Below are 288,358 nucleotides of genomic sequence, written 5' to 3' on the forward strand. Positions count from 1 at the left end.
ATTACGCATTAATTTAGGCTCGTAGTTCAACACAACCAAATTACATTTGCAATTACATATTACACAAGTCAAAATAGCATTTACCAATCACAAAACAAAGAATCTCAAAATGAACAAAGTTGCTTTGTACATTGTGATGATCATGGCAATATTAAATCCTGTTCATGTACCCTTTTTAATATCTGGTTCCCCTCAGCCCTTTTCCAGTCCAGCCGGAATCAGGACTATCTACTTTACCTCCCACCTAGAATCCTTGCATTTGCTCTAGAAGGAGTTACAGATTGATTCTTCATTCAAAGTCATCATCATAATTCATGTTAAAATCTTCAAGAGGGAAGTACTTTAGCAACCCAAAGTTTTATTCAGCAGTACCTTTCCAGCCCCACTCCAACAAGATCTCTAGACCTGATGGACTGATTCTGCCCAGCTTCAAACAGGGACTTTCAAGACTGACACTAGTATCTCCTATCTGGCAAAGTCCAAATATTTAACATATCCTTACAGAAAAACAGGGTACCAAGACGTCTCATGTAATTAGAGACTTGCTCACAGATCTTCCCTTAGCATTGACACAGTCTTTAATTTTGTATATGGAAAAGATTTGTCAGAAATTTTCAGACCTTTAGAATAACTTACCTCATGCCGCAGGGAATCCTGGCTGGATCACTAATACTCAAAAGTGCAGCAACACTAACATTTTGAGTAAGCTACACCTGTAAATCCACCAGAAAGGTTTCAGAATGAACTGCTACCAGCTTACCAGTCACTCTGCTTTCCACAGAATTAAACCAAAGAACCTGGGCCTAGTTCACCACTGACAAACAAACCTTGAACAAGGTCTAAGTTTCTGCTTCCCATTAATATAATTTGTAAGTAATTTTTTTTCCTGCAGGAAACGTTACAAAGTTGGCTCCAATTTCAAATTAGGAACAACTCCTGCATTTAGTTGAAATATCTTCACAAGACTGTGGTGTAGTCATACGAGGTGTATCATGCTATCTACAGATACCTGAAGATGAGTGAACTTTTTCCCTCTCTGCTTGCTTTGCAAGGCAAAGGCATCTCCTTCCAGCTGTAATTCAGACTCACGTGATCCATTCCTTCCTTGCTCCTAGAACAGATTACAACAGGCTCCTCTTGTCCACTCAGAGCTTCAGCTTCTACAGTGCCTCTCCTCAGTACCTGTCATGTGAAACAAAAGGTACTTGTGCTCCTCACATCTGCTGTGGTCTTGTTTGTGGATTTGTTTGGATTAATAAAAAGTCTGATTCTATGGACAACAGCTAACTATATCACTGTGATTGGCTCAAGTAGCTGAGAAAAGAGGGAGTTCTCTGGCTTGCAACCCTCAGACTCAAATACTTGCAGATCGAGCACAAATGTGGCTCCAATCCTACACTTTTTGTTCCGGTTTTTGGAGAGGTAGAATAGAGTAGTTAACTCTAAACTGTAGAGTTTTGTATGTCTGCTTCTAGTACTGTTTTGGTCCTACCTCATTCCCCAAGTATTTTGGACCAATTCTAGTTCTTGTCATTTTTATAAATCATGTCCATCCAAACTACAATCAAGTACACTGAGAGAAATATGTGATTTAAAAAATAGAGAAGACTGAAATAAAAAGTATTATTAAACAACAAAGGTAGGTGACAAACTGAAATTAACACCCTTTTCAAAATAACACAGTATTTTTTATTAAACTATTGTTTTCTGTTCTATATGAATTTTTCAATTCCCCTTTCAAGTAAAAGTATGATGAATAAGGATTTGTTGCAGAGTAGTACACCTACAATAACCCTACATTTAATTTGATTCTGCTTGCTTTGCTAAAACTTTTTTGTATTCTTTAGTCTTTTCTTATTTTTGACAGCTGAGGGAAGGGGAGACACTGACAGTCACACACGAAATGGGAGTTCCTCCTTGTGCAATTTGTACACTGTGGAACATAAGTGCCTTCCAACACTGCAGCTGTGTGGCAGACAAGCAATATAATTGTTTAATGCAATTTAGTCAAGAACGACTAAAGAAGGAAAAACCTGACTTAGGAAAAATCAGAGACAGATTCCAACTTTGCTCATTAAGGTTTAAAGAAAAGTGCTTTATATGCCTCAATGACTGCCTTGGCACGGTATACTCCTTTCCAAGTCCTGAATTTCATGCCTTTTTTTCTTTCTAAAGCTGATTTCAGTTTTGGACAGCATCCATCTAGAATTACTTGTATGTTTTTAATTTCTTCTTTGACCACAGCACTTAAACAAACAGGTTTGGCTGGGTGGATTTAATCAGAAACAGATAAAAAGTTTTGAAAATGAAAAGTAAGTACGCTAAATATACCAAAGTCAACTTTCATTCATTTACTCTTCCTTTATTTCTGTTATTGGACAGCTTAGAACTCAGGTTTCTTTAAGACCTGAAGTAAAAAGAAATGAGCACCAAGGCTATTGAACTTACATGTCAATTTTTTTCCCAGAAATCTTATATTAAAAGAGAGTCAAAGGGAGTTTGTTGTCTGTTGCTAATGAATTAGATAAAGTTGAAAATGAGTCCAGGGTAAATTAGAGATAAATAAACTATCGAAGATTTCAGGAACAGGAGCTTGACTGCTCTGGTATTATCTAAGTGTCTTCTAACGCCCTAAATTATTCTTTACTACCACAAGACAAGACTGATTTATTACAACAGTGTTAACACCACTTTAGAATTTCAATTTATTGCAATAGAACAAGGTAAGTTGTTTGAAAAAACTTGAACTCTCTCTGCAGACAAAAACCTTGAGACCTTTGGATTTGATATTGGGGTCTCCTAGTTTCTGAATTCCTAGGTTCTTGGTCCTACCATTGAAACAAAATGAATTGACCAGACTCAACTGACATGAAAAGTAAGATTAGGTCTGCAATGAAAATGACTTATGAATTCAGTAAGTACATCTCAGTAAGAGTTACTTAGTCATGTAAAAATTAGAGACATGTTACACTTCTACTTAGATTCAACTCAGAATACATGCACTAAACAAGTATATTGTTTAGGGGGGGTCCCCATTTAAATACATCTGTGCCTAAAATCGGTTATTAAGTGTCTTAGAAATTGAAACCTCATTGAATTCCCAGCCTTGTCATTGTCAGTTGGCACTCTGCTGTTGACTTTTGTCAACTCAGGATTTCATCCAAGACACTCCAATCTAAAACAAGTTCTAAGAAGTTTCAGCTGCCATATTTATCACAAGAGGGATTCATCTTGAATGATAAAAGGTAAGATTATACAATTTACATTATTTTTCACTGCTAATAACTTTCATTTTTGTGTCTATCTATAACTGTTGAATCAAACAATTATAGAAGTAAAGACTCCAGGCTTGCAGACTGTCATATATTTGTATAAGACTCAGAGTTCACATTACATTCACTAGACAAATAGAGAGAAAGAAAACAAAAAGTAACAAAATCCTTCATTCCTTCCAGTGTGCTTAGAACAAGGGAAAAAAACCCACCCCATCATCCAAGTAGTAACCACCAAATAAGAATAAATAGCCTCCAACAATTTTCCAAGAGCCAAAAGCATCAATTATTCCACAACCAGATGTCTAATACTTCTTCTCAACTTGTAACAATTTCTACAATACAGTTATGTGTTACTCAGACAAAACAGACACAATACAAAACCTCAGGCATAGCATGGAGAAATGGAAAGGAGAATGTGGAATAAGTACTGAATCCAATATAGCAGAGCCTTAGCATCCAAAGACCTGCCTATATTTCACCCCATCCCTGCAGAGGTATCAGTATGTATAACAGAATGTATTATCTTCCCTTATAAACCTTTCCTCTGCTGTTTAGTATTGAACAGAAATTGTCTCTTTTTAAAATGTGATGGTAGAAGGACTACAGAAGAGCTACTAACTGAAATATCTGCATGCAACATGAACTGTTCCCTAAACCAGAGAGGAAGAAATCAAGGTACAGTTGGAGAGTCCAGTGTCAGTAAAGAAGTCATAGCTCAAATACTGAGTGTAACAGAAATTCTCAGGCATAATCACAAAAATATCAGCTGGTGTAACTATTAGAATATTTCAAATTGCTGTACTGTAATTTTCACATTTCCAAAAAAGTAGAGGCAAGGACAAGAGATGATCAGCAGGTAAGAGACTGTCCTCAGCTTCGCCTTTGTCTTAGCTTACATGAATATTACAGTAAAATGATTATAAAAGAAATCCTGTGATCCTGAACACATATGCCTATAGATTTTTGTGTAGTATGAAGCACAACACATCACTCATTATTGAGACTACAGAAATAGTCAGTGATTTCTTCTTTTTTTTGTCAGTTCTCAGGATGTTTCTACTGATTTATATGTTAAATCAAATTTTTTCCAATCTTCCCTCAGAAGTAATTTGTGGATAAGTATTGATGTCCATGTTCCCCTTTACACTGTTACACACTTACAAGTGAACACATAACAGTTCACATACAGATGTTTATTTTTCTCAGCCATCTGTTCCATGTGAAACAAAAGAGATCACACAAAATGAACTCCCACTGTAACTCTCTTTCTGAATACATAAAGAACTGGGTTCTCAACAAAAAGTCTGTTGGTTTTCACAGTGTGTTGGAAAAGATTGCACTTTATGGGTGACTCAGAAAGTCAGATCCCCAGTCTGAACAGTGCAGAATATTGGTAAGATAATAATAAGAAAATGAAAAGTGGTCATGCAATAAGGGATCCTACAGATCACTCTAAAATTTTTACTTGCAGGATGTTGTTCTGTGTATTTTTTTTTCTTTATAGTTATAGGTGTTTAGGTTTTTTCTTTTCAGACAAAACCACAGCTAAAAACTGGACATACACAGATGCAGTGAAGGGCAATAAACTGAAAGAAATTGATTTAATGAGAGACTTGAAGAGGGAGTGTGCTGGGCAGTGCCAATATATGTCTGTTTTCAACCTCAGGGATGAGTTGGCCCATTGAAGACTGAGCCACAAAGCAGTGGTCAGGTAAGAGGCACATGCAGAGGGAGCATGAAATCGGAAAAATGAAGTCTGCAAGAGGTATACACAACACTAAGCAAAACAATAACAAGAAAGAATTCTAATTTGGGAAAGCCATTAAGAAGTATTCGAATTTGAGTCAAGGATAGAAAAGAGAGAGAATCATAAGAAAGTGAAGTTTGTAGTGACATCTGTTAACTACAAATAAAGTTCAGTTACTTGGTGTGACCAGAATAGAGTAAAGAAAGGGGAAAAGGAGATACAGCTGCTATAGTATTGTCAGAGAAGTGGTTCTTATGAATATGAAGAGATTTTGTCCACCTGGAAATTGTTTCTATCTGTTGCAGCAGCCCTCTTGCTAGAGGGTAGAAATCAGCTGAGACACAGACTTCTTGTTTATCACAGCATGAAAAGGGCCCTGATTTATTCCTCTTTATACTGAGCCATCCTGACTCCAACCATTCCCTGACTCTGGCTGAAGGAATCTCCTGCTGTAGGTTTCCCTTGCAGCCTCTCACTGCTGGTTATTTCCTGCTAACCTCTCACTGCATGTATTGGTTTGCAGACTCTGAGTGCAGCTTTTACCCAGCTAGACTGTGACTGCAGGTTCCAACAACAAGCTCCAACTGCAGACCCAGACCGACCTCACAGCAGTGATTCTCTCTGTCCAGGATCCTTTTTCGTCACGGCCCTCCCGTTCATGATCCTCCATGATCTCCCTCAGCAGCTCACCCGCTCCCTTTTATCCCACTTACCTTCATTGGCTACAGCTGTGACTCATCAGGGTGAGGCTGCATTGGGTAATTAACACAGCTGTTACCTATCAGGGGCAAGGTCACCTGTATTCCCCTCTCCCACACTTACCCATTCCTGCCTCCTGATCATGTATCTGCATGGAAACTGTACCTTAATCTGTTTCCTAGCCACAGCTGTCCAAGGCTGTTCCAGACTTTGGTCCTGAAAGTTTTAGAATGCTCTCAACCTAAAAACTGAGCAGGTATAGTTTACGTAGGGTATGATCTGACCCCCAAACAAATGAACATAAGTAGACTCAAATCTCACTGAAGAAGGCAACAGTATCACCTTAATCCACACAGGTTCACTGTAACTACTGTCTCTGTTCACACTGATCTATATCAAGTCCAATTTCCTCACACACCAGCCCAGTTCTCTCTACAGGTTTCACTTGGCTCTTAACACATTAGCCCATGTACTCCTGCATTGGAATGGATATAGCTATACCATAAATCTGACTTCAGGATGAAAATTTTCCATCCTATACTCTGAAATGGAACAACCAAATGAAGCATGAAGTTTCACACGATTGAGCCAATCAAATTTATGTCCTGATACCTGCAGTCATGCTTTAAACCAGATTTGTACTTGGGGACTAAAATCCAGGCCTAGAAGAAATCAAGTAATGCAACCATGCCTCCTATTTAACAAGTTAAGAAAACTAAAGAAGCAAACAAAATCCCAGCAATGTCAACACTTAAACCTGGAGTTTCTGTGGAGGTATTCCTGCCTGAAGTTTCCAAATATGGGTATTTGCCCACCACAACAGCCTACCTAATCTCCCTGTGTATTAAGTGGCAAGTAGTCACTAAATGAGGTAATTTTATTGGTTCTTTTTTTGTTTGTCAAGAGACACTGTCTGGTATTACAGCAATAATTATTTTTAATGAAAAATTATGATTTTGAAAAATAAATCTATAAAATATTTGCACTATAAAACAAAGGCTAAAAACACTTTATCTGTAATACTACATTTGAAAAATATTTTGGGATATTTGATGCATACACAAGTTTGGAAAATAAAAGTTGACCCTAATAAGGTAATAATTTATAAATCTGCTAAAACCTCCCACATATATAGGCATCTAGAATTACATTCACAGATACCTAAAGAAGCACTAGCCAAACATGATCAGAGCCAGAAAGCAGTTCAGTGATGCTATTCGGGTATACATCTACAAAAGCTGACTCATCTTGTGTTGACACAGCAGCTGTACCACGGGAAGAAAGCTGAGCTAGCCCAAGAGGGTTAAGCTACACCAGACTGCAGTAAGAGTTACAGTACAGCAGCTCATTTATGTCTGGCTCATAGGCCCATGCACTGCACTGCCCTGCCCTGCCCAGCCCAACACAGAAAAACAGAATAAGCCAAGACAAAGAAGGAGTTTTTGAATACTTTAAGATTTATATTCAGGATTATTGCTTGTGTGTGAGTTTTCTGTCTGACCTCCTGCACTATAAAAAGTGTTCATCTTTAACATGTGAAGCTTTCAGGTTTTAGAATGGCTGTTTTACCACAGTGAACAAGGTTTTATGGAGCAACACCAGTGAAGTAGAACACCCAGGCCAAAGCAACTTAGATTCTTTCAAGTTCATGTTAAAGAGAAACTGCAACACCTCTACTCTAGTCCTTTTATTAGGTCACATTATTGATGATGTGTTTTTTCTACTGATGTCTTAGGCATGAAATAATAATGTTACACCACATATCCAAAGCAAAAAGCATAGACACTCTTTAAGAGGAGAAAAGATACATCCACAGCTGTTCTTACTGGGTGCTGGTCTTGATACAGTCTATAACAGTTGATCTTATGGCATAAAAAGACTCAAATACTCTTTAAACAGCTTTAAATCATCCTTGCTGATTCTCTTACTCATGTACTTCAACATATATATACACACTTTAGACATGAATCATTAGGAGTTTACATACAGACGAGTCAGAAATACCTTTATTTCAGAAGCACTGGTTCAATCACTGCCATCTTGCTTTCAGTTTGTCTCATTCAAAATAAAGCCACTCTCACTGCTAGCTTTGATTTGATATATAACCCTTTCAGACTCATTTCTGTTGCTCTTGATGCATTCTGTACTAGTCTCTACCTGGATATAACCACACAAATTAATGCTGATGCTGTACTCAGTACAGTGACAGTATTAATAGAGCACTATTTTGTTGTCCACAATAAGCTCCCTCTTGTGCCTCTGGAGTTCTGTAATTAGGCCCCTTCAGACATACAGTTTGGTTATTGTGGTTCATCAGCTTATAATGCATCATTCTAAATAGCTGTTTGCATTCTTTTTTTTCCCTTTTCTTTTTTTGCTGTTAAATTAAAAAAAAAAAAAAAAAAAGAAAGTAAAAATAATTACTCACCCTTCATCTCGATCTAACATAATGTTTATGGGCGGCAGGGAGAGCAGGAAGATGTTCCTGTGAAGAGAGGAACTTGAACAGCTTTATAGGACAACAACCTAGGAAGAAATGACAAGCCAATACCCACATTTACTGTTTGTAAATCTGAGCATTGATTCTGCTTTCACAAGTGGCTTTCATCAAATGCAAATCAGAAGCCTGGCATCTGCTTGAGTAACCAGGCAGCCCTGTCCCCCTTTCAAGGGAACAAAAGCCATACAATCAAAGGATTTTAAGAGGATGGAAAACTTATTGTAAGCTAGAAAAGGTTAAAAGTCTGCCAAGGCTTAAATATACCTCTCAGAACTCCCAAGTATGGAAGCACTTCTGACCTTTATGATTTTTTTTTCTGTAAAATGTTTCTGTATATTTCAAACATGATAAAAAGTGACCAAACAGAAGACAGACAAACTAGTTACATTTCTTACTTCCCAATTGATTTTGAAAGCTTCAGAAGCTTTTTTTTATTCTCAGATTCCAAAAATCCAGCTCTGACCAACAACATTCTGGCTGTCGTACCTGTGCTCGCCTGCATGAGTGACAGATCCTCTTCTCTAAAGATGGGTAACACCAGGAATTCACTCCAGACACGCTTACTGCTCTCTCAGAAATCTACACTAAGAGTGGCAAGCCCTGAAAAATGGCTGAATAACATCCGGGTAGAGAAAAACATATTTTGAATAATATTTTATTTGATATTAATATTTTAATAATATATAAGCCTTTCAGATACACTGCTGTTCTTCTTCTTTGAATCAACTGAAAATTCACTACTTCTACTTGCTTCAGTTAAAAGCACACTTTCCCAGCAACAAAGAAAACCAAATTACTATTTCTACTGAAAATCTTTGAAAAATGTCTAATACTAATTTCACATGTATATTTATGGTGAAAATAAAGCCTTTTCCTGTATGATAGCAGCACAAGACAGAATTTTTTAAAAAATGTATGAAGACAGTGAATTCATCAGAGTGTGTCTTTCTAATTGTCTTATTTCTCATTCATTTGGGAATAATCAGAAAGATATCCCAATGATTATGAGGTTAGAAACCAACATTCAAAGAGTTGTAATAAGCCCAAAGTGTCAGTTTGGTAAATTTGCAGCTTTTTTTTTTTAGTGATTAGTTCTAGATTCCAAAACAGAATACCATTCCACACACAAGTTTTATCTTAATAAGAACAGGATTAGTCAATGCTATTAATAACTACATGGATAATAATTCACTCTGAGTAATGTCTGAAGGACTCTGCGACTGTGAGGATTCTTTGTAATTATAAGCAGTTTAATTTAAAACAGGTCTTGGTTCTAATGTTATGAATGATCTAATAGAGCAACCTGTGCTTTCTTCTGAAGGAATCATAACTCTCTCAGGTGTTTGGAGACAACCATAAAGCAAAGACTGGCAACTCTCTAAGGCAAAACCAGAACAAAAGAACAGCAGTAGGAAGGAGGTTTAGGTTTTTAATATGTACTAGGAGCTAGATAAATCAGATTATCAACCTTCGTGTCACAAAATGTCATGGAGCCCAAAAATATAAATAGCACTGAAATTAAATGATGTGAGCTAAAGGAAAAATCTATTGATACCTATTGGTCTTGGTGGTACAAGTGAACAGCTGACCTTTGGGTCAGATGGACATACTAAAACACACCAGGCTTGCTCTATACTTCATCTCTTTTTAATTCTACGTTTTCAGCACCTCATGTTGGCAGACATTTTTGTTGCATTACCCAAGTAATAAGCTTGAAACAAACAGCCTTCTCTCTGAAGCACAAAATCTGGAGTTCAAGTAATGGGGATACAAGTGATAAAAATAAAAAATGACCAAAATAACCACCAAAACCAAACCAAAATGGGAATATTAAAGACTTAAGATGAGGATCCCAAGCAAGAAGAAGATTCTGTTATCATTGTAAATATACCAGATAAAAGACTGCTTTAAGAAGGAAATACAACATAGAAACAAAGCATGAATGATAATTCTGGACTAAGCATCCTGCATTCTGCCCATCACATCTCAAAGACTGTTTGCTGTCAATGAGGATTTCTCCCAAACTGAAACTCCTTACACAGAGTAAGACAGCTACAGAAAACAAAATGAAAAAAACAAATAAGCCCAGACTACAACAAATGAACTAAAGGAAGAGGTCAGAGCATCAAAAGTGCAATAACAAGGGAACTGGTGAGGGATGTAAAACAGAGTATTCCTGACAGCAGCCCAAGTAGCTGATGGATGCTGCCAAGTGATGATCTGCCCAGGAACAGAGACATCACTGTCAGAAGGAAAGAACTGAGCTGAACTCAACATCTGATATTGAGCTAACACTTCCATCCAACTCACTCAGAAAGTTCTTAAGGCAACACAATCAGGAAAAGAAAAACAGAAGTTACATTATGGTGTTTTTCAATACAGTGTCATGTGTTCAGAGATGGTCTGCACCCACAGCAAGGTTTTCCCCACAAGGACCTTTGTGTTGAGTAATATTGCAAGACCTTTCTCTTCCTAAAAGCAACATCTGGATTTAGAGCATCTATTCAAATTACACCCAGAAAACAAAGAAATTCTGTGCTGAGTCATGTTCAGTATAATTCTTACCTTCTCTGTGATTCATTTCAGCTGCAGATATTAGAAAATGTTTCCCAAGAAAGAATGCAAATAAAGTACTCCATTATAGTCCTGCAAATAAGTCGCTTCCACAATATCAGCATTGCATAACTTGTTTTCATCCAATACAGTCATCTGCACAATAATTGGTCTTCCCAGACCCTTTGACAGGATCACAAAATGTAAGAACAACTGTTGGGGTGGCCTGCTGTGTTTGCTTAAGACAACTGCTCTAGAATGTCTGCAGTAATGCACAATGCACAATAAAGGTGATCAGTTTTACCAGTGCTATCCAAAATGCTGATGGCCTAATGTTAAATACAGTATCCTTTTTTATTATGCTTACACAAGATAGACTGATGTAATACGAGCATGATACAGTGCTGAAAATTAAATAATATACACATTAGACTACTATATCTTTTTTTTCCATATAACCCTATGGTTTTAGCCAGATGCCACTGCATTATTATCAGATAATACACAGATTAGTTCTTGAAGTATGAGTCAGAATTTTTTGTATTGTTTCTACATCTCATTAAATCAACGGGACACTGGTGTCTAAACAGTGTTACCTCCCTCTCATAGGTCAGTACATAGGATAACACAGATTAAAGGTTAAAACCTTCCTAGTCTTTTTGATACTTTTGATGTTGTCTCTTGCTTTAAAATCAGAGCAGTGACAGTCTTAACTGTAAGATTTTCAAAGGCACTTCAAACAAAAACATCAAATATTGAAACCACTTTAACTTCTCACCTTCTCTTCCGTCACTGCGTTCACTTTTTTCTCCTCCCATACACACACATGCAAACACATTCTCACACACACCAAAAGAGCACTGAAAATTAGAGAGTCAACATTTTTAAACGTGAAAATATAGAAATACACTCTCAAAAATGTGAAGCTACCATGGCTTGAAGTCTAAACATTCAACACATAATTTGTAACTTTAATCAACACATCTCATTTTGCTAATGCGTACTGACTGGCTGCCTGAGTGCTAATGAGCGTCCCTGAATGCTAATGGCTCTGTGAAACTAGATGGCCTCTGAGCATCACATGGATTATCTGAAACTTATTTGCATCTCAGATTCCCAGCACCATTCAGCTTCACCTCTCTTTGACCTTGACATTTTATAAACTAGGGAGAACAGTTGTGTTATGAAAGCAAAGCCAAAACTGAACCAAAAAATGAAGGCAGGCATATATCCATCTAGAATACCTTAGAAACAATTTAATGAGTTGAATATTCTCACACTAGAATATGGTCACTATAAGTCATTATACATCTTATTTCCCTTTTCTTTGAACTCTAATGCTTATAAGATATGCCTAGGAATACAGTGTGTGTAACCAGGAAACAGTAAGAGAAGGATTGTGAGAAGAGTTTATGCCTTTTAGAAACAATAGATTTGCCAGCAATTAAACATGTTAAACATATTATACATTATTGCACTTATTACTATGAGGAAATAACATATCTCTATATATCATAAACTCAGCACAGCTGGAAAAAAAGACAAGGCTTCAAGTACACAAGACCTCCTTCAAATCCTATCCCATGTATTAAAACTGTATATTCCCTTTTGTCCCTCGTATAACATTTATTTGGTGATGGTCAGATATGTCCTGTAACTTCACAAAAGCCCCACGATCCTGTTCCAGTGACCTGCTTTAAAGGGAAACCTATACTCAAGGTATTATTTCACTGCTCTGCATATCGTGAATGCACTGTAGCACTATATAAAATTAATAAATATTTTCCCTGAAACCTTTTTAAATTGTGTGTCATGTTGTTTCTTTTTTTTTCTGTGAAGAAATCTATAGATACAAATATATACATGTGCACGCATGCAATTACATATTTTCAGGAAAAGAAACTTTCTTGTCTGTAAAGAGATATGAAAATTATAATTGAAGAATATGATACAAATATTATTTTAAAATAAACTGTCTTTTTACTTTTTACTACCTTCCGAGTAAACAGACACATAATATTCACATGATAATCAGATCTGTTTCCCAGCTTGAAATACAGCAAAAGCACTTGATATATTGTTAAAGTCAAAACCCAGGAGAGGCCATTAGATCATCTGGTTTGATCTCTGCAATGCTCACCCTATTTGACCACCACATTTAATATGGAATCCTTAAGATGTGGTTGACTCAAGCATACCTCCCAAAAAGGTGTATGACTTTGATCTGAGAACTTCAAATCATGGAATATCCACATGTTCTCTGTGTGTTAGGTTTGCAGTGGCTTAATCACTTCTCCTTTTAAATTTATTATGATAGAAGCTTTTGATATATGGAGACAAATAAAACTAAAGGCTTCTGTATCTGCTTTTGCATCCATCTGAACACACTAACATTGGTTACCCTATCCAATAAGTTCTTTTTCTTTTAATATTTACATTTTCTCCCATCCTCTCTTCTGAATTTTCAGAAGAAAGAATTTTTTTCATCTGCTCTCCTGTCTAGTATTTCAAGACTTATAAAAATTACATGCCAGATGTCTTTTTAGTTCTTTAAAGACTGTTTGGTACAAATTATCTGCAACTCTAAAAGTGTTTATCCTTTAATGTCTATCTGTGCCCTGAAAAGCACTTTCTTATCCTCATGGAATGCAAACACACAGCTTTCCAAGTAAAGAACAGAAAGTCTTACTGAATATTTCTACATCTTCTTTACAATTATTAATTTATCTCCAGTTGGTAATGGATCTATAGCACCTCTAGGATTTCTCTGACTCCTCATTATGATTAGCTTTTGGTTTCTCCCTTATTCTCCTTGGATTCCTTACAACTTTTCTGGATTTTTTTTTTAATATTCCAAATGATGCACACTGCCATTTATTTACCAAAAGCACTTTTCTTTAGCTATATAAAATGGCCTGTCCTACAAGAAGACAGCTGACATCATGAAACCATCTCCAGAGACAGCTATATAAAAACAGGTTTGTACAAGACTGAAGACAAGTTTTTAAATGACAAAGCTCAGGGCATCATGGATTCTTCAGGGAGAATGCAAATTAGTGTCTAAAATAAATTATGTCATTGCACAATCAGGAAGCCTAAGACCCCTGCATTAAAAAGGTTATGATTTGACCTTTATCAAACACAAGTCACTAATAGAAATTTGGTGAAACAAACAGATTTGACATAGTAAGAAATTTTAGCCCATCTCAACAAGGATGTGTGATGATTGTTACAGTGATACATGGTAGGTACCAGCATCTGCCACAATCATATCAAGAATACATCAGGAAAAAACTGTAACATAAGAAAAAAGCCAACATTTTAGCAGACTAAAGCCTATGTGAGTAACTTTAGTGGAGAAGTTAGTTGCTCTGGGTGCATGCCTAACACTTTGCATAACTAATTCTTAAATACAATCTAAAATACAAGTTGGACAAGCAATGAATAAAAATAAAAGCATCATAATTCATAAACACATTGTAGCACTAATAGTCAAACATTACAGCATCTTGAACTGATAAGATTTATTGAGGAGATTCCCATTAATACTACTGGGACTTTATTACAGTAAAGCTTCGAAACAGTAATGGTAGCATAATATTCCACAATAAACTATACCAGGTGATGTTAGTTAATTTGGGAATCTAAAATAATTGCATTTCTATTCTTTGCCTTCTTATGTTAACAAAAACAATATTAAGGATCTGAAAAAATTAACCTAAAAATGTAAACCTTGATTAATTTTATGACTTTCAAATAGTTTGTTACTAAGTTAATATGACATATACAAAAATAGTCCTATCAGATATTTAAAGAATTTAGTGAAGTTTTAATTAGCCTGACAATTTTCAGCAGCTTGTCATCTAATACCGTAGTGTAGTCCTCACTGTTTCCCACTCCCCTGTAAGTTGCCCGAGTTTCTCTCACATCAGACAAGAACCCTCACTGTAGGCTGGCTTTTGCAAGTTCTGGGCTGTTGTGGTGGGTTATGTAAGGTGAACAAACGACCTTGCCAGATACTTAATTCCCCTCTTTTTCTGACAACATTCTCAAGGCAGGCAAAAGTCAATTCTTCATGCTGTGTTACCTGTGCTGTGTTACTCCAGAACAGGGACACCTGGAAGAATCCCAGTAGGACAGAGAAGCTATTCCAGGCAGAGCCCACAGGGACATGGGGCAATTCATTCTTCTCAGGCCTATTATTCCAGGCATTTTTCAGACCTCTATTTAACTTCAGTCAATTCAGATTCAAGTTTGGAGTTTTTCCCTACATGGGTGCAGCAGCTAACAATTTTAAATGTTAAAAGAGGAAAAGAGTTAGGGAAGTCAGTGGTATATCATCAGATTATTCAGCCACTGTGGGAATGTGGGAGAAGAGAGGCAATGCCTGCTGGAGTTTTATCTGTGCCTTGATCAACTTTGGCATTTGCCACTGACATTTCTGCCACCTCCAGGCTCAAGCAGCCAATGTCAAACTCTACCTACTGGAGGTACTTGAAGCAATGTGAACAGGACTACTCTGAACCTGAACTGCAAAGAAATTCTCCATTTCAGTAAGAGACTCTGTATTGATTATCATGGAAAGCATTTATTGATAAAAATATTGTGTTATTCACAAAATAGAGCCGCAGCAATGACTTAAAATACTCTTGTCCTGCATTCTGGCATATGGACCATTTCACTCTGACCTGCACCACCTTCTGTGGGCCACATTTGGAGCTAGGTCAGGAAACTGATGCAGGCTGAATGAAACTGAAAAAATAAACAAATTCATTACTAAAGCTAGATCAGGCCAAAAAATTCTCCTTTTGCCATATTTATAGCAAGGGTACATGTTGCATTACAGCTAACTTTCAAAACTCCTCAAAAAAACACCCGTTGCCTCTGTGTTCCATTTTCTTTAACTAACTTTTATATTCTGTGTACTTTATATGTGAGAAAGGTATTTTGAAAGTTTTCTGTTCTTTAAATATCTTTTCCTTAATTTTCTAAGAACATTTCTTCCTGTATAGGCAACTCCTTGGGATGACTGCATTCAGACAGTTTCAGAGCTAACTTCTGCCCAGGTTAGATATCTCTGGAGCTTTGGGGCTGTGTTTGTACTGCCCATTAAATGCAGTAGCCATGTAAATGCTGGTTCATGGTCTCTTGAAACATTTGTCTAATTCTCATGAAAACACATGAAGACCAGCTATAGTTCGTGTCACTGACAAAATGAAGCTTATCCTTTTATGATTAATCTTATTATCTCTAATAATGGCTTTAAAAGCTGCTGCACAAATAAATAATATAGTAATAAAATAACTCCATACAGCACATCTTAATCCCAGTTTAACACACCCTTCTAATAGGAAAAGAAATCTCATTAGTTTGTGATAACTTGGTGATATACAGAAAAAAATGTTGTCTTCATTCAAATCCTTCTCTTAAGAATTTAAGAAATTCACTTAAGACCTAAAGAGGAATAGAGAACATGGGCAGATCTGCAATGCAGTAATCCACTGGCACACCAAGCACTTCTGTGAAATTTTACCCCAAAACAAAAACTTCACATTTGCTGTGTGAAGCTGTCACAGACTTTTTGAGCATTGATGCCATGACTGCACCCCTAGTGTCACTGTGTTACAGGTTTACCAGAGCTAAAACTATTTCTTTGGCTGTTTGGTTTGTGAAGCATGACAGTTTTATTGCTACCAACTGCATAATTTTGTGACATTTATTCTGCAGAATAGTAGCCTTATAGTTTAAATGAATCTTCAGGAGACTTTGATCTGATTTTGATTTTGACTTAACATTTTAATTTCAGGTCAGGTCTTATTAAAACAGCAGGAAAATTATTGGCAATTTTCTCTATTTTCCACTTGATTTAAGTTTTATCATTACTAGAAATAGAAATCATTAATTTCTAACAGAAATCATTATAATTTCCCAAAAATTCACAAAAATGAAAAATATTGAGATGTAATCTCTTTTTGAAAAAAATTTAAAAGTTTTAAGATCACTTTTCCATTTCTCAAAATCTTTTCATTGCATTCCTAATTTGTAATCTAAATGACAACAGAGTTACTTCTTAGCAGGAATGAAAGGGGATAAGTTAATCTCTTTTACATACAAACAAGTAAATTTCTTTTATATGCAAACAAACAAAAATCTAGAACCAAATAAAACTCTCTCAGCTGCAGTTCTTAGAAACAACAAGTAATTTTGTCGGTTTCCCCTGCCTCCCTCCAAGGAAACAGGGAGATCATTAATTCTACAGTCAGCAGCTGAAACCAGTTAGTCTGGCTTCAGACCCTACTGATCACATCCCTTGTGCTCAGTAAACCCCAGACTACAAAAGATATATCACTTTTCCTTTCTTACCAGGAATCAGCAGTCAGGCCAGAATGTTATTCCTAATACAAACATGCATTTTACTTTGACTATGCACCTCTGTGAGTATTTTATCCAAAATGCATGGCCTTATAAGGAAGGGAAGACAGAACATAGAGTCAGTAATGAAAGCTACATATTATTTTTACCAATATGACTTTCAAATTACAGTGCCATGGATTTAACCTCACAGCATCACAGAATTACAAAACAGGAACAATCCTCGCTGTAATTTAATTTAAAAGAAGCATGAAAAAAACCCCCCTTCAGAAAATAGTGGTTCTCCTGACCAAAACCAAGACTACAAGTTGGAAAAAGCAGTCTTGCTTCCCTGAAACAGTTAAACAGTAAACAACTGCTAATCTAGAGACTTTACAGCACACTAATTCACCAGCTCTCAGAGTCAGATTAAGGATGATTTTAAGGACAGCCACTCAAATTGTAGGATCTGTGATCATTCCGGGCTAACAGTGTAGAGAGGACAACAAGAAAGAGAGGGAGGAAAAGCAAGAACATCCCTAATAAATAATATTCAGAAGGGATTGACCATGCAGTGTGTTGTCATAATGAATCAAAGCTATCTATCATATGCTCACTCTACAGTTCTCTATGAAAATATTTATAAAGAATGCATCTTTTGATTTGCAGTTTATTTGAGATGGTGCATTTCTGTAGATCCAAACTTGACATTGATTTCTCAGCAACCTATGTGATATGGAAAGCCACTTCAGCTACAATGCTGTAAAATGGTATTTTGTCACATGGTATTACTAAATTCTCATAGAAGAATGTGTGAGAGCTCTTTAAAATGCAAGATTCACCACAGGGGAAACAGCGGTTAGCTCTGCAAAGGAAAGAATGTCACATGGCTGAACACATTCTCTCATTATTCCCAGAAGCTAAAAGAGCAGCTAGAGGCAGAAAACTGACAATAATTATATTGCCTAGAAACTGACAGCATACATAAATCTACTGTATTAAACCTTTACTCATTGATTTACTTTCCAAAGCTCATTTCAGCATTAGCCCAAAAGTAACACTGTGCAAGGCACTGCTCCTCAGTTTAAGGGAAATTTGGGTAAATTTTTCTTCCACATACTGTGATAATTAACGTTTTGTATGGTTGCTCTCTCTATCCTGTGGCAACCTGAATTGCCATGATTTTTGACTGCAATTTTCCTTCTTAGTAGATTGTCAGTAATACATGAAACAGAAAACAGACATGCTTAAAGGAAGAGTAATTCAGCCCTTGTTGAAATTGTTATATTTACAGCAAAAGCCTGAAGTGATGGCAAGACAGCTATTCAGTCCTGAATGTCTGTTTATGTCAAATCACAAGAGCACTGTGCAATCAATCCAGACCCAGGAGGACCTTTTACTGAACTAATTTTGACATAACACTGGAAAATCAAAAATCAAAGGTGTAACTACAAGGGAAAAATAAAGGTTGGTGATGCTACCTAAAAAGTGTTAACATGCTACTGTCAGAATGGCACATACATGGTCCTGAAATTACCTCAAAGGCCAGTAAATTTAAAGAAAATAACTTCCCTTTAGCACCCTGCACTCCTACTGTTCCTTCAGACACTTACTGTAGAACATCACTCACTGGTGTGTCCCCAGATAGAGCAGGAAAGCAGATAAGCCCAAGTGGCAGCCAAGGGAAAAAAAAAACAAAACCTGTTTTAAACTTCCCATGTTTATGAAATCAGCATTGCTGTTTTGCTGCCATTGCTTGAATAAACATCAGACCTCTGGTATAAACAGATGACAAATGCAAGTAGAAGTCTGGAAAGATGTTCTATCAAATCGACTTATTACTTATAATAATTCTATTATTCTCAGTTTTTTGTACATATTTTCATCCATTTACCTAATTTTGGATGTCTAATTGTTAATATGTTACCATACCATAATGATATTTCAAAGTCAGAGAGAATATTAAGAATATTGAGACTTATATAGCAACATCTACTGCATATAGTACATTACCAAGTAAAATGTGCAATTTTTGGACTGATGAGTGTTCTTTCTTCTGTAACTTTTGGGCAATACTGTCTCCTTAAAATTATGTTAAAAGGTTTGCATATTTTTTACTGCATAGGTATTTAGTGTTATTTGACATCATAATAAAGAGGAAGAAAAAAATTTGAAATCATTTCAGTATCAGATATTTTCACAGTTTTTCATGAACAGAAAGTGATAATAGCACTGTCTCTAATTAATCTAGCCCATTAAATGGTTAAAAAAAAACCCACCCTTGCTTTTGCACCAATTAAACTAACTTTTATAGGTCATTCATTGATAAACTCTACTGTTTCAAAGTTTTCTAATATACTGTCAATTAAATATTTGGTTGCGTATTACATGCATGTTGCCTACACGTTGTGAGAAATAAGAAAATCTCATAAATATTTTGGTTTACTTTTCTTAAAATAAGTTATTCTATTTAAGTATGTCAAGAAATTATTTTCTCCTTATACTATATGGAAAACCTTTTAAATTCATTGACTAGGGAACAAGATTATTTTGGGTTGTGCATGTACAGACTCCCAGCAAAGCCAGTCAAAGCTCCTTTCTAGCCCCATCAGATACAAGGTCCAAACATGATCCTTGGCTACATGCACATCTCTCTCTATAAATAAACAGAAGTACTGTTTATATTTAAATGAAGAGTAGTAGTGAAGAATTTAGGTGAAGAATCAGGATCCCTTTGTTCCCCTCACTTGTTCTATGACCACGTGCTAGACAGGCACAGCCTTGTTTAGGTTCTAAACAACTGTCTTCTCTTGTTGGCTGAATGGTGCCCATTAATTCTGGCTAAAACTCTCCCTTCCTATTCCAATGCTTCTTGAAAATTTGTATAAAGTAAATCTGTCTACCACAAGGAAAGAAAATAACCATTTCTTTTTTAAGAATATTGAAAGAAGGTTCACAAGTGCAGAGGCAGAGGGTGAGGAGAAATTCTTGTGTAATATGTTTGAATCCTTTTTGTCTAGGGAGATTCTACAGGTTTCACTCCATTGATCCCTTCTACTAGAAAAAGTCATCCCCTAATATCCACTCTTATCCATTCTTTACTCACTCATCCTTTAGTCAGGTTCCTTATCCTAACTCTGCATAGTCAAAAAGAAAACAAATCAGTGAGAAGACAAGTGGGTTTAGAATCAGTGAAATAAAGGCCTGATTTTATGAAAAGCCACAGCAACCATCTGCAGTCTTCTCTGGATTATGCTGACAGTGCTGAACAGCAAAGAAAATTATGTACATTCAGAGAAAATAGGGAATCCCCTACTACCCATACTGACCCTGCAGCCACTTGAACAATGTCAGTGGTGTTGGTGATAGAGGAAAAGGTTCACATCAACACTGGCAGGAGCACAAAGTATTAAAAAGGAATGAGGAGAGCTGGAACACAAGTTGATACATCCTCTAGACAGAGATTACACAGCATTTTGCCACTGGGTGAATGTAACAAAAATACATGTTTTATCTGCTGTGACTAAATTATATTCTTAAGTTGATTGTAATTTGGCACAATACAGCTATGTTATGTAAACAAAAAATGTTTATTCAGTGTTTCTGTTCTTCTGTTTTATACTTAGCAGATTGTAAATGCACATTATCCTAATATTTCATGCAATTCTTGGATTGCCAACGTTCAGATAAAAAGTTGTTTTCAAAGACACAGTGGACTGGAAGGGAATTTGTATCCTATATATTGACATTAATCAATGTTCCTCCTATTCCATGAAGGGGGAAGCCATGTCCTAAATAGGATTAATCTTTTGAAATGAAAATGAAAACTATCAGTAACTAACTCAAAAGACAAGTTTCAGCATTTCTTGGTAAAGAGATGGAATTTTTTTCATCTGTTTCTTATAGAAAACCAAATTTGGTTTAGTCACAATTAAATTTCCTATTAAGTATTTACAGTTTTTACTGCTTTTTCGCAATTCTCTTCTTCTTTAATGAGGAAGAAAAAGGTGTATCCAAAAATTTCCTCATGTGTACTTACTCACTGCTTTTTGCATTTTACATATGTTTACGCACCAAAAACATTATGTAGAAGTAAAGAAAGAGGACAAGTTTTTGCCCATCTGAAAAACAACTTTTGAAAGCTGTTGGATAGTTTAATGTAATATACATAAAAATAAAGTATCTTTTCTCCAATTTCACAAAATGCACTTATAATCTATTTACTACTTTCAGTCAGCTTGAATCTCCTCATTACAGACTTAGCTATAAAAAAATAGGAAAATTTCATTCCATTAGTGCTTAAATAATCTAAACTGGCTAGTAATTTTGCCTTAAATCAAGCCTTTCAGACATTACAAAGTATTAAATTACCTTTTCTTTTCCCTAAATGAGCTTTTAAAAAGCATCTGATCCTCCTCATGACTTTTCTTTCTCTCTTAAAATAGACTGCATTTTAATTCCTCTGAAAAGAGAACTTGCTTTGGTAGATTAAATTAACTGCTGAACATAATTGCAGAAAAGAGATGTCCAAACCAGAATACCCATTGTGCATTTGAGATAAACAATCAAATCTTCAAAATAAAACTTGAAACTTTTTGTGTCAATTTAGGTGCATGGATTCATCTCCCTTTTGAAATCTTTCAGTACACATAGGATTCTGCCATTATGTGTAAATTATTTAGAGAATATCTGCTAATATGAAAATTAGTGATTTTGTTTTTGCAATGATACCAGAACCACCACACTAAAGAATTTGATTAAATCCTTGTCAAATACTTCTTTCTTAGGCTGGACTTTTAAGAAACCTTTGCAGAAAGCTTGCTTTGACTTTTGTATAGAAAACCAGTGAACTTTCAGTCGTGAATTATTGCTTTGAAATACAGTATATTCATTGTAGTGCATGTAAATTCAGTCCCCACTTACCCCTGATGGTCCTTTGTTTGCCTCCCTACATACTTTTCTGCCACAATATATAAATTTGTGTCTTGGGTGGTTTTAATTGATAAATAAATGCCTATAGAACGACATCTGATAATTAGCAGATTAAATCCAGTTTCCTTGTGCTGTGTGGTAGTTTCTGGCCATGGCTGGGGGGTTGGAACTAGATAGTCTTTAAGGTTCCTTCCAGCCCAAACCATTGTACTGAAAGCTCATTTTAGTCACCAATAACTAAACAAGCAAGAAGCACCCCTAGAGAAATCCTGTGGGTCATGGCTCTAGAAGGTAAAGGGAGGCCAAGATAGCTGGTCAGTATTGAAGCATCATTTCCAGTGTATTCCAGCAAGCAAGAAATAAAGCAAAGTGAGCAGAAGATCTGCATGGATGAGTAGAGAGTTTCTAGCAAATCTCAAACAAAAGAAAGAAATTTATGGGATGTGGAAAAAGGGAGATGCCACTTGGGAGAATTATAGCAACCTTGTATGTTGTGTGTACGGATCCAATGATGAAGGCCAAGATCCACTTGAGGAATTCAGATTGGGAAGGGATATCAGGAAGGGCTTCTACCAGCACATCAGCAGCAAAAAGGAAGACTGGGGAAAATACAGGGCTGCTGCAGAATCAGATGGGTGTCCTGGTGATGGAAGACACAAAGAAGGTGGAATTACTGAATGCCTTCTTTGCCTCAGTCCTTACTGCTGAGGCTGGCCCTCAGAAGTTCCTGTCCTGGTAAGAGAGGAATGCTAGAGAAAGGAAGACTTCCCTTTAGTCATAGACAATTGGATTTGAGATCAGCTAGATAGATTTAACACCCATAAATACATGGGCTCTGATGGGATGCACCCAGGGGTGCTGATGGAACTGGCACATGTTGTTAAGACAGTCTCCATCATTTTTGAAAAATCATGGAGAATGGGAGAGGTGCCTGATAACTGGAGGAATGCCAGTGTTACTCCCATCTTCAAAAAGGAAAAGGAAGACCTGGAATACCACCATCCAGTAAGCCTCACCTCCATCCCAAAGGATACAGGCTTAGAGGGCATTATAAGGCTCACAGCATAGGCTGTAGTTTACATTTACCTTTGTCTGACAAGGCTGTCCATGGCAGGGGCAAGAAAACATTGCTGCTTTTCTCACAGGGTATTAATAATAGGATGAATTATTCAAAGAATTACCAACAAAGTAACAGAGCAGTGCCTGACTTTAAGGACTAGAGGCAGGGAACTTAGATATACTTCAGCTGTGATAGAAGTTTTCTTCAGGACTGTAAACCATCATTCAAAACATCAGCAAGAGCAGAAATATGTCACAGAGAAATGCAAGAACATTCGGTAAATAATGGATTTTTTTTCTAACTACTGGAGTTCTTATTTTTTTCTTTTTCTGAATCCTATCTCCTGACCTTAGAAAAACCAGTGTCCTTGTTGAGGACAAGACAGGCTACCCAAATACAGTACAGCTGCCAACTCTGGGGGCAGAGCAGACACACTGTTAGAAGCAGATACTGATTGACCAGCAACAATACACTGCAGCAACAGGAATAACACAGAAATTTCTTCAAGCAGTCTACAAGTCTCAGTGGTCTACGAGTTCTCCCATGGATATCTTCAACACACCAGTGGTCTGTGCTCCCAACTCTGAAGTGTCTACACCAATGGCTACTCCTCCCCATTCTTGGACCCAGATCAGGCTTCCTTTAAAAAGAAAAACGGTACTGATTGCACGTCAGACATGGTGCTTCATCACATCAGAATCTCTGTTTCCCTCTCCTCAGCAAAGAGAGCCAGAAACACATCTCCAAGCTGATGGTTCCCCCTCCCTGTGCAACTTTGCCCAGCACTCCCACAAGGGAAGAATGAAACCACAGACAGGAAGACACTACAGGGACAGAATTGGAGAGACACCTGAAAGACACTGATCATAGGGTTTATAGTGGCTGAGCAGAACCAGCAAGAAGAACATCAAGTAGTAGTTTTAAGACTGAAAAGACACTAATTACAAAATAATTCAGTTTCTCAGGGCCAGAACTGGTTCATAGCTGTGTCTCCTGCCTTGGCTCAGAGTTTCTGTCTGAGTTGACAGTCTAAAGGCAATGAAGATATTGTGCTCCCCATTATGTGGTACTTATTTTTAACCTGTGATTTTCATGTCTGCACTTATTTTTTTCCTTCAGAAGAAGTGAAAAAAAAAGTGAGCCCTTCCTATATAAACAGTTTGCAATGAGATTGGTAGTGTGAGTGGGAATTCCCCACTTTCAAGTTAAAATCTGAAAAAAACCTTCAGTGATGCCAATTTATTTTGCTTTTTTTCTTCCTCTGTAATGTGTGTCTAACACACTACATTTTTAGTCCTTGCTGCAGCCAGCTACAAATCATGTGGCTGACAGTTAAATGGCCACTCTGAAGATGTTGTCTGATGTTGCTGAGGCTTTGGTATGCCCCGGGATGTAGGTCACTGTTAGTGCACAGCCTTTCTCATATTCTTTGCTCCCATGATGCATTTATATGATGGTGCTTTAATGTGACACTCTTTCAAAATAGAAGTCGAGAGATGTAAAATCTGTTTCCTACATAAATTATTTTTAATCTGTAATTTCCATGACTTGACATCTGCCATCAAATGAATATATCTTGTTGTTTAATTCTCAAGAGAAAGGCAGATTGTTGCTATCTCTACTGCCAGCACTCATCTCATCATCTTTAAACAGCCTTATTCCTGGTTTCCAGAGGTGCAAAAGAGACTTGTAAGGAGCAGCATTGTGGGGGTTTTACATAAAAAAAAACATTGGAATGAAGAAAGCTCCTACGATTAGCAAGGCTTGCCCCTCAAGTCACATGTGTTCACATCACAAAATACTTATAAATTTAACAAGCTCCACCTAGTAGACAGGACAGTATTTTACCTCTCTCTAATCCCACTGAAAAAGCTGATCCAAAACCTCATAGATCTAATGACTGGAACCTTATTCTAATTTATAGGTTGACACTGTCTGTTTAGTAGTGAGATAAAAATGCAAAAAAAACCCCCAAAAAACTAGTGTATAACACCACAGCCAAAGTCCATCTGTCTTGGCATTTTGTTTCCAGCTGTGAGCAGTATAGGTCACTTCGGGAAAGAATTCTAGAATCAAGCTCTAGAAGAGCAAGGAAGAGATAAAGTTGTGTCAGAAACAAACATGCTAACTTAATACACTAATTTCCAACTGCAACCAAAATAAAAATTAACTGAACAAGCATATTTTCTTTGGTCCTGTTCCTTTCTGAACACTCTGAGCCTCTGAGAGGCATTTCAGATAAGATTACAGGTGCTTTGGTATCATTTTTTTTTTAACTGTTTTTAAGTAGGGTAAATATCTCAGGCTGAACCTTGACCTGTGATGCCTGCACTTTTGGTGTATCTGGGTTGATTTAAAACTAGTCTGTATTCCAGTTAGAAACATCAGGCTTGTTTGGGTGACAGTGGATGTCACTAAACCATATTCAGGGTCTATAGGGACTTCATGACTTTGTATAGGTGGAAGTATATGTTTTTGAAGATGTTTGACTTTGGAATGCGTAAAATTAGTGCCAGTGGCTGAAAAGAGTCACAGATGGGACTGTAACACTGCTAGAATCTGATTTGAAACTTGTAGGATCAACTTTTTCTATCTTAAACCGGTTCATTTGACAAAAAACATCTGATTAGCCAAAAGTTTACAAGTGAAATTTTTGATTTACCAACTCACATTTTTTAGTGAATGGAAGACAAGCTGGCTTTTGAATATTGGCTCCAAACAGCTCCAGAGACGGGGCTCTTGACAGGGTAAGATCGATTGTGAGCAACAACGAACTGGACATTTTGTAGTTTCATTTTCACTGCACTTGCCATGAAACATTTTATAACTTCAGGTTATTAAGTTAGAAGCAGTGGGGAACATTCAGCTCTCAGGGCAGTGAGAACTCTAAATGCCAGTTTCATGACCAATGCAAGCACTGAAGCATTGATAGCTACACTCTGTCTTACCCCATGTGGTATTTCATACTGGTTATGACAAGTTACCTGAATGTCTTCTGAAAAATGGAAAGTACTGAAAGAAGACTGAACTTAATCTCTTACACTCCTTAAAATAAAATGTCCCAAAATTGGGCATTATCTTCTCTGTAAATTATTGTAAGGGGGACTTCGTAATTAAAACTTCTTGGGAAAACAGAAGATGCTGACAGTGAAATGAACCACATTTTTAATTTCTGCAGTGGTGTTCCAAGTGTTCCATCCCCTGGTACAAGAAGGATTTAGAATGCAAACCTAGTTGTTTCCCTAGGTTCAGTGAAACCACACTCTATGTGTTAATCCAAATCACAACTTATGCCACCAATAAATACTTGATAGTCTTTTAATATTAATTTTGTATGGTTGGAGAAGGCTCCCATCAAAATGGCAGGCTGTTCTGAAAAACAGACAGTGTAATTCATGACTGTGGGAGGTCTGCATTGCCCCAAGGAAAATCATAGAATCACGGAATGGCCTGGATTAGAAGGGACTTTTAAGACCACAAAGTTCTGACCCCCCTGCCATGGGTGGGGACACCCTCCACTAAACCAAGTAGATCAGAGCTTCATCCAATCTGGCCTTGAACATTCCAAGGATGGGGCATCCACAGCTTCTCTGGATGACCTGTTCCAGACCTTCAGCACCCTCATCCTAAACAATTTCCTCTTAATATCAAAACCTACTCTTAAAGTTTGAAACCATTCCCCCTTGCCCTATACTTACATGCTCTTGTAAACAGTCTCTCTGCACCTTTCTTGCAGACTCCCTTTAGGTGCCAGAAGGGCACAATTAGGTAACTCTAAAGCCTTCCCTTTTCCCTCTGGATATGACCATACAACCCTCTCTTATTCACCTAAAAGTCTTGCAGAGGGTTTTTTCCCTGAGGTTTGCAATACAAGATAACTTTGTTCATTCAGGAAATACAAATCAGGAGTTAAAATTTCATCTTTTCTGGTGGAACAGGTGTATTTTTTCTATCACCTGGCTGATAATTTCAACTGTATTGGACATGGGCCAAGTTAGTTGACATTTTTAATGACTGCATAAAGAACACAGGGAGTCTTGGTTCCCTGAACACAGAAAGAATCAGGAAACAGAACAAAATACTTTGCTAAAATTCATGCTTGTTTTAGCTAATTCTTAATTCAAATTCATCTCTCTCAAGTGGTTTTTTTCCCTCTTGGACATATATCCATGATTTCCTTCTTTACCTAAAACATCAGTCCTTCAGTATGATATTGATATCTTCACACTAAACCCTGCAAACCTGTGCTAGTACAACCTTAGGTTTGCTTTGTTATTCAACATGAAAACGGGCATTGCACAGCTCCACTTCTTGTCATATACTGGTGCTCTGGGCCTGTATTCTTACCTTCAGTTTGAAGAGTAACCCTTTCTTTCTCATGTCCATGTTTGTTCTTATTTCACTCATCCATTTTATCCAAGTCTTCAGTATCACCATCATGCTCCAGTACTGTTCCCACTCGTTCTCCATCAGAACAGACTGCACTCTAAAGCTCTAGCATAACCTCATCCACATCAGAGACCCTCTCTTGTTAACACTTCCACTTTGCTCAGCAATCCAAAGAAACCTATAATCACAGTGGCTGGAGTCATGCCTCACATAGTGTTTTTGACTGAGATCTCAAAGAAACAAATAGAACAAAGAATAAATTTTAAAATGAGTAAGTGGAACAAAACTACTTAACATCAATCCTTCTTTTTTCCTGCTGAACTTCAAAATTACCCTGTAAATGCTACCCTCAGAGAAAAAGTATTATAGCAAAAAAACCCTAACATTAGGAATTTTCTTAATTATGACATGTTCAGTGGCAGTCAGTCTCTGCATGAAATCCACATAATGCAGCCATACACAAAGGAGTTGCTCTGTCTTCATCTGTTCCCTGTTGACTATAGTTAAGGTGAAATTAATGCATTAAATGATGGAATGTAACCCAAATTTGCTACAGCTTTTAATCTTACAGTCTTAATACAGTCTTAATACTGAAGACATTTACCCAAGTAATTTTGTTGTAGCAGATGTATGTAACAGCAGATGAACCTAATATCTTTTCCTGAATAGAAAGTATTGACTTTAACCATTTAACAATTATGAAATGGAAAGTTAGACAAATGGAAAGTGTATCCCCTTATTTGAAACCAAGTGGTTTTGGCAAGTTATTAAGTAAAAGCTCAGGAGTAAAAGTTAAGGAGAAAATGTTAAGTTGAAAATAGTCCCCACTGGAAATGACCAGTGAACAAAAGTGATAATTCCTGTTTTGTTCCAACTTTAAACAGTATTTCAAAAGATATCAGATCCTCATGAAAAAATTAACTATTACACTGTTTGAAAATCCAGCTCTTGCTCTCTACTGTTTTCCACCTCTGTTATTTTGAATCCACCTATTTGTTTAGCCCTGCTAAACCCATGGGGCTGCAGAAGCCCCATGCCTGGGCACGCTGCAGTGGTGCCCAGGTGCCTGCACTGGTACCCAGTGCCCAGCAAGCAGCCCACAGCTGGGAAATTGTCCTTGCCCCTTCAAAGAGTATTTCATATCATCTTCTGACTACATGGGCAAACACCACTTGGCCCTTCCCAACAACCACCAAGAAATAACGCTGAAGTGCATGCATGACTGCGTGCCAGCTAAACAGTTCCTACATCATTAATAACCTGTCCTCCCCACTCCATTTATCCTGCACATGATGTCCACGTCTTCATCTACAGCACTCTAAACATTTATATGCTAAGCATGACTTACAGCCTTCTTCTCTACCAGCAGAGTGAAGACAAACCCCTCTGCAGCAGGAACATGGTGAAGCCTTCAACCCAACCTCAGCAAGGTGGCAAGAGCAGGGGCACCAGGGGACAGAGCAGCAGGAAAACCAGCAGGAAAGTGGAGGAGAAAACCATTAGAAGCACAGCACCTCAACCTCCTACACTGCCTGACACCTCTCTGAGCAAACTTGGTCTGAGAGACTCTACGCCACAGGGGACAAACAGGGGAAGCCAGGACTGGGAAGGGGGAGGATACATGTTTTTACACATTTGTGTGGCCTCATATTGCTAATAGCCTGACTTCCCTGTATGCTAACTATACAGATGGTGTAAAGGCTTGCAGGGTAACACTTTGGTAGAAGAGAGGCCTGAATTTGCAAACAGGAAGTTTTTGGGGGGCTGTAAAGGATATGAAAATATGTTATTCACAAAATTTAGTCATGTTAAAGCTATTTATCAGGTAATGTGGATAAAGTAGGTAATTAACCCCTGCTGGATTATGGACTGATTTTTTTGATTAGTCCAAGCATGTATGCATGAGGCACTTATGGCATACATAGCTAGGCCCTGCCACCCAAGGTATGATTCACAGATTGTGAAAACTACAAGCTGGCAGTTTAGGAGTCTGGCCATTGTTCTCATGGAGGGTGGAAAAAAATCTGGGACATCTGAGCATATGAGAAGGATCTCAACAACTGGAAAAATAACCTTCCTGGGGCCCTAAGAGACCCTTTTCTTTCAGGTGATATTTGTGTACAGTCTTAAATAAAAAAGCCAACCATCACACTAACTCATATTGATCCAGAATTTACTATGAGGCCCATTTCTTTTATTACCTCAGCCCTGTCTCACTGAGCTGTAAGGACACCTTGATAGAAAGAGTAATTGGTTTGTTCAAAGTTAAAATCAACAAGGCATTTTTAAACTCCAGCTGTGATAGTCATGAAAAATTACTGCTGTACTAGAAAGAAAACATCACCACATACTACCAAATACACAGGTAAGTGATGTCCAAACTACCAGGCTGAGGCAGTCTTTGACACAGCAATTCTTTTGCAAATCAGCAAATATGACTGGTGGTTACAAAGTGATACGACTGTTGCTTGAGGTCGCAATTTTACTTTAAGTTCAATGAACAAAAGAGGTATTTTGAGCTTCTATGATTGCACCCATTGAGATAATTGTTTTATTCATATATTCTGATGCATCAATAGATCTCAACCCACTATAAAATCAGTCTCAATATATATTTGGGATATGAGGCACAGGTGCAGAGATATATTCAAAGTCTTGCACCAGACCAGCTGCCAAAGCAGGAGCAGAAACCAGTGGCTTCTATCTTAAGGTTTTACTATGCTTTCCATTTGTAAGAACATCCTAATATGACTTAGAAAGTACTAAAGAGGAAGTTCATACAAGGAAAATACAAAGATTAGTGGTGTAGTTCATATCTATAGAAGGCACTGAATAATGAATATTAAACTATAGAAATCCCGATTGTGTGGCTTGCTACTTTTTGTTCCCTCCTAAATAGCTCTAAAACAATAATTATCCATTCCTTCATTTCACAGGCAAAGGAGTTAAAACTTTAATATTTAAAACCCCACAGCAATTAGTTTAATGTCTTCAAATTCCATCTCGTTGTTAATACCAGTCCAGTCTGAACAGTTACTGGTTTTTTTTCTTGGGTTAGGAAATTCTTATACCCTTATGTGCATAAATAACCTGTTTCTATTCATACTGTGTCCAAGCCCTTAAAGCTGTGTTGCAGAATATTGATTGTCATTCCACTTGCTGGTACATCTCTGAAGTATCAGCACATCAACAGCAATGGTACACCCTGCTGTGGGACTCCCTTCACAGCCTTGGTTTCTCTTTTGGTGGTTGTTGGGTTTTTTGGGCATGTGTGTGTGTCTGTGTATTGGTGGTGGTGTTGTTTGTTGGGTTTTGTTGTGTTTGTTTTTTGGTTTGTTCTGCCGGAGGCTGATGGAATGGTTTCTGGAACTGGTACAGGGAGTAGGCTGCATGTGCATGGCACGGGGAAGGCCAGAAAGGGTGGGGCTGTGAGCACTAAAGCAAGAAACGGGGATGGACCTCTCAGCAGAGGCTGTGGCATGGCTAAAATCCTTGCTGATAAGATATTCCTCAGCAGCAGAGAAATCTCCCCAATGCAGTGGAAGTCTGTGCCCTCTAGTGGCACTGCTGAAGATCAGCCTTGCTCAGCAGTGGGAGTCTGTGATCGTTCCCCCAGAGCCCTCACAGACCGTGTTGAGACCAGCCATATTTATAGAGCAAATCCCTCAGAACATGGTGTTTCAGGAACTGCGAGAGTAACAGAGAACTAAATCTTAAGTGACATTTGCTACTGACTTCTGCAATGCCTTTCAGAAGTCTGCCTACTTCTCACCTTGTGCAACACTGCAAGGGTTAGTCTGAAGCATCTCCACATGCTATTACAGTCCCCATCTGTTTTCTTCCAGTGAGCCAATACAAGGAAGAAGAAAGATAATAAATGTTACTTCTTGTTGTGGTAGTAATTTTCATTCCACTATTTAAAAAAAAAAAATCCACACTTGTTTAGCATATTTCAACAAAAGATTTCAAAGTGCAATTTTGTGTTACTGTAGAACTGGACATGCTGAATGACTCAGCTATTATTGTATTTGAAAACTTTTCTGTTTTCCTTGGAAGCAGGGCTTCTAAATAGTTATGAAATATATGATTCTAAATATTTTGTGGTAAATTTTATTAGAAAATTGGTAGGAAACTAATTTTCTCATGAAAATATAACTTTTTTTGTGACTCTTTTAGTGTGACAGCATTTGTACAGTCCCAAGTAAAAAATATGCCAAGTAAATTCAGCTGCCTAATATATACAAGAAATTAATAAATATTGCATTCCTTAAATTAAAGGAGGATAAACTTCTAACTTCTGCAGTATTACAGTGTTGGTAATCATGCCATATAAACGCAAAATATGAGCAATACAGAAGTTCTCATCAACACTAGAGTGGAAATTCACCACGTACTTATTTCTGTAAGAAGCAGAAAGACATGCCTGCCTGATGGGAGGGGTTGGACTAGATCACCTTCAGAGGTCCCTTCCAGCCCAAACCATGCTGTAATTCTGTGAAAATCTTCACAACAAGACTAGTTTCCACTAGTGGGCACTGCAGGGAGTTCATCCACATGGAACATACCCACACAGACACATCTCTGCTCCTCATTGCAGCACCACCACATGTCTGGACCAGCTGAAGGAACCAGGCTACCCAGATGTTTGCAGTGACAGGGTGGCTTTTTCTCCTGGCCAATTAACTGAAATAAATTTTGGAGAGATACAGGATGAAACTGGCCAAAATAAGCCTCTGTAAAATCAAACTCCTCAGGTTCAATCTCTCACCTTTAGCAGCAAGCTTGACAGACACTTGGCTCATTGTCATACACTCACCTCTATTCTCACTCTCCAGCTTCAATAATGTCATTTTTGTATCTTCCTGCTCAAACCTGCAAACTGATGAAAGTTAATCCAGAACTCTTGTGTTCACCATTATGCTTTCACACCATTCACTGTTTTAGCTAGCTTGGCAAAGGGAAGCCTTCAAATCATGTTAATTTGTAGTATGATAGCCACCCCCTTTTCCAGAATAACTGAGTAGCATCCTAGGGTTTCATTCCCTACCAGTCCCTTGCAGTTTTTGTCCATAGTCTGAGCCTGTAGAAACTGCTGGTGCAGCAGTGCCATTGCAAGCTTTTCACTTAAAATCAAAATCAGATTTACAAACTGACAGTCCTGGACTGGTTTGACAGGACAGAAAAATTCCTGTCTACCTTTGCATCCAGCAAAACAAAACAAGTAAAGAGACAGTCATACCAAAATAGGCAATTATTCTATTTTAAAATTAACATGGGCACATGGTAAGTTTTTCCAGTAGGAAGAAGGGAAAAGTTTCCTGACTCATGGCAGTAAATCCTTCCCCAACACAACCCTGAAGTAATAAAAAAAACCAAAAAATGTGCAGAGGGACAACATATACACAACTTTGCATATTCAATCGCTTTCAACATGTTCCCAAAAATCCAACGGTGCAGATTCCCTGTAGGTCCATGCTCAGAACAGGTAATGCCTGCACTCTTTCTCTGAACTGTATTTCCATGTAATATGGCTGGATTTAAGAAAACATTTGCCTCAGCTGAAGGCCTGCCTCTATGCATGGCTAGTAGATTTTCAGCAGACCCAAAAATGTATTTTATGCACCATGATCAAAATTAAATAAGTAAAAAATTTAAGTCCTTTACCCCAACTGAACTACATGTTCAATTAAACCAATTAAAATGTTATCAAAATATTGGGATTACAGTAATGGAGACAGCCCAGTACATAAAACAATATGTATTTTATTTAGCACAAAAAGTTCCATTTTCAAGTGCATGTATGCTTTTTTCTACTACTTTATGGCACTTTGCTTCATGAACAGTCAAGAATTCATGACTAAGAGAAAGACACACTATTCATTTAACAGAATGACTATTTATCCCACAACTGTAGGCCTGAGAGCAGCTTATGAACTATAAGGCAAATCAGGAATTCCTTCTCAAGTGAGTAATCTCTGCTCAGATTCATTAACTCAAGTGGAACTTTCATAAGAAACGTGTTACACAACTAGGACATATATGTGACTGCAGTGCTCCCTATGGCTACAGCCAACATAATATGCAGGGGTAGGGTTATATTCTCAGACAGAAAAAGACAGAATATTGAAAGGTTCACAGTAAGTTGCCAGAAACACTTACTGACAGAGAAAAAAAATCCAACCATTATGCATACAATCACATGAAATAGTTAAGCACAGTTCCCATTTCAGAGAACACAGGTGAGTTGCCATATAATGCTCAGAATTAGGACATCTACAGGCTTTAAAGCCTGCAACTTTCATTTAGAGACAAGTTGGTATTATTTGGTGAACAAACGCTGATAGCTCACAACCGACAGCACGGAAATATTACTTGAAATCTGGTTCCATTAATGGAATAACTACAAACATTGGATACAGAAGACCATTCAAATCATACTGGTGGACAGATTTTCCACAGCTTCTCCTTTGCTGAAGTTTCATCACTTTAAGTGACTGACATCAAAGATGTGCTGCTGAAACTAGTTCAGTCTTCCCACCTGTAGTTACCACCTGGATTAGACTGCCAGAGCTTGGTCGATTCTTTCCTGTTATCCAGTCATAAAAGGTTCTGTTTTAAAATAAATGAATAAAACAGGGTGAGGGAAAACAAAAAAATTACAACTACTTTCAGGTATTTTGACTGGAAGAATAAAATACAAGCCTATTACTTTTCCTTCTTTTCCTACTGCTCTCTCTAGTGATTTGTACGGTGTGACGTGATTACTGGATTCAGACCCTCAGAACTGCATAGAGGGTCCGGAGAAATCCAGAGGGCTTTAGAGGACACAGCATTGCCAAAATATCTCAAAGGAAAAGGCCAGGAGCTTAAAATGTCAGAGTAGCTAGGTTTTTTTGCCAGTTAAAAAAAATATAGAAATGGGGAAGGAGGAGCTACTTTAGTTGCTTTTATAGCATATATATATATAAGAAATACAGTTTTATGGCTAGGATAGAGTTGCTAAACCCATTACTCTGACAACTGGCCAATATTTTGATATTTAACTGTGAAAGTGGTCTCAGTGGGAGAAAAAAAGCCTAAAGACAACTAAAATAGTGCTAGGATGGACACATTCTAGGTAGCAGATCAGGAGACTCCTTATCAAAATGCAACAATCTTTTTCCTCAAAACAGACTACAAAAAGTGAAGCATATTTTACAGGTCCTTCAGCCCTTGCAATAGTGCAGACATAGCAACTGCCACGTTGGAACATCCCACTATCCAACAAGAGCTTCCAGGGGACAAAATTCAACTGCCATATAGGAAAGGATTTCCTGCATCCTTCCCAAGCTGCAGATGTTGCCAATGAATGCTGATGTTGCACAGTGAGATTTTCAGTTTTCAAAGCACTGGGGTTAAACTTTAGGGAATTAGAAACAAAACAAACCAATAAACTGAATTTTCCTATAAGGATAAATTACTTAAAAGTTAAACTTAATAAAAGAATTTGCAACACTGCAACATCTCCCTAAGCTGTCCCAGGAGCACAATAAATTAAGCATCTCCTGAACATTTTCAGGCCAGCTAAATTCAGTTGATGGGGCTGTTGTAAAGAGCCTCATCAGACAACTGCAGAGGCCTAAACAAAACAGATGCAACTAAAATCATTTCCATCTCTAGAATTCACCTTAAAAAATTTACAAAAAGGAAATCTGATGTCAGAACTAAACTACTCTCTGAACAATTAGCAACAGATAAATCCAATTCCACTGTCAGTTCTAAAAGACTTAAAATGTGAGTTCACCCTCAACAGAAACTCTGCTACTTGCCATCACATGGTAGAAGGCAAGATTGACACTGCACCTTCTCTAACCCTGAGGAATGAGAACAGTGAGGCAGATAATCTCAGCCTACTACTGTATAAGCTACACTTGAAGTTTCAGCAATTTGCAGTATCATTCAGGACAAGTTTTTGTGGCTAGTAAAAAGAAAAAATCTTTCCTAATTTTTTCTGAACAAGAGCAGAAATGTTCCCAGTTGAAAGAACTGAACTAAAGTGCCATAAACTGGACAGTACAATGTGCTTAGAAGAAAAAGAATCCCACCCAAGGTGATATGCTTATTTGCAGTTTATCTTTAAGCCAGGTGTCTCCTGCACCTGCTGTCTGCAATTTAATTTGTCTACAGGCTTTAGGAAATTCTCCAGCTTCCAGCTGCTTAAGGCTATCTTCCTTGCTGGAACAACTCATGCAGAGAAGCTGAAGTTGATGGAGTTAGGCTAATTTTCTCCAGTTAGGAAGCCTGTGTAATTAAATCCAATGTGATTTACAAAGATACACAATAAATGATGGAGGAAAAAAAATCCATGCAAATCCAAGACAGCTATTTAAAAAGAACAGGCACTGAGAAGCAGCAGCAAGAGAGACAGTGAGGAACTGTTTAGTTATCCCACAGATACTCACTCTGCAATGAATTCTAAGGGTGTCCAGGAGCTGAAATCTGCATCAGGCATTGATTTCCTGTTTGCTGGTGTATCTAAGGTAACCCTGTGATTAAAAAAGATAAGCAAGCCTTTTATTTATATATCATGTTTCTGACGAGCACCACCTGCTTCCATTCACTGCTGTAATATGTGCTTGACTTTTACTCCATGTGGTATGGATTTCCCTTGCACCCCCCTGTGTGTTAACAGAATACAGTCATTATTTTCAATGTATATCCAAGGCTCCAACTAAGAACCCCCCAGGTTTCTGGCTAGCTGAGGAACTGCCCATTGGAGCCATTACTCAGCTTGCAGCTCCCTTCCCACCTCTCTCCTGCAGATGGGGAATGGCAGCAAAAAGCCTGTTCACATGCACTGCACAGCACACATGCACTACATCCACACGTTCGAGAGACTAAGTGCATCAATATAGGAAGTCCTGACTTTGACACTACATATTTACACTACATGCAATGACATGAAAGGGTTAACTTCCCAGGACTCCCTCACTGAAATGCTGTTAACAATCCAAGGTACATTTACCCTCTCAAAAATTCACCTAAGAGAGTTTTGCATGAGAACTACACAAGAGCAGCATGCACAAGAATCCCCTGATCTTGGCGTGTGCCTGCCTATAAAGCTCTCTAGAAGGTGGTGTCCATTATCCAAACACATTTAATGCCATTCCTGTCTGCCTTGAAGAAGTGTGTTAACAGTGTGTGTGAGGAAATCGAAAGTAGAGAATTCAGGTGGTGTACCACATCTCTGTACAGAACTCTTTAGTCTCACATTTTGGGTCCTGAACTAGATATGGACCTGGCAAGAAAAATACTTCTAACTTTTACAACAGGATGGATTAAAAAAAAAAAAATTAAACATAGTGAAGATCTACTAGGCCATTCACTTTTTACTAGCTTTCCTGACAAAAATGAAAGCAAGCTAAACTTCTTTGGTGTACAGGTCCTCAAAGTAACCTGATTTTACCAATCAAGCATAAGTATGCAGCACCTTACGAAGAAGCATCTTTGATCAAGTGAAACCTGTCAAGCAACCCTTTGCCTTACTATTATCACAGAGCTAAGCCTAAAATTTTGCTGAACAGTTCATCTCATTTTTACAGTTCTGTCTACACTGAAATAGAGCAATTATACATTAACGCATGGCTACAGTTAAACTGATTAAAAGTAAATCAAATTTTAATCCTAACATCCACTACTGTTTTGCAAAGGCAAAGAAAAGAACATAATCATTTTTAGGGTGACTTGCATAACCCTTTGTTCATGCAGATGCAGATGCATCCTTTGCAGTTCATGCAGATGCATCCTTTCTCTGTGAGGAGGTCTGAGAGGCTGTTTGTGTGCTGTGAATAGGACACTACAAACACATCTGAGTGGCTCCAGGTTACAGCAGTAATTAAATAAAACAACACAGGCAGAGAAACTAGGCAACCACTTACGGTAAAATGGCAACTGCAGCAGAACCAGATGGCAGCCCACTGCTGGCACCAGCCAAACTCTGACACAGCTGATGCACTGCTCCTTTGGCCATGCCATAGGCAATCATCCCTAAAAATTAAAACCAGGCAAATCAGAGCACAATCAGAACAGCCCTCAACATCAGCAGTAACATGACAGAAACTACAGAGTGTTTGGTGAATATTAAGACCACTTACCTCAGCCAGAAAAGAATCAGACTTTTAAAGCATACATAGTGAAAGTATTGTAAAGCATACACATTAAAAGAAAAAATGGTAATATTAATACAAAGGCTTTAAACTATCACAGAACTCAGTTAACTTAGCACTACAGAAATCAGCAGCTTACCAAGTCAAGCGTGTTTAGTCAATGTATCCAAATGCACCCTGAAGGATGTGACCTACAGGGCTAAGTTTATAAATTTAACAGAGTAACATACACATAGGCCCTTCTAATCATTTTCATCATATAACTAAGGTATTTGTGAGTTTGGACCCAAACAGATACAGTTCACTTCCCTCTCAAATCTGGAATTCACTTGGTCAGCATCCCAGGTGTGACAGGCCCTGTGGAGAAAGCTACAAAAAAACCCCCAACCCTCATGGTAGAAAATTAATAATTAACATGCAGGGAAAGCAAGCTTCTTCCTAAAAACTGTTGCTTTCTAGGCAGCCAGCATTTAGCAGTGTAACAGCAGCAGGAACCAGAGCATAAAACACCCTGCTCAGGAACAAGATCTGGACAATCAGGGTGCTAGAGGTCTCAGATGTCTCAAGGCATGTATCTGTCAAGAAGTCCAGACACAAAGTACCTAAGGAAACATGAATATATTTTGTCTACTACAACTGCATGTCTTTCTTCCTACCCATTTATACAGCTATTCAGCCCCTTTCCAATGTTCTTAAAGAAGTATTTTGAATATAATAGAAATACTTCTACAATGTAATTAGACATATTATATAACATCCATTTTTATTAGGAGGAATCATGGACAGCACTAGCTAATTTACTTGTTATGATAAAAATATTCACATACATATCATATTCATATCATATCCCTCTCTCATCTTCCCTACACCAAACATTCTAAAACTTCTTAGAAACCTTTTCACGCTTGATACATTTATCAGACATCCCACTTGCACTGCTTCTGTCACTGTTCATGTAATTTTCAGTGTTCTTCAGTTTGCATTATGTGAGGCAAGATTTTCTCACAGGAAAAGAAAAATCTGATAAACAGCAAACAAGAAAAAGATTATTTCTTCCAGAACAACTGGTCATAGCAAGGCTAATAAGACTTATTTACAAAAGTTGAGTAACAACTCTTTCCCAATTCTCCCTGATGTTAATAAGTTGCATGTGTTTGCCCAAAGCACTGCTGTGACTTTCAAAAAAATCCAGACTAGCTGAAACCAGCTAGTTCAAAACTAAAGTGATGGAAGGCTCATCACTTTGATTCCTGTGTTGTGGTCCCTACCTCCCAAGACCACCCAAACAAAAACCATGAGAGTTTGCCAGAATTCATATTTTTTTCATTTGTGTATAGTCAGTCAGCAGTTCACTGTAAATTATTCGTCTGCTTATTCTCAAAAATAAATCTTTTATCTTTGACTATAACAGAGGCTGCTATAAACACAAAAGATTAATCATTAACTAGAAAATATATAGAATATTTTTGCCAGAACAGTTTTAGGCAAAGCTTTTGAGAACATTCATAAATTGTCTATGTTTTAAAATCTTAGTATCTGTGTCTTAAAAACATTGTTGAAATGACACTAATAAAAACTTGGGAAATAGGAGTATTTGTCTCACTTTCCTCTTGCTGCCTGTGGGCTTGTGTGTCAGGCCTTTTTTTTTTTTTTTAATTGCTCCCAGATTTCTTCGTCCATGCAAACCAACATGGTTGAGGAGCAAGATTAAAAATCCAATAAAGTTCCCATTAAATAGCTAGCTGGGGACAAAGCCAACAGTCAACAAGCTTATCTGTGTCTGAAGCAAAGACTGGAATCACAACAGGAACAGGACAAGCACAGTTATCAGAATCAGCTGAATCATCACCACCAGAAAGATTGGTCAATTAAGGACTCTGTCTTTCAGAACACAAATAGGAAATTTAACTTTGCCTAAGCATTGTACTTACGTTGCTGTGTGCTTCCAGTCTTCATTATCTTCCAAATTTTTTCTGTATCATATACTATCCAAGTACATTTCACCAATGTGTGTTAAATACTGTTTAAATACTGATTCTATGTGCTTGCACTACAGCTTTGAGATTCAATACTGGTACCAGTAAAACCACACTTTTCCTTACACGTTTGAGCAGCAGGGTCCCATTTGGGCTAGATGTCAAGAACCCAGGGTGTGAAGTTATTGCTTCACAAACAAGAATGCTCAGATAAACAACCTTCTCTAACTGCTGGTGTCCCTGCAGCTGTCAAGTGTGGCATTTTACCTGGGGTTCCAGATAAAGCAGCTTGAGCTCCTGTCAGAGTCAAGAGGCCACCTTCTTTCAGGTGTTTTGTGGCAAGATGGCTGGAAATAGTCGATGTCCAAACACTCTGCTTCCACATCAGATCACAGTTTTTGTATAAAGCTGGTTAGGGAGAGAATTAGTGAAATTAGCCAAAGGAAGACTTTTAACCCTGATTTCCCCACTGTTACACACAGTGCAACAGCACTATGAAAACATGCTTTCTACCATTTTCTACCTCCCCACTGTAAAATATTCATTTATGTCTTTTGTATCTCCCTTCTCTTTGAGCCTGTAACATCCAAACCAAAAGGGGGAAGAAAGGAAATACATTTTACCAAATTTACTCCAGACAGAAAACAAGGTAATTTTTCTTGTTGTATCTCTACAGAAGTGGAAAAAGTATAAATTTCATTATGAATACCACATGTTTAAAAGCCTTTTTTAATCTGAAGGGTTTTTTTCTGTAGCATGATTAGGCAGGGCCTTCCAATATCGTATTGCACAGTAACAGCTCTGAGAACTGCAGGAAGCAACTGAGGTTTTACACATAAAGCAATGACCTAGGAAACAACATCCATGTGTCTTGGATAACTTGCCTGACTCAGGTAATCTCAGCAAAAGTCAGTTCATAGATAACAATGCTGAGCTCCTTCAGAAAGCACATCAGAACTTTTTGATAAAAATTAGTACATCAACAAACATTACTGAAGAAACTAAGCGCAGTGCAAATTTAACAGAAAGCAAAACTTCAGAGAAGCACTAAGAAGCACTGTGACTAGGCTATTTTGTACTTCTATGCTTTTGTTCTCTCCTGGACTCAGGAAGGAAGGTTTTTAAGGACTTCTCTCAGGTATCATTCACGTTTTCACCAGCATGTCTGTACCAAGGGCTTACACTTGGCTTTGGCACTGCCTCCAGCCCATCCTCCTGCTACACACAAGATCGCATCCACTTTTTCTTCACCAAGAAGTTTTCCAACTTCTGCTGTCACCTTCAACACACAGAACAAGAACACACTGAAAACACTGCACTGATAAGGTAAAGAGGTAAACAGAGGTAAACATGACAAATGCCTTAAACATTTGAACTCAAATACCCATGAACTCAAAACAACTGTGTTAAAACATAACTCTAGATGAAAGTCAGACGAATGAAAGCCATAGAGTGTGTGCTGTCACTGGAAATAAAGGATCATCAGGGCTGAAACACCTAACCCTTACCTCTATTGTTAGCAAAAAGTATTATTGACAGGTTCTCTTCCAAGTATGGTGTTGTTTAAGATGGGAAATGAAACTCCACATCTGACCAGGACTGCTGGTGTCACTCTTGATGACAGTGCAAGAAAAACAACTAAAGATTAGCCTCGTTATTGCTACTGTCTAGACCACAGCCATCAGTTTGAGCCTGGCAACTAAATTTGAGCTTGTATACTTTCAGGTATCTCTGATTTGCCCTCTTTCTAATATAAGACCTTGAAGCCAGTCATGAATTTATTGGCTATTAATTTTCTTTGTCAAAGTAAACAGCAAATAATCCATCTCTCATCAAGTGAAGAAGAACCAACAGCTTTTGCAAAACCATATTGAAAATTGTATTGTACATATTCTATGTTACTCTTCCAAAGCTTCAGGAGTTGTGCAGATGCTAGATATTCAGTATATCAGTAATGGAAATTGGTTTGGAATTAAAAATGCAAAAAATTAATCCTAACTGTCGAGAATAAAGCAAACTATTTGTTTAGGTTGGCTTAGATACTTCTCACATTCACCTTTGTGGAAACCAGTGCATTCCCCTAGGGATCCCTTGGGGCTTATTTTCATATGCTTTGAGCGCCCCATCTACTTACCCACAACACATTTATAGCTTTGGGTATTTGAAAGAAGGGCTGCATTTTAAGATGTCCTTACCCATCCTCATTGTAACTCACCTGGGTCAGTCTTTTCAGTGACTTTTAAAAGCCAAGAAAAAAAACAAAGCAAAACTGCCTTATGTGCTGAGCCTCCAATATGCGAGATCAAGCTCTTTGTGCGTATTCATTTAAAAGGAATTACAACAAATTAAAAAGAAGCGATGAGCAGAAGCTGAAGGATCTTGAGTTTCGCGGTATGGCCGCAAGACCGCCACCGACCGCGCTCCTGCTTCCTGCATGGAGCCCGACCCACCCCTGCAGCCGCCTCGTAACCGCGGGCAGCGAAAGAGATGCACAAGCCCGCGGGGAAGCTCCGTGCACCGCTGGGCCGAAGGGATGCGCACTCCCGGGGAGGCTCCCTGCCTGCCTCGGCCGAAGGGATGCGCACTCCCGGGGAGGCTCCCTGCCTGCCTCGGCCGAAGGGATGCGCACTCCCGGGGAGGCTCCCTGCCTGCCTCGGCCGAAGGGATGCGCACTCCCGGGGGAGGCTGGCTGCTGCACCGCCGCACCGCCTCACCGGCCGCCGACCCACCTGCTCGGCCTGCTCGGGGAAGGAGTCGGTCGCCGTCACCACCACGTTGGCGCTGGCGTCCGCGTTCTCCGCCAGGTCGATGCTGGCCACCCACTGCCGCGGCGAGAGGAACGGCGCGTTAGCGGCCCGCGCCCCGGAGCGCCCGGCCCGGCGGGGCACGGCTGCTCCCCCCCGGGTTCCCCGCCTCGCAAGCTCCCGGCCCGCCGCTTACCCAGTTCTTGGACTTGAAGTAGCGCACGCACTGGGAGCCCAGCGCGCCCCTGCCCCCGTACACCAGCACCCTGCCCGCCGCCATGCCCGCTGCTCCGGCGCTGCTCTCCCGGCGCGGCTGGGCCGCCCCACGGGGCGGGTGAGGGCGGCACCGCCCGGCCGTGGGAGGTGCGAGGGGCTGGGCCGGGCTGCACCGCCCGCCCGGGCCGTGTGGAGTGGGGGGAGGCGAGGGACAAGTCCCAAAGCTTCGGCCGAGCCACGGCAAGGGACCGTGTTATTAGTCCCCAGGACTCCTGCTGCTGCTAGTTAATTAATTAATTAGTGGCTCTGAAGGTCCCCCCAGGGCTCAGGTAGCAGTAATCGTAGAAGTGCAGACAATTACGGCCGGTTTTCTTCAGCGCTCATGGACCGCACCTGTCGCTTGAGTTACACCTCATGAGAGCCCCGGGCTGTGGCAGGGCCGGCCAGGCCACCCCGGCTGCGAGGGGCTTCGTGCGCCCGCTGTGATCCGGAAGATTCCAGAGCCGTCGTTTCTGTCCCTCAGATAACTCTGCCTGCAGTGACATTTAGAGGCTGGGTGGGAGCAAGCGCCGGGGAGCTCAGCACGGCCGAGACGACAGCAGAAGCCTTCGGCCAAATTGTGCTGTTATAATGCTGTCCCTTGCACACAGATATTCACCCACCTTTTAAAATAATCCAAGAAACTGAATTTTTCTCCAAATTTTCTTCACATGAGGTTGCAGTAAAATTCGATGTCATTCGAGCAGGACAATTAAACCCCTGAGGAAACATTAGACGGGCCACAGAGATAGGATTACTTGCTGCAGAAAGAAGTATCACTGCACTACAAATTAATGAAGCCGTTACTTGCAACAATTTCAGGATGTTGTTGCAGAAAAATGCATTTTTGCCTTGATTTTTAACCGTACAGATTAATTGCTGAACCTTCAAAATACAAAGAGAAGTATTTTGAGATGCCTGGTATTCAGCTGTGGATTTTGGAGCATGATGAGAAATGGGAAATATGTTTGACTACTGCAGAGAGGGCTTGGAGATGATCCCTTGAAAGCACTAGGATGCCTGGCTGCTTTAAAAAGACATTATTTGCCTTGGCTTCTCTAATAAGTTTTGTGTCTTTTATCTTGATTGTTGTTGCAATGGGAACCCCAAAGTGGATGACTGGAAAGATCCTTTGCAAAACAGGGGCTGATTTGGTCAATGCCACAGATCCAGAGCTGGTCAAGTTCATTGGAGAAATTTACTACGGACTCTTTCGGGGTGGCAAAATACGCCAATGTGGCTTGGGCGGGCGGCGTTCCAAATTCACAAGTAAGTACAATTTTGGTTGAATATTTAGTCTAATATCTAGTTCAAGTTTAGCACTTTATTATTTCTGTTTACAGAACTTTAGAATGCATATTATTATTAAATAAATCTGCAGTCTTTATGGTTTGACATCTTGAGTGTGAATATCAAATTTCTATCATTGCAGGAATGCTTTTTCCTACAGTTATATTCTGTAGTCCTGGAATCAAGTTAGGGAAAAAAAATCCCTAGGGCTAGATGCAGACTTTCCTTTCAGCCTTGTGGAGGGGGTGAAAGTCATTTGGAGATGACCCTGTAAGTCATACTTTACCCTTGACTGACTTTTTCCTATGCCAGGTTTTGCTCTGCTATCTCTCTACCTCTGTCCTTGCCTTCTCTGGTGAACTCTTCTGAGGTTTTTTCGCTTTAAGAAGCAGAGATTTATTTAGCTGGACACATTTCTGTATTTCTCTGGCTGTCTTAATGCAAATGTCTACCATAGCACATATCACTAACTTTATTAACATGGTGAAGAAATTTTTACCTTCTTTTCTATTTAGCTGGGACACAAAAAATTGCTGAACTCTTAACAAGTGTAGAAACTCTTCTAAATGTATTCTTTTTAACATACAGGATTTTCTTGAGGTCTTGAAAGCATTGAGCTGTACGCTAGATGATTTCCAAATTTCACTCATGCTGTTCTGTAGTGAAAATGGTAATTTGCATTGAAGATTTTTAGTTCAGTGTACTGATCTACTGAAATTTAAACCAATGCGAGTTGAAGCTGTTGCAGTCTCACTCTCCCCCTGGCCCACAGCAATGCTGTCCTGTCCCATCCTTTGCAATGGCTCTGGTAGTAGAGGTGAGGTAGCTCAGAAGTTAAACTGGCCAAAAATTTAACCTACAAAAATAAATACTTGTTTTCCCATACAATTGTGTCTGACTACACAACTGCACAAGCCCTTCTATAAAAACCTGAAGGCAGATGTGAGTGTAGGACTTCAGAGGGAATGGAGAAAAGAACCAGAGCAACCTCAACTTAGATCAGCAAGGCCAGTAGTTAAAGTGGATTAATATTTTCTGGTCACTTTTACAGTAACTAAATTATTGCATATGCTCTGATTGAAACTGCAACTTCATGACATGGACATAGCAGTCATGCTCATCTAGTCCCAGTTCTTTCACTCCATCCTGGCAGAGAGAGTGAGGAAAAATTAGCCAATCTCCTTTAAAACTCTGTACAACTTTCTGGACTATTTAATGAACTTTCTGATTTTTTACTGTGCAACCTGAGAGGAGGGCATTTTGTTCCAAAGTCACTCTGAAATACATCAATATGCAATTGGAGGACGTGAGCTGGCACTCCTTAGACAAACAGAGCTCTCACTGAAAATAGTAATAATTCTCTGTTAGAACTGAAAAACATAAAGTGCAGTAAGCACAAATACACATTTTGGTCAACAACTGTTTCAGAGGTTTTTCGTTTTAAGTATTTTAATAACTATTGAGTTTGATATTTTCACAGTACTGGTTTCAAACAACAATACACGAAGCTGTTACTTTGGCACAGTGGTGAGCAGGTCTAGGGGTTCTGGGTTTGACTTTGTTGTTGTTGTTGTTTGAATGTGTCCCTTAATCTCCAAGCATTCTGCACTTAGGAAGAACTGTGAGACTTTTCATGGGGAATGTGATAATCTAAATGGACTTCACTGGCACCATAGATCAAGACAAAGCTAAGACATCATATGACACAGTATTGCAGTACCTCTGACACTTCAGAATTCCAAACTGCAATAATTTACTGCTATTGGTACATCTCCTTTCACTCTGTTAACATTCACTGGAGTATGGGATTTTTACAGTATGATTTTTTCCTACAGAATCTACTATAATTCTGTCATGTCATGATCAAATTACATGCCTGAAGTTCATGGTGACATCTACCAACTATTGCTGCCTACTTTTCAGGTGGCTTGTTTAGACTTTGGGGGTTTTTTGTCAGTTATGCAGCACATGTAGGAATTTATTTATTTGTTTATAACATAGTACACCTTCTTTGTAGTAACTTTTTAGAAATTAGGAAGTGAATTCTTCAAAACATGTATGAGTGAGCTATGCTAGCTGAAGGTCTCCTCTTGATCACCTTGTGTTTTAGGGTTCCTCTCAATCGGCCTCTCTCTTTCCTGTCAGTCACCTACAACTCCCTACTCACATTTCTCCTGATTCTGTTACTAGAGGGCTGCAGGATAAACTAAACACTCGGGTGTACATTTCCTGCTGCTGGCCAGTCTGGCCCTCCAACAAAGGAATTGTGTCTGTGAAGAGAGAACCAGGAAAATAACTGTTCTCTAGAGACAGGTGAGTGACAGGCTGCTGAGGAGAGCTTGTGCCCATAGCAAAACATGGCCTCACCTAAAGCCCACCTGACTGCTTTACAGGCTTCCTACAGCTGTAGCTAAAACACTGCCAGATGCCCAGAAAGGCACAAAGGGGCCATAAACACTAGATTAGAAACCAGGAAGGGAATCTCAAAGGGCAAACCTGGGGGATTAGGATATATTAAATCAGGGCAGATCTCACCGGAGCTAGCAGTAAAGAGAGGATTAAGAAAAAAAAGAACATGAGAAAATAAACACAAAAAAGTGGTATTATTTTAGGCAGCAAAGGGCTGAACAAGAAAATGGAGACTATCAGACTTCAAATGGATGAGATTAGAAGCATGAGACAGGGATGAGAAGCTCAAACCAGGAGTTTGGAACAGAGAACAGTGGTGAAAAAGAGACAAGAAAGTACATAGCAGACAATACAGTAGCAGAGATAAAAACATTAACACCGCTAGATAAACAGGACTTAAGCCTGAATCCTTATTCACAGATCCTGTGTAGAGGATTATTCCTGTAGCAGAATAGCCCTGGTTTGTCTGAGGCACAGAAAAATAAAGCATCAGGAACTGAGATGCGTGCAACTAGCTAAATTCCACATCTCCATAAAAAATAGTCTTCCTTAAATATAATTAGAATTTGAAGCACCAGCACAGTATGATGTTTACCATTATCAAGAAAACCTATACACTGAACAGACAATTTATTTTTTCTTGACAGTTTTTCCACACATGGTGAAAAAGTTGAATACAGGTCTGCATGTGATGATCATAATATTCCTCTGTGTGGCCATTTTCTTTTCTCTGGTCAGTTTTGGATTCTGCATTCTTAACGCAATAAAGGTTCCTTATCGGGCTATTAACGGTCCAGCAGGAGCATGCCTTTGGAACTTCCTTGCAGGTAAAGTAATTTTCCACTGTTTTTCTGTAGCCACATTCATAGAAAATGATACAAGTTCCTTATTCTGCCTTACTAAATACCTCTTTGACTTAAATACTTGTGAACACAATGAAGTTGGTGGTGAATTCACGCCTTTTAAAACAGAACTTCCAGGTGGCTTATTGTGTCTAGTCAACACTTAACAGGAGCTATGAACGCCAGCCTTTAGGCTTTATGTCACACATAAAAGTATGTTTGCCCATACAACAAAGCCTAAGCATTTTGAAAGTGTTTAAGCCATGCCTTTGTCTATCTCTACTCTGTAAAGTGCTCACTGATTATTCAATAAGTCTTTTGAAGCAGGATCAAAATATCTGTCTTGTTTTGATTTGATAACGGTGAATACTTATTTCATTTTTGTTGCAGGTGGATTTGTAGTACTTGCAGTCACCAGCTTCATGGCTGCTGTGAAACTTCATCACCTCACAGAAAGAATTGCCAATTTTCGGGAACACGTCTTTCGGTTTGTCATTTTAGAAGAACGCTTTGAAGACTGTTTTTGGATTTGTGTGGCAAGTGCCACAGCACATGCAGTGAATTTGCTGCTTATAGCCGTTAGTGAGATTCATTTCCCTAAAATTAAGACTAAAACAGAAGAAGTGAATGTTACAGCAGAAGATATCATGTACTAACAAATCTACACAAAACTATTTTGGTCAAGTGGACTGTTGTGACAGGAACAGCTTCTTGGCTCTTCAGCCTTTGTTTTGGATAGATGATTTACATATAAACCTGAGTAAAGATGTCATCCTACAATACAAGCAACTAAGATGTCTGTGAAAAAATAAAAAAGAAAATGCTACAAATATCATTATTCTCAAAACAGACTGGTACCTGCAGTGAATATGTACTGTTTCTCAGTTTTTAGAAAATTTGTACTTTGGAGTATTTTAGAAAACTAAGGTAAAATATTTAATCAAACCAAATGTCTTTATTTAGAAAGACAGTATGTTTATCACAAATCTTTCAAATTATAACTTTATTTCAAAACAGAAAAAAGTGTATATTTGGCATTTACTTTCACAGAATTATCTAGAGCATATTTAGAGGGACTTATACGTCTGATGATGTTATACGGCATTGAAAAAGAAAACATCTGTGAGGCTAAAGTTAAGGGGCAGCAGAGGCTAAGTATGTGAGTATGTGTGTGTGTGAAATGTTTTTAAAAGAGAAATTATCCAATACCACAAGACAAAGAAGTGAGAAATGTAAAGTATATGGGATGCTATTAGTCTATGAAAAAAAGGATTATTAGCTGCTAGGTGAATGTTTCAATGCAGCTTCTGGAAGTAAACACATTAAGGGTAATAGTGCTTCTAGATAACCTGGAAAATATTAATCTGACAGATTAATTTTCTTCATAACTGTGTTAATTGTTAACTCTATCTGAAATCAAGTAAAAGTGATGCATGATGAAACAGTACTGAAATTAATAGAACTGGCTAAATGTATGGAAAAGTTACTTTCTTAGGAAGTACCATAATTTTGACATGGATTTGACCAGTTCATAGGTCACAAGGAGTGAATATTTTTGAGAAAAGAATATGGAATATACCATTAATAGTGGATACAGTGGCCTCTACCATCTCTGGGTTTGGTTATACAAGGTTAGCAGGATTATGAGTGAAGCAGAAATTTGTGAGGGTGCCCCTGCAATAGGCCCTACTAACCTGTCTTCTTCAAGACACCATGAGCCACTTTTGTTTTCAGGAGCACTAAGATTATTTTTAAAAATTTAAGACATAGATGGAAAATTATGATGAGTATTGAGACCTGTTAGAATTTTAGCATAAAGGAGACTCAATAAAGCAGAAAAAAGTTCCTATTTTATACCACCCTCTTACTTCACTGTTCTTCTAAATTTACTGGTGCTTTCACTCAGACTGTACCCTGGGCCACAATTCCAGAAAGATGGTGCAATAGCCAGAACATGGATAGGCCGCAAACAGACCCCATCTACACTGGTGTCTTAGATGGTAACAACACAGTATTGCCCTGAAAATTGTCCACAGAGCCCTCTGTGGTACCACCACCTTACCCTCCCAGAAAATTCTGAGTGGCTTTGAGATTAAAAAAAAACTTGAAGTGCAGCATAATTACACAAGTAAAAAATGTAATACTTGTCCTTTGTAATTGTTCTATGAACATGTATAATTTATATGTAGTTACTGTACAGAAAGAATTAGATCATGGCATGTAGCTTAGCTTTTACTAAATATAATTCACTTCAGGAGGTGTAAAGGAATCAGGTTCTTACATCCTTGATACTGAGTGATTGCTTTGAAAATGCTTTTCAGTAGTATTACTATGCATGTATTACAACACATTTTTATACTGATCATGAACTGCTTGATTTCCACCCCTCAAATTTCCACCCCTTCCAAAAATATTATTGAATAAGAATCATGGGACTGTTTAGGTATGACAAGATTACAGATTTGTTGGAGTGGATTCCTAGGTAGGTCACAGTATCTCTGAAAGAACCTGCAGAATGCACTGTATATACGAAGCTAAAAGGGGGTAACTGGGCTGATGAGCATTGTAGGTTTTTGGTTTGAATCAATTCAACAGTGGAGCATACTCTGTGGTAAAAGTCCAAGAGATTGCTCTTACAGCACACCTACGAAACATCACAGTGGGATACTGTAGCTGCACAAGTTGGATGGCCAAATAACATTATCACCCAATGATTGTATTGTGACCTGTGAGAAAATGGAATTTTCAGTTCACAGTGAACAGAAGTATTGCTGTGCATGAACTAAACTTAATGAAACAGATGTAAGGCTAAATTAAACTTTCAGCTGCAAAGGTTATCTAACCCTGTGATGTCCCTGGGAGCAAAAGGGGCAGCAGCCGACGTATTCCTGCCAAGAGGCTTCAATTCCAGAGAAATCCTGAGAACCCTTCTGGCACTGGAAATGAACCCACCAGGCCTCAGCCTGTCCTTCCAAAGTTTCCATCCAAGCACAGCCCAGACAGAGCATGTTCCCCCTCATCAACCCCTACCTGCAGCTCCAGAGGAGCTCTTGGAAAACACTTCCCTGTCCAAATTCCTCATTTTGGAGATGTGATACGAGCAAACCTGGGGAGTTCTAGGGACTGGAGCAAGTCTTCTGCAGGCAGAGCTTGTTATCAACACAAGGCCAGCCTCATTTAATGCTCATTAACTTCCAGGGAGGCATGAAAGGAGCAGCAATTCCTTGCCACAACCAGGGATAATGGCACAGAACTTGGATACCACAGCATGGCATCTGCAGAGCCTTGGTGGCCCCAGGGTCCCGTCAGTGGCCACATGCAAGGACCGTGGTCATTGAGGAGACATTCCAGCAGCTGGCAAAACTCAGCCTCATTTATTCCTGGATTTATTCTTCCCTTTTTCCTCCACAAATCTTTTTTCAGAACTCTCTACAAGGGCAGAGCTTTCAGAGAGATATTCACGTAGCAGTTCTACAGACTGTCATGGTCTCCAAACTGTTCATTAACTGTACAACTTACAAGCATTCAAAATCCCTTATTTCTCCCTCATAGCTGGTAACTTTCTCAAATACATTCTGTTTAACACTAGATACTGCATTATTCAGCTGAATAATCTTTTCTTCTCCTAATACTTGAGTCCCCATCACTATGTTCCCAGTGTATTCCAGGTGTCAAAATCAAGTCTGGACTGGCAGCTTCACCTGCTGCTGTGAGCTTTGCTGGGCTCCGTCTCTGCTGCAGCTCGCCCTGCAGCCCAGTTGTGAATCACCTTCAGCATCACCATTTGTCATTGCAGAGACAGCCACAACACCCAGAGCACTGCGGTAAAACTTCAGAAGGCTTCAAGCATCAGCTCCTTGTTAGTGAAAACTCATTCATGTCTTTTCTATGTAGCCTCCCATGGGCAGCTCCACACAGCTCTGGCTCTTTCTCTCCTTCTTCTCTCTTTCTTCTGCAGTTCCAGCTCACTTTTTCCTGTCCTTTGCATAGCCACTAACCCTGTCTGTCCCTTGTACAATGTCTTACCCTTTCTGTCCCTTCCTCCTCACAGCACGGCCAACAGATCCAGCTGACTCCCTACCCCTAATTCACTCTTTGATCACACCCAGAGCTGTGAGGGCTGTTCCCACTCATTGGTAATTAACACAGCTGCAATACATGGGAGGCAAGATTGCCTTTAGCATTGTCTTCCCACAATTCCCCTTTTCTTTTTTAATTATAAATTTGAGCATTTCTAGAAAAACATGGTTAGGTAAATTGACATTATTACATATTTTCATATTTCTCTTAGGACTAAGAGTTCTATAAATGTTTAAATACAACACATGTTTTACTAGACTAGCAAATAAACACATTGTACTGAGTAATAGAATTGCTGTGTCTCCAGTTTCTTCTGTATCTGCTGCTTTGATTATTTTTCTTGTTCCTTCTTCAGCTTTGTTGCTTTGCATGATGTTCTCTATCTTCCAAAAACGGTCTCATTTCCCTGTTGCAATGGTTCTCAGTTTTGTTGTTGCAATGGTTTTCCTGCAGACCCCCCACAATTTGGGATCTCTCCTGCAGACCTCACACCTCAGGCTCTAGATGGGTTTTAGGGTCCCTTCCAAACATTTTCAGATTCCCTAATCCATTCCCAGCAGGAAACATCCCAGTATCCCCCAGCAGCAGGCCCCACAGCAGACCCCAAACTGGGAGCAGTGGAGTTGGGTGGGGCTTGGAACAACCTCCCAACCCACAGCATCCTGGGATTCTGTGACAGCAGCAGGGATTGCAGGAAAGAACTGGGAGAAGGGGACGAAAAAGCAAATAATGATCCCGAACTGGAGCAGCTTCCCAGGGATGGCATTTCCTGAGATGTCCCTGTTTAAGCACTGCTGAGATACACTGATAGGTCAATGCGTGGAGTATTTGCCCTTGAAAATTTGAACTGGAGAAAAAAAGGTTAAATGCAGTTGTACATATTTGAAATGTACAATTACAAAGGTCACCCCGGAGTTAACAATAGTTAAGTTTATCACTTGGACCTTTTCAGCTTTCCCTTGTACCTCATAAACTAATTTCAAAAAAGTGCAACCTGATATGTGTTCTACTTTCTTTACAGATTTTTATTATGTTTCACATTGTGTATCTGATCATATGCATGCTCAACATGTGGAAATGAATACTTCTCTGGGGGCATTTCTTACTTTGGAAGATCAGAAATCCCAGATGAGAACATTTATGAGTAAGATCTGCCCGAACTTTGAAGACATTATGGGTCCAATCCTATCTTTCCATAAAGTTAAAGACAACTTCATGTATCCTAAAAATACCCACTTAATTTATATATACAGAATAATATATAGAAGCAACATGAATGTAGAGAAGCTATGGAGCTATAGAGTGCAAAGAACTAAGAAACTGTTCATAGTGTCCAAGAGCCTTGCCAAAATAAATGAAGCTAAAAATTCATTACCACTGTGAGTCTTTAAATAATACTATGGTTTAATGTTTAAAAATGTATTTTTACAAGATAAATTGGATGCAATTTCCCTCAGTCATTGTTTCTGAGTGCTGCTGTGCTTAATAAAACATGTTATTTGTCTCAGTACCACTTCATGGAAAAAGTCATGAGGTGGGAAGCGCAATGGACTCCTAGAGAACAGGCCCAACTCCTTCTTCTCTGTCATGTTCTGCTGGCCTGACAGTGTAACTCCACTTAAAGGTGTATGGAAAAGCAAACATCGTTATTCCTATTGTCATAAGATGTGTTATTCTCACGTATTAAAATGAATTACTTAAAATCTTTGCCACCTGAAATTAAAGTCCAGTGTATGTTCAGTGCTCTTCAGACTGACAATACAGTAACAGCCAGCAAATTCCAACCAGTTCTTTTCCATGCCGTACTTTTGCTGAGGGTAAATCTACTTCTGATATTACAGCGATGACCCCATATTCTGTTGTGAAATTTCCTATATAATACTACCACAGTCATTCTCATTGGGTTGGTCTTTTTTATTTACCACATTTTGATTTCTTTTTGTAATTTCAGCCTGAAATTGTTACTGCTTTCTCGCAGAAAATAACGTGCCTTTACAATAAAGTTTTATTTTTCCTAAATAATTTACTTTTTTGTCGGAGTCCAGGATCTTCAGTATGCAAATTAAGTGTGCAGTATGCAGATTAGGGCTGCCTAAATCTGTGACAAACCCCGAGAGAAGTGCGACCACCTATATGGAGCATGCCACGAGATAGCCAAAATCCCCTGAATGCTGCTCCACCACCAGGAGCTCGCAGCCGCCGCCCCCGGGATCCCCGCTCGGGGAGCGCCCGGGCCGCGCCCCCGTCCCTCCCTCCCCGCCCGGCCGCGGGTGCCGCCCCTCGGGCGCGGGCTGATGAGGCGCCGTGCGCGCCGGGCCCGCTGTTCCCTCCCTCTCTGCTCCTTTCCCTGCTCGTCCCCCCGCCTGCCGTGCTCGCTGCCATGCTGCTGCCCTGCGTGCGGAGCGTGGCTGCGCGCCGCCTCGCCCGGGACGTGCCCCGAGCCTGCAGCTGCTGGGCGCAGGGCCCCTCGCCGCGGGGCTACAGCCGCGGCGCGGCCGGCAAGGTGAGCGGGGCCGGGGGCACCGGGCGGGGCTGCCTTGTCCCTTCCTCCGCTCGGCCCGCGGCTCTCGGCTGAGCCCCCCGTGTGCCCTCCGCAGCTGAGTCTCTGCTCCTCTTGGGTGTACAGGACTGGAGAGCTGCACTGGAGGGGAGGAGCTCTTTTGTACTTAAAATTACTGATTGAAAGTGGTTTGTCTTTATGTAATCGGTGCAATTGTTGTAAGTTCAGTGATGTTGTATCTGATTTCTTCGTCACTCTTTAAAGTAGTTGAAGTGTTGATCCTGGTTTACTGAAGCGTTACTCTGTGCATCACAGTAGATAAATTCAAAAAATGAGATAAATACATGCAGATGTAGCAACAGTCTGAACAGTGTGCTCGCTGCCTCTTTTATTGGTGTCTAAATTCTGTGTTGTTTACCTTAACGCGTGTCCTTTTCTAGGGTCTTGTTCTGGGAGTCTACTCCAGTGAAAAGGAGGATGGTGCTGCCCAGTTCACTAGTGCAGGAGATGCTTTTGATAGGCTGGTGTCTGGAAAGCTGAGAGCGCTTCTGTCCCTGTAAGTGTGTGATAAGCTTCTGAAATGGACTAAAGCACCTACAAATACCAGTAGGAATGGGTGTTGTTTTTTTTTTTTTTCATGATTACTGTCTGTGTCCATATCACTGTCAGGCTGGTACTTGCTTCGACAGTTTGGAGGGGAACTCCCATGATAAAACCAGTCGCTGAGCAAACATGCAAAAGTTTCATGGGACCCGTCCTGTGCTCTGTATCAGCACAAGCATCCCAGTGCATGTGTGGCTCACTGTAACTACATGTATCTCAAGTAAGGCTGTACAGTTCACTGTATTGAAAGAATCTTTTTGTGTGCTAGGTGCGGGCCACCTTTGAAGAAAGGCAAAACACGTATATTTCATGGTTTGCATCAGGTATGAACCTTGTGTTTTTGTATGCTAGCTGGTTGATGTGTGAAATTTGTCCTTACATCTAATTTTATGCTGTGTCCACTGCTGCGCTTGTATGAATAGCCTACTCTTCTTCCCTCTTCTTGACCATTTCAACTCCTGTTCTGCACGGCCCATATGTGCACAGACTTTTGCACAGTCCTGTACTCCCTCCACTGTGCTGCAGATGGAGAGGATGTGAACAAGCCTGCTCCAAAAGTGCTGTACTCTGAATAGCTGCTTCCTGAATGAGCTAAAGCATGGTGGTTTTGGATCTGACTTCCATGCCTCCTGTGTCCAGGAGGGGTGAGTGTGTGAGGAGTTACTGATAGGTGCAAAGACCTTCCAGACCTGACTCTTCTAACACAACATAGTCCCTTCATAGGCTTCAGGTGCTTGAAACTCCTGAAAACAAGATATAGGACTGTTTTTCAAGCAGAACTTCTGTCTGCCCAGACATGATAGATCACAAGGGTATGAGATGAGGATTCATCTGCTCAAAATCAGGCTTTTGGTGTCATTTGAGAAGCCAGGATAGACCTAATGCACATGTGAGGCTGACCGATATGCAATGATTTGTGCATTTTTGGAGTCCTAGCTAAGGCCTCACAGGCATGTGATGTGACACTAGGGGTTCTTGTCTAAGTAACTGAATCTTACAGTGAGGCTATTTAAATAATCTGAAATAAAACCATTTGTAGTGAGAATTGCCTACCATGTATAAATTCCTGTGCAGACACCCCATGCAGGTGACACCGGACTTGGTATAAAGGCTCTCAGAAATTTCATGGAAGTTGAGTGCACTGAAGGTCCAATTATCCCAGTTCTGCATACAGGATGGGCTCTGAAGTGAGTAGCAAATCTCTGCAAAAGAAGACAGGAGAATGTTAACGGGTATCACTGATTTTCTGGAAAGCTAACACAAGTTTCAGCATTTTGTAGACTAAAAGACTTTACTACAGTGTAGCAGTTTGAAAGCTGATTGTTAGAGGCTGGCAAAGATGGAAGGGAATGCTTAAGACTAACTTAATTTTGTCTTAAGAGCTATAGGAACATTACATATGTTCACATACATAGTTTTCAGTTTTATACAAATTTGACTTTACTCTTTAATCCTCATTGCTTCTTTTTTCCTTCCACTTGCAGGCAGCTTGTAAGGCAAGCATGTAGTGTGCTGTGCTACATTGTTTTCCTGAGTTCTGGAGAGGTGTTCCTCTGTGCAGCTTTGGTTTGCTACCTGGCAAATCCTGCCAGCAGAGCTCCTGAGATGAGCTAACACATTGAGCTTTTGAAGTGGTTTTATTTTCTTGAACGTAGTACTGTGCCAAAAAAGGTTACAGTTCTCCAGAAAAGTTCGGACTTTTCTTACACCTTGAAAGCTGGATCTGCTTTCCAAGGACTCAGGCTTGCCCTTGGGATTATCAGATTTTTCATGTTGAGCATAAAGCCCTGTCTGCTATGTGCAATGCACACAATTATTAACGACAACAGAATAACTGCATGCCTATGGTGAATGATTGGAGTGCAGGACAGCAGCACCAGGCAGGCACTCTAAATGAAAAGTGCCTGATACAGAAAAAGTACTGCATGTATTTTAATGCTATGCTTTAACTTGTTAAAGTTGTTAAAGTCTTTTTAACAACTCTGCTGTGGCTGTAACAATGAGGAAGGTGAATCCATTTATGTGTTTGCTTCATCTAGGACTTTCCAAGTGTGGTGGTAGTTGGCTTGGGTAAGAAGAATGCTGGAATAAATGAACAAGAAAACTGGAATGAAGGCAAAGAAAATATTCGTACAGCTGTTGCAGGTTAACTGTTTTTTAATTTTTTTAAGCATTTTGTCTATAAAGCAATTGTAGTTCTACAGCATGTTCCATTTTTGAAGACCAAGTCTAGGTATGCTGTCATTTTGAAATGTGCAACTGACTGCCTGGTTTGGTAAATGCATTTACTTGTCACTGATACTCATGTAAATTTCTCCTTAGTGAGCAAGGAGTTATCCAGAATGTAAATCAAACCTGAAGACAGGTAACTGCAGTTATTTATACCAAATAACTTTCCTAGAAAGTGTGATATTGAAAAGGCTCTTGTCTAATTAGTATTTTGGAGCCGGGTAGCATCACCAATTCACTTTATGGTCACTCTTTACTTAAGTGTGCACGTATATTTACTTCTGCCACTTACTTCATAACTAAGATATTTGTGTTGTAAACTAATGTCTTTCACATCACCAGTACTATGATTCAGTATGTTAACTGTTGAAGAAAGAAGAAGTCTTATCTTAATCAAGGATGCCTGCTGCATCTAAATGTGTAAATAAGAATTAAGAGTTCTCACTGAAGACTTTATAGTCTATGATTGGATGACAGCTGTATGTCCAAAGTGCTAGTCTGTAGTTGCCATTAACATTGTTAATTAACGTTCACTTTGTAGCTGACTTAAAACATTGTTAAATTACTTGGGAACAAAATAGGATTTATGGAACACATTGTTTATAATCTGGAAGAATAGAACAGTCATATTCTTGGCAAAAAGCTAAATTGTGACAAATTTCTGATACCTATAGATAGTCATAATTCATAGCACTCTAGAATAATACAGCCTTGCTTTGCTATAGAATGAGCTTTAAGGAGTCAGAACAACTGTGATCTTTCCTTTTTTTATTCTTGCAAACCATTTTAATAATTATAATTCATCAACTGATATTTTTAGTAAAAAATTTACCAGTATATGGTCATTAGCATTTTTAATTCTTCTACTCCATGATCTCTTCGACTGACTTATTTATAAACTCAGATATCTTGAGTTAAAATTATTTTTTCCTTGCAGTGTCCCATTGATCACCTCAGACACCTGTTTGGCTGTTCTGGGTGTTAGTTTGTCTTCGGTTCTGTGCTGTATTTTTCAGTTGGCTGCAGGCAGATCCAGGACCTGGAGATCCCTTGTGTGGAGATAGACCCCTGTGGAGATGCACAAGCAGCTGCAGAAGGTGCTGTCCTTGGATTGCATGAATATAATGAGCTGAAGCAAAAAAAGAAGCCTGTAGTTACTCCTCAGCTTCACGGAAGGTGATGGCGAAGGAAAGCTTGCCTATTTATTCGTCTGCTTGTTTGTTTTTTTATAAAACTGTGTGCCTGGCATGCTTGTGCATGAGAAAAACAGAATTGAAAGAATAGGGCTAGCAATAGTACTCTTCTTAACTCCTACTCATTTGAATTTCCTGAAGTATTTCACATCTCAAGTATATTTGTAGTGTTTGTTCCATGTGTTTTGATGCCATAGTCAGGGGTTAGGGGTAAATAAATGCTACTTCATAGAAAAGAATGACCAGGATGAAAATAAAAGTAAAAGCTACTTGAAGAGTAGTTGTGATATACTAGGACTTCTGTTGGTATTGTATGCCAGAATTGTGGAGAAGAGATATTTCAAACTCCATAAATGGATAAATCCTTTGGAGTTCCAAATAATATAATAAGGAATATTAATTGGATAATATAATAAGGAGCAATACTCCTTATTGCCAAGGAATATTGCTTATTCCTTAGCAATAAGGAATTGCAAACTGACACCAGACCAATGCACTATGGATATATTTTACATAGTTCATTTGTTGTATTTTCATTCACAGAATATAATGCAAGAAGAGAAGCCTGGGTTCTTCTGGTCTCTAAATAGACATCACTTACTGAGAGCAGAAAGTAGAACCAAACCTTTTGGTTTCAGAGCAATTATCAGAGGGGACTTTGGATGTTTTGTATAGGGTATTTTGTCATGCAGGAGAGAGGTGTTTCCTGTATGTACTTTAAACATCCACTGTGGTCCTCTGTGACAGACCTTCTCATCACAGAATTCAGTTAAGTTGGTCAGGAATCTGCCCCAAATCTAAAATGATGGTTCCCGGTGACCATCTTGTGTTTCATATGAAGCCATAGAAATGGCTTTCAAAATTACTTTCTCTGCAAGCTTCTAAGGAGTTAGTCTAGGATAACTGCCTTGTAGTTCCCTATATCTCCTTGGCATTTTTAAAGATGTCTGTTTGTCCTTTTCAGTCATCAGGGATCACATTCAGTTACACCTTTCAAACTGAAAGAGCCTAGGCTTGCAGTAATGCCAGCCAGTTCCCTCAAAATCCTCAGATATGTGCTGCTTGCTACCAAGGACTTGTGTATGTCCATCATCCTTAAGCTACATCCTAATTATCACTTCTGTCATGAAGAGTGCCCTTCTTCCTCAAACTCTGTTGCTGAGGACAAATAACTGGGGAATCTGGAAGCAGATCTTTGTAATAACTAAGGTTGATGCAAAGCCAGCATTGAGAACTTCAGTCTTCTCAGTGTTGAGTAGGTTGCCTGCACCATTTAGCAAGTGAACAGTGTCATTCCTGCCCTGCCTTCTGCTGTTGGTGTATCTGTCGAAGTCCTCTAGGTTCCTTTCCCACTTCTTGCCAGTTTCAGTGAGAGCTGAGATTTGTCTTCTTAATTACATCCTTCCATATCCAGGCAATATTTCCATATTCTTCCTGCATTCCTCTGTCGTTGTCCTGCTCTTTTTAGAGGCAAAATCCAGCTCAATGCCTTGCTTTGTGATAACTTATAAAGGCAAGTAAGTTGTCTCAGTAAAATGGAAGGTTTTGTACTGGTTGTCTGGCAAAGTAACCAGAGAGACTTCCCCATTTCCTGCACAGGCAGCTCTGTGAATGTTTGCTCTGGCATTTCTTAGTGAAGTGCCTTGAGTGCACTGGGAAATGAGATCCAAATTCCACTTTCACCACATAATCATATTTCAGTAAAGGGAAAAACAGAATTGGAGACTTTATATGATAAATGAAAACTTTCAAGGCTGTTGATTACAAACTTTGAAAGGGGTATTAAACCTTGTGCTTAAGAATTTAAGCCAATCTTTGATTAGTAAGGATTAGGATAAGATCTAATGACTTGGATAGATAATTTTACATCTGTCTACTCCTGGATTCTCCTAGCTTTCTCTGAAGTATTTGGCACTGAGTAGAACCAGAGATGAGTTACTAGACTAGAGTCCTTGTAGTAAGATAACTGTGATATTCTTAAGTGCTCCAAATTCATGATACTGCATTTTAAGAAAGAGAATATGTGAATGCTGACAACATCTTACTTTTGGAAATGTCTGTGATCCTGATCATTGTGTGTTGTTGTTAGTGCTGAAAGTGAGGCCTGGCAAAAAGGTGTTACCTACGCTGAGGGGCAGAACCTTGCCCGGTACCTTATGGAGGCTCCAGCTAATTATATAACTCCAATCAAATTCGCTGAACATATTGAACAGAAGCTCAGAAGTTTCAGCAATGTAAAGGTCCACATCAGGTAAATTCCATGGAAATGATTCCTCTCTAGGGTAGAGGACTATAACAGAAAGATAAAATACCTTCCAGGTTATTCAAATCTCATTTTCCCTTTGCTCCTTCAAATGACAGAAGCAGGGGAAGTGTTTGGGGAGAAGGTATGAGGGGTGCCCAGCCTGCAGGCTGTTGTCAAGGATTAAGTGAGCTGCTAGTCTGCAGAGGAAACAAGTTACTGTGACGCAGTAAAATCATTAACTGTCAATTAGTCATGCAGTCTATTACTGTTTAATTAACACGTGTGCTGTGAGAAGAAGCCTCAGTGAACAGAGGGCTAGTATTAAGTACCTTTTGTTTTCTTCCCAAGTGGGTTTTTTACATGCCTTTGATTTTTTTTTTTGTGTGTGTGGTTGTGGTAATAAAACATCTTCTATTTATTGCTGTTACTGTTGGGATTTTTTTAAATAGTTTTTAAAAATGTGAGATGGAGCCATAAAAGCCCTTGCAAGTGTATTTGCTGGTGCTTCTTGCCCCTGAATTTCTACTTTCTGCTGTATTATGGAAACAGGCTTATTGATTGTGCAAGTGTTGAAGGCTGTTTTGTTTTAAAGCAAAGGACTGGGGGGAATCTTGCTAGCAGAAAACTAAATGTAACCTGCTGCAATATTATTTCACACACCTTTAGCATCTACAGCCTCACAGGCAAGTGTAAGATCAATGTTTCTGTTTCAGAAACTGTAGACAAGCTGTTGTTTTAAACAAAACAAATATCAAAGAGGAACTTTGACAAAGTAATTTTCTTCTTCACCAAAAAAGGTAATAGTGGTTGGATTTAAACTACAGTTTCCAAAATAACATAAAATGAAATGGTTTGTGTACAAACCTTCAAGAATCATGATGTCTTGAAAAAATCACCTTGGTCAAAGTGTCCAGTTGAAAAAATAAAAACCAAAATTAATATATGTTTCTATTCCAGACCGGAGTCTTGGATAACAACACAAGAGATGGGAGCATTCCTGAGTGTAGCTAAGGGTTCAGCTGAACCTCCCATCTTTCTGGAGATTCACTATTCAGGGAGTGCCAATACAGATGACTCCCCGTTGGTATTTGTAGGAAAAGGAGTTACTTTTGACAGGTATGTACGCTTGTATGCAAATATTTTAATTACTAGAGGGAGAAAATGCTTTTCTACTGCTTGTGTTCAACAGGGAGACGTTTTTTCTTTGCTCAGCACATCTTCCAATGCCATTCCACTGAACTTGCATTTATAGTAGCTTGTGCTGCCTTTTCTGCCAATGAGACATCAGTTGTCCAAAGTAGAAATTAATATGCCATCATCTTGTAGGGGAACAAGGAAATTCAGAGGGAAAGAAAATAAAGCAGGTGCTCTTTTTTTGTTTTTGTTTTTTTTTTTGTCCTGAACAAGCCTGTGGACGAAGAATTTGCATGTTTAGAATTGCAGTATGTCACTGGACATCTAGATGATGCTTAAGGAAACAGAAAATAGTTCATTCTTTACAGTAGTTCCTTATAACTAATTTCCATGTCACATACTACCGAAGAATTTATCAGTCAGTTCCCTATCCATATCTTGATTTTTACCAAGTGTACTATTTTGTTTGTTTTGTACACTGCTATTATGAAGACAAATTAGTTACTCCAGTTTACGTGGATTTTTATGGTCTCCTAATTACGAGGAAGCAATATTTTATCTGAAATGAAAACCCAGATACCTTGCTTTCAGCACAGTAACTAGGATTGCAGAAGTCTTTGGAGCACGAGGTCTAGCATTTACTGATATTTGGTGTTAACACACACTGATGGGCAGAACATCAGCAGTGTATGTGACCTCGAACTTGAGCTGTTTGTTCCAGCGGTGGCATTTCACTGAAGCCGTCATCGGGCATGGATGCGATGAGAGCAGACATGGGAGGGGCAGCGACTGTCTGTTCAGCCATTGTGACAGCAGCAGCTCTACATCTGCCTTTGAACATAATTGGTAAGTGATCTTGTGTGGAGAATGAAAAAAGTTCTACAAGGCTGTGAGAGAGTATTTCTCTAGTGTTAGCAATGGTAAAAGCATGTACAAACATCATGGACTCTTGTACACCTATTTCTCTCATTCCCTTGCTCAACCACCCTTCTTCATTTTTACTTGCATATCAAAAAATTACTATTCTTTACTTGAATAAAATATTGGAACGCCAAATCAAGACTTCTAAGGTATGATTTTTGCATCTGAAGTGGGAAGTGTTTGTCAGTAAAGATACTTTCCATGAGTCTTTGAAAAGTCCCGATCCTTCATTAAGAGAAGGAATGTGCATTTCTGTATAAAGTTATTAGAACGAAAAGGAGTCTGGAGTGCCGAGCTACCTCCATGAGTGCCTGCCACAACTAAACAGGAAGAGGGATCAGCTCCAGTTCCCTTAGGTGACTATCTCAGCAGAAAACCAAACCAAACCAGTCTGCTGATACTGTTATGTATGTGCAGTGATTTTTTTTTCCTCTGAAAAAAACTTACTTTTTCTGCAGAGGTAAAATTAAATGAGCTGATTCAGACACTGTGGCAAGACCAGTTGGCAATGACATGGACCGTGGTCTAGGATAAGTTTTAGTTTGAGGAGCTCGACTTTGAGTTAACGGGTGCTTTAGTCACTTCTGTGCTCTAACCAGGAGAGGGCAGCGATGTCCACACACATCCTGCAGGCGCTCCTCACGAAGTGTGCAGTGGGGAAGGGCTGGCAGTCTGTCCACACGCCACTGAAAAGTGGTGCTCCACTTGTGGACCTTGTGCCAGGTGCAGGTTTTCCCTAGGAGTGGTGAAGTGCCTTTCATTCAATGATCACAGTCATAGCTGCAGTTTTGATGCTGAGCCTGGTTTTTGCACATTTCTAGTTGTTTTTGGTGTGGCTGGAGTTATGTGATGTGTCTTTGAACCGCTCTAGACATTATAGGATGAGCAGAGCTTGAATGGCTCACAGTGTTTATTTGAAAAATTTTTAATTTCAGAAAGAAAGAAGTTCCTTTACATGTGAATAACTATATATGGGAGACATAAAATAATATTTATTGCTCCTCTGATATCACTTGTCTGGGAAAAACCTAGAAGAAAACCCTAGTGGTAGTGTAGGTGAGAGAGCCTGGTGGTGCATCATGCAGAGGGAGTTTCCCTGATTGAAAACTGGACCATGTGTCTTTCATTAACTAGGAAAATTTGGATTTTGAGCTTAATTTCAAAATTACACTTGTAGTGTTTCCTTAAGGAGGTGTTTGGAGTTTATCTAAGTGGGTTTTTTCTACAGTTTTTCTGAGAAGAAAACTAACAATTCACTTTTCATTTTGTCTCTGAGGTTTGGCACCCCTCTGTGAAAATATGCCCAGTGGTAAGGCAAACAAGCCTGGGGATGTAGTTAGAGCCAAGAATGGAAAAACAATACAGGTATGCATGTGAAACTTGGATTTTGAGTACTTTTAGTGAACTGGTTTAATCAACCAATTTGACTGCAGTCAGAGTACATTTGAAAAAAGCTCGTAAAGATAAGCAGTGCAAATGTACTGTTTTTAAAATTGTAAGAAGCATGTTACTAACTAGAAATTGCTATCATAGGAGTTTTTCAAATATAGATTGAAGAGATGGGACATGTTTTATAAATTGCTAGGCAAAGCTGCAAAGCAAGGTCGTTTATTGAGCATGCTAGAAAAGCTTGTTTGGCACAAGAGGTTGTTACAATGCTCATAAATACAGGCTCTAAGTCTAAACAAATAACGTTAATTGCTTCTAGCAGACCCTTCAGGACAATTCCTTGCTCTCTGGAATAAGACATCAGTTTCATGCTGATGTAACCAAGGTCTTTGCACTGCCAAAAAGCTCAGTGCAATCAGAACTCTGAGTCATAGAGGCTGTTAGTTCAAAGGAGCTTGCCAAATCAGTACCCAAGATACATTTCATATTTATTACAAATGGTTCCATACTCATCTAATAGATTAAATTGTACTGGAAGTCATTGTGCTGTAGATCACTCATTTAATGCAGAAGTAGATGGCTTTCTTTTAGTCTGAATTTCTGTGATTCTGCCACTTTTGACTTGCTGAACCTTCCATTTCTTTGACATTCATCTCTGAAAACTGACTTCGGTCACCCTCTGCTTTGAGGGAAAAAGACTGGGCATGTATTCCCCCACCAAGAAAAGATCTGCAAGAAGGTGCTGGTAGCTCCAAGCACATGGTGCAGCCTGTGTGCTCCCCTTGAACACCTCTCCAGGCTCTTCTGAGGAGCCAGCATTCAGAGGAGGTTGTAGTGCTGAAGGATGACATACCTCAGCTACAGATACAGTTTTAATTTATAACTGTGTATCAATACTATATTTTTTCTTTCCTTTTTTCAGAGTAGTTTGAGAAAATTTTCATTACTGGAAGTTTCTAGGGCCTCTATCCAACAGCTATTTAAGATAATATATGAGAAATACATCAGTGAAAGAGATGTTTACAGTAATTTATCTGGTTTTTTACTGATTTTGCCTTTGAAGGTAGATAACACAGATGCAGAAGGAAGACTGCTGTTAGCTGATGCCCTCTGTTATGCCCACAATTTTAATGCAAGGGCTATTGTGAATGCTGCAACATTAACAGGTAAGCAGTGTCCCTTCCCTGCTCATTTTGAAGTCAGTTTTGTGTTACTCATTAGTTGGGCTGTGGTTTAGTCATGCTGTGAATGTAAACCCAACCTTCATTCAAAGGCAACTGAGATGATTTTACAGGTTTCAGGACAACAGTCTGTGTGTCTCTGGAGTGGGAAGGGTTCATGCAGGGTACGTGCTCAGCAGTGGAGATGAAGTTGGGTTGGCTCAGCCCAGCTGGAACCAAGAGCAGGAAAACTCAGCAGGCTTCAGTTTCTGCGCAGTGTTTCCTTGTGCTTCTTCCATCTCTGAGCTGAAAGCTCTCAGCTCGCAGGCCTGTGTAACGCAGAGGCAGTGACAGGTTCATGGAACAGTCCTGCCCTGTCCCCCTGGCACGGCCCACGCTGCAGCCCAGACAGGTTCCTGAGCTCTGCTGAGTGCTGAGCTCTGACCCAGGCACTGTCACTTCCCCCACTCGGAGCTAGCTCAGGCCTCCATGGGACAGCAGAGTCGTCGTCATTCCCCAAGAATTCGTTTGACTGAAGTACCTCCTATTTTGTGTCGTTTGCATACTTGTAGGCATTATGAAACGTGTTTTAAATGTTTCATTTCTACAGTTGTATAATAATGAAGTTGTAAATTTAAATTTAAAACCAGCAGTTGTGTGTGCAGCTCCTGAACTCACTAACAAGCTGTCATGGGTGAGGTGACTGTAGCTGAAATAAAAGCAAACACAGAAGAGTAATTCAGACAGGACTCCTCTGTGTTGCTTAATGAATATGCTAAGCAAAATAATTATGCTCGTATGGATTCCTGCTAATGCTTTAAATTATGTTCCATCAGTTTTACCAGTTCAAATGCTGTAGAAAATTTCAACAGACAGAAGGGAAACTGATTTTAAGATTGTTGGCTTGTATAAAAGAATTCCAGTCTGGGGTCCTTGGAAGCAGGAAGAAGGAGGGCTCCCATAGTAATTTCTTTGACATGTTTTGCTAAACTACTTTGTTTTTTCATCTCACTAAGAATTGAGTGTTGGTATGAGGGGCAATTCTGGGGTATCAAATGGGTAAATATCTAAATTCCATGGTTTAATATTTTGATAAGGATTATTTTAATAGATATTTAATGAAGTAAATTCTGTGCAGAAGTCTGTGTGAGTGAAATTCACAAAAGAGAAAATATCAGCTCAAAAATTATAGAGGTCTATAAACAGGAAAAAGCCCATTCACTTGTATTTTCTACATGAAAATAATAATAATTACTAGGGTTCTTTAGAGGATACTATTATTGTTTAATACATTATCTTAGAACTATTTCTAAGAAACATCAACCTGAAATCAGAAACTTTAGTTTCCTGGGAAACAAAATATAATTTTTATTATTTCTTGTGTTTATTAGAATATATAAATGTTTTTAAAATGTTCAGACTTTCTAAAACGTCAGTGTACTAAAGTGTTCAGGTTTTGCAGTCTGATAAATTCCTGTTACTGATAATGGGATTGAAAATGGAAAGTTCTGTGAGGAGTCAGGATGCAGGGAATAGCTCAGGTCCACCTTTGTCATATAAACTTGAAGGTGTGTTTCTTTAGGTGCCATGGATGTTGCATTGGGATCTGCTGCGACTGGAGTGTTCACAAATTCATCTTGGCTTTGGACTCACCTCTATGAAGTAGGCCTCATATTTTTGTTAAATTGTAATAGTAATAATTCAGTGATATATGTTATTGAAAAGTTAGTACATTACCAAAAGTCTTTATGCAAATCTGAAAGATATTACTACATTTTAAAATTTTAGAGGAATGATGTCGGTACTATATTGACTGGAAAAATAATGTTGACTGTTAATTATTTGCTCTTTGGTGAGATGTAAAATATCATACACCAAACATCTCAAGGATCTGCATGTTCTGATAACTCACTGCATATGCATAAACTCTGGACTACTGGCAGTAATTAGTTCATGTTAAAAAGATAATTGATCTTGCTTAACAACTTGGAGACAGAAATTCAGAGAGACCTTGTGAGTGGCTGAATTGCGATGGATCAAGGAAGTCTCTGAGGGGAAGGATTTCTGTTGTCAGGGAAAAAGAAAAACAGATTAAAACTGTGGTTTTTTGGCTAACACTAAAGTACCTAAAAAGCAGGATTGCCTGTTTTGTTTTGCAAACAGTGTATTTCCAAAAACCAAATAGCTTGGGCTGAAGATTTACAGACTGATAAAACCTAAACAAAAAGAAGCAGGCATGAAAACAGGGCTTACAAGTGCTGTTAAAAACAAAATTGCTCAAAATATCATGGTTTCTTTTTCAGGCCAGCATTTTGACAGGGGACAGAGTTTGGAGGATGCCTCTTTTTGAGCATTACACAAAACAAGTCACAGACTGTCCTCTTGCAGATGTGAGTAACATTGGAAAGTACAGCAGGTAAGTTGAACCAATACCTTCCACGTGCCCTTTTCTTTCAACCTGTTTGTTTAATCTGTGTGCTGTTGGGATTGCTTTGGAAACAAAATGTCTTTCTGTTTCCCACAGAGCTGGAGGAGCATGCACAGCTGCTGCATTCCTGAAGGAGTTTGTGACTGCCTCTCACTGGGCTCATTTGGACATAGCTGGGGTGATGTCAAATAAAGATGAGGTGCCGTACCTGAGGAAGGGCATGGCAGGGCGGCCCACGAGAACGCTCGTAGAGTTTGCGGCTCGATTAAGCAAAGACAGTCACAATGCCAAATAAAAATACTTCCTTCTACAATCATCCACTCTGCCTTAAGAAAAAAAAATCTCTAAAAGTATCATTCATAAATGAATGCTCCAAGCATATTTTCACTATGGCAATTAACTGAAAATGCATTTTATAAATTTTTACTTGGGTAAGAATATCTCAACTTTGAGATTGGCCATGCTGTACCATATTATGCAGCTTAAAATAAAAATTCCTGGTTTAACTGTTGAAATATTTAATACCGAAACATGATAATGGAAATACTGAGATGCCTATTTTATATGTAAAGTAGGCATAAATATTGTAAACAATAAATACATTATTTGGATGTGAGTTTTGATTGAGAGAGAGTGAACAGCCTGATAGATGTACCTCAGGTTTGGGTGAACTGTAGGTGGTGTCAAAGTTTTGCAGAGTTACAAAAATGCATTCTAGCATTTTTTTCTTAGAAAAACTAAACTGGTTTTGGTATATACTGAGGCAGAAATTATGCTGTGTGATTAGCATTAGCATGGCTTCAGCACAGAATTATGTAGTGTTATAAACATGTCAAGAAGAGTGTATATTGTAGCTTTTTTTATAGAAAGCTAAGAGTGCAAGTTAGTGTTTGTGTGGTTTTTAGGGGGACCTACCCTCATCTCACATGGTTTTTGTCATCCTTATAGTTCCCCTCTTTCCTGATGAGTGAGGTGGCCACACTCCAAGCAGGGACATTATTCCCAGAATCAGTTCAAGCATCCTGAGACTTAAAACGTGGGGTGATGTTTTCTTGACAACTGGGGCGTTGTCAACAAGCCCATAAGGGTGGGGATTTGGTTTAAGGTGAGTTTTGGGGTTTTTTTGGTAAATGCTGTTGTCGGAAGAAGTGATGCAGAAACAGTGCTTACCCAGGCTCGCTCCTGTGAGACACAGGCAGGGCAAAGGCTGCAGGAGGAGGGTCCCTCTGGGAGGGATGGCTTTGCTGTCTGTGCTTGCCTTCTTCCAGCAGGGCCAGTGCTGTCCTGGGGTGGAATGGGAAGAGTGTGGCCAGCAGCTGGAGGGAGGTGAGCCTCGCCACCTCCTGTGCCTCGTGAGGCACTTCTGGAGTGCCCTGCCCAGTCCTGGGCTCCTCAGGGCAAGAAAGACACGGAGCTACTGGAGAGGGTCCGGCAGAGGGCTGTGAGGACGGAGGGTCTGGAACACCCCTTATGAGGAGAGACTGCATGAGCTGGGTCTGTTTAGCCTGGAGAAGTCTAAGACGGGATCTCATCAGTACTTTAAGATATCTCTTAGACAGGAGCCAGGAGAAAGGTGCCAGACTCTTTCCAGCGGTGCCCGTGCACTCACCCGCACGGAGCGGCTGCCGCGGCCCTCAGCGCCGGGCCCGCCCCGCTCCCGCCCCGCTCCCGGCGCATGCGCGGCCGCCGCTGCCGCCATGGCGGGCTCCCTGGGCGGCATGTTCGGCTCCCAGGCGCCGGGGCCGCCGCCGCCGGGGCCGCCCGGCCCGCCCGGCCTCATCCCGCCGCCCGCGGGGCCGCGCAATCCCAACAACACGCTGGTGGACGAGCTGGAAGCGTCCTTCGAGGTGAGGCGGGGCAGCCGCGGGCGGGCGCTGCCCTGCCCTGCCGGCCCCGCAGGCGCTCAGCGCGGTGCTTCCCTCTCCGCAGGCCTGCTTCGCCTCGCTGGTGAGCCAGGACTACGTGAACGGCACGGACCAGGAGGAGATCCGCACCGGTGAGCCCGGGGCGGGAGCGGGGCATCCCCCCTTCCCGGTGGAACTGCTGGGAGCAGTGGCAGGAGAGAAACCCGCCCGGGCTCTGGTGGGAAGGTGGGAGCGAGCCAGCTCCTGGGGGCGGGTGGGGTTATACTGGCGGGCAGGGAAACGCGGTTCCAGCACCAGGGAGGGGATGTGGTGCATTCGGAAGCTGCATGGAGCAGAACAGGCAATGGGAAAGGCCAGGCAGCTCCGCAGCGGTGCTTTGGGGCCTGAGTGACCCACCTCGGTGGAGGTGGAATGAATATTGATATGAAAAGGAGCTTAAAAAGTGGCCCTTGACTAATCCTTAGAAGTGCAGTTGTTCCTGAAAGTTTTCTGTAACTTCACTCAAATAGCGTTTCTAATTTGGCATAAATGCTTTTCAAAACTCCTTTCTGGCTATTTGATCGTGTTCATGTGCTGGCATGGAACAGCTTTTATTACCAAAACAGTAGTGTGTAGTATATGAGGGCAGAATATTCTCCTCAATAAATACATATTTTAAAACCCTACACTGAGCTTGTTGCTTAGGCATGCAACCAAGTTCCATAAATTATTTTATTACGCCTTGTCAGAAATAAAGTAAAACCTGGGAGGAAGTGTTGTCCTTCACTTCTGAAATAACTTGAAAGTTTGCAAAGCAGTGTCTTATACAGGGACTTACTGGTTTATGAATACATTGTTTTAGTTATTCTGAAGATTTTCATTCTAGAAAGTCCTGGGAAAAGTGTTTTAAATACACCACTAGCATTACCAGCTTGAAATCTTGTATTTTTGGAAGCTGTTCTTTCAATCTTGTTATTATATGTTTAGGTGTTGATCAGTGCATCCAAAAGTTTCTGGATGTTGCGAGACAAACTGAATGCTTTTTCCTGCAAAAAAGACTGCAGCTGTCAGTCCAGAAACCAGAACAAGTAATTAAAGAGGTATGTTAATTGACTTGTCCTGTGCTAGATCAGATAAGGTATGTACCTTAATCACCGTGTTCATAATTTTGGGTTTCTCAATGTGATGCTTTACCTTAACGTGGTAGAACTTGACTGTTATAATTCACAAAACATGAACTTGGAGAAGCTGGATACCTGTTGCTGTGTGGAGTATTGGAACACAACTGATAATTCATTGGAAGAGTCAAACTAGTTAGTCAGATTGTGCTGGGAGTGGTGATCTCTGAAATCTGTGGCATAGGTGAGCAGCAGTAGTGCATTCACAATGCTTTCCCTCTGTATCATTAGATACTTTTCCATTATTCCATTTTTCTACTGTGAGATCTGCTTGAAAACTCAAGGTCTAAAAAAGTTACATGCTCTTCATGTGAGCTGGTTATCCTTCTGAATACTCTCTATTTACTAATACACAATTTTTTTCATCCATAGGATGTGTCAGAATTAAGAAATGAATTGCAGAGAAAAGAGGCATTAATCCAGAAGCATTTGAGCAAACTGCGACACTGGCAGCAGGTCCTGGAAGACATCAGTGTACAGCACAAAAAGCCTGCAGAAATGCCTCAAGGTCCATTAGCTTACCTAGAACAAGCATCTGCAAATATTCCTGCTCCAATGAAGCAAACATAATCTTCGCTTTTACACAGCTGAATATTTTAAAAGCAATGGTGTTCTTTGTATGCTTTTTGTATAATGTGATTTGTACTACAACTATAGTTCAAACAGTTAAGCCAAATAAATTATCTTTTTTTCTTTCCTTTTATTACAGAAACATGGATTGGTTTTATGTTTCAATGGAAACTATTCGGAGTTGCTGTTCAGGGTGTTTTCTGGTAGAAGTGTGTCTCCCAGAATGTATCCTGTTCTTTCTAGAGAGGGTGGCCCTTGCTTTCCCCTCTGTCTTTTTGGTATGATCAGAATATCTGCAAAGATTAGTGTTTGATTTTACTGGAATATTTAAATGTTTTGTGATCCAGTCATTATCCTTGAGTACCCCTGCAGAGAATTGTCTGTATGTAGGTCAAATCACTTTGTTTTGAAGTGAATTGTCACTCTCTACCAGACTGGCTCCCCTCATGGAAGGTGTCTTGGGATCTGCAAATTTGGTTCTTACAGGATGAACTGAAATGGAAAAACGCACACAAAATAGTGAGATTTTTAATGCAGGCCTCATGTTACTGATGTTCTGACTCTTGGGCTATTGAAGAGGTGTTCCAAAATACCTGTCCCCAAAATACAGACCACTCTTTGTGGAGGTAGGATCATCACCACTGGCCAGTATACAGAATTACCTTCTATTGCAGTGCTCTACTTGGTAAGCTAAATGGAACCAAAAAGGATTTCAGAGGTAGAAATGGCCGAAGAGTCCTGTCAGTGTGTTACTAAGCAACAAATTTAATACATCCATATAACCACTTTTCTACATACACTTTTTTGGGGGCAGAGTTGAGTAATTGTTGTAACCCTGGAAAAAAGAATTGGTAATTGTGTATTGAAATTTCTAGTGTTTTTGGGGCAATGTGGATGAAAAGTAATGAAAACTGCTGTATGTTTCCATCCTTACAGATGCCACGGTACCTATCAGTGGTACTGTACACTTTAATCTCTTTCTTGGTTACAAGTATGAAAAGTGCCTTTTTGCCAAATCTACTGCCAAAGTCACTTTTCCAACCAAGCATTTCCTCTTGGAAAAAAATTTAGGTAACAGGGATGAAAAGTATTGCCGTGTAGAAGTGTTCTGCCCTTCTTTCCACCTTTGCACCACTAGTGAGATGTTTTGTCTGAAATGTTTGCATCTTTTGCTGTAGCTCTTGCTGGCTGTTGGATGTAAGAAGAGGTTTGGCTGGAGGTACCCCTCTTTGCACATGTAAAATTTTTTTTATGTAGCTGGGCCCTGATAGTTGAAACGAAATGGGGTTTCAAAGCAATTGAAGAGGAACTATCATCCTGCCTTAGACAGCAGGTGCTGGTTGTGCATTTCCCTGCCTTGCACACTTCTGGGGTTAATTGCCCAAGAGTCAACCTCTTCATGGGTTCTCTCCTGCCAGCTGTGCATTAGCATGATCTGATAAATGGAGTCGTTCCCCTACTTTGCTTTTATGTGGGCATAAAACTAGTATGGAGTTAAAAGGTACAAGGGTGCAGTTGTCATCACTCTGGAACTCAGTGTTCAAGTCTGACTTACTTCAGCATAACAGAACTCTTTTGAAAAACATAGAAACTGGATAATTTACAAGTTTTAATGTTCTTACTTACACATCATCCTAATTTACCAAGTTGATACATATATTGAAATTCAATAGGAATATTACATAGCAATGCTGACTATACAAAACAGTTTATGAAGTAAACCAGAAATTATTTCTAAACCAGCCTGCTATAAAGATGCCATTTTTGAAGGTGTACAACATGCTGTACAGCTTAAAATTCATTTAACAAAGAGCATTAAAAACTTTTTAAATTACAATATTATATGCAGATCTTACTTTAAACAGCTGGAGAAGCAAGCATATAAATGTACAGAAGGAAGATCTTTTTTTCAGCTGATGCCAAACTGACAGAACGTATGGGAGTCCAAATTCCATATTTAATGAAATTGTGGAGTGGTACAGTCTCTTGATTAAAAAGTCTTTTTCCATAACTATATCCAAACTTTTTCTTCATTTTTTACAGAAGTTGTTAAAAAAATGCATTTTCCTGAAATTCATGCCTGTAACTCATAATTACTAAATATAAGAGAGTGCAGGTATTTACTAACTTCACTTAGAAATTACTTTTTTCTTCCCTTAAATCACCTATTGGGTTATCATTCCTCAAAAGAAAACAGGAATGACTTCTATAGTAATTTTGAGAAGTATGGAAATAGTTTGCTTTAAAATGAAAAATACTTGGTAAACCATTCTTGATGCTGAGGGTCTTGTTTTTGGTCGTCTTTGATTTGTGGTGGTTCATTGCCATATGTCCTGTGCAAACAAATAAGCATTAGCATCACTGACCTACTTACAATCTTATCAATATGTAATACTTTTCCCAGAAAAACTCATCGTCCCATGAATGGTTCTGTGCTCCCATGAATGGATGAGGCCAAATGGTGCCAGTTTTAGTGGCATCTGTGCCAGCCAGGTAACTGGACTAGCAGCACTGGTTGTAACATGAAGAAAAGCATGGAGCAGAGTTTAACAGCAATGGAGAAAAGTTTGAACATAGTTCTTAATTCGACAGCCAAAAAAACCAAAAGGATGCTTCAAGGATACAAAGTCTTGAAAATCTGAGAATGGTAGCTGCAGTTCACTCTTAAAAATACGAAATACAATTTATGCATTAAAAATGTTTGGTAAAAGTTCTATTTGAAACTGAAAGATTTATCTGAATGCTACCTGGCATTCATAATCAGTCCTATTACATAGTCCCTGATTTTCCATCATTCAGGATTTTTTTAACAAATGATAGCAAATAGAACTTAATTTATGACTGACTGATTAAAAAGAATTAAGCAAGTGGCAGCCAAGTAACCCTCAGTCTCCCTGTACTTTTGTTTCCCTTTGAAACAGAAATCCCATTTGCCTTGGCAGTCATCTGGCATGACACAGCACGTTTGTATCTCTAAGAAGTGGGAATTGCCAAACAGAACCTAAGCCTGTGTCCCAGGTTGTTTTTGTCAGCAGTCTGCACCATCTGCCCCCAAGGAAAGAACGTTCTTGCACACAATTTACAGGATAACTAAATCTCCACCAGGAGATAGGCCAGAAGGCTATTTTGTCCTGAAATACAAGATTTGGGGACTTTTTAACTGTATATTAGCTACATACATTTTTAACCATTTCTTGAAGAGAGACTTCATGTTATAAAACGCTGAACATCATTTACGTAACTCATAAATTTGAAGAATTGAAGCTCCTCAGAGATAAAAAAGCAAAGATATTAAGTATCTGCTAATTAGTCTTCAAGTCTCTAACTTTTGCCAAATGATCAGCCTAGATTCATTCAACTATCTCCTAAAATAAGAACATGCCATCTACATCTACCAAGTGCAAGGTGAGGCAATAAAAATAAGAAGGAAGACACATCCTTACCAGAACCACTGAAAGATGCCATGTTCACAATTAAATACCTTCTTAGTTAAATTCATGCAGCATCTTTTCTTTTTTTTCTTTTTTTTTTCATTTTTATATTTGTGTTTGTGTCTGTATGTGTGTGTGTCTGTGTGGTTTCAGGTTGTTTGGTTTTTTTTTTCCTACCAGGAGGGGTTGCAAGCATAAGGTCTGCTGGGCAGTGGTTATAGCCCACTTTTGCAGTAAAGTTCTGGATCTGTCTGCAGAAAACCAAACACACAGAGTTCATTGCACACTAGGAACCTTACACTATTGTGTATTTCCACGTCTAATATGTTTGAATTGCCTACAAGATTTTTATCATCATGCAAAATGGACAAATACCTTGTGGCAGCACTGCTGTCTGAGGACTGTGCTGATGGAGAGCCCACCCTGAGGCAGCCAGGACTCCGGTCTAAGCTTGTAGATTTTGTTATTTGAGGAGCACTTCTTTTTGATCTTAAGTCACAGCTCAAAAAGCTCTTTGCGTAGGAAGCTAAATTCGGAACACTGACAACACGACTGGGCACCTCAACCCTTTTCTTCTGCTGCTTTTATTGTAAGAGAAAACTTCATTACATACATTTTTTACAATTTATAATATAGAACCTCAACAATATCTCATTTCCAAATATCTTCTGAGGAACACCCAAATAGGAAGATTTCTATCTTTTTCTATAGGCATTTAAATTAAATTCTCAGGGTATGGTGTAATTCCATGGGTTTTGTCATCCAATTAAAACAACTTGTACATTTGACCCTGACATTTTAGACACATCAAAATGCTTTCCACCAACTTGACATCCCTTCTTTCTATGGCTATTTGTAGACACTATCATGCAGAGGGGCTGGGATGACAAAGGGCAGATACCAAGAAACTCAGATTCATAATTTTCCTTGATGTTTGCAATATCCCAATTAGCAACTGCAAGCAATGGCCATGCTTGTTCCCAGTGGAAGACTGGGATGTCAGAGTTCTAGTGTTTTATATTGGCTTAAACACCTGTTATCTATGTTGCATATATACTTCTACTGAATTTCTCCTATGCTCAACAACTGACTGTAGGTTGGCACTGGAAAGAATTCTACTGAATAACATTATCATAAAAAATTGATAGCACTTTTATTGTCCTGTTTGCCTGTATGATTCAAATAATAACAAAAACTATCACAATTTGTTATTTTAATTGCATTGCTCATCTTACCTTCATGGAGGGAGTCAGGCATGCTGTATTGGGGTTGAAAGAAAAGGACCGATTCCTGTAAGATTCAGGGTTGGCTGAAAGTGTATGCTGACATTTTCTTCCTTCCTGAAGGGAAACAAAGCTATGTGTATGGAAAGATGTACTTGTGGACGCTGGTATGGAAATATACAGTTGTCAAAGTATTCCAGAACAGAAAGAAACAACCAGTCTGAAGCAATGTGTGAGACATTGAACAGAACCTTGCAATAGATTCCAAAATACGTATGTCCATATAAAAAACAGTCTTACCACCAGCTGCTTGATAATCTCTTCTCTCTCACTTAATTTGTCTTGCAGACAGTTTATAAGATGTGTATCTTCAGGCCTGGACTCCCACTTTCTTGACTTTTCTTCTAATTCTTTAAGTCTGAACCAAAAAAAATGCAGAAAAAAATTTCCTCAGATTAGGTTCAAGAGACACCTCAGATATACTCTGCCCTACGTTTCAAGCCTAAAATACAAGGACATAGCCAAGCCTTTCCAATAAAACAGGACTTTTTAAAAATGGGCATCTGTACATGGTTTATGTAGAAGTATAGAATCTTGTGGAGTTCCAAAATAAATTGCCAGGGTTAATCCACAACACCTGTCCAGTGTAAAACCTAGCCCCTTTCGTAAAATAGTAACCAGCTTGCACATCATGTTGCTAGTCTAGTTTCCTAAAGAAAAAAATCAGTGTCACAGTATCTATACATGTCTATATTCAGCTATTTGTTCTCTTATCTGACCCAGTAACTCTGGAATCCTCAGAATTACTTAATTCCTGTAACTTTCATGAAGACAAGCTTGAATATACATGCTGTTTCAGTAACCCTGCTAAGTCAAAACCTGTAGTCTGAGTTCAGCTTTTTAAATTCCTTAATCAGGGGAAAAGATTCAAATGCTAATTACACATTCTTAGATATGGTGTAGAAACATACATTTGATTGACCCATGAGAACACAAGTCATCATTTCATCAGCCAGGTTCATGAAATTTGCTTCCTGAGAAACCAAATGCCATGAAGTTCACCTACCAGGTCTGAGAAATGTATTACAGACTACAAAACACCATTTGGTGTTTGTTTTTTGTTGGTTTTTTTTTAATGTGCAGGTAAACATTTTTGAGGGGACCACTCCCACTCTTATCATCTTAAAGTTATCTCAGACTTAAAATAAAAAAAGAAATATTTACAGCTGAAAGGTTTAAAGATTAGAGACCTGCTTACATGCCAAGTCTCTCTTCTGGACTTCTTCTGTGCAGTTGGGGAAAGAGAAAAGGAAGAGGGATATACATATATATATATTTATAAGGGATTATTTCTGAGGGGTCTCTCTTGTACAGTCTGAAGCACCACAGAACTTCTCAACTCCACAGGGGCTGCAAACTGTTTATTTATATGAGCATAACGTTCCTTGGAAATTTTTAAGGAAGTAAAAATGAAGTTAAGAAGCTTTTACTTAACAATGCTACTCTCCTGAACAAAATTAAGTAGAAGATCATGGATCAAGACCTCTGATATCATCTGTGACAAAGATGATTTTACATGTCATAAAATTTCTAGATCCTACATGCAAGGTTTAATTAAGCATTGTAAAACTTCAAGTATAATGCTTTAGATTAAACAATATCCAGAATTTATTACAATGTATCTGGGTCTTTTTGGTTTGCAAAGACAATACCTATTAACTTCTATGTTGATCCTTATAATATTTTACTTATGATTAGTAAAAAAACCTGTACATACTAAGAATAATAAATACAAACAGAACTCACTGCCAGCACGAGCCAGAGTTTATTGTTAAATTACTTACACAGTTTCTAAGGAGGAAATCTTTGCCTGGAGAGGTGCCTGAGTGCTGCTGAAATCAGATACTATGTTTTCAATTTCCTTCTGGTGATCTTGTTTCAGTATGTCCAGTTGTTTTTTATGCTTGATACTGAGGTCTTCTACCAGTAGCCTTTCATTGGTATCAAAATATGTCTGAATTCTCATGTTCCAATACTAGTTTATTATCATTGATCAAAGCATGCAGTTTTGAGGTGTTTTATTGACTGCAAAAGGTAGTTAACTGGGAAAAGATCTGGCTTCTGCCTACTGATTTGACTTTGACATTTTGGTTGCAATTTGAGAAAAAACATTATAACACTAAGGAAGAGAGAAATTATTTTGAAAAGTACTTGACTTTTACCCTTCAGGAAATGGAAAATCTATTCCATATAATGGTGCTATTGATATACTGTCTAGGGTTAGCTTGTGCATCAATCTTAATGACAAAACATGACAATGAAGTATCATAGGAACTTATTTGCATTAAGCAAAATTATCTTGAAATATCTGGGATTTTAATATGAGGCTCTCATGATGTATTTCACCACATCATAGCACCAGAAACATTTAATACTGCCTATCATTATCCTAAAACTCAAAAAAAAAAAAAAAAAAAAAAAGTGAAATGTTGTAACAATGCTTTTAACATTTATCTTTTTCAGACCATATATTTTGCAACATTCTGATATTTGAAGAGATATATTAAAAAATAATATTGAGATATATTAGAAAATATATATTAACACCATAAACAGAAAACTAAAAAATGCCTTACATTTTCTCAAGCCTAACCACAACACTGCATTCGAATATCAACCTCAAAAGCAATAGACATTTATTGAAGAATCACAGTTTGATTTTTGTTTGCTACTGCTTTGTTAAACCTTCAAGAAACTCTTTTATTAACTCAATAGAGAGCCCATGTTCTATGGCTTACTGATTAAAATAGACATGCTCATCTCAGCAAATTAACAATCGTAATTTTCACAAAAGTCACTCCATTTACCTTTTGTTTTCGCCTGTTTTCTTTTTAATGTATTCCCAAGGCTGTTTCACTTGTTTCTGAAAGGCTTCAGGAAAGAACAAAAGGTCCATGAAAGGTTTCTCCCCTTGAACTTAGAGCACAGCCATGGAAGTGACTGATTTAGCACTCAGCATAAAATAAGCAGCAGAAGAATAAGGGTAAAAAAGGGAGAAGAATCCCTGAAATGAATCTTCAGGAGTAGAATATTCTCCTTCAGAATAGCCATTTTGGGACTTGTTCTGTCTTCCCATAAAAACACCTTTGTCTGCTCTCACCCTAAACCTTGTAAAAGCTTTCTGTACTGGAGGTGGAATTCACACAATTCAAGAGAATGGAAGAAGGAATTATTACTTCAAGCAGATTACTGGTTTCACTTACTTGGCAAGAGTAGGACTAGTAATTTGTTATAAAAATTTGTTACATGCAAATAACAAGCCACTATCAGCTTTCAAATCAGAAAAGAAACTGGCATAAGACAAGGGCACGGTTGATAAAAGTAAAAATAGCAGTTACTTATATGTACCAATTTAACATTTAATTTCCCCTACACAAATTATTTGTCCTGCAAAAGCAAAATCAGAGCTGCCAGTTTCAGGTCTTCCATGGGTTAATTTCAGAGCAGCCTGTATCAGGTGCCTCGGTCCACCTCAGTGCTTTGGTCCTCAAACAACTCCAGTTGATTGCAGGAGTTCTCCTTACATAATTTCCATTAATGCTTCCTTCCCAAATGCTTACTATAGTAGAGCTACACCATTTATTCCCTGTAAAGAAAATCCTCCAGCCCAGCAGCCTTAGGATTTGAGGCCTTTTAGACCTCATCGCTGACACGTGAATAATTCTTCTCTTCATGAACAGAGGCTCTAAATTCCTTCAAGGTAGCTTGAGGGCATTAATGAAACTCCCTGGTTTGCAATTCTCTCTGTTGATCTTGGTTCAAAAGCTTGAAATGAAATTCACTTTGAAGTAACTCTCCAAAGAGTGCAATAGCAAAAAAAAGAAAAAAAAAAAAGTTACTCATTCTTTAAATATCTACTGACTGGTAGACAGGAATGGAATTACTCTGGCCACTCTGACAGTCTGCAGATAGACATTCTATCTAATCTGTGCTTTTCTCGGGACTACATGGGCCATAATTTTAAAGATTCCTTTAAGGGCACACTCTTCAGAAATGCTTTTATTTATACAGCTTGTGTAGTTAGAGGCATACATTCTACACCATTGCAAAAATGAATTGAAAGGTACTCACACACCAGATCCCCCACACCAGTCTCTCTGCAAAGAGAATGTGTTAAGTATGTTCATCCAGAAATTTCAAAGGATTCAACAGCCATGCAAAGGCAGTGGGCAGTGAACCAAGTCTTGTCTCCTTTGTAAGTTGCTCCAGAGGAGGTTTAGGTTGGATATTAGGAAGAATTTCTTCAAAGGAAGGATGATTAGACACTGGAATGGGCTGCCCAGATGCATTTAAGGAAAGACTGGATGTGGCACCCAGTGCCATGGTCTAGTTTGGTCACATTTGGACTCAATGATCTCAGAGGTCTTTTCCATCCTAATTTATTCTGGCATTCTGCACTTTTTCTGTACAAAAATGGGAAGATCTATTTGCACCATGTGTGCTGAGCCTGTGGCTACACTAAGACATGGTTTACCTTCTGCAAGATGGCCGAGACTCAAGTCACCTTGCCCCTCCTGTGCCCTGCCAGCCTCTCACAGTGCCAGGCTCACCATCAGCCCAGAGGCACTGTCAGTACCCACTGGCACTGCCCTTACTTCCCCTGAGCAAAGCTGGCTGCTACGGCCAAACCAAACTCTTACAGGGTATACATGGCATTCTCAAGTGTCCCCTTTGGAATTAACAGTCCATTGGTTTCAGCTACGGAGCGTATGTATAAAACCCTCACATTTATTCTCAGAGACTTGTATATTTTTTTAATAGCTCTTTGGTGGGTTTGGGATTTATGTCTTCCAGTGCCTTTGAAAGGCTGATCTTACGCACATTTTCTCAGGTCACTTCTGTGAGGGTACACTAGACATAGTTTTCTGTGATGTTCATATAATGAACAACTAGTTCAAATGCATGTATTACAGCTGGAGGAAAATGTGAAATGAACTACTACTTTTGCAAAATTCCTAGCTTCTAAAATTAGTACTTTAGAGAGGAAAGATTCTGACATGCATTGCACTTAGAACACCACTCACACTGGCATTATTATCAAATCTCTAGATAGCACTGACAAGTGTGAATTCAAAGCAAACCTTCTATGCTGTTTATCTCTATCCTGAAGCTGCACAGATTCTTGCTTCTGTGACTCCAACTCAGCACTGAGTAGCTCCATGGTGTCCTTCAAAAGTAAATTCTCTTTCTTGAGTTCAGAGATTTCACTCTGACATTTCTCCAGTTCTTCGTGAAGAGATCTGATCTGGCTTTGGCTACTTCCTTCCTAAGAAAAAGGCAAAATTTAGTTATTCACAGCCTCTTATTTTTAATGTTAACATTTTCAGTTATTCACAGCCTCTTATTTCTAATGTTAACATCTTCCTGGAACTGTGTTCATTGAATTTTTGTGATATAATTTTTAAATTATTTGTCTCATGTTATCTACATGCAAGACAAAATCAGTAATCAAAATTTCCTGAATATATTCTATGGTCTCCATGGAATTTATTTTATTGTAACATTCATTAATTTATTTCTTTTGTAAATTCTGATCTTTAATTGGAAAGAAAAAAGCCTGCCTGTAGGGAAAAAATGGTGAACATTTAAAGTGAGACATAAAGGCAGAAAACCCATTCCATTTCTGGAAAATATTATACTTTTATTATCACTGGAAAGAGAAATTTGATACTATTGCTTTTGCTAAACACAATATGGCAATGAAGTACAAACTGGTCCCTTGCCTGTTGCTTCTTCAGTGTCCTCACACTCCTCAGCTCCATTTGTAGTTCTTCTATTTGTTTCTTTAGATTTGTGCATGATGTCTGTTGCTCAGAGAGTTCCATCCTTAGAGATCCTAGTAACAATCAGACAGACAATCATTTAGGCAGTCAGAGGCCAGCTGGATGGGAAAGGCAGATACAGGGAATGTAGATGAAAACATTAATACATTACATTTTGCTTTGCTTCTCAACTCCTTCCCTATTAGGCATAATGGTCTCCTATTACTAGAGAGGTAACAGCTGAGCAATAGTAAGATGATAGGGAGCAACAAAAGCCATGAGTCAACATCAGAGTCAGAGAGGTAATTCTGTGGCAGTTGTATTGCCAACTACATCATCACAATTGCTTCTTCTAATCTTGAACTTCAGTGGAGCACCCCTCAGCTTCCCTGTTAATTGCACTGGTGTTTTATAGAGGGCCATAAGGCAGACTGAGGAGAGCTCTGGTTGTTGTGTTAGAGAGGTATAAGGCTATGTAAGCTCATCTGTCATACACTGCAACTTTTGTGTATATTAGGTACAGGTTGTTCAAGCACAAGAAAAAGAGATCTCTGTTATCTCTGTTGACTCCCTACAATTTTTCTTGAAGTAGAGAACCTATCTATTGAATAGATATCTATTGAATCATCATCTCAATCTATCTATTGAATATCTATTGTATAATTTTTAGAGAGCAAGAAAACTTACTAGCAAATTTTAATTAGTGGTGTAAAAAAACCCAAGAACAAAATTCAGTCTGTATGTAAAATACTTATAAATTATTCTTTATTTAATTAAAAGACCCCATTTTATAGGTGAGTTTTAATTACCTGAGATTAAACCTGGAGATATTACACATCTTCCTAGTGCAGTGCTCTGTTTCATTCTAAACAGTTTAGGGCACTTTTTAAACTGACTAAACAGTACACAGGAAGCAACTTATCTCCACTGCTGAACTCAATAGGACAGACTTGAAGAATGTATAATAATTCATCTCAACACAGACAAAAAAGAATAAAGTCATAGAAACTAACTATAATTTTCCAATCTAATATAACCAATAATACATACTTGAATGCTGTACACCAGATTATTCTCTCAGCACCATTTTGCTGCTGACAATTGCAGGCTTGGTTAACAAAGAATATTACGTCTATACTGTTGAAATTGCAGGGTATGAAAAAGGAGATTAACAAAGACCTGAGCTCCCAGAAGATGGGAAATAAAATGAATGGGATGAAAGTCAGTGGTTCTCAGCATATGTATAATCAAGCAGTAGGAACTGTGCATGACATGAGACACTATACCTAGCAACAGGGTTTGCTGCTTCTGTATCTGCTCAAGTTCATAATGTAATTCTTTCTTTGCTTTCTCTTCCAAGGTTTGTATTTCCAGCCTATGAGACTGATGTTGGATCTTGAAAGTCTCATTAAATTCCTTTTTCAAACGTTCTTCTGCCTCCTGTAAGCAAAAGTCCCCCCGAAAACAAAGTAGTTGGAGCCTATTTATCAGCTTGTTGTTTTAGTTGTAATACTAGGATGACTCTGGCCTTTCATAGTAGAACTCTAATTTTCACCACCACTTTACAAGACATTTTATCTATGCAAGCGTAAAAATGAGCTGAAGTTAAAAATTAACACTTAACAGGTACAAGATAAATTATCAGTGTATTGTCTCTTAGATTTGTTGTGCATGATGAAATAATAACACCGATATCTGCACTATCTGACATTAGAAAGAAAGTTTTATTATTCAACATACAAAGCCCCCCAGATCTGGCCTGTTTGTCATTACTTATCACAATGTGTCAGACAAAGGTGTCTGTCTTTCCTTGTATCATTCTTGGGTCATGCTCCCACTGTCATGTACTGCTGGTACACTGTAATTAATGGAGCAGTTGCTCTGTAGTGGCTCTGAAAGTAACCTTCTGTCCTCAGTTTCATTCTTACCAACTCATTGCCTTCAGCTTGGTTTTGTCAAAACTGGAATTTTATTTGGAATATATAAACAAGATATTAAATTCTGCTTAGGGTGGTTTTATTACCTATGTTTCATAAAGTTCTCTAAGCTGTGGAACCAACAGGGACATCTGAACTCCATGTCACAATCACATGTACATTTTTCAAGTTGATTTTTTCTCAGACAGCAACAGTCTTTAGAACTTCAGTACACTGCATTGACATTTTGTCACTGAAATCAATTTACTTGAACCTTTAAAAGCTTTGGTTATCCACTTACGGAATTGATTTTTTGAAGGTATATAAGGCAATACATATCACTATATGTGTCTATTATACTTCTTAAATATTTATGTATAAATTAGTAATGGATGAATAATAAAACTGAGTCCTGTTTTTAATACACTCAGGAATTCCCTTGTATTTCTGAAGTAGGTGCACAGATAAAGGAGCTTGTATTCATTGCAACCTAACCGTAGGGTATATCATATTCCCACTGTGGTCTAAGGTAAAATGTTAAAATTATTAAAAAAAAAAAAAAAATCCCACAAACCAACAACCAAACCACATCTCCCAGCCTGATGATGAGGTTTCAAAATCACAGATTAATTCATTATGTGCAACAATAGCAACTCATCATTAAACTAGTTGGAGGTAATTAAGTTTTGATAATTGTCTGTCACTTAGATGGTTTACCCCATAAATATATATTTTTTACATTAGTATGTAGTAAACTGACCTTAAGTTCTTGATTCTTGCTTTTCTCCAACATTTTTAAGACTTTTTGATGTGATGCCTCCAACTGCAGTTTAACATTTTGGTTTTCTTTAATGGTGTTTTGAAGATCCTGCAAAAGCTTCTCTTTTTCTTTGTTGGATTGTAGATTATGTTTCTTCAGTGACTCCTTGAAATTACTTGCTTGTTGTTCTAATATTTGCTTCAGCTGAGCCACCTTCCAGAAAAGTAAGTCAGCAGGATAGCATTAATGGCTGCATTCACAATGGAGAGGAATTACATAAAGTTGAGCACTTTTTATGAGCTTGTGTTGTTCTGTGAAAAGATAGCAAGCTGCTTATTTTGTGCAAGGAGCCCTCTTTTCAGTGAAGAGTGACAACCTTTTTGCATATACTGTCTGTTGCTCATCAGGGACTTTTTAAAAATTTCAAATCGTCTCCATCTCATACGTGCAATCCACAGTTCAATTTGCTCAACAATATGGCACAAACCAGAAGGCAGGCCTAAGGCTCTGCTGCAGCTATCCAACAAAACTGATGTATTTAATTTGAAAGAGCACCTAGCTTCATCTGCCTCAGACTCAGTTCAAGATCATTATTCATCCAGTTGTTTCTTGGCTTCTTCCGTTGTGTCATCCAATGACACACAAAAATATTTGTCTGATCAAGCTAGTGAAGAATAATTGCCAAATACTATTCGTAATGAAAAACATTAATTTTCTTTAATATATCTGTGTAATGGGATCTGTCTGTGGCCTGGATACACTCCAAGAATAGGCAGATGCCAGAGCCACTTGCCAACCATACTTTTGTTTCAAGAGATGATGAACTTTTTTTTATTACTTTTTAAAGAAATACGTGGTAAATCATAAGATTCAATCAAAGGGGCACTTTGGTTTCAGGTTACAGGCAAAAAATCTACTTTGTCTTTGCACCTATTGAACTGAAGCCAGTGTTTTCCTATACAAAGAAACACTGACGTTTTTAGGTACTGCAGTTCTTATAAAACTAACATTTGACATGAAAGGCTTAATGCTGTACAGTCCATCCTATCAGCTGACACAATATGCATTAGCATCACTACACTCAAGTATGCATTTTTTATGGGCTTCCTGAAAATAAAGGGACTGGAAAAAAATGTGCCAGAAGAATAGGCTGTATATTTTATAACAGAAAAAATCTGAAACAGGAAAAATGTTACTCGGAATACTTCTTAAGCCAATTGGTCATTTAGACAGGAAAGATGAAAAGAGGCCTATATAAACTTCATCTGTGGTCACAACGTTATAAACTTCCCCAACTCTTCACAGACAGTTATTGGCCCAAAGCACTTCTAACATGAAAAAAAAATCATACTAACTAGAAACAGGCTAAACTGAGAACACAAAGTAGTAAGGAATCAGATGGAAAAGTAGTTTTAAAACCATTATTTTTCAGTGATTAAGGGGAAAAGCCCTACAGAAATGTATCAGGCATACAAACACATTCTTTCTCATGAATCCTGGTACTTCTAACATATCAGAGGTTAAGAAACAAACATTTTTATCCTATCAGGTTTCCTCCTCCTGTCTTGCAATTAAAAGGGCTTTCAAATCCACCAGTGAAAATCCTTCTCTGGAATGTTTTGCAGTGCACAAGTATTTTTTTGTACTTCCTGACTTCTAAACAGATAGCCAGACCCTCAGTTTGCTTAAGTTGGTAAAACAGCATTTAAGACAATGAAATTATTCCAACTCAAATCAGTCCAGAATCTATTTGGATGTTTTTATTATTAACAAAGCAGCAACACTGGATTTTATGTTTTATAATGTTCTCCTGCCACAAAATAAAAGTTCTTAAAAAATATATACTTTAATTCCATTACTAATTCACTTTTATTCACTAGAATTGCTTAAAGTGACCTCAGGGATGCAAACATTACCTCACATAACATAAACAGTAACATGGCATAAGAAGTAAAAAAAAAAAAAAAAAGTATTTTACTGGTTTTTTTAGGCTTATTTCAGAGTTACTTCAAGTAAGTTCACAGTAAACAATATTCCTAAACTTGTAATTCCTAACCAGAGGAATTCCTGACTGTGTTCTTTGGCTGCTATTTGGTGGACTCTTCAAGATCCACAAAAACTCTGGGCATTGCTGTGCTAGCATTGTTCAAAGACGTATCATGACAAGCCAATGTTTGCAGTTCCATTTTATGTATCTTCTAATTCCAGAATAGAACAGAATCACAGAATATTCTGAGTTGGAAGGGACCCACAAGGATCACAGAAGTCCAGCTCCTGGCCCTGCACAGCCCCATCCCCAGTCACACCATGTGCCTGAGAACATTGGCTAAACACGTCTTGAATTCTATCAGGTTTGATGCTGTGACCACTTCCCTGGAAAACCTGTTCCAGTGCCCAGTCACCCTCCAGGAGAAAAACCTGTCTCTAATATCCAACCTAAACCTCCCCTGACACAACTTCAGGCCATTTTCCTAGGTTTTGTCACTCGTCATCACAGAGAAGTGATCAGAATCTGCCTCCACTTCCCCTCATGAAGAAGTTCTGGAATGCAATGAGGTGTCCCCTCAGTCTCCTCTTCTCCAGGCTGAACAGACCAAGTGACATCATCTGCTCCTCATACAGCTTCCTCTCAGGGCCCTTCACCATCTCTGTAGCCATCCTTTGGATACTTTTAATAGCTTCATATTTTTCTTATATTGTGGCACCAAGATCCTTTAACACACGCTGAAGAGATCCTGTAGTTTAAAACCAAAGAACTGGAGGGTCCTAGTGAATTACCATTCAACTGACACAGGATCTCACATCCTTCCTTCCAAATGACCAAACAGTCTGATGCAAGTCTGATTTCTTTATCCATAATCTTATTAATACAGAAATACTGCCACTTTGAAGTGCAACCCCAGAGAAATGAAATTACCATGCTTCTGTCTATTCTACATGGTGCTCTAGCTACATCAGCCCAACCAAAAACGGGTCTTAGGCAGCCAAGGAAGCTATTTTTAGATCTGAAATTGTATCCAGGTTAGAACTGGATTAGTAACAGCACATTACCTAACCTTTGAGGCGGAAGCTCTGGGCTGAGCCATTGCAAAGGTTCCCAGATGGGAAACATGCCCTCAGTGAAACATAACATCAGATAGTAAATGGTGCTTTCTTGGCTGTGAATATTCATGTACCTACAGCAGGAAACTGTTACAAGTTGAAACGACTTCACTACCCGGCAATACTGCCAAGTAATTAGTCCAGAAAGTAACTTCTGGAGCAATCAAGAAAAATGCAAAATTTCTCTTCAAATGGAGCATTTCCTTCTTTTTGAGAGCAGTCAGATTCTAAGATACAATAAAATGTTTCTTAGTGTATCTGTTCATATTTACCATGGTGCTGTGAACATAACATATGGCATGCTGTGTACTACTTGATATTATTTATGTTTATGTTTATAGTGGCAATAATTTTCCACCACTCTTTGCTAATTTTACCATGATCTTGTGATGAAAGTGGATGAGAAGTTAGAAAATGTAAGTTTCTTTCACATTTTACTGTCCTGAACATGTGTTTTCAAAAAAAGTAATCTGATGACCCATGACCTAATTTTTTGCATCTGCAAAACCTGAGGAAGAAACCTTTATGTCATAAACATTTCACTCTGAATAGGCCAACATAGGTTGGATAGACCCAAAATTCTTTCAGAGAAGAATCTGTAGAAAACAGTGTCACGCAAAAATGTGTAATGAAACTTAGAAATAGCCAAAAATTTCAGAACATTGAACCACACTTAAATTCTGTATTTGTAAGACTGGGAAATAGACAGAAGGTCAGGATGTCACTGTTTGATACCAGAATGTATAAATATGTTTTAGAGGAGAAATGAAGAAGAAAAGCCCATGCACCTCATAACTAGTTCAGCACAGATGGGAGAAAAAACAGGCTTTGCTTATTGTAAATGAGCACAACACATGCCCTGACTGTTGGAACATGCACACCAAGGGGTAGTAATGGCATGTGGGAAAGTGGAGGCAGTAAAGAGAGGACAACATTTTGCTTAGCTTCCTGATAAGCCTATCTGTCCTTTCTGTGTCTTTAAACCCTTAACAGGAGATTATTACGACCACTGAGAGTCTACAAATGTCAGCTGAAGAAGATCTAGGTCTTGAGCTTTTGCAGAGTTGTTGCCATGCAAACTCCCACTGAACTTGAGGAAGTGAAAACTGGTTAGAATCATTGAAGATACATTGAGGCTCTATGCATTAAAACAAATCAGAAAATTAACAGAAGTTTCTAATCTCACTTTGTCCTCTAAACAAACAATCAATCAGAGTCACTCTGCAACCCTGATATAGGCAAACTTCTCACCTTAGCACATCTCCAAAGAGTAATGTATGAAATAAACAGGCTTGTCAAAATCTTCATAGATATCTAGAAGCAGTTATTTCTGCTATTTCTATCTGGAGCCTTTCATATTTTATTGAGTGATAGACACAACAAATAGTATTAAAATCTAATCCAGAATCTCTCGGAAGGGATGAAAAATAAAGGCATTTTATTACTGCATTACTTTTATGCCCAGTTTACCTCAAGTGAAGCGTTTTGAAGCTTCCCAGTTAGAACTTCTTTTTCTTTCTCTAGTTGCTTTAGTTCACTTTCAGATTTTCTTTTAAATTCATCTAGCTGTGTTTGGAGCTCCTAAAAAAAAAAAAAAAGGGATAAAAGAAAAGACAAGAGCCTGCAATACCTGGGACAAAACATGCAGCATGAAAAAGAATATAATTCTTCTACATTAACCTAGATAATACAGCAGTGTACACAACAGTACATGCTACTGTCATTTAATATCACTCGTGTTATTTAATTTAAAAGGTATAAACAGTTTGGTTTGGTTCTTTCTAATATTAGTGTGAGACAATACAGTTCACATTATCCTAATCTTCCACTGAAAGCTTCCCTAAGGTGTAAAACTGCTCAGCACGAAGAGTCAGACTGTTTTGCCTTGAGTGGTGTTAAGGTTCAAAAATAGTTTAGTATGCAAGAGTCACCCACAAGATCTGAAAAACCATAAATATACATTGGCCATATAAAAACAACATGATTAATGGGCAATTAGTGAAAAAGGAAGCAATACCTGACAGCATCCATAAAGAAAATCATGGTGAGGAAGTAAAAATAAAATAATAATAAAAAATGAGGATTGTAAAATTGCCATGTTGATGGAAACAGTTAAAAAATCAATGGGAGCATCAGTTGCTAGACAATGACCAAGAGCTTGAAGCAATTGTTTGCAGCAAGTGTTAGCAACTACTTATTGTAGAAAGACTGAATGTGCAACTTCTAGAAATTTCCTGAAGTTATACACATTACAAGTTTATTAGTGTGCTTGCTCTTCCTATTTGTGCAAATTTGCTAACTCAAAAAATATTCTACAGTGTCTTCAGATGCTACAAATGAAGGAAAAAATAGCTCTTTAACACCTCCTCCATCCTGTACAGCTCCTTCTCACACACCTCTGTGTAAAACTGAGGTAGCAATTAAAGGATGGAATTAAACAGATACATGAACATGGCAAGGGAGGAATTAGCTTTAGTTTTGCCTGTACAAAAAGGAGCAGATATAACTGCCTTTTTGATTAAAACGTGAAGATCAGGTGCAACATTCCCCTTCAACTCTGTCAACTGACTTTATTCTCTGTATCTTAATTTTTCCATCTGGAAAAATAGATATTACACTTCCTTAACAGCTGTTACAGGTGTTAGCTGAACAAGAGGATAAAAACAGCATCAATAATGAAAAAAATTGAAATTTTGTTTTACTAACTCAATATTTTTCTTAAATTAAATTAATATGAATCTCTAAGAAGATATTATTATAAGCAGTAATATTTATTGCCTATTAAAAATAAATGTCTACTACTATGCCTTTTTTTTTTTAAAGTATGAAGTGTTTGGTACTTGAATTCAATCTGACTCCCATGAAGAGCTTTAAATTATTCTGGCATAACTTTAAGAATACATGTACAACCTAATAATAAGCAGCATACACTATATAAAAGGCAAAGTAATTTCCATAAGGCTTCACTAGTGTTACTATGTCCCTTGAGGCATTGCATCTTCAGATAGTGATCAAAAGTGAGCCATTCCACAAGCAGATAAAATAATTTACTCACCTGGGGTCCATTTTGAGAAATAAAATTGTACAGACATATAAACTCCAGCAGTTTCATGGAAATTAATTCTTTTGGCAAGCACTAAACACAATTCCTAGCCTCTAAGACTGGGCAGGTACTATGAAGCTCGACATTTAGGGACAGCAGGTGCTTCCTTTTTTATGACTTCACAACTTGTCAGCGTTTGATTATTCTCAAGTAAACACTGAACTCAGAAAGTTAGAGCAGTGTTAACTGCAGAAAATGGGTGGGAGTTCATACAGCATCAAGAAGGGTCTAGAAACCACTTGATCAGTAGTCTGATTGTCTCATTCTACAAACTTCTGAAATTCATCTTCTTTTTCTGTCTAGAATATCTTTGATGAACACCAAAGTCCATTAGGAGTCAGAAATTAACTTCCCCTTTAGCTTACGCTCAAATTTGGCAAATCACTTACACATGCACTGACTTGTGAGCTCCACTAATCATTAAAGCACATGCTTAAAACTAAACATGTGTTTCAAGGTTCTCCTCCCTTTGAATAGAATTCAGCTCACGTTTATGTTCCTACTGCACAGAAACATTAGAGACTGCAAATTTCCTGAAGCCAAAGGATTCAGTCACAGGCAGCAGCTCTGATGGAAATGAAATTCTTTGAAGAATCTCTTAAGCCAATTGCTGCTAATGCATATCAACAACAAAAATAACAGCTTAACCATTTAAAACACATGGAAAAAGAGGTATTGCTCAGGTAAGATGTTTGCATCTACAAGATGAGTCTTCTTTCTGACTGAAGTTAAATAAGGATATATATGTATGTATGCATGTATTTGTAAATAGTTGTAATTTCATTGGTAACACATGCAATCTGAATTAATTTACCAACACTTTGCAGAATTAGATTCTCTGCCTAAACACTACAAAATTTTGATTAAATACAAAATTCTGATTAAATTAATTTATCTGAATATTTCCCAGCGGTGATCCATGAAAATTTAACTCAGAAACTGGAATAACAGCCACAACACGTTCTTCTTCAGGAAGGATCTTATATACAACACTCCAACTGCCATATGGAAAGCATGCAAGGATAAGTATTGCTTAGAAGGACATTTATCACATCAAGGATAAATTCACCTTCCTGTCTTTGGAGCTTTTCCCAGAAATGCATCAGTCTGACCTTTTTTCTTTTCTTTTTCTGATTTTTTTCTGTAACAAGAAAATCCTGGCATTTTATGTTAATTTAAAGTGCCTACAGTGAGCATAATTCAAATGAGGTTGCTGTGACCAATAAGATTAGAACCAGATGAATTAAAGCATCTATCAATAGAAGAACATTCCTACCTTCTGCTTTTTTTTTTTTTTTTCAGATACCATGGAGTTTTAGACTGGCCTGATTTCCTTTGTATCCTTCATTACATGATCTACCATTCCTTTTAACAGCTACTCCTTCACACAAATCTTTACCTTATAGGACTTATGCTTGATTTTACAAAGACAGTTCTCTCTTTAATTCATACCCTCCTTTAAACAGCTACAGTTTCCATACTCTATAAAACACACTATACATATTGTACAAAAAAAACCCCAAAAAACAAAAAAACCAAAACAAACACACAAAAAACCAAACCAACCAACCAACCAACCAACCAAACCACCACAAAAAAAAAAAAAAAAAAAAAACAAAAAAACAAAAAAACAAAAAAAAACCACAAAAACCACAAAAACCAAAAAAACCACTACCACCAAAAAAACCCCAAAAACCACCCATGGTAGAACTCTGGGGTCACAGTAGTCTATTTTGTAGTCAAAATGTTATTTATGTGGTAATACTCCATTGAAAAATATTGGCTTTATTTTAGTTAAAAATATAGGAGTATACTGATGCAGGATGGTAAACTTCTTCTGCAGACTAGGAATGATTTGAGTTTTTTTGCTGTTCTGGGTTGAGCTTGGGTGTGTAACTCACTTCCAACCACACAGGCTGCCTCAAGGATAACATTAGTCCTGCAAAAAGGTACAGTGGACAATTTGCTGACTCTGATGCCAAGTCTAATTTTCCTGAATGGTAGCTTAACAATAGTTTAGAGAACTAAAAAGTATAGAAAAGATTCAGGGCTGAACAGTTGCATAAGGGGAGATATTGAACTGAGACTACTCTCAGGATACACACATTCCTCATTTTACTGAGTTTATTCCTGCTGTCATTTCCGCACAGCTTTTCCGAATAACTAATTTCTATATTTAAAAATAAATAAATCAGTATTCCAACTTGACCTCAGCAGAGCAAGTCTGCCTTAGACATTGCTCTCTTTAAGGATTTGGTTACAGAAGCAGTTGAACACTATGCCCTGGTCTAGCCCAAGGATGTCTGTAGCTCCTTTGCTGTCTGCAGAAACTCATGTACTTCAGGCTGTGAACACAAGTCAGTGTTCCACTGAACAACCTCAGAGATCTGGGAACCTTACAGGATTGACTCCTGCACATCAACGCCATCAATCTTTAAAAAAAACCCTACATTGATTTCAGTACTTTTGGTATGCCATGTCTTTGAATATTTGAGAGCAAATCACCTGTTAAAGCTCTTGCACTTCTTCTGACTCTTTGACAAAACTCTGACAAAAAGAGTTGCTCTTTTTCTGACTCTCTTTGGTACAAGTCATTTGCTGCAGCTGCGTGATTTGATCTTTCAGTTCATCTACTTTATTAACAGCTTTCCTTTGGGAACTCAAGATAGTTTCCACATCTTCTGTGGTACCAAAATTTACATTTCAAGTAGCATAAATAACTTGCAGAATTTCCAGTATCAGTGAGTACTAACATTGGAAGTACTTTAGAATGACATTAATGAGCATCTTACCTGCTTTGTGCAGGATTTCCTTTTCTTGATGTGAATTTCTCTCTTTGACTGCACTTAGATCTTCTTCTTCTTTTCTCACTATACATTTTGATCTCAGAATTTCTTGCTGTGTTCACTTAAGCTACACTTCCAAATCCTAAAATATGCATGGCATTACTTTCATGTTTATTACATATGTAATTTCTTGTAATAAGAAATAAATGCTCATTTTCTCTCTTGGTGTTCCATGATCTAAATCACCTACAGAGCTGGTTTAAATGCATTTTTTGCTCTTCCATACCCTTAAATTGTCTCTGCTGCCAGAATATTTGTGATGTGGAGCCCTTCCCTCACATGTAGTTGGCATCATTTTAAAGTGAATACCCATCAATAGTTACCATCTGAAAGATGTCTGAGGTTGTTCTAAACTTAAATAGGTGATACTTCTAATAATTTCATGACAATTTATGCCAAAATTTAATGACTATTAATTAGGGTTTCCTCAGTTGCTGAAATACAACAGTTGGTAACATAATCTATTATACAGATGCCTAAACTCAGAAAAAATTGAGTCCTACAGACTTTGCTGGGAGCTGTCTTTCCATTAGTAATGGGAAAAATTTGAACCATATTTAATGTTCTGTTTGTGGAGGTTCTAGTTGCAGTTTCAGATGCCAAGCATAATACTGCAATACTCACTCAGATAAAAATGCCATTTTTTTCCTAAAACCTCAGGGTTAAAACTAACTTGTATTTAACACTCTCTGTAGCTCAAAAGTTCAAGGTAAGCTTGTTACTTTTACCTCTGGCATATATGCCAGAATTCTTCCAAAACTACACTGAACAGATCAGACTTAATGATTTGTCAACCTTTGTATTCTCCCTTCCACAGTAATAACAATAAATGTGTACTAATGTAATGCTTTTCATCTAAAGATCTCAAACCTCTTGGCACACACTAAGGAGAAAACAGAAAAATTCATCTTGTTGAAACAACAGTCCTTTCACCTTTCAAGCTTTATAATAGCTTTTTCTGCTAGTATAGTAATGCTCAAAGGTATTTCTGATTAAAAAGATGTTTCTATTTCCCTGTCTGCCATTGTCCACAGAAATCAGAAAAAAAATGTATTTAATGGTGGCATAAGAAATGGTCAATTTAGAAAGGAGAAACTTTTATATTTTTTGTTCAAATTGTAAAGAAACAGACGACAACAACATCATGTCTCTTTTCCTCCTTCCAGATTTATCCTAGTCTGAGGGTATCTCTTCAAAGATTCAAGGCAATATGCTCCAGTGGTATGTAAATCAGCCTCATTCCACAGACTTAGAGGATTTGAAATGTACAAGTTGAGCTTATGTCCTTCAGAGAATATCTCAGTTTTATCCAGCTGATACTGAATTTAGAAAATAAGTTGCTAATGATACTACCCTCTTACTTCTACTGCCTATTATATTTTACATTATTTATTCCTAAATTACTGCATTTCTTATACAATAAATCAGAAGAGTAAACCATGTGCATACATTTTCATGTGTTTATTTTTCATTTTCTCTGAATGTTACCTAAAGTACCCACAAAAAAAATCAGAATCTTCCTTTCTCTCTTCCTATCTAATACTTCCAACTTCTACAGAGCCAGGATACTTTTTAGTATTGAAACAGATATTACAGATTTACTCAATTTAAAGAAAGGGCTTATCTGCATCTCTGCCATTCATTGTATCCTCTCCACTTTTCTATAAAAGAGATTTTTCTGCTACAGATCTTCACACTCAGACAAGGAAATCTCAGTAATGTTGGGGAAGGTGTATTCACTTCATGCTCTGATCTTGTAAAACAAAGAAGTAGTGACTGTATTGTGATAAATGCTAATAACTCACTTTTTGAAATTTATGAAAATTTAATAAAGAATAAAAATTGGTTACAAAAATTAATACAATAATAAAAGTTTAAAAAGTTTTCAGAGACAGGACAAATAATGAGGCAAATAAGAGCAAAGTAGGTAGCTCGGGTCTACCGTCCCCCCTCTTTCTTAGACAAAGGCTGAGAAGGAGAAGGGCCCTGTTAGAGAGAAGCTTCTCTATTTTTGAGGACTAACTTTAATGAATATGCATATTTTATCTAAGAAAAGCTTGTTTGCTACGAGCTTTTTGCAAGACCTTTGGCGTCTTGGAGTCTGGCTTAACTAGATAGCTTTGTGGATTCAAGGAGATATGCATGGTCTGGCTTGACTAGGGTGGTTTCGAGGAGATATGCATGGTCTGGATTGGTCAGGGTGGTTTCAAGGAGATATGCATCTTTCCCTCTGAAACATCTAAGAGGGGGTTTTAGTTTGGCTTGTTGTAATTGTTCTCTCTGTGTAGAAACTTCTGGGTTATCTTCTCTTTGCTCTTGAGCTAAGGACAATACTTTACACACACTTCTTACTTAGATTCAATGTTAAAAACTACATTTACTATATTATTTAAAATGTTAATATTGCATAACTTTTCTACCTAGCATATTACATATAGTAAATATCTGCGTAGAGCCACACACACAATATGCATTTTTCACAGTATCATAGGCTGAACTCCAAGAACATCCTCAAAGAAGTAGCTCAGAACTCTGCATCATCAGCAAAACGATAGTGGCAAGCAAGATGTGAGGGCAGATGGTGAAAACAGTTAAGGGCTGCCTTGAAGAACACAGCTGACTGGGCTGACCCTGCTTCCTGCAGAGTTCTGGGGCTCTCCTCTTCTAAAGGAAGAAAATCTTCTTTCCCATTAGAGAACAACTTCTGTTATTCTGTAATACTCCAAGTCTAGACCTTCGAGGTGTTTTCTTACCTAATATGCAAGATTGCTGTCACAGGGCTGGGGACATGTCTGGTAGGTGAGTTTATGTCATGTAAAGCACCAAAAGTATCCGAAGGAAGTTGAACTGTACAGCACAGAGCATGGCAGGGTGCTTCAATTTCAGCACAGTGCATCAGCATCCCTCCTGCACTCTGACCTTCTGTACCAAAAGCAGCTGTTTGGCAGATTTCCCATGACATGCCAACCTCTGAAACTGCATCTGACACATGATGCAACCAGGAAGGGTCTGCAGAGCTGTGCTGCAAGTGTATGAGATACACAGCAGTGAGGCTGGGCAGGCAAAGTGCAAGATGAGAACCAATGGCGAAAGTCTCATGGCTCAGCACTTAAAACTTCACAAGTGTAAAGAACACTTCATTAAATGGCACTTGTACAAGACTTCTGCAAGGGTCATACAAAGAACTTGATTCTTAAACTGCCAGCTCAGGTCTCTTATCTAACCTCCTTCATATCCATGCACTGAGCTATTATCAACCACAAGGAAAAAGGAGAATGTACTCTGTAAACACTCACTGGTACCAGTGGTGCCTGCTTGCTGTTCTCGTCACATTTCTGGGCAGGAAAGGTAAAATTCTGTTCAGCCAACAGATACATTTTACTTCACTCCTCCCTAAAGGAATACAAAGTCTAGTGTTCAAAGTGTTCTCCTAATGAGTTACTAATCATCTTAACTCTTTCTTTGAAGCTGTCAGCGTTATATCACTCCTACTTCAATTCTAAGCCTCTAAAACTGCTTTACTACTTAAAAAGTATTTGAATCAACATGATATTTAAAAGATCCTCCTCTCCCAAATTTTAAAGAATTGATAATTTTCACTTTCTCAGGAGAGATAGGGATTACAGTCTCATACCCTACCTGTATTCGCTCCTTCAGCTTCTGGGAATGCTTCTTCCTCTCATTTATCTTCTGGCTTTTCTCCTCTAGGTCTGCTTCCAACTTCTTTACCTGCTGCAGCAAAAAACCTTCCTCAGTCTCTGAGCCCTTCTTTTGCTCTATTTCTCTTTGCTGACAGTTTGTTTCTAATGACTGCTGCATGGCTTTTTTCAAAGTCTCTTTTTCTGTCTCACAAGGGGCTTGCAGTTTCCTTGTTTTCTGAGTATATTCTTCAGTTGTTTTCTGGTTCTCACCCTTCAGGTTTTCCATCTCATTTATTACAGTGTGTCTTTCCACGCTACATTTTTCATCTAAATTTACTTTTTTATCTAGATTTTCTCCTCTAAATGCTTTGCATTCATTTAGAAGTCCATCAAACTCCTGATTTAAATGTAGAAGTTTGTTTTCAAAGCCTGCATTGGTTTCCACTGTGTCTGTAGAAAGGCCCATCTGTGCTTGTTTCACTTCTGTTCTTGACTCCTTCTCTTCTGCTTGCTTTTTACACAATATTAACTCTGCCAAGGCTTCTTCCTTCAATCTCTTGTGTTGTGCTACTGCAATTTCAAGGGCCTGAATATGCTTTCTCAGTAACTGTTCTTCCTCAACTTTGCTTTTACACTGGAGAATTGTTTCTCTTGTTTGAGCAAGAATATTCTGAATTTCTTCTTCATGAGCCTCTCTCAGAGCCTGTATACTGTCCTCATATTCATCATTCTTAGTGTTCAGGGCATATATCACCTATCAAACAAGAAAAATAGAAAAGTAAAGTATCTTATGAATAGTAGCCATTCATCAAGTTACTGTATTTATCAAGGTGTTAAACACTAAAAGAGAATTACTGCTATAAATTGATATTTTTTTGGTGATGGTGGCTGTTTGTGTTGTAGGTTGTTGGGGGTTTTTTTGTTGTTTTTTGGGGGAGGGGGGTTGGGGGTTTTGTTTGTTTGTTTTTGTGAGGGTTTTTTGTTGTTTTTGTTTTTTTTCACTAGGAATAGAAGGGACAATTATAAACTAAAAAACCTTATAAAAAGGACGACAATACTGTGACAAACAATATTTTTTTTTCACTTTTTGTCAAAAATTTCTTTTTTATTCTAGATAAGTTGTCAGTTCATTTCACTATTTTGATCTCTAATACACAGAAGGAAGTTGAGTCCCTTCCCTAGCTGACTTCTTATTTGAAGCCCAGTTCATCTGACCTTCAGTGCAGCAGGACTACGAAAGGCAAAATTGCCTTTAGCATGACCAAGTGCTGGGGACCAGTAGTGGCAAATCTCAGCAGTGAAACCCGAGGTCCTCACATCCAGTTCATGTGGACCAAAATCACTTCTTGATGTAAATGAAAGTATGGAAAGTGATTTAAATTCTGCACTCCTGGCTGCAGTTAAAACACCAAGGAAGATGCACTCCTGGAATCACATTCCTTACAATCAATTTGGTCAGCATTTCAGGGCAGGTATTACCCAACTGCAAGCATATTTGACTTGATTCTGAGAAGTGTTCAGGCAATGTGTTTCAGGGGATTTTTCCCCATAATTTGAGTAACAGCTATAAATCTCAAAATAGCTTTTAGCAAATTCAAGCAAGTCTCTGCTGACAATAAGTAATTTTTCCAAACAACTGATTTTAGCCCTCTAATGTTTTATTTTCTTTTACAAAATGCAGAATAATAATTCTCATGACTGTAAGACCTTATTACCCTAAGCAGGGTAATATAACATACAATAACATACACCAAATATCACTCACAGAAGCTGTTGTAAAAGCACCTTACTTTTGCTTCAAAGAGAAAATGCTATTAGAAGCTCACAGTATCCTGAAATGAAGAGTAAACGCCTCAGTTAAATTTACAGCTACATATAATTGCACAACAGAATAAATGCCTTGAAAAGCCACATGCTTGTCTTTTCAGACATCCACTAGGTCTGAAAAGGTCCACAGATGGGGGCTAATCCAGTTTCTACTGGACACAGTTATCTAACTCAAGGAGAGCAAGATATTATGTATGAAGCTTTTTAACTTGCTTGGTTGGTTAGGGTTTTTTAGGGATAAATTACTGCTCTAAAAAACTAGGTTTGGAATTTGTACACAAGTTTTGACAGATATTTTCAGTCTTGCCTGAGCCCACAGAAGTTAATTAAAAGATTCTTATACAATGTTTGAGAAAATCATAGCCTTAAGTAAGTAGAGAAATAAATACAGAAACAATGTCACAATTAATTCTTTAATTATGCAAGAGCTCTGGCCCTATAATCTTCAAGCCTTTATCAGGGCAAGTCTCAATTGAGAGTCCAGTAAGTGTCTTGACCAGAATAAGTGTCACAAGCCTGCAATGTGTTATATAAGTCCAGAAGATGTCTTCAGAATTACTGAATTTGCTTATCTATGTCCAACCACTTTTTGATCTATCTGTATATGAATAACATATTGAATTTCAGTCAACCATAAATTAAAGCAAATACACAAATATATCTTCTGTATAGTCAACTTCCTCCCTGGCAGTCATAAATTAGGTACAGAAGCCTTAAAAAGTCACAAATACAAAACATGGTATTTCTCAATAAACATTTACAAAACAGAGTAACAGCATCATATTTCAGAAGAATATCAGACAAGAAGTTATTGTCTACATTTAGATAGGTATATTTTGGGGCCTTAGATTACAAGTCGTGAATTCTTCTCTGTTATTTTTAACCATTTTCCTTTGAAATGGAAAGAGTTACAGTATAGTGAGCAAATTTCTTCATCTCCCTAACTAAAATCATTCTATGAACAGTTACTATCTACTCCAGAGACAGACATAAAAACTCCAAGAAGATTATTCTTGCCCCCATTTTCCACACTGACTAGTAATGAATGATCAGTAATTAGGTTGGGTAACTCTTCAGTTAACTAGGTCAGATGCTGATGATCATTTTTCTGTATTTCATTCCACCAGTAAAACAGGAATGAACATTTAGCCTTTGTGACTCAGACTTTCACTCAATGACAAATTTATCTAGTAAATTACCATGGCCTGTCTCATGCTATGTTGTGTTCAGGATTCCTCTAAAATCTGACTTAATCATAGAGGTTTCCCAAATTCCACTAAGCATTAGACTACCACCAGCACCTTAGGTGAGTTATCTAAAACAATGGAAGAATCTGACCTCCCTGCCCCATCCATTAATCTTACACCTCTGTTCAATACTGGCTAGAACCACAACGAAACATTTTCATTTGCATGCCCTTAAATTTAATCTTCAAGCTTGAGTGCTGAAACGGACTCCTCCATATCTTAACCTTCTTAAAAGATTTAATTTTGAGACGGCTGCTGCTCTCTACTTTATGAAATTTAAGCCCTTCACATGTGCCTTTCACTCCCTACTGAATATAGCTCCTATATTCCTATTCTAGATACCTCATTTTGAAGACTGGAGTTATATGAGATGAATCCAGTGCTTTATGTGCTGAAAGGGAAAATATTGAAAAATTATTTCAGACCTGTACATTGTGAGTATACACTAATGTGATATAAATCCCTTAAAAGCTGTGTTGATAAACAGCTTTTAAAAAGTAGCTCTAAAACTGATCATTTGACAGTACAGACAGAACAGCTTGCAAATGAAAAGAGCACATCATCGCTCTTGGAGTCACTACCATAATACCAATGGCTTCTGCCTCCATACAATTCTCCAAAACCAAATGGACTGGGGAACACTGTACTGAATTTATAGCACCTGAGTGTTCTATGGCAGGTTGGTAAAAATATTATTACACACATACACTTGAATATTAACAGTGCAGTGAATCTGAATATATGTTATTTGTCCTATTCTATCTGCCAAATGCTGTAAATCTAAATAGCATTTCCTTTCTCATTTTCCTTATGGTGATATAAAACAACAACCAAACAAAGATACAGAAAAAGTTCAACTGCACCTTAACAGTGAATACAGAGTTAAAGCATTCAAACCAAAAATTAATCTCTACCTACAGTAGTTTTAAATACTATTCTTAGAGGAACCTGACCATCATCATGAAAAAAGTGGTTTTAGCAGGTTGCTTTTCAGGCTGAATAAGAAGTAAGACAATTTGGTATGGAAGGTAAGGAGTGAGGATGTTAAGATGAATCAAAGAAAAGCAAAAGATCATAAATGTTCCTCCTTCCTGACAAGAAAACCACAAAGAGTTAAGAGAAAAAAAAAATAAAAAAATAAAAGGCCCTGGACAAAGGTGCCAAACAGGATACTCCCAGCAGCACTCAACACAAAGCAGGGAAGGAGACAAATTTCTGTTACTGAGGAAGAAGTTTGCTAGAGAGTCATTGATGCCAGGTGACTGTATGCATCATCTCTTTTTTGCTGGTAACAACATCTTGTCTTATCTAACAGGTAAATTTGTTTCTTTGAACTCATCTTGTCACTTGCCGAGCAGAGTGAGGTACTGATAAATACACCAGCCTTAAATGGTCTCTTTAAAAGGAAAGGACGGAGAAATTATCAAAAATAACTTCAGTTATTTAAACAAATGGCTCCTCTACCCCTTAGCCTCCATTGTCACCAGCTCTACAGGCTTTCTAGAAAATAAACTCACCTCCCACAACTTATTAATTAATACTGTAATGAGTCTCTCATGTTCTAACACTGAAGAATAATGTCTTTTAATTAAGGTACAGGCCTAGGCTATGATTACCTACATTGCTGATCCAATTTTACACCTATGCTGATTTCATACATGGGTGATAAATGATACTGCTGTAAGGAATGACCTGGGACCTAAAGAAGTGTTTCAGCTCTCACCTTGCACTCTCTGTGCTTCCCTGAAAGCACAGGAATAATTACATGCATCCAAATATTTGCAGCAACTGTTCATAATGCAAACACATATGTAGTGTTGTGTAGTATGAGAGAAGCTTTAAAAAAAGTCACTCCAAACATCCTAAAGTGTTTCAGAAGAGGTGCATGGCTTGTATCCTACACCAGAATGAATCCTTATTATAGTAATAAGAAAGGATTTTGCTCCAGAAGGTGCTCTTTTATTTCATGGTATAGAATCCATATCCTTTCATCCATGATAATAAAGCCCTTCAGACCCTGGAAGAGTGAAGTGGTGCAGCACAGAGGTAGCCAATGGCTCTGTACAAAATCCACCTGGGTCCAGATGATCTGAAGTCTCTTGGGCAGGAGCTCATGGTGCAATGTCTCACCCTCCTGAATGTCTCAGGCTTGCCTCATCTAGAGATTCACAGTAGAAGAGGGCAAGATGATCTTGCATTCTTCAAATTTGAATATATCACCTCTTTTCCTACACTACCATGTATTACAGTCAGTCCAAAAAATACAAATAAAAACTAAAATGTATCAAGAAACATAAGCATTAAATGTCTACAGGTTTCTAATATATTTTGGTACATTTTTTGACTCTTTCTGCCACTCCCTTTGTTCCCCCCTCCCCCCCTTAGTTTAAATTTAATACAAGAAAATAACACAGGTACATTTATTTGGTCGTGTTTTTTACCTTTTTTATTTTTCTGCTTGGTGTAGTGTAATACTGAACACGGAAAATGGTAATTTAGTGGTTTATGTACTGCACACAATCTCTCAAGTGAGACCTAACATAAAATGAGCTCTGGCCTAAATTTTACTAAAGAGACATCCAGCTGTCCCTCCTTTGTATCTTACAGTTTTTAATAAGTTACAAGAATAATTGCCAGGCAAATTAACAATTTGGAAGGTAAAGCTATATTGCAAGAATATTTCCACAACCAGAGCAGGTGCTAAAAAAGGCACCAATAATTTCAGCAAAGAAAAAATATGCTGTAGAACCACAAAAGCTAATTGGGAGTCCAGGAAATGTCTTGACTGCAGTAAGTGTCACAAATCTAATCTGTATAAACCCTAGAAACATCTCCAGAATTACGGAATTTGTTTGTCTATGTCTAACCACTTTCTGGGCTATCTGTATATGAACAACATACTGGGCACCAATATTACACCCCAACAAGTTCAGCAAAGCAAAAATATATTGTAGAATCACAGAAGTTAATTCTAGAAATAGACTCCTCTACTGGGAGAATACCATGCACTTTATTTGTGAAATTTCTTCTGGAACTGTTCCATAACATTTATTCAACTTTAATCCCTTCTTTTTACACTGGTCACAAATCCATCTGCTATGACTGGCTGTAAGCAGTGCCTCCTCAGCATGGCAAGAAGTAGGTCTTCCTAAACAGTTAAGAAAGCATTAAAGACTTCTTCAGATGTGACATGGAAATTTTGAGAGAAAATGGTTGTTCTGAAACACAGCTGCCACATAAGGAAGTCTGAAGAGGCCACTAGCAATTACTGCAAGGAAATGTCCACAGAAACCCTACACATCACATTCTCAGGAAGATGTTTCCTGCATATGAGATGGGATTCATCTCACTCAGCATTGTCCATTGTGTCACCACAGGTCTAATCCAGGTTAGCCAAAGGAGAAAGACAGCTGACTCCAAAGGACAATGTTTCCCGTCCCAATGCAGGTGTCTAAATCAGGTGATGCAAGTGAAATGGATTGCTTCATGGGTTTATATCCTATCTGCATACCCTGCTTCCAGCTTCTCCCTCTTCTACAGAGCTGAGAATGTCCTATGCAAAGGGAAAAAGTTTCCTTTCTCAGAGGCTGAAACTGATAAATTGTCTGTTCTCCAGGTTTTCTCTCCATCTTGCCCTGACGTCTCACTTTATACTGACTCCATTTCTATATACCCACTTCATGCTGTTTTACCAACAGTTTACAAACCAAAACAGATATTGAATGTTCATTAACTGGATGCAGTTTATTTTGCCTTCCATCTATATTCCTTATTTCCTTCCATTTTGTTTAGATGTTTATGACTCCCTTGGAATTAGTGCAATCTATTAACTTTAATATGTTTTCTTTTTACTTCCAGGTCATTACTTACTATGTGAAACAATGCAAGATCTAGCCCAGATCTTGGCAGTACCTGCCTCCCTACATTATGATGTTGTAAACCTTTTTTACAATTCCTGGCTCATGCTGTATCTTTTATGTCAAAAACCTTCTCTACATAAATTTGAAATAATTTTTCAAAACTTAAATAGAGAACACACTATTTTTTTTTTTAGATTCTGTGTGCAATTAAGAGCTAGAATAAATAAAATCAGTGAGCATGACATTTACATGAAATACATTTCTACTACTTTGAATCCCTGAGGTGATTCAAATTCATCTTGAGTGTATTTATTAGGTTAAGCTGTATTCAAATGTTGTCAGAGGATCACATTATTTTTCAGTATAAGCTAAATTAGGTAAAATGTCTATCTATTAAAAACCACAAAACTAGATGAAAGATTATGCTCAGACACTGAAAAATCAGTGTCAATTAACACACACACATATGCAGGCAAGCAGAAAGGCCAATTTGTTTGATTTCAGAATTCTTTCTCTTTACATTTTGCAATCTCTGTCTTGGTGAAATACTTAACTCCTTAAGATCTCAAATACCCCCATAAATCTTAGGCTATTACAGTCTTGGACAAGCTCAGCTTTATCTTAGAAAGCTCTGTCAGATGTATAATGTGCAAGAAACAGAGGATCTGTCTGACAAACTTATGTCCTCTGTCCATTGCTGTCACTGTAGACCAGGTAAATTTTTAGTACACAAATGAAGTCAAATTCTGTGTCAGTAGAAGGAAAAGAAAAAAGACCTTATTTGCACTAAATTCTCTGATAATTTAGCTGGTTTTTGTTACATATCAAGCTCTTCTAGGACATAAACCTAACTTAAACTCATAGAAGTTTGATCTCAATTATGCTTCAAAAATATGACCTAATGCATTTCATGAACCAGATTTAAATACAGTGGTGACAGAATTAATTAGCCAAATTAACACTCTATTTTGTGAAATGTTTCATTACATCCCAGACTTTAAAGAGTCTAAATTGCAGACCTATGTTTAGTGCTTTCAAAAATTTTGTTTGGTTGGGGCTTTTTTTAATTATTCTAGATATTTACCTGAAATTTTATGCTTCCAAAATACCTTCTGATTTGAAGATTATAATAAAACAACATTATCCAATTTCACAAGAAATACAGTACCCACAGAGAGCTTGTCAAGCTCTCACTTGATTCCCATCTTTCCAAGTATTTACTTTAAGTATTGTAGAATTTGGAAGTCCTGCAAATATAAGTTGTAAAACTCTTGATTTAAATACAGCTCAAGGTGGAAGAGATTTTTCCCAAACAATTACATGGTTTTGTAGAGACAAATATTATAATTTATTTAAAACACAATATTTATTGCAAGTTTTGTTCTTTATGTAAATCTGGGAGAAGCATAGATAAAATGAATCCTGTTTCTTCCTAATACAAACTAAAGCATTACACAGATTGGATCAAATTCTTACTCTCCTGTAGTTTGCATTCTCAGAGAGGATTTTTTAAAATTTAAAAGATTTCTTTATACCTTCTAGATACTTTGCTAATTAAGAAAAGAAACCATTACAACCCTCAGGTATCTATGAATTTATAATACCAGTTTCTGCTACAACAGGCACCAAAATTTAAGTTCTTGCTGCTGTAAGCAAATTCAACTAAAAGATCGCAGGGATTCAAGAAGTGATTGTAAAATGTGTTGAATAAAAATCCAGTTAGGGCGAGGAAGCATCAAGATACTCTGCCAATCTCTGGAAAATCTCACACATCAACAAAGGCAATGAAACTTTAGAGAAGAACACCAGATGCCTGTCATGCTCCTGGAACTCTCTGGGCACCACCACAATCAGGTTATTGTCCCAGACAGGACTCAGCATTGTGTTTTTCAAAAGATATTTCTCCTTCAGTTTCTCTCCTTATTTTCAAAGCAGCATCACTGGACCCCAAGTCAACACAATGTTATGAAGCTAAAGTGCTACATAATAATATACACCATAATACTACACGGTTACTTATGCACCCAGGACATTTTTACACAAACATTTGTAACAGTAAAAATGGAGCTAGATCAAATACAGCCACTATTCACATTCCTATTTCAGGAAGATGTTCTTATTAAGCATATGCTGGACGCCTTCTGGGATTGCATCAATGATTACAAAATCAGGAAAGTTTGACCACCATTTATCATCAGAAAAAGTGGAAGCAGTCTACAAAGAGTGTAGTGGCAATGCATGGAGTTGCATTGCAATGTCCTGTAGTCTACAGAAAATTCATTATTTTTAGGAAATACTAAGGCATATCAGTATTTTAGTAAAAACATTTCAACATCGTAAAACACGTAAAAGTACTAGCTATAGTTCCTAACCGCCTTGTTATCAAATTCTAGTAGTTCTCTCTTGCTGAATGAAAAAAAAAAAGTAAAATAATCAACTTCAGGCTGATATTTACATTTAAAGGTAGCTCTTCTATAACCCTCTAAGAGGGTTATATAGTTACAACCAGTCGGTGCATAGTCACAGCCAGATGCTGGAGCTTCCAAAGAGAACTAAAACAGAAGACTTCTCTAGTTGTAACCTGTTCTAAGTTAAAACTGTTTATTTTAAGTGCCTGAAATCCAAGTCAGACAAAGTTCTGAATGACAACCACATTAAAAACATGTAATCTTCATTCAGAAGAATTTCACGCAGGTCATTAACTTAAGAAAAAAAAGAAGAAAAATCCCTATTTGAAAGCAGACAGTTAGTTTGTAGCTTCTTTATGCAACAAAGGCAATATTTCCTCCGTAACAGAGCTGTGTGTCTTCTGCTGTCTCTAGGCTTTAGAAGACAAATGAATATACAAGAAGACAAATTAAATAAAATGCTATGTTTGAGTTATTGTGCCCCACTGGAGGAGTTGGATAAATTAACTCAGACTTGATACTGCACTAACTACATTCACAGACTTCCTGCCAGTTTAAGCACAAGCCAAAAAAAACCCCTCAAAACTCACATGCCTACCTGTTCCTACTTAAAAACACAGGTTAAGTAGTTCTCAGAACCAGACTAAAGACAGTCTAGTTGTGTACAGGCAGGAAAAACAGTGAGACAATTAATGTGTTTAAGATATGACTGTAGAGGTGGCAACAGAGGGAGTTTTACCTCAGTGTTCCAGCTGTTTTAATAAAATAAAGAAAATCCTTTAACTAATGAGGACAGGGCTGCTGGGAGTGGGGGGAAGAACATGATATTTTATGGAAAAAAAGTATTTTGTATACAATGTTCAATGCTGGAGTGTTCAAAAGCCTAAAATACATAGCTCAAAATATTTACATGAGAATGTCTTCTACTGACTTGGCACTGACTTCTAATTTGGGTATAATTTTCAGAATTGTAAAACACTGGCATGTACACACTGGCTAAAGGAAATATTAGGAGAGAGGTACTATTATAATGTCACTGAAAAAGGTACAAGCTGTAAGTTTGCAATTTTCTTTTGTGCAATTAATGGATCATTAGATATTTTATTACCTATTGCCTGTAATCTGCATATTAATAATAGGCAAATCATTAACTAGGATTCGTTGATAAAGAAACTTGAATTTATTATGTACTCTCCATTATAAAGTAGTCTTGAGTTGTCAGTTACTAAGACCATCAGATTTTCTGTGAACTTGATATAATTAGTGCCAAATTTGTATGGTAAAGAAGTAATTCCATACACAGATGCCATTCTTATCCCTTGTATTAATTTAAATTATAATTTCTAGCTATCCAAACAAGATACTAGGCTTTTTCTTAATAGAAGTATGGCTTTAATACTGCTTTTTATAGCCATCAACAGAATTTTTCGACATTGCACATGCATTTCATAATCCAGGAGTTCCTTTTGAAGGAGGAACTTTCTGTAAGGAAAAACATGGTAATGAAAAGTTAAGAAATCTTAGCCTGCACATTCTTGTCAGCTCATAGGCAAAAATAATGCCAGCTTTGAAATCCTGACAGCAAATTGTACACAAAAATCATGAAGACAAATACATCAGAAAGTACTTGGGGATATGGATGGCTGATTTTTTGGTCTTGTTAGCACATAATTTAAGCAATTTTATAAATAGATTCTATTTGCCTACATGGAAATAATTTTTTTTATATTCTTTTCCCAAAGAACAAAATACTGTTGCTCCAAAAGCATGATCCTAGTTTTTATTCTATTCTACTTTGCTTCGTTTTTGTAGAATATTGAGTATGTCTCTAGAGAGCTGAGATCAAAAAGCTTCAAGCACACAGGAGAGCTCTGGTGCATAATAACTAACTGCACAACAGCTGAACTACTGTAAGCACTGCTTACTGAGCACTGTTAACACATCACAGCAAACAAGGTCAATAAACTTAAACTACTTGAAAAAGGCAACATTTTTCAACAGGAACATGAGTAGACCACACAAGTGCTCTGTTAGAGTTATCCAGCCTCCAGAATGGTGCCTCCAGAATGAACCATTAAAATTTGATCATATTTCATGTCTAAAACCAAGAAATGGCTGATAGCTTTATGGCAAATAAAGCAGGAAAGGTTAAAAGATCTAATATATAGCCCTGCTACAAGACACTGAAGTGGTGTAACAGTCTGTGCCCTCACACATGCATCAGGTCACCTGCTAATTCTCCAGTAAATTTCCACCCACAAGAGTGAAGCTAACAGAACTAAATATGAGTATATATTGTTTTGCAGAAGTCAGCCATACCTCCCTTAAACACGAGAGGGTTTTGCTTTTCTGGCTGACTTTCCACTGAAGCTTATTAAATAATGGTCCTATTTTCCACCTTGCTGACTGAGCTGAGGGGCTAAACCTCCAAGAGACTGCTGGTGATAGGCAGTCAGAACGTGTAACATTTTGAACTGCTCCACACAGAGTCATTAAGGAACATCTGCCTATGCTGCTGTTTCTGGAAGAGGAACACACTTGCTTCCCTTTGACATTTCCTTCCCCTAAAGGGAAAAAAGTGCTTTTTACCAGCAATTAACTTTTCCTTGCATCAGCACTCTTTTCCTCTGTTACAATTCACAGTATCCAACACATATACAGAAAATTCTTGTCAGACTACTTGAATTTTTTTTTTAGTAACAATCTACTTGATACTCCAATTTAAAATGTGCTTCTTACAAGGCTCCCAGATTTGCAATATAGAACCCATTATTGGTATTACTTACTAACTACTACAAAGTCATGCATTCTGCTACAATCGAATACAATACAAATACACCAAATTTAAGCGAAGTGAGCTACAAAAAAACTAGTGGTCTGTAGCCCAAAGCAAACAAAACATCACTAAAGGTTTGTATTTTTTGCAGCTACAGCCAAAAATGTGCAGAACAGAAAAAAATGCATAACTGAAGGTATGAAAACTTCCTAGATGTCACCTTTTCAAAAGCAGAAATAGCAGTAGAGTGGGAGCAGCTCTCAGAGTCCCTGTCCAAATTACCTGTTGGGATTCCATGGATCCCTGTATTTCCCTAACCAACACCTTAAGACATAATCAGCACTACATGCAAGGATAGAAATTCATCACCTGGCCCAGTTTGGTTCCTGTTGATACCATTACACACTTTGCCTTTGAGAGTAGGAAGAGGCCCCTAGTGACTATGAAGCAAAGAGAATGGAAGTCAAGATAGCTTATACCTAATTTACATATTTTGTACTCATCTCACCCAGCACAACATTGAGTGGATGAATAATGAGATCATTATCTCCTCATCAATGAAAACCTAAAAAAAAGGAGCTCTCAAAATTCCTAAGCCAAAAATTATTATAACAAATTTCCCATATAGCCATTTTTCAGCTGATCTGGTGCCAGATTTTGCTTCTTACATGCTTGCTGTTGTTACTTCATTAGTCTACACGGAATTCAGAAGGGAAAGCATGTGATTTAAATTCCAGTTGTGCCATGAATTCACTGTAAGTGTAGTGTTATTGCAGAGAAAATTGCTTCTTAAAAGCTACAATCCAAACCAGATTTGCGTTTCAGAAGTCTTTTGAGCTTCAGGTATAAATCACCTTTATTTCAGATAACTCAAAAGCATCTAGAGGGGAAACTCTATCAAAACTAAAGAAATCAACCCACACATACTTTAACAGTAGAAATTTAGCAAAAGACATCTGAAAAAACTACTGCAATAAAATCATGCAATGTATGGGCAAAAAGTAAGGATCTTGTTGTGCACAAATACTGTTAAACAAAAATACAATCAAAGAACCTGTAAAGTAGGTATTAGTATAGTACAGGAAGTATAATATAGGAAGTATATGTAATAAGAGGTAGCTTTTGTTTATATATTGATGCACATGATGCACATCACCATGCACAGTTATCATGACATGAGAATGATGGCACTGTAACTAGTAACCCATTCTAACTTGAGTATCTGAATAGCTTCTTATTCTTTGACCTGTATTTTTAGTCATTGTTTCATTGCTAGTAAGTCTGTATCCATTGCAGTGAGGTTACAGAACAGGTAAAAGCTGTATTAGTAAACAAGGGTAGTAAATAGTTTTTTTCTCACTGACTAAGATGCAGCATAAGAAAGGTTAATAGATAACTGCCATTTCCTTCATATTTTCTCTTATTTCTTAACATGGTGTGGAAAATATCGAGCAGTTCAGTATTGACTAAAAGTTTCAAGTACAATGTAGCAGGTAATTTAGTCCTGTCCCTTCTCCAACTCCTTTTACAAACGTCATTTAAAGTAGCTCTTCTTATGCACATCATGCACATCAGCTGCGAGTCAGAGTATTGGTGTACTGTAGTACCACGCGTTGGCTGCAGCTTTGCAACAATATTACTTGAGAACACATAAAACGCAAATTACATGCAGTATTCGTGATTCTGGAAGAAAAGCAGATACCGTCAATCCCTCTCAACAGCTCGCAGACAAACCCCGCGTGTTGGCGGAGCTGGAGCTCTCCTGGTTACGGTGGCACGGTAACTGGAGCAGCTCCGTGCGAGGCGTCCATCGTCCGCCACAAAGGCAGCCCCGAGGCCGGGCCGCAGCCCCGCGGGGCAGCTGTGTGCAGGGAAGTTCGCGCACACCGGTGCTCTCGGCAACAGCCTAAAAAGAGAGGACCCGCTTCCCTTCCCTCCTCGCAGACAGGGGCATCAGAGGAGACAATTCCCTGACATCCCCGGCCAGGGCAGCCTCACCTCCCTGGAAAGATTGCAACAGCGAGACTTACCTTAGTGAGCTGGGCAATCTTCTTGCACATTTTCATGTGCATTTCCCGGTTGCACTCCTCTGCCAAGCTGCTGCGAGCGGCTTTAGATCCATTGCAAGTCCCGGGCTGATGAATGTTGTTTATGCCAGAGGCCATTAGGCTGGAATTTTAATCACGTCTGTCTGCGTGCGCTGCGAGTAGCGCGGTGCGGCCCCGCTCCCCCCCCGGCTGCGCGCACCCACAGCCCCCGGCGCGGCAGAACTTCAGCCCGGCAGGGCACGCTCCGGCCGCCGCCGCTCCCCCTTGCTGCAGATGTCCCAGACCTTCAGCAGAACACCCAGGCGGGCAAGCAGAGAACAGCTTGTGCAAACGTCCTGATTGGGATTTTTTTCCCTCCCCTTCTCTTTAAATGGTTGAGCTTCCGCCAGGAGAAGACGCCAGCCCCTGGGTGCTACGAATTCCCCGCTGGAGACGCTGAACCAGCCTAGAGGCAACAGCACAGGCATTGCCGGGGGTCGGCTGTAGTACAGCTTGCCTGAAGATTAAATCATGCCGCCTTCTTAAGTGTCAGAGGACTGCAGAGGTCATCTGAGAAGAGAGTGTTGGCACCTTTCATAAATTCTGTTAATTTGGCAATCCTCTGTAAACCAGGATGGGCCCACAAGTGATGAAGAAAACCTTTGTTCAGTTTTTGCTGCTGTGTTGAAAGCAGAATGGGAGCCAAGGGCACAGCCGAGCCCAGGAGCTGTGTCCAGGATCCAGTCTGCCTGCTTTAGCCAAGGAGACTGTTCCCTTCAGTTACACTAAATGCACTGGAAAGGTGCCTGAAGAAAACTGACAGTATTATAGGTCTTTTTTTTTTTTTTCCTTCTAATGTGCACACTGTTTCAAAGAGATCAGGCCTGGACGTGTAAAATAAAGGGACAGAAAAGGCAGAAAAATAGACTTACACAGAAAAGCAAGCTATTAAGATAATGGGATTTTTTAAGAGAATGCTTCAGTGAAGTGTTATGCAAGAAGAACATTGTTGTGAACATGTTTAAACAAGTCTAGAAGAGAAGTAAGAGAAGAAGGAGAAGACCAAGCAGGGTGAAGTAAGAGAGGTAGAAAAGAGGAAAGGGGAGAAACAAAGGTAAGGGAAGCCAAGAGCTGCCCAAGACCCCTTTGATGTGTCACTGAAGCCAGCACAAGAGACCCCATGGGCCTGCCGAGGGCTCCACCTCAGGCCCCGCTGACTTGCAGGCAGCCAGAGGGGCCTGAGGCTGCTTCTGCCCTGCTGCCGTACCTGGGAAGGCAGGCAGCTTCCCAGCCTCATCTACTGCAGTACCTGCCATCCTTCTTGGGTGAGCAGCTGCCACTTTGCTAGTGGTGGGTTTTAAAAAAGAGCTTCCTGGGGACTATCAGAATTGAGGAGGAGGATTATCTGGTGTCAATTAATGGTAGGGCAGAAGGAAAACAGAAAAACCTTGGTGAGGGCAGAGACAAAGAACTGGTAAGAATAACACTCCTAAATGGAAAAAATCAGGGCAGAAGAATAACTACACGGCAGTGGGGAGAAGGAACACTATAAAGATGTAAGGAAATAAGACCTTGAGACAGGGAAACCAAACCCTTGATTGCCAGGAGAAAAGGAGAGACTCTAAATCTCCAGAGGCAGAAAGAATCTTCACTCCCAGAATGAGGAAGGCTGAGAAATGCAATGTACAAATGAAAATGATCACAGTTGCTGCGAGATGCTAAGCAGGGAAATTATGTTTAGCCCAGAAAGAATATTAATAAGAAGTAATATTAAGAAAGAATATTAATAAGACTATTAAGAAGAAAAGGCAAGAAAGAGACCCTTGCACAAAGGAACGACAAAGTACCGTTTCTTTATTCACTGGCACTAGTGTCCAAGATGCTGCTGGAACTTCTTCTGTGACTAGGACATAGGGACATGCCACTGCTAATTGTCTGATATTTGCTAAGACATGTACTCACACATGAGTTTATGTCAGTTAATATTTTATATTACCTTCTCTATCTGGTCATCAATTTGAGAAAAAGCCTAGGAATTTAATTATATGTAAGATTTTGATTAAATCCAAAGCTTATTAGGACAATCAAGAGAAGAACAAGGGTTGGAGCAAATTCCTAACACACCTCAGAAAAATAGAACAAACTAAATGAAAATAGAAAACAAATTAAGAAAATTGCAAAAGCTTTTACTAGTACTTGCAAGAAGTTACCTGTGTGATCATACAGGTGGACAGTAACATTTATTAAACACTGGATCTGATTGTTCTATTAAACACTGGATCTGGATGCAGGGGTGGATAGGGACTTAAGACCCCCTTATGGGCAGAGCAGAGCAGAGCAGCACAGATCTTCAGATACGTGGAAAAATGAATAAACTACCGAGCTATCTTCAAGAAAGCTGTTTATGAATTTTGGGGCATTAGAGGGAAAGAACTTTAGACTTTGGTACAAGATGATGTTTTAGCAGAACATAATTTGTCACTGATGAGGTATTCTCAGTCCAGACAAGACTTTTTAGGCGATACTTCAAACTCTGGAAAACTTTCAATCAGATCTCATGCACCAGAAAATGCAACAGAACATAAATTCACAGGTGACTCAAGTTCATTACTTTCATTACTCAGAAAAACCCAACTTAGTTGCAATAACAGAATTTCAGCAGATAATGCCAGAATGTTTCAATGAGCATTTAGGGTTTTGGGGTTTTTTTCTTGTAACTGATCTAGGAATCACCTATAAATAAGATAACAAAACAAGGATGTCACAAAACATAATCTAAATGTGTACTGTACAAATATGGGGTTTGTGAGAATCACATGGGACACAAGTAAATTACAGAATGTATCTGACCTTGGGGCAGTAGATGGCAAAATTTTAAAATAAAAATCAAAAATCTAACCAGAAAATGCATATACTTCTGCTTGAATTATTATTGCTGCATTAGTTTTTGGTAAATTGGGAGAGAAGATGGTCATGTCACTACAGTTTTTATAAGACTGATTATCTGTACACAGGTTTGCAGCTTTGCTGTTCAGATATATTAACTAATTTCCTTTCCAGTAAAAAAAAAACATACATGCACAAAAGACTATAAACCTTCCATTCTTGATACCTCCTGCTTGTTGAACACACAGACTATATAACTTATGCAATCTCCTGACTAGCTACTAGTTACTATTAAAAGTGCCATACCCTCAAATTCCAAGACATAAAAAATATATTCCCATTGCAAATACATAGATTTTCACCTTTGTTTAACATATTGCAAACAGCTGTCCTAAAACACAATTAATACAGCCCAATTCTTTCACACTTCATCTGAATACCAGTGCTCAATGAGATTTTTTTTTTTTTTAATATTCAAAAATAATGTTAAACTGATTGCCTGGATTACCTTCTACTGCTGTTTGCCTTTGGAAATGGTAGAACAAAAGTCATTAACTGTCATATTATGTCAGAACTCATGGCATGGGGCCGTGGGCAACCTGAGCTAGTGGGTGGCATCCCTGCCCTTGCAGCAGCGGGGTGCCAGTAGGAATTCATGCTCTTCAAGGTCCCTGCCAAGCCAAACCTTCCTTGATTCTATGTTTCAAATGAAAAAGCTGAGTTACTAAGAGTGACTTAAAACTTCTCAAGTTATTGTGTCAACAAAGGAAGACACACCCCTAAGTGAGATTCTAATTCAATTCCTATATCACTACCCTCATTTTTTATCTCCACTTACACTCACTTTGGTTCTAGAGTAGCTTTTTGGTCCCAGAACAGAGAATCCAGGAACCATTTTCTCTTCTTTTGGCAAGGGTAAAAAAAAAAAAAGGAAATAAGAATAAAAATAACAGTCAGAAGACTCAGAAAAGTTATGCTGCTCACCTAATTCCCTATTCCATTTCCAATAAAAGTTGTTTTGGGATTGAGTGCAAAAAAAAATGACAAATTTAAAGTCTTGCCACCGATACATCTTGGGTAATTGTCCATACTATACTTGGGTAATTGTCCATATTATACATAATTACATATAAAATATTATATATAACTACTTTATATTTTTAATTTCTTCCCACCTCATAAAACAGACAGGATTCTAAAAACAGCAGAAGGGCTACAGATTTCCTCATTGACTGAAAACAGTAACTATTCAAAAATGTATATACAATTTTACAGCAGGCTTTCATATATACAAGTTTTGGAGGAATGTGGTGGACAGAAGCTCAGATTCTATTGCATAATGATGGCTTGATTATGGATGAAACATTACTATATTCATGTTTTAAATATGGAAATTGGAAGCAACCAGACAAATCAGATATAAAAGCCCTTGAACATCTAACAGGACAGCAACTTCCATTTTTTGCTACTTCCATTTTTTATCCAGTGGCTTACATCTAATATTACCACAATATTACTGGCATGCAGTAAGTTTGGCTTACCCCGTGGCATTGTATTTGCTCATGTAACAGGACCAACAAAGGAAAGAGAAAGCATCTAGAACAGTGAGTCAGAAGTAGATCATGGCAGATAAGGTCACTACTTCAAAGGACAAGGAAAAAAGCTGGAATTAATAGAGTACATTACCCTCCAGGGCCCAGAGCACCATCCAAGGTTCAGAGTTTCATCATTCTTTTCCAGATGGAACTGTGAAATCCCACTGGCTATAACCTCTGGGCCTTCATTACATCCTTGCCCTCCTACTCAGTCATTATATCCATCCCTCAGGAAGCAGCTGGTCCTCTCTGAGCCCTTAGAATTAGCTCAGCACAGAACTGAAGGCACAGGATGGAGCTGGAAGGGATTCCTGGGCCCACAGGCAAAGGATGTGTGTGGCTCCAGGCCTCACATGAGGCAGGTCAGGCTCATTAAAACTGATTAGTGCAGTCAAGGCCCTGAAAAATAAGCTGTAAAAACTATGATAGCAACACTTTTATCAGTTGAACAAGGTATCTGGTATCACAAAAAAAGGCCAGCATTTGTGATCCTACTTCAGAATGTTATTTACCTACACATGAAATATCAATTGTACTGAGAATTTTCAATTTCTATCTGTAAACACAGAGCCTAGCAGAAATATTTAAAGCAGTCTGAAGAAATAAATCTCACATCTTAGATTAAATCCACAGTAAGGGACTATAAGGTATTCTCCAGGGAAGGTCTTCTGTAGACCTGAGATGCAGGTAGGCACAACTGGGATGCTAAACATGTGAATCAAAAATCATTAGGTTTACATTATGATTTCACTTAAAATAAATGTCTCGTGTTTTTAATGCCACAAGAATCACAAAGGTTTATCTGCTCATCTTTCTGTTTGCACCTTCTTGTCCACGGACGGGGTTCTATTGCAGAAAAAAAATCTATATGAAGGTAATTATCCAGTAAAAATACATTAAATAGAAAGATTGTTACACATTGTATTTCCATACAAAATTTAACCTTTAAAAAGAAGTACAACTCATTGATGATTTGCAGTTGATTATAGTGGTTTTGTAGAGTGACTATTTCTCCAATATAAAATGAAAACTTTTAGAAAAATTTTAGCATGTAAGTGTTAACATGTAGTGTATTTGTGCATATAGAATCAATATTTCCTGGTACAGAAGGTGATTAGGCCTGATCTTTATATTTTAGAAGTTAATAAAAACATAAATTTCACCTTTAAAATGGAGTTATCTTGTCTAAATATACACAAATGCATGGTGGTATAATATGTCAGGGGGGAAAAAAAGCCCTCTGCCACATATTTAAATTATTTTAGTATTTATTTTTATCTCTAAAAGAAAATACTTTGTCTCCAGCTGCTGCCCTCCATTCTTCACATACAGCTCATATATATCCCATAATCCTTGACACCATTGTAAGGAGAAGATAATTCCAATTATTTGGTTGATTAAAATCTGCTTCTTAAATAAAACACTAGGAAGATTCAGATCTAGAACAAGGCTGACCCCTAGTGTTTTTCTTTTTTTTTTTTTTTTTTAGTTAGACAAGAATGACCCTTCTTCAAGATAGGTCCTGCCTATTTGACCTATTGTCATTTGATGGTTTGTCACCTGTCCTTACTAAATAGCTGTCTTCCCTTGAGGTCCATAAGGCACTTTTTTTTCTTAAAGCCCAAACACATAGGGACATCATAGACCTTAAGTTCCTGCTGTCCACGGCTTGAGTTCATTTTGAATGCTGTCTATAACTCTGTAATTGATGTACGCTCAGAATGTTTCCCCTCAGCTAATGAACCCCGCCCTTGTTTCTCGTTAACTGTGTCATTAAATGCTCACCGTCCGTTCCGTAACAGGAACGCAGCTCTGGGCTTTGAGCTTTGGTATATTTCCTGTTTTTAATGAGATACCGAGATAATGGGATTTATTACTTTTCTCAAGTAAAAGGGTTTCTGGGAAAGCATTAGGTTCACAATAAACGCTTGAACACTTGAGGGAAATTTCCACTAATAAGGGATTCAGTCTGGAAGGAGCACAAATGGGCATTGCATCCGCACTGTCCGCCTCGACAGCCCCTCGCAGCGGATACACAAGAGCGGGAGTTTCAATGAGCTTTTATTGTTTAGGCAGCGGCTGAGCTTTCTCAGGTTGCTGCTGCTCTTGCTTCGGTTTCCGAAACCTGTCTGTACTTACTTTCCCTGGTGCTCGCGTCCGGGGAGGACTTTGGGAGAGCGGCTTCGGGCGGTTTGTCCGGCGCATTTAACTATTTTGGCCAACATAATTCTGGAAGCCCTCGCCCGCGCCGCTTCCCCTCAGCCGCAGCAGGGCCGGTACCGGGCGGGGACTGCGGACCAGCCGCTCCCGCCGAGGAACAGCCGCAGGGCAGTCCCAGCCCCGCAGAGCAATCGCAGCCCCGCACGGCCCCAGGCCCTCCCTTTCCCTCCCAGCCAGCCCTGAAGGGTTTGGAGCACAAATCCCGTGAGGAGCAGCTGAGGCAGTTGGGGATGTAAAGCCCGGAGGAGGTTCCGGGGGACCTTATCACTCAACTACCTGAAAGGAGGCTATAGCCAGATAGGGGTCGGCATCTGCTCACAGGCAACCGGGTGTAGGACCAGGGAACATAGCCTTAAAATGCGCCACCGTAAGGTTGGACATTAGAAAGAATTTCTTTACAGAAAGGGCGAGTGGACTGTCCAGAGAGATGGTAAAGTCACCATCCCTGGAAGTATCCAAGAAATCACCGGACGTGGCACTCAGTACCCCGGTTTGGTTGACATGGCGGTATTCGCTCACAGCTTGGATTCGAGCACCACAGCACACCACCCAACCCGATTCATTCTGTGATTGTGGAAAAATGGCGACGCTCCGCGCGCGCTCCCGCCCAACGGCCGCCATTGGCCGCCCGCCATCGCCCGCCCCGCCCCGGCCCCGCCTCCAGCGCGCGGGTACGAGCGCGAGCCCGCCCGGGTTTCTCGCGAGATCGGGAGCGGCCCCCGCGCTCAGTTTGAAGCTGCGCGCGCGGACGCTGTGGCCGTTGCTGGCGCGCGCGGGGCCGTGAGGGGTCGGTCTGTCCCGCAGGCGCTGCTGGGCCATGGGAGCCAAGAATAAACTATTGCAGGTCCAGGAAGCCTTTCAGCTGGCCCAGAAGCCTCACCAGAACCACGCGAAGCTCGTGGTGGCTCTGAAGAGCACTTATGCTCAGGTACGGCTGCTCTCGGGCGGCCCGGCGCGGGGGGAGCTGAGGGCCCCAGCGGCTGCTCCGCTGGTCCCCCGGGGGACAGGGGCCGCCTCCGCAGCGTTTCCTTTAAACGAACACCAGTGTGCCTAAGGAGAGCCCGCGACTTAATAACAAACAAACAAAAAGGACCCCCAACCCTCCCCAAAAACCTCACCCAAATGCCGCAAAACCAGGCCGCTGAACTATTCCGCACGGTTGTCTCCTGCGAACGCGGCGGTGATGGGTGCCCGCAGGCGTCGGTGATGCCGCGGGAAGGTGTTTGGATACCCGAGATGTGACTCTTGTGACACAAGATGTAATGGACGGGGTGTTGATTATCGGCCTGAAATCTGTCAGCCGAGTGGAACCCCGCGGTCGTAATGTGCCTGCTGTGGAGTTACAGCAAAATACTGAGGAGGGCACGACAGCGGGTGTGCCCCGACTGCTGGCTGTAGACCTTTAAAAATTTAAATTCATTTGGAAGCTGTCAGTTTACTTTACTTTATTTTTCTGTGGTACAGCTTTGAAAGATGAACCGGCTAGTTATCTTTTCTTGTGGTTTGATTTTTTTTCCCCAGTTGGATGATAAAGAAGGCTTTAGTGAAAAATTCATTCACTTCCTCAAGTACGCTATGATAATCTACAGGCGGGAACCAGCAGTGGAACAAGTGATCAATTTTGCAGCTAGATTTGTTACTTCATTCTATCAGACCGAGAAAGAAGATGGTAGTGAGGAGGAAGAAGAAGATAATTTACTTCTGAATTATGTGTTTAAATTTCTGCTTGAGGTACAGTTAACATTTATTCTTAATTGTCTGATGCAAAAAATGGAAACTTTTTGTAGTGGGGAAAACTTGCTGGTACTTGACAATGCTTACAAATTAGAACTTGAGAAGTGAAAGCAAAACAAAGCTAGTGCTTGACAAGTAACACCATCCTCATTCCCCCAACAGAAAAAGATCCACCACATCCCACACAACAATCCAACAACTGGATTTCAAAATCTGGGCTTTTGAGAAAAAGTGAATGTTCTCCTATATGCCTGTCAGATACATCACTGTAGGCTTTGCTATAGTTATATTTATAAGCATGAAATTGCAGTGTGGTGGAAATTAATTTATACTCTTTGTTTGATAACAAAAATATTAAAAGATCTTCTGTACTCAGATCAACTGTGGTTGGCATATGTATTATTCCTTTCTGCTTACTTACATAGAAAGATAAACAGTTCCAATAGCATGAACACATAAATAGAATTACATTTTCCTGTGCTATTGATTTGCCATGGAAAGATTATGGATCAGGCCTAAGATAACGAATCATAATTGCTAGTCTATTTTTTTTTCTTCCAATGTCTTATGGAGGCAGAGCAGTAAGTTGGCTAATGCACTGCAGGCTGCGTGCAGTGGGCAGCTTCCTTTGTGAAGGCACTGCTGATTTTCTAGAGTCTCTGATCCAGGCAATGGGCTGTAATTGCTTTTCAGTTCTGTGACTTTAATCTTAAAAATAAAATTAAATTGGAAAAGCTTTTGAAACATAGAAGTGCATATTTAATTCATTCTGTAGACTATTAGCCGCTTAGATGTGCATATTAATGGCCTTGTGTTGGAAATGAGAAAAGTGGGATTATAAGAATACCTTTTTTTTCTTTCCCAGTCTCACGATGCCAGCAGCCACGCGGTTAGGTTCCGAACCTGTCAGCTTGTTAATAAGATTTTAGGAAATATGCCAGAGAATGCTGAGATTGATGATGACTTATTTGATAAAATTAATGAAGCTATGCTGATTAGACTTAAAGATAAATTTCCAAGTGTGAGAATTCAAGCTGTCTTGGCCCTGTCAAGACTTCAAGATCCTAAGGATGCAAACTGCCCTGTTGTTAATAGTAAGTAGTATTGGTCTTTCTCTTTTGTCTAGCAACATTTGGTAATTTACATTACATTAAAGCATTTTAAAGCCTGGGGGTTTTTTAGCATTGAGTAAATGTTTGTTAGAGAGTATTCTTGTAATGATTTGTAAACTGTGAAACTCTTTGCTAGAGGAGGTGGAATATGCAAGTGTTATGTGTGTTCAAGGGGAAAAGACAGAACTGTTAGGAGAGATCTGCTAGACAATCATACTGGGCTCAGGCTGCTCTGGAACTGTGTGTAGAAGGGGGCTTGTGGAAGTGTGTTGTAAACTAGAGTGGAGGTATGATACATGTTTGTTCTTGCCCTCTAAGGACCCTTTGGTACTGTTAATTGAATTAGTACAAAACTCTTAGAAGAGTAGAGGTGATAGAGAAAAACCATTGTCTCAGATGATGATCACTTTTGTAAAAGAGATCAGCATCTCTGCGAGGCAGGTATCTTGATGATGTTTGTGGGTTTCTTTGTGTATCATATGATTCTTGAGAAAGCTTCTGTATCCTTTGCCTCGAGGTACACAAAGTGTAGGCTTGTACCAGCTCAGCTGGTATGTCAATTGTGCCCTGATTAATCTTTGCATAATCTTTTTGTGAAGAATTACTTAGTTGGAGTTTTGTGTTGTTGAGGTAGCTTCTTTTAAAATTTTTATTTATTTTATTTTAGAAAATTTTATAATTTTATTTTCAAAATGTTGTCTATTTATTTATTTGTTTTTTACTTATTTAGGAGCACACAGATTTCATAGTAAATAATTTTCTCACAGAGCAAGATGAACTGATATATACTCTGATTAAACTAATTTTATTGTTTCTTTGGATTTTGAATAAGGTTCAAGAATATAATAAAAACGTGTGAGGGATTTACTGCAAGAGTTTTGGTAGTTTTAATGGAGATTGCAATTTTCCATTTATAGGAAATTTGAGGATTTACTTCAAAGATAACGAAGAGGAGATACAACTAGTGAACAGAGGTCTTAAAGAGCCAATATATGGAAATCTTTTTTTTTTTTGGCTAGTAAATGACAAAGTGGTTATTTATGGGTGGTGTCTAGAGTGGCAGTTTTTGGAGTTATTAATTAAAGATCTTACTTATGATTGTGAACATTATTTCTTTTGATGTCATAGCTCAGCACATTGTTACCATAAAGCCTTGGGGTTGTGACCCTGATCTGTTTCCTAAATTATCAGCTCTCCAGGGGCAAGAGAGGGGTTTTGGTAACAGCTGCTGAATGTTTTTTAAAGTATTTTCTGGTTTTCTGTTTCCAACTCATATGAAAGCATTATTAGGACTACTTTATTTTCAGTTTACAGCACGTTGCTTGAAAATGATTCAAACTCAGATGTGAGACGTGCTGTGCTGTCATGCATTGCTCCCTCAGAAAGGACTTTGCCAATAATTGTAGGCCGTACCATGGATGTCAAGGAGGCTGTCAGGAAGCTGGCATATGAGGTAAATTGGATCACTTACCCTTAATGTCAAAGGCTGACTTTGGAAAAAGGCTTTACATCTTTTATTATATTTCACTTGACATTAACAACAGTTAAATAATTGATTTTCATTTACCAAAATTAGGAGGGCGGTGATTTAATACAAGTTTTCTAGTTAAAACTTCTGAATTTGACTGTAGAATTTGCTTGATAGGAATTACTTGTGTGTTAGAATTTGTCTGTTGAAGATCAGATAGTAACAGTATAAATTATGCATGCAGTCTGTTGTTTTCTATTTATGCATTTTGTGATGTTATTGAAGAAATTTGCTTCTCTGTTATCACTCTGTGGATGTTAGGACCACAGCAGTAGTAAAAAATTGCATCGTTTTGGTATTGCAGTTTTGAGAATTATCAACCATTACTCCTGTTTACATGCAGACATAAGTATGCTAACGTGTCTGTTTCTTATGCAGACATCTTAAGCAAGATCTTGAAACAAAATGTTCCATTTTTTCGCATAGAACTGTCTTGTGCTTTTTTTTATCTTCAGTTAGATTCTTTTTTTCAATGGAATCTCTGTGTTAGTAGGCTTTTTAAGGAAAGTACTATTGTAATTTATTGCAGGTATTCATTACCCTGGACCCTTTAAAGGGAGAGGATAGTATTCATGACCAAATGATGCATACAAGCAGAGCTGAGGAGTTTCTAAGCTATGTGTTAACTTTATTTTACTTTACATTTTCTTCCATGCACGAGGATCTGCTTGTTAATGTGTTGGCACAGTGCTGTTGGGATAGGTATTACAGTTTCTATTGATTTAGAACTTCTGTGGATAGTTAAAACTCAAAGTTTAAAACCATAGGTAGGTAATGGGTTCATTTGTTATTGTATATGGAAATGTATTTTAATGTCTTGATTATTTTTAAGGTTTTGGCAGAAAAAGTTCACATGAGAGCTTTGACAATAGCACAGAGAGTTAAATTGTTGCAACAAGGACTTAATGACAGATCTGGTAAGAGAATCATAGGTTTCTTAACATCTTAACACTAATGTTTGAGAGAGAATACTTTCTAATATATTGGGGTGATGTATGCAGAAGCTGTGATGACAATAATAAGGAGCTCAGAGGGAGTAATGAGGTACCAGAAGTATTTAGACACATGAAATCTGCTTGCTGCTTTGTTTTTCCAGGCCCCTTATAGTGAACAAACCAGAAAAGAATTACACTTTCAAAAAATCTAGAAACTGAAGAGCTTTAAAATAGGACCAAATGCTATTAAAATTAAAAAAACAATAATGTAATTAAACACAGAAGTAGAAAAATGTAATTAATTTGATGTACTCAGAAATGTTTCATTACAGATATTTTGTAACTAATAAATGTATTTAAGAATTTAAATGTGAACATTGATAACAGTTTGAAAATATGTGCTTTCAGAGAGAAATCTTCTCAGCTGGTTATTTTTTTGTTTACTTTGAATTTTATCGATTGAATCTTTGACCCTTCTGCGTTTCACCGTGGGGCAGCTTTATTCTTTTGAATGTCTTTTGTACTGTATCACTCTCTAGGGAAGAGCCATTCAGAATGTACTCATAATTGTGTGTGGTGGTGTTGCCAAAAGATGGAAGCATCACCTGCATCTGAGCGAGACAATTTTGGCCTGCCTATGTAGAGCATCATTTTGTTTTTTTATTTCCCCCAACGGCAGCAATAATAGGCGTGAATTTCACAATAGAAGGTACCAGTTTTACTGAGTGCTGATATGCAATCCCCCTACTTTGTTTGGAAAGTCTGCACTAAGTTGAATTTTACTCTGAGAATTTCCCTTGCTGAGTGATGTGCTGCTTGGGAATTGTGAGAATTATGATCTCTGTGGATATTCACTTAGAAAACAAGAATAAAGTACTGCATTCACTGGGAACTAGAGCTCTTTAAGGTGTGTCATGCATGCATGTGTTTCTATTGATCTGTTCTTTTTGGCTAGCTGGGGACTGTGTTCTGTTCTTGACAGGAAAGGAGACAATCAGCTGAGTCCTTTTTTATGCTGTAGAGAACTACATTTAAACAGAACCACCTCCTTCTGTATAAGAAGTTTCAGTCACTTTGCCCCACCTATCCTGAACTGATCTGTGGTAGCCTACAGTAGTAGCCTACGGAAGTTTGCATGATTTGTTTCTGAAGTCCAGCACTGAAAAACCCATGTTCTGGGTTACTGTTCCATATTGTTACACTAGTTTGCTGTTTTATCTAACTAGTTGCTGCTCGTCTGCTGGCTGCCACCACTCCCTGCTAATGCTTGGGTTTGAGAGATACTTCTTAGCATGAATGCATTTCTCTTAGTAATCTTTCCGAACTGGGGAGGAAACTCCTTTCCCTAATTTTTTATGTGATCCTTCCCTTGTCAGGAACAAGTATTGTTGTATTCCCTTAAAGAGAAAGGACAGCCTTCCTATGTGGCCTGTTTTTCAGTGCCATTGATGTGTTTAGCATAAAGAAGTGCCTTCTTTTATGATCCAGGATAGATACTTTTTTAGTGTCTGTCTCTTCCTTAGGATGATTTTACACCCTAGTTGTTGAGGACTTTTCCTTTACATCTAGAATCACAGGGGAAAACATCTTCCAGGGTATGTAGTTTGACTGATATCATATGTTCTTTGCCAGGTAAGATAGGTTTGTGTTCCAAATTGGCTATTCTGTATTGCAAATATTGCAAATCTTGTAACCCTGAATATATATATATCCTTATTGAATTTGGTTATCTGGGTAACTCCTGAGCTAATGAGCGAGGAACCTGTTATTCCAGGTATCTCCACTGAAATTTTGGATGTTTTTCCATACTGGCTTCAAGGCTAAGACCTTATCTAATTATGAGGTCTTCTCGACCTTATCTAATTATAAGGGCTTATAATTAGATAAGGTGTAGAAACATAATCCACATTCTGCTTAGTTCTACTTTTCAGGGTGAGTTCAACTCTCATTCTACTATATTCTAGTTTATGCTTTTCACCTTCTTGGAGAGGTTTCTTATTCTTAGGACTGTAATTTGGTTTTTTCAAGGCCTTTTACCATTCTTTTTGAACTCAACTATATGTAAGTGCTACATTTAGTATAATGAGTTACTTATAGGAGGAAAGATGAATGTTGTCAGTGTGTGTGGACTTTGTTTCCCTTATCCTGGATATTGTTTTCTGAAAGAGCTTAAGAGCATAATTGTTTGCTCCCTAGTTACTGTGTTCTTACCTCCACCAGACTCCTAGCCTCTCAACTTCCCCGCTTCAGTCTGGGTGAATGCATTAACGATGCACACATGCTGGATGTTCCCATAAATACTTTTTTCATTGATTAAATAGTACTCTACTGATCCAGGAACTGTTTCTTGTGGCAGTATCATATGTAAACTTCATAATCCATTAACACAATGGAAGTAGTATGAGAATTCTGTGTGTCAATTCACATGTAGTATCCTGCCTCCGAAAGTGGCCGATTCCTGAAACAGAGCAAGTGTATAACAATGCTTACTCTGTTATATATTTGGGACTGGAGCATCTCTGTTACAAGGACAGGCTGAGGGGGCTGGGCTTCTTAAGCCTCAAGAAGAGAAATCTGAGAAAGGATCTCATCAATGTCTGTCAGTATCTGAAGGGAGGGTGGCAGGAGGATGGAGCCAGGCTCTGCTCAGTGCTGCCAAGCAATAGGAAAAGACCCAATGGGCAGAGACTGATGCACAGAATGTTCTGCCTGAATATAAGGTAGAATTTCTGTACTGTGTGGGTGACCAAACACTGGAACATTTGCCCAGAGAGGCTGTGCAGTCTCCCTCACTGGAGATATTCAAGAAGTGTCTGGATGCAATCCTGTGCCTTGTGCTTGTGGGGTGGCCCTGCTTTTGCAAGGAAGTTGGACCAGATGACCCATTGTGGTCCTTCCCAGTCTTACCTATTCTGTGATTCTGCTTTTGAATATTTCTTTGTTTTACAGGAGTTTGTGGTTCATAGATTTTCTGGGTTGAGGTGCTGTCTTTATATGTAAATTTTTTTTTTGGATAGAGGGTTTTTTTAAATTCTCTGTGAGGGGAAAAATTACATTGCCTCAAAAAAAGGGTGCACCCTAGATAGTTCTTGCTCAATTGGGTTTTTCTTTATTTAAGGTAATGTTAAGTTTAACTGTATAATAACTTTTTTTGCAAAAAGACTTCTATAGAAAAATGTTTTGTGAAAGTATATTTAATATTTGATATTTTTTTAAACTTTATTTTAAATTGTTTGAATTCCTGTATTGTTAGATGCTGTTAAGGAGGTAATGAAGAAGAAGCTACTTAAAGCCTGGTTACAATTCACTGAAGGGGATGTTTTGGAATTGCTTCATAGACTGGATGTAGAAAACTGCCCAGAAGTGGCCATCCCAGTATTAAATGCTATGTTTTCATTATCTCCACTTCATGACATTGTTCAGAACTGTAAAAACCTCGATAGCAGGTATGCAGAGCATTCATTTCCAAAAGATTAGTATTTTGTATGAGAATATAAAACTAAATTCCTTTTAATCTCTTAAGATACTGGCACATTTCCAGAGGCTGTGAGGAAGTTATTTCACTATACTGATGCTTTTTAAAGCCAGACAATCCCATGTCTGTGGCTTTGCAGTGCAATGCATGTAGCATCTACTGATTTCCAAATATCTGTCATGCTACTAACCAGAATACAAGGCACTTGTTATGATACTGGGCATTTCCTCCCATAACACAGAGTAAGATTTTGCTGTTACTTTTAGATCAGTGACAATTTGTCATTTAATTTTATCATCTGACATTAGACTTACAACAGTTCAAAATCATTCCATTCTGATTGGTCTGACTTTGATCCTGAGCAAAATGAAGCTTCCATTCTGAAAAACTGGGCTGAGATTTTTTTTAAGTAGCAGATCTGTTAGACTAATGATATTTTGAAACGTAAGTTAAATTACTTATTTTGTAATGAGGCTTACATTAATTTAATTTATGGAAAACACTAGGGTTGTTCTTGTATGGAGTTTCAGAGTACAGCTTGAATGATAGAGTATCAGAATGATAAATGGCTAGATTTTTGAAGTCTGTGATTTCTGTTAAATTTACATTTAAATAAAGACTTGTCAGATTAATGAGAAGCTGTAAAATGATCAGTTTTCATCTACATGTTGCTTAGGGTGTTTCTGGCTGGGTTTTTTGTTTGTTTTGTATGTGAGCAATCTAAAGCAAAACCAAAATTGTTGATAGTTTACAAGTAAAATGGGATTCAAGGGAGTAAAATGTACCACTGCAGTGATAATGTCTTTTCTGTTTTGAGGTAGAATTAATGAATTTTCTGCTTCTGAAAACAAAGATTAATTGCCATGCTTGGCATGAAAAACACTATGAATCTAAAAAGGAGTGGGGAGTCTCATGAAGGGTGATCTACCTATGATGGCAAATGGATGCTGAGCCTACAGAGTTGCTGAGAAGTTGTATTAGATTTTGTATTTGACACACATGATTGCTACTCCACTATTTTGTCAAGATCTTGTATTAAGAATGGAAGAAACAATTCATAGAAGCTGAAAAATACTTTCATGCAGTTTTGCATTTCTGTGGATTAATGGTGCTCAGTTTTCCAGACTTGTGCAGTGATAAAATGTTTCATAAAGTACCTGGGTGGTTGCTCTGGAAGGTCTTAAGGGCTAGGCAGAATATCTCTGCAAATTGTGTGAACAGCCTTGAGTTAAAATCCTGACAAGGGCAAGGTCGTGAGTGGCTTGTGGAGCTGTGTCCTTGAGAGAGGAAGTTATTTTTCTCAATCTGTAACTATTTCTGTGGGGAATACCTTTGACAGGGTTTTATTTACGTTTTAGGAACTAATATTTGTTTCCTATTTTCTGGTACTTCTGTGTATTTATTATTTTAGACTCTTTTATTCATCTCTTCATATTGCTTTGTTTTTCTTTAGAAAGCTGATTCCACTGGAGGATTTAACAGCTGAGAATGTGTTATATTGGAGATGTCTTTGTGAATATCTAAAATCAAAAGGTGAAGAAGGTGAACTTGTACTAGAACAGGTGTTGCCAGAAACAGCTATATATGCAGATTATTTATTGAGGTACATTTCATTTAAAAATCTCTTACCACTAAAGTAGAATTTTTTTCTTAAATTAGAGAATATTTCTTTTATTCAAGTGTTCAGGTATCCTGCAGACCCAAAATTGTGCTTGAACAGTGATTTTAGCATTTATTCACTTTTTAAAAAAGATTTTGAGAGATTTTTTTTAGAGCTTACAGGAACCAACAGTTCATCCATTGTTGACATTTGTGAAAATAAAGTAAAATTCTGCTGCTGTCCCTAAGAGAAGCATTTTTGAATTGAAGCTTCCCTTCTCTTTTTGCCTGCTTAGGGAGGCACACTTCCTAAAAAATTATGTTTGAAGGCAGTGACAGAACTGCAAAAATAAGCCAGTCACAGAAGAGTTATTTAACTGGAGGGCAAAGGAGGGTGGAAATGAATGTTTTGTTAAGGCAATGTTTTTACCCAAGTGAAGAGTGGCAATTTTTTTCTATTTTGGTGGGGTGTTTATTTGTCTGTTTTGGTTGGATTTTTTTCCTTTGTTTGTTTTTTTGGGTTTTTTTTATCCTTTTCTCACTTTTCTGGGTGCAGTATACTGGTAGTCATTACAAAAGTCATTGCTACTTTTCAATGTGGAATGTGAAATGTGTTAACATGTTTCATAAACATTTAATAAATGGAGCATCTGTGCTTCCTTAGTTTTGAAATGTATATCCGCTCTGGTGGGTATACATTTATTCATTCATTGTTCATTTAACAATCCATGAAACATTTCTGTTCCAAAATAATCTGTTTTTCAAGAGAACATTTGTTCTCCATACATCCAGTGTTAGTCAAAGTGCCTTCAGTTACATTGCTCTTCAGGATGAGGCTAAACTGAATCAGGTTTGCCAGTGATTGTTTATGGTATCAGCAGTTAAACTCTTCATTGTTGACTGCTGTTTCAGGTAACATCTGCAGTTCTCAATCCTCTGCTGTACAGTTGTGCAGTGCACTGTGAGGGTGTTAGTTAGGAGGAGCAAGAAGACACAAGTCATTGGTACTTCAGGAAAAAGCAGGATTGGGAGCTGCATTTTGACTGTTACCTGGTGCAGGCAACGTTATTGTTAAACAGTGGGAAACACTTAATTTTCATTTCAGATGTTCTTAAATAGTAGTTACATGCAAAGGTTTTTTTGTCCTAAATTTGAAGAAAAATGTTCAAAATTTTGCTAAAAATAACAAGCTGTTACTGAAAAGTATCTTCAAAGCTGGGGTAGAAAAAGGCATCTTTTTCACAGCTCATGTCAGTATTTGAATTATATTTTGTGATGTTGCATTTTGTACATGTTTCACTCCAGATTTTCTGAACATGCATAACTTTCACTGATAAAATTTTGATTAAAAAAAATTGAGTCTAGAAAAATAAAGAAGTGGAACAAGCTGATTACACTTTCCATGCTATATGGCTAAATGTATCTGATAACAGATTATATTCTGTGATGATATATTGAATCAGGTTAAGAAGTCAGCATACACTTTCATGATTTTTTGACTCATAGCCAACATAACAATTCTGAACTTGTAAAAATACATTGTACCTAAATATGCAGAAAATAGTAAGAGAAATGGTACATCTATACATTTATTCCTAAGATGTAACATTTATGCCTGTTTACAGAACTGAAATCACATGTAGCATTACTTGACATTTTACGTTTGTTACTGTATTACATTCACAAAAGGGATTTTTAAAATGAAGTCCATTATTTTGAAACTGTACATTATTTGGTATAAATAACTTCCTGAAAAATAATCCATGAAAAGAACACAATCATTTTTAGGGTTTGTACCAAATGTAGCCACTTGTTTATACAGGACAAGAAAGTGGTGGGATTTTTTATTGGGGGTGGTGCAGGAGTGAATATTTGGATTTGTTTGGAGTGTATGTATGTATTTATTTATTTATTTACTTATTTATTACTGTCCAACAGTGAATCTGAATATAATTATTTCTGTTCTGTTTGGATTCAGTTATCTTCAGAATATGCCAATTCTCAGTGAAGAAGAAAAAGAAGACTTCAATTGTTTTGAAAAACTGATGACAAAAGAATTTATAGGCCAGCAACTGATTCTAATCATAGGCTGCATGGATACCATGGAAGAGGGAGGAAGGTAAACTTAAATATCAAATTTGTGTTACTAAGCTTAAGACACTCATGCCTGAGGACAGGCATAGAACCTCTGCTTGGAAAAGAGCCTGACCAAACAGACGAAATACAGTTCTAATGCTAGCTGGAATAGAACACAGTCTCCTTAATGGAATTGGTCCCAAAATTGTGCCAAATATTGTCTGCTTACTTTTATGGAAAAGTAAGTTCTAATGCAGATTCAACATTGTTAGGGGAAACAAATTCAGTTGTTTTCATAAAGTATTACTGCTTATTTGGAGCATAGTATGTAAAAAATAAAGGGAGAAAACCAGATTGCTTCACAACAGATGACTTGTAGCAAGTAGCCTGTTTGTTTCTTGTGCTTTTAGGCTATAGTCTGCTAAGGCCTGAAAGGCTACAAATATCTTAGATGCCAGGCTAAATTGAACTGTGTTAACTTATAATTTGAATAGTCTTTTGGTGTGAAGTAAGAAGAGTGAATGGATTTGGAAATTCATACCATCTCTGGTATTTTGTGAAAACTTGCAGTTATGATAATATAAACACAGCAGTAATTTCAAACTTTCATTGGAATGTATAAATGTGTGCCAGACTGGCAGGTTAGTTTAAGTTGTAATTTTTTTTTTTTTTTTTAGTTTACAGTCAGATAAATTCCATGAAAGCAATCTGCAGTATTGATACTGACTGTTTCTGCTGGTATAACTTTTCTTTGGACAGTAGGGACATTTGATTAAAAAATTCAGCATTTTTCTAATCCAGAAAAAACAGGTAAAATCAGTAAAAGACAAACATTGCATAAGTAAGAAGATATATTTGGCAGTTAATGTATCTATGGAGAAAAGTTTCTCTCATACTGTATTATAAAGTCTTCACACTATCTCCAAGTTGGTAGGATATTAACTCTTCCATTTTCTTAAATAAGCTAACATAGTTTGGTTTTTTTTTCTCTCTAATTCAGAAAGCATCTGCTAGTTATTTTACAAAAGATTCTCATTTTACCTTCAACTTCAGCAGCACTTATACCTCTGCTTGTTGAAAGATTGCTGAGTATTGTTCAGGATGAGGACAGAAAGATTCAAATTGTAAGTAATTTTAAAAACTTGTTTTTTAGTCTCTGTCTTCCCCTTAAATCAAACAGCCTTTATGAAGCATTGTAAAAGAAATACCAGTATTTAAATATTGTCTCCTTCCCCCTTGTTTTTTTGGGGGGTATTTTTTGGGGAAGGGGTTTTTTTTATTATTTTGGTTTCTAGCATATCTACATTTTGTGGTTTTCTAGAGACTTTTATGTTTAGAGGTGTGACTGGTGTTGTAAATGCAGTCCTCAAACTAGGGAAGTGTTACACTTCAGTTCCAGAATGCTTTATTGTATTAGGTGCAAAGTGTTTTGATGAAAACCTTCAAAGTGAGGATGGTGTAGATTTCCAGGTTTCATATTTCTCTTCCCTCCTGTAAGCTCAGACAGGTGCTTAAGGTGTTCTTGTTCCTTGCTTACCCAGGTGAATGGGAGAAAAGGGGATTGAAACATGCTCATGGTCACATTGTATGTTGTCAAACTGAGGGTTACTTACAGGGAATGAGGTGCTAAGAGAAACTGCACAGATGTGCAATATTTCTTCTTTGGAAAAGTTAAATGCTTAGAATATATCTGAAGTGGTGTCAATGGCACTAATACACTGTTTGTAACAATAGATTGCAGAAATTATATCCGAAGTTCGTGAGCCAATTGCTGCAGTTGAGCAGCCTGTTGATGCTGCTGAAATAAGAAAGCGGGAGCTTAAGGTGAGCAGATTTTAGTTAATAAGAAAAATAATTTTTTAAGCTTAACCATCCCGAGTTTTATATGGTAGGTTAATATTGGCTAGTGTCAATAGTGTATCACTGGCTAATACCACAGAAGTTATGATGTTAATTTTCTTTTTACTTTGTATTTCAGCTGGCTGAAATAAAAGTGAAACTTTTTGAAGCAAAGCAAGCGTTGGAAGAATGCATTGCTCTTCAGGATTTTAACAGAGCATCAGTATTAAAAGAGCAAATAACTGAGTTGGAGCACACAAAAAATGATCTGATAAAAGCAGCAGAGCAAGTTGAAATTAAAGAAATGCGTGTGGAGAAGGTCTCTTTCCTTCTTGTATTCCTAAGTGCTGGTTATGTTTTAAAATTTATTCTTTGCTTTAAAAGAAAGCGTAGCTCTGCCTTGTCTCAAATACATTTTTAAAACTGAAACCAAACATTTACAGCACTGGTAATCTTCTGCAAGTATAGAAGCTGATTGTATGCTCTAGCAAGAGATAAATTGTATAGCAGCTGATGGTATGCTCTAGAGAAAACAAATTTCAGTTGAACTATTCTTTTGTCTTTGAGTAACTAAAGAATTCTAAAAGGGTCTTGTTCTTACTATTTTAATTTTAACTAACTGGAAACATAAAAAGGAATTTATTTTGACCATAGCTTATAGACTTGCACAACAAATGTGTAGTGGACAGGAAATGTTTATTTGGGTAGGAACAAATTATGATTAATGGCCCCATTCTTCTTATCATCATAGCCACTGTTTGTATTGATAATGTTTTTCTCTTTTCCCTGACCAACTTGAAGAATGATCCTGAAACGCTGTTGAAGTGTCTGACCATGTGCCATGAGGTTCTGAAGATCATGTCGCTTTCTAAAGGAATCAGTCCAACCATTAATGAAATCATTCAATCTCTGGTATGTAGGAATACAAAATAACTCGAACTCCTTAGTAAATGCAAAAATATTAAATTATGCCATTGCATTGTTCATACCATATCTAGTCTGTTTTTTCTTTTGTGTGGATTTTTATAATTGTCTCCTCAAAACTATTTCAAGGACATCAAAGTGGCATCTGTATTTCACAGCTTGGAACTGGGTATTGTTTCTCTTCTTCACTTCATTACCATTCTCAAGAATGGTAATGTCTTTTATGAAGAAATGTGTAGGCTTGTTGTTTTGTGTTGGTTTTTTCATTTCCCAGAGTGATCAGCTCCATTTTGTTTGAAAACAAATATTTATTAAAAACAAACACAAACCAAAACACTCACGTGGCTTTGGCCATTATTTTGTTGCTGATTTCAAACAACATATTCAACCTGCTTCTGTTCATACCTAGATAAACAGAGTGTTTGGTAGTTGCCATTTTCCAATCCTGTATCACAATAAATTGTTTTTAATTTCAGGGTAAACATAATTTAGTACTCAGAGTTTTATTTTCAATTTATGTATTTTGTCTACAAAGTTTAATATTATTGTTTTCAGATACTTCCAGGTGTAACTAATGTCCACCCAGCTGTGAGAAATATGGCAGTTCTGTGTTTGGGTTGCTGTACCCTTCAGAAACAAGAATTCGCCCAACAACAGCTTCCACTGCTGTTACAGGTAAAATATCTGATGAGAAATGAAATGGTCTTTGTGACTTAATAAATAAATCTAGTCCTGTATCTCTAACAAGCTATCATACACAGTAATGTTCTTTGAGAACCTGTAATTGCTGATTTTCTGAACATCTGGAGAGTGTGGTTTCCTGTAGATTTTCTGATGTCTAATAGGATTCAGCTTATCTCGGTAGTAGCATGTTTTTCCTTTGTAAGGTCACCTGTTGTCTTAAAATTTCCCAGGAATTCCTTATCTTTAAGGTCTCACTTTCTCTTCCAAATCTGTCATGTATTTGTTATTCAATACAGAAAAGAGAAGCTGTTGGATTCTCTAAGCCTTCCTTGGGAAACCAAACTAAAAATGTGTCTGATGGTTTTCACATTTCTGTTCAATACTTACCTGTGATATTGGGTGTCTGATTTAAATTCAGAATAATTAATATGTTTATATTAAGGATTAAGGAACAGTTCTTAACTAGAGGATAAGGCAATATTCAAACTAACAAACAATAGCATGGCCAAACATCTATGGATATGGAGCATGTTCTGATACCAAGCTAATTATACCAAATATGGCACTTGTTAACCCTGGGTTTTGATCCTGGCTTTGAGGGAAGCGTGGGTGGCTTTGTAAGAGTGTTCAGGCAGACACTGGAGCAGTGACAGCAGGAGCTGAGCTGATGTGCTTGGTTCAGACAAGATAGCCGAGTTGTCAGTCATAGCAGGAGAACTTCGGGTTCCTAAAAAAGTAACATTTATTATTGTTTGTAATTTGCCTTTGAGTATGGCACATTAAAAAAAGAGTTTGTTGGGCGAGGATTTCAGTTACTTCAGTAACCTGAATTTTTGAGTTAAGTAATCTTTCTACAGGTACTAAACCCCACAATCTCTCTGTAGGAAGCTATCTGAAGCAGAGTGTTGAGCTAAACAGATGTAGAATCTCTGGGCTAAGCCCTGATGGTGCATGGTTTTACTTGCATCTAATTTGAACTAGAATACATATAGTAACTTATGTAACTTTGACTTTTATTACTCTCTTGGTCCCTGTTGTCTTTTTACATACTGTTGATTTTAATTAAGCTGTACTTTTATTTAGCTATATTTCTAACACTCTGGAGCTACCACAGGCAAACAGACTTTGTTTGTCCAGTGTCTGTTTACAGGTTGAACAATAAAATTGCATCTCACACATGGATGCTCACTCCATGAGTGAAATTAATTTGATTTTATGTAGTGCAAATTGCACAGATGGTATTATAAATTCAGGTTTAAATTTGTATCTCACCTTCCTAAAGTTTGAAAATTGGCTCAAGTATTATATAAAGTTTCCCAAAATAATCAATCTTATTAAAGGAAAAATCTTATTATGCCTAGTTTCATACTACTGGAAGATGATATATTTATTTTTCTTATTACACCTAGGTTTTACAAATAGATAATATAAAGATAAAGCTCAGTGCTTTAAAGGCAATCTTTGATCAACTAATGCTGTTTGGAATTGAACCTTTTAAAACCAGAAGAGACAATGACTCTCAAAGTGAAAGTGCACACACTAGAACTGAAAATGGTGATGACAAAAGTGAAACAATAGAGGAGGAAGAGGAGACTGCCACAGTTCACAGCCTTCTGAAGCTTCTTTCTGGTTTCTTAGACAGTGAGGTAAGGAATATTATAACATTTGCCTTAGTTTTGTTTTAAAATTATTTTTATAGATGGCTTATTGTCCCATTCGGTTGCCTGGGAATATTAGGTGATGTGAGTTGAAATTAATGGTCTAATACTAAAATACCTGTCCTAGAAAATGACTACAAGTTTGTCACTGGTACAGGCTGACATTACTCTTGAGCTGCTTTGCATTCTGTGCAGGTGGAAATATGTGAATATAGAGAAGTGATTGGTAAGATAGCCTATATCCTATTAAAGTATTGGTGAAAAACATTACATTTGGTGTACTGTGTATATGATGAAATTTTTCTTCAGTATTCAGAGCTTAGGACAGAAGCTGCAGAAGGCATTGCCAAACTGATGTTCTCTGGGAGGCTGATCAGTGCCAAGCTCCTTTCTCGTCTCGTGCTGTTGTGGTATAATCCCGTCACTGAAGAGGATACTCGGCTCCGACACTGTCTGGGAGTTTTCTTCCCTTTATTTGCTTATGCAAATAGGTAATGCTCTTTGTCATTTGTTATATGACAATATACATTCAGCTAGTAGCTGTAGAAACCTTTTTTTTGGTCTTGCACCAGTAGAAATGGCAGAAATGCAAATTAGATTTAGGCATCTAATTCAGCCTCCTATGCATATTGCTTTTGAAAATACATAATCTCAACCTGTGACCATTCTGAAGAATTTCCATTAATTCCCTGTTACCCCTGTAGCTTTGCATGTTTTGTGCTTTTTTCTTTTTTTCTCTAAGCCTACAAGTGAAACTGTTCTCAAAGATATTGAATAAAATTAATTTTAAAAGATGTGCTTTACTTATTTATGCTGTTGAGCACTATAGGTAGGCTTTGAAGTATCACTAAAAAGGAGCTAGCAGGAATGCTTCGAAAGAAAACAATCAGTGCCCAGCAGCAGGCTGCTGGCTTGTGGTTTGGGATTTGTTTTTGTTTTGTTTTTGAACCAAGGAATACTCCAGTTTAAATTCACAGCATATTCAAATCTCTGTTCATTTTGGTGGTGGACGAAAGAGGTAGAGGATTTATAAAAGGAAATTAGAGCTTAAACAGCAATTCTCATCTCCTTTTACTGCTGCTGAAAGCTTACTTTTCAGCAGCTGCTAGTGGTTTTATTGAGTTAGAACAAACTAAGTATTTATCTGCTTTTTTATAGTTAGGTTTTAATTTAGGTGTATTATGCTACCTTATCTATTTTTCGAACCAAATGGAAATAAATTTTTGTGGCCTATACGTTGCCACATTAAGAAGAGTAGTACAAAGGGGAGTTGTCTTGAAGAGGCAAAAACCCCCTAAGCAATGTATTTTTGCTGTTCTCAGAAAAAAGACAAAGAAAAATACCCAGTTTCTTATAGAATGGGGCTTTTCCTATTTAACTTCTTATGAACATAACAGAAAAATTGATTTCATATGGTCCCAGTATCTCTGATAATGAGTAATGAATTTAAGCTTCTAATATTGATATTATTTTGCTTGTGAATATCATCTTCTGATGCTGTGAAATTCATTCTCGTTTTTATGAGTTCTAGTGATTGCCTACCTGAGTAATCCCATGTATTTCCAAGTCATTTGCAAACGAGAAAATTTCTTGTGGCGCCTCATAGATGATTTTTTTTCTTGAAAAAATAACATGGTGTATGTGTTAAGCAAAAATCAGAAAAATTTGTGGAGAAAAAAATCCTGTGTCTTAGTCTGGCTCATTGACTGAGACTCTCTGTTTAGTTAGGAAATCTCATTTATTTTCTGTCTGAAAACATGATCTGCATCCTGGATCACAAATGGTCCATTTTAAGTTGAGTAATTTACTTTCTTCAGTGACAGATACTGTATTATTAGAAGCAGATTATTAAATACGGTGTGCAATTCAGAACTTGTCTGCAAAGTTGCCATTCAGTAAAAGAGAATTTGGGTAATAAATGAGATTTGGTAGAGGCTTATACCTAAATTTGATACTGATCTCTCACTGAATTTTAGAATAGAATAGAATTCTATTCTAAATTTTGGCCTATTCAAAGGCCAAATTCTTGCTTTGGTTCTTTTGTAGCTAATTGAAGTGCTCAAAAGGGTTTTTTTTGTCAGCCGGTTTGGCAAATCTAGCAGCAAATAATCTGCATTTTCAAAAATGACTTGTTTTCTTAGTTCTCTCCTGTAGTTGTGTTCAAATAGGAAGTTAATATAAGTATCAGCAAGAGTAAAGGCTTCACTTCAACTGTACCTTGTACTTTTTGACATCTTACTTGTTAAATTGTTTTGACAAGTCTTGTGGAACCATACTTTTAGACAACTTGCTGCAGAACCAAGTGAAACCTGATTTTTAAGGCTTGCTTGGCAGGTGTTACGAACTCTTCTGAGAAAAAAAATCACAAGTATTTCTTCCAAAAATCCTGTTAACCACTGCATACTTTTTTTGCCAGGTTTCCTTGCTTTCTTAAGCAATGAGAACCACCCCCATAGGAAAATGCTAACAGAGAGAAGGAATGACCAGAAACAAGATTAATCTATGAAAATGAGTTAGAGAAATGTATTTATGGAAATGTTTCCTCTTGTCCTTCAAGACAGAATATGTCTGTATATATCAGCTGGGTTTTCAGTAGTAAGGATGAATGTTCAAATTCTTCAGAGGAAGGAAGTGTTACATAAAACTTGCTTGAAATACCGTGTGCCAAAATTTCAAATGGTATTTCAGTTTGAATATCTTGATCTTGCTGGCTGTTGCTACCAAGTTTGGCTGCTTCCACTTTGCTTTGATTGCTGTACCAGGTCAGTGAACTTCCATCATGGAAAAGAAAACTTAATTTTGTCTTATTGTGCTACTAATATTTGACTTCACTGAAACAGGTCTAACCAGGAGTGCTTTGAAGAAGCTTATCTTCCAACTCTGCAAACACTGTTAAATGCTCCTGTAACATCACCTTTGGCTGAAGTAGATATCAGTAATGTTTCTGAGCTGTTAGTGGACCTCACCAGACCAAGTGGACTGAAATATCAGTCCAAGAAGTCTCAGGACTATCAGGTACAGTGTGTTAAACTGTAGGACAATAGTACTTGTCAGATTAAGAACTGCTCCCCCTTTGCTTACTGCTCCTGTCTGGGTCTCTCTGGGATTCCCAGGGTCAGAAGTTGGATTAAATGAATGCTTGTTCAGGTAGTGAAGTCTTCTGGCTTGACACTTTCCTGCCTCTTTTCCTCTCCTCCTATCCCCAGTTTCCATCCCTCTTACAATTAAAAAATGCTCGTAGGCACTTGCACATGGCTTAATGTTCATATTGTGGAAGATATTTATAAAAATCAGTTAGTGAATGTACTGAAAACAGTGCATTTTAGGAAAAGGTTTGCTGTGTAAAATGGCCAGCTATTTAAATCAGATTATTCTCACTGCTGTATCTTGTAAATAGTTCCCAGCAAAAGTACTAATACCCAATTTCTTTCCTTTGCAGGAGTTAACAGTGCATGATACTTTAGCCATGAAAATTTGCACCGAAATCCTGGTGGACCCGACTGCACCAGATGTCCGTATTTATGCAAAAGCTTTAAATTCACTAGAACTCAGTAGTTCATCTACAGAGAATCTTCTGGTGTTACTCAGTGAGATTCAAGAGGTAGTGCCTAAATAACATGGTTCTTACTTTTTAAATCATTAGTAGGCTAATATTCTGATATGCTTAAAAATGAAGGGCCTTTTGTTTACTATGACAATGTGACTGGAATTTCTCTTCTAACCAGTTTTGAAAATAATTTTCAAACCATTTACAATCATCTGAGCTGTTATCACTGCATAAACCATAGACAGTATAACTAGCTTGAAAGTGTGCCCAACTTGATACATTGCAGTACAGTAAGTTCTTTTGATAACTGTGGTGTAGTTATTTTTTTTTAGTTAAAATAAAAATCAGCATTAAGACTTGCAGTTTTGCAGCTTATCTTTAGTTAATTATTAACAGCTAAAATTTTACACCTAAACTTATGGTATAATGGGAAGATCATTAGGCCACATGAAAAGGATGCTTGATTTAAGATGAAGTGGGAAGGGATTACAAGAGTTTTACTTTGGTGCTTTTATTAATATGGAAAAAAATTGAAATTTGGGAGTGTGGCACATGAACACAATGGTATATAGAAATGCTGATAAAAATGCTGAATCCACTATGGCTGTATCATCTAGAGGTAGCTGTACTCTGTGTCCAGTTGCTTTAATTTTTTTCAGGTTTTCTTTAAAAAAAACATGGAAAAAAGGGATTTTAGGGCCTAGTATTGAAAGAGAAAGTGTTTCTTGATTGGTCACTTTCATGCCATACATTGTATCCTTTGTGCAGCAATTTCAACAAATCCTATCAGTGGACAAATATAATAGATAAAAAATAGTTGTAAATCTAGGTGACATTTAACATTAAGTGTTTGTTCTCCAGAAAGTGGAAGATAAACGATGTCAAAGAGCTATTGAGAAGATCCAAATGAAATTGAGCAAGGATCCTAATGTGGGCAAAAACCACACTGGAAGAACTGAGGAAACCTGTCTGTCTGAAAACACCCAGGAAAGAGACATCACATTGTCTGAAAACACTGTTCACAATGAAGAAGGTAATTCAGGAGGGGTGTAGTACAGTAGCAGGTGTACAATTCAATGAATTGTTTAGATATTATGAAAATAAACAGTAGGACTTGGGAGACAATCACAGCTTCTTCAGCTGCTCCCCCCTAACACTTGTGCTCCACACCCTTCCCCAGCTCCATTGCCCTTCTCCAATTCACTCCAGCACCTCAATGTCTCTCTTGCAGTGAGGGGCCCAAAACTGACCACGGCATTTGAGCTGTGACCTCATCAATGCTGAGAACAGGGGAGTGGGCACTGCTGGCCACGAAGTCTCTGGTATGAGCCAGGATGCCACTGCTGGCTCATGCTCAGCTTACAGACATTCAGCTGCTACAGCTGGTCCCTTACAGTATCACTGTCCTCAAATGGAAAATCACTGTTCCCGTGCTCATGGTCATCTGATTCAGGGCACTGGGCAGTCTGAGTCCATCAGTAATGTTAAAGAATCAAGCAAATAAAGCACTGAATGGCTCTGCTTTTTCTCTAGTCGTGTTAGTCAGGTGACTGACTCCAGCAAGTCCTTAGTCCAGTGTTTTGTTTGACCTTTTCCTGCTTTTTCTGTACTTTCAAAAGCCCTTCTTTACTGTCTCACAAAACACTGACCACATTGAACTGTAATTGAGCTTTGGCTTTTTGTGCCTTCTCCCCACATGTGTGAACCACAGCTGTCTTCTTCCTGCAAAGCCAGACCTTGTTGTCAGACATCTTGCAGTTCCTTTTTCATCTTGATCTCCAGAATATCTCAAGCTGATCTTCTGTCCCGCTTGCTCAGCTTCCAGCACAGTGGAAGTGGCTGAACAGTTGTCAGGAGTAGTTCATATATGATTGACCTTTGCTGGGGTGGAGTTACAGCTCCAGTGGAGTGACATTTTAAACTTCATCTTAGCCTTATTAGCTAGTTTCTGGTTTAAAGAAAAAGTGGGGTTCAGTTTGTGTGGCTTTTTACTGTAACGGCCAAAATTTAAAATCCCAGTATTTAAGATAATCAGCTTTTAATTTATGACTTCTGCATGTGTTATTCTGTTTAACAGAAAATAATAAAGATGCTCCTAATACTCCAGCTAACGAATTTAAAGAAACTCCAAAATTAAGATCTACAAGAACCAAAACTGGCAAAGGTACAGTGGCTACAATATTCATTGTTTTTAATAAAACAATTTCATACTAACTTTTTGTGAATGTATAGATGGGAAAGCCATTCGTACTCTGTTGTAGTTTTAACAATTGTATTTGTTAAAAAATTAAAGTAGTTTGTTCTGTGTAATTCTTGTGCTGTTAGCCTCTCCCAATAACAGAGATTTCAAAAAAGGAAACCAGGACTGACTACAGGCTTGCAGATAACCCAGCCAGAGCCATTGACAGTAACGTACAGGTGTTGCTGGGAGAAGCAGAAAACTGGGGGGCTTTTGTTGTTGTTTTTTTATTACCACATTCTATCAATGCTGACTGCAGATTTCTATGTTTCAATGTAATATCAAACACTGAAGAAAGATAGATACAAAACTAGTTTAAGAAAATAAATGGTACCAAGATACAAAAACCATTTTTGCTTATACTTAGGACAGCGGAAAGCAGCAGAAGTGAGGTCTGTGAGCAGAAGAAAAACTGGTGCAAGTGTAAAACGTGGTCTTGAAAGGTAAGTCCTTGTCTCCCCACCATCAAAACCATGATGTCAGCTCTAGCAAGAAAATTTAATTCAAATGTTTTTCTTTCCCAAACCTGTATGCTTTGATATCCTTTGTTCCTAAAACACTGATAAATATTTAAGGAAAAAAAAATCTTTGAAATTTTGGTACTTTTGAAACAGTGGCAAGTTCTGCCAAGGAGCCTGTAATATATAACATACCTTTAATGTTGAGTATATTCTATATATTCTAGCTGAAAAAAGTCATATTTTTGGTTTATATTATTTCTCTTCTTCCAGTTAGTTTTTTCTGCCTTTTTTAATCTGTTCTGTGGAAGGACCAATTTTTAAAATTTAAATTCTTTTTCCCCCTTCACAATTTTGTTGCTTGTTGTCCAACACATAGTTGACAAGCATCTAGAAATGACTGAGAAGTGAATATAGACAATGGATTTCACTCCTTATGATCTTGCAGGATATAAGCATTAAAACAACATTACAGTTGTATTTTTCAGCTGTGCTCAACTCTTAAGCAAATGATCCATTTATTGTAGACCTTCTTGTGACCAGGGTCAGTTTCTGGCATTTGCCTATTCGGTGTGTATGCTTTGATTCCATCTAATTTTGGGCGAATTTTGCCTATTTTGCAACTGCTTATCTGTTGGTCATCTTTACTGATACTGCTATATCACTTGGAAAAGACCAGTATATTCTCAAAAAATAAAAAGTTTATAATTGTTAAGAAGTATTTCTGCTCTATAAGACCATGTTTCAAGTTTGTTCCTATAAAAGCTCTTCAGTTTTCTTAGTCTTTTTTACCTAACTCTTAAATAATCTGTGTTTCAGTTGTGAGCAAATTCCAGAACCAGCCCCAGTGTCAAGTTCAAGGCCTCAAAGACGAGCAAAAACTCTGGCACTGGAGAAAACCCGAATGAATCTTTCAAGACTATTGAACGAGGAAACAGATGAGTGAAGACAAAAGGATAAAGTGCCTTTGTCAACACTGGTAATTAACATCAGAGTTGAAAATAAGATTTTTCTCTTGCTAGTCGTATTTACTCCTTTTATATGAATAATTTATAATTCTACATTTCTATATTAGTTTTTTTAAAATAGATGCTTGTATTTCTTGTATTTCCTGATATAAAGTCCCTCTTTCATGTAATAAAAATGGATTAAAATATTACCTGAACTAAACTTGGATTTTTTTCTTTTACTTAATAGGGAAGAATGCATCTTACCTGCAAATAAAAATTGCTGTTGGTACTAAGTATTCCATAGTTAAAGCTGTTTTGATATTTTTACAGGAACGGAGAGTGGTTGCTTGTGATGGCAGCAATTTTGAATGTACCTACTTTTATGGCACCTACTTTCATTTTTATAAGGTTTTATAACAGTAAAACTTGGTCAGCAGATGTGTGTATTTACTGTTCCTGTTAACGTAAAACAGAGTTGATCTTAATTGTGAACTCTGCTTCCTGCAGGTGTGTCTCCACTTTATTGAACATTGTCAAAGTGGTAAAAGTGAGTAACTGATTTTACAAACCCTACTGGAAGTCTACTGGTGCTATATATTGTTATATAGAATCAGTGATGTGCTTTTAGAAAAGCATAAAAACATTTGTGGTACAAAATAAGATGTGGTAAGGAAAGCAGTATTAAAGTACAGACAGGGTAAGAACCGAAGTCCTCTAAGGTCAGTAATGTGTCTCTTTAAAGAAGTATCCAATTGTTATTTCTTTGTAGCTCTGAAGTTCAAAACACGTAGGAAGGGTCAGGAGTTTCACAGGACAGCGGCTGAGACTGTGATCACACAGTAGTGACTGGAGTTGGAAATACTGGGGCAGTCGTGTCCGTGTGGCAGTGGGGTCATTTTGGAGCAGTTAGAACAAACTCACTCGATTCCTCGACATGCACATCTCAACTATTGATGCCAAATGCAGCTTTCTAAGGAACTTGCATTTTAAATGGTAAATCTGCTACAAGTGATTTTTGGTAATTCTCAGAAACAACTTAGGAACACAAATGAAATATAGTATTCTAAAATGTAATACCCAAAGTATTACGCTGTTGCCAAGCTTGCATATTGGAAACAGGGATTGTGTTGCTTTTCATCCTCTGCAGATTCTGTTGGAAACTTGTCAAACTGCAAAATGTCACAACACACTATTCCGCTGGGATTTGCTCTATTCAGAAGCCTCTGTAACTGTGATGAATTAATTTTGTACTTTTAAACACATGAACTAGACCTAGACTTGACTGCCTGTTAAATAATGGTAAAATAGCAGTGCTCACTCATCAAACATTGAGATCCCATGTTTATTCCCACACTAGTTTTAGTTTCCTAAAACCAATATTGTGATCCTTGTTTGCTTGTGTATTCAGTCTCTTCAGCCTACACACTAAAACAGCTTCTCTTGAGAACAGGCCTTTGGCCAGCTGCTCTCCAGGCTGAAGGACAGCAGAGCTGGTGAGCTTGGGTTATGTCTGAAAACTCTCGAGTCAGCAGCCAACTAGAACTCAAAGTAATAATAATAATAATAATAATAATAATTTGTTTAAAAAACAGGCTTCTGCTTGGAGCTAAGGGAGACATGTCCAAACCAGTGAGGTTCTGGTATTTACTGGGTCTTTGAAATCGGAAAATCCATGTGGCATCTCCTCCCCTGGGCACACAGTTCCAGCTGCATTGACTCCAGTGCTTGTAAGACTTATGTCCTGCCTGGCTCCTTACTAATCCTTGTGCTTTGGTGGGGCTCCACTGAAGTCAACTTCAGTTCCTCTCCCCTGGGAACTTTAATTCTCCTTTTGGCTTTCTTGCTCCACAGAATCCACATGCACGTAACAGCTGAGATACATAAAGACCTTCTAAATAGCTCAAACCAGATGAATGTTTATTCTTTTAATCACATTCTGCACTTTTAATCATGTCCAATGTTTCAATACTCAATACCCTCTTGGGATCTTGTGACACCAGAATTCATAACAATCTCTTAGTGACACCAGAATTCATAACAATCTCTATCTCAGTTACTGGATTGCACCTGCAAACAAAAAACCCCTGTAAAGAGGGAGTGCATCTTCAGTTTTGTAAGGCGAATCCTTAAAACCTTTGTTTTATAAAATACAATGTCTTCCAAGGAAATTTCCTTCTGGAAAATTAATTCTTGACAAGTAAAGGACAGACAACTCATCATGAATTAAGAAACCTCTACTCTAGCCACTGAATGTATGACTCCAGAAAAGAGAAGTATATTATATGGTTTTATTCTAACACTTTTGTTATAGCTCTATTAATAATAAAGTTTTGATGAATGAAGTACATGAACCTTGCTAAGATCATTTAAGCATGGAATGTCTACAATGTAGTCAGCTACAACCATTTACTACTTCTTTGAGTAGAGATAAAATTTTGATTTTACATTGAATTTCCAAAGTACACGGAAAAAAATGAAATAGGAAGAGCATTTACATCCATTTTAATTGGTGGCAGGCATAAATTCATAAAACAAATGGGGAAGAAAGACCATTTAGCAGAAACCTCAAAAAGTGCAGATACAGATTTGTTGAATGACAATCTTTCACGAGATTCTCCAGCAGGCTTGGTCTTTCTTTTAGACATTAGGGTCATTAAACACTGTCACACAGAAGTCCTCAAGGTAAGTGAAGATGAAAGCATACTGCAGAAACAAATTGGTGCTTCCATACATTTCAATCCGTTGGTGAAGGAGATCTCCTCAAATAATTTACCTTTATACTGCTTTGCTTCGAGGTAGTCGGTCTCCACCTGTTACAGATTGGTTGGAATTATTACCATAAATCTTTACATGGTGACCTATGCCACAAATTACATAATATATTAACTTTCGTGCACAAAAATAAAATTGGGAAACCATAGTTAATTTTAAAGAACATAGAAAAATCACAATACTATTAAAGGGGAACATCCGATTCTGATATAAATTTGTACTGCAAGAATTTCATGATGGTCAGATGTGAAACTTCATATTTAGAAAAGAAAAAGTACATCAAACTGAATAATACTAGTAGTATATAAAGCCAAATCACACAAGATCATTTCAAGATCAATGTAATAAATGCTTATTATTTAGCAGAAAAAAAATCAGGAACAATGTACAAAATAATAGTGCAAGAACAGCTGCAATCTATTTGTTCTCATCAGTTTTGAGATTTTGGTTAAAAACTTTACAGCTGGCGAGAGATGCTGCTGAAAAACTCAGATTCCACTCAGTGGGCTGATTAAGGCACATCTTTATGGACTTCAAATGTTCATTTTCTGTGTTCATGTCTATTGAATTCTGCGGCTCCGAGACTTTCACTTGTAGCGTGCTGTCAGAAAAGAATTGGGGGTAGGAGAGGGAAAAAATGAGAAAAAGTTTAGTACACTTTCCTCTTGCCCTGCAAACAAGCTGATAAGAGGCAAGATGAGGTGGCGGCAGATGCTGTATTCTGTTGGGGATTTTTGTTGTTTTAGTGCACTGTTCCAGAAACACTGAGGTTAGAACCTGACTGTGCCGTGAGGTAGATGGGGCTTGTCTGTGTGGGGATGGCAGCACCCGGCTCAGTCTCCTGCTCGGGCTGTTCTTTGCAGAAGGTGCAGGAGCAGCTGGCCTTGCTTAAATCATCTCCAGCCGACCTCTGTAAAGCCACAGAGCAGGAACTGCGCAAGAGTGTGGGGCTTGCTTTTATTGCTGACAATGTTAATTTAGTGCAGCCATGGCAGGACTTGCATATAGACAGTATTTTGTTTTAAATCCAGGGAAAAAAGTAAAAAGTCCTGTTTGGGAGTCACTAAGCAGACTAGGACAGATGTATGGATTGAATCATCAAACAGTTTGTGTTGGAAGACACCTTTAAAGGTCATCTACTCCAATCCCCCTGCAATAGACAGGGACATCTTCAACTGGATCAGGTTGCTCAGAGCCCCACCCATTCCAATCCTGAATGTTTCCAGGGATAGGACACCCAGCGTCTGTCTGGACAACCTCCTTCAGTGTTTCACCATCCTCATCAGCAAAAATGTCTTTTTTAATTTATAAAGCACTCAGAAGTGCTTTAAGATACAAAATATGCAGACTACAATTTCAAGTCTCATTTCAAACCTTGTCATCCTTTTTATTTTACTGTCTACCTCCTGCAGTGATTTGTCCCCTGTGTGTGATACATTGTTTCTCACCATACTTTTCAAAGTTTTTGAGAACTTAAAGAAGGATACAAAGTTGAAAATATTTCTGTGGTACTAAGAACAATGTTCTAAGTAATGTAATTAAGGGTTGGAGGTAATCACCATGATAAAACCTATCTGAACAGAGTTTCCTATCAGAGGGGTATTTAAACAGTAAAAATGCCTTTTACTTGCTGCATTTGAGGAAAACAGGTTCATCACAGAATGCAGGAGCACATTCTGGAGGATTGAATGTGCAGTAGTGTAGTGCTCACATGGGTGAGCAGAGTAGCTGGGGACAGTCATTCAGTGTAGGACTATAACCCAAAACATTGGCTTGTGTTACTCAAATACCAATGACTGACTTTGATTAAAACATTTCCTATGTCACAGCAAAAGGGAAAGAGCTTAGGCAACAGCTAAAATGACAATTCACTGTTGTCACAGATATTAGAAACATTTTTAATTCTTTTGCGTTTTAATTTAAGCTCCCCTCAAGGTTGTGTGTCTTTCTGCCATGGCATAGAAACAGAAATTTCTCATTTAGTAACACCAGCTCCCAACCCTCCAAACTGGTGCACTTGTCCCATGCCCTGCATTTCCTTGTGTCATTATTCAGCCTTTATCTTTTGCCTTGTACCCTTTTCCCTCTGGTTGCTCTGATCTTTTCCTTCCTGCAGGAAAAGGAGTGTAGGTGTAGATGACAGACAGGACTTCAGTCAGCCAGGTTACTTTCTTTTTTACGAGAGTTACTTTCTTTTTTACAGAGTTTGCAGTCTCTTCAGAGTTGGATCTTTGTCCTCAGAAAGTCAAAAGCTTTTCTTATGACCATGGGATTAAGTGCATATGGGAGATGGTAAGGGTGACTTCTGCAGTTAGCAGCTTTCCTCACCCCTACTGATTTTGTGCTTTTCAGGCATGGCCAGGTAGCAAAACATAACTTTTAACAACTACCCAACAGCTAAATGAAGGATAGGGTAGGAAGGTTTTGGTCTGGTGTTTTAAGGGTTAGGCTGGCTTTGGGTTTTGGTTTCTTTGGTGGTGGTGGCTGCTATCTGAAAGGAACATAAATGCATTGGGAATGAAGAAATTGCAAACTATGAAGTAGTATATACCTGCAAGGTGCTTCAAACCCCAGCATTTTGCCTGTCTTTAAAACAGTAGACAAAGCAGTAAATAAACTGTGTTGAATGCTGGGCAAGTGCCAGAGAGAAAAAGCCAAAGGTTCGGGCTCTTTGTATGGCCTGGCACGTTCCTTCCGTAGATCAACGAGGAATTGCACCAAGCTGGTAAAGGCCATTTTCCAAACTACACTGCTGGTGGTAACAGTGTATCCTAAGATTTGGTGTGACCATCATTCCTTCCCATTTGCTTGGATTACAACTGAAAATGCTGAGTGCTCTTTTAGAACCAAACAGCCCTTTCCAAGGACTCAGCTCTGTCAGGGACTATCTTACTCGGCATCTTTTAGGTTTGTACAGGTTTCTGTACAAGGTGCAGTTGGCTGGACTGAATTTGCAAAACTAGAACTGCAGTGTGTATTGATAATTGTCACGTGGTGATCCCTTTACCTCTCAGAGAAGAACGCTAGGAAACTCAAGATTGCTTTTTAAATGAATGCATAAAAACATAGATAAATGTTAATTTTTTACCCCAGTTCCTCATTATGGGTAACATCAACAAAAAAAAAGTTTAAGTATTTTAGAAAATTTTACCTTGATAAAAATGAAGTGGTTATTATTGTTAGAGATCTGCTTTAATATATTTGTTAACCAAGAAGAACCTAGTCTTTCATCTTGCTTTTCAGCCCTTTACATGTAGTGATTTATTTTCCAGCTGTTGAAGTAACAAGGTACAAAATTTGGTGTATTTAAATATTTTAAAATCAGAGAATTGTAATTAAAGGGATAAAGTTAAACAGAAGCAGTTGAATTTTTCCAGTCAAATCTGTCAACAGATTCTACTCTAAATTTTATTCCACTCTACTTGCACAAGCTCCACAGTGTGTTAAGCATTCCCAGTTAAAGAAGATGTTACACAGAACAACCCTCCTGTCAGGAATTCCAGTTACAGCCTGGTGGTCACAGAAGCCCTGAAGCCTAAGCCAGGAGAGCCTGGAAGAATATCCCCCCTTTACAGCCCCCTGGAGCTCTGCACTACCAACACTCACACCGGTAAGGAGATGGAGTTGCCTTCGATTTCCTAGACAACAGGCATCTACTGACCTTACATAATGGTCTCTAAAAAGGTTAGAATTTTCAGTTCTGATGCCATGTGTTTACCATTCCAGCAATTATCATCTGTTTTGTTTTTATTCACTTGGGAGTGACTCAGTTAATCAGCTTCTGCTGCATGTGATTTGTGGAAGTCAGCTACAGGTGCTTCTGTGACATGGAATAGGTACTCCAGCCATGTCATATCCAATAGCTCTGTTTTCACTAAGGAATTTGAAGACAGGACAACAGTGCTAAAAATTCCAGAGAAAAAGATGAAAACCATCTTCATTTTTTTTTCAAAATTTGTATAACAAATCAGTGAGATTTCTTGAAAATCCAGTATTTTTTTCTTAATCTTTAATTACCCTCTCCTAGCCCTTTTCTCTAAATAGTCTTGAAGTGCTGGTAACATATTTCCTGCATAATTGAAAATATTTTCTATTTCACCATGTATAATAACTGATCCATATAATTGTTGTCTGTTCTTAGAGCGTAAAGAACAAAAAAAGGGCTATGGAAACGTGACTATACTTTTTGATCTGAAACAAGAGCAATCTGAAAAAACACCCTGAGGGAGCCAAATTCAGCAGCCCCCTGGCAGGTGCTCTGCCACAAGAGTCTGTGCAAGGGGCCTGTTGAGTCTCAGAGGGGTCTGACTCTTCCCCAGAGCCATGTGGAGCACAGAGGGGTGGCAGGCAGGGCACTGAGGACAGGCACAGCACGCTGTGCAGGATGACAGGACACACTGCTGGCTCAGTGCAAGCTGGCAATGCCCTCACGTGCTCTGGGCTTTCTTTGGAAGCTGCCCCACACCAAACCAGTGGCTCTGGAACAGTCAGTGAGGACCTCAGGATGGTTTTGTGTGTGCTGTAACTCCCAGCTCCCCTATCACCATTACCGAATCACCTCTGAATTTGCCATCTTTCAACAGCACTGCAGAAAGGATGGATTGCCTGTGTTTTTCTAACAAATCACCCCTGCATTATTCTAACTCAGCAGGCAGATCAGAGTAACATCAATGGACTCTCAGGTCCTCTCTGGTCTCCTTGGCTAAGCAGAGAGCCCTGTGTGTAGTTAAGTTTCCACACCTGCTGGGGCCTAAAGGCATCATCTTGCCCCCCCAGATTTTCCCCTTATCATTAAATAGAAAGGAATAGAAAGGTTTCAATTCTTACTTCTACAAAAGTAAGCAATGAGTGGCCTCCCCATGCCCCTAAGTGCTAAAGAAAATCTTGTTGTTTTCCATACTTCCTGTTAAAACTGCCTGAATACAATTAAAAAAAAAAAAATTCACATTTCTTTCTTTAGTTTTACCCAAATCATCATTACACTATTAGAAATACTGATTTTTAATAGCAGGATGGGAGAACAATACCAGAAAAGTTGTGGCTGCCAAGCACAAAAGAAAAATAATATTTGAATTGCTTATTTTCTCTCCAGTTTGGAGCCACATTCTTCTGGAAAAACAGGATATTTGACACCTGTTGTTGTTGTACGAAAATGATAAAGTTTAAAAAAATCTGGCTAGCTCAAGTCCATATATTTGCTGAGTTAATCTGTCACAACATGTTGAAAAAAAGTAGGAAAAAGAAAAAGTTGGAATGGGTGAAAATGTCTCTTATCTGTTAGGTCAGTCCTCAGCATTTCCCATCAGAGACTGCCATCAATGTTGTGTGCTTGTGTGCTGTAAAGCAGCTATGAACATATCACTGTAGGGCTGTGTTTCTCTAAGTCTTCTGCAACACCTACAGGTGAAAACAACTCCTTCCCCACTATTTGGAAGCAAGGTCAAACTGGCTCTTATCCCCTGTCTGACAGAAATTCTGCAAACTTGCACTTGTTAAACACTGCCAGCAGTGATTGCAGACTGGTAGCTTGGAAAGCATAAGAGCATCTGTGACACACAGCACGGACTCGAGGCTTTTACAGAAGGGTTTCAAAAACACTGAGTAGAAACAGTAAAACTTAAGCAGAATAAAAAACAACAAAAAAGTTCTCTGTACAAATTCTACTCAAATGATTTCTCAAAAAAGGAACTAGTGGAATACACTAGGTTAAAATCTACAATGACTACAGTAGCCTCGGTATGATTTCCAACAGAGATTGATTTGTTAATGTAATATATATTGAAAAGACAGCAAACCAAGCATGCACAGTCCGACTGTCTCTAAAATTTAAACTAATTTTTCCCACAATGGCAAAACCCAGCAGCAAAGAAATCTACAAAGAAAATTTTTAATTTCTCATTTCCATTTACCAACTGGATTCTCATTGTAATATGAAATAACATTTCAGCTATATGGATGGAATCACATTTGAGAATCAGAGAGAGAAAGAAATGCCCTGGAAATCAATCAAAGCAAGATGGGGAGATGAGCAATATTCAGGGTGTCTTAAAAGTTAGCTGTAAGAGTCGAGTTTAGCAAGGCTGGAGTGCTAAGACAAATAGAACAGTACAAAATACCAAGACAAGAGGTGAACTGAATGGAGATAAAGAGACAGGGTGAGAAGTCAGAACCAGCCATAATCCCAGGCTGAAATGATGGTGGAAAGTTTATTTTGCTATTGAGACTATCTCAGAGTTGTTTTCTCAGTTTGAGGGTGAAAAAAAAGGAAGCATGAATTAATACAAAAATAAAAAAATAATTAAATTAAAATTAAAGTATGAAATTAATACAAAATATATGAGAAAGATAGCTAGAAGAGGCAGGTAGGAATTCGTGAGCACTCTTGGCCTGTCAGGGAAAGAGCACTACTTACTGGAAGCGTTTCTTCTGAATCTATGTATTGAGATAACCCCAAATTGTTCAAGCTTCAAATTCAACTTGCACAGAGATAAAATTATGTAGCAGTACTAATCATTAGTACTTCATCTTCAAAGGCCACAGCACAACAGCAACACCTGAGAGCAGGTGTTACATTTTCATGTAAACATTTAGCAAAGTGGAATGGATGGCAACAGTTTCAGAGTGCAGTTAGAAAAATAAGGTAGCTTTCTCCCCAAAACCAGTCAGCCTCAGAAAATGACACACAACACTTCATAGGCAATATAAAAGGTTTTAAATTGCAATTTCATTGAAGAATTTGGGAACAAAAACTCATTTTAAAAATAAATTAATCAGGCTTGCACAGCCATGGAAGTACAAAGCTCCTTTCTAATGGCTCCCCAAAATACAGGGCAGACTTGAATATATGTTGACAAGTTTAAATAGCAACAACATTCCTTCCCCCTTTTTAAGTTTTAATTATTTAAAGCAGCTTGACTGAGAAAGTTATGTAGAACAGTGATCTTTTTGACAAGAATGTTTTGTGATATTACACTCTTTAGCAGTCCACAGAAGGCACGGGTTCTTCAAGAACAAGGATATAAAATATTCATGTAAGCTGTCACTGAAGTGGACATGAAGCAGTCATAAAATTAGGGTGTAATTTACTAGTGATGACAGCACATAACCTGTTAAAGAAAAAAATATCCTATGATCTCAAATTGTTCATAGCATACTGTCTTAAAAGATCTTGGGAACAAAAACCAGCTAAGATTGTAACAGTTGAAAGGCAGCATCATTAATTTGATGATAAACATAATGAATTCTTGGCTTCTAGGCACCACCATGAAACAAACCTTCCTCTGATCATCAGTTCCCTGAAAGAAAACTAATTTCAAGTTATTACTAGAAGTTAGCAGCATGCAAATAAATAAAAACCCTGAACACCTGCTGTGCAGATGAGCACTGTTGTATTTGACTTAAAAACATACTATAACAGAAGAAAAGCTTTTTCTATTTTTCTTTCTACCTAATCATAATTAAAGATGGTTTTGAATGAGGAAGTAAGGTGAAGGTTGGAGGTTCAGAACAATGTGTGCTGCTGGTTCAGGCTGTTCTGAGGAAGTTCAGTGCCTCCATCTCAGTGCTGTGATGAATGCAGACGTGGAAGTCCTGTCATTTGAACTCAAATCTTTAATCCATTATAGTTTTTTGACATTATAAATGCAATTATGGTACAGAGAGAGATAGTCTCAGAAATACAATGAGACAGTCCCTGGATGGTTTAAAACCCACCAGGCTTCTGAATTAAGGAAGGTCAAACAGCAATCTGCAAATAAGTAATTTCCTTTTCTGAGATTTCTACTACTTAAATGTAATTTAAAACCAGCTGTAAGTAGTAAACAGATAAATAGGAAATGTCAGCAACAAATATGATACACAAGAGAATTTATTCAAACACACATCTCAAGAACTTTAAACTAGAAAGACAGGTAACAACAACCACCAAATTTTAAGAATTGATACCTTACGTATAGCTCTTAAATATTTATTTGCATTGTAAATAAATTTCTTAAATTTTAAAAATAAACTATTGTTATTGAATGTTTTGAAAATTACGGTAAGTGGCCCAATAAAAACACTGAAGCCTAACTTTAAGTAGTTTTTTTTTCCCCCTTAAAATTTACCCTGCATTCAAAATTAAAGGTTTTACACATAGGCAAGAGAGCAAAATTCAAGTGAGAATAAGAATTTATTTTTAAAGAAAAATATTTTAAGTCATTCTTACAGCTTCTAGACAAGAGTTTTTTCAGCTACGTTTCTATTTCATGTACAGGGAAATAATCCATTGTTTACACCAGGATTTCAATAGTTTGATAGAAAACAGCTTTGAGGGCAGGCCTGTGTCAGTAAAATATCAAGTATAATATCTGAGTATTTCTGAAATCCACACCTTAGGTAACAGAAACTTGTGACAAGATTTATCTGAAAAGACTGACTTCCCTGAACATCTTAATTTTCATGTATGTAAGTATTTTAATATTAAATGTGAAAGCCTCATCATTCTAATACCTAGCAGAATCATAACTTAGAGATATTCTATCCTGAGATACAAAATGAAAACAAAGAATAAGAATACCTATGTAAGACCTGCTTGGAAAAACTTGATTGTAGTCACAGTACTCACTGATGGTTTGACAACTGATCTAAAACATCCCAAACCAAGCAGAAATTCAGACTTATGCTTTTGAAAGTATTTTAAGTCCGAAGTTATTTTGAAGGCCATTTCTACTGGTATGCATGAAGAAAAGTAGGTCTAAAGTTGGCCTTACCTGAAGAAAGAGCTGCAGTCAAGATACCCGCTCCACTTAAAGATAAACTGTGATAAAAGACAGAAGCAGATTCCTCTTATGGATGCCCAGAAGTGGAAATGAAAAGGAGGATGTGGCAGCAAATGGAGGATGGAGAATAGGTGAGTGGCACAGCCACTGAAAGAAAGTGTGAAACTCCTGCCTAAACTTAATTTGTGGTAAGGAACCAATAAAGCTGAAAGCAGACATAAGTCAGGTGAGTTTCTGCTGTTGAAAAAACATATCAAATAGTAAAATCCAGTCAGATTGATGAAACTAAAGAAAAGAACACAGAAAAGGGCACCTTGCCTCCATAAATCATGAAGTTTCTCACTAAAGGTTTACATCCTCTTGACACAGAAAGAGATACCATCATTTGTACTCCAAAGAAATTGAAGGATAATCTAAACAGCCTTTACTGGTATCTGAAACATGAGAGGAATCAGCATCAGAAAATGGTTCCCTTTCAGTTATGAAAAAATGCAAAGAAACAAAACTTGCTTGAACTGTCCCACAAGAACAGAAAGTGCAATTTGCCATGAATATGGCAGCAGAAACTCTAACTTATCTAGTTATAAAGCATCCAGAGCTGTTGGCCCAAAAGCATGGAGATAGGAAGATGAAATCTGTTTAAATACCTTGACGTTGGAAAAGACATATCTTTACACTATAGGAAAAAAATTAAATTACCTGGTCTTCAATATGAAAAAGAATGGATTAAAAATCTGGTATGACTTTTTACAAAAGACTTTCCTTACCTGGGTTTGAAGAAATCTGTGACAAAAGCTGATTGACAATTTGCTCATGGTATTAAAAATCTCTTGGCAGGCGTATGGACCAGATAGAAAGGACCAGCCAAAGTATACAGTGAGAAACATGCAGTAAAACTTCAAAACAGGAATAAAACTGGGCTGCATTAATCTTCTGCAGATTATCTTTTGGCACTCACAAACACACAGCTTGGGATAAAAGGAAAGCTGCTGCATGATCTGAGAATCAGTTACAGTTTGGTACTAAAGGAGAGCAAAGTATGAAAGCAGGATGCAGAGAAATGTGGAATAACCAGAATGTAATGGCTTGGCTGGTGTGAACTGTGGCTCCGACATGGGTCTGAATAAACAGAATGAGTAACAGCAATGTTGTAAAATGAACAACAGCTCAGCAGGACCCCAGTGCTGCACCAGTGCAGGACAGGCACTTCTGGGACAAAGGCACAGGCAGCTATTGTGGAGCAGAGATGAAGCACAAGTCAGTGCTGCACTGCTGCAACACTACAAGTAAGTGTCACGAGATACAAAAAGCAGCAGCACAGCCAACACAGGAAGAGACAGACAATGGCAAAGGTGCAATATCCACTACAGCAGCAGAGCTGATGTGCAATGACTTGGCATCCCAATTGAGCTTGAAAAAGGGTGCACACCTTTCTATAAAAAGGTACAAAACTGCAGGTTAAACATAGATGTTCTGATTATTAACTAATTAACAAAAAAAGTTAATGAAAAATCACACACTGAGAATGACATATAAAGTGAGCATTTAGATGAGAAAACGCATCAGTCAGCTGAAACCTGGCAATCCAACAATGGGAAAAAAACAAGGAGGAGATATGAAAACTGTGGTATTTTATAGATGGTTTTCAAGATGATACCTCATCTATTAAAAGGAGACAATGGAGAGAGATGTGTCTCAAGAACAGCACTATTTTATCAAGTTACACTGCAACCAATCAAAACATTGAGTCCTAACCTGGTTAGACTGTAGAGTCAGTTACAATAATTTCAATCTTTTATTTGACTAGCAGTGAAAAAAAATCTACTTTTCTAGCTTTTTATAAAGCACTATTAAAAAAACCCTTGTGAGCAAGAAAGTAAAAAAACTTCCAAATAACTTTCCAATTGGTATCTCAATTGAGGTTCTACTTGAAGTTGTTCGAAGAAGTAATTTTCACTGAAAATCATACCTTAGAAAGGTTCACAGGTAGCACATATTCCTATATAAATATATTCATGTACAGGTCTGAAGATCACACATTTCTATGTAATTGTATTTGGCAAAACCCATAATTCTGATTTCCAAACATTTTCTTCTGATTTCTTTCAAAATACCTAATAAAATCTTTAAATAACTATGAACTATAAATAACTTCAAATAACTATAAACATGGGTAATGAGGACTCCATAAACTTTCTTTATCACACACCCGAACCCCCATCATGTTTGACATGACACTGAACACAGGAAGCACAACACTGCTCCAACTGCCACCAAGGGCAAACCCGACAAGCTGCAATGCCGTAGTGGGGTGTGCAGGGCAATACTGGCAAAACGCTGCTCTTAAAATATTAGGGTTCTTGTATACAGCAATTTCCTTTCAGATACATCCACCTAATTAGTTGCTGATCACTGTAAAAATATCCGTCTTAATTAGAACCTGAAGGTTGTCAACAGTTTTCATAAACACACAGCATTCTCAGCGACACCCAAGATTCAAGGACATTTTAGAGAGCCTTTCTTTTCCATGGTGACTACAGGAAACACTGGAGAGAAAAAGGCTTTTGATAAGGAAATACTGTTCATAAAATACGGCTAAAATACTATTTGTATTAAATTTATATCCAGTTGCCAAATAACAAAAACATTTCTATTCGTCTCAAAGGTTGTTTAAACAATATCTTCAAGGCACAACAGCAATTATAGCAAAAATTAAAGGACACTGCAAGCACAAGGATGAATAGTGAACAAATGTGGCATTCTACTTGGCTTAAAAATCTGAAAAAGATTTCAAACCATCATGGGTCAGACTAAAACTATCCTTTGAGGAGTGAAAGATGAATTAGGAAAGGAAAATCTACCCAACAGTACATGTGAACAACAACCCAGTCATCTCACACTATTTTAAATTTCCCCCCTCAATTCTGGAGCCAGAACCTGTACTTTTTGAATGTAATTAACTGAAGATTCCAGTATAAGACACTTTACAAAGATGTGGTGAAAGTAAAAAAGCAGCACTAGTTTTAGCATATAAACAATAGAGAAATGCATACTAAGACACAGCACATGGAATTCTTATGAATTAAAGCATCTCTCTTGAACTATTTTCCTATTTTCAACACTGAAATGTTTAATTGTCTCAGCAAAATTAATCTGCTCTGGTCATGGTCAGACTACAGAAATACTTTATTTACAGGTTACATCTTCACAGGCTCTGTTGATTGACTTTCCTCCCTTTCTATCTAACAGCAACAAAAGCTCTGCTTTAAGGCCATAAACTCTCAGCAGAAGAGAGGATTTTAAAAAGGATATGCACTTGTCAGATTTTCAAAAGCACTGTGCAGGCCTTGGAAAACCGCTATTTTCTCTTCTAGAAAAAGGCTTACAAAGAAAAACAGAAGATTGCCTATATTTATTTAGTATTACCAGTTCCCTAAAGAAAGCTGAAAAATCTAGCCACTTCCTCAGGACCGAGGACAAATAGGAAAACATGACTATGAGTGTCTCACTTTTTGCAGAGGTAAAATTAAAAACAGACAGCAAAACAATACTGAATAAAATTATGAAAAAAACCAGCCCAGCTTAGGTATAAAACTGGGTATATAATTCCTACACAAAAGAATTGTGATCGGGGCACTAAACTACAGAAAACTACATAACCTAGCAGGTAAAGAAATTTGAAGACCTCAGACCCAAGTTCTTTTAAAAAGTCCATTCAAAGATGCAGGAGTAAAAATCCTTAGCTCAGAACCCTCAAAATAAGTAACAGCACACTCTTAGGCAATATGCAAATAACTGCAGTTTAGAACTAAACAGCATCCAAATCCTACACACTCCACACTAGATCATGTGTGAGAAAAACCAAAGGAAAGAAGAGTATGTAATCTGGCAAGTAGAATTCCAGACTGTAAAACAAAATGGAGCATTAGACTGTGGCATGGGAGCTGCCGTTGTTGCATCATGGGGAATGAGGCAGAGACTGTTAAGTTCATGAAACGAGTAAGGATTTATTACACATGTATAGTCAACTATGTATCAAGTGTACCTTTCTGCTGTTACACTTGTGCATTAAAAATGGCCCACTTACTAAGAACAGCATTTCATTTCATATTCTTCTTATATTTCTATTAATGCCCTTACTTCAATTTATGTCTGCTTGTGAAACCGTAACTTCTTGTGTGGCAACTACAGGTATGAAAATTTCTGCTTACTTTGCATCACAGGTGAAACTTACTTTAGACCCAAGTAACCCTCTGATGAAAAGTCTTTGTGAGAAGAGCCTTCTTAAAATTGACAGATTTAACGACTGTCACACTATGTCTGCACTTCTCCTAACCTAATATTTTAAATTTGTCACTCATTAGGGGTGTAGAATGTGGTCCTTCATGGAAGCTGAACAACCTGCTAAAACCAATCTTGTTTGTCAGTAGGTCATTCACAGTAGTAGGGGAAGTGATTCCCATTTGCAGCTTCATTATTACTGGACTGTACTATGATGAGACAAATAAGCAACACTACTGGAATACTAAAGCCACACTAACACAGATGTGTCAAAGAGAATTCACAAAATTTTCTCTTTCAATTTTTAGCAAAGTTATAGTAATGGAAGTTAAGTTTAAGAAAATGTTTGTCTGTAATATTAATACAGATGTTATTTTATGTACACAGTGAGGAGACCAATTAGACTCCCAACACCATAGTTTTCATAGTTTTGATTCTTCATTCTTGCAGCCAACTTTGAAATGACCACAAAATTCGCAAATTCTCTTCTCAAGTACTGCACTAATTTGATTTAAAATAAGATTTAAAAAACACATTAATACATAATAAAAAATTAAAATTGAAGAGTCATATTCTCTGCTGACAAATCCAAGAGATATGTTCTATAACTCCAGACCACTTGAAGAAAAGCTAAAATGTAAGGGCAAAAATTAAAAAGTTCATGTTAGATGAAAACATCCTAACTTTAAGTGATAGAAATTGATTTTTAAAAGCTTTTGTATGCAAACTCCCACCCTGATATGAAGGGCAAATGCACAGGTCTGTGATTTCAGCTCTGCCTGTTACTGTAGAAGGCTCACAGTCTCTTTTCGATCTGTATGAAGTCCACACCCTCTGAAGCAGATTTTTAAAATATCCAGTACATTGTAAGATTGTAAAATGGAATATTTATTTTACATGTCTCAGTTTTATCATTGGTTTAATAGTTTTTTGTATTTTACCTTGGCTTTCTTGAAACCTTTTGCCCAGGTCCAAAGCATGTGAATGTGACCTTCAGTATTACAAGTGAACTACTCTTGTGAAAAGAAAACAAATGCTTTCCTGAAAACATGCTTATGTAATTTTCTTTGCACAACGGAGAATAATAGCGTTTCAGTGTTGCTAAAGAAATTTAAATTGCCAGAAGATGGATTTAGAGTAAAAGGGAACTGGACCTCAACACATCAAATGCATTTTGGAAGCAACAGTACAGAAGTAGCAGGAAACATCAGATGGATCCATGTATGTACCAGCCACCTTATCTTGACTAGAACAGGCAATGAGAAAAAGCAATTAACTCTTTTCTGTTGCTGCCATGAGTGCATGGCTAGTTCTGGTTGCTGGGCACTACCTTGAGCTGTAAGAGTTCAATTGTTTATTCCTGCTTGCACATTATAATGAAAACCAAGTGTACATAAATTTTGGTAAAACAATTCTGCCCATCTGCCACAATGTTTCACAATTAAACAGCATCACATCTCCCTCTTTGAAGAACATTTGTTAAGACCCCAACATTCGCCAAGGTTGAAGAAAAACTTCAAATACTGACCATAGATGTGTCTATAGCAACATTTCAAGCATGACAAGAACAATGATATAGTTTATGATACCACATAAACAAAAATACAATCCAAAGAACATATGAATGAAACATGATGTTTTCATGTGCATTAAACTTCCAGATGCAGGAATTATGTTTGAAGTCACATGCATGCACAGCTAGAAATCATGTTGCTTCTTTTTACGGAGCAGCTACATTACATTAAAAATGTTTGTATGATTTCCTTGGCTGGTGCAGAGCATACACAATGTTGAATCAACACAGCAAAACAAGACATCTTTCCAATATGAGACAATCCTCTGATAGTGCAATAGTACCCCAAAGAAAGATCTGGGATTACAAGTGTGGAGACAATTCCAGAATCATCATTCTTTGTCTTTTAACATTTCCTTTATCAATGAACTTGCTATCATAGCCTTTCTAAAGACAATGACTGATATGAGAAACCATGAGTAAAAGGGAAATTAACAAAAACTGTAAATGGAGTAATGTAAAATATCAAAATAGTTATCAGATTTCCTGAAGTTCCAAAACTAAAGCATGAAAGTTATCAGGTAGATAAAATTGAGTCCCAATTAAAACTAACATGAGACCGTATCACAGTAATAGGTCTTGCATTACCATAGAAACAAAACATTTACAGATAAATATAACTGGAATGTAATATTTTCTCAATAAGTTATGAGAGAGCTCTTTCTTCATTTGCAATATAGAAATGGATATGTGCTTTCTTTTCCTTTTCTAGTTCTTTTTTTTTTTTTTTTTACAGTAATTTTGTGTCAAAGTTTGAACTTCTTAAAAACAAGTCATGTTGAGCTTGGCCCCAGATCAATGAATTAAAATACAAAAGAGTAATCTACAGATAAAAAAATGCTATACTTTGGAAAAAAGCAGGGTTATAGTGAATGAGCTTAATATGAAGAATTCTATATATCACATGAAGTACAAAAGAAATAAAGCATACAAGACTCATTATATTGTTTATATTACAACTTAAATTAACCTTTCCATTTATTATCAGAGATCCTTTTCTACAAGATAGAATACAAAGGAGGACCTAAGATTTTAGCCTGATATTTTAAATAAAGTTTTTTTTTATTTGGGCAATATATCAAATTAGCTAATACAATATTGTTTCTACAAAGGCAGTCATTTAAATCACATTCCAGGAGCTGTGTTTCACTTGGTAAGCATTTCACACCTTAGTAATTTTGTTGAAATGAGTTGAGACTTCTGTTTAAGGAGATCTCTTCACCCAACAGAAGTAATTACAGAAATGTGCCGTCTTTCTAAGTAATATAATGGCCTTCTGAGATCACAGTTGTATTACAATGTATTTATAAATACCTATCTTTAAAAAATGATTTAATTTCACACTAGCCTAAAAAGATTCCAAGCTGAAGTATTTAGCATAGTAACTGTATATTGTACTTGTTGAAAATAATTTTGCATTTTAAATTGTTGTGTAAGGATTCAACGTGCAAAACTCTTAGAGTCAGCAAATTTCATCTGGCATGGAAAGGATACTAAAATGAGTCTCTGAATAATTTTCAGAAATACAAAATACTATCTTTTACCGTAAAATTACAAAACTATTACAGATTTGTAACAGAAATCATTCAGTGAGAACTTTTTAAAACCAGCTATATGTTAATACACAGAATTTATGCTTCATTTTATAGCTTACCCCTCCTCACACTAAGAGAAACTATACAATGGAATGAAATTCTGTTCCTTTTGAAGTCAATAGCCAGTTGTGACTGACTTCAGAATGTCAGAACTTGACTTCTGGTCTGTCTGAACTATATTGGTTAGCTTATCAGAGCTGAAAGAATGGTGCAAAACATTATATACATTTTAAAATTGCACTTTCTGAATTATTCTGAAGTTATGCAATGTTTAATTAATGGCTTTTCTGAAATTAAAATGAGTAACATGCGATTAAAAAAAAAGTGCTTAGCTGTTTGACTTCTCCAATTCTTTAGGATTTCAATTTTAAGATGAAGCGGGGAACAGGAACTTACCTACTTGGTACTTTGGGTAATAAGGTGCCATTTGTCCACTACTGCATGATTGTCTCTTATGCCTTTTTCTTAAATTTGTATCAGTGGTCTCCCATTGTGGACTTTTTCTTTTGTTTATTCTAGTAAGACCTTCAGAACTACCAGAAGGATTATCATCCTGGTTTACACTGCTACTTAATTTTCTGCCGTGACATGGGCCATCTAGCTTTTCAGTCACTTTAGAAGAATTAGATCCTTTAGATGTTTCCACTTCATATTCTTGTTTCTTTAATGTATTTTGTTTAGTAGAATGGGACCTTAAAAGAGGATGTCTTTTTTCTTCCATATAGGCATGAGTGCTTCTACTGTCAACAGCTTCAGGAGAATAAATGACATTGTTTAACTTACATGAATTGTGCTGCTCAATATGGTTGATTTTTCTCAGAAATATCCTACAGTCTTTAAAGGTTTTGGCTTTCCAAGTATTTTGAAACAGTTTATCTTGGCTTTGTTCTTTTCTAACATTTTGCTGGCAACGAATTGTTCCATTTGCCTCTGAATGTGACTTAAATATATTTGTTAAACCAGGATGTGGGTTAAAGTCAGAAGATCCCATCATCTGTTGAACAAATGCATCTCTGGCTTCATTTTCAGTTGGCAAGAGGCTATTCTGAGACTCTACTAAAGTCTGAGTGGGCTGGATTTCCACTTTATTTTTCTCCTGCAGCTTGGGTGTTTCATCACTGGTTTCCCCACTTGTACTTTTAAACAACTGGCTTTGGCAAAATAACTGCAGATTTTTCTTTTTTGATTTCCAGCCTCCAGAAGCCTGATTATAGAGCTTTTTTGTTTGTCCCCACCTATCATGCTGCAACTTCTTAAATTCGTTTCTTCTTAATCTGGCTAAAGTGAAATTACTTTTCATGCTTAAGACTGGAGACCTCACCATGTTATGTAATATTTGCAATTTCCCTGCTGGTTTTGAAGGGGACGATAGTGCAAACTTTTTAAAGTGCTTTCTGAAAGGGCAAGTGCTAGGATCAGACTGTTTCGTTTCCATCTTTACCTCTCTAGTGCTAACTACTTCTAAGGGATTGCGAGCGTTTGCCTTTCTCACAAGAGAGAGAGACTGTGTTTCTGTAGTTTGCATAAACCAGGTGCAGAGCTCATTCATATTACACTTTTTCTGGAAAAGCATTTTTACAGGTGAAGTTTCAAGTTCTACAAGGCAGGAGTCTAGAGGGTCTGACATTTCAGTATTGCAATCTTGTTCAATGGGATCCCTTTTTTCACATACACATTTATCAAACTCACTTCCCCCCACTCTCAACCAGGTATTAGTCATCTGTTCAAACCTATTGTTTAGTTCTTCCAACAAGGTGTCACTTGAAGTGGAAGTAGGCCACCACCTGAGAGAGGGATTTGATGAAAAAATGGGATCCAATGATACTTCATTAATGGGCCCAAATTCACCATCCTTAAGATCCTTTTTAGCATTTTCTGAATTTCTCAGTTCTGAGGTATCTTTGGATGCTGTGCTCTGATTTGATTGTTTGAGTTTTTCCTTTCGCCCTTTAGCTTTTTTCAAATGGAGTTTATAAGATTTATGTAGTAAGGCACTTCTACAAGTAAATGCACTAGAAGATGCTAATGAATGCAAAAAATGCAGTGAAGGTTTTCTGTCTCTAGCAGAGTGTCTGGATGGAATTTCACGTTTTCTTGACACTGTTGTGGTAACATTGTGTGGTCCGTCCTCTCTAGAATCTTTCTGCATGTTCTTTACTTGACCCATATTATTGCACAGTTGATTTTTTCTTTCCTGTGATATGTTTTTTTCTAGCACATTCTGCTGCTGTAAAGGAGGCAAACCGTTGCTGATGCTCACTTTTCTTTCCTGAGGTGAAAGTCTGCTGACAGTCACTGATATGCCGGAAATTTTTACTTTTGCTGGCCTGCCAGGTTTTCGAACGGTGGTCAATGGTTTCTTAATCTGCCGGATGACATTGCTGCAAGGATGTGGTGACGCCAGATTACTCTTGATAGGCCGGACATAGTCATAACCAGAGACCTCCATTTCAGTAGAAGGATTCTGGAAGGCTTTTACCATTTCAGTCAAAGCATTTCCAGTTTCTGCATTGTGCCTTGCTCTGCTGGGATCATTGGCAAAATTAGAATCAATATGTTGTGTGGGCAGAATGCTGATGAGATTTAGATTACCTTCAGAAACATGTCTCTTAGTTCTTCTTGACCTTCCAAAAACAACTGTCACAGTAATATTTTTGTTGCTGTTAACTTCTTCCATTGCTGCTGCATCAGACTTGACACTTTTACCACCACAGCTAAGTTCAGGTCTAGGTTTTGTGCTTCCACTCCCATCTACTTTTGGTTTAGGAGGCCGTCCAATAGGTCTCTTAACCTGCTTAACTACTTGAGGACCTATTTTCTTTGGTCTACCAGGTTTTCTTTTGAAAACTGATTCACTGCTACTGCTTGATTTCTCCACAACTTCATCTTTTTTTTTTGAGTCATTCATGTTAATTTGACCAACTGGACAAGAGCTTGTAACTGCTTCTGCATAAACACAGCTTGACCCCTCCTTAGTATCATTTTCACTGCAATCACAACCCTTGACACAGACTGTATGACAAAGGTCACCTGTGGCCCGATTATCTAACAAAGTGTCTGCATGCCCCTGAAACAAAGAAAGGTCTGTGCTTCCTTTAGAAGATGCAGCTGCAGATGTCAAAGTGTATTTGACTCCTTCATGACTGTTAACTTCTGAGACAAACATAAGCTTAATAGGACTGGAGTAGTTTAAGGGAGATGAGATCTCCCCGGCTTCAGATGGTACATGCAAGTCCCCATTACTGGAAGCTGAACTGCTTGAATTAAAGGTCAGAGATCCCAAAAGGCTGTCATTAATTTCTTGATCTATAACAGTTTCTTGTGTGTTTGATGCAACACAAATTGCTTTGATTTTACTGCTGTTTGGCACATGTGAATGTGGAAGGAAGCTTTGTCCCATGCATCCCATTTCATTCAGAGTGAAAGGTAAGCCCCTTCTAGGAGCTGGGTTCATAACCTGCTCATAAGCATTATCTTTTAATTTTTGGCTTATTTTGTAACTATCCAAAAATGAGTCGCTAGTCTTTCTGGCTAAGTTTATTGTATCTTCTAAACGCTCCACAACAACTTGCAGATTTGTGTCTCTCACTATTTTGCTTATATTTATGTCACTGCATCTTTCAGCATAAACATTTTTATTTATTTTCATTTTTTCCAAACTCTTCAAAGACTTTTTTGTACTGGATGACTTTCTAAACATGATATTGTTTGTCACATACACAGAGTACCACCCAGGAGGCACAATGTTACGTTTAGTTCTACTCAAGATCTCATTACTCTCATCCTTCAGAGGAATCTGACCAGTCTCTTTTAAGGTTGCACAATCTCCTTGTGTATTTGGGAGTTTTGCCTGGCTGGCTGCAATAGCACTGTTTTCTGAAAGAACTAAAAAGCTGGAGCTGGTCTGAAAATTAGTAAGAGGTAGTTTGAAAGACTCTGTTTGGTGTACTGGAAAGCACATAGGTTTGGTTTGGCAATTCATACATGGATTACTTTCAAGATGTTGCAAAGTCTCACCTTCTATCAGAGTAAAACTATGTAGTTTATTTGGATGCATTTTCTCAAATTTTTTTGTAGATTTCTTTGCATTTCTCTCAGAAATTGACCTTTTTCTTACAACAGTTTCATCAAGGCTTGCAAGCTCCCTCTTGATTTGCAAAGACTGTCGTCGAATGACTGGTGAATCAGGAGAATTATACGTTGCAAACAGAGTTTCCTGACGCTTGCGAAATCTTGTTTGGATAATTTTATTTTCCACTTGTTTATCATGTTGGCGAAGTAATTCCATAAAGCTGTAATCACTTGCCTTAGCATTATGCAAAAGAGAAGTTATGAAGTCTCCTAATTTGACATCATTTTCTGGTGCCCTGTCACTGCTAGAAAGTTTTACAAGATTTGTTGCTAGATCTGTAGTGTCTATTGATTTCAACTTCTCATTAATGCGGTCCATTAAATCTTGAAAAATGGCAGAATGTTCACCTTTCTCAGAGTTCATACAGCCATCATTGCTTTCTTGGTCTGCTGATACCAGTGCTCCATCTGAATAATCCATCTCCTTTCCTTCGCACGTTTTACCCTCATACTCAAGTTCTCCCTTGCATCCTTCAGCTGGCAAGAGGGATGGAGGCTGGTTGATGGATATTTCAAGCTTGTTGTTGTCTAAAGTTGGAAAATCCATAACCATTCCTTCTGCCAATTCAAATTCTTTACTGTGTACAGGTGACAGTGGAGGGGGCGATGGGCTGCGGGATCTGTTTGAGTTTTTAATGCTGCTTAAGAGGTCAGAGTCCTTAGCTGAATATGTACATGCTGCTGCTTTCACAGAATGCCTGTTACAATTTTGCAATTGGTCAGCACAATACTTAGGAGAACTACATGCTTTGTTCACCATTGTCTTAATACATCCAATTGCTACAGCTTGGCATGACAAAGAATGGAAATCTTTAATACAAACAGACAGAGGTGGTAAACAAGTGTTTGGTCTTTGATTTTGTAAACAGCACCTTTTTGTCAGCATGTGTCCATTGCAACTGCAAAATGGACTGTGAGCATCCTCTTCAGTAAGGGAACTGGCAGTTTCAGAGTGAACCAAATGTGTTTGCTTGCAACTGCAAACTATAGGAATATTTTCATCCTGTATTAGGAATTTTAACATAGCCAAAGTCTGTTGCCAGTGATATGAACAAAAAGACTCCAAAACTTTGTTTAATGTTGATTTTCCTTTTTCCAAATTAGCTGTTTCCTCTGAATTTGCATCAGCTGTTGAGCTTGAACTGAAAATGAAAACAAATCAAAACAAAATATAAATTACAGTAAAACACCATATCTAAAGTTTGTTATAATGGTTAAAGTCAAGCCTAAAAACCTGACGTTTACAAAATAGTTCTGCTCTATTTGTAGTAGTCAATCATACTTGCAAGTGTCACTAGCAATGATGTGCATCTTATCAGTGATAGCACTAATCTACCATTAAGGAAAATAATCATGAAGAAATTAGAGGCAAAAAGAATAATTTGAAATACAGCTTCTTGAACCTAACTGTAATTACAACAATGTTAACTTTCTGGTATTTCAAACTAACTTAACCATTAATGAAAGAAAACCTCACCAAGAACCCGGCAAGCTTGGCATTACCCCGATTTCACTAACTGGGGCACAGAGAAGGTAAATGACTGAGGTTCAAGGTTGTGGCAGAGGAAAGAATGGATCCATCTCTCCTGAATCTCACTCTTACATATTTAAATACTCAAGTGTATTGAGTGCTCTTCAGGATACACTTGAAGTTTTTTCTACAGACATTTTTATGTCTATATTTGTTTTTAAAGGACACTTAAGCTAACAGAAAATGGAAAAAATAGCCTAGCGCTCTTTGCAGGTAAGATTTTTCTTTTCAGTTTTTAAAAAAATTGCAGTGGTGCATCATAAGCTCTTCATTGCAATAAATTAAACACATGTGTGCACACACAGATTCTTTAAACAGAAAGAGAGATAATCACCACTGGAATAAGTAATTTCGAAGATACAAGTTAATATCATTTAAATATTCTTTAAACAGGGTAGGCCTAAATCTAAAGATTGCTGAGCAGTTATTCTCAAATGTATTAACTAAAAAAAAATCTTATAAAATACTACTTTAACTATTTAATCAATTTCTTATAAATTATTAAAACTAATGTCACTACTTACCTAATCAATCATTTATACTGAAAAGCTGAAAATTTTCCATGGTAGAAATTAATACAAGTATTTCTTCAATTAAATGCAAAATCCTTATGCTGAGTAACAACTATCAACAGATAGTTAACACCTATTTCAAATGTTTTACTGAAACCAATTGCATGAGCAGAAAATGTTGGAAGAATTCTGTTTTAGAAAAGTATGTATAGTTTAAACATATCACCAAACTCTGAACATGACACTAACATTTTTTCCTATTATCCCCTGTAATTTTTTTGTATTTAAGCCTATACTTCAAAAACTTTTCATTTTGATTTATTTTACAACTAATCAATGAACAAGCATTTAAAATTTAATGTGCTGTATTTAAATATAGTTACCTATAGTTTTCCTTCTCCTGTAACACTCAGTATGAAATGGTATACATTCAAAAACAGGCATCTAGATGATACTAACTCATAAAGGTGTAAGATAATTGTGATGGTATTAGTCAAAGTTGTGATTATATTTAATCTGAAATTATTAAGTCTTAAAAAAAAAAACCCAACCTCTTTGCACTTTGCACTTGCAATCTAAAGTAAAGCCTGCATTATTCAAGAGAATGTCAGTGTCAGGTTTTGACTCTTTTTGAAATGGAACTACACTGAGAAAAGCCTGACTGTTCCTCCAACAAATTCAGGAGTCACAAGGTATCAAAATCACTACACTTGTAAAAAGAAAGCTTATTCTAATAATACAATTAAGGATAAAAGGTAATTGCCCTCCCCACCACCATGATTTTAATTAATGTTTTGAAAAGATTAAAAAAACCAAACCAAAACAAGAAACCCCAACATGCTACTAGGCCTTCATCTTCCATATTCTGTTTGTAAACAAGAGTAAATTTGTTAAGTACCGATTTGCTAAAAAGGTAGCTATAGCAGAGTCTTTTTTCAGACTGAATTTCTAAACAGGTGCCTTTCTATCTGTCCAGACCTGAAAGGTGTGTCTACAGTTTGACTGGAGAGCTTTAACTAGAGAGGGCCTGGATCCATAACTGCTATTTAACATCTGTTCACTGGTGGAAGAAACTTCTGGGGCCTTACAACCTTCTCAAATGAGCAACTAAATCACCCACAGGCCTCAAAACCGTTCTGAATTTGCTATATGGAGATCAATTTGTTGTATAAAGCAATATTCTGATTATCACAGACATAATGGACATTCTTCTAAAAGAATTTCTTTCCTGATTATCCACCCTTGTGTGACATCTATAATCTGCTTTCCCTTAACGTGAGTTAGTTTCTAAAGCTGACAGACAACAGACAACTTTCATCTATTCTACTGCAATAGTACCACAGTCCAAATGATCTTCCAAGTTTGAAAAAACACACGGAGCTCTTACTCAGTCACCATTTGGGAGCAGAGCTTACTACACAAACAAATTCAAGCATTAAAACAACAAATTTTCCTTGAAGTGTCTCGCTGTAGAGATGTCAATATATTTAAACATAGTAACTTTTAGTAGCTTTTCAATACAACTATGGAATTATGTGTCGGTTTCCTGTAGTACCTTCCTATACCCCTTTATATTTGTTTTGTCATACTGGAGTTTCGACTATGCCCAGGACAAAAGGCTTAAGCAATAATTCCACAGAAGGAAGATCTATCACTCTGACAAGCTGCACGCTTCCTCCAAACCACACACAAAAAGGTGGCTGGAGAGAGTGGGCAGGAAACGGAGGGGTTAAGAGGTGAGAGGATCAATGCACTGCTGCCCTGGCACCTTTTGTATGGCTCCAGACAAAGGTTAAGATGGAATGGTATTTCCCTGCTGCAGATAGGGGCAGGTAAGAACACGGAGTGCGCATGGACCAGAGTCCAAAAGTGGCACAAAGGCAGCAATGCGATAAGGTTAATTACCAGACTTCTCAGTGCATTAATTTACATATAAATAAGTAAAACTTTGTCTCCTCCACACAAACTACCAGGGAAGAGCTCTACCAGAGGACTCCCTAAAGAGGCCCTTCCCCTGTTGTCTCAGCCAGACAGGAGACAGATCACTCCAGCAAGATCTTTACAGACCAGGAACAGGAACAAAACTTGAACAAAACATAGTTTCAAGTACTCATACAAAAAGCATGGAACTACTATAGAAATATAAATCTGTCTTACGGAAATGTTTGTTTTCTGACTTTATTAAATAAAGAAGTACCTCAAAAAAGCTGAATACTATTTATAATATTTAGGTGCTAACTAAAGGGGGTGTTAGAAAATTAGTTTTCTGATTTTCTCCTTGTTAATAATTAATCAATTCTGAGAAAAGAAACCATCCTTCCTTAAAGCCATTATTTCTGATAAAATTCTCATAGCAAATTAGTAATTATGAGCTTAATTTGTACAGTTCTTGGTCTTATGCCACTGCTAATCAACTTGTGCCTCAGGAATAAGTCAAATAAGTCAGTGTACAGGTTTTTGTTTCTTTCTTTTTTTTTTACTGAATGAGCAAATCAATCACACATCAGTGTTGTAAATTTATGTGCAAAAGCATTGAAGTGCTTTACTACAAATTACAACGTAGAAACACGTTAACTAAACAATTAAATTCATACAATCAGATTTAGGAATATAACAACACAAAGAAGAAACAGAATTACAGTACATTTACAACACAAGACAAATACATGGAATTCATTAGAAAATATTGTAATAAATAATTCATGAATTATAGTGCAATTGATTTATGCATAAATATAACTAATTGCCTAAAAATCAGTTGTTAACAAAAATCTGTCAAAAATCAAGGCAGCCACAGAGTTTTACTAAATTACTGCGACAATGGAAATACTGCAATTAAAAAACAAATACAAGTATTTGTACTGTAAACAACTAAAAAAATCAGTCTCACTAAAGTTAATATACAATTTAATATAAAATTGTCATTAGCTACCAGAAATGGTTTAAACAACTTTACTGAGCAGTAGTTCTAAAAACAGAGGCACTGTTTTTTAATATAAAATACTTGAGAAACATTCAAATAAGTAGAAAGCATGTAGGGCTTGCTTTCGCCTTCATTTAAAATTCTGCTGAAACAGGAATTTTCAGAAATTGTCAATTACTAAGTAGTGACTGGTAACTGAATTTATAAAACAGTTCAAAATGTAGAATTTAAATGACATTAATGAAATACATAGGGGTTGGGGGAGGAGAATTTACACATTTCCCTGCCTTTCCTTAGTTGTGTAATTAAACGTTAGCCTAATAATTAAAAACAAATAATTCTGTTCTTTAAACACTTACAGGTTGAGTATCATCTATAAACTATCAAAAAATATTTTAATTACTATTTCTGACCAAAAAATAAATACAAGTACTAAAATGTTGAAAATTAATTATAATATTACATACAAAATTACTGAGTAGTGTTAAGTCAATAGTAAAATGATCCCTGATTTTATGAATCCTGTTAAATTTTTGGTCAGGTCATCTTTTAAATGATATAAAAAGAGCACTGTCACTTGCCTTCAATATAAAGTTCTGACTCAAATTTCTAACAATGTTTGAGGAGTAGAAAACGTCAGTACGGTACAAATATTAGGCAATGTATTGAAGCCCCAGATTTTTGCAAGTAAAACTGTATAAAGACAGATGTTGAAGCTTTAAGGTTTCTTCAGCTGCATTTTTAGTGGGGATATATTCACAAATTAATCCTTCTGGCCCTCACAAAATATGGCTTAATTCTTTTTAAATGAAAGATGACCCTGACACCTGCTGTTCTGTGAACTCCTTATCAGGTACATTTCTGCTTAAAATCCTAGAATCACAGATTAAGCTGAGCTGGAAGGGACCCACCAGGATCCCCGAGTCCAACTCCTGACCCTGCACGAGACACCCCAAAATCATCATGTGCCTGAGAGATTCATTCTGGAATATGCAAGTAAACCTTAACGACTGAAGAAGATTCAGTACAGATCTGAGAGACCAAGGAACTGAGATACTGCTTGTGCAGTTTCACAGGATTATTCTGTTTTAAAGTGGGAGTTGTCAGTTTTTAGTAGCGTTAATAGATACGGGCTCGATTTTGCCACCAGTATTGCAGTATGCTCTCCACTGAATTTAATGGCAAGTTCATCTATAAATGCAATTACCTGATGTGGCTCATATGTATCTAATGTCCCATTTAATTGCTAATGTATAATTAATACATACACATGCAAATTTAAGTGGGGAAAAAAAATGTGTGCATGTGTACCGTGTGTATGAAAGTTGGAGAAAGTATTTTTTATGCCAAATTAGATACACACAGAAAAAAATTACATGTTGAGAGGAAAAGGGCATTGAGGTTCAGTAGTGAATGTATGAAGCAAGCCCCCATTCATATGCAGACATATACTTTTGATATTACATTAAAAAATTAGGTGTGATAGAAAGTCCAATGTGAATACTTTGAAATTCATGTAAAAACTGCAATATGAAGGTAATTGGTCTCCCTTAAATTCTATTAAAAGTTACATATTTAAAATGAACTGCCTAGCTTCTAACTACCAAATTTATAAAGAATTTATATTACTGAAAGTCCAAAACAGCTTCACTGTTTCATATTTGTATTTCTATCAAGACCCTGAACTGCAAATTTGGTTATTAGCAAGATGATAATGTAACTTGGTATTCATTTTGATAAACTGAAAATGTTTTGAAATGTCACAGCAGCAAATACATTACAGTTACAGTGAGGTTTTTCAATAGGAGTGTGACACAATCCTTAAATAAATTTTAAGTAGTCATGACATCAACTAACCAGCACGTTTAAACAAAAAAACAAACAAATCCAAACCATTCTCAAGCTCATTCTGTGCACATTATGAACATGCTCTAGGTTGCATTCCAACTTTCTTTTTAAACCTTACAAGTTACCTTAATTGTCAAACTAAAAAGGAAAATTATGTTAAAGTTTAAATTATTTTATGTTCTTAGTATTCCATCTTATTTCATATTTAATAATTCTATAACTACAGTAATTTCTCAGATTTCATAAGTGTACACTTTGTAAACACCGATTTCTTTCTAAACCAACAACAAAATTTTCTTAAAATGATAAAAAATGCAGTTTATGCCTGCTAAACACACATTTTTGTAATGAAATGTTTTTCTTACTTGTATTGGATACTTAAATAACGAACTTTTTTTCTTTCACAGAATGTACTATATCCTACTAATACTTCACAAATCCACTTCCTTGTGAAGAACTATCTTTTTTTTTTAAATCCCTTGCTGTGTATAATCTGAGTTACTTACAATTTATTGCAAGTATTCTGTGAACTATAAAAGTCTGCTAACCCTTGGTTGTGTATTTCCATAATAAGATGGATAATTGAATGGGTAAAGTGGTTCTTCACCAATTAAAAAATATGTTTCACATGACAAATACTTGTTTTCCCAAAACATCTTTATGCTAGTGACTACTAAATAAAACCTGAATCTTTTCACCTATTTATACAAGGATTATATTAAATACACACTATCAGAATTAAGTGAGCGACTCTATAATTCTGTCCACAGTGAAAACCCTGAATAAAACTATTTTTCAAAAGGCATGTATGTGGTTTTTGAACTGTATCATTTCATGTCTTCTGTCAGAGTGAGCATATGTATTTCTCACATAGTGTGTGTATACAGACATACATACACACACACAAAACGATTTGCTAACAATTATTCTACACAGGCTTGCTACTATTTTTGCAGCTGCCAGTCCCTGAATCTGTCATATTAAATAAGCCAGTATCTGGTAATCGGAGTTTCTTCTTCGGTGGAGTCTTCAATGTTCCAGATCTTTCCTTTACTTTATATTCTAAAGTGCTGTGAGGTACCCCATAAATTCCTTGTGCTTTGGAAACACTCATTTTCCCACTCATTACCATTGCAATTGCTTCTTCCATTATTTCATGGTCATACTGCCGATAGCGGCCACGTTTTTTCCTTGGCTGCTTATTATCCTTACGATCCAAACTATCTTCTGTATTTTCTGAGGTTCCATCTACTGTCCCATTCTTAGCATTAAGACACAAAGGAGAGAGGTCCCCATGCAGAAAGTAGGAGTCAACACTTGAGTGAGTTACAGGTCCAGAACATTCAATTTTGTTCTGTTTAGGGAGGATATTTTTCAATTTTTGAAGAGCTGATCCTTCTAAGACTGAGGAGGTTTTAGAAACGTGGTACATAACATCCAGAAGACCAGCAGTATCAGACTGTGGTTTGGCCACAGAACTTATTCTTAGCTGAGGAATTTTTAATTGTACAGTAGGACTTGAAGTTTCATATTGTAGATTTTCACTTTTTTCTTTAAACTGAGTGACCATTCTCTGTAGAGTTAACTGGTGGAGGTAACTGGAAGCTGTTGGGAATTTTAATTCTGAGGTTTCAAGTAGACTGAGTTTACTTTTTTCTGTGCGCTCTGCTTGAGCTCTTGCCCACAAGGCTACTTTTTGTAGGACTGCACAAGTTTCTTTACTGTCTTTAAATGAATAACTATCATTGAAATCTCGAGTTTTATTTTTAAAAGGTGCAGGCTTTCCTGCTGGTAAGGCTTCTAAGTGGAGAAGTAAAGTTTTTTGAGGTATGCCATAAAGTATGCCTGCTTTATTTATGTCCAGTGCTCCAGACTGAATGTCTTTCAAAGCTTTTGAGAGCAAACCATCTGCAAACTCAGCACTTCTTTCCACATAGTCCTCTCTGTTTCTGTGTAGTCTCCTGGATGGATGGAATGAAACGATGGTAAACTGATGTATGAGAGACTCTCACACAGCTATGGAAGGGAAGGGTCCACTCCTTTATTATACTCCTTGCTTCGGTAACATCACTGCTTCTGATACTTTTTAGCCTTTGAGCTGTGGTAGTTAAATGATTATCCTAGCAAAATGTTACAGTTCTGGTAGGACAGTGTGTCAAAAATCATACCGTGGCATCTACAGCAGCCCTTCCAAGAACTTTATATCCTAGCTCAGTATTTGGTAATAGTCTCATGTGCTTGCTATATTCCCTTGTTCACATGCTTGCAGAGCAACACTGTTATAATTTTAATTATACAATTAACGTTCCATTAAATACCCCAATCCTGAAGGAGTTTTTGTTAGTAGAAACGTGACGTTACCGCTAAACAAGTAATAAAAGAGTCAACCCCCTCATAGAAAATTTGCAGCAATAAGTACATAACTACACACAAACATCCCAGACTTACACAAAACTAGGCTTTCTACAACAAGGAGGTAAGTGCTGTAGTTAACAATCAAGTCCGTTTTTCGCAAAATAAGACACACTTTTAAAAACTTCTACTCACTATTTACAGCTCACTAATTACAAAGCCATTCATTTTCAAACTCTGTCGTATCAGCAAACTAATAAAATGCACTTTTACATCATTCAACAAATGCTGCTACTGTAGTCCTATTTGTAGTAAGTTATTTGTAAGACGTACAGGTGACAAAAAGGGTCTTGCTATGGCTAGTGGATGGGAGGATGCCAAGATCATAAAATCCGACAAAACAATGCAATTCACTAATTTTGTGGCAGCTTTCAGCAGGTGCAATAACGTTTTCCCTGCTGAATAAAGAAATTTAACCATTTGCCACCACACACCATAGTCAGAACCATGATGCAAGTATAAGTATGATGATTAAGAGCTCTCTCTCACGCGCTTGCTCTCTCTATTAAGGAATATTATAGATAATAGTCATTTAACTTGTTCATGTTAGTTGAAGAAGATTTTACATCTAATTATTAACATGGTCATTTTTGTCCAAAATTGAAGCTCCCTAAATAAATTCTAAAATTTCTTCTACTAGTCTCTTACTTTTAATGTGTTATGTAATCAATTTTCATGTAATTTTTAGTAACATGAACTAAAGTTTGGTGATTGTTCTGATAACTTTTCTTTAAACAGAAAAAAAAAGGAAAAAGACAAATGAAACATATGATATATACATAGACACACACTTATGAGTGACAAAAATTCTTTTGAAAGCAAAATAGGAACCACATGTGTGTGCCAGTATATACAGGTATGTTATGAACATAAAGCCTGGCCAGAGAAAAGAAACCTGGATCGTCTTTTCGATAAGCCCAAGAGAGTCCTAAGCATTGCTTACCCAGACACTGAGTTTTCAGAACACAAGGGATCGCATTTTGGTTCTTCCAACCTCGCGCTTTTCTTTGTAGAGAGATCTAGCACTCCATCCCCTGCAAAGAACGAGCAGTGATGATAACAGCAGCTTAAAGGAAGATCAGAGATTTTGTCAGCAAATGTATTTTCACCTATGGCACAACGTTCAAGCAGATACTTTATCCTGTAAAATTTCTGTGCCTTATTTCATTAACATTCTCAGCCATCAGCAAATGATTTTGTATACTTGATTTGTAACTGAACTTTTTTAAAATTGAGAAAAAATAAAAAGTAACCCATTCAGAAATAATAAAATTTAAAAGAACCCATATTAACCATACATGACTGCTTTCATAACAATCACGTGTCTATGGTGCACTTTTCACTTTCAAGGCAACCAAAACAATGATTTCATATTACAGTTATTATTCATATTTACATACGGTAAACAAACACACAGTTCTGATGCTGAAGTTAAACTTGACATAACTAAATCCTCGGCTTGCAGGATAACTCAAGCTAATAGGGATCTCAGGAGGCCTCCAGACCAACCTCCCGCTCAGAGCAGGGCCAGCAATGATGCCAGACCCGGTTACTGGATGAGCAGGCACCAGTAACTGGGCAACTTCCCAGTAACCAGTAATTTCCTCATAACTGGGAAAAGACCTTGGCCCAATACAGAGTTGTAACACCTTAACTACACATACTCCTGCTGCCTCCACATACGTGTAGTCATCTTAGAAATTAGAAAAATGGAAGCCCTAAAGTGGGGTGGGAGTCCACTCTGTCAAGCCACTGGTGAATACTAAATTCAAGATTTATACTTGGTTGTTAAAGTCTAAGAAGTATTGAAATAGAAAAACATGTTTTATAAAAATCAGTATTTAAAAACATTAACAATTGAAATACTTTAAACTTCTTTTTTCTTTTAAAAAAATCAATTACATTTAAATTATAATTAAATCTCCTAAATATATTTAATTTCATACCTTTCTTCCTTGGTTCTCTGTTTCAAACTTGGGCTGTTTTGTGTGCCTTAGCTCTGCGAATTCAATTTTGAGTTTCAACATGCAGCTCAACATTCAATTCTATAATCACCCTTATACTACCCCTTACTGCATTTACAGTGTCATTTTCATGTTAGTGTCTATTATTTCTAAAACATCAATAAATTGCACATATTTTCCCACAGCCTCAGATGCAGACAATGAAGCATTGGTTGAACAATCCAACTGCCAACAGTCAAACAAGAAGTCAAGAAAATTGTTTGGGTAGCTCTCCTTTATACCAATAATGCAAAGAAATAGAGTTCTGTGTAATAATCAAATCCAGATTTTTGGCTTTGGACTGCTTTTTGACTGTTCTTCCACAACTATTTTGTACTATTTGAAGGAGGTCAAAGAGAAAAAGTAACATCATAACTCAGCATTAGGGGATAATATATGTAAAAATGCCAACTTGGCATGAGTGCTCCTTTTCTCCTGAATACATTCCTTTCAAAATCTTTCTAAGGAAAGTTAGAGAAAGGACTGATGCTAATCAACCTTCCTGATGCATTGATATTACAGAAGAAAAAGTCAATTAAGAACGCTACAGAAAAATTCTACAGGGACTTTTTTGGCCTACCCAGGAATACCCAAGCTCAAGCCCAAGTCCCTGACTCCTGTGCAACAGACAGATTCCATCTGTTGTGTTCTGTCAGCAGCACAAAGTTTATCTCCCTTTTTTAAGTGCTTGTGTGTTCCCTTTCACAACCCTTTCTCCATCTTCAGCTGATGCTCGTAGACATCACAAAAAAGTTTAGAAGACATCACTGGAAAAAAACTACTTTGAAGTCGACAACTTATCAAGCAATAAAATGCTCATCGTCTCTCCACCAATATAAAAAAAAAAGAAAAAGGCAAAGCTAGCTAGGTTTTTAGTAAAAGGGAAAGTCCCAACAAATACAGAAAATCCAAAAGCTCTTGTAAGATTCTATCATGAAAATAATTTTCATTCCCAATCTTTCAGAATTGGCTTTGACAACACTAGCTAGCAATCAGTTGAAAAATAACTAAACAACACAGTGGTGAAAATTCAGTGTCCTGAAACAAAAACTAGGTATATTTTCAGCCTCTAGGGGATATGCAGAACTGAAGTAATTTGAGGTTCAAGACATTTGGTTCTTCCAGCACAGCAAATACAAATTCATTACGTACACCTCCCTGAAGACAATGCTTTATGGGAATATGATAGTAAAAAGAATCAAACAAGAAATTTGATATATATGCAAAATACCAGATAGAGTCACTGGAGTACAGATTTTTTTTTTGTAATTTCATTTGAATTAAAAAAAAAAAATTAAAAAAAATCAAGAAAAACAACACCCCAAAAAACCATCAAAACCAACAAGAAACAGCCCTCACAAAAACCTACCTCAACCTTGTAGGAAAATGAGAGCATTTGCTGTAAAGGTCTAAGACAGTGAAATCCTACCTAACAAAATGAATTTATGTATATATACAGTGAAGATGTTTACTTTGGTACATTAGGTACAGGACCAAAAAGTTTGCAAAGAGGTAGCCTACATAGGTGGACTATGAATCTTGGAAGCTTGTTACTTGCAAGGTAGGAACAGTCTTCTCTGAGTCAGAACCCTCTAATATTTCTTACAAATCAATCAGAACAGGTATTACAGCAAGAATTCTGGACAGGAACTGAATTATATCAGGAACAGAAACAACACTCTGTAAGGTGGTTTCAATAAAAGATATGAAATTACTTCCACTCTTTAGGTGAAGCCATGATTACTTAGAAGTGAATCTTCATTAAAAAAAGTATGGAACACTGGATAACACAGAAAAATATATTAGGTGTTTTTCAGGTTTGCAATTTATGGTCTTCTAATGCAGCTATTTCTATGCAAATTAAATTATTCTTATCTTCAAAGAAATGGCTTAACCTCTGCCCTTTGATTCTCAGCACAAGATCATCAGGTGCACCAATACCAAGACGAAACTAAGTGTGATTAAAGTTCATTTTCAAAATAATCAGGACCACAATTACTTGAAACTCCTCCAGACTAGTTCTGTTAGGGAAGCAGGGAGGGGAAGGTGAAGCAACAGAAACCAGGTCAACTTGGAGTTCCTACAGCTGGTATTTCTACACTGATTTCTGAACTGAGTTTTTTCGTGGGTCTCAGGAAATCTCTCATTAGCCATTATGAACTATTTTACTAGATCAGATAACCTACTCTTCTCCGTCCCCAGCCTCCAGGCAGGGGGAGCACTCCACTCCCAGTGTGGGAGAGCAGATCAGCCTGGCTACTGCCTGCAGCTCTTTGCTCTCCTAGTGGCTGCTGTCATTGGCATAGGGGTCTCAGAAACTGATCTCTGCCTACTCTAGCTTTAATTTCTGCCCTTGGTTCTGCTAGCTATGAAGGCCCTTTGTGAACCCAGTGACCTCCTGTCACAGCAGTTCTGATGTTTAAGAACGGTTGAACAAAACCTGCCCATTACCTGTTTCTTCCTCTAAGAATTCTCAGAGAGCCTTACCTAGCTTTAATACAGTGAGATTTACTAAATAACTCTCCCTTTACCTTATCCATCCACAGGATAAGGGGTTTTCTAGCACCAAAACAACAGTCCTGTCTTCAGTACTTTTCTTGATGCTGCCTTGCCTTTCGCTGGCTATCTTCTGTGCTTCTGAACACAGAAAGAGTTTTCAGGAAACTGTCAGCAGGAACACCAAAGCCTTTTATTAATTCTTAACTACCACTTTGAGTAGCCCCTTTTGACTTGAAGTGCTATTTTGTAACATGAAGAAACATCAGATGAAAAGTGTATGGCCATACACAAAGTGATGATGGCACAGCCCTGGCAGTGTGGCAGTGTGTGCTCCCAGACCTACTGCAGGGCACAGCTGAGTCCAGCAGCCACCTGGGCAAAAGCTCTGGAAAAGTGTATTTAAGAAAGGGGGGGAAGTGCCAGATGGACACAAAAAATGGGAACAAAAAGAATGAGAAAACGGCAGAGGTAAGTCCAGCAGCAGAGAGAAACCACTGGGTACAGACTGTGGACAGCCCACACCCCATTCCCTTGCACTACAGGGCTGGAGGTGATCACAAGGGAACCTGGAGTGAACCTGGAGTGAACCTGGGAAAGGAGGGAGGAAAGGCAGTGTTTCAATGACTCTTTTTGTTTCTATTGCCTGAATTAATAACGAAATATTTATACTAATAAGCAATAATTAGAACTCTTTTTCCCAAGCCAAGTCTGTTTAGCCCATGACAGCAAGTGGTAGTAAGCAATGACCATGGCCTTAACTCATGTGCTCTCCTTTCTGCTCTTCCCATTTTCTCCCCTGTGCCATTGTGAGAAGTAAGCAAGCAAGCACCTGACAAGGAGCTTGGCTGTTAGCCACCATGGCAGCCAGGGAAGAAAAACACCTACTCCCCTCAAAAATGTATCTTTTTAGGGTGACTTTCTCATGCAAAGTATTAAACTGTTTCTTGAATATATATACAGCTCATAAAATTTATCTTGGGAACACAGTACATATATATTCAAAATGCATAGTATTTTCACCAATACATATAGTAAAAACAGGATCTTAAGAAAAAGAAGTTTATTTTCAGTAAAGTTTGAAATTCTTTCAATACACTGCCAGCTACCTTTTGATGTCTTCTAGTCCATAATGGCCCAATAAAACATTGAACAATTTTCAATGAAAATTATGAAAATTTTCTTGCATACTTTGGCTATGTTTAAACAATATCAGTGAGTGGTTCCCGAAGATCTGGGAACAAGAATAAGCTTGTGCAGCTAAACCTGCAGATTATATATTTGTACTGCTTTTACTTCTGACTCTTAAAGTCACTTTGCTCAGAAGCTTGAGAACTATCAACCCTCCTATATCTATCAAGTGAAAGAAGCTTCTGCATCAAACTTTGCTGCTGCTAGGAACATTCCTGAAAGAGCTCAGCCCCATGACTGCAGGAGGAAATAAGTCGCTGCAGGATATTCCAGCACTGTTCCTTACTCACCATTTCATTCTGCAAGGATGCTGCTTCTTCATTGGCTTAATTTAGAGGAAACGCAATATTGCAAAAGCACACAGTAACACTCCAGTTTTGTTAGATGCAGTGCATGGAAAACAGGCTTTGTTTCACTACACAGAGTACTTGTTTGCCAATTACCATTACAGGCAAAACTGACTTGGGGAAAATCAATATATTGCAATTTATAATAGATCTGGATAATGGAAAAAGATAAAAATTAAAGTAGTTCCTCACCCCAACCTTTTTCCAGGCTCTTAATTTCATTCCCAGCCCCTCTATTTTCCCCCATCCCCAGACGGCATAAGCAAGACTGAGAATGGGGGCTGAAGTCAGCACAATTCCTCTTTACAGCTCCTTCTCAACAGGCACAGATTCTTCAGGAACAGCCAGAAGCTCCAGTGTGGTGTCCACAGGCTGCAATGTGAATGAGTATCTGCTCCACAAGCTGCAGTAGAATACCTGCTCCACCAGGTCCTCTCCATGCTCCATGGAAATACCTACTCTGGTGCCTGGAGCACCTTCCTTCCCTTCCCCTCACCTCGTTGTTGCCAGTGCTGTTTCTCCTCTGCCTGCCCAGCATTTTTGCACTTTTTTAAATGTGCTTTCACAGCAGCACCATGAGCCCAACTCTGTGCTCCACTCCAGCCTGGTGCGGGTCTGGCAGAGCTGGCTGAGCCCAGCGCGGGGAAGCCACAACAGTTTCTTACAGATGCCACTCCACAGCCCTCCCCAGCTGCTAAAACCTCACCAAAAATCAGGGCTGTCAGGTCTGGAAGTGTCAGACCTGAGGATTTTTTGGCTTCAAAGATGGCCTCCAGATACTGGAGGAAAGCAAGAAGCTTTCTTTAATGGAGAATTTCAGTGGCAGAATCTCTTTCCAGTGCTGAGCTAGCACTTAGCTTGGATCTGCTCACTAGTAACCTGGAAAATAAAGTTTACTCCTGCCTCTCAAGCCCAGGAACCACTCTAACAGTAAAGGAGCAACACTGTCTATTTAACTAGTTAGGTCATTAATTTCAAAGATAACTGTTGTAAAGACAAAGCAGCTGCCTAAACAGAAAGTGAACCTAAAGAATTTATACTTAGATCATTATCTTCTTAACAGGATTTGAATTAAAGATTTTAACTTTGAGGATCCATCAACTCAATGTACAAATTTGAACTGCCTCCTCTGTTACTGCCACTTCATTTGGAAACTGTAACAGGAATTACAAATAGTAAATACTAAAGAGAGTTGCATGACAGTCCAAAAGCATTAGTAAAAATGGAACCATGGTACAGATTTGACAAGTCTCCAGACCAAAGAAGTACGCTATGTTAGAGAATTATACATTTCAAAAAATATTTCAATTAAAAAAGCTTCATAATTCCCTACCATAAGCTTATGACACTTTATTATATCCAAGCTGTCTTCAGGAAAAGTACAGAACTGAGAGATAGGTGAAATAACAATACACAGTCCCTGACAAAAGCTAATTGAAATAACTTTTTCATGAATCTTTGCACTTAGAACACTGCAAATAAAAAGAGCAGGCTGACATTTTTCATCTTGAACTTATTTGCTTGTGTTGCCATCACTACTGTGAAAAGCTAAAATAGCTCAAAATTAACACTTTCATGGAAAACAGCACAATATGATTTCCCTGGTAGGTAAGATGTTCAAGCCAACTTTCTCCAATTACAGTCTTATTCCACTATTATTTTTCACTTCAGCATCCCTACATTTCACAGATGTTACCTTTAACACCTAAAAAGCACTCCAGCAAACATGGCAGTCTAAGTCCTGAGACTCTGCAGTGTCTTACACAGTTTAATGTGTAACTTGTACACTGTGTGTGCTGGGCAACTATTTTAGATTTAGGTGTTTCACTGAAGGAGGTCCATAATTCTAAACTTGTTCTTTAGCCTTACTGTAAGAAAAAATCCAGTGACATAAAAAGACTGTTCAAATAACTCAATTTCTCTATATTTTCCATTTTCTTAGACAACAGATCAATGGATTTTCAGAAAAAGGTGGCAGCATAATTTTCTTCCTGTCCCTGCCCACTTTCTGCCTTCCCTTTTATTCCTCTAAGATTTATTTGGGCTCAGAACTTCAGGGACTTTGCTCCTCCATGAACACTTAAGACTAGTTATTTATCATCAGCTGTTGGAGGAAGCAATACGCTACAGTATTGATATCAGGAAAGCATTTTTTATTGCTCTTGCAAAAGAAATGTGCTTAAACTGGCCAATTATAAACTTCTAAAATCTGTAATTCATCCATAGAAAAATTACATCCAAGCCCAACAGGTATTTCCTCAGGATTTAAACCACTAAGTATTTACTAAACTTGGCATGAACTGGTCTGACCATAAGGAATAAAAGCAAGAATTCCAGTATTTCCTAATGTTCTTTCTATCAAAGAGAAAGATGCTTGAAATTTGACCTAGCATAGGTCTGTTCATCATGAGGAATCCATCAGAGCTCCCTGCCCCCAAGGATCTCCAATTAAAGACTGAATCATTACGTACACACATACCAAATCTGCTCATGTGTATTAAAATAAATAGACAAAAAACCCAAAAATCTTGGTTCTGGCTTCTTTCAACTTTTTTAGAATGGTACATGACATACAGGTCAACTTTCCTCTTTGCTCTGCAGTATTACAGGATTAATACAGACTCTGGTATCTGTAAAAGACAAAAGCTGCTTTTGCCACTGCTTTCAGCTGCACATGACAGTCACAACCCTTCCTGAAAACTGCTGCTAATCCAAATCAAGCTCAAAGTCCAAAACACTCTTGTGATTATACTGTTATCAGTTTTGGTATCAGTTTTGGATGGCAATATTCCTTGAGGCAAAGAAATTATTTCCTTTTTGTAAATGATAGTGAGACAGACTGTATTCTTCTAACTTTACTCTCTGTTAAGAAAGCTGCACTGACCTGTAATGAGTATGGAAATCTTCTCCCAGATTAACCTTCCTTTCCCATCATTCTAACCAGCCTGTATTTAAAGAATCAAAGTGTTCAAGAGCTGACAGAGACTGAGTGACACTCGCTCTCTGAAATCCCAGGACCCTTTTTCTCAGGTTTTTGGCAGTCCTTTCTTCACCAAAATTTTATCCCCTGTTACCTGTGACAGCACAGGTGAGAGGACTTAGATTCAGTATTCCAAAGCTGAGAAGTTCCAGTGCCACTTATTTAACACAGGCACTCAGAAATCAGAATACTTATCTGTTAACACACAATATAAAGAATGTTTCTATTTGACATGGACATTCATTTTTTAAGGGACTTAGACACCATAAAATAAATCAATGACAGCAAAACACAGATTATCAGATGTAGCAATTTACCTTGCTGAGTATTCTGTTCTTGAGTTCGATTCACAGTGAGGTCTAGAGGGCTATCCTGTTCTTCCTGAAGGGAGTTTTCCGTTTGGTTCATTTGGATACTTTTACACATCAGACTTGGTTCAAATGATGAACCATTTCTGTTCTCTTGAATTTTGCTACTTTTTGAAATGTACTCAATCGCAAACTGACGGATCATTTTTTTCATTAATTCCTGAGCAACTAGGGGAATGTTAGGATCACAGTTCTGAGGAAGATCTGGAAATAAACACAGGCAACAAATATATTAGGAACCAGCTTAATTACATTGCTTATAATAAGTACTTCCTATAAGCCCACGAATGTGTTGAATCTGTATTGTTGTCAAATAAATAGAATTTTCATTTGCAGACTGTTCAATTTCAGTTTTGAAAATAAGGAATTTTGAAACAAACCATGAAAGTAAAATAAGATATGAATTATTACAGAAAGAAGGTATTTTCAAAGAACACCCATAACAACAAAAATAATTTTAAGTGTAGTTCTAAAGATTAGTCCTCTTCATAACATAGAACAGTTGGACTTTTGAGGAACTTATCTTAAAAAGAAAAAAGAGCAAAAAGATGTGTTCTACTCTGAGATTATAATGCCCACTGTAGGTTCAGCATTGAAATGTCAAAACTGATATGATGCTACTTGAAATGTCCCATACAATCTGCAGTAATACAAGCAATTGAATACAAACAAAGTATTAAACATTTATTATGAAATCTTACAGGATTTTCAGGACATTTTCAAAGTGCTAGCAATAAACACACTTGGAAGAAAAGCTTTATTTCCTATTTTAAACTGAGTATATCCTATTTTTGGTTTGTGTATGTAACATTTCAATGGAAAGAAGTATCTCATTTTAGAAACAAACAAACCCCCCCCCCCCGATCAAATGTGATACATATGACCCTATTTTAATGTTATCTATCAGCTAGAAAAAAGTTAAACCTCTTATTAAAAAGCATAACTGAAACTGCAACTTTGAATCACCAAAAAGAAACCTAATACAAGCAACAGAAAAAAACAAAATGTAAGTGTAACTTAGAGTAAGTAATGTAATTAAGAATCTCAAAGTAAGCTGTGCTACTGCACTGATGACTGCAACACACTCTTTCACAAGACAAGTACAACTGCCCATACCCAGAGATCTGTGTTTTCCCTTAATCTGGCAGCATTAGTACTTCCTTCACTATCCCACTCTTCCTTTTTCCCTTCAACTCTACACCCCTCCCCACACAAATATCCTCCTCAGTATTTTAACCAGTGCTCATCCTTGAGTTCATAGGTAATGACTGAACCAGTTTCCAGTCGAAGGGAGAGGGATTTAAAGCAAGTGTGAAAGCAATGAAGAAGAATTAGCTTTTAGGTGAGCCCAGATTCCCTGGAGGAAATACCAAAGGACATGGAACTGTATTTACCAGGATAATAAAGTTAATCTGAAACAGATCAAGTAGATGATAAACTGAGGAGCTTTTTTCATGGAAGTGAAGAAACTGAAAGGGCTGGGTTGGGTAGAAGTTTGCAAGGAAACGTTTCTTAATAGGAAGTTTGGAGGATCACCCAGCATCTTTGCTCCAGCATTTTATTCCAATAAAGCTTTATCCATCTACTGTCAAGAGAGTGACTGCCTGTACTGATCAAGGAATGCTGCTCAGGTTTAAGATGAATGCATGGAAGATCCTTCGCATGTTTGTTTCAGGTTTATTTCAAACATATTCCATTTTGAGAACTCGTTTTCACCAGCAGAGCATTGCAAGGAATTACAAACCTGCACTTAGGAGATCTGCTATGTGTCTGTAGCACATGAGAGGGCAGCTGACTCACTGCTCAGATGCCTCCTGTCAAGACCATTTGGTCACCCTCTCCACAGTGCTTGATGAGGCACAGTGAAGCTCCAGCATTTTTAAGACATCTTGGCTTCAACAGAACTTACCCAAGGCATGACAAAACAAATCTACTCATGGTTAAAGCCCTATCTCCCAACGATCTTTCAACCAGATCTCTACCAAAATATCTAAAACTGACAGGTGTTTCTTGAAGAGAGATATCAGATAAAATTCTAAATGATGGAGGATACCTACAAAGAGCAAGATCTCTCCCCACCATGTAACCACCAGGCACAGCAATATCAACAGAGCATACCTATTTCCTGATTCCTAAATAATGAACTCAATAAATGTTCAACTGGAATTGACCATCCTAGAGATACATTTAGAAGCAAAGAAAAAAAATTTAACAGATACTGGTGCAGTAAGGCAATAGGTGTAAAGTACTGATGCATACGCAAAATACAAGAAAAGAACAGGGAAAAGTTAAGAGATGAAATTAAATAACTGAATTATCTAGGAACCAAAGTGTTTGCATGACAGGGAAATGGTAGTTACAGACAATGAATTCTGCTGAGCAACAGCTTAGCTTGAAAACTCAAAAATTTGCCTGTAATCAGAAGCTCATACAAAATGAATTATACAAAACATTATCAAGACTGAGTAGGGTCTGGAATGACCCTACTTATACAGAGCAATTCGTTGTTCCATGCACACAAGAAAAACTTCTTTGACAATTTCTGGATAATAAGTGATCATCAGTGCAAATGGGAGATCATTTTACATCCTGGTGTGATCTGTACCTTGAAGAATCAAAAGACCAGAGAGTACAGGGGACTACCATCAGCAGGAAAACACAACAGCCTGGACCAGGTTTCTCCTTATTAATCACCATCCCCTGCATTAATTATTATAAAACTGGAAGACAAAACTAATTCAAGTTGTCAAGTTTTTATTGCCCTTCTATGCCACTTTAGACTCTTCACACCAGTAATAGCCAAGCATATATTGCTTTTAAACACTTGCAGGAGAAAAGTCAGCTTTTTCCTTGGGAGCAAGGACATCTTTCACCTAGTTAGAATAATAAATTATTTATTTTTTGTTCTTATAATACTTTCTTTAGTATTCGTTTATTTGTTGGGTTTTTTTTTTTTCCTTTGGTAATGATTTCCAAATACTCCCTGTGGAGCATAAATGCACCAGAATTTCTCATATATTCAAGTGCTACAGCTATTGGCAGTTTACAGATTTTAAGTTAATTTACTCTAAAAAGGTAATATGATGAGGGGGTGGTGTGTGTGTATCTAAATGCATAACACTCTGAAAGATGTGCTCCTGAGCTGCATCTCAAGTGCTCTTGCTGCTAAATGCATATTCAATCAACAGGGTTAGACTTAGATAGTCTAAACTTATCTGCCATAAATGCAAATAGTGTTGCTATCACATTGACTGTTCTGTCATGTAAATCATTAACTGGCAAATCATGGTGGAAGTACTGTGGGAGGTCTCTAGTAAAACTGCTTATTGCAAGTAGTCATTTTTGAGGTCAAAGCGAGTTCCTTTGGATTTTACCTAGTTGGATAAGGAATACTTCCATGAATGGGAGACTCTACAACCCCTGGATGCCATGTTCTACTGCTTTTCTGTCCTCAGTTTTCCTTACATTAAAAAGAACCTCTCATTTCAACTTGTTTAGAATCTGTCATTATCCTGCTATGCACCATTGTAAAGACTTTGACCCTGTCTTAAAATCACAGAATATCCTGAGTTGAAAGGGACCCACAAGGATTATCAAAGTCCAGCTCCTGGCCCTGCACAGGACAGCTCCCAGAGTCACACCATGTGCCTGAGATTATTGTCCAAATGCTTTCTGAACTCTGTCAGGTTTGGTGCTGTGACCACTTCCCCGGGGAGCCTGTTCCAGTGGCCCACCATCCTCTGGGTGAAGAATGTTTTCCTAATATCCAACCTAAACTTCCCCTGGCACAGCTTTGGAAATGAAGCTGACCTCAGGTCTTGTCACTAAGGAGAAGAGATCAGTGCCTGCTCCTCCACTTTCCTTCAAGAGAAAGTTGTAACTGCAATGAGGTCTCCCCTCAGTCTCCTCCAGGCTGAAAAAGGCAAGTTCAGCCACTGTTGGTATGGCTTCCCTGTAAAACCCTTCACCTTCTTTGTTGCCATCCCTCGGATGCTCTCTAATGTTTAATGCCTTTCTTATTGTGGCACCCAAAACTGCCCCAGCGCTCGAGGTGAGGCTGTCCCAGCTCAGAGCAGAGGGGACAATCCCCTCCCTGGCCTGGCTGGCCATGCTGTGTCTGATGCCCCCCAGGACAGGGCTGGCCCTCCTGGCTGCCAGGGCACTGCTGGCTCATGTTCAACCTGCCACTGACTGGACCCCCAGGTCCTTTTCTGTAGTGCTGCTCTCATTGTCCAGTCTGTTCCACTCAACATGGAGAAGAACTTCATTCATCCTGTGATTCACAGTGGAAATTTTCCACTACACATGAGAAATTTGTAATCAGTGATACAAAATTTTTAAGCACAATGAAACATTTTAGGCAAGAAAGCTATTAGAACTCTGAACTTAGTATCACTACCAAATATTTCTTAATTGTTATCAGCAGATGGCACCAGATATACTTAGTATGACCTGAATAGGGTTTTTTTCTAAGATGTTTTATTAGGGGTTGTGACTATAGCTAGAACTTGCAAAATTTTAAATTTACATGCCTACATCTGTTCAAACTCCTGTTTTTCCACAGTTGTTATAAAATACAAGGCAGCTGTATTTAGTCCATGGATCATGCATGTACACACACCCTACTTCAAACCCAGTAGAACAGTCTCTAAAGGTTTAGAATAAAAGTTATGTTCCTCTAGATTCATTCAGATCACTGCACACCTGATGTTATTAGGGTAAAAGAAGACTGAGTTTGTATGATACAATCTAATATTTTCTGCTTGTGACTGTCAAGGTAACAGCTTGAATGCAAGAAAGGAGAGTAATGAACATCATGCAATTATGACTAATTGCAATGATTTGTTTTAATTCAAAGCTCACGTTTGGGATTAGTACTTCCTCAGTTTATGTGCTGCATGAGCTTGTAACTATTCAAATCTGTACTATTAACTCTTCTGCACGTTAACATTATGTGTGATCACTAGACTGCAATGTCTATGGTGACAGATTTGACTCTTTGGCAGGACAATGAACAATGAGCTAAAAGATCTCAAAAAATAGTGTTCCACAACAGTATTCCATTTATCAAAAAACAGTACTTTTTCATCAAAAAAGTCAACCTAATGACTTAATTTGTCTTTTGACACAATGCCAAAAGGCAGTGAAAAGCAGCAGGGAATCACAATCCACCTTGTACCTGCAAATCCAGCTGTGTGAGAAACAGGACTAAGACACATGCTTGCTTCTCAGTGAGCTTCATAAATTCACTCCATCTCTCCCCTTTTCACAAAAAGGCCACATTTCTTTTAACAACCCCACCTCAATAGCTACCAAACTGTCCCAGTGACGTTCTTAGTTCTAGTTGCAAAATCATTCAGGTCACTGTCAGGTCCTGAGCACATTAATTCTATTCATTAATTCACTATTTATTCTGAGCCATGTATCATGATTAGTTCAGTTAACTTGACCAATAAACAGAAGCATTAAGTTCACTCTTCTGTTCTCATAAGCTTTCCATCTTTTTTCTTCCTCAGGTTGCAATTTTCACTACTCTATATTCAGTTGTATTTCTATGAATCCTCATAAATGTAAGTGAAATGATCAAGAAATGCAAGGTCAGTGAAGAGAATAACACTGGCAGGTAGGTGGTCAACACAAAGAGTATGATTTATCTCCTTAAGAAAACAGTGAAACCCCACTAAACATTCTCTCCTGGTGAAGTTTAAGAGGGACAGCAAAGCTGCCACAGGAATTTACAAAGCTGCACAAACTTTGTCAGAGCTCTCAATGATTATAGAAAACCTTCCAGATTTTGAAAGGACAAATTAGATTTCTTAAGATTATTAATCAAAACTGCAGGTTTTGGATGAAGTAGTGTGTGCAACTCAAAACTACACCTCAGAAAAGAACACTTTTCTTTAGTCTGAGATAATGTGTGCACGATCACATTGTCATAGGTTTTCTAAATGAAATATACATTGTCCAAGGAGCACAACCAGCTTGTGACAGCTACACAACTGAAAGAAAACTACAGAAAGAACAGGAGAACTCAAAGTTAAATTCAGGTATATGGTACAGTGTAAGAAAACTGTATTTATGAATGGAAATATTTTAGAACATAACAGGGATATCTAGAAATAGCAAAAAGCTTTAAAAAGCTTACAGGAAAATTACTTTGGAATGGGAAACACAGCACTGAAGATACTTGACAGAGCAGCCTAGAGAATCTGGAAAGATTCAAGTAATCTCAAACATTCTCTCTGTAATTTCATGCCTTAATTCCTTAACTTCTAACAAGAGCTTCTCATGTCTCAGTCGTCTCTTGGTGGATCATCTATCCTGAAGATAGAACCTGATTCACAACTGGCTTTCTTTGGTTTTGTTTAAAGAGGTCACATTAATATTGCATGGAAAAATGAGCTTCTAAGAACACACAATGTGTGTTCACGATACAGAAAATTAATAGTCTATGAACAAAATGTCTGATCAAGCTTTTAAATAACTGTGATTCTGAGATATAACTATGATCACATGTCACATTCTATAAAACTCACAGTAAAAAAAGACTTAACATGTATTTTTAAAAGCATACAGTGTTTTCCCTTAACAGAACAGCTGAACTTCAGCATTATGTAAGTGGAAAAGCACCACAGTCTACTCTGCTTACACCACCAAAAGAGTAAAGAGAGATGTCATACTTGGGAAGAAAGCAACTGGGTTTCAGACACATTGTTTAATGGCAACAATCAGTGTTTGATGACAAGAAGGGTTCTGGATTTGCTGATGTGTCTGCTGAGCAAAGGACTTTCCCACAGGCAACTGACTACAGAACTGGCCTTTCACTAATAGAGAGTGAAGTTGGGTTCCTAATGGGAAGACTCTAGTTGTTTACAGCATTTCCAGAGTTTAGCCATTTTGGCAGGATTTCTATCATCTTTTGTCCCAGATTCTACAGACAAATTGTCATACATTATTGTCTGAAGGCTGTCTGCTCCAGACAACATGGCTGCACATTTTGAGATCTTCTGAACAAGTTTCCTGATAAAAAAACCAAACCCACAACCAAATCCCCTCAAAGTAGTCTGCAAACTAAAAACGCCATATATTAATTTCTTCAAAATTAAAGATTAATGGGACCAGCAAATGAACTCTTGAGGAGTTTACAATCCAAACAAGTGTTACTCCATTTTAAAGACAGCCAGCCAAGAATTCTACAATTTTCTAACAATGGAAGATCATCTGGTTTGCGACCAGGTATAAGAACTATTCCTTAGCTAAACAGTTACTGGAATTTTTTTTGATTCCTTTTTTCCTAAGTTGATACTTGAACTCAAAAACCTACAAAAATTCAGAAAGCAGCCTTGGGATTTTCTAAGTAAAACTGTTCATCTTCCTCCTAAAATCCAAACCAGTTACTTGAATACCTCATAAATTGGTTTCACATGCCTGTTACTATTTTTTTCCTTTTCACTTCCCGTAATTTGAACAACTCTAAAGACTTTGCTAAAACCTGAACTGAAGCAATACCCTTAGCAAATTTGTACCAAAGAATACAGAAGTACTTCAGAGAATCACAAAACCAACTGGTTGTTTTTCAATACACAAAACCTCTTTAACCTAGCATTACTGATCTGGCAGATGAAACCTACAGAAAGTGCTAAAAGCCGAATGTTCTTTGTGAAAAACTTCACTTAAAAGTCATTCACTTTAACTAAGGTGAGGTCATGCCAAGTTTCACTTCTCCCATGACAGAAGTTCCTCTCAAGGAGTATCAAAAGAGATCATCTGCAGCAGGAGCATCAAGCAGAACACTGAAAAACAGTGTACACATCAAGACCAAGAAGAGATCTGACAAGGTAGAAATTTGAAGAAATCAAAATATCTGCCTAGGGAGAAGCCACACAAGTGGGCCTGTGATGAGAATATAATAAGACTTTAAGAAGTAATGAGGTGCCAACTTCATTGGATGCTTTATTTCAAAAGGAAAATAGCTGGTCTGAAAGAAAGCCAAGAGCCCAAAGGATGGACTCAAAATGTTGTTGCACTCCATTTCAAGTTCTTTAAAATGCAAAAAAGCAAAATTTTGCTTTTTTAGACTGAGTAGACACAAAGTCTGTACAGAAAAAGGTGTACATACCTACCTACCGCAGGTTCAAGGGCATAATAATCTCTCCTGCTACAGCAATGTAAAAGGGAGAAAACTAACCTTACTTTTTTCTCCCACCTATGTGAAGAAGAGATGGCGTCTAACTGTGTTAAACACAAGAGAGAGCTGTCACTGTAGCAAAAAAAAAAACAAAAACAAAACAAACAAACAAACAAAAAAACCCCACAAACCAAAAAAAACCAAAAACAAACAAAAAAACCCAAAAAACACAACAATAGCTGTCACTCAGCTATTCTAACATGCACATACTAAACCCAAGAAAAATCTATTACAATTGTAGTTACTTTATTCACAGTAACTTCATTCACGTTTCTTCATTCACATGAATTTAAGGAAGAGAATGAGTATTTCTGCTTTTGTTGGCAGTGAGTAACCAAGTAACTTTCATGAACTAAGCTGACTTGTCATTCACTCCTGTACTGCTCTAACTTGGTAAGTCTCAAGAAACAAGAACAGTCAAAGAATTAATGACCTACAAATACTATATTTTGACAAGAAGTTTTAACTTCCAACTTGGATGTATTTGCAGGAGAAGCTTTCATGCAAGAAGATCCCAAATTCTATTTTGCAATCTGCAAAGCACATTCTCTCACCTAAAATGTTTTTCCCATTGAAAACCAGGAGTGAGAACTTAGGCACAAATGCTTAGAATTCCAGAGAATGACACCTGAGGTTGGCATGAAAACAAAGTAGCAGGTCATGGTAAAAAGAAAAATCCAATACAATTTATGAACGGGGATTCAAAAGAATAATACACATAATGCAAGAGGACGAAGAGGAATGGCAAGTAGGAAGGGTAGCACTTCATTTGGTGATTCAAGTAAGAAAAAGATTAAGGAAAACCAAAGGAATAAAAAAGAGAAACAGGAAAAACATCTATTCCAGTACATAAATTAAAAAAATACTAGGCAACAAAATTAACCCTGAGTAATTTGATTCTTCTCAATTTCTTGTCATATTTCATGATACAAAAGACATGCTTTTATTACCTTTCTTTCGAAAGAGTGCATTTAGATAGTTTTCTGCTTGGCATTCAATCTTATCAGTGTTGGACTGGCCCTGAGATGACAGTTCCTCTGTAGGCGTTGACTGTGAAGAACCGAAAACTGATGCACGATCCTGGAAAACATACAAAGATCATAACATCTTCCAGAGGTTAGTCTGCTGGTAGTAAAATATACAGTTAAATTACTGAGCTATTGAATGGAATAGAATCACTAAAATCAAACTACCTTGAGTCAAAATGCAGAATTAACTTATTTGCAAAATTCAATTCTCTGACTCTTATTTTCATACTAAAAAAAAGAGTGTTGGGGAATAATGCTTAATGCTTATAATGCTCATACTTACACTGGCTGTTTCTTTGTGTAAATTACAAAAGGAACATTTCTCATCCATAGACCAGTCAGTTAGCTCTTCTGGTTCACAGTCTTAAAGGAAGAAAAGAAAGCTAGATGTTGTAAACAAGCAAAAATTGATTTTGAGAACAAAATACACTTCCTAAAATTCTCTTCAATAAATCCTATCACTAATATGACATGTATTTATTGGTACAATGCATTCAGTCATATTCAATTCTTCAGATATTTTCAAATTCTTGTCTGACTTGTACAGCTCAACTTACAATTAGCAGAGAGTGCCTTCCTTAAAAGAAAAGGTGAACTCATGCAATTCAATTGATTATCTGCCATAATTACAGGAGGCATCTGAATACTGCAAAGAAAGCTCTGAATTGCAGGCATCATTCTTTTTAACTGAAGTGTGCAAACGTGTAGTAAACTAAGCTAAGAATTACCATAAGGACTCCTCACCATGTGAGCTACATGCATTACACTCATAGCAACTTAATTGACCATCACTATAGGTAAATCCATGCCTTAGACTCACTTGTAGCACTTGGATTTATCTAGAAAAGTACCTTGATATGTTTTATCAGAAAATGTACTTTGGTCTAGAGGGAATGCAGGACTTAAAGTTACATTGCCTATATTGTGTGGAGACACAATCTACTTCCATTAAACAAGTTACTAAGCTCCATTTAAAAATTAATCTTAATTTTTAAAACTTTTCCAAACCAACTGTGCAAACAGTTAAAATTAAGCTTCTAATTTCTTGTTTAAAATTGCACATGGCAGCTTATTCCAGTTTGCTTTTGTGGCAATTTTATCCTTGTACTCATAAATAATAGCTAAGTATTTAGCACCTTGATGCACTTAGAGAAGACTTTCGTTATCCCCTTTACACTTCATTTTGTGGCTTATCTAGTCCACCTCATGAGATTCAATTCTCTCTTCTGCTCAAGTCTCACTTGAACACCTGTTTCATGAACATGGGGACCAAGACCTCAAGATGATGTCTTTTACCTTTACACCAGACTTCCTTACACTGCAGGCAGTAGTTCTCCTACAGTATCCTGGTTATGCAACAGCCTTTATTACAGATGCAGTGTTTTGGCAGGTGAATCCAAACTTTATTAGCTACAACACCAAGGTCTTCTCCATCCTGGGTATTTCCACTTCATGTGCTTACAGCCTAAACAACTTTTTCACCCCCATTATTGTTACCAGGTATGCTTCCTTCTTTTCTGCATACCACTAAATTAGTCAGTTCTGTTTAGGGAGGTTCTTGAGATTATCTGCTTTCAACAGCACATGATGATAACTTGATCTTCGCTGGCTGCCAACCTCCCAGCCCCACTGATGCTCTCACTGCCCCTCTTCAATAGGGCAGAGGTGAGGAAGTAAGGTGGTAGGGGAGAAAACCAAGGGGAGAAACATGTGCGTCAAAAAAAGACTAGAGATCACTTACCAATCACTGTCACAGGGAAGTCAGACTCAACTTGGGGAGAATCAATTTCATTTATAGCCAATAAAAACAGATTTGCACAATAAGAAAGGGAAAACACTAAATCACCTTACCACCCCTTCTTCCCAGGTTCAGCTTCACTCCTTCCTTCCTGACTCTTCTACCTCCTCCCCCACCACAAACAGTGCAAGGAGGATGGAAAACAGACTGCTCTCAGTTCATAACACTTCCTCTCTGCCACTTCCTTCTCTTTTTTCCCTGGTTCCCTCTTGGGGTCTTTCCCACGGGCTACAGGCCTTCACAAACTGCTCCAGTGTTCTTCCCACCACCACAGCTCTTCATCAACTGCTCTAGTATGTGTCTTTTCCACAGGGCACAGTCCTTCAGAAGAGACCACACCACAGACCCACAGCTCCTGCCAGAAAACCTGCCCCTGCATGGGCTCCTCTCTACGGGCTGCAGTTCCTGACAGAGGCTGCTCCAGCATGGGATCTCCACGGGCTGTAGCTTCCTCCAGGGCATCCCCACCTGCTCCAGTGGGTCCTCCATGGGCTGCAGTGAGGACATCTGTTCCAACGTGGTCCTCCATGGGCTGCAGGTTCTACGTGCTTCACCATGGTCTTCTCCAAGGGCTGCACGGGAATCTCTGCTCCAGTGATGGGAGCACCTCTCCCCTCCTCCTTCTCTGACCTTGCTGTCTGCAGGGTTGTTTCCCACTGCCCACTGTCCTCCACCCTCTTCCCACAACTGCTGAGCCTTTACTTCTTCTCAAAGATATTATTAAAAAGGCAAAACCAGAATAAAATTACTCTGAAAAATAAAGGTTCTTCAGTTGGGCATAAACATAATGTAAGTAACTCCATATTATTACTTAAATCTAGTTTGCTCAGCTCTAAAATACTAATTTAGAACATAATTCTGTATTATTGTATTATATGTTTTCAGGGATGCAAACCAGCAATTTTTACAGGTTGGACAGCTGATGATTAAAACCAGACATTTTTCTTGGCTGGACAGTAACAAGAGATAATGAGTCATTTTTGCTGAATTACTCTACCTGTCCCAGCCCATTAGAGCTATTCTTTTTGGATGCCCACAGCATAAAACAACACTATTCCTTCATAACAAGTTAGTTGTTTTCCTTACAACCATGAAAGCTCTATTTATGAACCTTGGGATTCTACACCTAACTCTAGGACAGGTGTTATACTTTCAGAGAAGTTCTTCTGCCTTGGAATCCTGAATTTCCACTGGCAAAAGTCAAACTAGAGAGCAATCTTTGTGTATTTACAAAGAAGCAAAACTTGAGAAACATCAGCTCTATATTACACTAAACCCTTTATTCAAAATAGTATAAATCATGTGCAAGACATGCTAAGTCTGCCAGTGAGCAAAGCAAAACTGACATGGGATATATACAAGATCTATCAAATGCCAGACAGCCAACAGTCTCAGGTCACCACCACAGGAAACACCTGAGATCAGTATTAAGTTTTTAACTATAGATAGGCAGCCATACTCTCAGAAAAATCAGAGCCACAGACAGCACTTGAAGCTGAACAAACTTTCCTCAGCTGCATTGAATTTAGCATGAGGATCATCTTCCCTCCCCATTTGATCTTGCTTGGGGTCAGATGATGAAAGATTTGCAGACAACCTATAATGCTTGCCAGTCCAGGAGAAGTTGCTAAGACTGTGCAAACAGGATTTTAATACTAAACACAGTACAGATTATAGCACAAAGCTGTTAAACTTACTTCCATTTGTTAAGAATAAAATGGTAAACTTCAACAAAAAAGAATTTTTTTCATTTCTTAAGAGGCTCACATCTTCGTTTCCCTAAACCACTTTTCCCAAGAAATAATGTCAAATTAAGTAAATTAATTCAGGCATCTGTAGTAGTGAACAGATTCCACGTTTCTATCTTAAAATGTGAAATAATTGTCAGTAAATCTAAATATAAAATAGCTTAAAAAAACCAACTCTTACTTACCAGTATTTTTTCATTACAATAACATCCCAAAAGATTTTACAGCTATTTGTGACAATTTTGAACATATCACCCCTTTCTTTTTATACAGCACTACTGCTTCCTAATAAGTACATTAAAACAGCTGAAATATTTATCAAGTCCTTTGTATTTTTAATTTCATAAAAACTCCAATTCTATTAGATTTGTGTTTCTAATATAATTTTTCACTACTATAAATACTCCCAAACAACATAAGGAAAAATAAAAGCTTTCATCCCGTATAAAGGTGATTTTTTTTCCTGGCAGAGAAAGAGCATTGAGAGTTGCTTTTCTCCAACAAGACACAGCTTTTCTTCAGTGCTTAAGAGAACAGAACCCCAGCACATAATCCCCCCAAAAAGAAAGTACACACATCCCACACGATTCGAGGAAAAGCTTTTTAACTGTTTAGCTAACTATCCATAAGTAGAATGTAAAGAATAACAATTCATATGTGAATCTACTTAGCTGAAAATGTATAAGGGTATAAGGAAAGGATTAGAAAGCCCTAAAGATTCAATGACATAAGAGGCCTCAGTTCAGAGCTTGAACCACGGGCAGGTGCCAAGATACAGAACCTGACCCCTTTGCAACCAGAGGGTGCAGAATCCAAGCACTCAGGAAAACAAACTGGTGCTGAATAATGGTGACAAGAACCACTTCAGCAAGTCCAAAGTAAATCCTATCTATACAAGAATTTCAAGACACAAAAAAAAAAAAAAAGGTTTAAAAAGTATTTTCTTGGAAAAGTGTCATAGTCTAGTAAAACTGACTTGTATCTTTTACCATTTAAATTTGTCATTACAATTTATTATTCACTCCATTAATTAAGATAATACACTACAATATTTTAATCTACAGATCAAATACTATTTCAAGAAAGAACTAAGGAGGAAATATATCAATCATATTACATTAATGCACATTATTGATTTTTTTCATGTCACAATAGATAAAGCCAACAATATAAGAGAAAAAAATGCTATTGTATCTAAGCAGCATATATTTCAGCCAAAATTTTCTTCTGCACAAGAAAGCCACATAATTTCTTGAGGCATGTTTGAGGAAACACACATGCCTCTAATGAGCCACAATATTACATGTTGACTGTCAACTGTCCCCCTAGTTTAGTGGTTATGATGAGGAAAATGAATAAAAGATGCAGTAGTTCAGGCACATTGCTTAGAGTCCAAAAACATGAGTTCTAATTCTACCAGCCATATCTTTTAACTGAGGCAAATTATTTACTTTGTATCTTAGTTTCATTATCTGTAAAGTGAAAAGGGTCACTTAGGACAGTGGAAAGATTTGTACAAATTTTACTTCAGAGTTCTATATTAATCTTTACAACAAAATTTAGATTTCAAATCAGAAATAGCCCTGCATATTATACTAATAATAAAGCTGACCTCTACTGTACCAGTGTAAGCAATTTCACCTCGCATTACTGATGTTAGATACTGTATCTATAAAAATGAACCAAAAATAGAGTAAAGTAAGGTGGGCATCCCAACCTACCACAACATCTCTCTTCTGCCATTGACTCCAGAACTAAAATCAATTTTATAGATGCATCAGACACGGAAATAGGCTTTAATTGTTGAAGAACTCTTGCACATTACTGACATTAAATTTTTCAGAAATTGAAAAAAAAAAAAAAGCTCTGAAACATTGCATTTTAGATAAATATGGATTTAATTTGCAAGACAAAGTCACAATGGCATTAAATAGCAAAGACATGCAAGCAATGGAAATATCAGATTTTAAAAAGGGAAGAAATCTTCAACAGCATGAGGTAAGTATATCAAAAGGTAAAGTTAAAACTTTACTCCTAAGACAGCTCAAATACCTGCACACATGAACTATAAAGGAGCAATATAAACTTTACTGTATAGAATAGCATGCCCCTTTAACTGTAGCTTAGACTTTGGCCACTGCCTCATTAAATCAGTACTTTCTGCCTTCTTACCCAAAAGAAAAAAAAATTAAAAAAACCCAACCCAAACCAAAAAAAAAAAAAAAAAAAAAAAAAAAAAAAAAAAAAAAAAAAAAAAAAAAAAAAAAAACCAAACAAACAAACAAACAAAACCACACTACCACAAAAACAACAAAACAAAACAAAACAAACCCACCACCATTGATACATAAATAACTTTAACTACTAATCACTGTAAAGCTCAATACATACAACATATTGGAATTACAACCAGAAAAAAAAAACAAAAAGAGATACAGTACCCTTATAACCATATCCTGTTTCCTTTTCAAATGTTTCCCTGCTTATCACAGCAGATGAGAACACTAGTCATGAAAACAAGCTTTAATCCAACTGTACATATTTCTTAAATGTTTTATGTCTTACTAGTGGCAGGCCTAGCTTGAGACAGAAAAAAATATTCTGAAAGCATCAGCAAAGTAGTATTCCAAGTTCTTCCCCATGGAAATACTGTGTTATGCACCTGATGCACACCGAGGAACTTGCACATTATGAAGGGGACAAAACCAAACCAAGCTAAAGCAATTGCTCCAAAAGTATTCTAAACCAAGATATACAGTACATGCCACTCTGCCTCATGTACCAAATAAGTGATATGCTTTACAAATTACACTGTCAGACAATGAATCACAAAGAAGTGAGATGGAACATTTTTAAGGTTTGGTAACAGAAAGAGCATTTTTTAAATCATAAAATGAACTTGGCAAAACAGTTCTTTCAACACTCCAAAGCCATTTTTGCTATATAGTCCCCATGTTGTCAAAGACAGATAAATCATTCCATACTTAACTATGGACTTAGGTGTTACTGACAGCTATTCCAGCAAAACCAAACCCAATTGGATTCATGGTAGGTCTTATAAGGGTAATGGAAAAGGTGTGCGTATATATATATACACACACACTTAAACATACTATGACTTTATATATATACTCATATAAAGTATTATAAAAATTAAAAGCTTGGTGTATATATAATAAAGTTGTAAAAAAGTATGCACATATAAAAAGCATGAATTTTCTTGACCACTTCAAGACCAAACTAGCATCCACTACCTTTCTTTTACCAATTAATGTCAATAGGAAGCTGAGCAGCTTGTCTGCCCTTTCTAAAAGATGTTCAAAAACAAAGGAGGAGCTGCACTATTCCAGAAGAGTAAGTCTTTCTCATGAGAGCTTCCCAGAAAAGCTTAGCTAATCCAAACGCCCCTGTATGGGAACAAAACCTAGGTATCATTCTACCTAGTGTTTTGCATATGCACAGTATTGACAAGAAAATGAATAAATGAATATTGGAAAGAAAAGCATTAGATTTCCTTTTTCAAATTCATAATATATACTTGAAACTACCTTTAGCTAAAAGAAAAGTAAGTTAAGGTCATTGCACTAAAAGCTGGCTCATTTACCTTCAAATAAACTGAGGTCTCTTCGTAGCCTTGGTCCATAAAGCCCTTCTAAAATACTTTCAAAACCTGGAGACAAAAGAAACATTTAAAACAGTAAATCAAAAGTTTCTTAAAGGAAATCAAATTCCAGAGAACTGGCAACAAGTATCCTCAAATTCTAAGAGCAATTCCACAAATTGTTACATTTATCAAATAAATATTACTCCTTCCACTATAGTACTACTCAACAGCATTAGAAGATAAAAATAAGACAAGGCAACTGCCATCTGCCCACAATCAGCCTATTAAGCCATGCCCCAACAACCTCATTAGACTTAAAATAACTACCACAGAATCCTAAAGGTGGGAGGATTAGCCTCATAGCTCTAAGCAAGTGAAGGAGTTTCTCTCTCAGCGTGAGAATTAAAGCCATGTACAGAGACAAGAAAAAATTAAAAGAAAATAAAACACCAAAAACTTCAAGATAAGGAATGTCTCATCATCTCCTGAAACTACATAATCTGAGCAGGCTAATATTATGAGAAATAGAAAAAAAGCAAGCTTCTTTTGCTTCTGATACCATGACAGTGCTCTCTAGTCCTCTGTATCCATACAAAAATGCTTTAAAATTGAGGATTAGGTAAATCAAATTATTTTACAGATTACCAGCTAGTATGTTTTGGTATTTAGTAAAAATTAAATACCTCAATATGGGTGATGAGACACAGAGCAAATCAAATGATTGATAAATAAATAAATAAATAAAAAATTAAAAAAACCCCAAACCCACAAGAAAAAAAAAAGCATGACAACTGATGAAATATGGTGACAATCTACAGCATCAATCAATAACAGTTTTGTTCAATATAGAAACAGTTTCCAAGTGCCTCCCTTCCTCCTTCCAAATAATAAGCTTATTTGAAAATAAGAGGATAATTCAAAGCAGCATTTGAAGGTTCTCATTCTTTACACTGCAGGCCTGTCCATAGCTATTTTGCTAGACCAGAACTTTGGAAGACTTATCATCACACCACAGAAAAATACCCAAATCGTCAGGAAACAACTGCCATCAACAAGGAACATTCAGAATCACAAAACCTGCTCATCATATGATGTCTTTTAAGACAACAAAACATCCTGTTCTCTCTCCAAAAGTTGTATTTACTTTTGGTTTAGATTGTATGTACACTACTATAAGAATAAATATGTACCATTTTTGAAGCAGACAAGGGAAGCTATCAACACATAGGAGCTGTTCAGTTTGACAAGTCAGATTTTATTAAGATTTCCATTGCAAAGTAATTTTAATACATGAACTATACTGTGAATCAATTATAATCTCTACAAATCTGCTATTTGAGCTATAAATGGATTTATATCTTTATATCTTGAACTATATGGATTTCATTTGCTACTTCTCTTTGTAATAAATATAGTACCACGAGACAACACAAATTAAATGACAAAACCACTGTCCTCTAACAAATATATATATACACATCTTATGAACAGCTCACAAGAACTAGAAAGCAAAAAAACCAAAGCCCAGGCACATACTAATTTGCCTTAAAGCATCATCCAGCCACTCTTAGTTTCAATGTAATATAAATTCACATAGCACAAATTCCCTGTTCTGGCTTCAAAGGGTTACAGACAAAAAAGGCAAGAGAGATGAAGCCTGAAGTTAAGATAGGAATCCTCCAAACATAACAGGGTGGAAATACAAAACACACTATGTGTATTGCCATTTATGTTACAGACTGAAAGCCATTTTAGGTCAGCAGCTAGTTATGATCTGCCAAGTTATTGTCCCTGGGTAAAGAAATGAATGAAGCAGCTCTTGGAGACAACTCTGCTTCTTTCAAAAGAGCAAACAGCAACTCCTATTTTCCAGGACTTCATCAATCAAACAACAGGAAGCTTGTTTATCATCCCAGTCAGCACCCAAAACCTCCCTGGTCTTTGGACACCTACCACCCTTCCCACCGTGTAGAGGGTGGTACTTATTTCTGCCTTTACTTTTGTCTTTATCTGGCTGCCCCATTACCTGCCCCTGCCTCCACAAAACCACAGTGCAGAAACCCCAGCTCTGTAAAGAGCAGTCTGTCAAGGCAGAATGCAACCTCCAAACAGGCCTCCATACAGCCTGTATTAAAGATGGTAATTAGCACACGGTGGGAGTTGTCAGGTTTTTTTTATTTGTTGTTGTTAGGGTTTTTTTTTCCTTTTTTTTTTACCCTGAGGAAAGAATATACCAGCCCTTCTTTGCTAATTCACCAAACTTCTTTCTATCCTACCCATCTAAAGGGCTGTTCTCTTCCTGTAGTACTACAGAACTTCTCCAAGGAGCCACAACACACTTATCCTGTCCAATTATTTGCTTACTCACCTTTGGATACTGGATGCCTTCTTTTAAAAAAAACACTTGTACAACCTAAGAACATCAAGAGAACCTTTTTTCAGACCTTAGGCTAAAATTTTCCCAGAAAGCACCTGTGTTCCATGCTCCACAAACTACTACTGCCTTTCAGCAGAATTGATACAATTTTAGTTCAACCTAAATATGAAGCTGTATCTTAGTTTCTAGTACTTATGAATGAATGCTGGCACTGTTTCCTAAAATGTAACCATCTGGGCACAAGCAGTTCAATAAATTTTTGTTTTCTTCTTGAGTCAGTATGCTGAAGCAAACAGTAGCAGCAGCTTTGGAACTCTCCAGAACCTGAAGAGCCTACAGAAACCAGTCAGAAATACAAATTGCTTATACTTTTTATGATTCACTCATGGAAAAAAATTGCTTCAAAATAGTTTTACAGAATGTGCTGTCTCATGGTGGTTGATTGCTTCTGATTCCAAAGTGCCTTTCAGACCTGTTGCATGAGATCTGACACTTTAGCTCCAAACTGAAAAGCAACACTTGGCTCTAGTGACTTGCAATACCCCGATTTTTCAAACTTCTTCTTCCTCTAATAAATTTATTATATATTTTATGTAGAAAGAATCAGCTTTCTTTATTATCTGAACCTTTTAAAATCCTAGATAAGTTCCTCCAACTGTCTTCATAAGTAGAAATTTGTGACAGAGCTAGTCTCTCGACCCAGTTACAAGTTTCCACAGTTTGGATTTCCAAATAAAGCTGTGAACACGTTTTTTTTTTTCTCTATATTAACTCCCTCCTGCCTTTCTCCCACCAGTAATACTGCTTTCCTCACTCGGGGCTGAGATGGGACAGGAACTCCCACCAGGAGGGAGGCTGAAGCTGTGACCTCCAGCACAGGGGGCTCTCGTTTTCCATCGGTAGCTATTTGGGTACTGAAAAGGCAAACAGCCCAGGAACAGGTCTGGCATAAAAGCCATGGGTCACAGCCAAGGCCACCAAAAGGAAGCAACAGGTGATAGGAACTGCAGATTGCCACGGGGCTTCTGCCCAGCAGCTAGACTGGCTGTCTTCAAAGTTCACCTGTTGCCTCTGGTCCAAACCCACAATGTCACAGAGAAAATCTTATGGCTCATCTGGCTGTTGAAAATATCATGTCACCCGTCTACCTGGCCACCATGATATTGCCAAAAGTGACCTTCAGCAGACCAGAGCTAACTACAGGAGCACAGGTGTCAATGTAACAAACAAGAGCCCAGGTGTTGATCCAGGGTTAGGGCTTTCCTAGGGCAAACAAACATCACGTGCCATCAACATCTGACTACGTGGCTGCAGGCAGGACTTCAGCTCTTAGGACATTAGGATCCTTTGAGAAACAGAGTTCTCGAGAAAGACAGGATCTATTTGATAACACAAATCACCATTGCCAGCGGGCTTGCCTCATAATGAGGTCTTCAGGTTTGTCAGGAAAGTGGAGACTGAAGCCTAGAGAGGAAGAGAATGGCAGAGAGGGCAAAGGCACACAAGGAAGTCCTTACAGGCCCCCTGAACAAGTGGCGTAAGCAGGGACACACCTTAAGTAGCTGCATATAAACACATTCAGCACAGGAAGCAAGCACCAGGGATTATAAACCAGAGAACATAATGATCTTACTGGCGAGGCAGTTCACACAACTGCAGTGGATGGATACTGGCTTTTACGAAAGGGGAAGTGAGAAAGTCATGGCCAGTTCCTAGATTTTAACTTGAACAAATGGAACCCTAGTGTGGAATGGGCTACAGGACAGCTAAAAATCTACAAGTCAGGATTCAACCAGGTGAACATCATAGTGAACATCTGTTACAGACTGCCAATCAAGGGTAAGTAGATGAAGTCTTAAAATAACAAAAATACCCCCCAAAACCACCACCATTACAAAAAAAAAAAAAAAAAAAAAAAAAAAAAAAAAAAAAGGCTGCACAATCACCAAGACAGATGCTGGAAATGGAACATGCCAGTGCACAAGCAACCCAGGAGATGCTCTGGTGTCCAGAGGACAAACCTGCCTGAGGTGGTGGACAAGCTCAATAGGGTAGGGCACTGTGGGCACTGTCTAGTTGCTACTTATCACTAAGTAAGAGATAATCAGTGATGTGACAGTTAACAATGGTCTCTGCCACAGCAGCCATGAGATGGAACGCAGGATCCCAGGGGAGGTGAAGAACTTGAATAGCTCAGTAATTTTCTGTGGGCTTAGTAGTCACTGATTTAGATCCCTCCCTAAGACAGGGAGAGCACAGTAGAACTACAAGTAGGATGCTGTTGGGATGCTGTACCGTCTTGTTTAAACCAGAGAAGTCTCATGGCAAGGTTTCTATTGTGTTATCCTACTAACTATTTTATAAGTCAAAGAAATCACAAGGTGAAGAGCTACTGAGCAATTCAAAAAACCAATACTTTGTGAATTAATTCCAGTATGTTAAGTGTCTCTACAAGTTCACTCAGATTTAAAACAGGATTATTAAGCCCAAAAGAAGTCTTTAGACAGTCTTTACAACTTTTTATTTAAAATCTTAAAGAGAAGCTCCCTTTCAGCTGCACACAAAGCTTAAATGAAACTTTTCCATAATTTATCACTGTAAACTACTTAGTGTCTGAAATCTCTTAAAGCCTACACATTAGAGAGCGCCACATATAACAGTGCAGGCTGTAATATTCATTGTCATGAATAAAAAAGAGTAATAATTAAATGGATATATTCCATGAAGCTTCCAACACTGTGCACCTTACACACACTTAGAGGTACTCAAGTAATATATGGGGACTCTTCCCCATGACCAGATAGTCTTTCTTCATCCTCCTCCTCAGCAGCAGCTGCATGGCTGTGAATTATAAAAGCCTTCTCCGTTCAGAAACTCAGAAGTGGCCACGCAGCCCCTGTCACCATGGAAGCAATGGACAGTCTATGCTGCACTACGCCCAGAGAAAATCACGAGGTGAAGATTTACAGGAATTTTAATGCAAAGCTGGTCTAGGTTAATTTTGGACAGATACAGTAATTGAACAGTTATACAGTACAAAGTGAGCTCAGACAAGTTTAGCTATACATTGGCTATTGTTTTCCCAAAAAGCTTCACCTCTACAATGTTTCTGAGAGGAAACAGCTACTTTAGCCTTGCAGTTAAATTCAACACCCATCTCCTCCTTCCCTCCCTACATCCTCTAAGTGAATGGAGACTGCAAGTATGTTTTCAAAAAATTTGAATGACTCAGACTGTGTTAGAAGAACAGCCTAAAAAAGAATAAATATGTAATAAATGGAAGCTGACATTTGACTACCACTTTCAAATGAACCACTTGGTGGGTCTGAAGATAGGAATAGTACTTACTCTCTAGTTGGGAAAGGGAACAGCAATGTAAGCACAGGTTGTATTAAGAAGTTTTTGATAGGTTTTATGCACTCTACGTCACATTCATTTCTTGATTCCCCTAAGCTTGTATATGGCCATATTAACTCCTGAATTTGTATGTTCTTTTCAGATGAAAGCCCATTTCATAAAAATAGATATATTTCCTTTCCTTTTTGACTTTTTGTTTCTTTACTAGTCTTTTTTCTCTTCCCCTTTCATTTCTGTTTAAGAAGTAATCCAATTCTAGGGCTTTAGCTACAAGGCTTTTTTTTTTTCAAGCCTATATTTAGGACATTTTACTAAAAAGTAACCATTTTAGTTAAATTTTTTTAACAAAGCATTTTTTATTTGTTCTTTTAATCAGTGCTAGAACACAACAATGCTAAACCTCAAGAGGTGCCTCACAAAACTTGTACAAACTATAACAGTGACACCAATGACCTCAGAGGATGCCACCTCAAAAACCTTTTTGCTTACACTTGCTCTCCCATCCTCTGATCTGCTGCAGCTTTTTCAGTTTAGGAAAGTATAAGCCTTTTATCAGTTCTTCTGCTCAAAGATAAAAGTGCAAATACTTCTAAATAAACTCACTTCTGGTTTGATATTTTTCTAAGCCATAAAGACTGTTTTATTTGTACCTCTGGATGAATACCAGAAACAGTAGATGAATGCTCCTTACAGGGATAGAAAAAAATTAAATGAAAGAGGGAGATGTTTTTCAAGATTGCTCAGCTCATTCATAGGTACTGCTCTACTTTTCATCTAATGTGAAAGGTTACCCTTCAGATGGGATCCTGTTGTTCTCTCTAAGATGCTCTGTGTGTTAAGAAATTTGGAAAATTCTGGGTGCATGCAAATTAAGTTCTGCTTCCTGCCTTCTTTTCTAGCATATCATCAGCTAGGCACAGGGTACCACTGCCACACACTGCTTTGAAGGACAGGGCATGCATGTGTATTTTTACTACAATGAAGTGAGACTTTCAGCTTTAAGCACTACGGCCTCTGGAGGCATTGTAGGAAAAAAAGAACACTGAGCCTCTGTAAAACACAATTTTGCTAACCCATCTAAGAAAATTAGCAGCAGTGTATGTTGAACTCTTCACAAGTTGTGTGTCTGAAAGTTGACTTCCATCAGCCTTCACTTTGTAGCTTACTACACAAAGAGTCACGTCTGAATTATGGTAGTTCAAGTTGTTTTATTGAAGTCCAAACCACTTGTTAGTTAGCTTCTTATGTAAAATCAGGCATCACCCCCACTCCTATTTAAGATCTTATTAAGTAACAAGCACCAGTGAGGAAGACTCATGAATCCCCCTTATTTTTTGAATTTGATGTTCTCAGCAGAGAAAACAAAAGTTGAAGAAAAAAAAGTTGCACATTTTTAGCAGTGTTTCTTTTTAAATCAAAACTGATGTGAAAGTAGGTACAGAACTGCTCATTTCAAGTCTTAAAAGGTTGCAAAATTTAATAAGTGGTCTTTAAAATGTAATTAGAAAAATCCAAAGATTACATTTAATGAGATTGAGCACTGTACTGCCAGACACAGCATTAAAATTAAACTACCTTATTTTATTTTTTGGTGTGGTAACCAGCTACTGTTACTTTACCCAGCTGTTAAACAGACTTGGTAACTCAAGAGCTCAATTTCTGTTTCTGTATTTGCCTCTGAACACTTATCTAGTTGACATATGAATTCTGTTCCCATTCTGAAGTCATACAACCTACATTTTGAGTTGGTATTTCTCGATCTATGAGGACCATTACATAATTTGTTTCAGAATCTAAAATCACATTGGAAAGAAATTATGGACAAGTAAGGACTGAAAGACAGATCTGGCACACTGGTTTATGCCCCAACCTCCTCCATTACCTGCCCCCTTCACCCCACACACATTAATTTAAGTAGCAGTAGCTTCATGCCAAGGTATAACACACAAATACAAATTTCTGAGCTAAAACTCACTGACATAACTGATATTATCATGAGAAAAATGAATTTGATTTCCGCCCCCCATCCTTGTAACTTGGCCCTGTTTTAGACACCTGAAAAGTGATTCCTTTTGAAAACAGCATGTAATTCAAAACAGTACTATATCTAAATAAAAAACATCAATTCTCCTTCTCCCCATTCTGTGCATTCTCATGACTGCATTATTTAGCTTGGCCCAGCACAGGGGTATATCTGGAGGAAGTTTTGTGGTTTGCCTTACAAAGACAGCTACCTTGGATTAAAACAATCATACCGCAGACAGAATTCAGCTTCATTGGTTTTGTCCAGTACTAGAACTGCCTTTATTTTCTTTTAAAATGTACCCTAGGCAGACAAAGCATCAGTTTCAGTTTCCCTGAAAGAAAACCTTTCACTTTTCTTCAAATTCTCTCTCAGTAGTGCTTCAACATTTACTGATAAATAATATTTATCATTAATACAGATGCAAGAGTAGAAAGTAGCATTTTGTTTTGGCTTACTTAAGTCATCCGCCTGTCTTACAAGTTATCCCTTTCATAGGAAAGGGACTTGGAGCTCACACTCAGTCATCTTTTAGCTTCTAATCATGTTAACTTACAGCCTTCTGAAGTACACAGCTATATTTTCCAGGTGCAGCTTGCACTTTATTGTCCACCATGACTTGCCACTACAGAAAGGAATTGGTTTACCTGAAAAATGGTTATCTGCTCCAAACTTTTGCACCTTTTTTTGTCTCCAACAGGAAAATAAAATTGATTACATCAGAAACTCAAATCCCTTAAGAGTATGTGTTTATTAATCAGCCATCACCAACTTCCTTTGATATATCAGATCACTCTCATTTATTTAGAAAATAATTTATGAGCTTTCTGTAGCCCTAACTCAAAATTTTGAAAAAATAAATAATTACATTCATTTTTTATTATATCTAATTACCTTTATCCCACCATTAGAATATAAGCAGAAATTCCCTTACAACCTTTTAAAGGAGAATACTCTGTAGAGAAGAGAGGTATTTTAATACTTTATAGGACTGGTGCAGTGTGTTTAATAGAGAAATTTAAATTAAGCATTAACATCTGTGTCTGTTTCTTTTGCCTTTCCCTTCCTTCCACAGGTCAGCAGCTGTCTGCCCACTGTCCCCCCCTAACCATAGAGGATTAATAATTTTAGTCTTGCTTATATATTGACATAAATCTCAACGTCACAAGGTTTTTGTTGCTTGGCTTGTTTTATTTTGGTTTTACTTATATATTTGTTTTTAAATCTACTACTACAACAATCTGGAAAGGATTGACTATAGTATGAAACAACTGAAGCACTGAGATTAAAAAAAAGGCAAAAACCTCCCCCCAAAACAAACCAGTAATCAAATACTCAATCACTTTCTTGCCATTTATACAAATGGCAAGAAAAAACAAAAAAAGTAATGTGCTAGACAGAATACTCTAGACATAAAACATGGCAACAGAAGCAAAAATCATTAGATCTTTATTCAAATATTTTATTTTTCCTGTTTGTAACATCACTACAGAATATCTATTCTTAAAATACATTATTTGACAGAGTGTTGGCCAGATTATCAGGTAAAAAGCATCCCATTTTTCTCACAGAAATTTGATTTAAAAATTCTGGAGACAATTTAGGACAGATTTTGCATAGGAATAGAGCACGGAGGGGGCTTCTGTTGAATATGTTGTGTAGCTTGAATCCATTTCTTGCTTACAGCACTAAAAAATTTCTTATAATAGAAAGTTCTAAACATTTAACTTAAAACACTCATTTTCTTTACCATATTGATTCAGTTCCCTGAGCAAACAGGAACCAACATACCAGAGATTCCAAAATGAAAGGGAGGAAATCCTCTATTTAGACTCCAATACAAATTCCAAACCATAGTTAAAATGATGCTTTTCCTTCTCTGCAAATCTTGACTTCAAGAACTAATGCAGCTGAGGACACTGCTGCTGCCAGCAAGACAGGCTGACCAACCTCTGAAATGAGACTACAGAACCATGTCAGTTCTGACTGCTTACATTTCATTTAGGATAAAAATCCTTGGTTTCAAGTCTATATGCTGTGCTTTATTGCGGGGATGAAGACAGATGAAATATAGTTTCAGAAAAATATTATGTACATCAGAAGAACTAGCTGTGAGCAGTTACACTCACTAAGCTGAATACAGAGGGAGACTGACACTGGCCATACTGCTCAGAGGCAGAACAAAAAGAGGAAATGTTGTGCCTCCCCCCCAATTGTTCACAATTTTAAAGAAAAGGGTGGCAGCCAACAGGGGTGGGAGGCGGAAGTTTTTGTAGGTTAAATAAAGACTGCAGTCAGCATCAACTCTGAGTTCAGGTATTTATAAATCACAGCACGAAAAATGAGGTTCAATAAAAAGGGAAGCAGCTCCATTCTCCAAAGTAATCTATGCCAATGTGTTCTTCCAGACTTGTAGACAGCAGAGCCCAACATGACACCTTTTACTGTACGTTCACACATTGCCAAAATTAAAAGTAGATTTAATTTCTAATGTAGAAGTAAGACATTCTGAGAGACTTGTGTTATTTATAATTTAAAAGACATAAGGAAGACACTTCAGAAGTAACTGTGCTGCTCTGTGGATAGGGAGAGAGAAAAATGCTTCCAAGTGACAGTCTCTAAAATTTCATTTCTATTCACTCTAAAACTCTCTTTGAACAGTAATCTAATCTCAGCTGCTGCACTGGGACATTTAAATATGCAATTGGTGTGAATATTAGTGTTCTTCAGGCTGAAGTTTATCCTGCCTTTCTTTTTCCAAGACTCTACATCAGAGCTTGGTAGATACCAACTGTTACCCAGAACAGTGCTGGCAAGAATGCAACCAGTTCACAGCTTGTATCTTCAGAGAAGGAAATTCAGAGGGAAGAAGACACTCTAAAGGATTATTACATCTAGCGTGGAAAAATGCTCACAATTTCCTCATTTGGTATCAAACTAAGTGTTTTACAATGTGAGGAGAATAATGCCCAAGAGTAAGACATAGAAACAACTGTCACTTTCAGAAAACCATGTGCCTAAAGCATGTGACTGTTTCTAAATTATCATTTTAAGATTTACAAGAGGACTAAAAAGTTTGGCTATTTTACCTAAAAAGTTTGGAAATGTTAAACAAATTCTTTTCTTCCACATGGAGGTCTAGTCAGATTTTCACTAACCACAGAAAAGTCAAGTCCACAGTGAGTCTGTAACAACAAATAGGTCACAACATTGTTTTACTACTATGCAATACCACACGTCCAACCAGCACCTGGGAGAGAGTCTAGGAGTCAGCTAACAAATACTAACAAATAGACAGGTCTTGCACACTTTCTGGATTATCAGAATCAAAGAACATTGGGCTTTCTGCTAAAAAAAGCTGTTAGAAAAAAAACCAGTTATCAGAAAACACCAATTGACTGAGAAAGAAAAAAAAACCAAACAAACAACCCCCCCCCCCCAAAAACAACAATAAGCTCCCCCACCCCTAGCCTGATGGGCTTTTGAGAAACTGAAGCTTAGGATTCTGTATTACACCATGTGTCTACTGCAAGCTAATGAAGTCACAAGCCTTCAGAGCATTCTGTGAAACTGATCCCTGACACAAAGTTTTACAAGGAAGAGGAATTTCAGAAGACAATCAGTTTCAAGGGAATTTTCTGGTTTCTTTTCAATTATAATTTGTGTCACTCAAAAAAACTGTCTATTCCCCACAAAAAGCTTTGAATTTATGAACTGGAGAAAAGTCATTCATCTCTCCCAGCAGATTGATCTTCCTCCTATTCAGAAACTGTTTATTACTGAGAAACTATTTATTGGTTTCTATTATTTAGAAAGTTTGAAATTGACTGAAATCCAGCAACTAGACTGCACTGAAATCAATTGACACTTTTCTTACCTGCTGAAACTCCAGAAGGAACAGCACCTTGGATCAAGCTACCAAACTATAACACAGCGAGTGAACTACCAGCTCTATAAATCTGTGCTGAATTCTTCAAAATATTTATTTTCAAAGATATGATTAACACAAATAGAAACCAGACATTTAAAAAACATTTTAGTAATCCTAGAAGTACCACACTGTTAGCATGAAATGAGTGGAACATACCTTTTTAACAGTAGTTAATTTCTTAGATTTGTCTTAAGTTTACTTTTCTGTGTTTTATAATACCTATGCCATGTACTTTTACCTTTAATTTACAGCTGATTTTTATGTGTACCTAGTTTAAAAAACAAATGAGCAACCCCCCCACCCAAGACCCTCTAACAGCCATTATTTTTTAATCCAGAGAGAATATGCCTTTGCAAATAATACAAAATTTAGAGCCAGCAATATATTAACAAGAAAACAACTTATACCTATTTAAAAACTTCATTTGAAATAAACATTTTTAACTATGCCTACTTTCTCTAAAAAATATTTTCTGGTGCTCAAGGCTAAAATTGCAAGTATCTCAGATGCTCCTGTTAGACTGGAAGACCTCAGCTCAACTGTGATTTCAAACCAGTTCTTAAACATGCTCAGTGAATGAAAGAAAAGATGACACTGCTCAAGGCACATGGCCAGTGTATCCCAGCTTGCAGGTCACAGACAACCAACCTGAAATCTGCACAATTTAAGTCAACATCTGTTAAACTTGCAGAATACACTGAAATGAATAGACCAAAGTTTTCAACTGTTTAACTTTTGATTAAGAAAGTTGAATCCTTTCATTCCCTCTGGAGATTAGAAAAGCAGAAATAGAGAAAGACTTAAGCCACAAATTTTAGCTTCACATTGGGCATCTTCATCATATAAAAGGTGTCACATATAAGAAGATAACTGGAAAAAGACTCTGGGATTTGCTTTTAGTATTTGACACAATTCAAAAGATTAAACAAATGTGATTTGGGTTTGGGTTTTTTTGGTTTTTATTTTTGGTCTGGCTTTTTTTTCTTTAAGTAATTAGCATGCATCTATAAAAAGTTTTGATAAATCTTCTCCCAATCATTAAATGGCACAAAATAAAGCAGAAAATGGTAAGCTTCAAAGTATGAGACTTGAATTAATCTGCAGTGGAACAGAATTTATATAGCAGTCAAATTCAACCATATACTAGATATGAGATTTTACTGGGAGATTTTTGTAACAGCTTTGTACTGAATTTCTGATTAGACTATAAAATTCACATTACCAACAACTTTCCAACCTGAGTTGGGGAGCAGAGAGAACACCACAAAGGAAAACCAGATACCTCTTTTAGTGGTAAGACTCTGAATACTTGAATCATGTTGGGAACAGACAAGAGCTCTTACACCAGGCAGATGAGTTTAAACAGTAGCTATCCTGTCTTAGAAACACTCTGTTCCTTCTGTATTCCAGCACTGTCTCTTCCTTAGCAAAAGCAAACATTCATTATTTCCAGAGACAGTAATTCTCACTTCTAAGTTTGTTAGTCTGCTTTAAAATCAGAGATACCTCTTCACTTTATACAATGCAAAAAATGAAAAATGTGCATGTCCCTATTTTATTCCGTAAAACAAAAAACTCAGCACAAATTCTGCACTAAGATCAAGCAGCTGAAAAAAAGGATTCAAACCAGATGTTCTGGGGTTCATTTCTTTTTCTCCATAAGAACCATAAATTAAAAGATAAATAGAAAAGGCAGAATCTTTAGCAGAGTTTATTATTCCACTCAGTTTAATGAGTTTCTTTGACCCAAGACAGCCATAACCCATTGCTTTCCACAAGTCTCAAGGAATACAAAAGAAGAAACTTCAGTACTTTCAGCTGATCTATAAATAGAGTACTTTTGCCTCTTAATGAAACAATTTGGAAAGACATCTGCAATCACTTAGGGAAGCCAAGTGAACTGCAAGGTCAAGAATACATGAATAGGATTTCTTAAATGAAAGGTGTGATTACCATCTGCATTTCCAACAAGAGGGTAACTTCTGCAGGAACCACATCAATCTCAGTACCAGCATTCTGGAAAACTTGGGGTAAAGTTGCTTATCTGGTATCAAATTTCTTAAATTAGTCTCATAGGTCAAGATCACTCATATCACTCACACAAAGAGCAAAAATCCATTTATTACTTATCAGAAAGGTTGAGAATGAAAGAGGAGCAAATGCCTGATTGCCACTTGAGATGCTGAATGCATGAAGCTGTCGAGTATCCAGTTTGTAACTGCCCTGAAAGCCACTTAATCAGGTCAGCTAAGGGCAGGGGGAGAAGTGCAGCACCACACAGAGCAAAGCAGAGTTAACAGCCCTAAAAATACACCACGCAAATCACTACCATGTAACTACTCTCACAGACAGCCCTAGCAGAGGCTGTTTTGGCTCTTTGTAGTTTATGATGTTGGTGGCTGAATGAGGCAGACAAGGTGAATGATTCAATTCCTCAGTCCAAAAAGATGTCAGGATCTCCTCAGACAACATGAAAAGAGTGGGAAATTACTTCAACTTACATCAAGTAGCAGCTGTCAAACTACCACTGTACGTGCAACCTGGTGTAAAGGCCTTATAAAGCCAGGTGTGGGCAGCAAAACCCCTTCCTGAACCAATGGACATGTATTCTCAAAGTCACCAATTAAGAGACACATGCAGCAAGTAATATCATAGACCTCAATAACCTTAATCCACCATGCAAGTTTCCTCACACTACAGTGTGTTTCTCTCACAGCTTTTCCTCCTGCAGTGTAACTGCAGAAAGCATTGACTACCTAAATAAGAAATCCATGATACATTAAATTTCCATTTCACTCTGAAGGTTTGTGGGACAAGGAGTGCGTGCCAGAGATGATCACAGTAACTCAGACATGACTGATTTACAGACAAACACTTGTCCAAAAACTCTGCTATTTTAAGATTGACTAAGCAGTTTAATATGAACTCTCCAGTGAAATTCTGATGTTTTGTGGAAAAGCTATAGCTTTAAGAAAAAGCTCTATTGTGTGCAAGTGACATAATGAGGTACTAAGGACCCAGGGCTCATCTACCATCGCTTCTGAGGGCTGTGCACAGCATTGATCCAGGGTCAGTGCTGAAGTGCAGTTTGTCACATCAGCACTAAGCTCAGAGCCCTTTGGACACTTCCTATGTCTCAAGATAAGAATGGACACCACAACTTCCAAATGGATGACCATGTCTTATTAAATCCTATTTCACTAGGGCAGAACCCATTGGTTCAGGAGTCAGTAGACTTCGACAAGGATGCAGATGGGAAATAAAGGTACTTTCCAATATATCCTAACCTGCCTGATGGTCTTGTTGAAGAAATTCTTTTTGAGAAGGTATAACATCTGCCATCTCAAAAAGAAGAAGAGTATGAGATTAAGGGAGGGTTTTGTTATTGCTGTTTCAAAAGCAGTAAGGGATTAAAGCAAACTGCAGTAATGCACCTAAGAAAGATGAGAAAGGCCAAAAATCAAGAGCCACCTCAGATTTCAGAGGTCTTTAGATAGCTGTGAGGGCTTGGTGACATGGAACAGGAGTGCATGTTACTGGATACCATTACAGCAGACTGCTATGAAGTGCTTAAGGCATATACATCACTTAAGAGTGAGGACGGATGTGTTGTCCTGGTTTAACCAATTTGAACACCAATTGGCATCTCAAAACAAAATTTCATCAAGCCTGTGGGGAATTGTGCATGTAAAACAGGCACAGAACTGACAGAAAACAAGGACAAGAACAGATAATGCTGAAGGAGATTGTCTAGCCTCAAGAAGACAATTTCTTTAATAATAAGTTTTACCTTGCTAAATGAATTTAACGAACAATTAAAAGAAGCAATAAAGTACACCAGAAGTCCTCTCTCATTTCATCAGCAGAGAAATGCAGGCCTCAAAGATAAACAAATGACATTTCATTTCACATCTAATTAAGTGACGTGAAGGGACATACCTGTAAGGAAGTACTAAGAGATGCACAGTTGAAATTACTTCGACCAAAGGATCTCACTTCCTGAGAGATCACAGGACAACTATAACTGAACAAGTTCAAGGCATCAACAGAAAGAGGTGTGGCAGGACTTCAATCAGGAGAGCTTTGAAACTCTAAATATCACAGGAAAATCTCTGACCTCAGAAGCCACAACAGAGTGGAACACACAAAAGGTGGCAAAAATCCCAAGTAAAAAGGGATCACTGAAGAGCTTGGTTTGGAAGCGACCTTAGAGATTCTCTAGTTCCAGCCCTCTGCTGTGGGTAGGGATACCTTTCAAATGGCAGAAGTGAGTTTATAAACCATATTTCCGCAACAGCCATTGTACTGTATCACTTTCAAGTTTGTTTTTGGTCAAATACTACTCATGAAAGTTGAAGAATGGCAAGAAAGACAGAGATGGTCCAGGAAGAATAAGAAAACTGAAGAAGCATGTACAAGAATCAAAGGTAACTCCACAATCACTGCATTATTTAGCTGACAGCACAACACACTTTTGAAACAGTTTGTCAAGCTAGCACTCAAGCCCATACACAGAACAGTCCAAGCCAGCAGCACAACTCAAACAGATTCTATTTTTCTTCCCCCTCAACAGTAGCTAACACCAGAATGACCTACATCTGAACTAAGGTCACAAAACAGTAGCCATTTGATAATCCTCCCCCATTTTCAGATTAGGGGGCTTAATAGCTACACTTAAGTGAAGTCACGTCTTGGCATTTAGCTGGGCCTTGCTGTGGCACACTCTGCTCTGTGAGCCAAACTGGTAGCTGCAATCACAAGCAGGGCTCCTTTAAGCAGTTTTCTGTAATCTATGTTATATATGGCAGCAATAAATTCATTGTTAATCAAAAGATGTCCAGAAGTTTTACACCAGTAGCTTTTTAACCTGGCATTCCCAAATCGTGTAGTGCTTTTAGAATGGAAAATAAAATTTTAAATAAGATGTACAATGTTTTTTGACAATACTTATGAAAAAGAGGAGCAAATTCAACACTAGGTTAATTACTGCCCTCTGACTTATTAGTGTATCATCAGACTAGAAATGCACTAAAGCTAGTTTATAAAGCTAAATATTCCATAAAATTCCATGAAAGTGGAATTATGACAGTGAGAACTATTATTCACATGTAAGACTAACTAGCCTTTAATTAAGATGATTTGAAGAACCCGGGAACTGTGGAAGGAGGAAGACAAATACTTAAAATCTGAAATGTTAGCGTTTTTAAAATAAACTAGCAACATTTTACAAGAAAACACACTGAAAACCAGTAATTTTTCCCACTGAACAGCTCCTTGAACATGAGTAATCAATCCCTAGATGCCACAAACACCAGGATGTCTAACTGGATATCAGGACTCTACTAGGTTATAGAGAAATTGAAAGCAACGAACATAGTTAAAAAGGTCACAAATTCAGTGAGCTTTCATTTATCAACAAACTTAGAAACAAAAAAAGAAAAACGGGAAAAAATTACATCTAGTGACATTTACCCAACTCACACTCCTGCAATACAACACATGCTGCTATGGAGATACAAGCCTGAATGGATGCTGAGAACCAAACACAAGAGCAGTAACTGAGATGCTAGACAAATTTTGCCAAGAATAGGATGTTTATCTAAGAAGGGGTTAATCCAGCTCCTCAAGATACTACACAGGAACCTGCACAGTGCCAGAAGTGGAAACAAAAAAACCCCTGACACGTGGCTCTCGGATCTGCAGAGTGACATGCTGCTGACCACGCCCCATAAAAAGGAATTCAGCCTCCACAGCTCAGTGCATTTCTGCATATTCAGAGTTCTCTGCTCTTGGCAATACATCTTCTGTGCCCTTACATGCTCAAACAGATGAGCCACTACCATCCATCTTCCCTACTCTCCCCTCACTTCTTCCTGGCTTCTTCATGCCTCTAGTGAATGAAAGGATAAAGTGGTAGATTAGCAGTGGAAAAATAAGAGATGTATCACATAACTTTATACCCCCAAACAAAGTTGTGTTTGATTTTGGTTTTGTTTGGTTTTGTGCTTTGTGGGTTTTTTTCCTAATGTATTGTAGCCAAATTTAGAATGTCATCTATCTTTCAGAAGTTTGATACTATACATGTGAATCACACCAATTCAGTTCTGTTGCAACCTCTATTAATGTTCCAACTTATCAAAGTTCCCACCAAGCACATTGAAGAGAGCAAAGTTCAAGAATAACATAAAAGACAGTAGTTCTAACTGGGACGAAGAATTTTAAGTTAGCAAGTCTATAAAGCTCTGCCTGACCTCTACACTTTACATAAACACACTGAACTCTAAAGGTTAGAACAACACTTTGTTTGAAGCCCTGACACTTGAGTCATATTCAAGAAAAAGGGATCCATTGTAACCCTCTTCTCAAAGCACCCATATAATGTAGCTGGAAAATAAAAAAGGCAAGGGTGGAAAAGGGAAAGAGGTACTAATTTTTCCCATTTTAGCTGTAGGTAGAACAAACCCTACCTATTTGATAGTAGCTGGAATACAACTCCTCAACAGCATACACTGATCTGATAAACCAACCAGCATAACACATACCTACTATTATTTCCCTTACATAGCAAGGCAGTTCAGGAGACTCAACTAACAGAAAACCAACCCAGAGCAACAACAACAGAAAAATTTACAGTAGGCCTCCCAGAATAACTTAAAACAGAAGGGCAGTTCACTGTTACACCAGACAAGTTCTACTACAAAGGGAGAACAAGTGGAAAGATCTTATTGTTAGTGGTACTGTATTCTCCCTCATCAAGAATCTTGTTGGTTAGGACACTCTCCAGCCAACTTTTGTACTTCAAACACCCAAAAACATTGCTAAAATAAGCATTTGCCAAAAATCAGAAGCCTTGTTCTCCTCAGTAAAGATACTTACAATTGACTCCGGAAAAAACAGGTACATTGTAAACCTGACTGGAAAACGGATCCAAGTTAAACTAGATCTGACCTTTTCTTTCCTCTTCTTCCTCCTGCCACGTTTCCCCTCCTGTTTTCTAGGTTAGTGTTTAGCTAGATTAGTTTTACAGTCTAGTTTGTTGAACTGTTTAACAAATGAATGCTTATAACCAGTCAACATAAATCTTGAAGGTAGGTACAGTGAGTTCAGAAAGAAAAACAACAATACTGTGTTATGCATCAACAAAAAAATTCCCCTGGAAGTTACCAACTTCAAGCATTAGAGTACACAGTTACAAAATGCCAAATCAAGGGAAGAACTCAGAGGGAGCTGCAGTGACTTTATTTGCACTCCATGCTTTTGGTTTACATAAGTTCCAGCTTAGGAAATTCGCAGTGCCTATAATGTAGAAAGACTATCAGAGTTTAAATTTCTCAGCTCTCTTATCAGCACATAATAAGTAAACAGCTACCATATAAGAACATACAATAAGAAAGTTCAAGCTATGCCTAGAAACACTGACAAAGATTACAGTAGTTCCTGGAACACTTAAAAATTGAACTGCTTGCACATACCAGTACCTAGACATAGGGAGCACCAAAAACAATCACAGGTTTTATCAACACTGCTGAAGATATGTGTATGTGCTTGCATGCCCAGCAAGGCATTTCTGTTCCATGTGCAAAGAATTCAAACCAAGCACTGCAAGCATGCCACACAATCCATGGATTAGTCTATGTAGCAGGTACAGTTTCATCTTTCATCAAAATTATGCTCCACAGATCCTTACAACTGCAGGTTCTCAAGGGATCAGTGATCTAGTACTGCATCTACAGCTAAATACACAGAACTTCCTTCCTCTCCCTTTTCAACTAAATCTCTGAGTGTCATTAATCTAACTTTTCTTATACTGTTTTCACCACACAGAAATTTCTCTCAAGAGTTGATCATAAGATAGTCCTTCAAAAACATATGACAGCAGTGGGCAATTACTTCTTTCTGAGAGAAAAGCTGATGAGTTGAAATGGATCGTGAGAGGATATGAAAAAGAACCTGATTAACACTACATATTTGAAACAAAGGTAGTCCAACACAGAACAAACTCCACGTGTTTTCTCTTCAGTCTAAAGACAGTTAATGCAATACTTACACCACAGCAACTTCCATGACCTGTATATACACACTGACCACTTTTTCCGCTTTTGTTAACCTGTTTTGTTCAGGGGAGTTTGGGATGGTACGTTCAGCACTGTGTTCCATTCCAGTCAGCTAAATCAATCCAGTGGTTCCTTTCTGCTATTACCCATGCTGCTTCTGTTGCAAAGGCCCATTCCTATCCTTGTGCTAGCAGTATGAGCTATCAGGGTTCTTTTCTGCAAATCCCCAACTCTGCAACAGCTAGTTGATCAGATAGTGAGTTAAAGCAGATCAGATAGGGGCTCAATGAGTGCTGATGCAAGCATCCAAGAGGCATGAACATGTAGTCAGAATTGTAATTACTTCATTCTAGTAACAGTTCCACGAGACTTGACAATGCAAAACAGCACTTTATTGCATTCTTAAACTGTGGTTCACAATTAGTGATCAATGCTAACGCCCACTTGCACACTTGACTCTGTAATACTAGTTTGAGCTACTCCCTTACATGATACCATCTTCCCTCATTGCATCAAAAACTGCCTGTGAACCTGTGCTGTGATTGAGATCCAGATTTAATTCCTGTTCTCCTTCCAACATTTGCAGTAACACTGAGATTGCTTCCTTGATCTGCTTTTTGCTAGAATCACACCAGGGGTTTCACACCACAGCTCAAAAGCACAGCAAATCCACAGGAACATCTCACACCAAGTATTACTGCCCACCATGCTGGATGATGGCACTGTGGCCATAGCAGGCCTGTTGGCTGTTAAAGGGTACTGGAGTGCCAAGGAAGCAAGAGTTCAAGGCAGGTATCATAGTGAAGTCACTATTGCATGCAGTCTGTTAGTGGCCTGACAGGTGACAGAGCACAGAGCCACCATAACAATCATTAGTAGATATAAGAAGATTCCAGATGTGTAGTAAAATTACTGGTTCTCCCACTAGTACAATGGCAACCACAGAAAATCATCTAAAGCCATGGCAGTATTGCAAAAAAAAATGTGACACTAACCAGCTGCACAGTACTTACAGCCACATGGAAAGAGAGAACATTGCTGCATATTGTGAGAATAAAGATATGAGGTATTTAATGCTGGAATGTTGAAAGTGTGGAGATACCACCAAATGAAGCAGCTATAAATCTTTTGGTTGGGGGGAATACCTCTTCTTGGAAAGCACACTTTTGAGACAGCTTGTTCAAAAATAGTAAGTGGGTGTTCAAGAACTAAAAAAAAAACAAACCAAAAACCAAAAAACAAAACACCCCACCAGAATTAGATGTACTAATGTATCCGAGTTTTGAAGGAAAAAATTCTGAAAACAAGAGCAAAGGAGTATTTGTATTCTAGATTTCACAAGCATACAAAAATGGATTTTCACTTTGATCAAATTTCAGTTTTCATAAGAAAGCAATACCAAGGCTATTTCCTGTCAAATATGTGCCCTTGAGCTACAGCAGAGGAACTGTAGAACTTCTGCCCTTCTCCTAAACAGCAAAGTATTTTTTTAGAAAAAGTAGCAATAATATTTTAATCTTTCACTGAAAATGAAAGCCTCATATTACTGCTCCAAACCTCACCCATAGACTACTGTGATAACACAGCAAAAAGCCTGACCCTGTGCTTGAAGCTTTCTTGCATCCCAGCCATTAGTTGGTCTCTCCTCTGTGCCTATTCATGAAAGTAATGGGAACTCAAAGTACTTGCCAACACTCTACCTGTGAAGTTCGAATGAAATTGGGCAGTGGGATCAATTACTGCTTGAAAAAACCTGCATAAATCCTGTTTTTTACGGCTGATCACAAAGCTAGACTTACAGCTCCGTACTGCCAAAGCCTTGCAATCCAATGGAATAGAATTTATCAGTTCACTTTACAAAGTTCTAATAAAGAGCACCAGAGAGCACTTTTTAATCCTTCTGATATTCACCTCTATAAACCACCTTGCAATTTAAACCACCACAGAACTCAGTTATTGGCTAACTCAGATACTTCAAATCCCAGCTTTCTGGCACTTCTCTATAAACACACAATTTAGAATTAAGGTATTTTTTGTCAGTTATGTCACAAAGACTGTACCTAGGATAAAACATACAGTGAGCACTACTGGTAAGCACAAGCAGTACTTGTTAGCACGTACTCTACAGCTGTAAGGACACCAACAGAATTGAAATCTCCAGGTGCTTTTTAAGAGCATCTAGTTCTGAACTCTGATCGAGTCATGCAAGAGTTAGGAACACCCAATAAGCACAAGTCTAAGCATCTTAGGAATGTCAGTGCTCAACATAACACACACAAAGATTTCCAGCTGAACAGACATTTTGTACAGAACACCTATTTCAAATTTCTGTTAATATATTCCATTCATTTACCACGTGGAGTCTTTTGTAGCTTCAAGTATGTTTAGATACCAAGTAAACAGATTTTCAGTAATGTCAGTGAAATTTTATCACTGTTTTTCTTCTCAAATTCTTTAGGTGTTTGAACACTTTGACACGAGACTTTAAATCATATTTTGCAGGTCACAAATTAACGTATTAGGCTGGCAAACCCCAAGCTTTTACAAATATGCATGGGCTTTAGAGTTAAGTCTGCAACGAGGCTCTGACCAATGAACACTGCAGCAACTGAGCCCCTCAAGCAGAAGTCCCTAACCATCACTAGCCCTCCACTGAGTATTATTTCAGTCTCACTGGTGTAAATATGAACAGTGTTCACTGTGAGCCTCAATCACTGCCTTGGAGGTGTTATCTCTGGCTCAGTTTACCACTTTCATAAAGAAAGTAGAGGAGGAATCCTTGACAGAGAAATGATTTCAGTGTTTAACAATTATACTACAGAAATGCCAATATTGAATTTAGTATCAACACAGTAAATGACACAAGACATCAAAATAAAATTGTTCATCCAAAAAGTACAAGAATTGGGAGATTACTGCCTTACCATATTGTTTTTCTTACTTTACTACAAACATGATTCTTGAGAAAAGTGCCAAATCCATCATACTCACCCCTCCTTCCTCCACCATGTTGCCATTTTAGCCATCAAGCCAGCCATTTGTTCAGACCTTCCAGTTAACACTAACTTTGTTAGACTCTTCAAATCCTTAGGAATACTTTGGCAAATGAGAACAATGAATCATTTTTACTTTAGAAGTTATTTCTAGCTATTGTAGGAAGTTATTTTACAAAATCTAAAGCAACAGAATTTCAAAGGTGTAAAGGGAAAAAACCCAATACATGAAAAACCCCCAGCCCAAACCTGTTAAGCATATTCTACCTCTATTATCCTGACTACTCACTTTCTTGCCACTTTGTTTACACTCTCTCTCTGATAAGGGCTGCTCAACAGGCCTGCCAGGTAACAGTTCTTAACCGAGATAGCTCTTGACTAACTATTAAACCTTAACCTATGTCCTTTCTCCTCAGCACTTGCTAATAATTTCAGGGCTTCTTTCAATTAACTGAATTTCATATCATGAATATACAAAGGAATCACACCCTTAACTTTTATTCCGAGTAAGACAAAGCTGAATGTGAAGCACCACCACAGTGCAATCAGTGTAAAATATAAGTAATTAAATGACAGTTTTGCACATTGCAATTCTCAGAGAAAGACCAACCCAACAAGCAACTCTAAAAAAGCTCCCTGAACCCAGGAGATCTGCCCAGCAGAGGACTCAATTTACTTTATTTCTTTATACTGCTTCTCAGTGTGGGTTGTGCTGTGCAACTGTTCCTCAAACACATCTGACAGTACACAGTTACCACTGGAAGGTTCCTTCAGTCATCCATCCACAAGGAGGCTTTGGGGATTTTAGTTTAAACTTTTAGGTGAAATGCCATGAAATAACAGGCAACCACAGAAGGTACCACTTGTGAGAGATATCCATCCTCAGATTTAACACATCACAGCATCTATGCCAATAAACTGGCTCTCCTATATACTCTAATTAAACTGCATTCTTTCTATTAGAAGTGTTATATAGTGGTGTTTAGAAAACACTATTTTCTAAGCAATAACTTGGAATAAAAAGACATTGCAAGCATACACAGGTGTTGTAACAGGTGTTGACAAGTACTACTGGGGCAACACAGCAAGATCCAGAAGCTTGTTCGTATGAAGCAGCTGTCAGGTTACTGAAAAATGTAAAAAGCCCACGAAACGGACAGCGCTAATTGCCTGTAAATACAGGTACACCAGCTTGTTAGGTATTCTCTTCTTACTCTGCTCTTGTGTCAAGCGCCCGCAGAAACCCTGAATGAAGTGCTGCTCACCCTCCCAGCCACACTAGACCCGTTTCCCTGCTCAGCCGTCGGGGAGGATCGGCACTGACACTAAGACTGTACTTGAAGATCCAGGATTCTATTTCCCCAACAAAGAAAACATCTGTTGAAACAATCGAGATAAGCAGTTCTTGGCCTCAATGCTCACTCCCCACCTCCGAAAACAAACAAACAAACAACCGAAGCGCCCGCCGCCCCGAGGCGGCACACGCGGCGAACGCCAGCGCTCCCGGGGCCCGCAGGGGAGCGGAGGGGAGGCTGCCTGTGCCCGGGCGGAGCGCGGCGGGAGCAGCCCCGCTCCCGGGGCTCCTCCAGGCGGGAACGCCGCCGGTGCCCGCGCGCCCCCGCCAGCCGGACACGCGCGGGCAGTCACGTGACCCGGGAACCCTCCCGGCACGAGAGCCACCGGGGCAGCCCCGGGAGCGGGCGGGGGGGAGAGCTGCTGTCGCCATGACAACTTCCAGGGGGAGGGAAAACTTCAAATCCCAACCGTCAGCGCAGGAGCGGCTCCCTCTTAAAGGCGCACGCACACACAGACACATACACAGAGGCGGGCTCCCTTCCCCCCTCCGCCCCCCAGGCAGTGGCGATGGAGGAGAGGAGGGGGGCAGCCACCGGCGCTCGCCGCGCGAACGACGAGAAGCCGAGACAAAAGGACCCGAGACGAGAAAGGGTCTCGCTCGGCGGTAACGGGAGGGACACAGCGGCCCCAGGCAAAGCCGTAACACCCACCCTCTGCTGCCCGGAGGCGGCTTAGGACCTTCGCTCTGCCCTACAGACCCCGTCTCCGCTCCCGCCCTCCAAGAAAGCCGCTGGAGCCGCTCCTCCATCCCCGCTCTCCCCCCTCCGCCCACCCGACAGACCTGGGCTCGGAGAGCCTCGCCCCCCCCGCTGCTCGTTCCCTCTCAGACCCCGCTCGCCGCCCCTGTCCCTCGCCCCTCGGTTCCCCCCGCTGCAGCCGGGACACGCCGCCGCCCCCTCTCTTACCCACACAGTGCATGAGCCGGTGCCGCCAGGAGTCGAGTTCTCGGCGGACTCCCCTGCGCTCCGCCGTGCAGCGGGGGCTCCGGCACTGGGAGGCGGCGGCAGGAGGAGCGGGAGCCGCGGCGGCCATTCCTTCTGTTCCCTTTTCCATCTGCCTCTGACCTCACGCCCGCTCATTTACATACGAGCGCGCGCTCCCCCGGCTCCTCTCCCTCCCCCCCACCCCCCTTTGCCTCGTCGAGCGCGCGCCCGCGGCCCCCCTTCCCCCCCCTCAGCATCCGGCGCGGGGAGCGCGCGCGCCGCCTGGCGGGGTGGCTGACGCGCGTCCCCGCTCCCCGCCGTTCCCCCGCCCCGCCCCGCCGTGCCCGGGCCCCGGTTCTCCCTCACAGACCGCAGGCCGGGCAGAGAACCGGGCCGAGAACCGACAACCCTTCCCTGCCTGCCACGGCCCCGCTGCCCATCGATATCCCCCGGCCTACAGTTCCCGCAGGGCAGCGCGCCACCTGCTCTGGCCCGGCCAGGGCAGGCGGCAGCAAGGCACGCCGGGAGCTGTAGTTCGTGAGGGAGGGGAGCGGCACCGCCCCCGCGGTTTCTCCCCGGGTGGGCAGCGCAGCCGGCCCTGCCAGCGGCCCCAGCGCTCCGCGCCTCACAATGCCGGGCTCAGAGCACCTCCAAAACCGGCGCGGCTCTCGCCTTTATCCCACGGTCTGTTCTGGGAGCTGCTCGGAGCGGGGCTCCCGGCTCAGGTGCCCTGCCGCCTCTTCCAGCCCCTCGCCCGCGGCTGCCCCGGGGCTGCCGCCAGCTCGCTCCCCCTCCGCCGCTGCCACCAGCGCACGGACGCGGTGTCACACAGCGCTGTGCCTTCCGAGCCAGCCCGCAGGTTCACTCCGAAGGGAGATTTTCAAAGTTTTCCGAACGGCTGACTGGTTCACCAGTCTGTTTTCAACGGCTTTGCTTTCGGTCCAGTTTTTATGGGGTTGTTGGTCACGTAGAGCCGGACAGGGAGGTTGCTGGGGACTGGCGTCACACAGCGGTATCTCCCACCACCCCTTTGGAAAAGAGCAGCGTGAAAACTAGGAGCCAAATCAGTTCGGTTCAGTATCTGGAAGCACGCCTGAGAGGGCTTACTATCAACCTACAAACTGAAGTCACATTAAGGTAACTGCAAGAAAGTTAACACACAAACGTCAGATTGGATTACTCGGAGCATTTGACAACCCCTTGGACGGGCGGTTGTGCTGCTCTGCACAGCCACCCTCGTGTTGTGCCTCCAGCACAAGACACACATCCCTCCGCACCAGTCTAATGTGACAATCGCTATCCATGTCTTGCAAGAGAGCAATTAGCAGTCTTTAATTCCTTAGACAGAAGAATCAAGATCTGCAGTTTTCTCAGATCCTGGTGTGTCTTTGACCGTCTTCTCCTCCCCCATGCTCTCCTTCTCATACCAGTCTTTGTAAGCAGTGTCACTTCGGCAAGAAATTACATTTTCTGTGCTTATTTGGAGGTTGTAATAGAAAACAGGATTTAATAAGTACATAAAAAACACAAGGCACCATTGCTTCTCCCCTTACTCCCCTATATGGGTTGAAACTGCAAAGCTGGAAAGAACCAAATCACTCTATCTATACCAAATTGTGAGCAGAGTTAACAACAGCAATTCTGTGTCAAAACTGCCAAAGAGCTTAAGTTTGAACAATGAAGGGGAAGTTATTCCCCACTCATTCATCCCTCTGTGTATCTCTGTAGACTCTCAGAAGCAGGGCTATGTAGGAGTGGAGCCCTTTCAGGAGAATGGCAAGACTAGAAGTGCAGGTGTAAGGGCAGCCTGTTGCTTCCTCTAACTTTTCATCATGGCAGCCAGCAATAACTTATCAGTCTCCTCCTTCACCTCAGATCTGCTGCAAGTACCTTGGGTCTCATACTGGCCTTCCAAACAACAACGAAAATTTTCAGTCTTACCTCAAAGAAATGGCAGAACCCAAAGTAACTCAGAAAAGACAAAACCCGCACAAATTAAAATGTAATCTTATTTGGGTAATGCATCAGTTTCAAACTAATAGTACCCCTCCTGTAATTTTTCTTTCTCCATAAGACTGGTTAAAAACAAATCTGTAATGAATTGGCTTCTACTGCAAACCTTACCTGATGGATATTTCCTTCTGAACTTCATAAAGATACTCTTTTTTTATGGGTGAAGGACACATTCAGGGATTGCTTGTAGAGGTCACTGAAGTTTAGTTCTGCTTCTACTGGAACAAACAAAACTTTGGAAACAGATGGCAGATCACATATTTTTTTTGTAAGGAAATTTCATAAAAATAAACTTTGTCACTTCTGTAAAACAGCTAATTGAGCTTAATGAATTCAACACACAAGAATTTTAAATGAGTGGTGTTTAACTGAATCCCTGAGCTTATGTGACATGAATCAGTTTCATAGGGACACAAATGTCCCACATCTGAAGAGTTTTATTTTGAGGTTTCTGTGATTAAATAAAGAGTGGGGAAGGAACTACACCCCTCCTCTCACTTAGTGAAATTACCATAATTTTTATTGCTGTTTGAAAGTTTCTCCTGTTTGAGAAATTTCTCCAGGCATGAAAAGAAAAAGTAACTAAAAACTTTGGTGGACAGATTTCAGAGAGAAGGAGGAGAAAAGGAGAAATTTCCAAAAAGCATTTCCAACTGAATTTTTATAGTTGCCTAGGTTTTGAACCCTTAGTTCTGAAAATACTGCCTGGAAATTTGATATACTGTAGAGACTAGTTTTGCACCACTCCCTCCCTTGGAGTTGTTTTATTTTTCCAAACAAAACTGAATCAGGTAAGCCAAGGATCCTGCTTCATCAAACCTTCAGGGATGTTATTTTTACAGTAATGGTACTGTGTTTTCTTCTCTATGAAAATGACTTTCCAGCCAAGAGATTTCTTCTTATGTGGATTTGTACTTGATTTTGTACATTTCCAGTTTTCTGAACAAGGCTTGTATCAAAACTCCAAGGCTGTTTGAGGGCAGAAGCTGAAGCAGTGAGGGATAGTTTCAATTTGGTTAATTTTAGCTGCCTGTCCTAGCTAATTTTTATGGTATCAGATTGCCAGTTACTTAAAAATGGCTCTGGAGACAAAGTCCAGTACAATATTTTTGAAGCTACAAGAATTATTACTGCTGTTCTTCCTATATGTTTCTTATATTTCCTATATGTTATCTCATATTAATTTGGGGGTAAAGAGAAATTAAAACACTCAGAGATGCTTACAGTTTGATACCACAACCCCATCAAAATCTGACTTTTTGAATCAATTTTTTGAACACGTTGGGGAGATTTAACTATCTTATTGAAACATTGCAAAATTGTTCATCACCAGGACCTCTTTGTAATTAGTCCCCAAAGGTGAAATTCACTCCTGTACAGATAACTTTGCATAGGTCTTTGTCACATAAGTGCTGCTTTATGGAAACTGGGAGCAATGAAGTATAACTAAAACAGCCTAACTTGAACAGTCAAAACCTTATAGCAAGCCTTCTGCAGATGCAAACAGTGGTGAGCTACTCTCTCACGTGAATGCAATTTGTAAACCTTGAAATTGTCAGTGTCTTGTAAAAACAGAAAAGGTTAAATGATGAATTGTGTGATAGCTTTATGAATGATTATTGCACATAATCATTGATACTTGAAAGATAAACTGCAACAGAAAATAGAAAGGTGGAAATAATGACACTAGAGGCTGTTTCACCATTAACAGCACTAGCATGATGATTCTTTTTCCTTCAGCAGAGGCAGCTGGACCAGGAGCTGTAGAGCAGTACAGCAAGAATGCTGTGAGAGAGGGGCCAGCCCATTATCTGTCACTTCCGTGTCTGTGGTGGCAAGCAGCACAGCCCAAGTAAAAAGATTATCACTAATCTAGTAGTTTGGACTTTGACTTTTCATGACAATCTCAATCAGTCTGTAGATACAAAAAAATATGGTCATAATCCAGCTGTTCCTGATATTTTGTGTTAGGGGCCCTGTGAGTCTTGAAAGTTAAACTCCAAACATTTATTTGCATTATCCTCAGTTCTAAAGGAAAATGATGTTTTCATTTAGAAGGGAAATGAAGGGAAAATGAAAGAACAAACTGTAATAGGAGCAATTGGAAAAGTTTCCATTTCGCACACAAATGGAAGAATGAGCTTTTTAACAAAGCAGAAAAGCCAGGCAACTTCAGGTCTCATCACTGACTCTCAGATCACCAGGAAGAAGTATGATTTATAAGTATTCTAGGTTTACATCTTTTATATCTCTATGCTCATCTAAAATTCAAAATAGTTTACAAATGATGATGAGTGGAGAGACTATAACTTAATATCAAGTATCTTACAGATGAAGAAAGAAATTTTCTGTTTACACCTGAAATTTCAGGGTATGTAGAATATTGAGAGTTGAGAGGGATCCATATGGATCATTGTGTCCAACTCCTGGCCCTGCACAGGAAAACCCCCCAAATCACATCACTCATATTGGGTATATCTCAGGATATATATTTAGTGTTCAATGACTGTGTTTTTCAGCAGAATGTACAATTTAAAATACTGCTGTCTCCTAATTACAGGGTCTGCTTTTGTGATTCTCATTGGCATTAGCTGATTCCACTGCCTGTATTTCTGTTCCTGTTAATGACCTAATTCTAAGTACATTCAATATGATTATTTCAGGCAGATGATAATTTTTTTCAAACATGTTTGTGCTTTGTATATGAAGGTAAAAAATATGAATATGATTCTTGTGTTCTAGCAGTAGTGCTCTTCAATCTGTGAGCATCTAACTAGGTGAAACAAAGTTTGTATCTCAGCAGATGCACTCTTATCACATCATCTAATTAGTTTAGTGAAAAGCATTAAGCTTTTCAAGAACACCAATATTCTTCATGTCCTGTGCACTTATATCAGCTAGTTTAGTTAAATAAAGATGTCACTTCCATATATCAAACTAGCCTTGTTTGTAGCAAGCAAGCATTATAATGAAACCCTACAGTAAATGTTTATAAAATAGATGCACTTGGTTTTATGTGGGTAACTAAAACATGACTAGAGCTCTCCATTATATACCATTTCAGAATATACAGTGAAATTTTCATAGGTTATTTTCAGGTCTTTGTTTATTGTTACTGTTTGAGACTGGTGATACTGGGGCCAAAGGGCCATGATCTCATCACATGCATGTCCTGCCACACAAGAGAACACATGTGTGGAGGCTGCATTGTATTTAGACAAACTCTTAGAGATAGAAGAACAATCACACAACTTTTATGGTGAGCTGAGGACACTTGATCATAGCAAAATCACGTTACTTTGTAGAATCCTTCCTCAAAGCAGAGCAATGTTTCAGTAAGGTTGAAAAAAAAAGGGATTTTAAACAACACAGGCTTGTAAGGTGAAATAAAATATTAATATGCAACTATATGAAAGACTCCATGGTGTTATAAAAAACTAGTAGAAGAGAAACTTTTGTTCAATACTAATTTAAAACATTTATTATTCTCAAAGTGTTCTTGTGAGGATGATATATCTTGTTTCAGTACTAGCCTGGCAGAAAAAGGTGTGTTAGTGAAAGCAGTCAGCTTGAAATGCCAGAAAATAACAAATTACTCTACTGTAGATTAGACTGCTGTTTTAACATGTCGTTATTTGACTATTAAAATTAAATTTGGAGGGAAGGTAAAATCCTATACATACTCCTAAGTGATGTCTCTATAGCACTATCTATCAAATGTGGCTGGTTTTCCTTCCATTTAAACCGTTATCCTATGTTCCACACAGCCCAGTAATGTCACTCACTCTCTCTAAAGTTTCCCATGTGGCCAAGTAATTTAAGTATGCCATCACCAGAGCAACTATGCAGCTGAAAATATACTGCTATTAAATCCAGAGAGAATAGATCACTAATTGCAGCTTAATATTGGAGATGGATATGAAATACTGAGCCAGCCATCAGAGAATGCACTGGTAATCCAAACTTGTGTTATAACTGAAAAGACAAAGAACTGTTTGTGTCTTCCTGAATGACTTTTACAATTACAGCAGCTAAGAACTTGCTAAAGCTAAGTAAGACAAGGATTGCTACTTCTGTTGCGGACTACAGCTTAATTATTATTGAAGGTAAGAAGTAAGTCTTTCTCCAAAACCTACCCCTCCTTGTATGGAATGTCACACTGGGTAAGTTTCTCTGTATGAAAGTTGAACCAACAGAGCATGTGACAAGATACAGCAGGTGTGGAGCATCACAGGAGGTGGTTCCTTCTCCCTGAAGGATTGCAGTATAAATGAAGGATTGCGTAAGCAACACCCAGTTCTCAAGCTGGCTGCTCCATGAGAGCCATTGCCCAGGAAGCAGAGCATAGGGTATCACCTCCTATGTCTCCACCATCTCCCCAGGACTGTGAGTCAGAGATGAGAAAGGTGTATGCATGTAGCAGGTTTTTGGGTTTACTGCAGAAATTCATGTTTTGGAGTCCTTTGCATGTCCTTTGAGCTGCAGTTTCCAGAATAGGCTGCAATTTTATAGCCAACCTAACCAGCATCCACCACAAGGGGTAGTCACTTGGGTAAGGCAGTTTATTTCCTATAACATCACTTGCAGAATTATTGCCTATTGAAGTAGAATTATTCATGGATTGATTTAGAACAATTATTTTTATTACATCTTTAGGCTTCATCTTATCAATTTTATGTATAACCTTTCTTTTGGCTGAATTACATGTAGTTTAGGTTATGTTCTGAATCCTCTACTGATCTCCTCTTTTCCTACCAATTCCATATCTTCATTTTCAAGCTAAACTACTTGAATTGAAAAGAAGAAAAAGAAAAAGAAGGAATATTGTGTATGAAAATCACTATCCTTTTGGCAAAACAGAGGAGTAACATGATTTCTGAAACCCAAAATAAGTTGAAAAAACAGGACCTGATTATTACTGAAATGCAACTCTTTCAGCTAGGTCAGTCTTGTGGTGTTTAGTTTGCTGTGACCTTAGATTTCTTCACATAACTGCATTCTTGAAATATTTGGATTTTTGTCTGCTGGTTCTCAATACGTATCTTTTTTTAATCTTTTGTTGTTTTAATCAATTTCAGTACTGCTCCAAATGTACTGAAAATAACATCTCTATTTTGTAAAGGAAGTTAATTCAACATAACCAAGATGTTCTCTTATTTCCCCTTTTTTCATACTGAGATTTTAAAATCAAACGTGAAAATTTTTTTGTTTATGTTATTTCTCAAGTAGTTTGTTTTTTTAAAAAATATTATTTTCCTACATTTACCATTTTCACATTAATTTTAAAGGCTGCTTTTGTTTTAGGTTAATTCAAACAAAGTAACAGAACAAGTATAGATTCATATTAAGTATTCCTTTTTAGGACTACATTAAGTAATCCCCTGAGCTAATAAAATGAAGTCACAGTAGGCTGAATATGACAAACTGAGCAACTCCTCATTGGATTCCTGCTGAGAAAAGTAGACAGCAGAGATGATCTACTGCAGATTGTCATGAGAAAAAGTGATATTTCTGTTGTCCTTTCCCATAATTTGATCATCCTTGAAAAAGCCTTTTTTATTTCAAGTATTCATGAATTCAGATGCAAAGAGAAGTAATCCTTTCCTTCTCTATCTTAGGCAAGGCAACTTCTCCATAAAATCCAAAGATTTTGAAGGTTTCTTCCTTTTCCTCCTCCTGTTTAAAATTTAGGTGTTTAATTTCCCACCACTTGCCATGAAGGATGTTTTCACAGCTAGATATCTGCATTCCCTGGCAATATCTCTCCACAGTGCAGAACAAGTTGGCTGAGAAGCTGGTGAGCAGCACTTCAAAGCAATGCTGGGGTCCCTCTCCTTCAAGTTTGGGCCCAGTGCCACAGTGATTCAGATCAGTTCCTTCTCCATCCATTCTCTATAGTCTATTACATTCCATTTTGCATTTTTTCCTTGCCTTTCTGCTTAGGGTTGAATCAAGGTATGTTTTCAATCTTTTCTGCACTATAATGTTTAGAGTTTCTTTCAAGAGAAAGCCGAGAGGAACCTGTCTTCTGGTTCTAGAGTCTTGGGCTTAAAGAAATAACAGATTTTGTAACGCTCGTGTTAGAGCTGACAAAGGTTTGTTCTTTAAGGTAGAAACTCTATCTTAACTGTAGTGCTTTATTGTCAAAAATTAAAAATTAACCACTTAAATATTACACAAATATTTTTACAAGGCTGTACCATCACTTCATCAGATTTGGCTGACAAGGTTTCATAGTGGGTACTTTTTACACCCATGTATCAAGCCTTTCCTATTTAGATTATTTCTTCTATTCTTAGCTTTTTATGCATTCTCACAATCAGCTTTTTCTCAGGATTTATCAGTCAGATGTTGCTGCCTTAATATGGATTCCAGTGAGCTACTCCTTCAGACTGGAGAGTCAAAGTAAGTACTCAGAATGTCTTAAGGCAAGTTGCTGATAATTTAAGTGGGCTCTGGTCTTTCATTATTGCATCTACAGATATACCAAACTGGAAGAGATTTAACAGAAAACTCATTGTAGAAATGGCACAAGCTTTTTAATCCAATGCAGTTTTGGTCTCAAATTTTGACCCAGTAAAAAGATAACAGTAACAAGTTTCCTACCTCTGTGCTGTTACAAAATGATTCTTAAATTTAACCAAACATGCCAATTCTCATCTTGCTGTTTCTTACCTCTGCAGCACTAATAAAATCACAGCTTTCTGCGGTTTAGGGTTATTTTTCCTAGGACAACAGTCTCTGGTTATTTTCAGCTTCATAAAGCATTTGATTAGAACAGCTATATTTCTCTTGTTAAAGATATCTAAGAGGACTGCGATTAATGTTTAAAGAGCTCCATGTGTACCCAATTATGAAACCAATTAATTTAGTCAAAGACTAGATTAACTGCCATCTGTGGCCTGATTGTTTCTTAAATTTGAGTACTTCTGATCAAAGTTGTCATAAACAGTCTTACACAGCATGTGACAAATCAATGTTGTCCAAGGATGTCTCGATATGAAGAGAGTTCATCATTAAGCATTCAATATTATTACATAACTTCCATAACCATTCTTTACAGCATGTATTCTTTGGGATACATTTTATTTGATTCACTAGAAGTGAAACCTTGGAGCTTGCTAATGAAATAATGCTGCTGTTACTTGTATAATAGATATATTATGACAAGAACCATGTCAAGGATGAGATGGTAAACATCCACACAGTAGAGGACAAAAGCTAAAGGGAAGGCATGAAAAAAAAGTAATCTGGAGAAACAAATGAAGCAGAAACTTGAACTCAGAGTGGCCCTCATGATAAGACTTTACATGGATATGCAGCTGGTCACCAAACAGACCATGCACCTATACAGCTATTTGATTTTGCATTTCTCTTTTACACCTCACAGTGACCCTTCATACAGTATATGATGTTCAGCTGTTCTATCCAACATGGGAATTGGCTATACCATCCACAGCTAGAACTTACTCTGGGAAGAACATCTGTGCTCTGACTAGAGCAGAGAAAATGAGGTAGTAGATTTATCTAAAGATAGAAACTTAAATGGTGGTAGAGATTGTAGACATGGGAAAATGGTCAAACTTTTGATCATCTGGAAAGAAATTTCCTCTTAGTTACAGAGGTATTCAGCCAAGCAGTAACATGCCATGGAGCAGAGAAATGCATGTAAAACAAATCCTTCTGAACCAGTATGCTTCCTTAAAATGCCAGTTTGTAACACTGAAAACAACAAACAAAAACACCATAAAGGTGAAGAAACAGTTCAATTCTGTGCAGAATCCAGATCACCTGCAACAGATTTTTCTCTGTCAGAAACAAAGCCACATATATATATATATATATATATATATGTATATACAAAAACACACACATAAACATTCCTATGTACACATACATAACCCAGTAGCAGCTTCTTGTCATGGAAGCAAATACCAGGATGAAAATTAAAGTCAAAAGAAAGGAATGTTGATACATATTCTTACACATTTTTTTTCCTTCACATTCCTTCTTATAAATATGACAAAAATTAGACATGGATCAGATGGGTTTTACCAGTGCAGCAAAAGTATGCAAAGAAAGGGTCATTATGACAGTTTTTCCTACTGCCTATTGAGAAGAAATACAGCTTCTTTGTGTAAGTGATAGTCAAGAGTAGCTAGAGGAAGAGGTTGTAAGGAAATCCTCTTGGTACAAGGTATACAAACCTCTAAGCTCCATAAGCTTCTTGAAGTTTCTTTTTAGAGAGCTTTTTTAATTTTGGTATAGCTTGCTGAAGAAATGATGACTTAGAAATCTTCTTTTCTCAAAATATTAAGTGATCTGGTAGTCCTCTTGCATCTTTCGCTGAGGAGGAGTGGGGATCCTGGAGTTTATGGAAAGGTTGTTTGAAGATCTGCTCACTTCTTGTTTGAAGATCTGCTCAGCAAAACAATGAAGCAAACCCAAAACAGGATAACCATCTCCCCACCCCCAGTAATATGCCATCTTCAAAAGAATCAGAGCAAAGGAAAGTATATTCAAAAATTACCCAGTATGAGAGCTGAGAAATGCAAAACACAAGCTTATCACTCCCTAAATTAGGGCTTGTGGTGGTTTCAATTCAGCCAGCAACTGATGACAAAAACATCTCTACATTATCAACCCCGTGTTCAGAAAAAATCCAAAACCTAGCCCCATACCAGCCGCTGGGAAAAAATTACCCCAGATGAAACCAACAGAGCTATAACCAAAATCTGTTTTCTTTTCTTTCCTTTCTTCTAAAAGAGATGCATTTCAGATTAGAAAATAGAACACAGAGGCTATTTTTATCTAACCTGATTACCCAAGCTTAGAGCTATAACCAGGCCTATTATGATAGTTGAACTTTTTGTACATAGCTTACTCTGTGTTACGCTTTGTTAAGAAATCTATAACTGGATACAGAAAGAGCAGCTACCTCTACTGCTCTGGGTGTTGCACTCTGCTCAGGTGAAGTCCATAGGCAGAAGGGGGAAATTCTCCTAGGACCAATTACCATATTCACCTGGGAGAAGGTGTCAGTGTGAAATAATGGGATTATTGCAATAAGCGATTTCTTTACTACTTGATGAGAAAAACTCTTGCCTTTTTAGGAGGGTGAGAAAGAGTCTGAGGAAGAGGACATGGAATTTCTACAGGGAAAAAAAATGGAAAAGATTTAGGGTTAAGTTGCAGTAGCATTAATACTCCAATCGTCAAGCCTTGGAGGGAATAGAAAGAATTTTTCTTTATTGAGGCATTTGTACTGTATTTAGTTTGGGGAATTTCTGAGTAAGAAAAATTAACTCCAAAGAATATTTCAGGATTTCACTTGTTACAGACATAGTTTGTTCTGCTTTTTAGAGATTATAAATCTGTCATATCTTTGGATGACTTTATCTTTAAGAAAAGGGAAAACTAAGCTAATGTCAAGCTTCTGGCTGAATTTGGGTTCTTTTTTCTGTATTACTTAAAGCTTTGGTCCTGCCAGAATGTTTATGTGGTCAAGTGTTTGCTCTTCCAATAATTCCTTCCTAATTTACTTGACTGCAGTTAAAAAATAAATAAATATCTTTTTGTTCTTATTTCATTGCTCAGCTCTATATCTGCAAAATAATTGTTTCTTTTATCATTATTTAACAATTTTTGTCACTTTTCCAAGGTGAATGTTTGGTAAAGCTTTGTTTAAACTATGCAAGAATGAAGCTATGTATGGTATCTTTTTTTCTGGAGAAAAGTGTGATAGCAAACTTGAAATCCAACAGGCACATGTATAGTTCCATACCCCTGAAATGAAATGCAGTGAGTACTTAACCTGAACAACAACTTTTAGAGAGCAAAGATCAAACTATGGATTAATAGGTGCTCTTGCTGAATCTGTAACTGTGGTAACTACATCTGTCTCAGTTCTGGTGTGAGCAGAACAAACTGCATTTATGGAAATCTGTGAGTTTTTCAGAACAGCTGACAGTGTTTTTTCCACTTTTTATGACATTTTGGAGAATGTTTAGTAAACACAAATGTGTGGAAAAGTTTTTATATGAGTTCAGTGAACATAAAACGTTCCATGCTGAATGATCATTTTCAGGAATAATTGTCCAGTTGTTTACAATGAGCAATAGGATTATACTAATTCTAGCTCATGTTTTCTTATTTATTGTGATTTTTTAAATATGCTTCAATAATATCAATTGTATGAATTTACAGTTCTTTAAAAATTAACATTTTAATTAAACTGCACTGAAATTATGTCCTTGTAAATATTTGCTCAGAAAGCTCCTCGCTGGGGTGAGGGACAGGAAACATATAAACTGAATGATTATGGTTGGAATTACTGCAAACATAACAACTGTATCTGTTTAGCAATAGAGGTAAGAAATGGTACAAATTGTTATAATATGAAGGAAAACAGAAAGCAAAAGGGAAATGAAATGTTTTTGTACAAATAGGCTATTGCTTAGAAACATACTATCTCAAATTACAAAAATCAAACAGATTTCTAAATAAAGTTCAAACTGGTGTGACAGCATTGAAAAAAGCTAACAAAATAAGCATGAATAGAATTTACTCAGCTTCATTCCACTTCCTTTAACCTGAATACTTTCTTTCCATGCTTCTGTGTAGAATTATAAAATGGAGTCTACATAAAGATATAGTTATCAGTTATACCAGTGTATGGCTCTAATTCAGGAAAGCACTTAAGTAGGTGATTAACTTCAAGCATCCACTTACCCACTTTCCTAATTATGAACTTAAGTGCATACCAAAAGTTCTTTCCTGCACTGGTTTCATGCTAAGCCTGCTGACCACAGAGAGCACAGCGCTATCTGAGCCCGTCCAAAGGACTGTGCTCAGGGGCTGGAAATGGTCTGTAAGCACAGCTGCCTGGCACTGGGGTGAGTTCACTGACTGGCTCCCAGTGCTCAGGCTGGCTTGCTAAAGCCCAGTGTGTTATGCAGCTTGCAATATGTATGCTTCCTTCTGTTCAGCTCCTCTATTTTTCCAATATACTGCTATTCTTTTTGGAGGGAGAGTATTACTAGACCTCAAAATCAGAGGAATTAGATAGTAGCTCAAATAAAGGGCTTATGAAGCCTAAAGTATGATCCCAGAAGACCTTACTCAGTAGCTCTTTTATTCTAGATGCACTTGACTTCCTTTGCTTCTTTTCCTTTTAATGTGTGTATGTGTCTAGGAACTTGTTTTTGTGCATGTCCTGCTTGGAGTTTTCCTATGCTCTGCCTTCGTCTGGCAGCAATCTGCCAAATTTCTCTACCAAATCCTCTAAGCAGCTTCATCTGGGAGGTATTCTCAGAGCATACCTAATACTACAGGATTAGGCCCCTGACAAAATGCAGTTGTAATATTTTCTAAATCAGTGCTAGGAATCACTTTCTGTAATGACAGCTACAACAACCTGCAGACTGTTATTGAGTATTCATGTCTTTAACAGAAATGTCTCAATCAAGAAGTTAAAGTTGGGCCCTCCCTTTCTGATCCAATTTATGACAAATTCCTTTCTGCATGATGTCACAGTGTCAGTAGTATACAGAGAGGGCACATTCTCCCCCAGATCACCCAGAGGTTTGTGGTTACAGATACTTTTTGAGGGAAAGAGTTTTAAATCCCCGCAGATGGAACCACGAGTAGAGTCTGTATCACCTTGTTGAGTTTTTAATTAAGAGGTGAAGATGCATTGTCAAGAAGGATTTGTCAGAGATAACCTGGAAGCTTAAGTCTCAAGGATGGCTTATCACTAGATATTTTGGGAAACCTGTAGAGTTACAAGGTGAACCATTGGCAAGGGAACACTTGATGTTCCACTAAATTATTATATACCTCTTAAGAAGAGAGAAACTTCCTGCCATCTATTTCATTCACCACAGTTTTTATAACTTCCCTTAAAAATCTTGGGTTTAAATGATTTGTACATTTAAACATCAAAACTCCTATAGCATTTTTTTGGGACAGAAGGACTATATTCTTATCAGCAAGAGGTTTTTGTCATTGAACCTGCGGAGTTGTGTACTGATGATTGTGTCTTATGTTCCTGTTATTTATATTTTTGAGGTTTTTTTTTGGATTTGGAGTAATCTGTCCCCTGGCCTAGATGTGTGGCCAGGAGTGGACAATATTACACATGCTTCTGGTATATACCTACTACCTTAGTTTTATCTGAAAGGAATTTGGGAGTCTAAACCAGCTCCATGATATGAAGTGGAGCATAATAGGTGGCAATGAGTGGGAAACATGCTTGAGAACAGTAATCTTTGAACAAAAATGCTAATGTAATATAATATTCCTTCAGAAAAGATGATGATCCAATTTATTAATAGCAATACCTTGGTGTTGAAACATGAGCATTATTTTACTTATATTTGATATACGTGGAAGAACTATGGAGAGTAAATACATGACAGTAACTTCATACTATCTCAGAAAAGTAATGAATTCAATGACTAGAGCAACAAGGGGTTTTATTTGTTAAATGGGTGCTTATTTTCTAAGTGAGGAGATGGTCTTTTAGCATCTTTCACTATATAATCACAAAAATATTTAGTAGATATTCCTGCAATTAAAAAATCCCATAAAACATTTAGAAAATCTTTTCAAAGTCTTGCATCTGGTATTTAACAGCCCTTTTGCTCTGCTGGCCGTGCTGCTTTTGATGCAGCCCAGGATGCTCTTGGCTTTCTGGGCAGTGAGTGGACATTGCTGGGTCATGTTGAGCTTCTCATCAGCCAACACTCCCAAGTCTTCTGCCTCAGGCTGCTCTCAATCCTTTCTCCTGCCAGCATGTATTTGTTTTTGGGATTGCCCTTACCCAGGTGCAGGACCTTGAACTTGGTCTCATTGAATTTCATGGTCTTATAACATATTGAAAAGTGGTTTTAACATATTGAAAAGCATAGGTTTTGTGGGCTTATTTTTAACCATGTTATTTTTCATCTCTAATTTCTTGGTTCCATATTTTCACAAGTTTCACTTAAGTTAACAGGATATTTGCTCAGATATCCTGTTGGTGCAAACCCTATGGCTTTTAAACTCCACATCTGCTGTTTGGAATTATAATTAACTCATTGAAATTATTTTAAAGATATATAAAATGTGAAGATATTATTTGAACAGAAAAAGCCTTAAGTCTGTGTAGAGGCCTGGTGTGTGGACAGTGTGTCAGCATTAAATGCCAGCTGGGTTATTGAAGATTTTGATCATATAATTGTGATTGTTTCATAGAATTTTATTGTAGTAAGTACACTAGGGCACGCTCAAGTCAATATGAATCAGCAGAAAGATATAAAGTAAATAAGTACTCACCTAAGTAAAGCAATAACTCAGAAGAGACAGGTAATTGTATACATAAAAGTAATATCTTTGCTGCAAATTTGTCCCTTGGTTGTATCTCCATTCTCTCTTCTCTCCAGGTTCTAACTAAAGTTACAGTGGACATTAGTTTTGCACACACTGTGCTCAGTAATACTGCCATCTTCATCACTTATATCAGATAGTTGACTTGATTTAGAGGATTTTTTTTCTATATTCTGCCTAAGAAACAGAAAGAACTTCACTTCCTATATTCTTGCTGTCAAATTGATGCCAACATAGTATAGTGCTGTTTACAGTTGCTTCCTCACTTCTAGTTTATGTTCTGCTTCTCTACTGATCACTGTCTTTCCACACAAACTGCAAAGTCTTTCCACACAACTTGCTTGGACCTTGGTCACTCAGTAGCCCAATATATTTTTAGTAAAAACATGTGAAATTACATTTAAAACTTGTGAAGTATTACTTCAGTGTAACAGAGATGCATTTCTTTTAAAACTGTGTCAGGAAAATACAGGCAATCTTTTGAAATTTAAATGCTTAATCTCATACACTAGCTAAATTTGCACTTAAGATAATAAATATTTATTTTGATCTTAAAATGTGAGAATATGAATTGAGGATTTCATTTGAGTTTTTAAGGTATCAGTGGTAAGTATAAATGAAACCTTAGGTATAAATTAAAACATTGACTCCTGCGATTTGTGTCTTTAGAGCCCGTCTCTAACACGTGTAAGTCGAGTGGCAGGGTGTGCCTGGCTTTCCAGGGTGAGTGTAGTGCAGTTTCACACAGTGCTGTGCAGAAGGCAGCACATGGGAGCTTAGGGACCGGGTGCAAGCTGGAGATTGCCAGTGAGCAGTACCCCCCTGCCTCAGTGTCCCCACTTCCCTTTCTATCCCTGGTGAGATTACACATTTTTGTAGCAGTGTTGGTGGAGACAGAGGGGCTGGGCTGGAGGCCTGTGTCAGGCTGATTTTTTTGGCTCTCTGGTTCCCATAACCTCTCCTATGCTGTCCTAGCACATACCAGGAAGCTTCTAAACTTTTTGCAAAACCATGGCGGTAATGACTGTTTGTTATGTAAATTTATCTTATTCTTAAGGATTCTTGCACATTGTTGGAAATTAATTCACAACATTTTATTTTACGTATGTCATTATCATTGTTTAACCCATTAAATAATTAAAGTTTGTAAAAATGAAGTCTAATCTGAAAGTCAAAGCAGTCTATGTTCTGTCATGAACTATTATTTTGTGGCAAGTAAAATAATTTTTAAAGATGTACAGTATTTCACAGCTATTGTGAAAGAAGAATCAGAAGAAATTATTAATTTTATTCTTTAAAATATTTGTGTGATATTATGCTGTGAAAATTCACCAAAATTTAAGCTTTTAGATAGGATTTTTTATGTAACATTCTTTGATAGCTACTTTTAAAAAAGGAAAATAAAATACAAATTAATGTGATATTTTGAGCTCCACAGTTGCTCATTATATGCTAATAACATTTTAAAATTTTAAAGATGAAAACTGACATAAGATATAAGCTGTTAAGCACTTTAATTTTATCTGCATTTTTTGTGTCAAAAATAATTTTGATATTAAAGGACAACTGTAGACTCCTAATGACTTGAATACAGTTTGACTGTTTTCATGAAGTGCTCTGTGGGATGTCAGAATATTTAATTCAGGATGTTAAAAACATCCCAAAATGTCACAATAATTATATCACAGCAGGCAATTAAAACACTGGAAAATGCCAACTGACTAAGTGTGTTCTCTGTTATTTAGGAACCTAATGAGTGAGTGACACATACGGCAAAAAATACAAATTATAGCCACAAAATCCAATATACATTATAATTGATTTCAATATTAATGTGTATTAAAATAAAGCAATCTGTGTTAACAAAAAGAAATATTTCTTTAAAGCTGCTATTTCAGCCCTAAGCTCTATAATTCCCCAGGCATTAGAAACTGTTTTTGTTTCCCCTTCATTATTTAGTTAATTAGTTATATATTTGTGTTATGACACAGTAATATGGGCTTGTCCATGAAGCCCTTAGTAACTACAGTGGCTCCATTCACTGCACTGCCACAGTCTCTGCCAAATTCTCCATGTGTCTCCAAATTAGTCTAAGGGCAGCTGGGGGAGATCTGTTTGCTTGTGGGGTGGAAAATACAACTCCCTTCACAGCAGGTCAGAGCAACTGTAAAATCTGTGTGCACTTGGGGAAGTTACAGCACAAGGAAGGATGCTGATTCCAGACAGAAGGGAATAGAGGCTTAGAGGTCTTCTAGCACAGTTCCTGCATTTGAAGGCAATGGGTTAATTGAAGCGGCAATTCAATAAGAGAGATGCTTTTGATTTAATTTGTACAGGGATTTAATCCATAATTATTAAACCAACATCCTATGTTAGCAGACACTATGGAAATAAACGCATCCTATTCAACTTACGGGAAAGAGGTACTGTAAGAAGCATAACTATTCAAAAACAAAGAAAAAGGAGGGATTTAATAAAGATGACAATAGGCAATTATTCTCATTAGTTAATGACACTCAAATAACTATTATTACTGCAGCTGAATTGCTTAAATAACAGAAAAATATATGAAGTACCAGGCAGAAAAAGAAACTGTGAGAGATAACTGAGGAGTCACTGTCATTGCTTCTATGCAAGGCTACAGTAGGCAACAGTCTCTTTGCTCCATTTTTCAGGTTTGCTCATCACTTGGGAGTCCAACAGGAGTCAGCAGAGTTTGAGTTGTTTATTCTTGCCCCTTCCCTTGAGCAGACCTGAACATTCACCTGCAAGGTGAATTAGATCTGGCAATGATCAGGCTAAAAACTAAACTATAATTTTCATAGACATGAGACCTAGGTTTGTCATGCCGTGTGTTTTCCTGAGTGCTAGTGCTAGCACCAGGCAGGGGACAGGAACAGGAAGAGGGGAAGACAGGCTCAACCCCCTGAGCAGTAGTGTAGATTTATACTGAATTAAACTAATTGGGGAATCATGACATGAAGCATTGTGTTATAACCGCAAGAGTTCAGACAGAGTGAATTATTGCTACATTGACTTGAGCACTGGAAAGTTAGCATTTAGCACTCTTTAAAAATTACTACTCTGTTCAGTTCATTCCAGTTCCTTGACATGAAATAATCCTCAGATTTCTGTAACGGAGCTGAGTGCACTGAATGCCTCAAAGGCGTCTGGGAAAAAGAGGAACAGTTACTCTGGTGTTTTGTTTTTAATTTTTGGGCTGGTTTTTTGTTTGTTTGTTTGTTTTGTTTTGTTTTGCCTTTTTAATTTGTTTGGTAGATCCTATTGCTTGTATTTAAAACTTAAGCAGTATTTTTCACTTCTTTGATTGTTTTTCACACGTACAGAGTTTTAGCTCTGCTTGTGGATGGTCTATTTGTCACTGAGTTTCCTTTCTGTATCTGGCATCATGCAGTGGTCTGTAATTACTCAGCCCTTATAATGCTTGCATTTTGTGTTATTTTGAGGTGTTTTATCTTGCTTCTGGCTCTATATTCATGTTATTCTTTGGTCAATTTGTTGAAGCTGATATCTGGCTTATTACACAGCCTTTGAGCACTACTTATTGCTGGTAGACCTTAAAAAGAAAGAATTTTGGGTCAGCTGATTACCTGTGTTACTATTTCTGGGGAAAAAGAACTGCAAAAGCCCAACTCTTCTATGTAGTTTAGACTAAGACTGAAGGAATGACATTGAAATCTTTCCTCATTTGGTTGCTGTTGAATAACTGCATATCATACTCACCTGAAGGATGATTCCTATTCTCAGAGAGGTCCAACTTAGTGCCATGAGAGAGACCCTGGTGTCTTGGGGGTCTAAAGTCTGAGTAGATGAGGAATAAAAAATTATGTTCTTCCATGTCTTGACACACTTTCAGTCCACTTTGCAACAATGCTAGCTGCTCCTTTCAAACAGGTTTATTTTTTATCATTTGCTATGACAGGATGAACCTTAGAGAATACCTGTAAATAAGAGAGTCAGAGAAAACAATTTAACAAGTAGAAAGTAGCAAATTGTGATTTCCTTGAAAATCTAGACAAAGATTGTACTCATTTCTAGGAAGCTCTCTTTAGTCACAAAGGCATTAGAAAAGATATTTATAGCTGACCTTTGAAGATTCATAATTCCTCTCAGTAGAGAACTATAGAATTTTGTACTAAATATTCCATTACATTCTTTAGGTGTCATTTTAAGGTATAAAATAAGTTCTAAAACACTTTTTACTAGACCATGGAAGCAATATCACAGTATATGAAAAATTTCTGTTGTTTAAAAAGGTCCTCTGACAATATTTTTAGTCCATATAAGGTAGAAGGTAAAATATTATAAAAAACTAAATGTCTATCATATATTTCTAAGCTTGAACTATGTATTGTTACATGAAAAATTTCTTCCTGTTACCCTGAGGGAAGTAATTTTTTCCATTTCTTACAAAAGTACGGCTTCAAAGGTTTGAAAAGAGGATGGAAGCAGAAAACTAAAATAATCATTGTTTCTGAATAATAGCAAAACCAAAATCCTCTTTGGTTTAAAAAACACCATGAAAGACTCCTTTATCAAAGGTGAACTTCCTTTCTTTTATGTGTGTTTCATATTCTTCTCTAGTTGAACCTGCTTTTCTTAAAGCACCACATTGCAGGCTGCTATTCTGAAAATACATTGAACAACTGTGCTCACAGTAACAAACCTCCTTTTACTATGAGCTGGTTACTCGACATAGATAAAATTAAGGTAATTAGGCTATGTAATATTTTATCAATATCCCGCATACATTTACCTTACAGTCTAAGTTAAAAAAAAAAAAAAAAGCAAAACCCACAAATATTACATTAGATTTTCTAGATGCCTTGGGAAGTTTCGCTGTCTTAATGATTAGTACATTACTATCTTTTTAGGTACATTAATCTTCTATGGTATGAACAAATAGTTCTTGAAAGCATTAAAACATTTATAGTAAAGTTTCTCTTTTTCTTTTTTTTCACTTCCTGGTAATTATTTTAATGATACCAAAAGTATTTCCAGATATTTTAACTATATTTTCTGACAACATATCTATCACAGAGAAAATGCACAAATGGCTCCAGCTCTTGAAAGAAATGCACTTCATTAGCAGCCCTGAAACTGAAAGTTGCAGTGAAATAACCTGCCCCTTTCCTGTTCTCTGTGTGGCCAGAACACTGCAGAATACAGCATCTGTATTTTAAAGTTACCAATTAAATACAAAAATTGCATGTCTGGCTCTGTCATTTTCTGAAGAAATATTATTTTCAAATTTGTGATTGTGAAATTGTGAAGCCTAGCATATTTAATTTATCTGAAGCTGTAGCAGACCATACAGTCCTAACCATGGAGCTGCACAGCCTCTGTATTTCTACCTCCTTTTTCATCATCTGGAACTGGCTGAAAAGTCATCATCATCATCATATTTTCCAAATGAAAAAAATATTTTCATTGAAATTAGTAACTTTGTCTTCTACATATTTATTTACATTTTTGAGGTGATTTTGTTTGCTTGTTTGTTTTTGGTTTTGTTTTTCTAGGGAATTTAAAAAAGAATATAACAAATGAGAGAATGACATTTTGGAAACATTTTTGATTTCCAATATTAATGGCTTTCTGAAAGGGAAATTCGAAGGCAAGAGCAAAGAAGTAAAAATTAAGTTTTGTGAAATTATAAAACTGAGAATACAGATGCTGTTATTTTGTGGTGATGAGGGGCACACAGCTCTACTAGCAAAAAGCATAATAGGGTAAAGCTTGGGACTGTTGGTTGAAACTTGCCCTGTATGTTTCTGTGATCATAACTGAAAAGCACAAAATCCAGTTAGCTCTTTAATGCTGAAAAATAATCAATATATTCTTTAAAACAGGATTACAATGGTGTATACACAACATGGGACTGGGAAGACATCTGCATGTTCTTTGAGAGACTCGACACTCCTGCCACTCTTATATCTCTTTCAGTCCAGATACATGTGATGAATAAACTGTTCCTCTCAGAAAGGCAATTAATCCTACAGGTAATATGTTTATTAGAAGCAAGCATGAAAAGGTGTGATAGTTGCCTTTAGGCACTGCATACATGGATCAATGCAGCTGGTGACCTGTGTTACAGCTGGGCCAAGGTCAGAAGATGCAGGTCCTCAGAATCAAGGCCTTGTTACTGTGTCAGGTATCTCTCTTTGAACCTTCCTAAAATCTGAAGTTTACCTACTCAATCTTTCATGTAGCTTTTACCACCATTTTATTAATGTTTAATTAGGAGTGTGCAAATAATGACTGCTTCATTTTGGGAGCTGTACTGAAAAATTTGAGGGGGGAAAAGTCACAAGGATGGTACTAGTGGAAAGAAGCTTTCAGCCTATCAGTGTCTTATTTCTCTCTCTCATCTCACAGAACAAGCTGATGTGCTATTACTCCAGTCCTCTCCCCCTCTTTTTCTTCTAAATCATTTCCATGTTTGGCTGGGCACGCAGCAGCTCATGCAGAGGCTGACTTAGTCCCTGTATACACTGCCTGTAAAACAGGAAACTGGATTTACACTGTCTTGCTTTAAATAGGGACATGCAATTTAGTCTGCCTTCTTCAAACAGCTCGCAAATAACAGACATGGTTGTAGAAATTCATATCTTTAAATTTGTATTTTAATGGAGTCAAGGGATGAAAAGCTATCAGAAGACCTAGAGTACAGATCTCAATTGACAGTACTGTTACCTAATTTACTTAGAAAATCAGAGTAAAATTAATGTGTGAGGACTCAGGTTAGGAATTGGGACATATGAAAAGTTTCTTAGGGGAAAAATAGCGGAATTCAATTAGCTTGAAAAGCATTCTTTTATGTTGTTCAGGTCAAGTGAATTAGTTGAATTGAAGCAAAATGTATAATTTCTGGGTTTATAAAATGGTTTCACATCCTATAATTGTCTCTATTTCAAAGCAAATATGTAGTTCTTAAACAAAAATAACAATAATTCTTGTAACAAATGTTTGAACTTCTTGATTTCCCTGTTAATTTCTGGGTTTTTTTTCCAAACAGATTTACTATTTATTCAATTTCCGTGTTTAAATTCTTGTAGCATTTAGATTTGAGATAAAAGTGGTAGTAGTAATTTCAGGCATGACTTATACTGGCATAGATAATTTACATGAACACTTTTTGGTGATTTATGAGACACACTATGTTTGTGATAATGTGTTTTGACTTCATCCTAATAAGAATAATTGTCTGCTTATTTTGGGAGTAGGTCTCTGAAATCTTGCAGTCTCTTGCTTGTAATGATTTGTCTTGATCTGTCCTCTTAACCCAACCTGCCTCTTCTGTTCTTCCACTGCTCATCTGTCTGTTGGCAGAGACAGAGATATGAAAGGCAAGAAGATCGAATTAGCCACGACCATGGAAAGTAGGTCAGAAAGCAGTGATAGATTTCTAGTGGTTTTGGTCTGAAAGTTATCCAACTGTAAAAACCTTTTAATATTAGTTTTTGGGCTGATTAATTTTTTAGTCAAAAAGCAACCCCCTAGTTTAATTGTTGATTCTTTAACATTTTGATTTTCATTTGTTTCCTTTGAATTGGAGAAATCATTAAAGCTGTACATAAACAGGGAAAAATACATATAGCTGGAATTTACCCTCCTGTGCACCAATGACATTATTCCCAATGATTGTTGTGAGTTCTTTACCTGTTAAACCAAATCCCTTTCTGTCTTTTCTCTTTAAGTGATTTTAAATATAAAACAGTAATATTTTTTTCCTGTTCCTGAACTCCTATTACAATAGATGATTATACAAAACTGAAAAGCACTCATTTAATGTGGAAAGGTGAAGATATTAATCTAGCCTTGAGTGGTTTCAAAAACCCTTTCTTAATGTCCTCTCCTTTTGCACTGAAAGACTTCAGCCAGCTTCAATAGCCCCATGCTTATGCATGATCTTCTAGTAGGGAATTAGCAGGGTTGCTTAGGAAAACAGCACAAATAAATAACTCTCACAGTTGGAAGATGAGTAGCACACAGAGAATAATCATTAGAAAAAAAAATCTAGCATCAAGTTAATAACTGCTAGAAGCAAAGACACTTTAATCCATAACTTCTGGTTATTCAAAAGGACTGGTATCTCAGCAAATCTATTTAGGACTGGGCATCTAAAACTTAAATCAAGCACTGAAATAAATTCCATGTTAGAAGTAGCTCAGGTTTTCTGTGCTGAATTACCACTTCAGGCTTGATTTGTTTCCACTGTCACAAGCAATATTTCCTTGGCACTGCAAACTGTAAAACGGGTAAATTGCTGTCATTAAGTAATTGTACTCCCTTGGTGACCAAGGCAGCTGGTTTCTAACCTGCTCCACTCCTGTGCCCACTCCCAGCTCTGTGTGACCTGCCATGCCAGCTTCAGTGATGGGAGATTTGTCTGCTAGAATTTGGAAAAAAACCCCATCACTTGCTTTGCTCTGGATAAATAAACAATCATTGATCTGCCCTGGATTCAAAAGGAGAGTGCACACACACGGCAATTTCTGCCTCTTTCAAGCTGCCTTTTAAGACAGTGGATGCTTGTGAGATATTTTAAAGTGACAGAGCAGCAAAAAAGTGGAAAGGACCCTGGGTTGTTCCTGGCAGGTTTGTGCCCCGTTCCTGAGTCTGTGTCCTCATTACCCAGGGAAGCAAGGCACAAGAGATCTTTGCTGGGCACGTGCTTGGACTGTCAGGTTGTTAGCAGAATTTTGGGTACTTTCTTTTACAGTGATTGAAAAGTTCCATTATGTATTTACTTCTTTATTTCTTTTTAATTTTGGGAAGAGATTAAATGATTCTCCTTTGAAGCAGTTTATGTTTGAAGAGTGTTTTTTAGAGTGTGGTTAGAGAAGATGGGCACGTACTTTGGGTTGAGGCAGTCACTGCAAGTGCTCTAAGGCACCCCAAATAATTCCCAAATGCTTAAAAAAAAAAAATCAAAATGCAAAAATAGCAATGTAGGAGTTACTGCAGTCTTTAATCAACCTGAATATTCCTTACATTTAGAATCATACATGAAACTTTGAGGAAAAGCAATAGTCTCTGCTGTAGGGAGGGTTTTGTTGGGCAGGCTCTGGGTGACCGAGTGCCCTTTGCTTGTGGCACTCGCTCTGCAGCCATTATTAATATTTACAGAAGGCGGCACCTACAACGTTCAGACTTTATAGGAGGCAAAGTCTTTGTCTCAAATTTATGAGCCACCTCAGAGGAATTCACCAGTACCACACATAATCTAATAGTGGAACTAAGAAATACTGTTTCAGCTTTTTATAGCTTTGTTAATTTGTAGCACTAGGTAGCACTTTTGTCTTTTTAGTTTGTGAAATGGTAGTATTTTTATCAATGTAATAAACAACAGAATGTATATACTGGAATTAACACAGTGGCTCAAACTCACAGACAGATATTTGTCTGTGACAGGTAGCATAGACTGAAGAAAACAGTTCCAAAAACTCCAACAAGCAGCTGCAGTAATTTTTTTTTCCCACACATTAAATATCACGCTAACTTTTTATGCACAGGAAGTGGTTTGTCCCAAAAGTTTAGGTTTTTGCCTAGCTCTTTCAGTTAAATGCCTTGGAGTATCTTTAATTGATGTATGTCAGAAACACTATCCCCCAATATCTAATACTTTTTTGGATTTTGTTAAGTTGTACCTGCTATTGTAATAAGCTCCATGGAAATGTCTCAGAGTATCCTGTCAGTTTTGGTTTTGTCATTTTTCTGATCAAGAAACCCCCTTTTAATTTTGTGACTTTCATTTCCTCTTGGGGCAGGGGTGGTGGGGATAGGAAAAAAAAAAAAAAGCACTTAGCTTGTAAATCTGAAGTGCTCTGTGAAAGAGAGAGCCCATGGTTCATTACTACAGAGGAAGATAATATGTGACAGTTAGAAATCTGCCTGCCTGCTCTGACCCAAGAAATGCCCACAAATTCTGTAGCACAGTTTGGCTGTTTATGTTCTGCCTTACTTGATCATCCTGTGCTCTCTGTTGGGAAATGCAAGGCTTCAAAACAGATTAAAAAGATTATCTCTAAAAATGCTTGTTTTGATTATATGATTGATGACTTTCTAGCTGGGAGTTTTATTGCAAATGCTTCAAAAGTTTTAGGAGAGACTGGAATCCTTGTAGTTTAAAATAATAATGTACAAGTTTCCAGTCATGCTCTTTTACAGGACAGTATGTTTAGAACAGCTTGACTTAGCAGTGAATCTTTCCATACCTGACCTAAAATATTTTAAAACTGTTTTTTCTGATACCTAAAAAACTAGTAGGATAAAGAAAGAATTTACATATATTTATATATGTATATGAAGCTGTGAAAAGCCTCACACAGATACAGAATAGTGAATAAACTAGATGAATAACAAATGGGCCCCAAATCTGAAAATGTAATAAAACAGATAGCATAAAAATTTGTGCCTCTATGTGTGTGGATGGGAAAGGGTGAGAAAGGGTGAGAAAGGAGAGGAATAAAGATTTTATTGTCACTTCTAAGAATGAGTTGCGTAACTCATTTATGAGGAACGCACTCTTCCCAGAATCATGGTTATAAAACCTTTTATTATTACTTGTCCTGTACCTGTTTGATGGTCTCTTCATGCCACTCTTTAGTTGCATAAAACAGAAAAAGATGGATGCAAAATAGGATGATGTAACTGTTACACAAGTTAATAGTTATACATTAGTTATACAAGCTCTCAATTAACAGTTTTATATAATTCATTGCTGGACCCTGATTTGGCTTTCAAGAAAAGTCAGTCTCAAATCATATTACAATGTATCCCTTCAGAAGAGCAACTGACAACTTGTCAGTTTAGTTGAAACACTAAGAAAACTCAAACCAACTTTGGTAAATACTTTTAAAAGAAATTTGAATGGACAAGGAAGTCCCCATATGCTTTGTCCTACAGAGCTAGTCTTTGGAAAGTGAGTTTGGGGCTTTCCAAAAATAAAAAAAATACTTGGCTGCTTTTAAGTTGGTCTCCTGAAGATAAAGTACAATCAACCAGCTTTTGAACTTGATTTTTTTTTCTGAATTTTCTTTTTGTTTTCTAAGCTTCTAGGATTTGTCCTGTTTGCTCTACCTATTGCCTTCTAGGCAGGATGAAAAAGGTGTGTGCTCTACGCAGTGTCAAAGCTGTTATTTTGCACTAGTGGATTTCACATCACTGAGGAAAAGGATTAATCAGTATTCCAAATTTGTATCAACATTTTGACTTTGAATTGCCATATGTTTAAGGTGTTGACTGTTAGTTTATAGAAAGTATAGATTATAAGGTGTCAGATGTTCATACTGGATTTACAAATACTCTGCCCTGCTCTTAACACAGTTTTGGAGAAAACACCATGCTTCAGAAGGGTGTAAGGACATTTAACAGAAACATGAACTTGGAATGACTATAAAAGTTTTTCTGGTTCAGTGTTTACAGAGTAACAAAAGTTCTCTGAGAGGTCATTGACTATTCAAGGTGTTGTAAAGTCTTACTACAGACAACTGGAAGCCAAAAAGTGAGGTGTTTATTATGGAATGTAGTAGTGACAACTTTTGTTTTATCCTCTTTTTCTATGAACAAAACAACAGCCAGAATTTTCCACCTGGCCCAAACTTTTTAGAAATAAAGCATAGAATTGGTACAGAGATAGGTCTGCAAGGTTATGCAGGCTGGGTCTGAAAAGATGTGATTCGGCAAGAGTAAGAGTTTTAGTGAAAATACTCCACACATCTAAGGGAACATCTAAACTGAATCAAGATGATCTGGGTTACTGAACTGGGGAACTCTAATCTTTCATAAGTTTGTAACACTTGTGGTGTCAGACTAAGGATATGAAAGGGATTTCTCCTTTCCTGCAGTGAACAGTGAGATGAGGTGCCCTTAAATATCATGTTAGTGCTCGGTTGGGGTTTAGCATATTAGATTCACAGGTGTTCTCTTCTGTTACTGCCACTCTCTGGGACTCATTGGAGGGTTGTTCTGCTGAACTTAACACACAGTGTGTTCAGTTTCCAGTGACCATGGAAAAGTTACCTTTTCATATGCAGAGTAATCTGTGCTTACATGTCCATTTTTGTGCCTGGCCTAAAAGTGTTTGATGCACACAGGTTATGAGCAAAAGTCTTATCCCAAACATTGGAAGGCATGTGTCCCTTAACCTGCTTCCAGAACACCCCATTTTCTTGTAGAAATAGGTAATAAGAAAGCCATAATTCTAGTTCTATTTGAGAAGATGTAATCTGTAAGAACCAAATATAGGCAGGATAGGAATTTAAGCAATGACTTCTGTGTTTTCATAATGTGCAGATTAACATGAAGTAACATTTTCTGTGAGTAATTGGCTATACCTTATTCTTCCTAAGAACCTAACAGGTATACAAACTAAATATACCATCTAAAACTTAAATGTGTCATCTAAAAGTGCCATCTGATATCTAAATATACATTAACTAACTACAAATAGAAATTAAACATCTACATAACACAGTAGACCACTTTTGAACATAAAAATGAGTGCTATTAGCAGCTGGAATTTGCATAGAATCTTTTAAGTCTAGAAACACTTTTGCTGCTCTCAGAAACTGGCAATGTATCATGGTGGAACACAGAATTAGGATACATTTAGTCCTGTATTACAGACGTAAAAACAAATTTTTACATGAAAGAGAATGCGCTTTTTCTTCATACCATAACCTGAAATTTTTGGGTTTTTTTCAGAGGTGAAATGCTTGCAAATTTGTCTTTTGACTAGTAAATATTTTTTCACTAGCAGAGAAAGCCTGGGGTGCTCTAGATCTCAACCTTTGCCTACAAGTCTTAACTATGTTACTACTAAAGGTAGTTCTCCATTACCAAAAGCATTCAATGGCTCTTTTAAGTATAATAGAAGAAAGGAAGCAAATTTTTAAAAATTGTAAGTTTAAAAAAAATGTGATAGCATGGCTTAAATGTATAATTCAGTAGGTGAATAATGTGGAAAATCTATTCAATAAAAAAAGAGCAGGTGTGGAATTATTTATGTTCTTTACTTGGAACAAAATCCTATCTTATAGCAGACTTGAGTGGAATGTACTGATCCCTTCGAGACACTGGACTTGGTGGGCTTAGTCTGAACAGTAAGGAATTCTTATTTTAGGGTTGGATCAAAGTGCTGTTAAGAATTCAGACCAAAGTCTTATCTAGTAAGGGATAGAAAAGGGTATTCAGGTATATGGCACTGGCACTAGGGTTGGCAGGTCTGTAGATAACTGGTCTACATTTTGGTTTCTACACCCACACGGTGTGGCCAAGTCATGCATTCAATAATATGCTTGCAGCTATGACACCCTGAAATCCTTTCTTAGATTTTGTTAAAGCTGCCAAGTCTCATTTCTTGACATCAGTTTGAGAGCTAGGGCCTTACAAAATCCTTTTGTACCGAAAGTTTGCGACTTGTGGCAAAATGTGCTGTGAGATTGTCAGCAATTAAGCTCCTGTACAAGCAGTGTGTTCTGATTTGTCACCCCACTGATTAGCAGTGGGGTGACAGGATTTTTTCATGTGTTTTTTCAGATAGTCTTGAATAGGGTTCTTCAACTGAGAGGGGAAAACTCTGCTAGCCTGAGAAGTAGTACCTCTTAATTTCTTTGGGAACTAGTGGCCATTTGCAATGTGCAGGTTTGGGCACTCTAGTGATTGTGAAAACCATGAAAAATAAAGGCTCCGCCCCCTCAAACCTGCAATATAGAACATTAAGGTTTTTCTTATAGGAATTCCTTGTGTTTGGTGAAGGGTGAGTGAGTGCCCTGACCTGCAAGGTGCTGCTACAGGGCTCATGGGCTCTTCCAGAGGGTACTTCTGACTGTCTCAGTGTCTGCCTTGAATCCTAACTTACATAGGAACCAGATTTGCTCAACCTTGCTCAGCCACAAAGACTGACTGAAGCAGCTCCTGGTTCACCTCCTGGGTGTCTTAATTAAGGCTGTACAGCCACTAAAAAGCTCTGAGTGCTGTGCTGCTTAATCATCACCAGCATCAGTGTCTGTTGTCCAGCAACTTGAATCAAGCTTACACTTACTTCTCTTTCACTGATGTCTAATCACTTCCTTAAACAAAACCCTATATGCTATAATTTTCCCCATGTGCCTTTAAAAATGGTTAATTAATTTATTAACATGCAAAACATGTACACAAAATGTAGTCATTAGTAGCACCACATGTTCAGTACAAGCTATATATGTTTGAAAGCTATTTCTGGCATTTTCCAGGCTGCATCCACACAGTGCCACAAGCAGACTTTCACTTGTCCTTCAACAGACTATGGACATCTTTTCTTCCTGTCCTTCAGTGGCATAGCTGTGATAATTAGACTTTGAATTTTTCATATCTTCATATCATTGTGTTTATGACCTTTGCCCTGTGTCACTTGAGTATTGATCTGGTCAACATGACTCTTTTCCTGCGTTGGATGTAGGCTGAGGAGATAGGCACCTTTTGTTATTTATGTGTACAGTGCTTAGCACAGTCTTCATGCTGGAGCCACCAGAACTCTACTCCCAAAGTGTTTCAAAGCATCTGAAACTGGCAGCAGAATTTAACACTCCCACTTTGTATCCAGTTGGCATTATCAATCTGTTTCAATATGTGCCTGAGTGCTGTTTAAAGATCTGTAGTAATCAACAAATTTCTATGATTAGAGAGCTGAGACTGTGGCATTTAATTTCAAAATAGTAGCGTGAACACACAATTTAAACAGGAATCACTTAGAAATAAGAACATGGTCTCTGATTCCTTTTCTAGAATATGCTCACTGTTATGATTTGCATTAAAAATAAATTATTTGTAAGCTATGGATTCTTTAAATTATAACATGTTAGTGTCATGTATTCACTGTGTGCAATTAAAAGTTTAGAGTGATGTAACAGCACCAGAAATAAACACTAGAAATACATAAAAAGTGCAGTTTTACACAAAAAATTACTCAGTCCTGCACGGCAAGTCACACAATACCTCACTTTTGCAAATTTGGCATTTTTCTGTTTGTACATTACAGTGAAAATCAGGGTCCTAATGACAACTAATTATTATTGTATGTACTATGATTAAATCATAGACAGCTTCCATTTTCTACTTGACTGTCACTGCACATGGGAATAGAGATGTATTTAATAATTCAAGCATCAATTTTTGAAAAATGCGTGCCCTGCTCCTCGTTTTTTCCTATTATTTCAGAAAGAGCTCAGGTCACAAAATGATCTGTAGTTAAAAAAGAAAAAAGTGTCAAAGTAGGAAAAAGTCAAAGACAATGCACATGCCTGAATAAGGATGACTCTAATAATGTATCTGGAATGAGGGTAATTTATGATATACATATGGGAGGAAAAAGGAGAGGAAAACAGAACAAATATGCTATAACAATAAATTTCAGCATTTAAAAAAAATCCTGATTACTAAAATATCTTACAAACCTGACAATATTCAGGACATGGGAATGAACTCTGCAGTGATTTGAAAAGGCAGTATTTTTAAGAAAGATACATTTACTGGTGCAACCACAGTATGATAGAAAGAAGAGAGCCTTCAGGTACATATCTTTTCTATAAGACTATCAACACCTTTCTCTGTTTCAAAGCATTATTTCCCAAAAGAGTTAAATCTTCTCCATTAATTTGTCAACATATTCCAGAAAGCAAATGATCTGACTTTTTGAAGAGCTATGTATTTGTCAGAAAATCAAGTTCTACTACTAACTTTCAGTCTACAATTGGATAGAATTTGGATCTGCTTATATCACAAGAATGTAAAAATATACGAATCTTTTAAAATCATACAATCATGGACTATCTTGAGTTGGAAAGGACCTGCAAGGATCATCAAAGTCCAACTCAGCCCTGCACAGGACAGCTCCAAGAATCCCACCATGTGCATTGCCCAAATGCTTCTTGAACAACACTTGTCAGGATTGGTGCTGTGACCACTTCCCTGGGGAGCTTATTCCAGCCACCCTCTGGGTGAAAAATTTCCTAACATACAACTTAAACCTTTCCTGGCTCAGCTCTGTGCCGTTCCCTTCGGTCGTGTTAGTCCAGTGAAGAGATCAGTGTCTGCTCCTCCTCTTCCCCTCATGAGGAAACTGCAGACTGTAATGAGGTTTCCCCTCACTTTCCTCCTCCAGGCTTGGAATAAACCAAGAGCATTTTGTTATTACCTTCAAAGGTAAAACAAGAGGCTTTCCTTGTGATAGACAATGTTCTTTCATATTTAAATTTAGTCCTGTTTTTGAACCAAATGCTGTGTTGGATTTTCTTGACAAAGTGCCTCAGGGAGGAGGACACAACCCATTACATCTGTCTCCAACAGGCTCATAGAAGAGCACAGTTGAGTCCCTTACCCATGAATAGGGAGCCTCTAGATAAACATATTTAAAAGAGATGGGATGGTTTAAATTTTTGTCTTTGTTTCTCTAACCAAGTCTATTTTAATGGGTGTTAAAATAAATTAATTTTTCCCAAGTCAAATCCTTTTTGCCCATGTTGCAAACTGTTAAACAATGTCCCTGTCTTTCTGCTAGACCAGGATACTTTGGTCTTATTTTCAACCCCTGGACTGTTGAAAAGAGGAGTGACAGAGCTGCTGGTGGGAGTTTGGTCTATGGCCAAGGGTATTTCACTACAAAAACATTTCTAGTGTTTCATTTTTGCCTTTCAGTAAGAGAAATCCATCATAAGGCACATTGTTACTGTATTTTATGTTTTCTTCAGAGCAAGAGCTCAGAAAGAGCTGAGCATGTCTTCATTGTCTTCACATTGAGTCATCCAGCTCTTAAAAATGTTTTCATCCTAGTTCTGTTTTTTTCTATTTGCTTCACTGCAGAGTTCATTTTCTGCATGTAAACTGAATATTTGATCTACCTGTTTCATTTACTATCTATCATTATTTTATTAACATTCTGTTTTTCAGAGCCAAACTAGAAATAACAGAATCCCCCCACCCCCCACTTCACAAAACCCCAAAAGACAAAACTGTATTCTGAGGACTGCAAACATTTGCAAGATGGCACAGCTATTTTCTGAGAAGCAATTAGCCAGTATCAATGACTCAGTATGGTCAGTGCAAGAAGATACCTTCCTGGCTTCTTAATTGCTGAAAGTCTTTAAAAGGCTTTCCCTTTCCACCTTTTTCATTATTATAACCACTACTAAATGTGATTGCTTGAAATAAAAACATGTCTCCTCAGCAGCACTTTTGAGCAGGAGTGGAGGCGGATCCAGAGCCCGCTGCAGGCTCTGTCCCCTGTCCCCTGCCTGCTGTGCAGAGGCACGTCCATCGTGCATCGCTCTCTAAAACCCCGCTTGGCTGCTTTCCCAGAGAGCCCTCCATTCACTCCTGAGTTCTGAATGGTTTTCAATTAATGTAACAAGACTAATTAACTGTATAAGAGTAGGGGTTTTCATAGCGTTACTGACAATGCCTCTATTTAATAGTACCTCAGAAATTCAGTGCTCTCATTCTAAAAGAAAAACACACAAAGCCAGTGGGTTACTGGGGGTCAAAATAAGGAACATGAATTTCTTTCTTTGCCTTTGAACCTGAATAAAGTACAAAGTTACTAGAAAAAAGTAGTCTAATCAGAACGAAACACCTTTTTAACTGGTTCTCCAACAATCTTACCAGACAGCCTCTGCTGAAAGTGGTGTCATACAGCCTCGCTGTTTTAATTCCATAGCTGCAGATTATTTCTGTACTTGTACCTAGCGCTCAAGAATAACTGTTAAAAGTACCCATCATGCATAAAAACCCACTATCCCCTAAGCTCTTTTTACTTGCAATGCAATATCTTTGTGATCAAATTGCGATACGCGGCAGTGTTAAAGAAAAGTTTCCTGTATCATTTTACCTAAACTCTCTTTTAGGGTAGCACCCTGTATATTCAGAGATCATTTAAGCCTCTGTCACTCAAGCCTTATGTTGAGGTTGTCACCCAGTGTGCCAGTTAATGTCTCTCTTTATGGTGGTGGGGGACACATCACTTGTGGCAAGAAAGTGAAGTGTGATCTGGACTATATGAGCTATTAAACACTAGCAGATAGAAACAATTGTAATGAGGATGTGATCCAATTCATGAATTCTTACTATCATATTTATGCATGCTACTGGGTTAGAAGAGACTTTTATTATGACAGCTGATTGCTAAAAAGTGAACTGAGCCTCAGTGATTTTATTTGTATTGTAAGACATTGTTTTTTTCATATGAAACTTGAATGCAGTAGTGAAAGAAGGAATAAGAAGATGGAAGAAAATAGTAACATTTGTTTGTTTCCTCTTATTGAATATTAAACATCAGCATCTCAAAAGGACCCACTTTACTGAGAATATTTTTTTTTAATATGGAATAATAAGTGTCTTTCTAAAAATATTAGTCTTAACCATAGAACTAATGTGTTACACTACTATTTTGTGGGGAAATAATTCTACTTAATACATGAGCATTTTCAGACTGCAAACCAAGAATGATACCCAAATCATAAGTATCCCCTTCAGTCCACACTTTTTTAAGTATGAGGAGGGAAATTCTACCAGGAATCTGGACACATACAAACTACAATCCTTCCTGCAGATTTTTTTTTTTTTCCCGCAGTTGATCTGAATCTTAAATTTTGTGGTCAGAAGCTAAGAAGTAAAGTGTGGCAATGGTATTTACAATCATTTCTTTGTTATTATACAGTCTCCTCTTGACAGTCTTCTACTTTTCAAAAACAGCATTAGAAGTCACTAGGGAGTCACTTCAGCCTCTTAGAGGAGAGAGATGTCTTTGACTCTAATATAAAGTCAAGACTATTCAGGATCTGCTCTGAAGTTTATGAAATTAAATAGAAAGATTTCCTCAGATTTTACTGAGGTTTGAGTCAGACCTTTAAGTGGTGTTCTGTAATCCCATGTGTTTTAATGGTATTTATCTGAAGGAAAATAAGGGAATAATAGGAACAAAACAGGCCCAAAACTTTACTGTTCTGGCTCTCCTCTTCATGCTGAAGTAAATATTCTGCAAGATCCAAGGCAATGAAATGCTGAACAAAGATAGGATCAGACATAGTTTAAGGACAATAAACTGGCCAATATCTACCAAAGGGCAGAGCTCCTACTGATAATCAATAATCAGTCAAAGCCAATCAATAAATCATCTCTAAAGTGTAGCAAATAACTCATTAGGATCCACTTACTGAAACTGGTTATCTGATTAAAGATGTATATGTAATGTATTGTATATAGAACAAGGCTGTTGGCAATGCTTCTTTCACAAACAATATATAAAAACTTAATTTCCTTTCAGAGAAACTCATAGAAAAAACCTTAAACTATTCATTGCTGACCCATGTAATTCTTTTTTTAATTTTTGTTTTAGAAAATCTGTAAGACAAATATCAACAAATGTATTTTGCAATCTGTTACTATAAGTTAAAAAACATTGGCACAGGAGCCAAAAATTAGAAAAGTAGCAACAACAGCTTTTCCGTAACTGCCTTCAAAAACACATCAAGCCATCAACAGCACAAGGGAATGACAATTTAGGGACAAGAATGGAAAATATGAACAAAATAATGATAAATATTTATGCTCTTGTCTTTCTAAAACCATTCCATTTTCCATACCACTCTTGTCTATGTACTTGTTTTCTGTCTTTCTCCCATATAAAATTAAATCCTTCCAACTCTAGCTTCCAATTTTGCTAAATTTCCCAAATCACTATGATGTAAAATCCTGTAATTACAAAACTTATTTTTAGGACATTTGATCAACTTACTATAAATGCTATAATTACTATTATGTAGTCCTTCCTTCCTTCCTTCCTTCCTTCCTTCCTTCCTTCCTTCCTTCCTTCCTTCCTTCCTTCCTTCCTTCCTTCCTTCCTTCCTTCCTTCCTTCCTTCCTTCCTTCCTTCCTTCCTTCCTTCCTTCCTTCCTTCCTTCCTTCCTTCCTTCCTTCCTTCCTTCCTTCCTTCCTTCCTTCCTTCCTTCCTTCCTTCCTTCCTTCCTTCCTTCCTTCCTTCCTTCCTTCCTTCCTTCCTTCCTTCCTTCCTTCCTTCCTTCCTTCCTTCCTTCCTTCCTTCCTTCCTTCCTTCCTTCCTTCCTTCCTTCCTTCCTTCCTTCCTTCCTTCCTTCCTTCCTTCCTTCCTTCCTTCCTTCCTTCCTTCCTTCCTTCCTTCCTTCCTTCCTTCCTTCCTTCCTTCCTTCCTTCCTTCCTTCCTTCCTTCCTTCCTTCCTTCCTTCCTTCCTTCCTTCCTTCCTTCCTTCCTTCCTTCCTTCCTTCCTTCCTTCCTTCCTTCCTTCCTTCCTTCCTTCCTTCCTCCCTCCCTCCCTCCCTCCCTCCCTCCCTCCCTCCCTCCCTCCCTCCCTCCCTCCCTCCCTCCCTCCCTCCCTCCCTCCCTCCCTCCCTCCCTTCACTTCCTTCACTTCCTTCACTTCCTTCCTTCCTCCCTCCCTCCTTTCCTTCCCTTCCTTCCCTTCCTTCCCTTCCTTCCCTTCCTTCCCTTCCTTCCCTTCCTTCCCTTCCTTCCCTTCCTTCCCTTCCTTCCCTTCCTTCCCTTCCTTCCCTTCCTTCCCTTCCTTCCCTTCCTCTTTTTATACCCTCAAAATCACTTATAATTAAACTTCTCAAATACTATATTTATTAAATAAATATTTAGAAAAATCATAAATTTGTGAAACAGCATGTACTTCCTTACATGAACCACAGACTTTTTCTAGATCTCTCGGTAATACACATTTAGGCAGTTTCCCAGTCATTGGAAAAGTCTTCACAGAATCTTGGGGTCACAGAAGAACAGAAATTGGAAAGGACTTTTGGGGATCTAATGCAACTCCCTTCCTCAGTGCAGATTGCCTGCTCTGAGGCCAGTCGAGTTTTGAATGTCTCCAAGGATGGAAACCTGCTGCCTCTCTGGGCAACTGGTTCCCCTGTTCAACCACCCTCTCAGTAAAAATGTTTTCTTATATTCATTATTCATTATTTATCCTGCTTAGCTAAGGCTAATGCTATCCTGCATTTCTTCTGTTCAGATTCAGGTTTACCCTGAAGATCTCTCTGACTAGAGAATACACTCATCCTTTCATCACATCATGATTTAAATCATACCCAGTTGTAGTTATTTCCCTTGATTTCCAGTGAGCCTCTGCTTGGTTTATGTTTTCTTTTGTTGGTTGAGGAGAAAATTTGGAGTTTTTTAACTCCAAATTTGAGAGGTTTGTATTCCATTTTAGACCCCCTCACACTCTTGCCTACTGACACAAACACATGAATGCTCTCAAAAGGGTTACTAAGGAAACCAGAAACTATGGTAACCTAGACTAGAGGCACTCTTATTTGTCCAAGGAGATGGAAAGGAAAATTCAGGCAATGCACACTGCAATCACACTAAAGGTCCCGATCTTTCTTTTTCTCTTCAGCTGCTGCAGACCTTCTGTTTCTCGTATTTCCCTTCCAGCAAGACTATCAAAACAGAATTTTGATTTAGATAAAAGGAGAGAAAAATCACTAAAGTAATGTAGATGAGTGTAAATGAGGGTAAATGGATTTAGGCAGTATTACTACACCAAACTGGTAATGTATTTAGTTTTTCCTTTTACCATTGGGTGAATAATCCCTCTAACTTCAATCATTCTTCTATTATTAACATAGCAGCATGGTCAGCAATGCCCCACATTGCTTTGCTCTAGGAGCAAGGTGTTGTGTTAGCAATACTCTTCACAGAACCTCTTGTCAAAGCAGTCACTCTGCAGATGCTTATATTCACTTTTAGTTCTGCTGTCATAAATAGTCTCATGGAGTAAGAGCTACTGAGGGCTAGCAAATGATCTGTGATTGCTAAGTAATGGTGCTTCATTAGAAGTGAAAGGAGCTCAGAAGCTCATCGAACTGGTCTGGAGATACTTCATTTGTGCCCCGTAGAAACAATCCTTTTTAAATGCTGAGCTAAGCAACAAAACATTCTCTAATTGTAGGGTATGCAACAAAATTTAGTAATGGATAATGGAAAAATAACAGATGTCATAATAAAGAGATTAATCTTGACCGTGTTCATTCCTTTTAAATTTTGAGAAAAGTAAGTGCTGTTTATACTGCAGGATAAGTGCCTTTATTTAGAAACGGGGAAATGCAAGTTGCCTAGGCTGAATACATTTGTCTGTCTTTGCTAATGATCTTATTCAGTGAGCTGACAGGATATTGAACAGCACAAATGCAAATAGATTTACTGAAATTAGTGATATTATTCCCATGAAGTGATTTGAATCAGGGTTATGATTCTAATCATGATCAGGGTTATTATCCCTGGTCCAGGGACTGGACCAGGATTGAACCCTGTGTTAGCAAAAAGTATAAATTGTGTCAAAAAAATTGGCTACAATGTTCAACATAAATGCTTAATGTATTGGTGCAGGAGATTGCTAGTCACAAGTATTTTTCTAAGTGAAGCATCTAGAGAAGAATGTGGCTTTCTTATTTAAACAAGAACAGCAAGTAGATTTGTAAATGTTCATGCTCTTTCTATATTTATAAAGAATGTCTGTCTATAGCATACATCATGAAACAGGCTAATTATGTTACTGATATATTCTTGTTACTGCGTAGATGTGGTCATCAATAGCAAACTGATAAATATCACATGCAAAATGGTTGCTGAAAAACACCTGAGCAGAACTGTGACATTTTGTGCATGTGAGCTAGAAAGAGATGATGTGAAATCTCTCCCATTTAGCATATCCACTTCAGAGGTAGCCAGGATTTTGTTGCTATGAGAGAGGGAGGAAGCCATCCTGTGCTGGCTGAATGGTACACAGAGCTTTTTAGTCACACAAGCAAAAACACAAAAGCTAGTGGGGGAAAAAGAGTCTGATATTAATAGTTTAAAGGAGTTAATTAAATGGAGAAGTCACATCATAAAATGGCACGAAGTCCTCTTTGCTATCTGCATGAGTTATGACCTGAGGCTGGTAGTCCATGTTTTGTTAGGTTAGCAAATATTTACAAAGCAAACTATGATTTAGGGGATGTGAAATGCATAAATTAAATATTAAAAATACACCTGAAATTTTACTGCTATCATTTCCTAATTAGTATTTTAATAGAAAGGTTGACCATATCAGATGTGAAACTATTTTCCGTAATCACAATTTAATGATTTTTTTAATTTAATGAATTTTTTTTCTTTGACAAATACTTTGTTTTCAGAAAAGAAGAAGAAGAAAAAAAACCAAAAACAAACAAACAAACAAACAAACAAACAAAACCTAATATATGTAGTGGCTAGGACAAATGATTTTATGCTAGGTATATTTGTATTACATATGGTATGCTAATATGGACCATTTGAATAAACAGGACCACCCCCTTTGCACTCGCAGGTTAAAACTCTTATTTATGCAACTCTGAGGCACTTATTGCAAAGATATTGTTTGGTCTTTGGGCTGGGAGCACTACAGAAATCCCACAGAAACACCACAAAGCCCATGGGTCTGAATGGAAGCAGCATTAAAGGCAGAGAGCAGAAAGTGGAGAAAGAAAATTAAAAGAGGGGCAATTGTCTCCTTTGGAATCCATATATACCAGAGAAGGAAGGAAGTCTCTTTTAAGCTTGCCAGAGAGGTAGAAAGCCTCCTTTGCCATGCAGCAAATCTGAGAGGGAGAGAGATGAGGAATGGAAGCAGAAGGGGAAATAAAGTGCCCTTTCCCCACCTGTTCACAAATCCACAGACAAAGCTGTGGAAAAGTGGCTGATGGTCTGCTTGGCTTGTCAGGCTGAAGCTACTCACATGTCCTCTTCCCTGGAAGTGGAAGAAACAAGATACGGATACAGATACAGAGACATACAGATAGATGGGCTTCCTTATGTCTTTCTTCTTTATTAACCCCCTACACTCTTATCCTCTATGTCTTCTGCAGCAGCATGGCAAAACCTGCAAGTCTGGCCTCAGTTTTTTTATTGATTATGACCAATGTTAACAAAACCTCCTGGTTCTGTTGCTCTCAGTGTTTATCCTACTGTGCTTTTGCTCTGTCAGATGCAGTAATTGTATTTCTCAGGAAATTTGTTAGAGTAGCTAATCAGAAAAACAGAGGGATCATAACTTACTGCTAGAGGCTTCCTTTTGTTGCCTTGTGACTAACTCAAACTCAGTACTCTAAACTTTCAGGAGCATTGGAGGATGATTACTTGTAGGGATGTCGCGGTGCCAAAACTGAAGCCCCTCGGCTTCACCCCGAGCCAGCCCAGGCACCGGAGCAAGCGTGAGTCTGAGCTGCCCCTCAGCACTCAGTGAGGAGTCAGCCCTTGTGGATCCTTTTCCCTGGGAGAAGGCTAACGGTGATAAGATGTAACAGGCAACAACGCAGAGAGGAAGAAAGGAGGGCCCAGTCAGCCAGACAGTTAAACAGTAACTTTAATCTTCAGCAACACTGTCGGGGCCAGGTCGGACTGGACCCAGAACAAAGGAATACAAGGGCTTATAAACTCTCGGGGAAGGGGAGGAGAAATGGGAGTTCCTCTTTGTGGCCACCAATCAGAACTTATCACTAGGGGGACAAGGGGAGGGGTTGCATTCCTTGGGCCAATTGGGGAGTAGGGGAGGGATAACACAGTGGCGGGGGGGGGGGGGGGAAAAAGGGGAAAAGTAACATGTAACTGAAGTGGGCTAAAAATAGGAGCTTGTAGGGAGGATGTATCAACTTATGAATTTCAATTGGGGGGGGGTACTTAGAACATACAATGGTATACAGAACATACAGTATTGGACCCACCAACCTTTTAACTTTCACTTCATGCCTAAATCCATTCTACTTGGTAATCCACCCACATGTCCTTCAGCTCTTCCCTATCTCCACAACCCTTTCTTTATTATCCTTCTTTCAGCTCCCTCTCTCTCTTCCTTAAGTCTCTCTTCAAATCTTCTCCCTCGTCTGTCCTTCTTTTCCTTGTCACAGTCCTTCAAAGCACCTGCTTTTGCCTGCTTACACTGTCCAGCTTTCTCTGGAGGGTCCAACCAGGGTTCAACATAATAAATGGGGAAAATTCAACCATCCACACCACCACATAGGGACACATTATATCCTTAGAAAGAAAGGCATTGCTCTTTTGATCTAATCCAGCCTATTATTATGGCATCACCGTATTTTCACAAAACAATTTTGGCTGTATGAGCAGAAATAAATCCATGCCAAGAAGCCCCCCAAAATGCTTTATTTCTTGTTTTGACTGTCTAAGTCCAGTTTAATTCCATGTCCTTTGATGTATGATTGGTTTATATCAATATTTTAAACCAGGTCAATTCCCTAACTGACTTAAGTTAGTCATCCCATTGCAGTTTTTCAGTGCATGGATTTCATCTTCTAAATTTAGCCTTTTGATTTTCAATATGAAACTCCAAAATAAGGGAAATAAAAACAGTCATTGAGGATGTTTACACCTTTTCTATTTCAAGCATACAGAAAGTCTCATCTCTTTCCTGACAAAAACTAGGAAGATTTAAAAGCTCCGTTTATGGCTGTTAAAAGGACTTTTGATAACTATTGATATTCATGTGTCCAAACACATCTTTCATTTTAAATTCTCTATTGCTTCTGGCTACAACTACAGAACATAATGAGTCTACTGGCCAGTCATCTGTGGATAACTCCAATTTCTACAGCATGTACATTTTTTACCTATTTTCAGGCAGATTAATTCTTCTTAATATGCCTACTATACAGAATAAAGCTTATCTGTTGAATTAGATTATCTCTTGACTATCTGCTATTAGTGATCTAGTTGTCTGTGAAATTCATTCTAGGAGCACTCATTCTTCATCTGAGCCCAGGAATCCATCCCAGTTGGGTCAAGTCTGTGTCTGTTCCTGTAAGCAGAAAATATGCAAGTCATAGTGTTCAGCAGCTCTGCTTGCCAAAGAATTCCATTTAATCAACTAGTGTGACTTTCTGTATGTCAAAGGCTGTTGTGTCACATACTTTTCTATGATCCTGATACTTCAGTTAGTGAAAATCATTCCAAATGTCAGGAGACTAATCAGTGGCATGTTGGTTGTCCTGGCTGATCTGTTGCAAACAGCAACAAAAGTTTACACTTTCCAAATCTATTGATATAGATGTAATCCTTTGAGCTGAATACTTCACTCATAATTGGTAAGAAATTGGGCTGTACAGCAGTAAAGAAAGCTGTTTGACCTGTCCTGTTGACCTCTCTAGGTAAACTTCTCTGTTGATCAGTATCCTAAGTCCTAAAAAAAACCTCTCCCGAATGCATCTCTCAGCTGTGTGTTGCTGAGAAAAAGAAGGGATTTTTTCCTAATGTTTTTAAGGAACTCAGTGAATCCCTGAAGCATGAGTTTTGATAAAATTAAATACTACATGAATGCCAGAACAGCATTACTGCCTTCCAGTCCTTTTTAAAATTGTCTGGTGAGGATTTACCAGGGGCTAAAGTGACCCCAACATCGCATTCAAGTCACTCTCCTTCCTGATTGTTCTCATTACAAGTCCATGCACAATGCTTTGAGGGGCAGTCTGTACTGCAACCTCCTGCTCACACATTCCTGAAAATGGGAACTGTTGTACAGCTGGGCATGGGAGCCCTTCTGTGCCACAAGGGGTGATTGGCAGCCTGCAATTCCTGATTCACCCTTCAGCTTGCTCATGTCTGACATTAGAAGAGTATCCTAGTCCTTAGAATAACCCTAGACTATCCCAGTGAGCTCTCAGCTAGTTGCTGTGGGGATCTTGGATATAAGATTTCAGCTATAACTTTAATCATTAATTTTAGCAAATTGTCCATCACATCTTTCTTTGTCAACAGATGGTAAATTTTACTGCATCCTTAACATCATATGGGATGCAACATCTCCGTCTGCTTCATTATAAATACAGAACAGAAATAAGTAGTGATAGTTTTGGCAAATACACATCACCACTTGTAACTTTAAAATATGTATTTAACAACAAACATAGTAATGGACTTCGCTCTTTTTGCATTTTGGCCATTGTCAGCTCTGGATTATTCTGGAAAATTTTGGCTAGGAGGTTCTAGGCTAGTGTGAAGATCTCAGTGTTGTGAATATTATGAATCTGGCTGACAAGGAAAACTTTTTTCATACTTGGAACATACTTTGGGTGCTATAAATCTTGTTAAACTCCAAAAGTCAACACTGGCTTTTCCAGCTACCTTGGATCTCTTTTCATCATATTCCTGGGTAACTTGGATTCTGGGCTTAAACCTGCTCACATCCTGCCATTCACACGCTGCTGTGCCCATCTAAAGTTCTCCTGGAACAGGGATGCTTCAAACTGCAATCCTGAGGCACTGAGATTACTCTCCAGGAGCAAATGAGGGCTGCTGAGTTTACAGTCTTAGTCTTTATATCACATGAAAAGAAGTTGAACTGTTTCTGGATGAGTTTTCCTGGGATTAGTGTATCTCTGTTTTGTTGTTTCTGAGATTAAGCCAGCAAGCAAGCCAGCTCTGCATCAATAGCAATAACAATTCACAATCTGTGTAAATGTCAGTTGACTGTGTGCTTAATAAGTAGTTCCATGAGCAGGGGAACTATAGAAGTCTGGTTTGTTATGCATTTGTATCTCACAGTTAATTGACATTGTAACTATATTTTACTAACCACAGCAAGGATCTCACCTTTCTTTGACATCAAATGACATAAATAGAATTTGTATAATAATTATTACAATGTGAAGTATGGAAGTTTATAATTGTTGGTAATTCTCAATATGAAGTCAGCCTTTTTCAACAGCTGCAATCTTTATTCTGCTTACAAGGATCTATAATCAAAGGTTGAGAAAATGGCCAGAAAATATGACAACAAAACCAATCTTTTTGTTACCCACATTCTCGTAGCAATAGAGTTTGGGATGGAAATTATTAAAAGAGTTTGCAGATGGAGGAAAGCACACCATAATTAAGCATAGATTTTGTTGCCTGATTGCCTGGTGTGAGAGGAGAAGACGTGCCATTTTTTTATAAATCTAAATAACTAATTGAAATAAAATAAGTCTGCAAGAGCACAGGAGCATTAGAACAAGATGATGCAGTTTAATTGTGTGTGACACTTGCCAAAGTCGTGCTGTTTCTTTGAGATCTAATTGATAGCTGGAATCAAGCAGGTGAAAACAAACATGTGTGGGGCCTTCCCCATACCTTCTATTAGGTCATTCAGTTTTTATTAAACATGTAAGAAGAAAACTTACAATGTCCACTTTTATTAAAATAAAAATATTGATTGACATTACATGAGATTATTATTTTTGGCATAGGCTACCAGGTGAAGAAAGACTAAAAAGTCTGTACTGTCCTGAAAATAATGAACAAGTTCTTACCTCAGTATGAGCTCTCAGAAAAATGCCTTAAAAATAGAAATGAGAAATAAAATTATAATGAACATCGGTATATTCTGGTTTTGTAGATCTGTTAATAGCGTGTCTAAGTCTCCTTATACTTGTTGTAGATCAGTCTCACTGTGAAGTGATACCAAACTTTTTTTCTTGCTTTTCTCTGGCTAAGAAGGAACATAGTTCTTGTGAGTTTCTATTCTGCACAAATTTTGTTACTTAAGTTGTATTTAAAATTAATGAAAAATAACAATTGGATAGATGCAAGCTCTGATAAATGTTTCTCAACTGTACTGGTAATGTTTTTAAAACATGGAGCAACTACCTGCACCCCACAGATGTAAGGAAGGGACATTACCCAACTAAAACCATATTTACCTATTTTCTCAGTACAGGTATTTTTTCTCTTAAAATTTCTTCGGCACTCTATAGAAGCAAATTCTCCCTCCATTAAGGAACAGAAATCATTAGATCTGAGGTCAAAACCTGACAAAATCAATGCTTTTGAGAAGGATGTGGGACAATGTGTGAGATGATGTGGGATTTTCAGTCCATCAAAATTATGAGTTTTAATTTTCACTTGGAAAACAACATGAAATATTTACAAGCCTATGTCAAATTTAAAGTCTTGAAGTGAATGTCTTAATAATGCTCAAAATTTTTAAATAAATCAAAAAAGCATAACCCATATTCAGGCACCTGAAAAAATAAACCCCTCTGTTACTGATCAGTGCCTCCAAGAAAATCATCTCTTTGCTGTGTGCACTATTTTACATCCTTTATTCTGATGCTGAATTTTAGTGATCTGTGTCTGAAAGCTATGGTATCATAACAGAAGGTTTAGTAATAGATGCTTTTGAGAATGTTCACTGAGTTAAGCACACAGTATCTTTTCCTCTGCTTTCCACTTGGATTACTGCTTAAATTCACATAAGCCACTGTTGTACTTCTGGTACAGAACAGAGAACTCCATGTAAGCACTAGCAAATACAGGCACAAAAGGGAACTTGTAAAGACCATTTCATAAAAATGGAAAACATCTGACTATAAAGTGTGTCGGGGAAAAACTATAATTACTTGTTAAAGCAAATGTAAGACCATGTATGGAACAAGAAACTCTAAGCACTGATAGAGGTTTTAAAATCAAATGCAGTAGCATGAATTCACCATGGAACAACAATATTTTGAACATTTTTATAGGGGATAAACTTGACTGAACTTGAAGTTTAATAATTTGGTTCCTTTAAGGAAAATTCTTTTCTTATTATTCAAAAATAAGGATTTTGATTAAATCTAGAGAATTACTAGAAAATCTTTGGTCTGTATCACGTAAGAGACTTATTTTCTTAGAAGCTCACCCTTTATCAGTGATGCAATGGAGATAACAGAAATAAAGAAACAGTCTGTGAAATCCAAGAAAAGCAAAAGAGAGAAAAAAATGAGCTTCAATCTTCAGCACAGAAAACTGTTACTAAAATAGGAATTGCAGAAAAGCCTTATCTGCCAGTAAAAAGGCTAATAGAAATTTAGGTTTTTCCAAATTACATTGGGAACAAAGATTCTACTAATGGGATGGGCCATTATGAAACTGGAGATAGCTAAAAGGAAGATAACGTCTCAGGAAATGTTTAACAGCTATTCCTCTCCCCTGTTTGGAAAGACTGATGTATAGGAGTTACATAAGAACTAAGAAGAACTTTCTAGTCTGCTCATAGAAAAAGAGCTGATACCACTGCTGATGGCAATAACTGGAGTAGAGTTTGAATAAGCTGACTAAGATATCTGGCCTGCTAGTGTTGAAATTATCAAACATTTGAATACTAGATATGTTCCATAGAGTTGAAAACCAACCCCATTTGTATCAGTAATTCAAAAGGGTAAAAGTTCCAGGTATCCTGAAAACAAAAGTGAAATAATGTGAAAAGTGCTAGCTGATAAAACCATTGAAAAATAAGAATAGAATTTGTCATCATTAATATGACTTAAATGAAATAGATAATTTCAAACAGGCCTGACAGATATGAGGTCCTAGCCAATGGTGAATCATCATCACATGGTGGGTTTCCTAGGGAGGTACTGCTCAGATTTGTATTAGGCTCAATGCTTTTTCAGCATTTTGTCAATAATGTGAGGAAGCAAATATGAAATCTGAGATGATAAATTATGCAGATGGAAATGTAAATAATCCTGAAGGTTTGATTGTCATTTGGAGAAATCTGGATTGCTTGATTAGCTGGAACTATTCAAGGAATTTTCCTATTCATGTGTACTGTTTAGAATAATGTTCATCAGTGAAGTGAGAGTTTAGGCAGGACTTTAGGAGACTTAAGCCTATAAATGGTGAATATAGGTGATAGCTTCAGTCTTGTGTCTTTCGCGGTGTGAGTTTTGACCCTAACACAGTCTACATTTACATATTTATAAGTTTAGCCCAATAATTTTTGTCCTTTTCATAGATGTTCAGATGCTTTCGCCATGCTTTTCTTTCACTTTCATGCATGCAAATGCTTCTTGTAAGGATCTTTGAAATGTCTGTATGATGAAATGTACATGCATGCACACACACATGAGCGTTTCTCAAAATTTGAGCGTGTTGACTATGGAATGTAATGGGAATAGCAGTGCAAGAGTCACCCAAAAGGTGAATTGAACATACACAGGTGTACAGGGTATTTTTTGAAGGGTGACTGCAAGCTTATATGCAATATATTTCTTATATTAGGAATAATTAACCTTACTAATCTCTCAGAAAATATTCCAGATCTGCATATTTTATATTCAACATAAACATGGCTTTATTTGTTCTTTGATTCCCAAAGAGATGAACCTCTTCTGACACTCATCCTGTCCCTTGGAAGAAGGTGAAAATTGGGTATCCATTACCTATATTCCATAATATAAGAAGAAAAATATCCATCTAGAAAGTCATTTCAAACTGTTCCTCAGTTGTTTTTGCTTCCTTTTCCTTCAGTAGACATACTTGTTCATTTCAATATACACAAATAGATACTTTCCCCTGCAGTACTGCTGCAAATTCCATCTATTTCAATCTATTTTCTCTCAGATTCAGTTCACATTTTTGTTAACCTGGACTGTATTTTTATTACCCTAAGTGATATCAATGTCAATGTTAAATCATGAGCCTTTATTTTTATTTTTTTTTTTTTTAATTTTTTTTTTATTATTATTATGACATAACTGCTTTTGGCACCACACTGCCAAGACAGTGATCGAGAACCAACACGTTCTGGAACAAAGCTCTCGGTGTTTGCTGCTGCAGTTCTGTGCCTTGTGCCTGTGAAGCCATCTTTGAGCTGAGGGGTTTTCTTCTCTTTGCCTTTACTGCCTTACATATTATTTCAAGTATTGGATCGTGGTTTAGTTTGTATAGTTTTCATGAAGTAGCTTTAGTGCAGCTCTTGAAGACTCATTTGAAGTGTCTGTTTGTCTGCTTTCATGTTCATTGCTTGCAGGAAATTGTGTTCTCCATAACATAAGGATATAATCTAGCTTTTATAAACCTTATTTTGGTTTAGATGACTTTGATTGGCAAGTTCTAATAACTCAGGGTAACCCATTCCACAGATTTTTCTTCCCAGATCACAATTGTGGGATTTTTTTTTTTTTTTACTTTAGCAGAAGCTCAATCGTCCACAATTGCAATATTAGATTTTCAGGTTTATATCAATTAAAAAAAGAAAATTTACCTTATTCTTTGAGCTATTACATAAAATGTACAAATTGTATTTTTAATTTGATAGTGCAAAACTTCTCACATTTCAAAATCAGAACTTTATAGTTGTCCTCCTCTGCCTTAATTAACTGAAACCTGTTAAAAACAAGTACATTAGAAAAACTGCTCATCAAATTACAGCTGCTCCCAATTATTCCTGTTAGCTGGTCATTGTCTAATATTTTGAGAAGTTTTGGGAACAACACTATTTTAGTTTAAGACATGCTCAGAAGGTAATTGAGGTTATTTCCTTAGAATTCAGTAGCAGAACATGTGAACTAAAGAAGTGTGACCTTTATATTTATAAATATCATATATACACAAGTAAAGACAAATTAAAAAACCCAACAATGGACAATTCAAATGCTGAAAGATGAATGATTCAATTTTTTAAAATGTTGAATGTTAGGAGCAAGTTAACATGAGATCCATGCTCATAAGAACAAACTTTTTATGGGGTTACAGAAAACAATGTTTGCATAGATTTATAATAAACACATAATCTCAGTTTTATTTTTTCCCCAACTGTATCAGTAGATGTAATAGAAGATACATCCTTGCTTGACTTCAGTTGACTGTGTTCTCCATACTGGCTGTTTGTAGCATTTCCATGTTAGAAGACACTGTGGCAGAAGCTGGCACTGAGACATTGCGCAGGTCTCGAGAGACAGAGGGATGTTACAGGCTGCGGCAGGGTAGGGCAGGGTAGCGTTGGGCTCCCAGTGGTTTCTATTCCTGCTGCAAGGGATTCTCACCCGCAGGAAGGATGGTTAGTGAGGGTGTGCATCCCTGAAGGGTTCTCCACATAGGCCTAAAGCCTTGACAATTCCCACTGAGGGAGGACAACCAAGAAATAGTAGCACAGGTACAGAAGGGTGGCTTTTAGTTTCTGTGGTGTTTTTAGATGACTGAAAAGTAAGATATTGCTCTGCTGCAGATTATATATACAGTCATTATTATTAATTGTTCAGAGTCTCTGGGGATTCAGTGCAGATGAACTTGTGTGTTCCACCTTGAAATACTGCCAGATTCATCTCTGAGTTCCCAGTAATTGTAACGTTGCCCAAGGCTCATATGGCAATGTGATCTGTGTGTCAGGCTATCTAATTAGTGGTCTTATCACTTCACTAAGTCTTCCTGTGGATGGTGTTCCACAAACTATGAGGTGGAGGTAAAAATTGGAAAGAATTCATGAATATCTGTGAAAAGACTGACCTGATCCTGCGTTGAAGCTGTGGAGAAAATTCAAAGACTTCATGTTGAGGACACTGTCTGATACATTTTACAAAACTGTAGCTGCAGAACTCAGGGAATGAAGGATACTGCCTAATGTTTCTTTATGATCCTGGGATGGAAAAGTTAGAAAATATTAATTTACTCTCTGCCATTTTTGAAAAATATTTTCTGACAATTTCAGATTCATAAGACAGAGATAAAAAAGCTTTTTCAGCTCCAAACACTACATCTTGGTTTCCTGCAAGCATGTGTGCCTGTAACCCCTCACCACATGGACTTCAGACAATCAGGAAAATCATTGCTCAAAGAATTATTCAGAGGTGTGCATCTTTGGTGTCTAAACTAATCTGAATTAATTGTCTAAAGTCAGAGAAGGTGGAACAAAACGATTTCTGATACATATTTTTGTTAGGAGGAGTTCAAAATCTACTGAACATTAATTAACCTATGGAGTTGTCAGTGAAAAAAATCTAAAAATAATTAGGTCAAAGTGGGCATAAGGATGAGAGACCAGCATACAAGAGAGGTGATGATTTCTTTGGATCTGTAATATAGTACTTAATGACTAATTTTATTAAAAACTGTATTTGTGGTAAAAATGAGTAGGCAAAGGTGTGAAGAGATATGTAATTTCTGTAAAAGACAAGTAGGAGGAGAAAGAGAAAAAAAATTATCTGGAGCTTAACAGAGAAGGTGAGAGAATATAATTAGACAGTGGTGTTTTCTAAGGTTAGTAAGTTTGTTCAAAGCTTTCATAATAGTTAAAAGAAAATTCCCAGGGAGTAATTTTCCACCTGAAACAAGACAGTTGGTTGTTTTAATTTGTTGCTATGTATTCATGTCTGCAGAAATAATGGCCTCTGTGAATATATGACTAAAACGGATGTGACTGTTTCAGGATTCTTTGGAAATCAGCTTTGTGTGAAGGATTTTCAAAGTATTGACTTTTGAAAGATTTGGCTTAAAAGTTAAAAAAAAAAGAAGTATTATATTAAATGTTTTTACAGTTACATTTTAAGGAACATTTAATACCAAACTATTGAGTGTCTCTATTATGAGACATACTTTCTTTATCAAAAGTCATTTGCAAGTGAAGATTTCTGGAACTATGCAGCTATTGCTGTCATTTCACTTAGAGAGGATGGATTGCTTTATTCTCATGGATTACACAAATTTATGCAGAGGACTTTCCCCTTTACAGACATTACAATTTCTATGACATATGCTTACGCTTATTTTTCCCTTATATATTTTATATTATAATTGAGCCAAACATGAAACTTGCAGTTACAAATCCCACAAATTTCTGTCCAAAGTAGTTCTATTAAGGATGACATGAATAATTTGCAAAGATATTTCATAGGTAAGAAGCAATTTCCATCTTTAAGATATCTAATAATACTGTTTATACTAGAAACAGTGATACAAATCTTTGTGAATACACCAAAGCAAATATCCTGCCTGACATTGATAATATTTGCTCTACTCGTGCATATACACCTTTTATTAGCATCTATCAGCACTCTAATGTATTTCCTACACTTTCAAACAAACTGCAAAGCATGAGGTTTACAGAAATTTGGGTTAAGGGGTCAAAAAAGATGAAACCTCTTTGGCAGGGTGTTCTCTCTAGGATGTAGCTTTCCTTATGTAGAGGTAGCACATGTTTTTTCATTTGATGGTTGGAAGACTCTGTGTGCCCTGGAAGAAGTGCTACATCACCAAAGGCTCCCCTGGAACCTCAGCACATTTTTCCTTATACTTGCATATTCTATAAAAGAACCTTACCAAGCTGTGCTGCACTGGACAGCATACTATCAGTTCCCATCTGTATGTAGGGAAGAGGTTACAAAATAAAAAAGAATCAGAAATGAATTGGTAAAATACATTTTGACCAGTACTTTTCTATTTTGCCAAGAATTAGGTGAAACAGCTACATATGTAGCAGGTAAATATGCTTCACACATTTGTACACATTATATATGTATATAAAATGTATATATATATACACACACATATATATATACACACAGCATATTTATGTGTGTATATATACATATACATGTTACATTTATGTACATGCTATTTTAAATAGGTTGGGGTTTTTTTCATTTCTGGAAGACTGAAAATCTGAAAAAAACAGAGGATATGATTTAATAGAATTCAGGATATAAGAAATCCATTAGGTCTTGAATTCTACGGCTGAGATTTAATTGTTTAAGTAAATAAATTTTTTCTTTCTTTCCATTAATCCACCAGATTAGTGATTAGTTTGCCATGGTAATCTAAGGATTTATAGATCAGTACCTAAATAGCTGCTCCAGGCTTTTACCATGCAACAAGCATATTCTCACTACATTATGTAGCTCTCACTAAAGTAAATTAACCATAGTTTATATTCATACACAAAGTAAAGCTTTCTTTGAAGTCTGCAATTATTAATATGTTTGAGGTTAAGCAGTTATTTATATAAATTGCTAGAACAGGGCTAGCCTGTTCAACATTTTGGAGAATCAAATTTGAATGTCCTGAATCCACTGCTACTGATTCAATTTTCATGGCTGTGAAATCTGTCCCTGTGGACTGCAGGAAAAAGAAAAAAAAAAAAAGAAGCAGCATCTCTGACAGTAGTAATGGAGACCTCCTCCACTGATGAATGCTTTAGCCCTAAAACTTAGTACTGTATGAGGAGCCACCTCTTCCACAAAAGTAAGACAAGTGAGAAGGTACAGAACAAAAGAGAAACTGCACAAGAATATAGGTCTGGAAATAGTCTCTGGCATCATCAGATCTAATTATTTGTAATTCTCAGCAATTACACCAAATTTGAAGGTTCCACAGTATTATCTGTGCCACACACTTTTTATACATCTCATGGGGCATGAGATATTTCTGCATTCCATTAAAAACATAAGCTCTGTAATAAAAGTCTTAGCTAAAATTTTCCACAGGAAGAGATCAAAAGACACTGTGGCCATTGTCAGTGCACTAGCAGGATGTTTATTAAATGACCTTTTTAGATCATCCCAGAAAAAAGCACTCCATATGAAGAAATAACCCAGTGACTCTTGACTCTCTGATACAAGAAAACTCTTCGTCATTACTACTTCTAGTGATCTTTCTAAGATTAATTATTACTGTAAATGCTGCATTTATTATTTTGGATTAACTTTACAAAGTGGATCCAAGGCAGCTTGTAGTGTCATATCTACGTTGATGGATGTATTTTTATCTCTGTGAGCCTGTTGTTTTGCATCGTGTAATGCTTATCCTTACTTAGCATCTTCATTAGCATGTTCACAAGATAAATACATTAATCATCAGAAGGCTGGGGTCCACTGAAGTACTTACTCGGGTGGTGTATGTACTAGTCAATTGTACTTCTAAGCCTTGGCATATTGCATTTACTTCAGCAAGCTGCATCCTTTCAGTAAGAGCTAGCAGATGAATTGTTTTCCAGAGCTGTGGAGCAGCAAGGTCAGGCCTTAAGCTCAGCATTTGTGTTTAAAAAAATAATTATTGTAACCTCTGTTGACTGAAGAATACTCAAAGCATAAAAATAGTATTCTTTATAATTGCTTTTGTAAAGTAGTCCAACAAAGAAACTGGAGAGCTTTACATGGCGAAGGCAGAACAATGAGAGTCAGGGAAAGCTGAACTGTTCAGAACACTGCAGTACAATGGAGCTTCCTAGAGTGTTTTGGGAGTCCTTCACCAGGCCAAGGAGACAGAGCTACAAGATTTTTCTCTAAAGTACGGATTTCCATTTAGAGTAGAAAGAAATTTTTTTTAATGCCATTTTTGGAGTGTGAAATGTGTTTTATTCAAGAAAGGAATGCAATATGAAAATCTCAAAGAGTATTCACAACCAAAAATGAGGAAAATGGTCAGCTCAAGTCAATTGAAATACTTTATTTAATATCTTCAAATATTTCTTCTCTATTTGAGTGTGGGTTTTGTCACTTGTGTGACAGTTTGTTTTGTTATTACCTAAACTTATTTTTAGTTCAGGAAAACTAATTTTAAAATTTCAGAGCACCATGATGAAATGTTCTGGTATTTTCTGAACTCTTTGCATGCCATTTTACAGGTTTTCCAAGGTCAATCCTTTCCTGATTCAAATCAATAGGCATTTTCAGGTGAAATATATATGACTGAAACATTACTACTTTTTAAAGGTTCTTTTTACAACAAGGCAAAAACTACAGCTGTTTGATACATATATAGCTTGTATTCTAATATCTGTAAATAAAGCAGAATATCTTTGTCATCAGTTGAATTTTGGGACCTTCTAAAGAATATATTTTGCTTGTTAAAGGTTAATTTTGTTATCATGTTTCTAGAAGGATTTAGTACAGGTTATCTGTGTTTTCTGCAGACCACTAATGCAACCACTGGCTATGAATTTAGTGTCTATAGTGTTTTCAGTATAGAATAAAAGAGGCATATAAGAAAAAATCCTTAGAACTGCTTAGGCATTGGTCTGCTATTAAAGTGTTTCAGAGCCACTGTTGCTGATACTTGTGTTCTTTTACACTCAGGGAGGAGCCACAGTTTAGTAGCAGACAGGCTGAGAGTAAATGCTTCCATCATTTAAGTGTTTTAGGCATTACAGCAGCTAAATGGATCCCACTGCTGCTCTGGCATCCTGAAGCAGTTCTGCTGTGACTCACAGAGTTCCTAACGAGATTATCCGGGTGCTTTGCTCGCTGCGAGTCACTGCCAGCCCCGCAGCTTCCAGGGTGATGTCCTGAGACAGCAGGGACAGGGCAGCTGGGGACAGTAGGAATGTGATCCACCACTCGCAGCACAGTGCGTTCGGGTTTACCTTCCTGTCTCTGAGAACAGGTTTGGGCTCAGTTTCCCCAGGATAATATATTAGGGTGACAGATGAAGGCAGAGCAAAAATGAAATGCGGGTAGAACTTGCAGAGCACTGAGACTTAGGCCTGGGTGCCTCACTGCACATTCAGTGGTGTGTGTGGGAATATGTGATCAGAAGAGAGGGAGGAATTGGCAATGAAATGCAACAGGAACAGTAAGGCACCTCTATTTTTTATATTCTCAGTTAATACAGAGAGTTAACGTAGCAAAGTGAAGAAATTTATTTTAAGAGAAAATAACACAAGTTCACATCTCAGAGAGTTGTGATGGTATCTTACTATATGAAAATTCTTAAAATATGAGAAAATGCTTCAGTTTTGAATGAATCCTTCTGGTGAAGCAAGTCCTATTTAAGTAAAAGAAATACAGCTTGAAAGAGTGCAAATATAATCATCCCTAAATACATTTTTAAACGCTCAAGTCAGCTCACAGATCTTGGTGGAATTTTTCAGGCAATGTAGCAAAGGACAAGTTCTGGTAATAATCATATCATGCCCTCAGACTGAGTCTGTATTCTCAATGCATTTAAGTACAGCTAACTGACATGGTGCTGAACATGGCTTGTCCTTTGCTATATCAGCTGCAGAATCAGCATTGTATTTGCAACTGTTAAGAACGGAATAGGATGAAAATGTCCTGAGTAAGCAGGACTCTTGAGCTACGGTGTAAATAAAGAGCTTTTATTACTACTTTACTCTACTCTCACACATAATGGAAAAAGTGTTACAATGTGCACATTTTGCTCATGTTTTTAAAATAATTTTGAAAAATCATGCGCGTGACATTAACAATTCTGCTTTTGGCTTTGCTCTTGAATGAAAGACTATATCATAAAATGACAAAAAAAAATTATAACCCCTTGGTCCATTTCTTTGGTCCATTTCTTTGGACAATATTCTGTCAGATTTTCCTATCCTGCCCATAAAGATTCAAAGAACAAACACATTCATAGGGCTGAGTCTTTCGTATTCACACTTTAGTAACTTCTACATTAAAAAAGCAGCTTCCTCCTTCTTTGTGAATATTTAATAACAACCACTATGTAGCAGTTAAATTTTAGATTGTGAAGAAATAAATTGAGCATGACAAATATTTTAGAGGTCATTCAATGAAAGAATATTAAGGAACTAACTATGAACTCAAACAGATTTATGTTTTTTTTTTTTCCTCTAAATGCTAATGAAATGGTTTGGGAAATATTTATGTAATTTTTGAAGTATGATAAAATATTTTAAGGTGGTTCCAGTACACTGAGTAATGGAAATTCATTAAGAGTCATGAGATTTCCTCCAAACAAAATTGAACAACACTCATTTTAATCTATGATAACATATCATAAAATCCATAAAAATGCATATTCAGACTCAGTTCTTAAAAGTACTTAGTAAGTTTTAGTGACCCAATTTCTAATAGGTTATATCAGAAAATCCCATGTACATGCTTTGCAAGATCAGAATAAACATTTCAGCCCACTAAAATCTGTTCAAGACCATAGGAATCATAGCATTAACACCATAATCAGAAAGCTGGCTCAGAAATTCTTCCCTATTCTTTTTCTCACACTCTTTAAGCTCCACTGTCTTTACTTTTCCTCCTCTTCTCCTCTTCCCAAAGGGTAGAACCATAGCTGCTCATTCCTTATATGTGAAGACCCTCATACTGCTCCATCATCTCTCAGCAGCCTTTTTGTCTTTGTGTTTTCTCTTCCCAGCCTCAAAATAGGACTGGTCTAACTCTTCTAGTGCTGCTCTCAGTACTGAGATAACTCTACATACGACTGTTTTTTACATCTCAGCTCAAGAATGCCACCCTATTTTTTGGTCCGTGTTTGACCTTTCAGTTCTGTATTTGTGGTCTTTGTTTAGGCCCCTTTGAATAGATGTAAATATCTGGTTGTTGTTGCTCATGCCTCAAATGCAGAGCAGCAGCACAGAAGCAGCTCATTTGCCTGTATACATCATTACTGACACCTCCCTATCAGTTGTGCTTTAGCCTGGAGAGGTGGTGTCTTAATGTATTCTATGAGTTTCTGCTCCTCAAGCAGCTATTCAGGCTCTCTCTATGAAATTCTTTTATTTAGGGAGCTGTCAGTGTATTTGACACGTGTGTTGGGATTAGCTATGGCTCTGTGGATGTCCCACCTGAGAGACACTTTTCCATGTTCCAGGGAAGAAGCATCTGTCAGAGGTCATATGTGGTGGCCCTTTGGTGGCCTCCTTGGCCAGGGAGCAGAGCAGCAATTACCCATGTAGAGCCCTGCAGACTGTAACAACAATGAAATGAGCTGCTGCAGTACTCGATGTTTTGATGTTGAAGCAACTGATCCCTGCCAGTTCCCCTGAGGAGTTCAGTGCCTCATTCCTCTTCCTGGGGCCAACCTCCTCTGTAGTGCTCACGTCAGGCACTGATGCCCTAGGCACTGCCTCATCCCTCTCATCACTTCCCCTGCAATTTGCCGAATTGGTCGCATTGCCCGTGTTCATACTAGGAGTCACATCCATTCACTTTGAAGCCCTTAGGTACAGTCTGACTCCCCTGATGTGCTGCGGTGACCCTCTTTTCTCCATCACCATAACTCTTCTATGTTTCCACAAACGTAATCAATGTGCTGCTGCCTCACCTTCCCCGCACTGCCCCCAGCTTCCTCAAAGCACCCTGAAGATCTGCAGGCACGGAGATTTCCAAGTCAGGAAGAGTGGTGGGTGTTCTGAGTCTGAACCCTGTGACACACTTTTAAGCAGAACAGCAGGTACTCATAAGCAGGAGGAGGAAAGTTCAGAAGGAAGGTACCTGCAGCTGAGTCGGGCTATCTGCCAATGCTAATGTGCAAAAGCAAAGCTTAAACTGAAAGGTCCAAGGGTTGCTACTTTTCTTGTTCTAGGGTGTTATCCTTATCAAAACAAGACCTGAAAGTAAATTTAACCCTATTTCACAGGAGTCTGTACTCCAGATAATTCCAGGTATTGAGGAGTAAGCCTTATCTATGTGCATGTGAACACAAAGGAGCTTTTGAGTCACTCCTCTACATCACATCACCTTTGAGGCTCTGTTCTTCCCTTACACTCAGTGTTATGACTGAAATCTTCCCAGATTCAGCCTGATAATTCATAAGGCTTTTAGGGTTTCCATTTCCTTTTTGGGATCATCTGCCAATAAGAGCGGATCTATCAAAGCTTAGCTAAGCAAGAGGGCTGAGCTAGGCTAAACTCAAGTGGGAGAGTGAGCACCCTTCAAAAGTAGTGCTTCTTAAGCTGCATCTATCTTTAGCAGCCCCTCATCAGCACTAAGACAACTCCAAGAAAAGCAAGGGAGGATTTCAGAGGTGTTCCTGTAGCTCTGACTTTTGATGAGACTGATCCAGTGATTTTTTGAGAGGGATTAACAGATGCTGTGAGATGGATGTGACAGGGTCTGCGGAATTCAGGAGATACAGTATGAGGGTAGGGGCTGGGTGTAAGGCAGGTTCCTGATCCAGAGGCACATCTGCTTTCCTAGATGTCCTACAGTAGTGAGCTGTGAATGAGTTACTCATCAGTCAAGTGAATATTCTCTTATAGATGGTGTTTTTCTTGCCCCTGTGAGACACCAAAGACCTGTAATCTGATAGTGAGAGTGTGTGTGTGTGTGTGTGTGTGTCTGTTGCCAGGTTTGCCACTCCCAAGCATGGACACTAGAAAATCAACATCCCTGAGTAAGGCTTTTCCTTCAGCCTACGATGACCAACAGAAATGATGAGAAACTTAGTTCACTTGTTGGACCAGAGGAAAGGAAAGGTATAGCAGCTCTCTTCTCCTGAGCATAATGTAGCCCAGCATGGATCTTCATGTTTAGGACTAGCTTGACTCTCTGAAGAAGTTGATTTGAGCTCAAAAAGAAGAATAATAAAGAGGCTGAGGAGTAAGGACAGTGAATGACTACTCTGATTCCTTCATTTAGCTCATATCCACTGCTGTTTCCAGTCCTCTGCCTGCACAGGTGAAATTGGTTGTGAGAACTGGGTCAGACAATGGCTTTAAGGCTCTGCAAGTGCTTTGCTATTCTGGCTTAAAGCTTAGCAATAAATAATTCATTTTATTGATGAATTTAGTTAATTAGTAAATCTATTTAATTCATCTTATGTATTTCATAAGCATTGCTGGTTAGCAGTGACTTATTTCTTAACCTTTATTCATAAACTATATCCTTCATAAGGACTGCCCCAAAATTTTGGTTTACATCTCCATTTTGCATAGGTATTTTCAGAATTAGAAGGTAGGAATAATTTTAAGTTTGTTTTAAAAATATAATTGTACATAAGTAATTTAAAATAATTTATAAGGTACTTCTGAATTTAATTTTGTCTCCCTTTTAAAACATTTGTCTTGAAAGAAAATCATAGTATTCTCTTTAAGGGTTTTTTTTTTGTGTGTGTGTGTGTGCGTGTGTGCAGGTGTGTGAGTGATTGACAGATACAACATTAGAACAATCTTAACAGTTTTACTGACTGGGATCCCTGTCAGCATATGCCCCTATATTGAGTGTTTCATTTCAGAACATTAATAACTTGTGCTTTCAAGAATTAAACTTCATATTCAGACTTCATTTAATTCTTTTCTTATTGGTTTCTTTGAACAAAAGGAACTGTGGTAATGGTCCAAGCTCAGAGTGGTAGAGACCAGAGGACATTATTTTCCCTCTTTGGATAACTTTTTGCCAGACTTTCTGTTTTTTTTCAGATTGTTCAATATATCATTTTCCTCACATGAGAGCAAGCAGTTATTAAGTTTTACTTGCCAATGGTACAGAAAATGACACAGATGTTTTGCTGACTGAGCTTTCTTAAAGTTCTTCCCAAGCATTAGGCTTGAGATACAGAATATTACTTTTGATTAACACCAAGAGTCAAATTTTTTGCCATTAAAATGCATCTATTTCAGGTACAAATAATTTAGAACAGTGTCATTAGTAAAATAGATGAGAGGTACTATTGATCAGAGTCATGTTCATTAAGCATTCTGGTGACAATAGGAGCCCAAGCTTGTTGCAGAGTCTTGTTGGTAAGCTCATTTTTAAAGTCATTATTAAAAATTGCTTCAACTAGTCAGATTATACAAAATCTACTTGTACTGTAATATTCCAGATGCTTGATTACTGTTCTTCAGTGTAGTGAGTTGCCAATTTCTTCCTCCTGAGAATGTGTGACAGATTGCATTACAATCTGTTGATGGTCTTGATTGTAGCTAAAGTACATCATTGTCACCCATGCTAAAAAGCTGGTACGTTTACTGTAAATATATAATTTTGGGAAATGTATGCTAGTGTTTTGTGTTCCAGCAATTGCAAATGGTACATGACAATATACTTCGTCTGGTGAGGGGGAAATCAGAGGCAGAGGAAAAAAGCAGATAATTAGAGCAGCAAAATGTAGTGGGTACACTAATTCTATGAACAATATAGGTTGAATTGTCTTTGGTGTGCATGCTGGTATTTGGGTGTTTGGGGAGAAGGAGAGAAAAAGAAAGAGGAAACCAACTTGTGTCAGTCCTGCTCTCCATTTTCTGCTCTGAAAAGTTTGGCACAACAGCCATCCTAGCACAAGGTTGTAAATGGTAAATGTTACAGCCAGCTCAACGACTGGCAATAAATCAGGAAATATGGATTGTTTATTTCCTCTTTTCCACTGTTGAGAAAGATCAGGGACAGAAAGGCTTTTTAAAAATTGTTTTTAATATATATTTTTTTAATTCTGCCGACATCATAATGTCTTTCTGCATCTTTTTCTCTCAACTTCCTTTCCCTGCATAGCCTTTCTTCTTTGAAATTCACTAAGGTTGCAGCTCAGGGAAGCATTTAAACGTAAGGCATATTCCCACACAGCAAATGACCTAGGTACTGGAAACACAGATGATGTGGTCTGGTTCTCTCACTCTCTCACAACCACATGTGTTGTTGTTTCTTCTCCAAGCTCTTAGGTCATGAGGCTGGAGACCTAGACCTGTCCCAGTTTGGGTACCACTGCATCATACCTGGTAGCTTTTATATCTCAGCATAGGTTTCACATGAAAAGGGACTGGCTCTGAAAGCAGCAGTCCCTCTCGCCTGCCAATCTTTGGCCCCTTCCCCTTGACTGGAAATCACTGTTACACAGATGCAGGGTCAGCTGTCTTCAGCTCATATATCAGAACACTGCTCTGCAGAATCCTTATTTGGCATTATGTCTTATTTAGATTGGCTTCATCACATGTGGCTGCACAGCCAAGATCCAAGAAAATTTTTGGGAAGATAGCCCTGCAGACAGGCTAGTATTTTGGGAGTGAGATTGGTTACTCCAGGATTGCCAGTTCAGATAGTCTCCTGTCTTGGTTCGAAAGACAGGTGTCTGCTAGGGAGGGGCAGGACTCCCCCTTGGGATGGAGAATTCAAATCCTCTCTCTCCAAATTATTATAATTTAGGAAATTAAAGGGCTTTCAGGCAGAGGTATGGGGGTAGGAATAACAGTCCTTCCTTTACTAGAGTGTCTAACAAGGCAAATAAACAATAACAACTACAGCATTAATAATAAACAGAACCAAGGACCTTGAGGGGCTTTGGTTTCACAAAGCCCAGGGCAGTCTGATCTCTTGGGACTCCAAGAGCACCAAGCTGGAGCAGTGGAAGATCCGGGGCTGGTGGATGAGATGTGTCAGAAGCTCTGTCGGTGGTAGCTGGAGGGGCAGGGATGTCCTGCAGAGCTGGGCAGTGTGGGGCCACAGAGGAGCAGAAAGCCTTACAGCAGTTCCAAAGGAAGAGTGGCGGCAGGATAGGGCTGGCCCGGCAGGGCAGGAGGAGGTGAGCTCAGGGTTCCGGTGCACACGAACAGGTGCGATCGATTGTCCAAGACCAGTTGAATGTCCAAGAACTTCTGCAGCGAGCAGCAGCCTGGCTGTTCTCTCTCCAATGCCCAGAGCAAGAGAGCGAAGCTGCCTCCGACCCTGTCTTTTACTTCTCCCAAAACTCGCCTTATCTCCCACTCTGAGGGAAACTCCCAGAGACCCCAAAACAATAGGTGGAGCCTGGTGCTGCCATCTCCTTTGGCCACTTCTTTTGTTTTAGACAAGTACCCAGTATTTAGTCTTCTAGCAACTTATGGGAAAAAATTCTGTAAGTGAAAAAGAAACAAATCTAACACCCAACAACTCCATAGAGCTGCAAAACAAAACTCTGCCACCAGATTTCCCAAGGGAGATAGTGGTACTTCCTTCCTGCACACAGTCCCTCTGTGTTCATGGATACAACATGACCCAAAGCTGTGAGATACGGATACATTACTGAAGCCATTCAGTGGGAACAAGATCAAGCTTTAGGTGAGCATGTTGCTCAGGTCATGTTCTCTTGTGCTGAGTAATACAACCTGCTGGGAAGCCAAGCATTTCCATGTGGTGAAATAAGTAAAACTAGTAATTGAAAGGTGGCAAAATTGGTAGGTTACTGTACAATTATTATTTACATGATATTTTCAGTCTTAGGAGGACTAGGAGTGCTTCTGGTTTTAGGAGAATGGGTATAACTTCCTGGCTAGTATTCTAGAATAGTACATAGTTAAATTGGTGATTAAAAATATTGCCTGTATTTCAGTAAATAGCTGTTTATATTCAAATACATCAACAAATTCACCAGCTTATTCACCTCCTTATCAGGAGGGCTTTCTCCTTTTTGAACAGGATCTGGACATGAACAAGTCCTATCAATGGAGTGGTACCACAGATACCAGTACCAAGAGAAAGTACTGGCTGCATATGAAAATTGGAAAAATACAGATACATGATTTACTTTTTCTGGTACCAGATGGTGTTGAAAGAAGTTCAAAGAGGTCATTGTAGGAAATTGTGGAGATCAAGAAACAGAATTATGTTTAAAGATAAGTAGTGTTCAGTAACATAGACTCTTGCTTTAAGGTGACATATTGATGATAGTTTAAATATTATTTAGTTAATATTCTGTGGTGCCCAATACTCATGCCTAAAGGTAGGCCTGTTGATGTCAAAAGTTTTAGGTTAATGACCTTTGTCTATTTTTTATTTTCATAACAGCTATTTGCTTTGAATTCCTCACAAGATGAACTAGTGATAGTGTTATTAAGACTGCACAGGATGAAAAGAGAAAGCTGAGGGACAATCAAACCATTTTCTTCAATGTATCCATAAGAAGTTATCTCCAATACTCCAAGAAAATAGTGGAATAACTTTCTCTTGGATTCTTTTCAAAGCTTGGTCTGTTCTGACACCATGCTTAGATCCATCTGGCTTCTATGTATGCCTTTCTGTTCAGACTGTGGGGAGTTTGGAGGCCCTGGCTGCTTTTCGCAGGGAGGAGCCCCTCCTTTGGCTGCATCTGCTCATGGGGTTTTCCTGTAAGAGATCTCAAACAGCTCGTGAATATATAAGATAATGTCAGCATGCAAAAAATTTAAAGTGATCTGAACCACCATGGGAAAATTTAAAGGAATTCTCCCAGCTGAATGCTGTTGAGCCAGGCCAACCCATTTCTGATTCCTTTTCTTGTAGGTTGCTGGTCTGAGATGGAGCGATCTCTGTAGCAATGTGGAATCAAGCCATGGAGATGGCTGCTTAGAAGTGGGATGAACCCAAATAATTACAGTGGCAAAACTCCCACAGTGATGATAAAATGTAATGCTGAATAAAGGGTGTCTGCAGTTACCTTTATTTAGTCATGTAATATCACTTACAAAATTGGAAAGATTGCTTCTCTTGTATGAAACATTAATTTAAAACCCCTGCATAGAAGCATTTTGCGTCTGTTATGATTTTTCATTATTTTCAAGTAAGAAACCAAAATTAGTAATGACAGATTTTGTATATGTGCATATTCATGTGAAGAATTTTCTGTAACATAAACCATATTTTACTGTGTATTAATATATGTCTTATTGTCTTATACCAAGACCATTCTTTTGTCATCCAACAAATATATGTTTCGCTTTAAAGGTTAAGAAACGAGAACTGTGGTGGTAGGTCATTGAGTAATGTACACCTGCTATCACTTGTTTGAATTACATTTCCTCCTTACACTGTGGGTCAGTAGTATCAGGAGACTATTGTTCCCTGGGCTAATGCAATCTTTCCACGTGGAAACTCTTGATTTGTTTCTTTTCTACACTCTAGTTGCTGGCACCAGTGTTTTATCTGTTTGGTGCTAAAATACACAGAAAACAAATGCACGTAGTTTCAGGGTTGAGGTATCCTTCCTCTAGAATCTTTACCTTGGTTTGTTTTCATTAAGCAAAGCTTTTCCTGTCAGCAATATACATGCCCTCATGTCCTTCACCTGAAAGAAAGAAATGAAGAAAGCAAAAGGATCTAAGCAGATTCAAAAGCAAAAATGTTAGAAACCCTGCTGCCTTTCAAAGATCATGAGATTTACTTAGTGCATGTAAGCACATTCAGAATTGATATATCTTTATTATTGCACATTGTTACACAGATGCACACACAAACACTCACTCATTTCACTTGCAACATGGCAGCTTTTAATAAAGGTGTTACTTAAAAGAAATAAGAATAGACCTGGTGCTGTTAGATGC

At 37.9% G+C, this 288,358-nt stretch overlaps 7 protein-coding genes across 17 annotated transcripts; 4 read left to right on the top strand and 3 right to left on the bottom strand.

Annotated features, from left to right (window-relative positions):
• Window positions 1-33,249: 33,249 nt before the first annotated feature.
• On the bottom strand, window positions 33,250-42,726 carry QDPR (quinoid dihydropteridine reductase). The gene is made up of 7 exons (XM_063401677.1): window positions 42,568-42,726; window positions 42,357-42,449; window positions 40,810-40,906; window positions 39,895-40,035; window positions 37,424-37,532; window positions 35,948-36,031; window positions 33,250-34,115 (listed from the first exon to the last, which is right to left on the bottom strand). The coding sequence occupies exons 1-7, from the start codon at window positions 42,649-42,651 to the stop codon at window positions 34,007-34,009; spliced, it is 717 nt and encodes a 238-aa protein (XP_063257747.1). The 5' UTR covers window positions 42,652-42,726; the 3' UTR covers window positions 33,250-34,006.
• Window positions 42,727-42,755: 29 nt separating this feature from the next.
• Window positions 42,756-49,386, top strand: CLRN2 (clarin 2). The gene is made up of 3 exons (XM_063401679.1): window positions 42,756-43,895; window positions 46,973-47,152; window positions 47,558-49,386. Exons 1-3 carry the CDS (start codon window positions 43,643-43,645, stop codon window positions 47,821-47,823), a joined length of 699 nt encoding a protein of 232 aa, XP_063257749.1. The 5' UTR covers window positions 42,756-43,642; the 3' UTR covers window positions 47,824-49,386.
• Window positions 49,387-53,372: 3,986 nt separating this feature from the next.
• Window positions 53,373-67,660, top strand: LAP3 (leucine aminopeptidase 3). Its single transcript, XM_063401676.1, has 13 exons — window positions 53,373-53,750; window positions 54,188-54,303; window positions 54,619-54,673; window positions 56,390-56,495; window positions 57,596-57,755; window positions 59,862-60,023; window positions 60,975-61,133; window positions 61,873-61,997; window positions 63,349-63,437; window positions 64,525-64,627; window positions 66,204-66,283; window positions 66,925-67,037; window positions 67,146-67,660. Exons 1-13 carry the CDS (start codon window positions 53,388-53,390, stop codon window positions 67,342-67,344), a joined length of 1,830 nt encoding a protein of 609 aa, XP_063257746.1. The 5' UTR covers window positions 53,373-53,387; the 3' UTR covers window positions 67,345-67,660.
• A 477-nt stretch (window positions 67,661-68,137) lies between these two features.
• MED28 (mediator complex subunit 28) lies at window positions 68,138-70,783 on the top strand. The gene is made up of 4 exons (XM_063401680.1): window positions 68,138-68,896; window positions 68,979-69,045; window positions 69,881-69,993; window positions 70,444-70,783. The coding sequence occupies exons 1-4, from the start codon at window positions 68,747-68,749 to the stop codon at window positions 70,639-70,641; spliced, it is 528 nt and encodes a 175-aa protein (XP_063257750.1). The 5' UTR covers window positions 68,138-68,746; the 3' UTR covers window positions 70,642-70,783.
• Window positions 70,784-70,912: 129 nt separating this feature from the next.
• Window positions 70,913-111,911, bottom strand: FAM184B (family with sequence similarity 184 member B). Of its 3 annotated transcripts, XM_063401675.1 has the most exons (11): window positions 110,634-111,910; window positions 96,484-97,239; window positions 88,366-88,476; window positions 83,794-84,006; window positions 82,404-82,557; window positions 81,079-81,191; window positions 80,437-80,621; window positions 75,596-75,713; window positions 75,308-75,412; window positions 74,448-74,653; window positions 70,913-72,974 (listed from the first exon to the last, which is right to left on the bottom strand). In XM_063401675.1, the coding sequence occupies exons 1-11, from the start codon at window positions 110,766-110,768 to the stop codon at window positions 72,884-72,886; spliced, it is 2,187 nt and encodes a 728-aa protein (XP_063257745.1). In that variant the 5' UTR covers window positions 110,769-111,910; the 3' UTR covers window positions 70,913-72,883. The 3 variants fall into 3 exon arrangements, with proteins under 3 accessions (XP_063257745.1, XP_063257744.1, XP_063257743.1); XM_063401674.1 differs by having other exon boundaries at window positions 70,913-74,650; window positions 110,634-111,911; XM_063401673.1 differs by having other exon boundaries at window positions 70,913-74,653; window positions 110,634-111,911.
• A 6,154-nt stretch (window positions 111,912-118,065) lies between these two features.
• Window positions 118,066-144,233, top strand: NCAPG (non-SMC condensin I complex subunit G). The gene is made up of 21 exons (XM_063401692.1): window positions 118,066-118,259; window positions 118,853-119,062; window positions 119,931-120,159; window positions 121,485-121,630; window positions 122,538-122,622; window positions 125,894-126,086; window positions 127,569-127,718; window positions 129,693-129,833; window positions 130,791-130,914; window positions 131,525-131,614; window positions 131,769-131,948; window positions 132,431-132,541; window positions 133,109-133,228; window positions 134,647-134,883; window positions 135,205-135,386; window positions 137,736-137,910; window positions 138,335-138,496; window positions 139,304-139,475; window positions 140,520-140,606; window positions 141,049-141,124; window positions 141,959-144,233. The coding sequence occupies exons 1-21, from the start codon at window positions 118,149-118,151 to the stop codon at window positions 142,083-142,085; spliced, it is 3,108 nt and encodes a 1,035-aa protein (XP_063257762.1). The 5' UTR covers window positions 118,066-118,148; the 3' UTR covers window positions 142,086-144,233.
• A 335-nt stretch (window positions 144,234-144,568) lies between these two features.
• On the bottom strand, window positions 144,569-225,381 carry LCORL (ligand dependent nuclear receptor corepressor like). 9 transcript variants are annotated; one of them, XM_063401686.1, is made up of 9 exons: window positions 224,178-224,308; window positions 222,911-223,015; window positions 200,178-200,243; window positions 193,311-193,390; window positions 192,950-193,079; window positions 183,761-184,015; window positions 175,370-175,460; window positions 161,466-166,342; window positions 145,324-151,967 (listed from the first exon to the last, which is right to left on the bottom strand). In XM_063401686.1, exons 4-9 carry the CDS (start codon window positions 193,356-193,358, stop codon window positions 151,924-151,926), a joined length of 5,445 nt encoding a protein of 1,814 aa, XP_063257756.1. In that variant the 5' UTR covers window positions 193,359-193,390; window positions 200,178-200,243; window positions 222,911-223,015; window positions 224,178-224,308; the 3' UTR covers window positions 145,324-151,923. The 9 variants fall into 9 exon arrangements, with proteins under 9 accessions (XP_063257752.1, XP_063257760.1, XP_063257753.1 ...); XM_063401682.1 differs by lacking the exons at window positions 145,324-151,967; window positions 222,911-223,015; window positions 224,178-224,308 and adding exons at window positions 144,569-144,899; window positions 225,174-225,381; XM_063401683.1 differs by lacking the exons at window positions 222,911-223,015; window positions 224,178-224,308 and adding an exon at window positions 225,174-225,381 and having other exon boundaries at window positions 145,303-145,462.
• Window positions 225,382-288,358: the final 62,977 nt, after the last annotated feature.

This window comes from Prinia subflava, chromosome 7 (assembly GCF_021018805.1).
Source record: "Prinia subflava isolate CZ2003 ecotype Zambia chromosome 7, Cam_Psub_1.2, whole genome shotgun sequence".
Taxonomy (NCBI): domain Eukaryota; kingdom Metazoa; phylum Chordata; class Aves; order Passeriformes; family Cisticolidae; genus Prinia; species Prinia subflava.

Bases quoted from the DNA above. Each gene is read 5' to 3' on its own strand.
- QDPR (XM_063401677.1), bottom strand. From the start codon at position 42,651: ATGGCGGCGGGCAGGGTGCTGGTGTACGGGGGCAGGGGCGCGCTGGGC. The intron at 40,907-42,356 runs GTGGGTCGGCGG...TGTGTGTTGAAG, and splicing joins TCCCCGAGCAGGCCGAGCAG to GTGACAGCAGAAGTTGGAAA. The intron at 34,116-35,947 runs GTGAGTATCTGT...ATTTTAAAACAG, and splicing joins CCCTTAGAATTCATTGCAGA to AACCTTTTATGACTGGATAA.
- CLRN2 (XM_063401679.1), top strand. From the start codon at position 43,643: ATGCCTGGCTGCTTTAAAAAGACATTATTTGCCTTGGCTTCTCTAATA. The intron at 43,896-46,972 runs GTAAGTACAATT...TTTTCTTGACAG, and splicing joins GCGGCGTTCCAAATTCACAA to TTTTTCCACACATGGTGAAA. The intron at 47,153-47,557 runs GTAAAGTAATTT...TTTTTGTTGCAG, and splicing joins CCTTTGGAACTTCCTTGCAG to GTGGATTTGTAGTACTTGCA.
- LAP3 (XM_063401676.1), top strand. From the start codon at position 53,388: ATGCCACGAGATAGCCAAAATCCCCTGAATGCTGCTCCACCACCAGGA. The intron at 56,496-57,595 runs GTTAACTGTTTT...TGTATTTTTCAG, and splicing joins TATTCGTACAGCTGTTGCAG to TTGGCTGCAGGCAGATCCAG. The intron at 61,998-63,348 runs GTAAGTGATCTT...TTTGTCTCTGAG, and splicing joins TCTGCCTTTGAACATAATTG to GTTTGGCACCCCTCTGTGAA.
- MED28 (XM_063401680.1), top strand. From the start codon at position 68,747: ATGGCGGGCTCCCTGGGCGGCATGTTCGGCTCCCAGGCGCCGGGGCCG. The intron at 68,897-68,978 runs GTGAGGCGGGGC...CCCTCTCCGCAG, and splicing joins AGCTGGAAGCGTCCTTCGAG to GCCTGCTTCGCCTCGCTGGT. The intron at 69,994-70,443 runs GTATGTTAATTG...TTTCATCCATAG, and splicing joins CAGAACAAGTAATTAAAGAG to GATGTGTCAGAATTAAGAAA.
- FAM184B (XM_063401673.1), bottom strand. From the start codon at position 110,768: ATGGCCTCTGGCATAAACAACATTCATCAGCCCGGGACTTGCAATGGA. The intron at 97,240-110,633 runs GTAAGTCTCGCT...CTTGTTTGATAG, and splicing joins AGATTGCCCAGCTCACTAAG to GTGATATATGCCCTGAACAC. The intron at 88,477-96,483 runs GTAGGGTATGAG...TTTTTTTTTTAG, and splicing joins AGCTGAAGGAGCGAATACAG to GAGCTCCAAACACAGCTAGA.
- NCAPG (XM_063401692.1), top strand. From the start codon at position 118,149: ATGGGAGCCAAGAATAAACTATTGCAGGTCCAGGAAGCCTTTCAGCTG. The intron at 120,160-121,484 runs GTAAGTAGTATT...CTTTATTTTCAG, and splicing joins AAACTGCCCTGTTGTTAATA to TTTACAGCACGTTGCTTGAA. The intron at 135,387-137,735 runs GTAATGCTCTTT...TCACTGAAACAG, and splicing joins TTATTTGCTTATGCAAATAG to GTCTAACCAGGAGTGCTTTG.
- LCORL (XM_063401681.1), bottom strand. From the start codon at position 225,321: ATGGAAAAGGGAACAGAAGGAATGGCCGCCGCGGCTCCCGCTCCTCCT. The intron at 200,244-225,173 runs GTAAGAGAGGGG...TTTTGTCTCCAG, and splicing joins CCGGCTCATGCACTGTGTGG to GTTTTGAAAGTATTTTAGAA. The intron at 184,016-192,949 runs GTAATAAAAGCA...GTTTATTTCCAG, and splicing joins TGCACTCTTTCGAAAGAAAG to ATCTTCCTCAGAACTGTGAT.